This window comes from Piliocolobus tephrosceles, chromosome X (assembly GCF_002776525.5).
Source record: "Piliocolobus tephrosceles isolate RC106 chromosome X, ASM277652v3, whole genome shotgun sequence".
In the NCBI taxonomy this organism is placed as follows: Eukaryota; Metazoa; Chordata; class Mammalia; order Primates; family Cercopithecidae; genus Piliocolobus; species Piliocolobus tephrosceles.
Window position 1 is genome coordinate 79,880,834 of NC_045455.1, and position 288,358 is coordinate 80,169,191.

Consider the following 288,358-nt stretch of genomic DNA (forward strand, 5'->3'; position numbering starts at 1 on the left):
ACACGTGGTGCAGGCGGGCTTTTGGAAACTAACTGTGCTCTGGATACAGAAGTCACAAAGCTGAGGCTGCAGAGGCATTGAGGGGACAATCAGCCTTTGTTGTCTCTCGCGCACTGTGTTCAGCGCTCCCTCTAGCGGCTACAAGCGCTCACTGCCCACACTCTCTTCTAGTATCTCCGGAGGCCTCGGTTTCGCGGGCGAGAAAGAGATTGCGCAGGCGCGGAGCAGCCGACGTGGCCGCAGGGGACTGTGCCTGGGGGGGTCTGCGCGAAGCCGCTGACTCGCGAGGTTCTCTGTCGCCTGCCGCCCTCGCTCCTTTTCTCCCCTTCTAAAGTGTTACGGTGACTCTTAAGTTCGAAGGGGACGGACGTCCTCCCACGTACCATTTAGAAGGTCAGAGTGGGCAGAACCTAGTCTGAGCAGGCCGGCGACGAATCCGCTGACAAGACGCGCGCGTGGGCACTCACGTGACCTAGGCTGCGGCGGCGGCGACGTGCTGCGGGCCCGGTGGCTGGAGCGAGGCCGACGGGCGGGGCGGCGCGGTCTCGTGACGCGCAGCGTTGGAGAGCGCGCGTCTTGGAACGTCTTAGTTGCCACGGCGAGCGCGCGCGCGAGGCCTTGGGAACCTGGGGACCGGTCCCCGGCGAGCGCAGCGGCGACCCGTGTGAGGGAGCGGGATCTGGCCGGTGCCGCGGCGGCCGCGCGGGGAGATCTCGTGGCGACGCCAGGGCGCCCGAGGTCTGGAAGGCGCAGGTGGGGCGCGGGGGAGTTCACCCCTGCGCGGTCCCCTGGGTGGGCGGGGTGGGCGCCCCAGGCCCGGCGGACTCGGCTGGGAGGCTGAGCGGGCGACGGTCACGGGACAAGGGCGGAGGGGTTCGGGGCCTCTTCCGAATCTCAGAGATGGAACTTTCGAGGAAGGGAGCGATTTCAAGAGAGAATAGTTTGAGAAGTTGTTCTCAGTCCCTTCCCCGGAATGTGGTATTTAGGGAACCTTCGGTGTCTAACCCATGGACTGTTAGACTGGAGGGAATCCTTCCCGCTCGCTTCCCTTCGCGGGGTCCTTTCGGAGCATCGCTATTGATCATTCTGGCGGCCCCAACCTCGTTATTTACTTTGGCTTCGCAGATCTCTGTGGTCTTTTGCCCTCCTGCAGCGCCCACGGCCCGGTCAAGGTTCGGCAGCCTTTCTCTGCAAGAAGGCCCACGAACAACTGCAGTTGTATTGGGATGGATTGCGCGTGATTTTACTCTTTACAATACATTCCTTCATGCTTCCTAGAGATTGAGCTGCGCGGAGGATCCCTCCGGCTTAATTCTGGGCATGAGAAAAGTTGCTCTTGGAATTCGCAGTTTCGTGACGCGGCATTATTGCGTGACTGTAGGGCTGACCCAGTTTTCCACTTTCTAATTGTAAAGAAGTGCACTAGTAGTCCACCGAGGATCCTCGAGGTTGGCCTTATTGTATTATAATTTAACGAATTTGCGTTCCAGGTTGTTACTGCCTATGAAATGATGGCCTCATCTTTAAGAATGTAGCAGTTTTTCTTTGACATTTCCGAAAGTGGGGAAAAAAGTAATAGAAGACCGCACCCATATGGAAATATTTTCTGATTCTCAGTTCTTTATAATCGTAGACTTCATTTCGTGGCTTGATTGGACCTGTTTGAAACAGGAAGCCTTTCTGTAATGTGGTTTCGGGTCGGCTTCACCTGTGGCACTCTCTGAAAAGTCGTTGTCTGTGGTTTCCCTAACAAGCTAGAATGAGCGGGATGCTACGGAGGGAGGTGCATACAGGTATTAGACAAAGCCCCCTCCGCTTTTCTGGTAAAGGACCAAGTAGGCATTCGATCAACTTCTGCTAGCTCTGGGGAGATACATGCGGTATTATTAAAGACTGCTTGTAATGTTGACTGTTGAGCGTGAAGTGAGAGTGTGTTACTACTTTCAATGTTTTGGAATCGAACTAAATAGGTATTTTAATTCAGAATTTTACCTTTGCTCTTGGGTACTTTTTAAGACATCTACACACATACATACAGTTGTGTTGAAATAAATGTGTTTTATTAGAACGTTAACAAATTAGAATTTAGGTGAATTACTGGTATCTAGGAACAGATTTTGGTTTGTTATTGAAGACTGTTACACTAGTATAGGTACTGTTTAATACATCAGATTGTCGTTTCAAAGACTTTCTCTTCTTAACTTTGAAAATTGAAGAATGTGAAATCATGTGATAATGGTTTTTATCTTTTCAGGACACTTGATTGACACGTAATTGTGCTTAGGAATAGAATAGGCTTTTTTAAAAGTCACCATCCTACAATCCTTATTTCTGTAAAATGTGTTTTCTGAGACTGCTGAGGATATAGCAAATCCCAGTCCCAAAATAAAAATGTGATATTTTAATTTAAACCTTTTTCTTTCTGTGTTGAGATTCCCCAGATATTAGACTGAAATTGACCATTAGACTTATATAACCTCTGGATATCCAGGCTCTTCTTTCTGTGTAACCTTTTTTTCTCTTTGAAATGGAGATGCAGCAAGGAAGGTTATTAAGCAACCCTGCGGAATTAGCCCTCCCACTCCACCCTACGCACAGACACACTCCTCTTTCTCAGTAGCCATCTTGTTCTCTCCACTGACACATTGTTTAGGAAATCTTTCATCATACTGTATGTTAAATAAGCTTAGAAATAAAGGTATACCCAAGGTAAATACTGCTTCTAGCTAAATGCCTTCATTATGCCTCGCTTCTGCTTTCAAATGCTACCTACTGAAGATTTAAACCACATGACTTTCTACCGTGGAACACTCTGGGTTTTCTTCACCGTTTCCTCACTCTGCTGACTTGTAAACATAGTAGGATTTTTAGATTTGGAATCAAACACATTTCATCTAGTTTTCATTTTCGTTTTTCTTTTCTTTTCTTTTCTTTTTTTTTTTTAAGAGACAAGGTCTTGCTCTGTCACCCAGGCTGGCTGGAGTGCAGCGGTGCAGTCATAACTCACTGCAGCCTTAACTTCTGGGCCCAAGCTATTCTCCGGCCTCAGCCTGTGCAGTAGCTGGGATTACAGGCGAGGGCTCATTTAATTTTCTTGACAGATAGTCTTCTGATCCATGAACTGATTTGAATCTATCATTTACTAACCTTGTTCTTGGGCAAGCTGCTCCATATTTGTAAAACATTTTAAAAATCAGATATCAACCTCCAAGAGTGAGGATTGGATAACCTTAGAAAAGTGCCAGACACATTTAGAGAGCTTAACAAAAGATAGCAAATTTTGGTGCTTCTAAAGGCCAGAGACAGACCATGTCCATTATATCTTTGCCATTTATAATAGTAGTGAGTGATTTTTAAAGCAGTACTTTTAATTTGCTTGTGAACCCCGAAATAATTTTTGTAAAACTGTCCCTCTTGCACACTTTCGGTTAACTTAGAGTGTTTTACATCATGCGTTAGTTGAAAAGGATGCAATTTCCCACCTGATATTGATATTAACATTTTAATGTAATGTTGGTACATCAATCTTTTTAACTGTATTCAGTGGAGTATCGCATCTTTGTAGTTTTATATCCATCACCATCAATTTTTAAAATACATTATATTTTACACACTTCCTTTTTGAAAAAATTTTACTTTTTTATCACCCCCACCCCACAGAATATTATCTTAAGATAATGTATTTTTATGCTTGAGAGCTTTTTATTAATCTCTGTGATACATGTCTTTAATAACAATATTTATATAAGCTGAAACTAAGTTTAAAAATTTCCTATAACTAATTCTGTAAGTTGAACTTTTTCTTTTGGGTTGAGTTATTATAAATAGTCGATCAGAATAGCATAAACACCTGATGGATTTTAATGAAGAATAATTATTAAAAGTAGAAGTGTACTGGAAATCTGTTTCTTAATGGAATGGATAGTGGGAGTTGTGCCTAAGTTAAAGGAGGGTCTTTGAACCCTTTGACTTACTGTTTGTTGGTAGGGAGGCTTTTCCATCCTGGGGCGGTGTACCATAGTAAGAATAGGAGTGGCTGAGAAGTATGCCTTTATTTCGTAAAGTGGAAGATTGTGAACGGATCTCGGGGAATAAAAACTAGTATGATAACTGAACAGTGGGCATATTCTCAGGCAGATCAGTTTAGTGAGGAGTACTCATGGGAGTAAAGGATCTGGAAGCCTTTTTCTTAAAATTACACATGTTGTTGGTGTATGTCCCATGGAAGACTTTATTTGTCCCCAGTTTGAAGAGCATTTAGAGTGGTAATTCTCAGCGGGGGACGATTTTGCTGCCCAAGATACGTTTGGCAATGTCTGGAGACATTTTGGCTTGTCACAACTGGGATGGGGGAGGGGTGCTGCCCTGGGCATCCAGTGGACAGAGATCAGGATGCTGCTAACAAAGAATTATCCAACCCAAAATGTCAGCCATGCCAAGATTGAGAAACCCTGATTTAGAGGATTTGTTTAGGAATCAGACTATTTAATTCTGTAAACTAGCACAGGGTCAGTAAACTTTGTCAAGTGCCAGATAGTAAATATTTTAGGCTTTTGGGGCTATATATGATCTCTGTTGCACATTCTTCTTTGTTTTCATAACCTTTAAAAAATGTAAAAGTAATTCTTAATTCCAGGGTCTTTCAGAAAACAGGTGATCTAAGGCAATTAATGCTTTCAAACTTCAATTTTCTTCTCTGCAAAGAAGTACTAATAGTAATATTGCTTCAAGAATTGTTTGTAAGAATTGAGATAAACACCTAGCATACTGTCCAGCATATATTAAGTACTCTGAATGATGCATGGGGATAGTGGTGTCCTATTGTATGAAGCACAAAAGTGGGTGCCAAGTCACAGTGTTGTTCAAGACCCTGTTCAAGTCACTTGGTCAAACTTAATGATGCTGGTGAAGTTCCCAATCAACTCACAGAAGCTTATTTAACCTCTGCTGTCTTTCTTCTGTTTTACTCTGGGCCTCCTTGTATCCTGAGGAAGATAAAGTACAAAATGCCTGTGGTTTCTTTGGAAAGGTGTGGCAATCTTAGGACACAACAGGATAGAATTCCAGGAGAAGAGATTGTTAATTTTGATAGGGGTTGTGGGGTAGAGCAAATAGCTGGGTCTGTGTATGGTCAATTGTATATGGTATTTTCTAAATTCATTACTGAATATATTCTGTTGACTACCATGAAGTTGTTGCATGATAAGGCCGACTAGTGGCTTGTCAGGTTAGAAAGTATAGTTATATTATTAATCGGAAGCTAGACCAATTTTAATGAATGCTTTCTGTGATGCTTTATAGTGTAGATTGCTGCTAAAATAGTTCATATCACTGAAATTCTTCTATCATAAGTTTTCATGAGATCACAGGAAAATAATTACTACATCTAATAACAGTAGCCACTAGGTACCTGTGGATATTGAGCACTTGCAATGGCGTTAGTTGGACTCGAAATATCTTTTCAGTGTAAAACACATAGTGAGTTTTGAAGACTCCATACCAAAAAAAGAAAGCTAAAATATTTAACTGAAAGTTTTTATATTAACTACATATTGAAATAATGTTTTTGATATATTTGGATAAATAAGATACTATCATTAAAATTAATTTTACCTGTTTACCTTTTTAATGTGGTTATTAGAAAATTAAAAATTACATATGTGGCTTGCATTACAGTTCTGTTCGACATAGTTACTCTAAAGCTTCCATTTACTTTTTTAAATGTAATAGTAATTAAATTTTCTGTCATACATATAGATTTAAGAAAAATCTTACCCCTTCCTCCCAAAGTCAGCTTGTATCATTTTTCTCACCTAATTCTTTTGGTCTTTTTGTACTCTAAACAGTGCAAATATATTGGTACTTTTTCAGTTTTAGGCATTGTCCATTAACTTCTCAGTGGGAAAGATGAAGTTTTACGTCTTTCATCCTCTGTCACATGCACATAAACTTTTTATCCATCCATCTTCCCATCTTTTCAGTATGATTGTACCATAATTTTGTTTATATTGAGATTCATTGTATGTATCATGACAGCAATGGAAACTGAAACATTTAGTGCATTATGATTACTTTTTATTTCTTGCTCAACATCGTTTTCCCTAGAGTTAATCCTTAGTTTTTAATGAGTACTAATGAAACTCTGAATACTCTCACCGTTGTGTAGATCTTTTTTCAGAGCTTACAATCATATTACGTATTCTATCAGTTTTACTTTCTTAAACATTCTTTTCTGTTGTCTCCTACTCCACCCTGGAGTGTTTGCCTGATTGTTATCTTGGAAACTCATCATCAGTCTTGGGATTCCTTTCATAAAACATGGTACCCAGCAAACAGAGGATGTAATAACTGAGCAGTCACTTGGCTGGGTTTAGCAGTTATTTTTACTCAGAATTATGAATTAAATATATAATTTCCTTCTTCTGTTGTTGCCTTCAAGAAGTTCATTAGCACTCTTATTTCTCTCTTTTTTTTTTTTTGTATAAGCATTTTAAAGATGATCCTTTTGAGCCTAGTGTTCTAAAATGTCATGGTATGTTTCTTGGTGTGAAATATTTATTTATTTATTTACTTACTTATTTATTTATTTATTTTGAGACAGAGTCTCGCTCTGTTGCCCAGGCTGGAGTGCAGGGGCATGATCTTGGCTCACTGCAAGCTCCACCTCCTGGGTTCAAGCAATTCTCCTGTCTTAGCCTCCCGAGTTGCTGGGACTGCAGGCCCCCGCTACCACGTCTGGCTAATTTTTTGTATTTTTAGTAGAGACAGGATTTCACCTTGTTAGCCAGGATGGTCTCAATCTCCTGACCTTGTGATCCGCCTACCTCGGTGTCCCTTTTTTTCCTTAATTTGCCCATTGGTCTTTTTATTTACTTTTATTTGTTAGAGACAGGGTCTTGCTCTTTCAACCCAGGCTGGAGTGCAGTAGTGTGATCATAGCTCACTGCAGCCTTGAGTTCCTGCGCTCAAGTGATCCTCCTACCTCGATTCCTGAGTAGCTGGGACTACAGGCACACACCAGCACATCTGGCTAATTTTTTTAATGTTTTCTTTGTAGAGATGGTCTCACTATCTTGCCTAGGCTGATCTCAAACTCCTGGACTCAAGCGATCCGCCTGTCTCAGCCTCCTAAAGTGCTGGGATTATAGGTGTCAGCCACTGCGCCCAACCTTTTCATCGTTTTAAATCAGGAAATTCATGTTTTCCAGTTCTAGGAAATTCTATGAATTATTTAATTCTTTCATCCCTTATTTTTTTCTCTAGTCTCTATTTCTAGGAGTTTTTTTTGTTTTTTTGTTTTTGTTTTTTGATGGAGTCACACTCTGTCAAACAGGCTGGAGTGCAGTGGTGCGGTCTCAGCTCACTGCAACCTCCGCCTCCTGGGTTCAAGCAATTCTCCTATCTCAGCTTCCTGAGTAGCTGGGACTATAGGTGCATGCCATGATGCCCGGCTAATGCTTTTGTATTTGTAGACGGGGTTTCACCATATTGTTCAGTCTGGTCTCGAGCTACTGACCTCAGGTGATCCGCTCGCCTCGGCCTCCCATATTTCTAGAAGTTTTATTATTCAAATGATATGCTTTATAGACTGGGTCCTAATTTTCTTGTTTATTCTTGCCTATTTTTCATCTCTGTCTTTTTGCTCTGCTTTCTGGGCATTTTCTATAATTGTATGATCTCATCCTTCTTGAGTTTTTCCTTTCTGCTTTTTAAATATTTAATTTCCCAGAGTTCATTTTGTCTCTTGAATATCGTTTTTTCAGTGTGCATGCATCCCACTTTTTATTTTATGGATGTGATATTTTCTTTTTCTTTATGTTGATATAAATGATAGGGTTTTTTTTTGGTAAGTTTTACTTTTCTTGCATATTGTCCATTTCAACCAAATCACATTGCTCTTATTTTAATCTTTTATACTGGATATTTGCCTCATGTTTTGTGATCCTGGGCTGTGTGTGTATCTGTGTGTGAGTGTGTGCATGTGAGTGAATGAAGCACTAGAAAGCTGATCTGAGATTCTGTGGGTAGAACCTATCAACTATGGCTTCTGAACGGTGAATTGCTTGGACAGTTTTCCTTAGGAAACACTCACTATCACTATTCTTTGTGTCTTTCCTCTTGGTGGTGATCAGATTCCTCAAGAAGGTAACTTCCAATCTCCTTTCTTGAGGGGTACCTGGCAGCCGGAACTCCTAATTACCAAGTTCTGGGGAGGAAGGCTGTGGGTCTCAATAATCAATGTGTAACATTTCATTTAATCCCCCTGCTTCTGGTTTTTACCCTTAATCTTGCCTGATAGTTTCTTATCCACACTTTATTTTACAGTCTTCTAGATCAAAGCACTCGGTCTTTCAGGGCTGTAGAGAAACAGTGTCCTGAGTGCTTGGTGTAGGAAGGATCTGCGGGTGCTAATTTGTAAACAGGCTTTCAACCAGTCCTCTTTTTTCAGCTGTACCTCTACTTCCTTTCCACTGGAAGATTGAATTCCATCAATTCTTACGCTTTCAGAGGTTTTTGATGTGATGTAAGTGCAGCTCCATCTCTGATTTTCCCACTGACAATTTAAGGCATCTGTTTTCTCAAGTGTGTTTTGGGAATTTTCACTTGTCCGCCTCCTTTTTTGGCACCAAGTACTGTTGACTCTTCATCCTCCCTATTTGTCCTTGTGAGTTACGGCTTTATTATTTATCTGTTTTGTTAAGGAATCACATAAAATACATCTAGTGCCCTGATCTTAAATTTATAGTTTAATAATTTTTATGTATATCCCCCCACCCCTTATCCAAGGGAGATAAGTTGAAAGACCCCTAGTGGATGCCTGAAACCATGGATAGTGTGGAACCCCATTGCTTTCAAGTGGAACATGTTTCTGTTCATATCTAAGCCTTTTCCATCTTAACTAATACACTTATCACATGCTTTGACCATAAGTTTTGCAGTTTGAGGGACAACAGCAAAACTAGCATAATTTCTTTTTATTCCTTCACAATTTCAGGAATAGCAAATATGTTCTTAATGGTAGATCTTAGCAACCTCAGCATATGATTTTTTTCCTTGTTAAGTTGAAAACTAACCTTTTCACTTGAAGGAAGCACTTCACAGCTTCTCTTCAGTGTATCCAAATTGCCAGCATCACTACTGTTGCACTTTGGGGCCATTATTAAGTAAAAAGAATTACTTGAATCCAGCCACCACAATATTGGAACAGTTGATCTGATAACCAAGATGGCTGCTGTATTAGTCCATTTTCACACTGCTGTAAAGAACTGCCCAAGACTGGGTACTTTATAAAGAAAAGAAGTTTAATTGACTCACAGTTCTGCGTGGCTGGGGAGGCCTCAGGAAACTTACAATCATGGCAGAAGGCGAAGGGGAAGCAAAGACTTTCTTCACATGATGGCAGGAAAGAGAGAGCTAGCAGAAGCTGGAAAAACTGCCTTATAAAACCATCAGATAGTATACGAACTCACTATCATGAGAACAGCATGGGACAAACTGCCCCCATGATCCAGTCATCTCCCACTGGGTCCCTCTCTTGACACCTGAGGATTATAGGGATAACAATTCAAGATGAGGTCTGGGTTGGGACATCGCCAAACCATATCATCTACTAAGTGATCATGGGAGGGGAGCATGGACAGCATGGATGCCCTGGATAAAGAGATGATTCATGCCTCAGGGAGCACAGAGAGAGACAACAAGAGATTTAATCATGATACTGAGAATGAGCAATTTAAAATTTATTAATTATTTATCTCTGTTATTTTCCACTTAATATTTTAAGATAATGATTGACTGCAGGTAACTGAAACCACAGAAAGTGAAACTGTGAATAAGGGGGGACCACTGTACACCCTTGTAGTCATCACTCAGATCAACAGAGAACATTTCCAAAGGCCATGAAATTCCCTCCTGTACCTGCGAAGTCATTAGCCTCTACCTGTAAGCACTATTTTGATTTATATCATCATAGACAAGTTTTTCCCGTTCTTTAATTCATTCATATAGAATCATAGTATGTGGTCTCAATATGAAGTCTTTTGTATTTGGCTTTTGCTCAAAGAATTGGTGAGATTCATTGATGTTGCAGGCAATCAGGTTTAAAAATTTTTTCTGTATATTATTGCATTGTATGAATGAGTAAGCATTTGGGTTGTTTTAGGGATTTGCCTTTTGTGAATGTAGTTGCTGTGAATATTGCCATACATGTCTTTGGCATGCACATGCATCCATTTCTCTTGGTTATATACCTGCAAGTGGAATTGTTGGGTCATTGAGTGGGTGAATGTTTAGCTTTAGTAGAAACTGCCAGTTTTCCAAAATGGTGTATCATTTTTCAGCTTTCACCAGCAAGGTAGAAGAGTTGCACTTGTCTTCACTTAGCACTAATCAGTCTTAAATTTTAGCCATCTGGTAAGTGTCTAGTTGGTGTCACTCGATTTTAGTTTCACTTTTCTGAGGGAATAGTATGTTGAACACCTTTTCAGATGCTTTTTAAAGATTTTCTTCTGTGAAGTACCTATTCATGTATTTTTCTCACTAAGAAAAAATGGTTATTCCTTTTTCATAATCTTTCTAGAGTCATCTTAGTAGGATTTGGGGAAGCAACAGGGCTGTGTGGGGTAACCTGCCACCTTTAAGTGGAAATCAGGTAACAGAGTTTCATTCAAATTTTTTTTCTCATTTCTGTTTTTCCCAGTGTATGATTCAATTCATTTTTTATTGGCTGGATATAATCTGAATTTATATTATAATGAATTCTAGAATGAGATTCTTGTTTCAACTATCATACAAAAATGTATTCATTTTTCAAAGAAAAATGAAAGCATAATTTGAAATATGTGTAGACTACATCATTTTGTTAATGTTTATGTGTCCAGTATGATATGATATATCATACATATCATATGTATGATAGGAAACTATTATAAGAAACTGGAACAAGAAAATTATGTAATAGATGTATTCTGATTTATTCTCTTATGTTTTTAAATTAAGGTATTTTGGACTGAGAGTTTTCATTTATTTATCCATTCATCAAATACATATTAAGTACTTTCTTTATGACAGACCTGATAGCAGGCTTAAAGGATAGTATAATAGTGAACAAAACAGAGATAAGCGAAGCACTTGTCCTCTTAAAATATATTCAGGTAGGAGATATAGATGATAAGTAAACAATAGCTAAGCAAGATAATTAAATATGTTTCCAATTTTGCAGAAATGGAGCAAGAGCCACAAAATGGAGAACCTGCTGAAATTAAGATCATCAGAGAAGCATATAAGAAGGCCTTTTTGTTTGTTAACAAAGGTCTGAATACAGATGAATTAGGTCAGAAGGAAGAAGCAAAGAACTACTATAAGCAAGGAATAGGACACCTGCTCAGAGGGATCAGCATTTCATCAACAGAGTCTGAACACACAGGCCCTGGGTGGGAATCTGCTAGACAAATGCAACAGAAAATGAAAGAAACACTACAGAATGTACGCACCAGGCTGGAAATTCTAGAGAAGGGTCTTGCCACTTCTCTACAGAATGATCTTCAGGAGGTGCCCAAGTTATATCCAGAATTTCCACCTAAAGACGTGTGTGAAAAATTACCAGAGCCTCAGTCTTTTAGTTCAGCTCCTCAGCATGCTGAAGTAGATGGAAACACCTCAACTCCAAGTGCAGGGGCAGTTGCTGCACCTGCTTCTCTCTCTTTACCATCACAAAGTTGTCCAGCAGAAGCTCCTCCTGCTTATACTCCTCAGGCTGCTGAAGGTCACTACACTGTATCCTATGGAACAGATTCTGGAGAGTTTTCGTCAGTTGGAGAAGAGTTTTATAGGAATCATTCTCAGCCGCCGCCTCTTGAGACTTTAGGGCTAGATGCAGATGAATTGATTTTGATACCAAATGGAGTACAGATTTTTTTTGTAAATCCTGCAGGGGAGGTTAGTGCACCTTCGTATCCTGGGTACCTTCGAATTGTGAGGTTTTTGGATAATTCTCTTGATTCGGTTCTAAACCGTCCTCCTGGGTTTCTTCAGGTAAGCCAAAGGAAAATGAAAGCATAATTTGAAAAAACATGTAGACTACATCATTTTTGTTAATGTTTATGTGTGCACTCTAAGTGCAAAAAGATAACAATAAATTCTTTGTTTTTAAAATGTTCCATGAAATTGTGAGCCTTAAACATGTTTGTGTTTTATAGTCTTTTTTAAAGATATATTAATAGTTTTATTTTGATATTAAGTTTGTGATGATAAAACTTGAGAAGAGTGGTCATCCTTAAACTTTTAATTCTTTATCTGAAGAAGAAACCTAGTAAGTTTAATTTGAAAAGGGATTTATGTAATTCCTGTGGATGTATAGCTGTAAATACTCACAAATGTTGTGAAGACTCAGCTGAGGGTCTAAACTGGGCAAGACCCAGCACATGGTCCAGAACAGTTGTTCTCAGCCAGGGCTAATTTTGCCTCCCCAGAGAAAATTTGACAATGTCTGGAGGCATTTTTGGTTGTCATACTGGAGGTTGATTGCTACTAGCATAGTGGATAGAGGCCAGGGATGCTGCCACACATTTACACAGGACAGCCCTCATGAACAAAAAAATTATCCTGCCCAAAATCACAACTATGCCAAGGTTGAGAGACCCTGGTTTAGAAGTAGAGTCTGTGGTGATAATTTAAGATGTAATTCCAACAGTCCAAGCAGAGACATTTACCAGAATGCACTTGGTCCAAGAGTAAAGAGTGCTACATAAAGATTGATGTCAGGGCATTGCTGTGGATTTAGTGAGGTATTCTGAAGATAGTGGTCCAGTGACAATCACATTTTAAAAGATTGGATGTAGGTATAGGAAGATGAGTTCTTGAAATGAGGACTTAGTATATGTTGAGTATAACAAAGGAGTTTGCATTGAAGAAAGATCACTTTTTAAACAAAGCAGGTGTTTTGTCCACAGTCCAAATAATGTGGTTTAGTAATAGCACAGGCTATCTCTAATCATTTTCTCTTTTGGTATACTCTTCTGTTGATTCTTACGTAGTTTTTATATGGAGTCAACTTGAAAGTTGTTTAAAGACAATTCGAGGCTTACTGGGGATGTGTGAGGGAGATACTTTGAGGGCATTATTGAAAGGAAATATTTGGGCCGGGCGCGGTGGCTCAAGCCTGTAATCCCAGCACTTTGGGAGGCCGAGACGGGTGGATGACGAGGTCAGGAGATCGAGACCATACTGGCTAACACGGTGAAACCCCGTCTCTACTAAAAAAAATACAAAAAGCTAGTCAGGCGAGGTGGCGGGCACCTGTAGTCCCGGTTACTCGGGAGGCTGAGGCAGGAGAATGGCGTAAACCCGGGAGGCAGAGCTTGAAGTGAGCCGAGATCCGGCCATTGCACTCCAGCCTGGGCGACAGAGCAAGACTCCGTCTCAAAAAAAAAAAGAAAGGAAATATTTGATACTGGGCAGGAAGAATATTGTGACTCCTGTAGATTATTTTAGGAAAGGAGCCTTAAGGTTAAAAAGAGTAGGCTTATTGGTTGGGGTTTGTAGTGGGGGATGATAAAAGCTATAACAATTTCTACTAATAGTGTTGCACTGTAACGATGGAAATAAAAAATCTTTGGGTCCTTAGCAACTGGAGATGGGGTAGTGAATGGCAGAAATACTGTACCATGGTTACATTCACTCATCCATTGAAATGACTTGTACTTTAATACAAATTTGTCCTTGGTGCTTTTAATTTTGTTTTTAATCTCTCTCATATGTGCATTTTTTTGTCCTAAATGAAAAGTAAAATTGCTCCCAAAATTTAATTTGAGTCTCTTTAACAGGTTCTCATTTGCTTGTATTCAGGTATTTTTAGCAGAGTGTCCTTAAAAGAGTTAACATATGTGTTTTCTGAATGTTTTTGTCAAAAAAAAAAATACAATAATAAACCAACTAAATACTAGAAGTTAGATATTTCCTATACTAAAAATCACTGTTAAAATCACTATTGGTCTAAATAGGAAATTAAGATTTTTTGGTTTTAGGTAGACAGAATTCTAGAACTTCAAAAAAATATTTTTCTTTTGGTTTTAGTTTTAATACCACATACTTTTTAAACCTGTTATATCTATAGTTACAGAAACTGGACATGAATTTGCCCTCTGAAAATGAAACTGGGAAAAATCAGCCTGTGGTGGATGAACTCACTCATCTGTAATATCCTGTCCTAAGAAAAGTCTATAAAGTGTTGGTATTTTAAAGACAATTTGGTGATATTCCAGTTCAATTAAGGTGACCAGGATATAGTTAATCTGGAAGAAACCATGGAATAGTAAAAAACAAACAAACAAACAAACAAACAAACAAAAAAAACCTTTCCTAAGTTTTATTTTAGAATAACATTTACAATTTTTTTTGTCAACTCCATACCACTACTATTACTTGCTTTATATTTTTACTAAATTGTCCCACTTGTCAGTTATATCTTAATAATAACTGATATTAAGGGAAATGTGTATTTTTTCTCATACATATTAAAATATATAACTACTCAAATGTTAAAAGTTTGTGGGTAAGACTGTTTTGATGTTGAGCACAGTTATATTTTGGTTTCTCAAATAATGTTTTGCATTAGAAATAAATTAGGCAGCCAGAATGTGAGCTTAAGTCTGTGTGTGTACTGGCAAGCTGACCTTCCCAGATGACACTGCAGGAGAGCTTTTGTTATTTTGCTTTTTATTTCATAATGGATAGACAATCCATAAACATTAACTTAATCTATTCTGTTATGTCAGGTTCTCTTGGGTTTAGTACAAAAAATTATTCCACGTTGTGAGTGCTGAGTTTCTTATTTATTTATTTATTTTTTCTTTGAGTCAGAGTTTTGCTCTGTTGCCCAGGCTGGGGTGCAATGGTATAATCTTGGCTCACTGCACCTTCCACCTCCCGGGTTCAGGTGATTCTCCTGCCTCAGCCTCCTAAGGAGCTGGAGCTAGGATTACAGGCGTGCATTACCACACCCAGCTAACTTTTGTATTTTTAGTAGAGACGAGTTTCACCATATTGGCCAGGCTGGTCTTGAACTCCTGACCTCAAATGATCCCCCCCGCTCCCCATTGGCCTCCCAGCGTGTTGGGATTATAGGTGTGAGCCACTGTGCCCGGCCTGTGAGTGCTGGGTTTCTGATTAAAATAATTGTTCAGCTTCTCTGGTCCAGACTACATGTGTTAAAATCCAAGCTCCACTTTTCAGTTGTTGGTTCTGAGCAACTTAATTTACCTCTGTGTGCCTCAATTTTCTTGTACATAAAATGACAATAATAGTAACTGATTTCATAGGATTGTTAGGAGCATTAAATCAGTAAACACTATTATTTCAGTAAATATTTCAAGTAAATAATACCTGAAAATAGTTTATGTACCACAAAAGGAATATCTAATTTCAATAACGAAGAAAACCTTAATTTACTTTGATTATTATTTATTTAAAGTTAGAGTCATTATTGGTTAACACTGGGCTGGTTAAGGCCATCAGCTTTAAGATTGCTTGATTAGTGGAGCAATGGCATATTTAGCACAGTCCTTATTGCAGGAAGATCAGACTAGCAAATGATTAATTTTCTTGGGGATTTGTTGATGTTGATGGTTCTATAAAGCCTTTTAAAATATGTTTCCAACTTTGAAGTGTTTATTTTCTAGTATGACAATTTTATTAAAACGTAAGTGAAAATCTAGTTTCATTCATTTATATGTATATATATTTTTTCTTCTAATGAATCCTTTCAGGTTTGTGACTGGTTGTATCCTCTAGTTCCTGATAGATCTCCGGTTCTGAAGTGTACTGCAGGAGCCTACATGTTTCCTGATACAATGCTGCAAGCAGCAGGATGCTTTGTGGGGGTCGTCCTGTCCTCTGAGTTACCAGAGGATGATAGAGAGCTCTTTGAGGATCTATTAAGGCAAATGTCTGACCTTCGGCTCCAGGTAACTTGTGTGATCATCTTTAGGGTGAAAAAAATCTACTTTAACATAAGCTCTTCAGCTTTTAGAGAAATTGTAATAACCTCTACTGTGATCAAGGTTAGGAGACTAACAGTTTATCATTTGTTTGTGTGTTCACAGCTACATGCTTGGAATTTGCTGTAATAGTGGTTAAGATTGTCAGCTCTAGAGTTGAATTGCCTGTATATGAATTCAAGCTCTTCCACTTAATAACCGTTTAGCTCAGCTGGTACTGATCTTCTCTATACTTTAATTTACTTATAAAATGGGGATAATAACAGTGTCCACCTCATTGGGCTGTGGTGAAAATTAAAAATTAATACATTAAACACTTACATCAGAACAAGTAGTAATGCTCTGTGAATGTTAGCTATTTTTTCACCACTGTTTTACTGCTCAGCTGGTAAAGTATACTAACGGGTCTAAATGGTGACATGAAGATAATTTTACCTTTAGTAGATAGGTTATGTTGGACATTTTAAGGGGTATGGTTGGCATTCTGAGGAAGAAACAGGCTTTGGTTGAGATAATTTTCTTTGTTCTTGTGGTAAGTGAAGGCCAAATAAAAAAATAAAAAGAAAATATGATTTAAAATATGATCATCCTGGAACTTTCCTTATTTGGCATGTTTCCTCTGCCCACATGCGTACCTGTGGAAACAGAGTATTTCTGTTTAACGGGGAACTTGAATAGAGGATTATGGAGAGACTTTCTTTATATATTGTTGTAGCAAGAGGGAAAAAGTATTTTTGATTATGAATATTGACAGTCATCTGGGGTGGACTGAGGTGGGCATTATGATGGTATAATCTTTTATTCTCTCCTTCAGTCAGCAGATATTTGGAATTCATTATTTAACCAGTTACTGTGTTAAGTGGTGGGATGGGCAATTATGAGAACAGGAGACTGCAAAGGGGTGTGTGTGTGTGTGTGTGTCAAAATATAAAATCAGCCCCTGTTGACCTGAGAATGACCTACCTGGTGGTCAGCAAACCAATACTTTAGCATAGCAGCAATTATTTAACAAAATACGTGATCAGCATACAGAAGTGTGTAGCCTCATTGTACTTGTGAAGAGGAATTCACAAAGGCAGGAGTATGGTCAAATGAAGGAGTTCATCTTCACTTCACTGTTTACTGACTGAGTGAAATGATGCTCTTAAGTATTCACAGACCTAATGTGGAACTATTTCTCCCTTCACCCCTACATTAACTGGACCTGTATTACTGGACTTTAGGAAAAAAACTAAGCAGACTTTTAGATTGTATGTTTATTTTATCTCTTCAATTTTATTTTTCGGTTGTATGTTATTTTTAGCTTGCTTTACTGTCCCAGAACTTCAACTGTAAACATAAGCTAGTTACTAGCTATAATTTTGACTGGTTTTTACTCTTAAGCATTCATTCAGCAAAGTGTATACTGTGCAGACAATTAATACACCTTCCAATAATGCGTAATGAAGTGGACATGAGTTTTGTTAATTGCCTTTAAATTCATTTTGTCTTGTATATTGTATATGTTACCTAAAATTTATTCATTAATTAAATTTAAATGTAGCTGCATCTGATTCAAAGATAACTTATACCAACAACTGCTATAAGTTGTCTTTTATACTTTGTCTTTTGAAACTTACTTAAGCATATGCTATGAACCAAAGATCTCAGAGGTTTGGGGTTTGGTGATAAGACAAAAGAGAAGCATAGAGAAAAAAGCAAAAGCAGTTGTTACTTATAGACTGCCAAACTGACATTCAAACAAGTATGTCACTTGGGCATGGTGTAATATAGGTGGCAGAAAGTCATCTAAGAAAAATTCTGATTAGGGCTAGGCTTAAACCCTTATTCTGTAGGCCAACTGGAACAGAGCAGAAGAAGAAAATGAATTCCAAATCCCTGGAAGAACTAGACCCTCCTCTGACCAACTAAAAGAAGCCTCGGGCACTGATGTGAAACAGTTGGACCAAGGCAATAAGGATGTACGTCATAAAGGAAAACGTGGAAAAAGGGTAAATAAAAGAATAATAAGTGTGTGTGTTGTTTTCTAATGGTACCTTTCTCCAGTTTCATATATTTATATGATCGTAGTCCCATATACTAAAGCAAAGCAACTTGTGCATAGTCAACAAAGTGATCACCGGCAAAAACAATTAGAATCAGTTGTAATATTTCCCTTTTAAAGTGTGTGTTACTTAAACTATTTTTTTAAAAGATACTCTGTGTTTGGGGGATAGATTTTTTTTCCCAACTGTTTGAGAGATTTTATTTTTTTTGAGACAGGATCCTGCTTTGTCACCCAGGCTGGAGTGCAGTGGTGCAAACATGGCTCACTGCAGCCTTGACCTCCCGGACTCATGTGATCCTCCTGCCTCAGCCTCCACAATTAGCCAGCATTACAGACATGAGCCACCACACCTGACCAAAATATGTTTATATTTGAATTAATGATGCACATACTTTCTTATTTGTTTTGTGTTATTCTCTGCCTTCCTATATTCACCAAGAGCTTGGGGGCTACATATGCTACTGTCTCTTTTTTTCTTACACTCTGCCATTTTTATTCAGTTTCCTGTTATGGATGGGCAACAGGACAGAGATTTGATTTTTAAAAATATATTGAGTGGTTTCTTCTTTCATTTCATAGGCTCTGAGTATGTAATATATTTTAACTGGTAAATTTGGATTAGAGTTCAGGAAATACTTATTGAGTGCTAGAATGTTAGGCATACATAGTGGAAAAGGTTTAAATTTCTTGCCTCAATGAATTTACTGTCTAATGGAAAGGACAGATTAGCAAAGAGATCATTTCTATCCAGTGTGGCTATTAGATAGAAGATGCAGCCTAGCCTAACAGATAAGTGTGGGTGGATGAGTGGTATGGGAAGCAGTGAGGAGCCCCGTCCTACAGGACATTATGACCAAGATGAGTCTTGAAGGATAAAGAAGAGTTGGTCATATGAATAGCAAATTTAAGGGGATTCTCGGCAGAAGTGGTAATATAAGCAAGTATATGAATAAAACAGCATTGTCTTGAGTATCATATTACAGGCAGTTTAGTATTGTTCATTGCTGTATTCCACATGGTAAATGCTCAATAATTATCTTTGGAATTGATGAATATCACGTGAATATTCTACATTTATTTGCAAAGTGTCACTGTGGTTTATGTTGAACATCTTAGACCAGCTATATGAGGATATTGGGAGTCCAAAATGGTTCCAAGAAATATATTTTACTTAAAAACGTTGTTTTAATCACAAGAAATGAAAGTTAAAGGGTACAAAAGAGTATATGGTGAAAAATAAGTCTGGGCCCTATTCCTGTCCACCAGCCACCTAGCTCCTCTGTCCAGACACATAATCTTCCCTCCTCTCCCCCATCCCCCACAGATAGAATCTCACTCTGTCACCTAGGCTGAAGTGCAGTGGTGTGATCTCAGCTCACTGCAACCTCCGCCTCCAAGGTTCAAGCAATTCTTGTGTCTCAACCTCCCGAGTCGCTGGGATTACAGGTGCCTGCAGCCACGCCCGGTTAATTTTTGTATTTTTAGTAGAGACGGGGTTTCAATTTTACCATGTTGGCTAGGCTAGTCTTGAACTCCTGACCTCAGGTGATCCACCCACGTCAGCCTCGCAGTGTGCTGGGATTGCAGGTGTGAGCCAGCATGCCTGGCCTCAGACACATAATTATTAATTTCTATTGTCCTTCTAAATATATTTTATGCATAAATACACACACACGGACATATTTAATATTTAACATAAAAGATGGCATATAAAACATAATGTTTTGCTCCTTGCTTTTTTACTTAACAGTGTATTTGGAAATTCTTCCACATCATTTAGAAATTCATGTTTTAAAATTTAATTTCTTGTTCTAAAAAAATCAAATGATATTAAAAAGTATATGCAGTGAAAAGCTTTAGATTTTTACTTATGGGTGACTTTTATCCCATGTAGAAGTTGTTTTGTTTAATGTTGTTTTTATATTTTATGTGACATTCTTTGTATTACTGGCCACTTTGATTTTCAGGTTATTTTATTATATTAATATTATGAGGTCTGAGTTAGCCTGCGTCTTATTTCTTAGAACGAGTTCATTTAGCTTTGAGAGTTTGGGTGTTGGCCCAGGCTCTCATAACAGCTGTTCAGTTAGCAAAGTACAGATAGTTCTGTGTTCTCCATTTCCTCTTAAATGGAATAGCAGATTATTCTGTGTTTATATATTCCTTCTTGTTTCAAATCAGACATTTGTTTGCTCTGTCAAAACCAGTTTATGAATTCATCTTTGCTTACTGATTGAGTCATTTAACAAAAATCTTTTAATCTTACTGAGTACCATGTGCACACTAATATCTAGGGGTGGTATCTGTTTGAAGGAAATCAGTCTAGTCCAGAAAAAAAAAGTTAGTCAATATAAATGATTTGATAAATGCCATATTGAACTTGTATTGGTATTTAAATCTTACCAGTCAAGATTTATATGGACCAGAACGGTTTTCAACTTCATGGCAGTTCTGGTATTGTGCTTTATAAGACCATACTGGCAACTAGGTTGGCTGAAGATATTTTTCATTAATTATATCTAGTATTTGTTGGCTTCATATTTGTTATATAATGCTTACAGTTTTCCCCCTCTTAGTTCTAACTCTTCACATTTTGAAACATTTTTACTGTTTAGGCTAAAGATACTTCAAGTGAAGAAGTTAACCTGAGTCACATTGTACCATGTGAGCCAGTTCCAGAAGAAAAATCAAAAGAATTACCTGAATGGAGTGAGAAAGTGGCTCACAACATTTTGTCAGGTATTACAGTAATGTTAATTTTTTTCCCTGTATGACATTAAGCCTTTGGAACCAAATAAAGATAGTGTTTATTAGGGAATACTGAGAAACATAATATTTTGTATTTTGGTTTTAAATGATCAATTTAGAAATAAATGTAGAAGGCACTTGTCTTTTAAAACATCAGATATTGTCATATAAGTATAAATTCTTCCTGGCCTATTATTCTGTTTTATTATTGGGAAAATGGATAGTGAAAAGCTTCAAGAATCTTCAAACTCTTAATAGTTCTGAATCTAAAATTAGTTACCTTTCTTTCCCCTTTGGAAGCTCCCTCTTAACCTCTCCCAACCCCTATCCCTCAGCTGTGGTCTGAATGTGTCCCTTCAAAATTCATATATTGAAATCCCAACCCCTGAGGTGATGGTTTTAGGAAGTGGGGCCTTTGGGAAGTGATTAGGTCATGAGAGAGGAGCCCTCATCAATGGGATTAGTCCCTTATGAAAGAGATCCCAAAAAGCTGCCTTGTCCCTTTCACTATGTGAGGAAGCAGTAAGAAGGTGTAATTCTATGAACCAGGAAGTGGGCCCCTCCCCAGGGACCAAATCTACCAGCACCTTAGTCTTGTACTTCCCAGCCTCCAGAATTGTGAGAAATAAATTTTTGTTGTTAATAAGCTACTAGTTGATGATATTTTGTTATGGCATCACAAATGGACTCAGATACCCACCCAAAAAATGAGAACATGTTCATTCATCTTTGGAAGCAAAGCAGCACTAACTACACAGCCATGCGGACATGAGAACATCTGAGGGTTATAGCCAAGCTCTTTGAGAAGTGGTCTCTGCTGTTTAATTATGGTTATAAAGGGCTTCAGATCAATTATTCTGAAACCAGAATGATCATTAGTGGCATGTCTTTCTACTTTAATTGGTTAACATTTCACGTAGCTTTTTAGCTGTAGTAACTCTCTGATTTATACCTTTTATTTTGTTTTTTAAAAAATATTGCCAATCACCATTCAGTATGTCAAATTCATAACCCCATTAAATGGGTCTTGACTCTTTTAAACGACTGTCAATTCAGATTTCCGTGTCCACTAAAATCCATTTTAGAAGATGTCTAAAGCAGAGGAAATCTTCAACATAAAAAACCAACAAGCTAAAATAATTAGCTAGCTAGGAACTAAAATACTTTTCCTAGTGCCAAAGAACTGTGCTTGAGACAAGAAGAAAAGATAAAGCCAAATTTTAAAATGTAATTGCAGTCGTTAAAATTGACCCTTGAAAGAGATTCACAAAGAAATTGCAATGAAAAACCTTTTCACTTTTACTGCCCTACCCCCCAACTTTGTAGCCTGCTAAGCATTATTATTAGGAGGCCATTATTCAGAAAACTTGCCTATTACCCCTACACACTAAATTCAAAGTAATTTTACCAAGTTTTTGGAATTTATGCTAGTATAAGTTTGTTCCATTTACTATTGCTATGTAACAAACTGCCCCAAACCCAAAGGCACAAAACAATAAACATTTGTTTCTGTGGAATTCAGTGGGCCAAGTATTTGGAAAGGTCACAGCAGGAGTGGCTTATATCTCTTTTATAGTATCTGAGGACTTCATCTGGGAAGACTGAAAGGCTAGCTAGTGACTTGACAATAAGCTGAAGACTGGAATCATTACTGATACCTCTGGCATCTAGGCTGGGAGAGGTCAAAGTCTAGGACTGCCAAATAGAGTGCCTACACATGGCCTTTTGTGGCTGGACTTCCACCCAGCATGGTGGCCTTAGGCTAGTGTGACTTCTACATAGTGACTTGGGGCTTCAAATGTGAATCATCCAGCAAACAGACAGAAGGTGCCTTACCATTTCTGACATACTCTTGGAAATTTCCAGCATCATTTGGTTAAAAGCAAGCAACAAGCCAGCCCAGATGCAAGGAATGTGACATAGACCCCATTTCCCTCTGGGAAGAATGTCAAGATCTTGTGGAAGGATTAACATTCAGAATAGGAGACACTGTTTGTGGTCATCTTCAGAAATTACCAGCTGCCACTAAATCTCAGGCCTCCTAGGTACTATAGATACCACACCATGGTGCTACCAGAAGCAGTACAGCCAGTTAATCCTGGGAATAGATCTCTTTGGAGATTTCAAAAGAACTTTCAGCAGTGCATAATTTTAAAACAAGCAAAAACTGTGTTTTGGTAACATGCAGAGGCCTTCTTTATTACTTAAGAGCTCAGTTTCTTCATGCCAGTACCTCTTTTCCTTTTTATTCTGTACCTTCGGGGCTGGGATTCTAGTAATGTCCATCATAGTTGGTGACTGTAAACCATTTAACTGCCTATCAGAGTTTGTGTCTCTTTATGAGCTTTTTAATATGTAGAATGAATAGTTCATCAAATGCTTACGGTACAACTAAAACAAAGGGGGCAGAAAATTAATAAAGATTTACTCCTGGAAAAATTATCTGATCTATCAAGAGACTATCGTTGCCTGACTCATTCAGTCTATGTACAAAATGAGTAACCAGGGATATAAGTTGAGCTTATTTATCTTAGCCCATAATTGGTGCTTGTCTGCTGTCAAAGAATAAGTAAAGATCACTAAAAGCTAGTCGGAGGTTTTCCTTATATAAAAGGTGAAAAAAGTAAAACAACCGTGCTTAAAGTTTACCTGTATAGGCTTGAGAAACCTAGACTTAACACTTTAAGAAGGCAGCGGCTGTGCAGTATCAATGGAGCCTAGTAAGCTATTTGGGAGGAGGTAGAGGGTTGCTGATAATAGGCTGATGGAGCTCACCTTTGGAGCAACCTACCTTCAATCATTCTGGAACACTTTAGTGGTTGTGAGGTAGCAAAAGATCATCAAGGGTATTTGAATGTCCCCTCTAACTCTCTGATCTTTCCCAATTTAATTTACAGATGGACTCTGGAATGCTAGGCAAACAGTTCTCATGGAATGAGAGGGAATGATCACTTTCTGCCTTCCTATTCCAGCATATCATCCTAGGGCTGAGAGTGAGCAGAACGGAGGCAACTGTGATGCCTCCCTAAAGTTTCTCCAAGATTATGCTTTTTGCTACTATTTTGTGCTTCTAGGCCCTGGCAAAAACTTTTCCATTTTGGTTAATTCAGTCTGTTAAAGAATAGACAAACAAGTCCTCCTAGCCTTCTGGGACTCCATTGACCTAGTACAGTCTTCCAGCTGTCAGATCCACAAAGACCTTTATTCCAGCATAAATTATATAGAATGAACAAAACATCAAAGAGCAATCATATATTCAATTTATACTTTGATTGGTATAGGATGGTTAAGTGCTAAGACAAATCATTTCTGGGTTTTTAGAGGACTACATCAAACATAAGATACATGTCATGTGATTGAGAATTCAGTAGTAGCCATATGCTAGCCAATTTTCTGCCAGTTTTCCCCTCTCATGGCCAGAGATAAAGAATATCAAAAGCTGAAAATAAAAAGATCAGTGAATCAGTATTTCTTTTTTAAGAAATTTTTTAAGCTCATATTTCTTATGATAAAATTATTAAAACTTACCAGAAAAGTTGGGTTCTATATAATCTTAGGGTTCAGCTAGCTTTTTACCGGGAGAGAAAGCTGTGATTTGGGACTTCTGTGTTTTTGTGTTTTGTTTTGTTTTGTTTTGAGACAGTCTCATTCTGTTACCCAAGCTGGAGTGCAGTGATGCTCTCTTGGCTCACTGCAAACTCCACCTCCAGGGTTCAAGTGATTCTCCTGCCTCAGCTTCCTGAGTAGCTGGGACTACAGGTACACACCACCATGCCCAGCTCATTTTTATATTTTTAGTAGAGACAAGGTTTCGCCATATTGGCCAGGCTGGTCTCAAACTCCTGACCTCAGGTGATCCACCCAATTTGGCCTTCCAAAGTGCTGAGATTATAGGCGTGAGCCACTGCACCTGGCCATGGACTTCTGTTTTTAATAACAACTGTAAATGGTAGCTTTCTTTAGTTCAGTAAAAGTGGACAGTGTCCCACAAGCTGTAGTAGTTAGGTTTGAGTTAGATAATTTTAACATCTGCCAATGTCTCATTTATTCAGCAGACATTCATGGTCTGTCATGTGGCTGCATTAATTCAGTGCATAGGATGCAAACGTGAACAGAATCAATCTATATCTGGCATTGTACATGTCATTTAAAATATCTACATAGCTACCAACGAAATACTGCATTTCCTTATCTTCTGTTGCAGTGTTCACAGTTTTAACATATTTATGTATACTGTATGCTTCCATGGTGATATGTTATTGATTATTTGCATCTAGTATTTCTCGTTATTAGTGCTGTGACTTTTTATCTCATTTCCATTTATTTTTCTTAGTCATCATTTAACTTCATCCCTATTATTTCTTACAGTTTCATTATAGGATTGTAGTATCCTTTGTTTCATTGTCATTTATTTTACGATTTCTCAGTCTTCATGTTCAGCTGGTTTCTTAAAACTTTTCAACCTATAAGTTAATCTAAAAAGATAATTTTTTTCAATGGACATCTTCAAACCTTTTATTGTTTATGGAAGCCTGTTTGCTTGGGTTTGAATCCTGCACTTTCCCAGAAATGGATTGTCAGGTAAGACAGTGGGGGTAGGATTGGAGCTGGAGGTGGAGATGTTGACTAAAACAGGAAGAGAAACATAAAATTTCTAATTATTTATCACATGTCACTTTTCATTGTTAACATTTTAAAATAAACTGTTATGGTTTTCACATGATTGCTGGATGCTTATTCATGGGCTGGAGTAATCATGTAAAACCATACCACAGACGTTGAGAGAATATAATTAAGTACTTCCTATGTTCAACTTTGAAAGCACATTGTTAAGTCTTCGCCAAAAAAGAAATATTTTAAACTGAAAGTCTCTGCAGAGTAGGGTAATACTTCTTCCATCTTAGGGGACACTGTTCTTGTGTAGTTTTTCTTTACCCATCCCTCTCCCACTCCTTCTTTCCCCACATTTCCACTGGCTGAGGACCTTTTGTCCTCACTAGAGAAGGCCCTTCCATCCCTCTGTTCCTCTGGTGAGCAGTTCTGTCATTCAAGCTGCGAGAACATAAGCAAAGCAAAGGGCTAGGACCCACTGTCATGAGAAATGGCTAAATTATCTAGGCCTCTCTCTTCTTTTAGATTTTCTCTTCTCACGCATTTGGGTGTTCTCGTGTTTTTGTTGTTCAGGTATATGTAGGAAGCTAAACAGTACTGAGATCCAAGAGTTTGGGTTTAGGATTCAGGAAGGAACAGGACCCCCTGACTAATGCTTTCAGCCTAAAGAAAGTAAGAGTTCTGCCTTGGTGTTTGAGAGGCAGTTTCTTTGGTTTACATTTTGTGATGTTTCTGTCTTTCTCCCTCAGGATTTCATGGGGGAACGTGGTACCTGGTCTAAGGCAAAAAGAACAAGAATATCTGGGTTCTTTAGCCAAATTCTATGTTAATGGCACCAAAACTAAGAATTAATAGCTAGCAGTAATATAGTGTGATAAGTAACATATAGCGATACCTGCAAGTTGCAGTGGCAGCACAGAGTAACACAGAACTCTGTCACCGAGTGACATATGACCTAAGTATTCAGGAAGAAAACTGTAGGTATAAAGTTAGCTTGAAAGTTTATGACATGGCACATTTAGCTTCTGAATATCAAACTCCTTGTATTTTTTTCTGGTTGATGTTATTTATTAAAGTGTTTAAAAGTATAATTAGCCCTAATATTGTGCAATTTTAAATTTTCTTTTAAAAAGGTGCTTCCTGGGTGAGTTGGGGTTTAATCAAAGGTGCTGAGTTTACTGGCAAAGCAATCCAGAAAGGTGCTTCTAAACTCCGAGAGCGGATTCAACCAGAAGAAAAACCTGTGGAAGTTAGTCCAGCTGTCACCAAGGGACTTTATATAGCGAAGCAAGCTACAGGAGGAGCAGCAAAAGTCAGTCAGTTCCTGGGTAAAGTAATTCTAGATAACCTTACTTCTTTAAAGTTATATTTAAAATAGTATCTTAATCCAGGGTTAATCTGCATGTTCATTTAGATGGTTTAATCTCAAGAATAACGAATTAGGACAAAGCAGTTTCTCTTCGTTATTCATAGTGAGACCTGCAGACCAGCAACATCACATCGGCCTATCTGGAATCCTTAGAAATGCAGAATTTTAGGCACAGACACACCTACTGATTCAGAATCTGCATTTTCACAAGATCCCTAGGTGATTCTTATTTGCACGTTAAAATTTGAGAAACTGGTTAAAGGGTTGTTTTGATGTGTTGACGAGGAGAATGTGTGTATCTTTGAAAAAGAGTTCTGAATGTCAAGTCGTGTATTATTTAACAAGGGGAGTAAGTTCTAAGAAATCTATCATTAGGTGATTTCATCATTGTGTGAACATCATAGCGTGTACTCACACAAACCTAAACATTATTGCCACTCCACACCTAGGCTATATGATATAGTCTATTGTTCCTAAGCTACAAACCTATGCACCATGTGACTGTACTGAATACTATAGGAAATTGTAACACAATGGTATTTGTGTGTTTAAACACATCTAAACATAGAAAAGGTACAGTAGGAGTGCAGTATATAAAAGATAAAAAATGGCATAAAACCTGTAGAGAGCACTTACCAGAAATGTCACTTGCAGGACTGGAAATTGCTCTGAGTGACGCAGTGAGTGAGTGGTGAGTGAATGTGAAGGCCTAGGACATTGCTATACACTATTGCAGACTTTATAACACTGTATACTTGGGCCACACTAAATTTATTTTAAAAACAAAGTAATTGCACTATGATGTTATGGTGGCTGTGATGTTACTAGGCAGTGGGACTTAATCAGCTCCATTATAATCTTATGGGACCCTGAAATGTCTGAAATGACCAAAACATCATTATGCAGCACGACTGAATGTGAATTCTTCAATCCTTCCAAGGGATATGGCACGTTCTTTCAAGGAGAGCCCTTTACTGCTTAGCAGTTGAGGGTCAAGAGGAAGGGATCTGTCGTTTGAGAAAAGCTGACTTAGTGATTCTGGCGCCAGCCTGCCCAAGCAATATACTTGTAACTCCTTGCTTCTAGAGAATCACAGCACTGAAATTTGGTGTTTTGAGATGGGCAGATAGAACCTTAATGGATTACCATTAAATTTAGCAAAATGATCTTTTTTGGTATTTAGTATTTTTTGAATCAGATTTTGGATTGTTTACTTTTATAGAATTAAACATTTTACTGTTATTTCACTGAGATAACTGAGATTTTTATCAATAGAAAAATATGAATACACTAAGCTGGAATAATCTAAAAGTACCAACCAATCTTGCATTGCAACAGTCAGATAGAAAAGGTGACTGGTTTTCTCAAGCAGAAGTGCAAGAACATGTATATCTGAGAGGCAAGGTTATAAACATCAGTAGGCTCTGCAAGCACAGCTTTAAAGCAAACAGAAGCCTTAATTTAAAAAATAGCCAGTCTGTGCTGCATACCTGTAGTCCCAGCTACTCAGGAGGCAGAGGCAGGAGGATCACTTGAGCCCAGGAGTACAGGTCAAGGCCAGCCTGGGTAACATAGTGAGACCTCCTCTCTAAGCTTCATATCCTTAAGTAGAAGTTGTAACATTATATAGTAAAACAATTTTAGAGGCTCATTTAAGAATGTTGCAAGATGAGTGGTAAAAAATCAAGGGAATAATATATATTTCCTAAGTTTTCTTTTTTTTAATGGTCATATTAGTTGATGGAGTTTGCACTGTAGCAAATTGCGTTGGAAAAGAACTAGCTCCACATGTCAAGAAGCATGGAAGCAAACTAGTTCCAGAATCTCTTAAAAAAGACAAAGATGGGAAATCTCCTCTGGATGGTGCCATGGTTGTAGCAGCAAGTAGTGTTCAAGGTAACAAAGGGGCCCAGAATTTTAACTAGGAAGGTCTATTTGCTTTGGACTAGATTTACATACTTTTAAATATTATTTTTACAGGATTTTCAACTGTGTGGCAAGGATTGGAATGTGCAGCTAAATGCATTGTTAACAATGTTTCAGCAGAAACTGTACAAACTGTCAGATATAAGTAAGTTGAATTTTATTTTAATGACCAAATCTCTGTTTTGTTGTTGTTGTTGTTGTTTTTCTGAGAGGGGGTTTCTCTTGTTGCCCAAGCTGGAGGCGCGATCTCAGCTTACTGCAACTTCCACCTCCCAGGTTCAGGCAATTCTGTCTCAGCCTCCCAAGTAGCTGGGATTACAGGCACACACCACCACACCCGGCTAATTTTTTTTTTTTTTTTAGTAGAAATGGGATTTCCCCACATTAGCCAGGCTAGTCTTCAACTCCTGACCTCAGGTGATCTGCCTGCCTCAGCCTCCCAAAGTGCTGGGATTACAGGCATGAGCCACCACACCTGGCCAACTAAATCTCTTGTAGCATTTGCAAAAATCCATGATGGTAAAGATATTTTTAGTAAGTATCTGATAAATAATTTTTTTCACTTACTGCTTTTCTTAAATAGGGAGAATAGTATTTCTAGTATAATAACAGAATTTTTGTCACTTTGCTTTATATTACTAATCGTTACAAACATTTGTTCATCGTTACTGTGAAGAATAAGTTTGATTTTTTTAAAAACCCAGAATTCCTGTATACCTTATTAACTGACTACATGTTTTTGATGGGTGATGTCTGCCTGAATAAACTTGAATTATAATTAAACTCTTATACCTCTTGTTAATATTAGCCCACTCAGTATATAGACTGTTAAAAATTATGTCACATCTTACTTGACTCTGATTACCACTGTACATTTGTATTGGAATGGGTAGATGGTGTGTCTTCAATTTCATATATTAAGAAATGGACAAACAGAAATGAATGATTTGCACAAGCTCACCTGATTGGTGTTATGATTGCTTTCTCATTTGGCCTTACAGTCTGTCTCTGGAGAGTGGCTATAAATTCTAGTCCTGCTGTGTCGTGGCTCAAGAGGAAAAGCTCATGGATGTTTGCAGTGTGCCTTTCACAGGATACTTCTTTATCCTGGCACATCCATGACCACGTATCCCTCTCTCAGGGAACTTCTTTATGGCATATGCCCTTATGACTCTTTTTCTGACCTGTGTCCAGTTTATTCCTCTAAGATAGCCACTCTCTAGGAGACCCTGACTAGGAGGAGAGCAAGGTTTGGGTGTTTGGTCATGTGACACACAGAGAAGGCAGCACAACCAAACACACGAAATGACAGAAGCTTTTTATTACTCACAGACCCTTGAGAGAAGAGGGGTACCCACGAGAGCCAGGAGGAAGTCTGAAGACAGCAGAGTGCTCAACCAGTGGGTGGGGCGGGGGATGGGTGAACAGAGAGCAGCAGCAGCAAGGGAGAGGCGATTTGTGTGACTGCCTTCATGCAAGTCCATGGGTGTTCTTCCTTTGGCTTTCCAGTGGGGCCTGTGGATTGACTAGTTTAAAGAAAACAAGTGTGAACAGGGGAACATTTACACGGCTCTAGTTTTACATGACTCTAATGTTGACCATTGGATTTTCTCGTGGTCAGGAGCTGTGGGGTATGTTGGGTTTTGAGTCAATGAGATGAGAAACAAGTATACTATATTGCAGACAACCACATGGGGAGGGGAAGTTTTAACTAGGCCAAAGGTGATGGGGTACAACTAGGTTTCAAGCAACTTATGTCAGGCCTAAAAATAAATGCCGAAGCCGCAACTATATAACAAATTTATGACAAGTGGTATTGAAGGTGAGAGTTAAAGCAGGGTCTTCTGCTTTTAGCTCCTTATTCTTTCTACCTGACTCTACTTTCTTTATATAATACTAGAAGAATCAAGGTCTAAAAACTAAATCTAGTATGAAGGACCTGAGTTGCTTTCTTAGCCTTGAATTAGTTTGGATCTTACTGTTTAGAAAGAAAAAAGAAGAGCAATATTAACAGTATTCACAACTCTTGGTTATTTATGTTAATTATCCACTTATTGACAGCATTTAGTTGAGTTCATACTTTTGTATCAGGCACTGTGTTCATTGCTTTTCCTATGTATTGATTAATTTTCAACACTTACCTCCATTTTGCAGATGAGGAAACCAAAATGTAAAGTTAAATACCATGTTAAAGATTTCTCTCCTAGTGAGTAGTAGAGCTGGGACATAAACCAAGTGTTTCTGTCATCAGAACCTGTGCTCTACAGTGCTAATTTAATTTCCATCCTTAATTGGTTTGATCTGCTCTGTCTGGGGCATGTATACATTTGTTTGTTTTAAGTTAGGAAATAGGAATTGCTTTATGTTTACTTTTTTTTATAATTTCAACTATTATTATAGATTAAAGGGTACACATGCAGGCTTGTTACATAGGTTTGTTGTATGATGCTGAGGTTTGGGGTACAAATGATCCCTTCACCCAGGTAGTAAGCATAGTACCCAATAGATGGTCTTTTAGCTCACACTCCTCTCCCTCCCCCGCCTAGTAGTCCCCAGTGTCTGTTGTTGTCATCTTTATGTCCATGAGTACCCAGTGTTTATTTCCCATTTATAAGTGAGAACGTGTGGTTTTCTGTTCCTGCATTAATTCATTTAGAATAATGGCCTCCAGCTGCATGCATGTTGCTGCAAAGGATATGATTTCATTCTTTTTTAGGGCTGTGTAGTATTCCAGGGTGTATATGTACCATGTTTTCTTTATGCAGTCCACCGTTGATGGGCACCTAGGTTGATTCCATGTCTTTGCTGTTGTGAATAGTGCTGCAGTGAACATGTAAGTGCATGTGTCTTTTTGATAGAACAATTTATTTTCTTTTGGGTATCAAATGGTAATTCCATTTTAAGTGTTTTGAGAAATCTCCCAAAAGTGGCTGAACTACTTTACATTCTGGGGGATACATATCTTTGAATCAAATCAAAGCAATATGGCATATCATTTTGGAGTGTCAGTGTTTTTTTTTTTTTTTTTTTTTTGGAGACGGAGTCTTGCTGTGTCACCCAGGCTGGAGTGCAGTGGCGTGATCTTGGCTCACTGCAAGCTCCACCTCCCGGGTTCCTGCCATTCTCCTGCCTCAGCCTCCCGAGTAGCTGGGACTACAGGTGCCCGCCACCACGCCCGGCTAATTTTTTGTATTTTTAGTAGAGACAGAGTTTCACTGTGTTAGCCAGGATGGTCTCTATCTCCTGATTTTGTGACCGCTCACCTCAGCCTCCCAAAGTGCTGGGATTACAGGCGTGAGCCACCGTGCCTGGCCAGAGTGTCAGTTTTACCAAAAGAGTTGAGAGATAAAACATATAATAGATCTCAAATTCTTCTGATAGAAATATAAAACTCAAGTCTTCCAACTCACTTCTTGTCACCTGTGGCACTGAACTCTAATATTCAGTCATTGTTTTATGACCCTGAGGTTACTTTGGATCAGTCATAATTAGAAACATAGTTATTTATTTGTAGCAAGAACAGGTGAAATTCAGAAATGCCTTTTAGGCCAACAGTGAATTATTTTTAGATTATCATATTAGAAAATAGGAAGTGCTTTGTTGGGTTTGTTTCATGGCCTACTCTAATGACAAAAAAAATTCTTACCTAACTACAATTAACTTAATAAAAGTTTGAGATTCACATAACTAGGAAATACTGGATTTTAATGTAGATTTTGCACTTCTGGTCCTTAATGAGAACTTAATATATTGAATAGCATATTTTTCACAGTGATTCTCAGCTCTTTTATTTCTATTATTGTATTATTGCTATTCTTTTTATCCTTTTTTCCAAAGATTCATGGAATTTAAATAAAAAGCAGATAAGTGAGAATTTAGTTAAGTAGCTTTGTATTTCTAACTATGAGGATGATTCAGTCTTAGCAGTAATTTAGTTTCTGCTATAGAAATTTAGAAAGAGGGGAGAGGCAGTAGGGAATAAAGATTTTATCTAAGTAATACTGTTTCTCACCTTTGGAGCTAATCTGGCCCAAAGTAGAAAACGTCTTTTAAGAGAAGAAACTCAAAGTATTGAACCAGTAATAACTTAGTGATAGAACTGAAGAAATTGAAACTCTTGTTGTACCTTTATTTAATTTTGTTCTTATTTGTTTACATACACTTAGGTTTGTTTACACTGTCCTGTATTTACATTTACTATCAAAAAGTATTTCATAGAATGACCATTTGTGGAGTACTCGAATCAAATGGATGGTAGTATAATAAGGAAAATTTGTGTTCTTAATTGCCTATGATAAGCGATTGCTCTCCAAAGTAGTTATTTTAAATGTCCCTTAATTTTATGCTTGAGAGAAAACCAAATGTATTATATAAACTTCCTTATCTGATTTCCGGTGGATAAGCCAGTACAGAGGATTAAATAACTATACTCTTAAAATTTTTAGGTAAATGCATAGAAACTATTCATTAAGATTCAGTTTGTCAGTTAAATTAATACTTTTGTCTTATATTTGGGGATGTGAAGACATACAGGAATAATGAAAAACAGTAACTTTAAACCTGCTACACTTAATTGCGGTATAGTACCTATTCAATAATTCATCTCTCTTCTACATATGAAGCTTAAGTTTCACCTTTAAGCTTCTTTTATTCCACTTTGAAGTGTTTAAAGAATAATAATATAGCTTTGATAGATCTATTTTTATTTTCCTCTAGCAATATTTTCTTTGAATGTATATTTGTGGAACATAAGCTTGATAATAGACTTTTTTTCCTGTGGAAAATTTACTGTTTTATGGGTTTTGGTACTATGCTATAATTAAGTGTAGCTGGTTTATTGGTTTGTTTAGTGAAATTTAATTAAAATTCCCCCTAAATTTGCACTGGATGAAGAGGTAACTTCAATGACAGGTGTCATATTACCCAAAACCAGTTCTGTATAACTGAACACACTGGAGAAATTTCAGAAAAATCTGGTTCAGTTGTAGTTTTGAATCTCATTGACTTATTTAGGGCCTACTTTGTATTCATTTTTTATTATTTTTCAATTGGTAGTGTTAGTATATAAAATCCAACTTAATGAGGTCTAATTAAAGTAAATTTGTTTAAAAATAAGAGATCAAAAATAAATTGAACTTTCTGCCAGACATATGCTTTTATAGGAGTTTATAGCAGTATAGTTTGAATCTGAAGAAAAGGACTAAACAGTTATTTATGAAGAGAAGAATAGATTCCTGTTAGGAAAACTAGTTCTAAGGCATATTGGAAAGCAGGAGTGATAGTTGAGGGTATATTAAAAAATAAATACAACTGATGAAAAGCCATTTTATAGGATACTTAAAAATAATATGTTTAGTATTTTAGAATTTTAAAACCGCTTTCACACATATACATCATTTTTTTCAAATAAAGAAGAGAAAGTTGACAATATGCAAAGAGGTAGAAACTTGACCAACGTCATGTGGCTAGTTACTGGCATAGTTGACATTAGAATCTAGTTTTCTGAATGTTCTGTAAGCCCTCAGGGAAACTGGCCCCACCAAGAGTTATGGTCCCTGTTTGTCAGTGCAGAAACTGCTGATACCTTTTTCTTTTTGTGTAGACACAGCCATTACCACCTGACAGTAGTATTTGTGACTGGGGCTTGGTTAACAATGAGAAGGCACCATCAGCAATGGTGCATCTTCTGCACCATCAGCAAATCCTGTGGAATGCTGAGGGGTTGCATAACAGGGACTAGCCGAAGCAGTTGTAGGAAGCTTTTCTGTCTGTTGACTGGTGAGAAGGGCCCCGATTAAGAGTAGTACAGACTTGGAAGGTTTGACAGACTAGGCTCTGCTGTGTGCTAGCTCTAATATAATTACTAACATTAGGCAAAGGACAGACTAGAATCATCATTCAGAGGCACTGTAAGGTTATTTCACACTGGGGTTAAAAAAGCCAAGTACAAACAAGCCGGTGGGATCACAAACCACTATTCTAGGCCAGGCTATTTAGTAATAGAGGACTTGTTAATTCAAAAGACAGATCTAGTGTTATATAAGATGTCCAGCTATAGGTCATAAAGCACCTAGGAAACTTCACTGTGTCCTGGAGAAAATGTAAACTTTTGCCTTTTTGTTGTTGTTTGTTTAAACAATCCTCTATTTGGGGAAAGCTGTGGACAAGAAAAGCTTTAAAAGCCTGTTACCAAAATGGGGTAAAGAGTAAAACAGTTAAACACTAGGGAAATGTGTTTTGGTATGCTTGTATAGGACCTCAAATTGTATTTTATCATAGAAATAGCATTAAATGCAGATATTATTATTGTCAATAATAACAGCTTTTGTATATGCTTTGTAATTTCCCAGGCACTTGCTATGCATTTGATGCTCAAGAAACTCTGAGGCAGATAGGGCAGGAATTACTGATTTCATTCATTTAGTGAATATTCAGTGAGTATCAGGCACTATTCTCAATGTTTAGGATATGTTAAAGGACAAAGCTAAGAATCTCCTCTCCAATAGGGTTTATGTTTTAGTGAGACAAGCAAGACATGAACAGTGATAATGAGTAAGTTCTATAGTAGGTAGAAAGTGGTAAGTTACGGGAGAAGAAAAAGTAGTTTAAAGGGGAATCAGTTGTCAAGAGGTGGAGGTGGACATGTGGGAAAAGGCAATTTAAACAGATTAGATAATGAGAAGATTATAGTTGAGCCAACTTGTAGAAGGTGGGGCAGAGAACTGTGGGAAGTCCAAGCAGAGAGCAGCCAGTAAAAAGGTCCTAAGGCCTTTGAGTGCTTGGTGGGCTCAAGGAACAGCAAGGAGGACAGTGAGTGTGCAGTAGGGTGGGATGCAGGGGAGAATGCCATAGAACCTCTGTTTAAAGACAAACTCAAATTCCCATAATTAAAAGACGTAGCCAAAGTCTGGTTAGGGTGGAACTTGAAACCACTTATATGACTCTAGATTAGTTGCTTCTGTGAATATTTTCCCTCATATTTCCAGAAAGGAAGGATTAAAAAAAAAATGACTGATTAATGACCTATAGTATAATTTACACTTTATTTTTACTTGAGGGTCTTTATTACATCATTCTCAGCTAGTCTGAGTTTATTTTCACACACTGTTTTTACTAAAGGAGAAAATACAGCTTTGTCACAGTGTGATTTCATTCTCTACTGTGTTTTAAGTTGTTAATTAAATTGAAACCTAAGCTTTAATTTTGCTTTCAGGGGTAACACACAGTAATCATTTGACTTATTTAATACTAATTCAGAAGACTTTATTTTATATTTATCATGTCATTGTATGTCCTCTAATCTTTCTTTTAAAGATACGGGTATAATGCAGGAGAAGCTACCCACAATGCGGTGGATTCTGCGGTCAATGTTGGCGTAACTGCCTACAATATTAACAACATTGGTATCAAAGCAATGGTGAAGAAAACTGCAACACAAACAGGACACTCTCTCCTTGAGGACTATCAGATAGCTGATAATTCTCAGAGGGAAAATCAAGAAGGAGCAGCAAATGTCAACGTGAGAGGGGAGAAGGATGAGCAGACGAAGGAAGTAAAGGAGGCAAAGAAGAAAGATAAATGATGGAGTGCTGGGAATCACCTATACCAAAGCCTTATGAAATGGATGAAATTTTGTTATTTAAGCAAATGTGGAATTCCTCACAGATTAACCAGTATTTTTTAAATGTATTCATTCCTACAAATTAACTTTCATAAATTTTATGGCATGTCTTCTATTTAAAAGGAAAAGAATAAGTATTCTTGCTTCTGGCCTTAGAAATGTGAAGTAATATTCTCAAGTTTATTTTTTCCAAGTGTAGCTGAAATATTTTCGCAGGTAAAATAAAGCTAATAATACATGTGCTGTTTAGACCTTATTAAACCTAATGTTGAACTATTTTTATATCTGCTATATTTCAGAAAGCAAAATAGGAAACTATATATTTGCTTAAAAATTGGCATTTAGTAACCTTAATTCTTTTTATAGAAGGAATGACTTAAAGTATTGTCTACTCTTTTTGCACTAAGTGTGGATTTTTTTAGATTCTTCTCAAAATTTTCAGTGTGTAAGCTAAGCAAAACCTAATCCTAAACTAAGAATTCTCAAAAAGGCTTGTTCAAAACGGAAAGACTGATGAAAAGTAAAATGGACTACTTTTGTAACTTACCTGTTTGTTAGGAAATGGAATGGTCTTTTTGATTTAAAATGAATAAAAATAGATTATTACGTCTTTTGTATTGAGACCGATTGTTCTCTTATGAGCCTAAGACATTTGGGAACATGATTGTTTTGTATTAAAATTCAAAGTGATTATTATCAGCTTAATTGGATTAAAAAAGTACTTCAAGAAATTATTTTATCATATCTGCTTCTGTTTTTCCAAAAGGTTAAAACTTGTAAAATATATATATAAACAGAATTGAGTTTACTAATGGTAGACATTTTTATTCTGGGATTCGGTCATAAAAGACAAGTTATTAAAAAGGAAAGGTTCTGTTCATCATCAAGGTGAAGAATATGAAAACCTTAGGCGGAATCCCTGGTGGATGGGCATTATGGTTTCCACTTTGGCAGGAGGCAGACTATTCACAGACCTGTTTACTTACATGGGCTAAAAAACTATGTAACCAAATACCTAATGGTATTTTATTTTTGTTTACTGAATTTAAGAGATTGGTGTTAGTTTTCATAGCCGTAGTCCATTCTAATAATTTCTGATCTTCTAGTGGCTACTTAGACGTTATTTGAAGCTGTCTGAAGAATGCACTTTATGAATTAAAAAACTCTGAATTGCCTGACCTCATTGTCACATGGGCTTATATTTTGGGAACACATGGAACAGATGTAGGCTTTTCCTAAGACCAAGGATAATGTACTAGTTGATAAAAACGAAATAAAAGTGAATTGGTAAATAGCTTACAGTCTATGCTTTAAGTTTAAGAAATAGAATGGCACTTCATATATTCTCATTTGTGGGAGCTAAAAATTACACTAATCGAACTTATGGAGATAGAGAGTAGAATGATGGTTACCAGAGGCTGGGAGGCATTGAAGGGATAGGGAGGGAAGTGAGGTTGGTTAATGGGTATGAAAATACAGTTAGTTAGAACGAATTAGTTCTAGTGTTTGATAGCCTAACAGGGTGACTACAGTCAGCAATAACTGTTTATACATTTAAAAATAAAAGAGTGTAATGGGGATGTTTGTAACACAAATGAATGCTTGAAGCAGTAGATACACCCTGATGTAATTATTATGAATCATATACCTCTATCAAAATATCTCATGTATCCCATACATATATACACCTACCACGTACCCAAAAAAATTAAAAATTAAAAAAAATTTAAAAAGAAATGGAATGGCAAATAATGGAATGTAAACTTTAAAAAGTTAGCTTTGACCAGAGGTCAGCAAATATCCTCCATGGGCTAAATCCAGATGGCCACCTGTTTTCAAGCCTAACTTATTCACACTCTCTGGCCCTTTGCAGAAAAAGTGTGCTGTCTTAGACTCTAGAAAATGGACTTTTCCCACCATTCATTGAATCATTAGGAGATAGGCATCTTCTAAAGTTTTTTTATATTTTGTAATAATTGATACATAGATAAAATTGTATATTACATGTAAGGTATGATGAATAACAGAATTAATACTTAAAAACTCATCACACCTAACTAAAGACACGGAAGGCTGCCAATTACGTATATGTGTGTTCTTCCTATTTTCTTACCTCTTTCCCCACGTCATTTTTTATTGTTCCTTGCCCTTTTTTAATCACACATGTATATTCTCCAAACATACTGTTTCATTTTTTGAAGCTTTCTACATATAGTGTCTGAATGTGAAGTCTTACTCAACTTGCTTTTTTGAGTTTATGTTTAAAATTAATTCTTGTGCTTATATGCATGGATGGTTTAGTTGCTCTGTAGTATTCTGTTTGAGTATACCACATCAAGTGTTCATTTTCCTATCAGTTGACATTTGTTTTTAGTTTTTGTTGGTAGAAACGGTACACTCAAAAAATACTTGACTGTCCCCTGGTACACATATGCAAGAGACTGTATACATAAGAGTGGAGTTGTTGGCTTGTCAATTTTGCAAAATAATGCCAGGTATTTTCCAAAATGATGATATTCTCTTGAGTAGTACTTCCCTTTGCAATGTTTTTTATTGTTAATGTAGTATATATTAAAAAGTATCTCATAATTTTAACTTGTGTTTTCCTGACCTCCTTTCCTGACCTTAGATCAGGAATTTTTCATGTTCATTTGCCATTCATTTCCCTCTACTGTAAAATTTGCCGGTTGTCACTGTTGACAATTTTGCTTTTCCCGTTTAGGTGTGTACTGAGAATTGTGTGTATGTGTGCAACATGTAAGGTATCTAATTCCTCCCCTCCTCCCCCGCCCCGTGGATAATCAGTTATTTAACCCCCGTCTATTGAATAGTTCTTTTCTTCAGTGATTTCCCACAGGTCTTTCTCTATATATCAAGTATGAATGTTTCTGGGCTCAGAGACGTTTGTTCCATCTGTCATTTCTTTTTTTTCCTGGGCCAGTCCCACACTGTCATCATTATAAATTAGTAAGTCCTACTGATTGTTAGGGCAAGAGGCTCAATTCCCTAGACCACATTCTTTAAGGGTATTTTGGCTGATAGTTCCATCAGGAGTTTAAAATCTTCCCACAAAGAAATATCAGCCCCAGATGGACTTACAGTGAGTTCTAACATACCTTAAGAAAACAATGTTACATTGGGTACAGAGGCGCACACCTGTAATCCCAACGGCGGCTGAGGCTGGGTGGATCTCTCGAGTCCAGGAGTTCGAGACGAGCCTGGGCAACATAACGAGACCAGAGATATTGTTGGACATTGTGAATTTTACCTTATTGGGTACTGGATGTTTTGTGTTCCTATAAATATTCTTGAACTTTGTCTTGGGAGGGGATTAAGTTACTTAGAACCAGTTGGATACTTTCGGATCTTTCTTTTAAACTTGTTAGGGCTAGTGTTTTTTCCCACTCCTAAAGCAAAATCCTCTGTGTACCTGATGCCCTGTGAATTCAGAGGTTTTCCATTCTGGTGAGTGATAGGTATTATTCCTACCTCCGTAAACTGTAAGGATTTCCCCACTAATCCTTTGTGATGGTTCTTTCCCCAGCCTGAGTACTTGCCCCACCATGTGTGCATTCATCAGGACTCTGCTGCAGACTGTACCCTGCCGCAGGCCAGGTCTCAACACAGGCCTCCATGACAACTGTTGCAGTACTGAGGGAGTGGCTAAGTTAAAATGCTAAAGATAAAAAAGCCAAGGCCCTTATACAAAGGCTGGAATGTAACAAAAGCCCACCAAGAATTTTGCCCAGGCCTTTACTGGGCCTTAAAGCATGACAAAAAAACGAAGGAATTCTTAGCTGGACCCATTTAGGATTAAACAAGTTTATTGAGGGTCTGAAGGAATCACTAAACCTCCCTGATTTAGCGGGAGACAAGGGTAATCACCCTAGCACCTGGACCCATTTAGATTAAGTGAATTTACTGAGGCTGCAGAGGAAGGTCTTCAGGACTCAAGACCTTAGTTGTAGATTATAAGAAGTTAACCACTTATGTCTTTAGATGAATGCACGCTTACACATAGACATATAACTTAGAAGGTATTATAAGCTCTGGAAAATTTGTAATTTTGAGTTGGTCTGGTGATAATTTACAGGCCTTCTCCCTGTAACTGGTTCCAGAAATAAGAACTCTTCCTCCCCGATTCATCTACATCTTGTTACTGGGTCACAAGAAATAGCAGCCCGACCCTCAGTTTGGGAACACGGTGCGCAGCTCTTCCCTCCAATATCTGCCCTGCGAAGTCTAGCTGCCTTGTTCTCCCTAGACTCAGAGAAACTCCGTTTCCTCAACTTAGGGCAACCACCAGCCTCTGCCTGTTTTATCCCTTTCTGCTTTGTACCCTGGCAGGCCCAGGCCAATTGGGGAGCTTGCCTCATTTGTGTCTCATCAAGAGATCATTGTCCCTTATTGCCTGATGTTCAATGTCTTGAAAACCATTGTTTCTTTTTTTGTTCCTCTTAGTTTTCAGTTGTTTCAGGCAGGAAGTAAATTCAGTTGCTTTATTTCTGCCAGAAACACAAATCTGTGGTTTCTGTAGTTGTTGACAAACCTGTTTTCTGCTTGCCTTTGCTCTTAATTTCCCACAGTGAGATTCTGCTAACAGATCTTTTTAAGAAATCCTCGGCCGGGTGCAGTGGCTCACGCCTGTAATCCCAGCACCTTGGGAGGCAGAAGCGGGTGGATCATGAGGTCAGGAGTTCAAGACCAGCCTGCGCAATATGGTGAAACCCGTCTCTACTAAAAAATACACAAAAAAATTTAGCTGGGCATGGTGGTGCGTGCCTGTAGTCCCAGCTACTTTGGGAGGCTGAGGCACGAGAATCGCTTTAACACGGGAGGTGGAAGTTGCAGTAAGCTGAGATTGTGCCATTGCACTCCAGCCTGGGAGACAGAGTGAGACTCCATCTCAAAAAAGAAATCCTCTGTACATTTGGATTTGTCAACAGATAATCTAGTCCTTTTCACTTCATTCTATTCTGTTTACTTGGTTGTGAATTGCCCTTTCAGACTTACAGCTAGACAAAATTTTGATAAGCATACCTCCTATATTAGGGTAATTCACAAAATCAGAACTAATAGGGAGTGTGTGTATAAAAGATTTATTATAAGGAATTTGCCCATACAATTATGAAGGCCGAGAAGTCTCAGGATCTGCAGTTGACAAGCTGGAGAGGCAGGCAAACTGATGTGTAGTTCCAGTCTGAGTCCAAGGCTGGAAAAGTGTTGCCAAGGCTGGGAAAGTGTTCCAACTCAAGCTGTTTGGCTGTAGGAGCTCCCTGTTACTCCTGGGAGGTCAGCCTTTTTGTTCTATTCCGTCTTCAGTCGACTGGCTGAGGCCCACCCACATTGGAGAAGACAATGTACTATACTCAGTCTCCCAATTGAAATGTTAATCTCATCCAGAAACTCAATTGGAAAACTATTTATGTATTCACAACACGTCTGACACCAAATTGTGTTTTCCACACCAATCAATTATCCCATTCTCACTAAAACGTTGGTCTCCACAACCCCTTTATTTTCTGAAGACATTCCTAAGTCTTTGGTAAATAACTTTTCAACCAATTGCCAATCAGGAAATCTTTGAATCTAGCTATGACCTGGAAGCCGCCCCCCTGTCTCCTATCCCTTCCAATTACCCTGCCTTTCCGGATGGAACCAGTGTATATCTTAACATGTATTTGATTGATGTCCCATGTCTCCCTAAAATGTATAAAACTAAGCTGTACCCTGACCACCTTGGGCACGTGTTCTTAGGATCTCCTGAGAGCTGTCACTAGCCATTGGTCACTCATTTGGCTTAGAATAAATATCTTCAAATATTTTACAGAGTTTGTCTCTTTTTGTCAAGGAAACACAGATGTATCAAGGGTAGGAGGTAAACTTTGTGATTAAAAATATAATGAGGCCAGGCGCAGTGGCTCACGCCTGTAATCCCAGCACTTTGGGAGGCCGAGGCGGGCAGATCACAAGGTCAGGAGATCGAGACCATCCTGGCTAACTCGGTGAAACCCCGTCTCTACTAAAAACGCAAAAAAATTAGCCGGGCGTAGTGGCAGGCGCCTGTAGTCCCAGCTACTCAGGAGGCTGAGGCAGGAGAATGGCGTGAACTTGGGAGGTGGCGCTTGCAGTAAGCCAAGATCGTGTCACTGAACTCCAGCCTGGGAGACAGAGCGAGACTCCGTCTCAAAAAAAAAAAAGAAATATATGTCAGGCCTCTGAGCCCAAGCCAAGCCATCGCATCCCCTGTGACCTGCACATATACGCCTGTGACTTGCATGTCCGCATCCCCTGTGACTTGCACGTATAAGCCCAGATGGCCTGAAGTAACTGAAGAATCACAAAAGAAGGGAAAATGCCCTGCCCCGACTTAACTGATGACATTCCACCACAAAAGAAGTGAAAATGGCAGGTCATTGCCTTAAGCGATGACATTATCTTGTGAAACTCCTTTTCCTGGCTCATCTTGGCTCAAAAAGCTCCCCCACTGAGCACCTTGTGACTCCCACTCCTGCCCGCCAGAGAACAACCCCCCTTTGTAATTTTCGTTGACCTATCCCAAATCCTATAAAGCGGCCCCACCCTTATCTCCCTTGGCAGACTCCTTTTTCGGACTCAGACTGCCTGCATCCAGGTGAAATAAACAGCCATGTTGCTCACACAAAGCATGTTTGGTGGTCTCTTCACATGGAGGCGCATGACAATATATATACATATATATAAAATGAAATTTCAAGTTGCAGTGAGCAGCTCTGAGGTATGTTCATGAACAGCACACAGATGCAAAACAATAATCTGGAGGGTTAGCAGTCTTCCCGAGTTCAGGAGGTACCTTTTTGAGGCCAGTTCCTCTCGCTCCAACACTGCCAAATCAGCGACTCTGGTGCTTGTTCAACTGAAGCAAAGAAGGGCGCAGCTACTCTTGGATCAAGCATTTTCCTAACAAGGGCTAAGAGTGAAGCCAACTTTGCCACCCAGGTCTATGTTTAGGAAAGCAACCAGCAAGAGGGAAGAAAAAGGTGAGGGATATTCTCGGCCTCCTGACACTCCTCTGTGTAGTCGGGGCAATGTAACCCCAGCGTCTTGAGCAAGGAGTGTCCCTCGAGGTGTTCTCCAGGGTCGCTCCACCGGACAGTGCAGGTTTCTCTTCCAGCCTCCCCGGCTGCCCTCGCCCCGCCCCCTGCCGCCTGCGGGCATCGCTTTATGACGTCACCACGTGCCTCTGCAGGCCCGTGCGGGAGGTGGGACCGGGAGGCGGTTCGGGTGCCACGCCTCGTGCCATACCCTCCTTGCTCGCTTCTGGGTGGCCTTTAATGTATTGTGTTCTAAGGTGTGCTGAGGGGAAAGACGCCGGAGGTCTCTAGCCTGACACTATGGAGGAAGAGAGAAGCTACAATTTCGACGGTGTGAGCACCAACCGCCTGAAACAGCAGTTGCTGGAAGAAATCCGCAAGAAGTGAGTCGGGGGGCGGCGCGGTGTGGAGTCTGGTCCACGCCCCCCGAGCCTTCGCCTGCGGCGTCTCAGGGCGGAAGCCGCTGAGGATGCTGGGAGACCGGCCCTGTGATTAACCCCTGGGCACTTCGGTCTACCTGCCCAAGTGTTCCATGCCAAAGATTCATGTGCCTCTTTGACTAAGCCTTTGGTATTGTGAGTAGGCAGCTTTCGAGGTAGGATGTTCTGCCCTTAGGATCCAATCATATGGCGTGTATTTTGCCTAAAATAATGCCAAAAGTTGTGGTTTTGTTGTCTCTATAAATCCAGATTTTTTGTTTAAAATTCCAAAGATTTTATTTAGTTATGCGGGTTTGTTTTTTTTCTTTCATCCCTTTAGGGGGAACTTCATAAAATGGCATTTAGTAAAACTGTTACTCCTTTATGCTTTTTAAAAACAGTATTCGTACTTCGTGTTAAATTTTTGAAACATTTATTTTTTGGACATACTCCCAACTCCATCCACAAGTACCGTGAGAATTGGACTCTCCTTTGTGCCTAGATAGCGTTCTGGGTTTTCCTCTGTTGTAGCTCCAGTCACAGTTTTTTAATTGCTTGTGTATTTCTTGTCTTGCTACCAAACTACACGCATTCTGAGGACAGATTCTGTGTATTCTGAGGAAGTAGAGAAGAATAAGAGCAAGTACTTGAGAGTCCTGAATGAATGCAAACCCCATCTGTCACTCAGTAATTATGCAATCTTAGACAAGTTAATTAACCTCTTTACTCTTCAGTTTTCTCCACTCTAAGACGGGTATACAAATAGTCATCATCATACTCCTGCAGTTGTTCCCAGGTTGGAATGAAATGCACTATAAAGCACTTAGCATTGGCTTATTATACGCATCCAGTGGAACTTTGCTGCCGCTATTGCTATTTTTCTGTTCATTATTCACTGAATTCTTCCGTGTTTAATACAATGCCTTGAACATAATAGCATTCAAAACTATTTATTGAATAAATAAATGGTCCTGTCATATGATAATGTTCTATTTACTGATGTCCTAAATAGCTAACCTTTTAAATTAGTGTTTCTTTTTTTCCCTTTGTTTCAGTTTGTCAGCTATTATGTATTGCCCTAGGTATGCCTTTGTGTAATAATGTACAGTGCCTAATTTGCTTGGTTCTGAAAAACCAGATAGCTACCTTCTTTGGGATGATATTTAAGTTAAAGGATTTCCGAGGGCGGGGCGTGCTGGCTCATGCCTGTAATCCCAGCACTTTGAGAGGCCAAGGCTGGGCGAATCACAAGATCAGGAGTTCGAGACCAGTCTGGTCAGTATGGTGAAACCCCACCACCAAGCCTGGCTAATACAAAAAAAAAAATTAGCCAGGCTTGGTGGTGCATGCCTGTAATCCCAGCTACTCAGGAGGCTGAGGCAGGAGAATTGCTTGAACCCGGGAGGCGGAGGTTGCAGTGAGCTGAGATTGCACCACTGCACTCCAGCCTGGGCGACAGAGCGAGACTTTGTCTCATAAATAAATAATTAAATAAAGGATTTCCAGTGGTTGCCTGGGGGTCTTTGAGCTTTAGTGCATATTTGAGTCCTAGAACTGACTAATTGGAAGCCTTCCTTTACCTGAGTCTTGTTTCTTAACCAGTCCTTCAGTAAATGATGTGTCATAGTAAATTGTTCCTGAAGTAGTAGTGGGTTACTACGTATTATTTTTCTGATGTTATTTTTAATTGAATTATAATCAACAAAAACATTTTAAATGACAGGGATGCAGTGCAACTCTCAATATTTGAACTAAGACACAAGATTACAGAACTGGAAGCCAAACTCAATACTGACAATGAAGGTATATAAGTAAATACTTACATTTGTGACTCCTGTATAATTATTGTTCATTTTACCAGGATATCTATAGTGCATTAAATTCCATATATTTAATAGTACCAAGGTTTCAGTATTGCTTTTTGGCCACATTTATAATAGTTTATGATAGAGGCTTTAAAACTGATACTTCAGAATATCAAACCTATTACTATTTAATTATTTTTCTACCTTTAGTTCATTAATAGCAAAACCTTTGTTACATGACATCAATATATTGTTTCTTTATTAAATAAATATCACCAGTTTTCTATTCACCTCAAGTTACACTCTTTGTATCCTAACTTCTAGATTTGGGATATGTTTAAAATCTGTATCTAGGTTTTGGCTGTTGTTTTTGGAAGCCTGTTGTTTGGTGTGGAGGATGTTGTGTACATACACACTCATATATCCTTAAAATTTGTAATGTATGCAAGATATGATCCTGCCATATGTCAACACTTTAAATGGAAGACCTTTGTTTTCCCTGTTCTAAAGAAGTTCATTTACTATTGGGAGAAAGTATCAAACCAGAATATGGATATGAAAAGTCATATGAGTTCTATGTAAGGATACATGAAAATTTAGGGAAGAGAAACCTAACAGAATTTGGGTGAGGTAATAAAGACAGGCTTTCTAGAACAGGCAGTGCTTGAACTGAATGCTAAAGAACAGGAGGAGTTTATTAGGGTTATCAGGGTGGGCATTTATACTCTTCCTCGATTGGGGAGCCATGAACAAAAAGGATTAGTGGCCATATGGGAAATAAAATGCCACTTTCTATAAGTACCCAATGCTTTGTTAAAGCTTGGTTGCAGAATACTGCTTTGTCCCAAGGCTGAAGTAGCTTCCTCTATCTCCATATCTATATCTTAGATATAATTGAGTCTCTGGGGGCGGGCTCTAAGTGTACTTATCAAATACTTTCATTGGCAGGGTAGCTGGACCTTCTTCATATACCCAGTTACAGGAAAATACAGAAGGCATGCTTACAGGTGCACATGCAGTAACTATGCCCACTAGTAAAATGTGGCTCAACAAGTTGTACCAGTTCTCAAAAGAAGGAGCTAGTACGTGGGTATAAAGAGAAAAGGTCAGAATGATAGGGGAGAAAGTTCTTTCCTCTATGGGCCAAAAGTAAGGCCTAAGGTGAAGGACAGAAACATTTACTCCTTTAAAGCCAGGGACTGTGTCAGGTGAGGTAGTTACTGTTATTCCCATTTGTGGAAGAATGAAATTCAGGAATTCAAATAACTTCTAAGGTCATATAGCCAGGGAGTGGCTGAGCCATGACTTGATCCTAGATCATCTATTTACCATGCCTTCAGTAAATGATAATACAACTGCCATTACCACAGCACACTCAAAACAGTTCTGCTTGTCTGTTGCTACATAGCAAACCACCCTATAATTTAGGAGCTTAAAGCAGCAAACTTTCTCTTATAATTCTGGGGATTAACTGGGTTGGTTCACCTGATGGTTCTTGACTGGAGTCTCTTGTTCGGTTGCAGTCAGGTGTACTGAAGATTCAAGTGAACTGGTCATTCCGTGATGACTCATTCACTTGGCTAACATCTGACACTGGCTTTTGACTGGAAGCCCAGCTAGGGCTGCCTGTCAGAAATGCTTCTTGTACTGTTTTCTTCCACAGCATGGTGGTTAGGTTAGGATGTATCCCAAGAGCAAGCATTCCAAAAGACATAAGTAGAGACCGCCAGGCCAATCAAGGGCTACTCCCAGAACTGGCACAGGTGTATATCCACTGGATTCTATTGGTCATAATAGTCACAGATTCAAGGGACTGGAGAGGTAGACTGCTTTAAGGTCACATTACAGAGCAGCACATGGGATGGGATACGTTATTGCAGTCATCTTTGGAAAATACAGTCTGCCACAGGAGCATTAAACATAAAGCCATTTGGGGAATATGCTAAGTAATTGATAAAAGTGGAACATAGGTCATAATGAGAATGCGGTAAAAGATGAGATTAAAGTTTACGAAGGAGATGAATCAAGAAGGTTGGATGATGCTAATGAATTTACATTTATCCTGAAGGCAGTGGGGCGATATTAAAGGTGTTTTACAATGAATTTATTATTGGAAAAAGGTGCACATGCGACAAATATGGGTACATTCACTGTTCAGATAATTTTTTCACCCTTTCTGCTTTCTTCTCAAACCTCTACCACCTCTCTACTCATCACACTCTAAGGTAATGAGCTTACCCTCCTCTTTCAAAGAAAAAAGAGAAGCTATCAGAAGAGGACTTCTGCATGTTTCTACCAACAGAGCCACCCATCTACCTACACCCTTGCACATCCTCTTCTCTCTTGTTTGATGAATTGTCTGTCCTTATTCTTATCTCAGGTTATCTCCTCTCTTTGTGCAGTAGATCCTACCTACTCTTACCTAGTTAAGGATATCACTCTAGTGATGACTCTCTCTTCCCTACACTGTTTTCCCTGCTCTACTGGATCATTCCCAACAGCAGACTAACATGTTGAATTTATTTTATCTAAACAACAAATACCAAATGATAGGCTTCTTTTGGTCCCACTTTTCCCCTTCAGCTAGCATCCCCTGTCCCTGCCCCATTTATAGCAAAAGCCTTCGAAAGAGTAGTTTTTATTTCTACTTTCTCATCTGCTTATTGTTTGATCTTGCTTGTCACTGGATTAATTTTTAGGTAAACGGTAAACACAGCCAACTCTAAAGAGCTTTATATTCTCAGTCACCTCTGGAAGCCTTTTAGGGTTCATAGGAAACTATATGTAGAAAATTTGGTTTTATGTTTTAATTTGAATTTTACAACAAAGTTTAGTAATAAGAAAATGGTAAAGAAATGTTCAGGTGACTTTTTTTTTTTTTTTAAGTGAGAAGAATTAGTATTTGTGTAGAGCTTTAAGTACGTTTTTTAAAAAAATTGAAACCTCACAACTACCCTTTGAAAATAGTATCATTACCTCCATTTTATAAATTGAAAAATGGAGGCCGGGCGCGGCAGCTCACACCTGTAATCCCAGAACTTTGGGAGGCCGAGGCAGGCGGATCACCTGAGGTCAGGAGTTCGAGACCAGCCTGGCCAACTTGGTGAAACCGTGTCTCTACTAAAAATAACAAAGAAAAATTAGCCGAGTGTGGTGGTGGGTGTCTGTAATCCCAGCTACTCTGGAGGCTGAGGCAGGAGAATCGCTTGATTGCAGTTGGAGGTTGCAGTGAGCGAAGATTGCGCCATAGCACTCCAGCCTAGATGACAAGAACGAGACTCCATCAAAAAAAAAAAAAAAAAAAGGAGACTTATTGACAACACACAAGTTTACATCTTCATCCTGGATTTCTCCGTTGAGTCTTTTATAGGCTGGTTTCTATGCCTAAATACCTTTGGCTAGTGGGTAATATATTAATAGATCCAATGTATTTTTTTAAAGTCACCACAGTAAATGCTAAAATTTTTAAAATAAAATTCCATTTGTTTTTCTTATTTCAAAACAAGGAAAAGAATACTTCTATTTATCTCAAACTAGCGTAATACTTAACAATGAAATAGTAGAGGCATTTCCATAACTTGGGGGAAAAAATACCAAAGCTACCTGCTGCCATTATTAAAATGCAATATAGTTTTGAAAATTCCAATTAAGCAATACAATATGATATAGAAATAAGAGTTATAGCTATTAGAGAGGAAGTGATACAATTATTATAAAGATTAGCATATTAATAAAGAACGAGAAAATGGTTGGATACAATAATGAAATAAATGTTTATTTTAAAAAACAAATGCCAGCAATAACCAGTTAGAAAAATAGGGTTTTTAAATGATCCCACCCACAACTCCAACCCAAACCATAAAAGATCTGCCAATATTCCTGACAAGAAATATGAGGACCTATATGAAGAGATAACAGAAGACTGTAACTATAAGGGAATAACAGTTCAGTCCAAATTCTTACTTATTTAACATAAGAGATATCATACAGGAAACTCCAGAATAAAATGAATTTGGGAAAGCTTTACAGCATTAACACTTGTTTGCTGAGCTTCTGAGAGTCTTTGTTAGTAAGTGAAACAGGTAACAGTGTATCTTATTGCTACAAAGAGTCTGTCGTGTCAGTCTTAGGTGATCTCTATTTTAATGTTAATGCTGGTCATTTGTGCCTAAACTCCAAAGTGGGGGAAGGTATAGTGTGGCGTGTCCAACCCTCCACTTCTCATAATGGCCTGAACTAGTTTTTCAGGTTTCTTTGAGATTCCCTTTGGCCAAGAGGTAGATACGTTCCCTCTGTTGAGGGGGCTTAGGATTTTTTTTTTTTAGTTTATATTCCCCCTTTTTTGTTCAAGGTATGCAGAGGCAGTATCCATAGCTAAGCTTTTATTAGCTTAAGTTCTGGGGTGGTGTGACTCCTTGCCCCTGGTCCATCATGTTTCTCACTGGGACCCCTATTGCCAAGGAACTTAGAGTCAAAGACTTACATCCAATTAAACGTTTTAGGCTAGATAGGGGTGGAGGTGACCAGGTATTCAGTAATCTTTAAAACCCCTTTTAGGCAACATAAGAGCCAAAAACCAAAAGTCAAAAAATAAGGTTTTAAAGTTGAGTTATCTATAAATGTTCTGCATTGAGATACTGTAATCTTGACTTGTAGCAATTAGCTATACAAAACACAAGAATTTTGTTCAGCTGTTTAGGCATCTGTGTGTCTGTCCTTGATTTGGAGGGTCTTAATTAATTTTATCCCTCAAAATCTGGCCCTTACAATGACACACTTCTGCGATAGCCCCTGGGCCTGGAGGGATTGAATAGTTTCAAATTCTGGAGGTAAAAAAAAATGTAAAGTATTAACAGTGTTTCACACAAAAAGGTCATAAGCCCTGCCTAGTTCTGACAATTACAGGAAAGGAAACTTATAGGTAGCTAAACATTTGAATTATTTAGTATCAAGGCACAGAATAAATTATATTATTTTAGATAGAGGCAAAATTATTAAGTGAATCTTAATTTTTCTGTGGTACTGGTGTGTCCCTGTGTCTCATGAAGGTAGTTTACTATGATTGTCATCTTTTCGCAGATCTAAAGATGGGGCTTTGGTTAACTTAGATTTGCTGTCAGATACTGGCAGGAGTCAGTGCCTCCTTTAGATGAGATCTGTGTACCCAGAAATCAAAGCCCTGTAACTTCATAGCACAAGGATTAGTTAATAGCACCTGATAAGGACCTTTTTAAGGGTCTGGAGGTGGTGATGCTAGAGGCCATGACTTGTCTGGAAGCTGTAAAAAGATTCTATAACCTTGCAGCAATTAACTTTTATAGCTTTGATAAACACCAGCAATAAGCCAGAGACTTAATTTTGGTTTCAATTTTGAAGATGTTTCTCAAAAATGTTAAAGGGCTCAAAACATTTGATTAAAACAGATCCACAGGTCATTGTAAACCAATAGTTACTAATTTAACCAAAATGATCATTGAAAGACTTAAAGGCAATACAGAAGGTTACATGCATGTAACAACTTTTAGCCTTTTAGGTCTCAGCTTTTCTAAGCAATTAAAAATCTAATAAAGACAACATATGAATTATTTTGATAAAAAGTAAAATGTTGTTTCTTATGCCAGTTACTAGAAAGGCAAAGAAAAACCTGCAGTGTGACTACTTCTCCTTATAGGAAGCCTATTTAGACAACCTGGAAGTTAAACCTGATGAAAAATGTACTTGAATTTAATCAGACACAGGAAGAATGTGTTCAGGGTTATGAGTATAGCAGAGGAGTACATAGTTCTTAGTAACTGCATGAGAAGTTTCTTGATTACATTGAAAAATTTAAACCTATCAAGAAAGCCAAGAGTACAGAATCAAATTATACTGGAGGAAAATATTGCTTTTCTAGACCTTTAAGATAAAACATTTTAGCATCAGGCCACAACAATGGAACCAGAGGAAAAAAGTTACAGAAGCTAATTTAAAAGCTGAAGGAGAGAGCGCTCATCTTAGGCCTTCTCAGGGGGAGGAAAAACTGAAAGCAGTGAGACAGCAATAGTTGAACTTCTGAGATAACGATTCTGAGAAGTTTTTAAAAGAAACAGGCTCTAAAATTTTAAAAATCTCTTGTAATTTTATTAAGAGAAAAGTAATACCTTAAGAAAACCTTGTTTTAGGATAGGGGATCAATCTTAGAAAGACTATTAAAAATAATTAAAAATAATGGCTTTTAATTATAGCCAACTTAATACATAAAATAACTTTTGTGATTTTCCTTTTACGAACTGTATCATAACTGACATAGACCATTTATTACATGCTTGGACTTTCTGATTTGTCCTAAAATTTTCTGTTTTCTGAATAACCAGCCATTTTATTTTAGGACAAGAATTTACTATATAAAATCTTTCTCATGTAAAATTATTTGCTTGTTTTATAACCTTTTTATTATAAACACATTTTTGTATCCACAACTTTATATCTCTCTCCCCTACTCACTGATTCTTTTTTATCTTCTTTTAGAAATAACTTTTAAATAACCTTTGAATTACTTAAATTACTCTTTTTTAAAAAATGAAAACACAACTTACGGAATTATATATTAGAATTCTTATTCTTAGTAACCTTAAATTTTAGTGAAAACTTAGGAAGCAAGAAATCCTGAACTGTTTATCAGATGTTAGCATTTTCTGGATGAAACCATTCTACAATTTCAGAAATATGTTTTCCCATATCATAATCTTTTCTTAATTGGAAGGTCCCAGAAATCCAATTATTATCAATTGGATTGGAGCATATATTATTTAATTCAAAACAATTTTAAGATTTAAGATTACATAAAAAGTCCACTTACAAGCATTTATCTCATTTACATGTATTCACTTTTTCCATTTTTTAATAGTTTATCTAGATTACTTCTGAAAATTGAGATACTACACAAAACTAATCATTATTTAAAGTTATTACTGGGCCGAGTGCAGTGGCTCACGCCTGTAATCCCAGCACTTTGGGAGGCCCAGGTGGGCGGATCAGATTGAGACCATCCTGGTGGCTAACACGGTGAAACCCCATCTCTACTAAAAAAGATACAAAAAAAATTAGCCGGGCGTGGTGGTGGGCACCTGTAGTCCCAGCTACTCAGAAGGCTGAGGCAGGAGAATGGTGTGAACCCGGGAGGCGGAGCTTGCAGTGAGCCAAGATTGCGCCACTGCACTCCAGCCTGGGCAACAGAGCAAGACTCTGTCTCAATAATAATAATAATTTCCCTATTAACCATTTTTAAAATCTGAACAGTAAACGGTGAACACCTAATTAAGAATCTTAAAATTAAATGCATTTGCTGATGACTCAGAAGATTTAGCTGTTTCATTGAACTAACAATCTTAAGTTAATCTTATTTGTCAAAAAAAATTACACAAAGATTATTCTGTTTTTGGCTAAGTGTAAAGTCTTAGAACCTTTATGTCAACCCTTGACAGCTTAATATACACACTGATACAAATATAAAACCACTTAGGTAAAAACGTATGTGGACAATTCTGAAGACATTTCTATTTTTATCAATAATTTTAAAACCAGTTTTATTAAAGATTCACATGCACTTGAAAAGCATTTGGACTTAATTTTTGAGTACTCGTTTACTTATAAGCCAATTTGATAGCATGCTAGACACAACACAGAACATAATACATGAACATTACATAAATATATCTAAACATGAATACATATATGCACAAAGAAATAACCAATAGCTTTTACCTTGGAATGCTAGCCATGAGACAGCATTACAAACTCACAGACATACAAAAGTTAGCTGGCTCCAAGTTCTTTTTCTGACAAAATTGAAACCTGTTCATATGGCCAAACTTCATTTGCCCTAATAGGTAATCCAAGGAAATCTGTGAACCAAAATTTTGGGTAAAACAGTCTCTATGGCAATTTTTTTTAAACCCCTTTTACCCTTGTTTTTTTGTTTTCAGTTTCAAACAACTTTCCAATGTTTACATTCTAGTTAGACCATAAATGAGTCTTAGCACCAGCAGCTTAGTAACAGCAGATTTAAAGCAGGCAGAAAAAAGAGGAAGATAGCTTTAGAAGACTCTACTTAACTCTATAGCTTCAGGTTAACTATTTGAGCTCTAAATTTTTCTTGCTGTAATTTGCCCGTCGGTTTAAAATGTGCACAAAAATGGACCATATGTAATCAGCTGGAGTCCCAAAGAGGATGACAAAATCGGGCCAGGATGTTGAAAGTTGTTTTTCCTCTTCAGTACTGGTTTCCTGGTTTGAATAGGAAAAGATAAAAAGAAAGGAGTGGAGAGGAGAAAGGAGGTCAGGTTTTGTGGGCAGGAAGAGGAAAGAAAAAAGAAGGAAGGGAGGCTTATGAGCCTTCCAGCCACTGCACAGTACCCCTACCTCGCTTGTTTATCTCCTCTTAGGGAGAGCCTCAGCACCCCAGACCTGCAGGGTGTGGGATGGATCCCTCCCATTTCCTCAAGTCACCAGTCAACTGTTTCAAGCCAGAGGGAGCTAAGGGTGATTTTGGCTGAGAAGAGTAGGGCTGTAGACGGCTTCTGAGATAATCAGGATGATGAAGTTGGAAAAAAGGGGAAAGAGAGAGAGAGATCAGGGTGCACAAAGATCTCACACACGGACAAACAGGTGGTGTGCCTCCAAACAAATCCCTGGTTAAGGGGCTGTGTAGACTCCCACATCCCTCATTTCAGTTTCAAATGGCTCCCCCCAGGCAACTGAGTCAGAACTGAACAAAGGCCCAAGGTTGCGGCAAATACAAACAAAACCAATGCATACAATGCTCATATAGTGTCACTGGCAGCCAAGTCTAAATAAAGCAGAGCCTCAGCGACACCCCAAAAGAGGCAGAGGGTGGTTGGGTACACTCTGACTAATGTACCTAGTTCCAAAGTTTGTCAACTTCTCCAGAGGTCACTTTGCACCAGTGAAGCATTGAAGGTAGCAGACACCATAGCAGGAAGAAAAGAGAGGATCCCTAAGACAATATTCTTGGTAACTGCCGGGAAATTCCCTAATATCCTAGCCATGGGTCAGCTAGCCATCAGCAACTAGTGTTCACAGGTGGCCCTATGCCCCATCTGACAGAAACCAGACTGGCGGGCTCAGGCCCTGGAGCATACAGCACTCACCATACGGGACACTAAAATTGTAACCAGCAATTGTAAGTGCTGATTGCATAGTTCACTTAACAAGAGCGAGGTCTGATAAGAGAGAAAGTGACTTCATTGACCAAAACTAATAATGGGTAAGTGGCCAGATTCCCATCCAAAATAACCATGTCCAATTTCTAGGGAAAAGGCAGGGGACTTACAAAGGGAAACTTAATATGGGAGGCATGCAGGAGTTGTGCTGGTTACAAGGTCTATGTGTCTTGTTTTGGTGTCTTTGTTGGGTCTTTTGTGTTGTCCCATGTTGATGTTGGGGTTAATAAAGTCACTTTCCACCAGACCTTGCTCTTATTAATTGGACTCTGTAAGTGGCGAGCAGCCAGATTGCATTTGGTTACAATTGTATACTAATAGGTCGGTCTGTCTATCTATCTTATTTTATTTTTGTTTTTCTGAGAAAAATTTTTATTTTTTTGAGATGCAGACTCGCTATGTCACCCAAGCTAGAGTGCAGTGAGTGGCGCGATCTCAGCTTACTGCAACCTCCGCCTCCCAGGTTCAAGCAATTCTCCTGCCTCAGCCTCCTGAGTAGCTGGGATTATAGGCGCCTGCCACCACGCCTGGCTAATTTTTGTATTCTTTAGTAGAGACGGGGTTTCACCACATTGACCAACCAGGCTGGTGTTGAACTCCTGACCTCAAGTGATCTGCTGACCTCAGCCTCCCAAAATGGTGGGATTACAGGTGTGAGCCACCATGCCTGGCTGACTTGTCTATATTTGATGATTGACTTAAAGTCAATAATATTTTTAAATGGTGTCAGAATTTATAAACTGTACTCAGATGTGCCAAAAATAAATTGCGTTTTAAATTTTTTGGTAACCATTCTCATCTTGGTCTGAAGCATCCATTCCCATGGTAGGAAAGGGGATAGCATGACAAAGGGAGACTTTAGGTAGCAAATTATAAAGATGATTCCATGCAGCTGGGCTCTACTGTGTCTTTTGGGTAACTGTTTAGTCTTTCAGGGCTTCTCCTTTCTTCTTGTTCCTTTCCAAAGCTTTTGGGTTAATGACTTTCAGTTTCAGTATGGGAGGGTGTTCCAGCCCCTTTGGTAAGCCGCATTTGCATAAAGATGAGGGTGTAAGGGAGACCTGTATCTGGGCTGAGGAGGTTGGTAGTAGTATGTGCTAATACTCTTTCTCCTTAACTCCTCCACCAACTGTTATGTAGCAGCAGTTATTTCAGACATGTGAAGAGCATTTAAAGTTGAAAAAGAAGCCATCTTTTTGCCCTCTACAAAGCCTGACTTTAAAGACTAGAAAAAGTTAGCTTTGGGCTTTGAATCTGAACAAAGACCTTTTAATTTTAGGCTGTATTCTTCTTTTTCCCTAGACATAAGAAAAATGCTTTGACTTTAATAGCTAAAGTGGTTTAGTGAAAGAAAAATGCTTAAGGTTAAGAGAAAATGCCTGAGAAGATAGCTAAATGTACATTGTTCCTTCAGCTTAGCAGTTAAGAGGATTTGATTTCAAAGGCAGATAAAACTGGATTTAAAACCCGGTTTTTCCCTTATTTATTAGTTCTGTCATCTTAAGAATATTATTTGACGTCTTTGAACCTTGGTTTCCTCATCTTTGTAAAATAGGTAACTACATTTCTAAAATGAGGATTAAATTAGTTAATGTATGTAAAGCATTGTGTACTTTACACACAGCAGACACATAAGTGATAGTTATTAAGCAGACTTCAGAATTGCTTTCAAAGGAAAAAAATGAACATGACATTGGATAGGTTAGTAATGTTGAGGATATTTTATATACATATAAGTATATATAAAATATATAAATATATCAAGTTTCCTTGGAACTTGAAATATTCATATATATTTATGGATATATATATGAAATATATGAATATTATATATATGGGTATTTCAAGTTCCAAGGAAAGAAACATGTCCTGATATTCCCTCTAATTGAATTCATTGTAAGGATGCACAAGAAGTAAAAGAAAAAAGGGGGTGGGAAGTAGGAAAGAAGAGGAATTGTAGTAGTTGTAATAAGGTTTGGCTGTGTGGTAGCCTGAGTGTGGGTCTAATTCTTGCAATCTAGAAAATCTTACTAACAGAAATACAGACTTAATAATTATTTCCTTCTAGTTGATCTGTATTGCCAATAAAGTAAAATATAGTAATAGAGTAAGATCAAGCTCTTCATGTTATTTTAATGAATAAATGAGAGGTGTTGGGGTTTTCTTGATTGTTTCCCCGTTTTTACTCAGGTAGTGAATGGAAAACCCGTTATGAGACACAACTTGAATTAAATGATCAACTAGAAAAGCAAATTGTTTATCTCAAGGAGAAGATGGAAAAAATCCGTGGAAACTCTTCAGGTAAAAAACCAATCATATGTACGTTTTATCATTTGAGTTAAAACTGATATAACATTAAGTGCTCATATTTGATTTATTGTAGATAGACTATCTTCTATTCGTGTCTATGAACGAATGCCAGTGGTGAGTAGAAATATGATTAAACACAAAGAATAATTGAAGGAAATTATGTCTATTTTTTTCAGACGTATTTCAAACAGAAGTTTGAAGACTAGGGCAAGGTCCAAATTAACTGGTTTTTTCAGGGGACCTGTTTGAAGTAACAACTAATAATTTTCAAGTAGCTATAGGTGGAGCACTAAGTTGCCAGCTATATTCACAGGCATCCTGAAGAGGAGAGCATGTATAGATATTGCTTTTTGAATCACTGCCAACCTTTAGAGAGAAAGATACAGACAAATACTGTGTTTTTGCTAATAATGGATCAAGGAGAGATAAGTGTTTTTGCACACTTGTTATTTTCAACCCAGACATGCCTTTATTTCCATATCTTGGAAAGTCAGGAATTTTTCTTTTTTAATTCGAGAAATTGTATGGTTTCCCGTGTGCTGTCATAGAGTTATATCGCCCTCTTGTGGCATTTAGAAATTGTTGCTAGAGCTGTGTTAAGCTTAGCGCCTTTTCTTAATTGCAGGTAGAATTTTATTAGTACCTACTGGACATCAAATATTCTGGCTACCTGCTTCTTGATAACTGAGGCCCAGTCCTAGCTCACGAGAGTGGGTATCACCACCTTCGTGGAGAGTAGCAACAAGTGGGTATCACCACCTTCGTGGAGAATAGCAACAAGTACCAATGACTTGGTAAAGTACCTTAGGGCATATCTAAGGAGCATTTAATTGGTTTTCTGACTACTACCTGAGACTCTGGAACATATTCATGTTGGCAAAACTACATTTATTTTCCTTGATGTATTTGTGTTACTTTTGAAGAAAATGTGGTTCTCTAAGAGGTTTAATAATTTAGATCCAGAGACAGAGAATTATATTTCTCCACAGTAAAGGACTGAAGAAATATTAACACAACGAAGAGTGAGACCACAGACTAAGCAGAAAGGAAAGAGAATGAATGTTCAGTATAAATAGAACTGGTCCTCTCTATTCTCTGGAGAAGTGCTTTCATGAGTGTTTGGTACTCATGAATCCAAGAGGGGTATGTCTGAGCAGCAGACATTAGAAATCTAGCCAAGGAGTCAGCGATAGAAGTGTCCAAATGCTAAGCAAAAAGCATTGGGATCCAACAATCCTATATCCAGTCAAGAGACCCTCTTAGCTAAGGACAAAAGATATACTAAGTCTTATTCTTTGATATAAAGAATAATATTTGTGAAATTTAGGCATATAATTGTGTAATGCAGACCTATTTTTGGCTTCCTGTTAAATCGACAATTAGGCAAAAGGACTTAAATTAGTTGTTTTTGTGGGATAGGGTATGAATTCAAACACCATCTGTAAATTTCCCGATTCTTTATCCTTGTTGTGGATTGTTTAGTGTTTAGGAGTAATCTGTACAGACATACTTATGAAATTGATGTGTTAGTTTGAATACTAATTTTGAGTAACTTCAAACTGCAGATTTGCTTACAGGTAGCAAAAGGATGGGCACTCGTTTTATATGACTAGTATATGTGTAATTATTTCAAATGTTATTTGACAAAAATATATAAAATATTATCTTCAAACTGTATCATTAAAGTGGACTTTATTTTAATATAACTATCTCTTTTTTATTGTGGTAAATATACATAATGTAAAATTTACCATTCAGCATTTTTTTTTGAGGGAGGGTCTCACTTTGTCACCCAGGCTGGAGTGTAGTGGTTCAATCTCAGCTCACTACAGCCTTTGTCTGCTGAGCTCAAGCAATCCTCTTACCTCAGCCTCCTGAATAGCTGAGACTACGGGTTCATGCCTCCATGCCTAGCTAATTATTGTATTTTTAGAAGAGATGAGGTTTCACCATGTGTCCCAGGCTGGTCTCAAGCTCCTGAGCTCAAACAATCCGCCTGCCTCACCTCCCAAAATTACAGGTGTGAGTCACCACACTCGCCTGTTTCAGCCATTTTGAAATGTAAAGTTCAGTGTGATTTTAATATTTTGGAAAAAATTATTCACATACATGAGAGTGAAGCTTTAGTCTTTGTTGTGATATTAGGTTGATGCCTCCAACCTTTTTTTTCTTGAGGTTCACTTTTCTCCTCTGAAGGTAAGATAGATTATATTATCTTGTAAGTGTCTTTCAGTGGGGTAATTTGTTAAAATTTTATTTTAGCATGATGTATCAATTAAAGGTTGCATTTGGCAGAATAAAGAGAAAGGTTTAAACAAGTAAAGTTTTTTTTTTTTTCTCTTTTCTTTTTTTTCCTCATGTAACAGAAAGTATGAGGTTTGCAGTCCAGGGGGACTGCAGTGGCTGTATAATGCCTTCAGGAATCCAGGCTTCCCTTAAGTTTCTACTCTGCCATCTGTTGTGAGTGGCTTTTGTCCTCGTGTTTACAGATGGCTGCTTCACCTTCTCAGCTGCTTCATGTTATCATTCAAAAAAAGAAGTAGGTGAAGGAGAAATGGCTAAGGTGAAAGCCAGTCAGATCTACTCCCCTTCAAAGAGCTTTCTAAGATGCTGCTCCCCTTGACATTTCATTGGGAGTTAGAACTGTATCATATGGCCACCTTCGTGTGTGTGACAGGCTGGGAAATGTAGTGTTTTACTGAATATACAGGAAGAAGAGAAGAGTGGATTGTGAGCGTACAGTTGGCTGTATCTGCCACACACAAAGTCATTTAAAGTGAAGGCATTTCATTTTATGTATTCAATTCATTCATACTTATTCATTCAATATGTATTCAGTCGATATTATTTGGAAAATAAAAGGCAAAGAAAAAGAATATTATAAAATCAAACATATCCACTGTTGACAGTTCTGTTTTTAGTAATTTTTGTATGCATACATATTGATTTAAAAGAACAACCAAATGAATAAGTCAGCCAACAAACAAAGTGAAAAAGGATTACAACTAGTTTTTATTGTTTAAAATATAATTATAACCTTACTGCATGGACAATTTTGAATCCTATGCTAATCAGGATAATTAAGTCAATTATTTCTTATGTTATATTCTCTTCATGTGCATTTTTCAAGGCTATATTATGTTCCATTGTGTTGGAATGCGAATGTTCAATTACTTTTCCCTATAACTTGGTGTTCTAGGTTGTTTCTGGTTTTAATTTTGAGTTAAACAAAACCCACAGAATATATTATGGTGAACAACTCCATATTCTAGTATTTATAAATCTTCAGATCTGTGTCTCTTTTTGATTTTAAATTTTTTAATGAAAACAGTTTAGGCCGGGCGCGGTGGCTCAAGCCTGTAATCCCAGCACTTTGGGAGGCCGAGACGGGTGGATCACGAGGTCAGGAGATCGAGACCATCCTGGCTAACACGGTGAAACCCCGTCTCTACTAAAAAATACAAAAAACTAGCCGGGCGAGGTGGCGGGCGCCTGCAGTCCCAGCTACTCGGGAGGCTGAGGCAGGAGAATGGTGTAAGCTCAGGAGGCAGAGCTTGCAGTGAGCTGAGATCCGGCCACTGCACTCCAGCCTGGGCGACAGAGCCAGACGCCGTCTCAAAAAAAAAAAAAGAAAACAGTTTATAGAGTTGAGATCTCTTTTGTTCTCCTCTCTGTCTTGTTTTTGCTTCCTTTTCATAGGCAAGAGCTACCATGAATTTGGTATATATTATTTCTGTTTATTTTTTAATATCTCTCTACATGTTGTATGTATAAAAATGCATTAAAAAGTATCATACTGTGCATATCATTCTTTTACTCTTTAATTCCATTCATGTTAATAAAGATCTAGTAAATTTTATCAGTTGTATAGTATTTCATTATATGTGTATATCCTTAATATATTTATTAGCTTATTTATATATATCAATAATTTTTCAAAATCTCACTATGACAAGCATTGCTGCAGTGAATATCCTTATATGTGTCTTTCAGTGCGAAGTGTTCCTCTAGGCTTAGCAAACTTTTCTGTAGATGGATCAATAGTAAATATATTCAGCATTGCAGCCGTATGATCTCTGATCTCTGTTGTAGCTATTCAGCCTTGCTGCTGTAGTATAAAGGGAGCCATAGACAATACCTATTTGGTGGGCTGTATTCTAAAAAATCTTGGTTTACAAAAACAGACAGAAGCTGAATTTGATATTTAGGCTATAGTTTGCCCACCCCTGCTTTAAGGCAGTGATCCATAAACTTTGATAGGTTACAGAATCACCTAGGGCACTTCATAAAAATACAAAGGCCAAGTCCTGTCCTTCAACCTACTTGCCACCTCTATATTTTTATTAACTCTTCAGGTAATTCTAATAAAAAAGTTTGAGAGCCATTGCTTCAAGTATACATATAAAAGTGGAATTTTAAAATAATAAGATAGGTACATTTTCAAATTATTATAAAGTATTTCTGGGTCAGTCTATCTAAAGACACCCCAGATCTACAGTTAGTTCAGTACGTCTGGAATAAATAAGAGGGATGATGAGTGATGAAGCTGGAAATATATGCAGGGGCTAAATAATAAAGGGTTTGGTATTCATGTTAGGGAGTGTGGATTTTCTTATATGTGATAAGAAACTACAGAAATATTTTATATAGAGATTGAAATATCCTCCCACCCCCACCCCAACCACCATGAAGAAAGGATTCCTCAGGGTGGGTTAGAATTGAATAAAAGAAACCAGTTAGGATGCTTTTGTTGTAGTCTAGGTAAAGGAAGGTGGTTTTTTTAGCTTGGGCAGTATTATATGGGGATGGAACATAGGAGACAGATTAAAGATCTATTTAGGAATGAGGATTTCATGAATACTTAGATATTGGGTGAGACTGCAAGAGAATTTAATGACAGTTGAGGGTTTTGGCTTGAATAACTTCATGGATTACAGTGAACAGGATAATAGAAATTGCAACTAGTTAGAATGTTAGGAAATGGTAAGTTTAGTTTTGTTTGTGTGTATTACACCGGTGATAGTGGTTTGGAAGCAACTGAAAATAGTTTTAGATTATGGAAAATTGCTTCTCTGAAGATAGAGATCACCAAGTTATAAGTGTCACATGAAGTCATGGAACTACAAGGGATTGCTCGGGAAAATATATGCAGTCTGAAAAATATGATTGAGGTTGAAACCTTGGGGAATGCTAACACTTAAAGTGTTAGGAGGCACTTTAGGGAATATTATTGAGAAGGCAAAATACTGAGAAAGGATGAGGGGGACAACTGGAAGAATGGTATCATAGAAGTCAAGAAGGGGATGGCTTTATGAATGTTCAGCAAAAGAATGTTCTAGAAACTTCTGCTGTAGGAGAGGATAAAATGCGTTGTCCAGAGTTCAGGCAAATTATTCAAAAGTGAAGAAAGAAGTGCCAATTAGAGGCTAGGATGTTAGGAGAAAATGTGATGTGGTGTGTAGTGGAAGAGTGGGGGTGAGAAAATGTACTGAGTATAATCTATTTTACCTAGAAGCATAGGTTTTAGAATCAGAATGGCTCAAATCATCATGGCTCAAATTCAGACTATGGGACACTGAGGAAGCTGTTTCATCTCTCTGAGACTTAATTTCCTCATCTGTAAAACTGAGTTAATTAAACTGTCATGCAGGGTTACTGTGAAGATTATTAGAGATAGATAAAACAAATAGCATAGTGCCTAACATAGTAAGCTCTGTGTTAGTTCCTGTCCTATTTTCCCTTGATAAAGGAAAAGTACTATTTTATTAAAACAAATCTGTTGTGAAATTAACCCCAATCACCTTGGAAGGGATAAGCATAAGGCCCGAAGATGTGCAATCTGTTTTCACTTATTAAGCTATGCTGTTATATAAGTTGTGAATCTTCTGAATCTTCTGGTACCTTCTCAAAACTATAATAGAATTCACTAGATATTTAACACTCTTTTTTTGAGATGGAGTCTCACTCTGTTGCCCAGGCTGGAGTGCAATGGTGTGATCTTGGGTCCCTGCAACCTCCACCTCACGGGTTCAAGCCATTCTCCTGCCTCATCCTCCCAAGTAGCTGGGATTACAGGTGCCCACCACCATGCCCAGCCAATTTTTGTGTTTTTAGTAGAGATAGGGTTTTGCCATGTTGGCCAGGCTGAACTCCTGACCTCAGGTGATCCGCCTGCCTCACCTCCCATTACAGGCGTGAGCCACCTCATCTGGCTGGTATTTAACACTCTTAATAAAAAGTACAGAACCTTACTTCCCTTGAGCTAGTTGGGTGTTCATTTTCCAGTCTCTTCCATGTGCATTCACCAAAAAGGGACTTAGTGCCTACCTGAAATTCCTTCCAAGAGTTCCCAGGTATGTTCATCAAAGACTTGTAGCCATCTTAATGTATATTAAAGGTGTATTCTTTTTTAATTTTAATGTTTAAGTTCTGGGGTACAAATGTACAAATGCAGGGTGTGCAGATTTGTTACATAGGTAAACATGTGCCATGGTGGTTTGCTGCACCTGTCAACCCATCAGCTAGGTATTAAGTCCAGCATGCATTAACTATTTTTCCTAATGCTCTCCACTCCCTCCACCCCACTCCCTAACAGGCCCCAGTGTGTGGTGTTCCCCTTTCTGTTTCCATGTGTTCTCAACGTTCAGGCCCCACTTATAAGTGAGAACATGTGGTGTTCGGTTTTCTGTTCCTGCATTAGTTTACTGAGGAAAATGGCTTTCAGCTCCATCCATGTCCCTGCAAAGGATATGATCTCTTTTGTTTTTATGGTTGCATATTATTCCGTGGTGTATATGTACCACATTTTCTTTATCCAGTCTATCATTGATGGGCATTTGGGTTGATTCCATGTCTTTGCTATTGTGAATAGTGCTGCTTAATGTATACTTTTATATATGTTATATATGTATACTAATGTATATTAAAATTATACATTCTGAGGATTTCCCCAGAAATTTGGTAGGTCTGGAGTAAGGTCTGGACATTTGTATTTTTTTGGCAGACATCTCAATAGACTCTATTACAGAGCACCACTTGAGATCAACAGATGTAGGGGATCTATATCCCTCAGAGAAAGATGTGCAATACAGACTTGCTTGTGATAAGTTAGTGTAATGTCTCTTATCAACAAGCCCCACCAAAACCCTGCAGTCAATTGTATTGCAAAGTGGAAGTCCTGTTCCTTGACTCATTTAGAGTCATAAAAGTGATGACCCCTATTTTTCTCTTTCTCTAGTTTTCCTATCAATACCCACCCCCTTGTCCTCCATGACACCCAGGCAGCTTGGATTCTTCAGGGAAATCTCTTACCAGTGCATATGTTTTGTCAGTCAGATGGATCCTGTTCCTAAAGCTAGCAAGACTAGCTGGTGGTGAAAAGAATAGGGGAGAAGGTGCAGAAACGAGAAACATTATTTAGGAAAATACTTAATCTCATTCAAACATTCTCTGGAAGACTCTTGATCAATTTGTAGAAAACCAATTCACAGGAAGCCAATTTGCCAAAATCCAAATCCTTGAATATGTTCTAATGAATATAAGTTTATTTAGTAACATTTTAAGAAATGTTTGTTGAAAACACAAAACTTACGGAAATTATTTAGCATTTAGTATTATTATCAAAAATTACTTAGAAAAAGAATATATTTCAGGTTATACATTCACATATATGAATGATTTTCCTTAAAATGAGTTTTTAGTAAGTTTGGAATTATAGGTCGGTTGGTCTCCCTGCAAATTAATCCTTTGGTGACTTGACTTTTTGAAATATTAATCTTTGGCTACTTGTCTATCTTCTCTTCTGACATATGTTTCAGTTTGCCATATGACAAACAGGAGAAGAACATATTACAAAAGCAGGAGAAACCTGGAGGAAGAAATGGTTTTAAGTCTTAGTTCTTTTAAACCATCGGGCCATTGTTTTTATCCCACACCAGTCTCTCCTCTCTATTATTCTCTGTTGTCTATGTCATGTCCCACTCTCTGACTTCCAGGCTGTCTTATTACTCATTGACCTACTTATCTTTTCTTCATCCTGATGCCCCACACCATTTGCCTGACTGTAATACTAATTTCTTTCCTTTATCATGATTCAGATTCTTCTTTTAGCTGTGCTGCCTGATGGACATCCAGCCCTGTTTGGGTCTTCCTGGCACTCATTACCTCGCTGTACACCCAGTTAGTCATGCTCCCGCTGGGCTCACTCTGGTAGTTTATGCCTTCTGAAAATTCTTAGAAATTTTGTTTTTAATGCCTGATAACCAGTCATTAAAATTAATGACCCTAGAGCACTATTGACATGCATGAAGTATATATTTTTAAAGTATTGAGGTTATTAAGATGATATAACCTCCGAGACTGCCTCCTGAGGTGTTCTGTGTCAACCCTCACTGGATTTGTGTTCTCCCCAAGATCAGAATGGTCAATTAGGGGATAGGTACATAGCTTCAAATCACGAAGAGAAAAGTTAGTTTAAACAGATCTTATATGTAAATCTAGTAACAGTGCTGTCCACAAGGGGGCATTTGATATTTAAGTATGTAGAAGGCGGTTTTCTTTCATTGTTGCAGTTGCCTATACTGAAAAGTACTGTGTGTCTAGGAGCTGTGCTTAACTAAATTGTATTCTTCTGTTTTTTCTTTTGTAAGCTTCAGTGGAGTGATTTTTTTTTTTACTTTAGTTTTTTGTGTTCTTTAGCAATTATTGATTTAAAAAATAATAAACAGCCAATGGAATTTTCTTTCTGCTTTGGATAGAGGTGAGGGACTTTTTTGAAAACCTAAGTATACTTTATTTCAGGTGTGTAAACAGTACCTTGAAATTTCTTTCTTACCCTGTTGTTTCAATCTACTCTAGGAAAATGACCTTTAAAAAGCAAATTAAAACAAGAACGTAGGTTAAATATGTTATTGCTTGGAATGCTAAGAAGTTATTAATGTTAGAAACAAAACAAAACAGCTCTTGTATGATAGTAGAAGAATTGGCTTTATGTATGTGATTTTCGTTGTTGTTAATATCTAACGGAGTTTTCAGTTTAACTGTGACATTGCTTTGTCTTTCCAGGCTGCAATTTTCTAGTATATTACCACTGATTTATATAATCAGATAAAAGCAGCTCCTTGGGAAGATCAAGAACATTAAGTTATGAGTAGTCCAGTGAATTGGAACTGATGGAATGAGAGAGTCTGTTCCTCTGTTTTAAAGATCTCTAGTTCATTTTGGAGTCAGTAAAAGAGGGAACCTTAAAGTTATTGTAGTATAGTTTTATATTTTACAGGGATCTCTGGTATGTATATTATAAATGGATAATTACAAATATCTTCCTGTTTGTGGTCCAGGTTATTTCATGATTGCTGTAGTTTTTGCAAAATCTATAATGTGTTTTTGTCTTCTCCCCAGGATAATTTATTTTTATGCTGGCCTTATTCCCATGAGATTGTCCCAATGACACATCATAACTTCCTGAGTTATAGTATAATTTCAAAGCATAGTATGTCTAAAACACAACTCATAAGAAGCAGGTACAGAGAAGGAGAGTGAAGTGGGTTCCAGGAATTCTGGACCACACCAGCTGTAACTGGGTGGGGGCAGTGCTGAGGCTAACTGCAGAAGAGAAAATACTTCGTGTCTCTGTGTTGAGCCTGGAGAGAATGAACACCCACAGAGCTGGGAGACAAAGTCATGTGTTAGAGGCTGGAAGAAGAAACCAAGGTGTTAAAGCTTAAAGCTAAAGACAATGGTGAAGAAAGAAAGAAGGACAAGGCACGAAGACCACACGTTTTCCACATGGTGCCTATAAGGCTTTAGAAATTAGGACATTATAAAAAAATTTTAAATAAAAACATTGATGGAATTTCTAACTTAAACACCAGCGTGGGTTGTTAACGATCTCAAATGTGATCTATTTTAGAATTCACAGGTTTTGAGTATAAAATTATTATTTTTAAATCTAGCAGAATAGTAGAAATATTATTGAAACAGTAGTAGTATTGTGCTTTAAAAAATGCAAATGTGCCTAATTAGAATGTTCCCCATTTTAGTCAAAACATTTTTTGCTTATGAAACTAGTAAGTAAGGCAGTATGTGTGTGGGGCCTCAGTTAGGAAATTTTTTTTATGACTATTACATCATTGGGTGTGTTCACTCTTATATGCTCCTGTCTCACAAACCCATATTCTTCCCATGTATAAAATTCCTAAAGTCCTCCCACCTGACAAAATCCAATAACACATGTAAAATTGGAAAACTGGGTATAATTAGTTTAAGTAAAATCATAATTTTTATTTTGGTAAAGTTGAGTTTGAAGTGTGAAGAAAATGTTAAGAATAGGCACCCAGGGGCCTACTTTTACATTTGGATCTGATATTTATTAGATAAGAAATGATAGCTGATCATTGAAATGAATGGATAAGAAGAAATCTCAGCAGGTGAGTGATTTAAACACATTTTGGAAGGCTCATAGCTGAAAGAATACAAATTGACTTGATAGAAGTTGAGGAAGCAACAACAGAGTGCCTACAGAGAAGAATATTGGTGAAAATAATGCATTCACTCTTCTGACCTGCTTCGTGCTTTAGAACTTGGCAGATATGGAAGAAGATGGGGGTGAGAAAGGAGCTGAAAACTGGGAGACAGTTGAAGATGAACACATGGAGCAGTTGGTCACTGGGACCCCTCTGCCATTCCATGCAGCCAGGATACTCTCCTTCAGTTAGGAGTCTATTTTCTGGAGAAATTAAACTGCAATAGCTCTTGTACTCTGGAGTTTCAGACACAGAGACGTGTGAGTGAGACAGAGGTCTAAGAATGGTGGGATCAAATGAAAATATGCAGTTTGAATAATGGAACTCTCAGCTCTCTTCTGCCCTTCTCCATGAAACCAGCAGGTAGGATTAAATGTTAAGGGTTAGGAGATTGGAGTATTCTTCAGCAAAAAACCTGAAATGCCCTTTGGAAAAGTTAGCGTGTTGAATGGGAAGAAATAGGAAGAAAAAACAAGAGAAAAAATAATTTCAAAAAAATAGAAAAGTTAGTATGGTGACCCAACAATGAACCTCACAGACTTCCCAGGACAGGAAGGTTAATTGAGGACCATAGGTGCTGGGCTTCAAAAAAATTTTACATGTGTTACTACTTTTGTATGAGGTTTATACTTCCTAAGGGCTGTTCTCCGCCTATGATTAAGTGCAGTGGAGCTACTAAGGCAGACCCATTCCCGCGAAGCGTGGGACTCCATTGTCAGCTGACTTCGACTTAAAGTTCCCTGATGGCTTTTTTCAAAAAGTTTTTATTTCAATACATTTTGGGGTACGTGTGTGTGTGTGTGTGTTTTCTTTTTGTCACATGGATGAATTATACAGTGGTGAATTCTAAGATTTTAATGCACTCATCACCCGAGTAGTGTACATTGTCCCTAATGTGTAGTTTTTATTGTTATTTTATTTTATTTTTAGTTTTTTTCTTTTTTGAGATGGAGTCTCACTCTGTCACCCGGGTAGGAGTGCAGTGGTGCAATCTCGGCTCACTGCAACCTCTGCCTCCTGGATTCAAGCAATTCTCCTGCCTCAACCTCCTGAGTAGCTGGGACTACAGGCATGTGCCACCACTCCCGGCTAATTTGTTTGCATTTTTAGTAGAGACGGGGTTTCACCATGTTGATCAGGCTAGTCTCGAACTCCTGACCTGTGATCCGCCCGCCTCAGCCTCCCAAAGTGCTGGGATTATAGGCATGAGCCACCACACCCAGCCACTAATGTGTAGTTTTTTTATCCCTTCCTTCCCTGCCAGCCACCCGCTTCTGGGTCTCTAAAGTTCATTATATTACTCTGTATGCTTTTGTGTACTCACAGTAAAGCTCCCACTTACAAGTTAGAACATACAGTTTTTAGTTTTCTACTCCTGTGTTACTTCACTTAGAATATTACCCTTCTATTCCATCCAAGTTACTGCAGAAGACATTATTTCATTCCTTTTAATGCCTGAGTAGTATTCCATGGTGTATATATAACCACATTTGCTTTATCTACTTGTTAGCTGATGGGCACTTAGGTTGGTTCCACATCTTTGCAATTGTGAACTGTGCTGCTAAAAACATATGTGTGCAAGTGTCTTTTTTGTATAATGATTTCTTTTTCTTTGGGTAGGTACCCAGTAGTGTGATTGCTGGATCAAATGGTAGATCTACTTTTAGCTCTTTAAGGAATCTCCATACTGTTTTCTATAGAGGTTGTACTAATTTACATTCCCGTCAGCAGTGTATAAGCGTTGCGTTTTCCCTACATCCATGCCAACGTCTATTGTTTTTTGACTTTTTAATAGCCATTCTTGCAGGAGTAAGGTAGCATCTTTGTGGTTTTAATTTACATTTCCGTAAGGATTAGTGATGTTGAGCGTTTTTCCGTATGTTTGTTGGCCATTTGTATATCTTCATTTGAGAAATATCTATTCATGTCCTTGCCCACTTTTTGATGGGATTTTTTTTTTCTTGCTGATTTGTTTGAGTTCCTTGTAGATTCTAGATTCTACTCCTTTATCAGATGTGTGGTTTGCAAATATTTTCTCCCATTCTGTGAGTTGTGTGTTTGCTCTGATTATTATGTCTTTTACTGTGCAGAAGCTTTTTAGTTTAATTAGGTCTCATTTATTTTTGTTTTTGTTGCATTTGCTTTTTGCATCTTAGTCATGAATTCTTTGCCTAGGCCAATGTCTATGAGAATTTTTCCAACCTTGTCTTCTAGAATTTTTATACTTCCAGATCTTATATTTAAGTCTTTGATCCATCTTGAGTTGATTTTTATATAAGTTAAGAGATAGGGATCCAGTTTCATTCTTCTACATGTGGATTGCTAGTTTTCCCAGCGCCATTTATTAAAAGGGGGGTCCATTCCCCAGGTTATGTGTTTGTATGCTTTGTTGAAGATCAGCTGGCTGTAAGTATTTGGCTTTATTTCTGGGTTCTCTATTCTGTTCCATTAATCTATGTGCCTGTTTTTTATACCAGTACCATCCTGTTTTGGTAACTATACCGTTGTAATACAATTTGAAGTCTGGTAACATGATGTCTCTAGAGTTGTTCTTTTTGATTAGGATTGCTTTGGCTATTTGGGATCTTTCTTGGTTCCATATGAATTTTAGGATTTTTTTTTTTTCTACTCCTTTGAAAACTGATGTTGGTATTTTGATGGGAATTGCACTGAATCTATACATTGCTTTGGGCATTATGGTCCTTTTCACAACAATGATTCTTCCAGTTCATGAGCATGGGATGCGTTTCCTTTTGTGTGTGTGTCATCGGTGATTTCTTTCAGTAGTGGTTTGTAGTTCTCCTTGTAGAGGTCTTTCACATGCTTTGTTAAGTATATTCCTAGTTTTTTTGTCTGTTTTGTTTTGTTTTGTTTTTGCAGCTACTGTAAAAGAGATTGAGTTCTCGATTTGATTCTCAACTTGGTCATTTCGTTGTTCAGCAGTGCTACTGATTTGTGTACATTGATTTTGCAACCTGAAACTTTACTCAATTTGTTTATCAAATCTAGGAGTCTTTTGGGAGGAGTCTTTAGGATTTTCCAGGTATACGATCATGTCATCTGAAAACAGCAATAGTTTGGATTCCTCTTTTCCAATTTGGATGCTCTTTATTTCTTTCTCTTGCCCGAATGCTCTGGCTAGGACTTCCAGAACTATATTCAATAGGAGTGGTGCAAGTAGACATCCTTGTCTTGTTCCTGTTCTCAGGGGGAATGCTTTCAACTTTTCCCAATTCAGTATGATGTTGGCTGTGGGTATGTCATGTATGGCTTTTATTATTTTGAAGTAAGTCCCTTCTATGTCTAGTTTGTTGAGAGTTTTTATCACAAAGTGATGCTGGATTTTGTCCAGTGCTTTTTCTGCGTCTATTGAGATGATCATATGGTTTTTGTTTTAAATTCTGTTTATGTGATATATCACATTTATTAACTTGCATATGTTAAATCATCCCTGCATCCCTGGAATGAAGCCCACTTGATCAAAATACATTATCTTTTTGATGTGCTGTTGGATTCAGTTAGCTAGTATTTTGTTGAGGATTTCTGCCTCTATGTTCATCAGGGAAATTGATCTGTAGTTTTCTTTTGTTGTTGAATCCTTTCCAGGTATTAGTATCAGGGTGATACTGGCTTCATAGAATGATTTAGGGAGGATTCTCTCTTTCTCAGTCTTTTGGAATAGTTTCAGTAGGATTGATACCAGTTCTTCTTTGAATGCCTGATAGAATTTAGCTGTGAATCCAACTGGTCCTGGGTGGTGTTGTTGTTGTTGTTGGCAACTTTTAAATTACTGATTCAATCTTGTTGCTTGTTACTGATCTGTTCAGGGTTTCTGTTTCTTCCTGATTTAACCTAGGAGGGTTGCATGTTTCCAAGAACTTATCCATTTCCTCTAGGGTTTCTAGTTTGTGCACGTAAAGGTAATTATAGCAGTCTCAAATGATTTTTGTTTTGTTTTTTAGTTGGAGTCTTGCTCTGTCACCCTGGCTGGAGTGCAGTGGCACAATCTCAGCTTACTACAACCTCCACCTGCTGGTTCAAGTGATTCTCCTGCCTCAGCCTCCCAAGTAGCTGGGATTATAGGCGTCCATAACCAAACCTGGCTAATTTTTGTATTTTTAGTAGAGACGGGGTTTCACCAGGTTGGCCAGGATGGTCTCGAACTCCTGACCTCAAATGATCTGCCCACCTCAGCCTCCCAAAGTGCTGGGATTACAGGCATGAGCCACCATACCTGGCTTGAATGATGTTTTGTTATTTCTATGGTGTTGGTTGTAATGTTTCCAGTATCATTTCTAATTGAGCTTATTTGGATCTTCTCTCTTCTTTTCTTGGTTAATCTAACTAATGTTCTATTTTGTTTATTTTTTCAAAGAGGCAGATTTTGGTATCATTGATCTTTTGGGGCTTTTTTGTTTGAATTTCATTTAGTTCTACTCCGATCTTTTTATTTTTTTTTCTTCTTGTAGCTTTGGGTTTAGCTTGTTGTTGTTTCTCTAGCTCCTTGAGGTATGATATTAGGTTGTCAATTTGTGCTCTTTCACCTTTTTTGATAGAGGCATTTAGTGCTATAAACTTAGCACTGCTTTTGCTGTATACTAGAGGTTTTTATAGCTTGTATCATTATTATCATTCAATTCAAAGAATTTCTAAATTTCCATCTTTATTTCATTGTTAACCCAGATATCATTCAGGAGCAGATTATTTAATTTGCATGTATTTGTATAGTTCTGAGGGTTCTTTTTGGAGTTGATTTCTACTTTTATTGCTCTGTTGTCTGAGAATATACTTTATATGATTTCAATTTTTAAAAATTTATTGAGATTTATTCTGTGGCTTATCATATGGTCTGTCTTGGAGAATGTTCCATGTGCTGATGAGAAGAATATTCTGTAAATATCTGTTAAGTCCATTTGTTCTGGAGTGTCATTTAAGTTCACTGTTTGTTGACTTTCTGTCTCAAAAATCTGTCTAGTGCTGTCAGTGGCGTCTTCCACCATTATTGTATTGCTGTGTCATTTCTTAGATCTAGTAGTAATTTTTAAAATGTAAACATTTTAAAATGTTTTATAAATCTGGGAGCTCCAGTGTTAGGTGCATATAAATTTAGAATTGAAGTATCTTCTTGTTTAATTGATCATTTTGTCATTATATGCTGACCATCTTTGCTTTTTTTAATGTGTTACTGCTTTGAAGTCTGTTTTGTCTGATATAAGAATAGCTACTACTGCTCACTTTTGGTTTCTATCTGCATGGAATATCTTTTTGCACCTTTTTACCTTGAGTTTATATGAATCCTTCCATGTTAGGTGAGTCTCTTGAAGACAGCAGATATTTGGTTTGTGATTTTTTTTAATTCATTCTGTATTTTTTAAGCAGAGCATTTAGACCATTTACATTCAGTGTTAATGTTGAGATACAAGGCACTGTTGTCTTCATCATATTAATTGTTACCTAGATAGTTTTCTTTTCCATTGTGTTATTGTTTTATAGGCCCTGTGAGTTTTAAGGTTTCAAGAGGTCCTGTTTTGGTACATATTGGGCTTTTGTTTCAAGGTCTAGAACTCCTTTTAGCATTTCTTATCGTTCTGGTTTGGTAGTGACAAATCCCTCCAGCATTTGTTTGTCTGAAAATGACTTTATTTCTCCTTCATTTATGAAACTTAGTTTTGCTGGATACAAAATTATTAGCTGAGAGTTATTCTGTTTAAGGAGGTTGAAGATAGGACTGTAATCTTTTCTAGCTTGTAAAAATATGAAATCTTCATGAATTTGTGTGTCACTCTTGCACAGGGACTATGCTAATCTTCTCTGTATCATTCTAATTTTAGTATATGTGCTGCAGATGTGAGCACTCTTGGTTGGCTTTGCCAAACTTTTCGTAGACTACATTGCAGCCTGGGACATTTCTGCTTTCAACCAACCTTCTCTCCCTGTCCTTTACTAGGACTGAGACTTGCATTACTGTCAGACTGCTCTCCTGGCCTCTTCCTGCTCCCTATTTCCTTTTACATGGGTGTGTCTCATAACATGATCCTTTCACATGTAATCCCATCATAGTGTCTGCTTCTCAGAAGACCAGGTCTAAAACTAGGAGTAAGAATAGTGATATGAGAAAATAGGAGGTAATTTGTAACTGGCTCACTCACTGTGTAGCAGGAAGAGGATCTGTTCTGATTGGTAGATGTGACAACAGTAGATCCTGGCCCAACATAGCAGTTCATTTCATAAAGATTGCACTGATGATGATCTTGGAAAATGTCCTGTTGGAGTGGAGTACTGTGGAAGAAGCCATGATGCGGGCATTTGCTACTAAGTTTTACTGACAGCCTACATAAGGATAATGAGAGGCTGAGGACTGTTAACAAGTATGTGAAACCAGAAAGTCTTGGTGGTAGCCTCATAAGAGGCCCTCTATACCAGTAGTGGAAGGGTGGACAGGGTAAAACAATAGGCTAAAGACCTAATTGTGAGAGTTGCAGAGCTCCAGAGGCATCTGAATGCTCAGCCCAGGTAGGTCTGTTATGTGAAGGGCAGGGCCCTGATAGGGATGACCAGGGATCCTGAAAACTCTGATAGGACATCTGGATAGGTGCCCCTGAGGATCTGGATTCTACAAGTCTACCTGGACCCTCCGGGTGTGCAGAGGTGGCCCACCCTTCTCTAATAAGGGCTAGAAGAGTATCCACTGTGCTGGAAGATGCTGTGGAGGCCTCTTCCCAACAAGACAACTGGTTTCCCCCTCAGGAGCTGCACCCACCTCCTCCCCTGGCTGCCAAGCCAATTAAGAATGGTGCTGTTCAGCATCTCTAGTTAAAGAAAGAAAAGCAAAAACATAGGAGCAGGAGGCTGAGGACAGCCCAGCAGAGAGCATAATTCTTTTACTCATTTCCCAGATCTGAACCAATTTCCAGAACCAGAAACTACTGACCAAAGAAGTGGCTGGATTCCTAAGAAGGGCCCTGCAATACTAGTCAAAGTTTATGTTATGACAGTATCCATAGTCCTCCCAAAAGGGATCTCTGGCCATTTACACAGGTGACTGTACACTGAGGAAAAGGAAATAACTAGCTCTCAAGGACGATTGAGCACAGAGTCCGAGTTGACATTGGTTCCCAGAGTGGAAATCTATGACCAAATTCCAAATCACAGTGGGCTCCATGTGCCCACAGACTCCTCTACCCCTGCAGTGATAATTATCTCCATCACCAAGTACATAATTGAAATAGATATACTTGACAGTTGAAAGTTACTCCCTTGTAGGTCCCTAATCTCTGAAGTAAAAGCTATCATGGTAGGGAAAAGACCAAATAAAAACTTCTGAAACTACTCCCTTCACCAGACCAAAATTGTAAATCAAAAACATGTCTTATCCCAGGGAAGACAGTAGAGAGTAGTACCATAGTTAAAGACTTAAAAGATGCAAATATACTGGTGCCTATCATAGCTGTCTTTAATTTGCCAGCCTAATGGCTGCAGAAACTGGATGTCTCTTGGGGAAAAACTGTAGGCACTACAGACTTAAATTAGTAGCCTCAATTGCAGCTACTTTGCCTGATGTGATATTACTGCCAGAGCAGATTAATAAGGTTTCACGTACAGGGTATGCAGCCATTGATTTGGAGAATTCATTCTTTTCATTTCAGTTAGAAAAGGGGATCAAAGTATGTGACTCCTTGTTTCAGCTAGAACATGTATACAGCTTGAAAGTTGTCAATCTTGTCATTACAACTTTCAAACTGAAAATCAGGCCGGGCGCGGTGGCTCAAGCCTATAATCCCAGCACTTTGGGAGGCCGAGACGGGTGGATCATGAGGTCAGGAGATCGAGACCATCCTGGCTAACATGGTGAAACCCCGTCTCTATTAAAAATCCAAAAAAAAAAAAAAAAACTAGCCAGGCGAGGTGGCGGGCACCTGTAGTCCCAGCTACTCTGGAGGCTGAGGCAGGAGAATGGCATAAATCCGCAAGGCGGAGCTTGCAGTGAGCTGAGATCTGGCCACTGCACTCCAGCCCGGGTGACAGAGCAAGACTCCATCTCAAAAAAAAAAAAAAAAAAAAAGAAAATCAATGACTTTTCTTGGACCGATTAGAAAATTGTGTTTGCAGGGCAAACTCCTACCCTGAAATCTGGATAAACAGACAAAAGTGGACAGTCACAATTGAGATCTGTTCACCTAAAATGAGAACTGTTAGAATTGTAAACTGGTAGGTGCACCTGAATGGTTAACTTTGATTAATTACTGGAGGGAAAATAGACAAATCCATTGTGAAAGTTGGAGACTTCAACATCCCACTGTCAGTGATTGATAAGCAGGCAGTTGACCTGAACAGTGCTACCAACCAACTTGATCTAATTGACATTTATTGAGTATTCTATCCAACACCACCAGAACACAGATTCTTCTCAAGCTCACATGTAACATTCATTAAGATAGACCACATTCTGAATCCCCTATTAGATTCTCAGCTTCATGAGGACAGTGTCTAGGTTTGTAATTCTTAGTGTGCTATTCCTAGCACAATGCCTGACACATAACAGGTGCTTCATAGGCAGTTTTTGAATAAATGAATGAATTGTAAAATTAGGCCACAAGACAGGGAATCTAGTCAGGTTGGGAACAGCAGTAAGATATAGTCTAAGTCACAAAGGAAGTACAGGTATATTAAAAATGTTTAGGCCTCAAGAGTTAGTATTGCAAATTTACACCTGAAAGTAACAGCAAACATCCTCTGTCATAGAGACTGCCACTTGACTAATATTCCTAAGTCCCTGTTTTCATGATGTCTCTTCTTTAGTAACTTGGAACAGCTCCCAGTTCTTAGACTCCTGAGCCTAACATGTTAAGCCTTCTTTATCCAGGTCCTTCTCTAGGTATCTTACTTTGTCTTTTGTTTATTGCTCAAATATTTTGCTTCAGCTCTATCACTACCATTAAATAATCGTTTCTGATTCAAGCCTGTGACCAATAGATAGCTCCTTCCATTTCACTTTTTCCATCGAAATCCTTCTCATTTTAAGGACTCTGTAGCCCATGTTGATCAACTTCTTTTAAAAACTTCTGAAGTATTTATTGTCTATGTTTCACATTTTGGCTTTTAATCACATACTGCCTGTAATTTTAACTGCTATTTGAATGTACTTTTTTTGGGTATGAATTTCTAAAGTTTTGAATCCCATCTAATTCAGGTCATCTTTAATGCAAAAATAATTTGTGTTACAGAAAGTTATTTGTAAGCTAACTTCTTTTAGAACTTGGAATACATTTTCCATTAAAACTATACTAAAAAGGGTTGGATTCATTTTACATCTATAAATATATTTTACAAATTATGTAACTGATCTACGTTACTATGGTAGCCTAAACTTGGAATTCTTGGAGCAAGCGTCCATGTAGCAGAATTTTGAACTACCTCCCTCACCCCCTGATTATCCCTTCAAAAGCTCTTCATATTGAGCAGATTATTTCATAGGGCTTTAATTTTCTATAAAATGACTCAGTTTAGCTTCTTGCATATGTTTGCCTTTTATTGATTTTCTTCCGGAGCAAATTTGTATTTGGGGGAAGGGAACTGGAAACCATTCATGATACTAGTGTATAATTAATTTTTGAAGAATAATAATTCCTACCTGAGAAATATCACCCAATTACGTTTTAACAGGGATGTTAGTCAAATATATATAGTGAGGATGTGTCATTTTTCAGGGATTTGTTTTATCACTAGAATTATTTTGAGAGACTGGAACTTGCCCTGTTTCACTGAATTATTCTCTTAATATAATTTTTAAAATTCTAGTAATTGTTAAGAAGTATCTAAGAGAGAATAAAGTGTTTAGAGAAGTAGCTGTGTTTCAGGAAGGTATGAGCTCTGAAATATCTTGCAGTTTTGCTTTGTGGAGATTTAAGTCAACTGCTTCCATTTTTCTTTGAAGGATTCTTTTAATAGATTTAGTGACCTAGATCATGACCAATATAATTGAGAGAATTTGACTTGAAGATTTTTTTCCCTTTAATTTGCAAGAATGTGAGAACTCATTGGAGTTACTGAAAATGATCAGTTATCAGTTGGGGATTAAATTTTAAACCAAATGAGTGTATTATTGCTCTGACCTCTAAGCCTTTTTTTCTCTACTTTCCTACCAATGTTTTAGGGAACTTGATTGTAAATTCAACAAATACTATAGCCTCACAATTCCTTGAACTGCTTAATTGTATTAATCCCTCCCTCTCCCACTCCTTTTCAGAAACCCTTATACCATGGCCAAACCCTGGGCTTTAGCATCTCCTTTGTAGAGGGCATTTTGGTTTGGTTTGATCAGCATTCCCTCTGGCTTCTTCTAGGACAGAACTCCCCTCCTTCTGCAAATTGTATTTTCTCCTTCTTTCAATCGTATGTTTATACCAACAGAGTTTTCCCTGCTTTATATGTCCCCAGAGCTCATTAGTCTAGAGGTGGAGACCTTACATAGACTGGCCAACCATAGTATCTCTTAGAAAAGAGATACTCACCCCCACCACTGATCCAGGGCTGGGCACAGAGACAGTTCAAGAAACCAAGCCCACTAGCTCTGGACCTATAGTTAGATGGCCCTTTTATGCAGAGAGCAGAGCCTAGAACATACTTCCTAGGTAAAAATCATTCTTTAAAGATCTCTGTTGGGCTACCCAGTATATACCAATCTTCACCCCTCCAGCCACCTTTATCCTTTCAGTTGGGGCAGGGAATCTTCAGGTTTTCATGATTGAAGGCTTGAGCCACAGTTAAAAGCATATTTGAAGCATGACTTGAATTCCTAGGTATAGTTCAAAGCTAGTAGTACTTTTATTTATTTAGGTATTACAACTAATCTTTGTGGCACATGTTAGAAGTCCAAGACTGGCAGGACAGGGCCAGTAGGAGACTAGATCTAGCAGTAAATCAATATGTTATGTACTTTCACACCCAGAAGGAGATGGAGGTGTTCATCATTCATCAGGTACTGGCACAGTCATGCTGGTACAGTTCAAATAGTACTATGTGACAGTGGGTCAGGCTGGCCTTAGAAAATTATTTCCACTCATCTCCTTTTTGTCTAAGGATGAGATCACATACCCCCGCCAAGGACTGTGTATTTGGTAATCTGAACACTATGTGCTGAAGTGTTGGCAGAGGAGGTTTAATTGTTAACATAAGTCATTTCTGGGTGGTAGATTCGAGTTGGGTGGGGCCAAGCATTTCTGGGCAGCACTAGAGGGGTAGACAGTTATTCCTCTACATGAACTTCCTGACAAAGTTTCTGCATGTGAAAGTCTCTCAGCAGGGGCATCTCTTAATGGTTTTCCCAGAATATAAGAGAAAACTAAAAAGTGTGGGATGATTAAACAACCCAGACCCAAGCCAATTTAGAGTAAATTGGCACCTGGGTCTATTGGGCTACAATCAACTAATGAATTTACCTAAACTCACAAATGCTCTGCAGTGAGTTCCAACAGCAAGTTCCCAATGGCATATTTCTGATGTTCAGTTCTGTGATCACAGGGCAGGCTCTGGAGGCAAGTCAAATCATAAAGAATCCAGCTTTCCTACAGAACAGGCACAAGTTATCTTCTAGTGGCAGTGTGGGTTTTCTTTGCTACAAATTTAGCTCTATGCCTAGCATTCTGCCTTCAACTCATATGCTTTGAGTCACTAATTATGCTAGGCTGCCAGTCTTAGATATCAGCCAGTTGACTGTCCAGCCAGTCCCACCTGAAAAGGATGGTAAGATTGTTTTTTGGCCTAACAGAACCCTTTTGAGTGAAACAAACAAACAAACTTCCTTCTCAGAACTGACAGATTGCCAAAGTATGTTGCTGGCTGAGGCACTGTGGTAGGAAAGGTAAAACTGTATCAGGAACACTTGTCAGGATGAATTGTTGCTGTTTTGCGGTTGGAAGGCATCTTGTATAATCAACTCATGCCACCAAGCAGCTGACTGATCTTGAAGGATGGCACAGTAACAGTGGCTTATGTTGTCGTCTCTTGTTGGTAGGCTAGACATTAGCAGCAGCAGTACTAGATTAGTCTTGCTGGGAAGGAGCCCATTATGTTGAGCCAATGCAAAGCTGCCATCTCAGCCACTGTGGTTACTGTTCATGAGCTCATTGTCTACCCACTGGGGTGGCCAAAAACAGAAAAACCAGATGCTATCTCCTGGTTAGGTCTTTGTTCCATATGGTTTAATGCCTCTTATGTAGTGGGTGCTCTCTGGTGAAAATTACTGTGCAATACAGAGATTTCACCCTTTGTTCCCACTTTTATAGGACCATCCACATACCTCTTTCCCAGATTTCCTCATCCCCAATCATCAAGTCAGTACAGGCCCTCAGTGAATGTTGGCCAGGTAGAAGGATTATAAGATTCTTGAAAGCTTTTCTGCATTTCTATATGTGACATCCAGGAAACCGTGCACTTCTAAGTCCTCTCTGAAAAGCTAAAACAGATGGGGGTAGGAGGTTCTTATGAAAAGTAGCATTCAGAAAAGAAAGTTCTAGAGTTTGTGAGGGATGCACTGACACAAAAAAAGAAAAATAATATGATCAGGAAAAGGAGATTATTTATCAAGCCAAAGAAGTGAAAGAAGTAGAATGGTAGAATAGGCACTAAAGGTTGGTAATCAGGAAAATTGTGAGGATATTACAGAGTAGACCAGTTCTAGAAACTAAGACTTTAACCTAGATACCCCTCATCACAAATAGCTGGAGTTTTTTACATAAGGGTTTGCTTACATTTATTTCACTAATACCAGGAAACTAGTATAACTCAGATTGGAAGATAAAAATTATACATTTTAATTGTACATTTATCTAACAATTTATAATTATGTATATGTATGGTATTATTGATGTGGATCAAGATAATTCACTACATTCCATCTTTCTACAAAAAAGGTGCCATAAACTTTTTCCTGTATTTGGATGCCTATTTGATCCTGTTTTTATAGATTTCTAAGTTAGTTTTTCACCAGGAAATAAAAATTGACTTAGAGTATACAGTTAACAATAGGACATCCTCTTTAAGTGTCTTTGCCTGTACCTCTTTTGTTACAATGGTAACAATAAAATGAACATGCATATAATAATTGTTTACCTTCTGTGGCCTTTGGAGTCATGTTACCTGGGTTCCATTCCAGCTCTACCATTATTAGCTGCGTGTCTTTGAGCCAGTTATGTAATCTCCATAAGCTGCAATCTTCTCAACAGTCAAATAGAAATATATTAGCCATTTCAACTGTAATAAGGATTAAATGAAATAATCTATGAAAAGCACTTAGGCCCAGGACTCCCAGAGGCATGGAGGTGCACTGGGCTGGGCAGGCCAAGCGAGGAGGCATCTCCATTGGAGCAGGCCATGCCCGAAGGCCACAAACTGCCCACCTGCCTCAGGCAGGCCTGTCAGCCACCCCTCCCCTCCCTGCGCCCAGTCCCTGGCAGGGCCAGAGAGGCCACCACCTGGTGGGAGTCTGGAGAAGATGAGGCAGGAGAATAGGGTCTGGAGACAGGGAGTCTAAGGCCAACCTGCCTCTGACTTCTTGGAATTCAACCTAAAGGAAAACTTCAACCTCTCATTGGTCATGAGCCAAGTCTTTACTTCAGCCCCTGATTCGTATTTTTGGGCCAAGTCTTCACTTCAGGGTTGGTGGTGGGCTGTCTTCATTTGCATAGGGTGTAACCAACAGGAAACCTCTAAAGGGTGTTATCAAGTTCTTTTAGTTAATAACCCCAGGGAACATTAGACTCAGACCTCTTGAGCCACTTGCTTGAGCCCGCTTCACTCTTGGAGTGTCCTTTCACTTCAGTAAATCTATGTCGCTGCCATCCATTGCTTTATTTGAGCATTTTGTTCAAGTCTTTGTTCAATACACCAAGAACCTGGACAACTCGCAGTCAAGACTTCCCATCCGGGCCGGGCGCGGTGGCTCAAGCCTGTAATCCTGGCACTTTGGGAGGCCGAGACGGGTGGATCACGAGGTCAGGAGTTCGAGACCATCCTGGCTAACCCCATCTCTACTAAAAATACAAAAAACTAGCCGGGCGAGGTGGCGGGCGCCTGTAGTCCCAGCTACTCAGGAGGCTGAGGCAGGAGAATGGCGTAAACCCGGGAGGCGGAGCTTGCAGTGAGCTGAGATCCGGCCACTGCACTCCAGCCTGGGAGACAGAGCCAGACTCCGTCTCAAAAAAAAAAAAAAAAAAAAAAAAAAAAAGACTTCCCATCCGGTAACAAAGGGAAGCCAAGAAGCACTTCCTGAGGGAGAGCTCATAATGCTCCTGAGTGAAGCCACGACAAGATGGTGGCTCTGAGGGGGAGATAGGGACCAAGTGACTCAGCTCATCACCAGGGGGCAGGATGCTGCCTTCTAATTCGACCATCCTGCCCTTGCCCCTCACTATCATGGCGGCTCTCACCACTGTAGTCCTGCTACCTACATAGACTGTGGTATCCGAGGGAGGGAGATCCTGGGAATCCCTGGAGCCTGCCTTCTTGGAAAGAGCAGGGCTCGAGCACAGGAACACATTTTAGATGTGCCTGCAGGGAGCAGGATTCCTCGATAGGCACTCATCCTTACCCGGCAGCTTCAGGCTCTTGGTTTTGATTGTTTTCATACGTGTGACAGATGACATGGCCAGTCACACTGTAATGTCTGGAGAAACTGTTAACGGAAAGGGATCCCGATCCAGATTCCAAGAGAGGGTTCTTGGATCTTGCACAGGAAAGAATTAGAGGGAAATCCATAGTGTAAAGTGAAAGCAAGTTTATTAAGAAAATAAAGGAATAAAAGAATGGCCACTCCATCAGCAGAGCAGCCCCCAGGGGTGCTGATGGGCTCTTTTTTTTTTTTGCTTATTTCTTGATTATATGCTAAAGGAGTGGATTATTCATGAGTTTTCCAGGAAAGGGGTGGGTAATTCCTGGAAATGAGGGTTCCTTCCCTTTTAAGACTATACAGGTAATTTCCTGATGTTGCCATGGCATTTGTAAATTGTCATGGTGCTAATAGAAGTGTCTTTTAGTATGCTAATACATTATAATTAGCATATAATGAACAGTGAGGATAATCAGAGGTTACTTTTGTTGCCATCTCAGGTTCTGGTGGATTTTGCCCCATTTCTTTACTGCATCCTTTTATTGACAAAGTCTTTGTGACCTGTACCTTGTGTCAGTCTATTTCATTCTGTGACTAAGAATGTCTAACCTCCTGGGAATGCAGCCCAGTAGGTCTCAGCCTTATTTTACCCAGCCTGTATTCAAGATGGAGTTGCTCTTGTTCAGATACCTCTGACAAAAACCTCTATAGGGGAGGAGGACTCAGCAGATAGGCTGTGGCCCAGACAGCAGCTGCCAAGCTGATGGAGCCTGCACCCACCCAATTTGGCCAAAGAAGCCCCCATACTCTCCATGAAAAACATTTCCAGAAGCTGCTGTGTCAATAACAGTCTCAAAACAAAAGCAAAACCACCAACACTGAAGATCATTCTAGAGTCTGATTTGAAAAATAGGGTCAAATTCTGCAGGGACTTTCAAGTGGCAAAAAAATCACCCTAGTAACCAGATCTACAGTCTCATCCATCACACCAGGGAAAATGCTCCATTCGCCGTTCCTCAGCTTCTGGTTCTGGTTTCTGAGTTCTCTCTATATTGGAGGGGTTTTAAAGCTAGAGGGACCTTTGCCCACTTACTCATTCACAGATCTGAATATGGAGGTCAAGAGGGGAAGTGACATGTCCTAAGTCAGAGTAGATAAGAAAATAAGACAATGACTGAGCCCTTAGTGTATACTGGGTACTGGCTAGCTACTGGGGATATGGAGATGAAGAAAACAGTCCCTTTTACAAGGAGCTCCATCTAGTAAGGTAGAAAGATTGTTTTTCTTTTTTTCATTTTTTTTTTTTTAGATGGAGTCTTGCTCTGTCACCAGGGTGAAGTATAGTGGTGCCATCTTGACTCACTGCAACCCCCACCTCCTGGGTTCAAGCGATTCACCTGCCTCAGCCTCTCAAGTAGCTGGGACTACAGGCATGCGCCACCATGCCCAGCTAATTTTTGTATTTTTAGTAGAGACGAGGTTTCACCATGTTGGCCAGGATGGTCTCGATCTCTTGACCTCGTGATCTGCCTGCCTTGGCCTCCCAAAGTGCTGGGATGACAGGCATGAGCCACCATGCCCAGCTGATAGACAGACTCTTTGTAGGCAGGACCAGGCTTCCCTGAAGCAGAAGGAAACTTGAAATTAGGGAAATGAGCCTCACCAGGGGTGGCCACCACACTGCCCTGAGATGATTATGTGTGGACACAGGGCTACGACATAGCCCTGCTTTGACCTTGTAGCTGTGCTGTAGGGCTAGATGGGGCCTGGAGTGGCCTGAGCTAGGGGCTGCCATGAGCTCTTTCCACTCCCCCAAGGCATTGCGTAAGTAATGTCACTTTCTATTTGTACAGCAAAATCAAGAATATAGTTTTCTATAATACCAGGTGCCTCCCATACCCCCAGCTCAGTGAATGGTCTACCTGGTCGATAGGCCCTTGTTTGTGTTAGAGACAGAACACTAGTGGTAAGCTGTGGCCCACAGGCCACTGGCAAATGGAGGCAGAGCTGCAGAGCCCTTAGGAACCACAGAGCACCTTTTTCTGCTACACAATGCCTACCCAGCTTCTGCTGGCCCACCTGTGGGCAGTAGTAATTAGTGATGTGCAGCCTGGGACTAGTGCCAGGGAACCTATGGACACTCTGGGTGATCAGACATGTGTTGCTGTGGTGGCCTTTATGATCAGGAGATGACATGCAGTGAGAAGAAGGGAAGAGACGGTCAGAAGGACCTCAGACCAGGTTGAGGTCCACAGAAAGGCCAGGGCCAAGATGTGGTCAGCACCCCAGGCCGGTGGGGGCCTCGTATCACCCATGCTGGAGGTCAGTCCTTGACTGCTCCAAAACTTCTGCTTGAGGGGTTCTAAATGAAATGAGCAGGCCTTCCCTTCAGGACATGACTGAGTGATATGGTTTGGCTCTGTGTTCCCACCCAAATCTCATCTTGAATTGTAATAATTCCACATGTCAAGGGTGAGACCAGGTGGAGGTCATTGATTATGGGGGCTGTTTCCCTCATGCTGTTCTCATGACAGTGAGTTCTTACAAGATCTGATGGCTTTATAAGTGTCTAGCATTTCACCTGCTTGCTCTCATTCTCTCTTCTGCCGTCTTGTGAAGAGGTGCCTTCCACCATGATTGTAAGTTTCCTGAGGCCTCCCCAGCCATGCAGAACCATGAGTCAATTAAACCTCTTTTCTTTATAAATTACCGAGTGTCAGGTATTTCTTCATAGCAGCATGAGAACAAACTAAAACAGTGAGAAAAGCTTCTGAGAAAAGCTCGAAAAAACAGGCCTCCTGAACTTCCCCAAGTGACTGATGCAAATCACATCCCTCACACTTCACAGCATGCTGGAGATCTTTAAGGACAAACTGCAGATGATCTGAATGACAGCACTGACCATCAGCAACCTGCACAACTGCCCAGCCAAGAAATTGCAAGATGGAAGCAACGCTTGCAGGCAAAGAAGGAGAAGAAGGAAAGGCCGGAGCAGACCAAGGCAGGAATGAAACAGCCCATGAGTACTGGAGTGAGACAACTGACCTCCCTGGCCCACACCGTGCTGAGCGCCCTGTATCTGCTCAAGGGTGGTAAGAGACTACGTGGAGGACGGGAACTTGGCAGTGAATGGGGATCAGCGAAGGACATAGTGGGTCCCCCAGTGTCCCGGCCACAAGTTCCTCTGAAGACTGTGGATGACAATGGTAGCTTAGGTGCATGCTTCTTATTTCCTGAGGGGAAGTTGGAGACGCAGAATGCAATTTTGGGAGGAAATCCAAAGAAGGAAAAAAATCACAGGACAAGTCCAAAGTCTGATCAGCAAGCAGGCCTTTCCTTTTTTTTCATGGAGTCTTGCTCTGCCACCCAGCTTGGAATGCAGTGGCATGATCTTGGCTCACTTCAACCTCTGCCTCCTGGGTTCAAGCGATTCTCCTTCCACAGCCTCCCAAGTAGCTGGGATTACAGACATGTGCCACCATGCCAGCTAATTTTTGTATTTTTATTAGAGACAAGGTTTCGCCATGTTGGCCAGGTTGGTCTCGAACTTCTGAGCTCAAATGATCTACCCGCTGCGGCCTCCCAAAGTGCTGGGATTACAGGTGTGAGCCACCACGCCAGGGAGCAGGCCTTTCTGCAGGGTGCAAGGGCACAGCCTAAGGGGGAGTTCCTGAAGCCGTAGCTGACCCTCCCCACTCTATCTGAACTGCACGGAGAATACATGATGGGGCCTCAGCAGCAGTCCATGGAGGAGGACACCTACTGCCTGGACCCCAACCAGAGACTTCAAAAGGCACCTGAAAACTTGAACTGCTTATATCAGACTGCCCAAGAATTGAAGAAAGACACTTCCAGTTTTCATAGCAAGACCCTCTTCCATGAGAAAACACCTCAGGAAAGCTGGATGACCGCCATGTCCACTGAGAGAGCACTCTGGGCACTCTGGAAAAAAAAATGACCACAACAGACAGAAGCCAGCTGACTGTGAGGCCAAGTTCCTGCCCCCACAGGGGCCAGGAAGTGCCAAAGGAACCTGGAAGTGCCAGGGCTCCCAGGAGGGAGGCAGATCACAATGTGAGGGCTTGGGTCTAAAGCACCAGCTGGTTTGGTTCTGTTTTCCCTGTAGCCGGGTCCTGAATGCCCACAGCCTCAGCAGAACATCAGCCAGTGCTGCTCCTTTGAAAGCGCTTTTGATTGGTCTCTTGTTAGTTGAGCTACTATTCATTAGTTGATGCTGAAATTGCCCTTATTGAAGTTTGATAGATAGTGTTAGGTTTGTACGATATCGTTTTTCAAATAAAGATAGTTTAATATGAAAAAAAGAAAAGCACTTAGTACAACACATGACATATTGTTAGGGTTCAATAAATATTGTGATTATTGCCATTACTTAAAAAGTACACATCAGCCCAGTGCAGTGGCTCATGCCTGTAATCCCAGCACTTTGGGAGGCTGAGGCAGGTGGATCACCTGAGGTCAGGAGTTCGAGACCAGCCTGGCCAACATGGTGAAACCATGTCTCTACTGAAAATGCAAAAAGTTAGCCTGGCATGGTGGCAGGTGCCTATAATCCCAGCTACTTGGGAGCCTGAGGCAAGAGAATCACTTGAACCTGGGAGGCAGAAGTTGCAGTGAGCCAAGATCACGCCATTGCACTCCAACCTGGGTGACAGAGTGAGACTCTGTCTGGAAAAAAAAAAAAGTACACATCATAGAATTTTGAAATCACAGAATGTTAAGTATACAAGGCATTTGCTAGTGAATAAATTGATGGTCATTTCTTATTTTGTTTAGAACATGAATACATATAAAATTTTACTATTTACATTTTCAGGAATCCTTAAACACATTACTTAAACAGCTAGAAAAAGAAAAGAGGACTCTTGAAAGTCAAGTGAAATACTATGCACTTAAACTGGAACAAGAATCAAAGGTTCGTTTTTACTCTATATACTTAGCAATTCCTTTGAAACTGCCATTATTTCTAATGTTATCTACAAACCTACTCTATAATTATCACAAAATGCTTACAAAACTATTTCCTACACTATAGAGACATACACCTTAACTTAGTCTTGCTAGTATTGCTAATCTTCTCATATGCTGGACCCTTTACTTTTGTATCTTCACATAGGCTTACCAGAAGATCAACAATGAATGCCGTACATACCTAGCTGAAATGTCTCAGGTAACTCTTCTTTATTTCCAAATTCTAAGTGTTTCTTCTTACTGTAAATTATGTTTTTCACTTTTCTAGGTTTTGTTTTTGGTTTGGGAGAGAAGCAGATGTTGGAATTAAGTTTCTAAATATGGAGGGTAGACAGGAAAATACACAACTTGTATAAAAGATAAAAAGGGCTAGGTGTGGTGGCTCAAGCCTCTAATCCCAGCACTTTGGGAAGCCGAGGCTGTCGGATCACGAGGTCAGGTGTTTAAGACCAGCCTGACTAACATAGTGAAACCCTGTCTCTACAAGAAATGCCAAAAATTAGCTGGGCCTGGTGGTGAGCACCTGTAGTCCCAGCTACTTGGAGGTGAGGCAGGAGAATAGCTTGAACCTGGGAGGCGGAGGTTGCAGTGAGCCGAGATCACACCACTGCACTCCAACCTGGATGACGGAGCAAGACTCAATCTCAAAAAAAAAAAAAAAAAAGTAAAAAGGACATAACAGTTTTCCAAATTAAGAGATTATTTTTCATATTTGCTTCCTTAATTATCCTTTTAGTTTCATCCCTAATCACTAGAATTCAAACAGGTAGCTGCTATCTCTGTGCTATCATGAAATTCAAGGCACTTCACTTTATAATAATGCATGGTAAGGTCTGAGAGATCAGAATTGCTGTTGGTAGAAGTGCGTACTTATAAATACAGGACAGGGAGGTGATCAGTAAGTTATGAAAGATGTTGCATCTATTTTCAAGCTATTCATTTGCTTTTCAGTTTTATTTATGATATTGTTGGTATTGTAGAGTTTTTGTTTTGACCTTGTCAGAGCTATCTTTTATTTATGATTTCTAATGTTATAGTTAAAAAGACCATCTCAATGTTTCATAGCATTCACCATATCTTTTAGTATTTGTATAGCATAATATCTGACATTTAAATATGTAATCAGTATGAATCTTATTTTGGTAATGTTTTAAGATTAGGATGTAAACTCAGTTTTCAGTGTGTATTATCCAAATGGAATTGTCCAAAGAGCAGTTGGATATATGACTCTCAGGAAACAAATAAAGATTTGAAAATTGTTAACATATAAAAAGTGAAGTAGGCCAGGCATGGTGGCTCACGCCTGTAATCGCAGCACTTTGGGAGGCCGAGGTGGGTGGATCACAAGGTCAGGAGATCAAGACCATCCTGGCTAACACGGTGAAACCCCATCTCTACCAAAAATACAAAAAATTAGCCAGGCGTGGTGGTGGGTGCCTGTAGTCCCAGCTACTCGGGAGGCTGAGGCAGGAGAATGGTGTGAACCCGCAAGGCGGAGCTTATAGTGAGCCAAGATCGCACCACTGCACTCCAGCCTGGGCGACAGAGCGAGACTGTCTCAAAAAAAAAAAAAGTGAAGTCATTGAATGAATGAAATGCATTGGGGAGAATATACAGTGGGAAAAGAAAAACTGGTCTAGGATATAGCTGTGAAGAAGTTCAACAGTGACGATCAAGGGAAAAAGAGCCGAAAAGAGGGTTGGAATCCTGAAGACACAGCTAGGCCTGACAAGGAGGTAGAGGATTTTGAGGATGGGAGTAGCATGAAGAATAATCTGCTAGTCACTGATCCAGAATATCTAGAGGGATTAATGAAAGGATTGAGAGGAAGGGCATTAGGTTTGGGGATTAGAGCCAATAGGGGGATATTTAGAAAATTTTGAGAAAGGTCTATCATGGGTAAAGGGAAGTGTGTGTTGCAGTGTTGACTAAGGTAAACAAGAAGAAACTGAGACAAGATAGGATCAGTTCTTGCAGTCTCTTGTCTGTAAAATGGATGATTAGCTCAAACTTCATGGCCCTTGATACTGGGCTGGATGCATTGATTCCTCCTAGAACACAGGCACCCTTATGCCTTTCCTCAGACTATGTGCTTGGAATGTGCTCCTTCTCATACATGCCAATTCCACTCCCATCAAGGTCTAGCACAAACACTACCTCTTTATGGGGCCATGACGTGATGCAAAGACCAGACTGTAGTGGGATTGCGAATCTGAATCTGAATCCCAGCTCTGCACTTGCTACTATGTGACCTTTCTGGGCCTTAATTTCCTTCCTCACCTGTGAAAAAGAAATATCAGTATCTTGCAGGGGTTTTGTGAGTATGTAGAGAAATAATATATGTGCAGTGCTGGGTGAAGTTTCCAGCACATAGTAGGTTTTAAATTCCAGTAAATGGTGAATATCACTTTCCTGTGTTTCTTTTCTGATTTTCCGAGCCCCTCTGTGACAGGGGCACCAGAATTTCTGCTTGCCTTAGCCTTCCTCCTGGTCCCTTATTGCTGATATACCTGTTTGCTTCACTCAGCTGTAGGTTCCTCCCTGAGGTCAGGCAGGGTGACTCATGCTTTCTATTCCCTTTCACAAAGAGTGGCAAAAAGGAAATATGCAAAATTATTTACTGAACTGAACATAAAATAGAAATTTATGTTCATAATATTAAGCCCAAGTTATTAAGAAAAAGGTGATATATAAAACATTGTTGAAGGATTCTTTTAAGGTTAAAAGTAAAGTCTTTTGTCCCCAAGGCATTCATTTACTTTTGTTTATCTGGAAAATTCACTTATGTGAAATAATCCTACTCTGACTCCACTGGATCACTGAACATACGATAAAAGCCTATTTTAACAGCTTCCCAGGAAGATGTTAATCCTGTCCCCAGTATAAATGTTAATAAGGATTTTCACTGTAGAGTGAATTGTTAATCTCTATAGTGAAGGACAGTTCTAACCATGTGGATACTATGGTGATTGGAAAGGTTAATGGATGATTTGCAGTTCTTCCCATGCTGAATACATAAATAATTGATTCCTTGGTAGATAACTAGAGCTATTTGCTGAGTGTGCTGTTTATCCTTCTGCTGCTGTCCTCTCTGTGACTTTGTCTCCCTCTTGGTTCACTGTTTTGAATGAAACTGAGTTTCCCCCTCTTGGGAGTCTTCTGATATGCACAATGTAAGTACACTACGGACATTGCTTTTTAATACGTAGGTACGTTGCATTACTTAAAGTCAGGCAGAAAGACTGATTAGAGCTTTTTGCAACACATAATAAACTTAAGCTTTAGCTTCTATCCTCGTAAACGTAGAATTTTAGCAATGGCTGTGAGAGGTTGAGGAATATAATGCTTTTAGCTCACAGATAAGGAATCTGAGGCTTTTCTGTTTCGTTATCGGAAAGTTCTAATTGTTGAAATTGTTAAAATATCATATGATGCCTCTTATTCTCCTTTCCTGAAACTTCCTTAAAATCCACTGGTTTTAGTTACATTCTCTGAAGAGTAAGACTAAGTCTACACTCTTCCTGCAAGACAGGTTTTCAAAGATTTGTGAATGCCTCTCAGTCTTCCCTTAGTTTTTTGTTTTGTTTTGTTTTCTAAGCTAAAATATTAAGTTACATTAGCCATTCCCATAACATAGGTTCCAGACTGCCCAGGTATTTCAGCTGCCTTTTTGGACAATTCTGTTATTGTTCATTTAAAAATGTGGCTCCCTAGGTTTAAATGTAGTACTTAGGTTTAAATTTAGTACTTTAGATATAATGTCAACAGCATAGTTACCAAAGTCTTAACTAACTCTGCCGCACCCATTTTTCTTCTCTGCTGCCTATCATTCTGAAATACAGATACAATAGTGTTGTTTCCTGTTAAAAACCTTCAGTTTGCATTACCCAGAGGATCACAGCAAAGCTCTGTGGTGTGGTCTCTATAGGGTCCTCTCCAACTTGGCTGTACCTGTCTCTGCAACCTTATCCCTGCTAATATCCTAGACTGCCGTTAGACCAAATGCTATGTGCAGTTTCTGGATATATCTACTGCTTTATACCTGAGGTCCTTACTGTTCCTTCTACCTAGAATATCCTTTCCTTAGTTCTTAATTGGCTACTCTTCCATGTGGAGCCCCCCAAACCCTCAATTAACTACATCTCCTGTATGCTTACAAAGCACCTGTGCACATCTCTATCCAGGCACTTAATTATAATCACCTATTTATTTTGCTGTTTCCCCAATAGAACTAGGACCCATTTGTCTTTGTACCTGAGTGCTTAATGTAGTGGCAGCATATAGTAGATGCTCCATAAAATTAGCTGAAGGAATGAATGAATTCTATTTTCTGTTCCAATATACCCAAACCTGTCACTCATATCAAATGATCTAATACCTTAGCTCACACACACAAAGCTTCTCTTACATATGCTGCAAAAAAACCAGGTTATGGGAGAGTTAATTGAGAAACGACTATCTCTCTTATTTCTGAAATCAATTATGAACTAAGAGGATAAACACTTAGTTTTGTATTTCAGGGTTCTGGTTTACATCAAGTTTCTAAAAGGCAACAGATGGATCAGCTGCCTAGGATGCAAGAGAATCTAGTGAAAACGTAAGTCTAGCTACATATTTTCTTTCTAATTAATTACATTTGCACATAAATGCCACTGACAAAACAGGTGTCCACTATATTTTGGAAGCAGAACTTCTAGGTTTTATAGCAACAATATAAAATTGCAGATGATAAGAAAACTTAAAGAAGTTGTGATCTGTTCCACTATTTATACACATTTTTTTTAGATCCCAGATACATTTTTGGTCCTCAAGCACGATAATATATTAGTTTTTAAACTAAAATAATATGTATCTAAGAGAGCTTAAAACTACACCATTAACAATGACATAAACACAGTCATACCTTGGAAATAGTATGGATTTGGTTCTGGACCACTGTAATGAAGCTAGTATCACAATGAAGTGAGTTACACAAATTTTGGGGTTTCTCAGTATATATAAAAGTTATTTTTATACCGTTATACCATTACTGTCGTCTATTAAGTGTGCATTAGCATTATGTCTAAAAACAACGTAAATACCTTAATTTTAAAAGATTTTATGCTGAAAAATGCTATTGATCATCTGAGCCTTCCGTGAGTTATAATCTTTTTGCTGGTGGAGGGTCTTGCCTTGATGTTGATGGCTCCTGATGAATCAGAGTGGTGGTCGCTGAAAGCTGAAGTGCCTGTGGCAAATTCTGAAAATAGGGCAACAACGAAGTTTGATGCACCGATTGACTCTTTTATGAAAGATGTCTCTGTCATATGTGTTGTGGTTTGATAGCATTTTACCTACAGTAGAACTTCTTTCGAAATTGGCATAATCCTTTCAAAGTCTGCTGCTGCTTTATCGACCAAATCCATCGAATATTCTAAATCCTTTGCTGTCATTTCAAAAATGACATCACAGCATCTTTACCAGGAGCAGATTTCATCTCAAGAGACCACTTTCTGTGCTCATTTGTAAGAAGCAACTCCTCATCCATTCAAATTTTATTGTCAGATTGCAGCAAGTCAGTCACTTCTTCAGGCTCTACTTCTAATTCTAGTTCTCTTGCTATTTCCAGAACATCTACAGTTACTTCCTCCATTGAAGTCTTGCACCCTTCATAGTCATCTGTGAGGGTTGGAATCAACTTCTTCCAAACTTCTTTTAATGTTGACATTTTTCTATCTCCTCCCATAAATCACAAATGTTCTTAGTGGCATCTAGAATGATGAATCCTTTCCAGAAGATTTTCTCCCAGACCCATCAGAAGAATCACTATCTATGGCAGATATAACCTTATGAAATGTATTTCTTAAATAATAAGACTTGAAAGTTAAAATTACTCCTTGATCCATGGGCAGCAGAATAGATGTTATGTTAACAGACATTTAAACAGCATTTATCCTCTTGTGTATCTCCCACAGAGTTCTTGGATGTAACCAGGTACATTATCAAAGAGTTGCAATATTTTGAAAGGAGTCTTATTTTCTGAGCAGTAGGTCTCAACACTGGGCTTAAAATATTCAATAAACCATGCTGTAAACTCTAAACTCTTATGCTGTCATCTGGGCTTTGTTGTTTCATTTACAGAGTATAGGAATATTAGGTTTAGCATAATTCCTAGGATTTTCAGAATGGTAAATGAGCATTAGCTTCAACATAAAGTCACCGGCTGCATTAGACAAGTCAACCTGTTTTTTTGATGCTTTGAAGCCAGGCATTGTCTTCTCTTCTCTAGCTAGGAATGTCTAGGTGACATGGTTTTCACAGTTTCCTCTGCATTTTTTTTTAAAGTCACATGGACTGTGGGGCTGAGATAGGGGGATTTCCAGAATCTTCAGAGGCTTGATAATAATGGAGAAGGCCAGAATTTCCCATTTTCCTCAGCTGGCATCCTTTTCCAACAGAAGATAGTTTTGTGTACATTGAAAATCTGTTGGTTAGTGTAATCGCCTTCATCAATGATCTTAGCTAGTTCTGGGTAACTTGCTGCAGCACGTAAGACATACTTAATTCCTCCAGCAAAAAATTGCAGCAACAGGTATGACATCAACACTTGCTACTTCACTTGGCACTTTTATGTTATGGAGGGGGCTTCTTTCCTTAAGCCTCATGAACCATCCTCTACTGGCTTCTAGCTTTTCTTCTGCAGCTGTCTCACTTCTCTCAGCCTTCATAGAGTTGAAGGGATTTAGGGCCTTACTCTTGATTAGGTTTTGGCTTAAGAGAATATTGTGGCTTCTTTGGTCTTCTATCCAGACCACTCACATTTTCTCCATGTCAGCAAGAAGGCTGTTTTGCTTCCTTATCATTTGTGTGTTCACTAACGTGGTGCTTTTAATTTCTTTTAAGAATCTTTCCTTTGCATTTACACTTTGGCTTAACTGTTTGGCACAAGAGGCCTAGCTTTCAGCCCATCTCAGCTTTCAACATACCTTCCTCACTAAATGACTAAGCTTATCATTTCTAGCCAAATTAAAGTGAGAGATGTGCAACTCTTCCTTTTACTTCAGCAACATAGTAGGGTTATTAATTGGCCTAATTTCAATATTGTTGTGTCTTAGTGAATAGAGAAGCCTAAAGAGAGGGAGAGAGACCCAGGAATGGCTGGTTGGTAGAGCAGTCAGAACATACATACCTTTATTAAACAGTTTGCTGTTTTATATGGGCATGGTTCATGGCTCCCCAAAACAATTACAGTAGTAACATCAAAGATCACTGATCACCATAGCAGATATAGTAATAATTTAAAAGTTTGAAATATTGTGAGAATTACCAAAATATGACACAGATATGAAATGAACATATGCTATTGGAAAAATGGTGCTGATCGACTTGCTGAACAGAGGGTTGCCACAGCTCTTCAATTTGTAAGAAAATGCAGTATCTTTGAAGCACAATAAAGTGAAGCATAATAAGACGAGGCATGCCTAAACAATTACAGCATCAGCCCTACCCTTTTTAGTCAGGAAATATGTTCACTGGAGTGGACACTAAAATAAACGTAGATGACAGTGCAGTTTAAACTGTTTTCCTATGTAAATAAAACCAATTTAAGATAGATAAAGAACAGAGGGCCTGGTGCAGTGGCTCATGCCTGTCGTACAACATTTTGGGAGGCTGAGGTGGGAGGATTGCTTGAGGCCTCAAGTTCAAGAACAACTTGGGAAACATCGCAAGACTCTGTCTCTACAAAAAATTAGAAAAATTGACTGGGTGTGATGGTATGCACTGTAGTCCCAGCTGCTTGGGAGGCTAAGATGGGAGGATCGCCTGAGCCCAGGAGTTCAAGGCTGCAGTGAGCCACGATTGCACCACTGCAATAAGCCTGGTTGATAGAGCAAGACACTGTCTCTTAAGAAAAAAAAAAAAAAAAACAGGAAAATGTTTTGTGAGTTTAGAAGGTTATATCTACATGCAATTTTCCCTGGTCCTAAATACAGAAGAATTACTCAGGTAATCCTTGTCTGAGTAACTTTATCCTATGTAGGGGAAAACATTAATATGTAACTTAACACTATAAAAAATTAAGCCAAGATGTGAATCAGCTATAAGTCAGAATCCTTTTTAAATATAGGTCAAGGTAAGAGCCACTCAAGTATAGCAAATTTCCTTGGTGGAGATTAATGAGGTAGCAACATTTTGTCCAATAACCACTGTGTCCGAGTCCCCAAGACCACTCCCATCCATATTCAATGGTTCACTAGAAGAATTCATATACTGTCAGAGTACCCAAGACCACTCCCATATTCAATGATGTGCTAGAAGAATTCATAAGGATTGGCATGTATTTGTACTTATGGCTAATATATATTTCCTTCCCTCCCTCCTTCCTTCCTTCCTTCCTTCCTTCCTTCCTTCCTTCCTTCCTTCCTTCCTTCCATCCATCCATCCTTCCTTCCATCCTTAGCTAAGGAAAACAAAGCAAAATCAACAAAGGGATAAGGCTCATGGGATGAATTCTCAGGAAATTAGGCTCAAGCTTCCGAAAGTTTTCTCCAAGTTAGGGCCACATAAGACATTCTTAATTCCTCCAGCAAAAAATTATAACAACAAGTATGACAGTACTTGAAGTTTTATCTACCAGAGAAGCTGATTAGATACTTAGCACCTAATGTTTCTACTGGGAGCAGATCACATAGGCTTCCTCTGCCTGGCATGCACCAAAATTCCAGACTCCCAGAAGGAAAACAGGTGTTCAGTATAAACCACATTGTTTGTACAAACAGCATAGGCACAGTGAATCATTCTTCTCATTTGGGAAAAGGTTTATATCAGCGTAGGGAACTGTTTACCAGTAAGTTTCCAGATACCAGCCAAGGGCCAACCTCGCCAGCAAGCTTTTCCAAAGACAGTAGTCTCAAGCCTGCTATGTTGACTTTTCTGCACAACCACCCTAAATATTTTTATTAATAGCTTGAAGTTCAGATTTATTTTCCAATTCATATGTGTTCTAAAAATATATTACCTCTGTTATTCAAATTTGCTTAAATAGTGAAGAGGGAGATATTTCAAAAATGAAAGTTAAACTTCTTTAGTCTAATCATATATTAGCACATACACACATATATGTCACTAGAATATAGGTCTACGAGGGCAGTTTGTTTTTCCATTGAATATTGCTGGGAGTTGGCTCCCTCAGGAAGTAGACTCTTAAACAGAAATCAGCATGTAGGAAGTTTAGTTTGTTTGTTTGTTTGTTTGTTTGTTTATTGAGATGGAGTTTAGCTCTTGTTGCCCAGGTTGGAGTGCAATGGCACGATCTTGGCTCACTGCAACCTCCACCTCCCAGGTTCCAATGATTCTCTTTCCTCAGCCTCCCGAGTAGCTGGGATTACAGACACATGCCACCATGCCCAGCTAATTTTGTATTTTTAGTACAGGTGGGGTTTCTCCATGTTGGTCAGGCTGGTCTTGAACTCGTGACCTCAGGTGATCCGCTCACCTTTGCCTCCCAAGGTGCTGGGATTATACGTGTGAGCGACCACGCCCGGCCTTATGTATTTATTTGTGTGTTTATTGTGAGATGGAGTCTTTGTAACCCAGGTTGGAGTGCAGTGGTGCAATCTCTGCTCACTGCAACCTCTGCCTCCTGGATTCCAATTATTATTCTGCCTCAGCCTCCCAAATAGCTGAGATTACAGGTGTGTGCCACCATTCCTGGCTAATTTTTCTATTTTTAGTAGAGACAGAGTTTCACCATGTTCCTCAGGCTGGTCTCGAACTCCTGACCTCAAAAGATACTCCCGCCTCAGCCTCCCAAAGTGCTGAGATTATAGGCATGAGCCACTTCACCTGGCCAGGAAGTTTATTAGTGAGCGTTCTTAGGATCAACACCTGTGGGGGAAGGCTAGGAACCAGGTTTGGGCAGAGGGAGTAGGGCTGTTGCACAGCCGCAGTCCCATGTACCAAACTGATTTATCCATGACTCAAGTGTGGGCCTTTTCTTCCTCTGGCAGGATGACCCAGACTCTTATCCCTGGGGAATTTGAGCTTCTGTTTATCATGTCCTTTCCAGGTCATGGCTAAGATACTTGTCCACTTACTGTCAAAATTGGGCAAGTTACTACCAAAGGACAACCAAGTAGATTACCTGGGTGCCACACTCATTCCTCCCCACCCCCTTATGTAGCAGCAGTGGTGAATCAGGCTGATGATCAGCTTGTCTGTGAGGCCCTCCACACCACAGGTCTGAACTGAGCTTAAGACACTGGTATATTGAGGTGGATGACATGGTCTGGGATACCTGCCCATTCAGCTGGTTTGTGCCCTCCAGCATTGCTTGTGCTTGATCCCAGATCAATCACTTCTACCTCTGATGAAACTTAATGTTGAATACAGTACCTGGCATAAATTCATGTTTAATACTTTTTGAATGAATTTATGACTAAATGAATGGTCAAATGGAAAAAAAACCTTCACTCTCTGAAATTATAAACAATGCAAATCATTCATCTCATAGAAACATAGAAATATCTCTATAATCATCCAAATTAGTGGATGATTAGATAATTGGTACTACCTCAAAATATTGTTTTTCTTACTGGCTTAACTCTGGATCCAACAAAAGAAGTATCCTCCTTTTGGTGATGACTCAAACTTGGGTCTTTAAAGGAAGTTATGGTATTACGCACCTCACAGAATGGGATATCCAGATGGCCAAAGGACATGTGAAGAGAGACTCAGTATCATTACTCATCAGCAGAATGCAAATTAAAATTACAAGATATAACCACAAATTTTGAAGATGGATGATTTCAAGTGTTGTCAAGGATGTGGAGAAATAGGGGATTCTCATACACTGCTAGTGGGATTTATACAACCACTTTGGAATACTCTATTAGTTTGTTTTCACACTGCCATAAAGAACTACCTGAGACTGGGTAATTTATGAAGAAAAGAAGTTTAATTGAATCACAGTCCCACAGGCTGTGTAGGAAACATGGTTGGGGAGGCCTCAGGAAACTTACAACCATGGTGGAAGGGCGAAGGGGAAGCAAATGCCTTCTTCACATGGCAAAGAAGAAGAGAGAGTGAATGGGGAAGTGCTACACTTTTCAAAAAACCAGATTTCGTGAGAACCCACTATCACAAGAACACTAAGGGGGAGATCCACCCCCAGGATTCAATTATCTCCCCCCAGGTGACTCCCCCAGCACCAGGGATTACAATTCAACATGAGATTTGGGTTGGGGACACAGGGTCAAACCATATCAAGTACATTTTAGCATTACTTTCTATATTTAACTGATCATATACCTTCTCTATAACCCAACAATTCCAGTAATATATCAAATAGAATGGTGCATACATTTACACCAGAAGAACAAGACTGTTCATAGCAGCTTTATTTTTGACAGTTCAAAACTGAATATAGCCTAAATGTCCATCAGTAATGGGATGGATAAAAATTATATATATATATATGAATAATAACAGCAATACAAACAAACTATAACTCATACAACATTATGGATAATTCTCAGTATTGAGTGAAATAGGTCAGAAATAAAAGAATATGTACAATGTGATCCTATTCATTTAAAGTTCAAAGACAGACAAAACTGTGATGTCAGAAGACAGGCTAGTAATTATTAATACCAACGGGAAGGAAGAAGTGAATAATAATTGTGAGTGACATGATGCCATCTTCCAGTATGATGATAATATTCTAGTGATTGACCTAAGTGGTGGTTACATCAGTATTTGCTTTATTATAATTTATAAGTTGGTACATTTATGATTTATGAACTTTTAATGAAGTCTCCATGGCTTTTAATGTTTGCTTTGGTTGATATTCTCATACGTACTAATATTAAAATATTGACTTAATCCCATTTTTTCTAATGTTCAGAACAAATCAGAACATTTGAAAATACCCATGTAAATGTGAAATTCTCCTTTAAAAATCTAGCAGAAAGGGATAGTGCCTGATTTAATATTAGCTATTATAGTCCTACTATGTAGACATACTACTATGTATTATGGCCACAAATGAACAAGATATCTATACTGCTGTTGAAGGATGTACTCTAGAGATCTTTACATATACTAATTTGACAAAAGGCTCTTTAAGATTAAATAGGAGAAACAGTCTTTTTAGGATAAGTTTTGTAAGTTGTGAAAAAAGTCTAGACAAGTCAATAGGTAACTTTATTGACTGTGGCCCATGGTGTGTATTAACTATGAAAAATCATATTCCCAAAAGCAAGGAGCTCAAAACTGATACCACAGGAATAGTTCCTAAAAATAGAAAACTAAAGTTTATTTTTTTCTTTAGTGTGAAACGTCATTTTTTTCTGCTTATGAACAGTTTTAAAGTGACTAAAAGCCCTAAAGGAAGAAAATAACCAAGGAGCCGTTGGTGCCCTGGAGCAAAAGAACCTGAGGGAAATTGATTCTAGGACTTGGTAAGAGGCAGATTGTTAGGGGCACATCCTTCTGATTTTGATTTTGTTAAAAAGCAGCTACAGTAGAGATAACACAACCAAAAGATCCAATATTAAAAGAATAAGTCAATAACTATGTTGATATTAGGAAGTTGCAAAAATTACATTCTAGGAAAGTACATAGCTGACATAGAAAAACGCTTACCTATAATAGTAAACAAAAATTATAGTACAAAATAGGTTAGTGAAATTGTGGATGACTTATATTTATGCCTCTTAGGTTTTATATAAGAATATGTATATTTTATAATCATTTTAAATAATTTTTTAATTAAAAAAGTCAAGAGACAGTCCAGATAGACTATGAAAATTCTTGAGTCAAAATAGCAGTATAAATACTGTGTGACTAATACACTACAGTGTTTAAAAAAATAGTGAGAAGCAAGGTGGTACAGTAGTCCTCTCTTACCCAAGGGAGATACATTCCAAAGACCACCAGTGGATACCAAAACCATGGATAGTACTGCACTCTATGTATACTATTTTTTTAACATACATAGATATCTATGATAAAATTAAATTTACAAATTAGGCATAGGAAGAGATTAGCAGTAACTAATAATACAACTTAATTATAACAGCATACTGTAATAAAAGTTATATGAATGTGGTCTCTCTCTATCTCTCTCTCTCTCAAAATAGCTTATTGTACCATAATCACCTGTATTTAGACTGTGGCTGACCACAGGTAACTGAAACTGTGGAAAGTAAAACCATGGATAAAGGGGGGACAAGTGTAAATGAAAATCGGCACTGACTTTGGAGCAGATAGACCAATCAGTTTTTGCCTCCATTTCTTATTATTTAATGTGGTTTTATATAAGTAACCACTCTCAGATTCCATTTTCTCACCCATAAGATGAAGAGATGAAACCCAAAACGAATGATTGGTATGAAAATTAGAGATTATTTTTGTAAATCCCTAGTTCAATAAACATTAACTATTATCATTACTGTAGTACTTTACTGAATATAAATAATCAGCAGAGTAACAATGTATTGATTTGTGAGGACAGAAAAATACATATGACAATAATTTGGAACTGCAAGTGACTGTTATGCTATTAATAATATAAACTTGCAGGAGGCTTAGCCACTATTATTTATTTAAAAACCATAATACTCAGGAGCATAGAATGGTTTCCAAACTTTCTTGACCAAGACTAACACCATATTGTGATCCTATACCCACATATATATTTATATACTTTACAATTTATGAAAGTATTTTCTCTTACTATGTGTGATGCATCTTGATATTTCTTTTTCTGTTTTTTTTTTTTTTTTCTTTTTTTAAAGAGACAGGTCTTGCGCTGTTGCCCCGGCTAGAGTGCAGTGGTATAGTGATTGCTCACTGTAACCCTAAACTCCTAGGCTCAAGAGATCCCCCTGCCTCAGCCTCCTGATAGCTAGGACTATAGTCATGAGCCACCACATCCAACTATTTTTTGATTTTTTTGTAGAGAATATAGACAGGGTCTTGCCATGTTTTTCAGGCTGGTCTTAATCTCCTGGGCTCAAGCAGTTTCCCACCTTGGCCTCCTAAAGTGCTGGGATTACAGGCATGAATCTCTGCACCTGGCCCCTTTTCTGTTCTTTTTATTAATATATATTCTTTTTCCTCTTCTGTTGTTTCCTTTTCTGTTATTTTTATATTGCTATTGTAATTCAGTAAATCAATCCACTAATCAGTTGCATTCTGCAGTTTTGAAAACACTGCTCTAAAAGACATCTAGGAGATTAAATATCTTTTACCAGTAAAGTACCTGAGCTTCATCATTAGTGTCATTAGTCAGTTATTATTAAGACATTAGTGTCATCGTGTTAGTTAGATCTTTTAGAAATGGGCCGTATTTTGGAAGCTACTCAAAACATCCTTAATGTAATAGAAAGTCATTTCATGCTATAAGTAATATCTATAATAAGCTATATTAATTAAATATAATAATTGAATGATTGTGATTAATTCCATATTTCACCAGAAGAAATCATTTTTTAAACATGATTAATAAACTAAAGAAAATTTTAATGGGAAATAAATTATTCCCAAAGCACATTTTAAAAAGTTATTTTATTGAGATATTATTCATATACCAAAAAAATTATCCTTTTAGCCTACAACTCTGTATCCTTAGCACTTCGAAAGGCCAAGGTAGGACAATCACTTGAGCCCAGGAGTTGAGCTGCGGTGAGCTATATTCATGCCACTTCATTGCAGCTTGGGCAACAGAGCCAGACTTCATTTAAAAAATTTTTTTAAATAAAAATAATACAGTGTACAACTCAATGCTTTTTAGTATGTTCATGGGGTCATGCAAGCATCACTGCTAACTGATTCCAGAACATTTTCATCACCTCAGAAAGAAAGCCTATATGAATGAGCAGTTAGTTCCCAAACCTCCTTCCACTAAACTCCTGGCAATTACTAATCTGCTTTCTGTCTTTATGGTTTTCTCTGGTTTTGTTATTTCATATACAGTCAGTCATGTGTCCCTTAATGATGGGGACATGTTGTGAGAAGTGTGTCATAAGGCAATTTGGTCATTGTGCAAACATCATAGAGTGTGCTTACAGAAACCTAGATGGTAGAGCCTACTACACACCTAGCTATATGGTATAGCCTATTGCTCCTAAGTTACAAACCTGTATAGCATATTACTGTACTGAACACTCTGATAATTGTAACACAATGATAAGTATTTGTGTATCTAAACATAGAAAAGGTATAGTACAAATACAGTATTATCTTACAGGAATACTGTCATATATGCAGTCCATTGCTGACTGAAATGTTATGTGGCACATTTCCAACTGTAAATGGGAGCATACACAATATGTGAACTTGTGTGTTTAACTTATGCCACTTAGTATAACACTTTCAAGGTTCATCCATGTTGTAACATATGCGAGTTCTTTATTCCTTTTTGTGGTGGAGTAATATTCCAGTTTTTGGATATACCACATTTTATTTACCAAATCATCAGCTGATAGATATTTACATGTTTACACCTCTTCACTATTTTGAATAATGCTACTATGAACATCCCTGTACAAGTTTTGTGTGTAAATGTTTTTAATTCTCTTTGGTGCGTGCCTAAGAGTGGAATTGCTGCGTTAATTCTGTTTATCTTTTCAAGGAACTGCCAAGCTGTTTTCTGTAGTGGCTGTACCATTTTATCAGGGTTCCCGTTTCTCCACATCCTTATCAACACATTGTACTTTATTTAAAATAAATTTAACCATCCTAGTGGATGTGAAGTGGTATCTTACTGTGGTTTTGATTTGCACTTTCCTAATGACTAATGATGTTGAACATCTTTTCTTGTACTTGTTGGCCATTTCTATACAGATAACCTTCCATATGCATGAATTCTGCATCCATGAATTCAACCAACTGTAGATCAAAAAAATTGGGGAAAAACAATAATAATAATAATACAATAATAATAAATAATTTTTAAGAACCCAATACAGTATAACATCTATTTATGTAGCATTTACTTTTATATTATGTATAAGTAATCTAGAAATGAGTTAAAGTATACTGGATTATGTGTGTACATTATATGGAAATATGACACCATTTTATGTAAGGGACTTGAGCATCTGTGAATCTTGGTATCCATGGGGGTCCTGGAACCAATTACCCGTGGTATAGAGGGACAACTGTATCTTCTTTGGAGAAATGTCTATTCAAGTCCTTTGCCTATTATTAAATTGGCTTGTTTGTCTCTGTTATGTTGCATTGAGAGCATTTTATATTCTGGGTCTGAGAGCTTATCAGATAAAAGATTTACAAATTTTTTCCCCATTCTATGGATGGTCTTTTTACTTTCTTGATGATATCTTTAGAAACCCAAAAGTTCTCTATTTTGATAAAGACCATCATCTGCTTTTTCTTGGTTACTTGTGTTTTAGGTGTCATATATAAGAAGTCATTGCCTAACCTATGTTTTCTTCTAAGAGTTTTATAGTTTTAGCTCCCTTTTCACCCATTTTGAGTTCATTTTTGTATATGATATGAGGTAGTCATCCAATTTCACTCTTTTGCCTGTATTTATTCAGTTGTCCTAGCACCGTAGGTTGAAGACACTATACTTTGACAATTAAATGGTCCTGGCAGTCTTGTAAAAAACAATTGACCATAACATATGGGTTTACTGTTAGACTCCCAGTTGTATTTCATGGATCTATAACCCTATCCTTATGCCAATACCATGCTGTCTGGATGACTAACTTTTTAGTGAGTTTAAAATCAAGAAGTGTGAGCACTCAAATTTTATTGTTCTTTTTCAGGATTGTTTTGGTTATTCAGAGTCCCTTTAATTTCCATGTGGATTTAGGATCCACTTGTCAGTTTCTTCACAAAATATAGCTGGTGTTTTGATGAAGAGTGTGTTGAATCTGTAGATCACTTTGGGTAGTATTGCCATCTTAACAATATTAAGTCTTCTAATCCAAGAACATGAATTTCTTTCTATTTATTTAGATCTTCTAAATAATTTCTTTCATAGATAGTTTCTTTCATAGATAGTTTATAGATTTTACTGTACAAATCTTGCAATTCTTTGGCTAAATTTATTCCTAATGCTGTATTCTTTTTGATGCAGTTTGAAATAGAATTATGTTTTAAATTTCATTTTAGGACTATATATTGCATTGTCTAGAAATACAGTTGATTTTTGCATATTGATCTTAAATCCAGAAACCCTGGATCTCATAAATGCATACGTGTGTCTGTGTCTGTATGTGTATGTGTATGTGTATGTGTATGCCCTAGTATTTTCTATACATAAGAACGTGTCACCTAAATAGAGATCATTTTACTCCTTTTTTTCCTTCTTCTTTTTTTCTTTTTTTACTCCTTTTTTTTTCCTTCAATTTGGATGTCTTTTATCTATTTTTCTTGCCTAATTCTATACAATGTTGAATAGAAGTGGTAATAGTGAACGTCCTTAACTTGTTCCTTATCTTAGAGAGGAAGCTTTTGGTTTTGACGTTAAATATAATGTTGGCTGTAAATTTTGTTCATAGATTTTCTTTATTAGGTTTAGTGCTTAGAGATAAATTTATAGCTATAAATATATTTTAAAGGAATCATTTCAAATAAAAAATCAAATCTTCTACCTTAAGAAACTTGAAAAAGAGGAGTAAACCAAACCCCAAACAAGCAGAAACAAGAAAATAAGAGTAATATTTTCCTCATAAAATAAGTAGGAAGGTGTTCTCTCCTATTTCATTTTTATGAAGTGTGCATGAAGGATTGGTTTTACATATGTATGATCTAATGTTTGGTAGAATTTACCAGTGAAGCCATCTGGTCTTGGTCTCAGTGGTTGCCCTGGGAATTACAATTAGGATATTAATTTATAACAATCTACTTTAGGTTCAAATGAACTTAATTTCAGTAGTGTGCCAAAAGATCTTTCCTATGTAGCTCCATTCCCTCCACCTTACTTTGTACTGTTATTGTCATACAAATTACAACTTTATACATTTTGTTTCTATCAACAGATTTACAATTATTGCCCATGCAGTTATTTTCTTAATCAGTTAGGAGATTTAAAAAGAATTACAAACAAAAACCATATTTATCCTATTTTTATGTTTACCTATGTAGTTACTTTTACTAGTTTCCTTTATTTTTTCATGTGAATTTATACTACTATCAAATGTCCTTTTATTTCAACACAAAAATCTCTACTATTTTTTATAGGGCAGGTTCACCAATGATTAATTCCTTCTGTTTTTCCTTATCTGGAAATGTCTTAATTTTTCTTTTATTTTAGAAGGATAGTTTTGTTGCATATAGGATTCTTAGTTGAAAGTCTTTTTCCTTTAGCACTTTGAATATTTCATCTCACTGCCTTCAGGCCTTCATAGTTCCTGATGAGAAATCAGTTGTTACTCCTATTGAAGATCCCTTATGCAGACTGAGTTGCTTCATTCTAGCTGCTTTCAAGATTCCCTCTTTGTGTTGGGATTTGATAGTTTGATTGTGATGTGTCTGGATATTCATCTTGGAATTTGTTAGGTTTCTTAAATTTGTAGATCAATATTTTTAATGAAATTTGGGAAATTTTTAGCTATTATTTTTCAAATAATCTATCTGTCCTTTTCTCTTTACCCTCTCCTTGTGGGACACTCATTATACATATGTTGGTATAGTTGATGGTGTTTTACAGGTCTCTGAGACTGTTCAGTTTTCTTTAGTGGGTGCCATAGGCTCTTGCCCCTAAAGTTTACTAAAAATCACAGACATGAATCAGATTTATTAATAGGAGAAAAGGCACACAAATTTATTTAATATGTATACATGGGAATCTTCAGAATGAAGACCCAACTTCCCAATGAGTTATAGAAACTTATATACCATTTTGAGGTTACAGAAAGAGTGGGGGCTTAGATTCTGATTTTAAAAAAAGGTTATAGGAGCAGGGAGAAGAGGTTTAGCAAACAAAGGTGGACTTTTTATGTAGATGAAGCCACCATCAAAGAGAATAGATGGTAAATGTTTCTTCTCAGACTTTTAAATGTGTCAGACTTTCAATCTCTCCTAGATCTGGGGAAAAGCATAGAAAGGGGAAGTGGCACAGCTGCATTAGTGGGGATTCTCCACATTAATGCAAATGTTCCCCACTTAAGACAGCTTTGTAAGGCCATTTCTGCCTGCTGGCCAAGAGGCTGACATTTCAAAATATGTCAAAGAACTATATTTTGGGGGAAAATATTTTAATTTCCTTCACTTTATTCTTTGTTATCTGTTGCTCAAACCAGACGATCTTAGTTGACAAATCTTTAACTTCACTGACTCTTGTGCCTGCTCCAATCTGCTGTTGAGCTCTTTTAGTGAATTCTTCAGTTCAGTTATTTTCTTTTTCAACTCCAGAATGCCTATTTGGTTCTTTTTAAATAATTTCTTTCTCTTATTAGTATTCTTGATTTGGTGAGACATCATTCTTATAATTTCCTCTATAGATATGATTTCCTTTAGTTCTTTAAACATATTTAAACAGTAGATTTAAAGTCTTTCTCTATTAAGTCTAACATCTGGACTTCCTCAGGGAAAGTGTTTATTAGTCGCTTTTTTTCTTGTATAAGAGCCATTTTTTGGTCTCGTCTCATATATTGTAATTTTTTTTTTGAAAACTGGATGTTTTAAAAAATATAATGTGGCCACTCTGTATATTAGTTTCTTTCCCCTCCCCAGGGTTTGTTGTTGTCAGTGTTTTTGCGGCTGCTTGTTTAGTGACTTTTCTGAAATAATTATGTAAAATCTGTATTCTTTGTTGGGGTGGACACTGAAGTCTCTGCTGAGTTAGCTTAGGGGTCAGATAATGATTGAACAGATTTCTTTAAATGCCTAGAATCAATAAATCTCCTAGCCTTTGCCGATGGGCTCTGTGTGTGTGTGTTGGAGCATGCCTTCAACAGCTGGCCAGGCAAATTACAACTCTACCTTATTCTTTACTTCCTGCTTGTGCAGAGCCTCAAGGTCAGCCAGATGCAAGAGTTTAGGGACTTTTCAGGCCTTTCCTGAGTATGCACACAGTCCTATGCATCCCCACAGTTACACATGTGTATGCTCTTCTAGATTCCAAGAAATATAATGGAGCTTATTAACGCTCATTTCGCAGCTTTTCCTTTTTTTAAGAGACAGAGTCTCACTCTGTTGCCTAGGCATGATCTCAGCTCACTGCAATCTCTGCCTCGGCTCAAGTGATTCTCATGTCTCATCCTCCCAAGTGGCTGAGATTACAGGCATGCAGCACCACGCCTGGCTAATTTTTTTCTTTCTTTTTTTTTTGTATTCTTAGTACAGGTGGGGTTTCATCATACTGGCCAGGCTGGTCTCATACTCCTGGCCTTAAGTGATCCACTTGCCTCCCTTAGCCTCCCAAAGTGCTGGGATTACAGGTGAGAGCCACTGAGCCTGGCCTCTCAGCTTTTCCTTTTAAGCTTCCTGGTAAGCCTATTTTTTCCTCAATTGTTATCTACTAACTCCTGGCAGCTCTGAAATTAAACAATGGTTTCTTATTGTTCCATGCCCCTAGGGAAAAGGCTATTTACACTGGACCTTCTCCAAGTTAGGTCAAATAAAGATAGCTTTGTAAGAGGTCTTTCAAGTAATCACCAGACTATTTAAATAATGAAATTCCTCTCGGATTGAAATAGGTGTTAAAGGAGCTCCAGCCCTATTCTTCCCCTTATGGTGTTTGCCAGGCTACTGGGTTTTCACTGCAATTGTGCACTGTTGGTTTTCAAGGCTACCATGGAGCTGGGGATGACAGCCAGGGGAACAGTGGATAGGCATAGGGCAAGTTAAAATGCTACAAAGCTCGGTGTTGGAAGTTTCAGCCATTTGTTTCTGTTGTTATTTTATAAATTCTCCAGGATTGTTGCAACATTTTCGTTAATTTCCAGAGTTTTGATAAAGTTGCTTCTAACCATATTTGCCAATTTGTCATCACCTTTATGCAGAAGAGAATTTTATCCTTCATTTTAATGAGGAGAAAATGACAGGTTCTTACTCATCATTTTACTGCCATCACCCCCTAACTAAGAAAGTTTTTAGGAAATTGAAGTGGCCTTTTACTCTCTCAAGTCAGTGTGTAAGGTAGGTTGGCTTTTTAATGCCACATAAGTCATTAATGGAAAAAGGATCTCATGGAAATCTAAGAAAAGGAATTCATGGATCTGTCTTATCCCTCATTAGATAGAACTTTCCACATTAGGGCACCTGACGTGCTGCTTCCCAGCCTTTGAATTATCTACCCTTAAGCTGTATGCCTCTCTAGCTGTGGAGATGATATGCTATAACAGAAGGCTGCCTAAGATTTGCACTGTAAGCAGAAACTATTCACAGGAAGGTTTCCATGTGAGGGTCTATTGGGGTGGGGGGTGGGGAACAAGGTACAATATACCTTTCTCCCTGTGTGGCCTGTAATGTTTTTGTTGTACATAATGGTGACTGAAAAATTATGATTAACACTTATTTATTTCAGTGGAAGATATAATCCAGCTAAGCAGAAGACAGTGAGTGCCAAGAAAGGACCAGTAAAAAAGATTACAAGATCAAACCATCTTCCAGAACTCCATCTATGATTCCAGAACTGGGTGGATTTCTATTTCTTCCTTTTTCCATTTATAATATTCAACTTATGAAGTTAATGGTCAGCTCATTTCTTCAGGGAATAAAATAAATAAGAACTGCCAAATTTTTCTTTAGCTCCTTTTCCAGATGTGTGTTCCTTTGTTTGCAAAAAAGTAATCTTCTCCAGTGACCCTAAACTATGAAGTGCTTGAGAGTTTTAAAATATCCTAGGGAATCTGAAGGCTGGCATCGTTACACTTGCTTTTAATGATACACCCATGATCTGCTCTGATAGAAACATTGCTATTCTATTTGGTTTCTAGTTGACTGTCAGCAAAAAGTGTGTATTCATAAAACCCTTTTGCCATTTTGGGCTGGATCTTGCTCAGTTTTTTAAATTGCAGGTTTAAACAAAGTCAAAAATCAAGTCCATTTTAAGTTTTGACTTGAACTATTATGGTATTGTAGAACAACCTTAGATCATAAATAAACTTGTTTGTAGTCTCCACTCTGCCATGAACTTAGGAGATCTTGGGCAAGTCCCTTCCCCTCATGTTTATTTCCCACACCTGTAAAATGACTGAGGCAAAACTATACGCTTTCTGAGGTTTTTTACAATTCTAGAAAACCAGTATTTATTCAATCATAAGGTCCTACCACTTACTTAGCACTAGTGATTTAAGTCATTTTGTGACATGTGGTAATTCATAGTGATGGACTAATTCTTTAGACCAAACTGCAATTGTTCACAATACTCAAGTCCAGACGTGGAGATAGAATGAGAATAAGAGTTCTTTTGAGGCATTTATAAAATGTATTGAATCCTCTCATTCGTGGTTAGACTGTTTTTGTCTTTTAGATAGTTTTTGTAACTGTCACCTAGGTCTGGAACATGTAACTTATTCGTCCACTTTAATAAGTAAAATCATTGGACTTCAAATTTATAGAAATCATCTAGAGATAAGTATAGTTTCCTGCTAATGGTGTTCTCATCCTATATCTGGCACTAAACTTAAATTCAATTCTGTATCACTAGTAATGATTACCAAATGCATTTCTGTAACTACTTCTATAAAAGTTTATTTTCTTTCTTTAAGGAAGAATATATAAATTTCATATAGCCAAAAATATTTTAAGTTACTTTAAAATGTAATGTGGAAAAATATAACTTTCTATAAATTATTCTACATTGGAATTATTCATAAATATTTTCCCCTATTCTTTAGTTAACTATTGATATTAGGTGCCTTGACCCATATCATTAGACAAATATTAGATTTTTATGTCTTACACCATCTTTCTCAGCATTAGTAGAAAATTAATAATTAAAATAATAATTATAGGACGGGTGTGGTGGCTCACACCTGTAATCCTAGGACTTTGGGAGGCCAAGGCAGGCAGATCACTTGAGTCCAGGAGTTTGAGAACAGCCTGGCCAAGATGGCAAAACTTGTCTCTACTAAAAATAGAAAAAATACAATTAGCCTGGAGTGGTTGTGCATGCCTGTAATCCCAGCTACTCGGGAGGCTGAGGCACGAGAATCACTTGAACTCGGGAGGCAGAGGTTGCAGTGAAGTGAGATCATGCCACTGCACTCCAGCTTGGGAGACAGAACAAGACTCTGTTTCAAAAAAAAAAAAAAAATCATTATTATAATAATTATAATTATCAATGAAAAATAAACAAATTTTTTCTTTCATACAGAGCTAAGCTATTGTGGGGACTATTGAGGAACATTTTAAAGTTATCTCAATCACTGGGATAAAATATTAGTTGAACATCTTATCACAGGGACTCTATTACATTTAAGTGTTGGTTCTGCAGGAGCTACTTTGGGATACTTTTCAGATGCCATAAAATGTCTGTATTAAACAGAATGATGGAATGTTGAGAGAGTATAAAGAACTGAAATGAGGGACTCCAAGATCTGTATTCTAATACCAGTTTTGCCACTTACAAGCTTCTGACTTTGGTAAATAACTTTTCATATCTTCAGTTTTATCCTTTGTAATTACTGCCTTGAGATTGCTGTGCAGATAAAGGGTACTTACCACATATTTATTTCTTTACTTCTTTATCGCCTCTTTCCCACTAGAAGGGATGTGAGTTAGCTTTTACTACTATAGAGGTATCAAAAAATACCTACAAGATAAAAGATGAAAATAAGAATTAAAATTTAGCAAGAATTTCCAACCAAGAAAAGTTTTAGTTTTAAGCTTTCTACCAGTCAGTGCAAAGAAGCAATGACTGCTTTCCTCTGTAGAAGGAATACACAAGTAGAGAAAAAGTTTTATCTAATTCTAAGCTCTGAAAATAATTTTGTCATAAAGAAAATGCAATTACTGGCCTGGCATGGTGGCTCACACCTCCTGTCACTTTGGGAGGGTGAGGCAGGTGAATTGCTTGAGCCCAGGAGTTCCAGACCAGCCTGAGCAACATGGCAAAACCCCATCTCTACAAAAAAATACAAAAATTAACCAGTTGTGGTGACACATGCCTGTAGCCTAGTACTCAAAAGACTGAGGTGAGAGGATCACTTGAGCCAGCCCAGGAGGTTGAGGCTGCAATGAGCCACTGTACTCCAGCCTAGGCAACAGAGTAAGACCCTGTCTCAAAGAAAAAGAAAAAAAATCTAATTATTTGCTGCAATAACTACACCAAAAATGACAGTTTAGGGTCTTTGATACTCAAATATGTATTGACTTCAGTAGTTGTTTTCTTTCATTGGAAAGTTCAGAAATCATAAAGCAAAACCATCAGTAAAACAACATAAAAAATTTTAAGATATCTAAATGTATTACAAAATTTCAAGACATACCATTTTTAAAAACAAACATTGCCATAATAAAAAAGACAGATCATGAGTATTGACATGAGTGTGAAGAACCTGGAACCCTCATATGTTGCTGGTGGGGATGCAAAGTGATACAGCCACTTTGGAAAACTGTCAGTTTCTCAAAAGGTTAAACATGGAGTTACTATATGACACAGCAAGTCTCTTTGGTATATGCCCAAGAAAAATGGAAACCTATGTCCACGTAAAAACATGTACAGGAAGGTTTGTGGCACCATTATTCAAATAGCCAAGAAGTGGAAGCAACCCAAATGTTCATCAGCTGATGACTGGGTCAATAAAATGCAGTGTATTCCAGCAATGGCTATTATTTGGCAGTAGAAAGGAATGAAATGCTGATATCTGCTACAACATGGGTAAACCTTGGAAACATTATCCTAAGTGAAATAATGGAATAACAAAAGACCATATATTGCATAATTCCATTTATATGAAATGTCAAAAAATAGGCAAATCCATAGAGACAGAAAATAGATCAGTAGTTGCTGAGGGTTGGCAGAAGGTTCGGTGATGGAGAATGACTGCTGATGGGTACAGGATTCCTTTTTGGGGTGATGAAAATGTTCTAAAATTGATTGCAGTGACAGTTGCACAACTCTGTGAAAGTAATGAAAACTATTGTATACTTTAAGTGGGTTAATGGTATGTTTTGTGATTTAATACCTCAGTAAGGTTGTTGTAAAAATGTTAAATATATGTTATTTTAATATTAATTAGTAGATAAATGTTAATGAAATATTATTTGATCTTTCTCAAAAATATGATCCTAAAAATACAAAAATGCATCATCACTAGTGCTATTACTGGGTATAGAGCTTACTTTTTATTTATTTGTGTGTGTGTGTGTGTGTGTGTGTAAAAATACAATAAACTGGTTGGAACATCTGCTTTGTTAGCATATTTGTACCTTCTCTGCCCTTATTCATGTTCTATTCACATCTCTTCAAACAGTCCCCTCTTAAAAGAAGAATTGGACCCTTTAGAGGTCATCTGCTTGGAGACATTGGGTTTCAGTGCTGCCGGTGTGGCTGGACCAGAGAATAGGACATGCCTTGGATAAAAACCTCTCTGGCGGCCGGGCGTGGTGGCTCATGTCTGCAATCCCAGCACTTTGAGAGGCTGAGGCAGGCGGATCACGAGGTCAGGAGATCGAGACCATCCTGGCTAACATGGTGAAACCCCGTCTCTACTAAAAATACAAAAGAAATTAGCCAGGCGTAGTGGTGGGTGCCTGTAGTCCCAGCTACTTGGGAGGCTGAGGCTGGAGAATGGCGTGAACCCGGAAGGCAGAGCTTGCAGTGAGCTGAGATCCGGCCACTGCACTCCAGCCTGGGCAACAGAGTGAGACTCCGTCTCAGAAAAAAAAAAAAAAAAAGCTCTCTGGCCCGCCTGCTTACATGGGTCCTCAACCTTGGCTGTGTGTCAGACTCACCTGAAGAGCTTACAGTAAAATACTCAGACATGTGCACCACCCCAGGATTGTGATCTCACATGTATTTTTTTAAGCCTCCCCCTAGGAAATTGTGCAGAAAAGATTGGGACCCACTCTGCTGGTTCAGTGTGGCTCCATCTCTCAAACTGAATGAAACTTCTTCCAATTCTCCTCAAGCTGACTTCACCTTGGTCTTTTTATTTTTACTTTTTTACAGTGAGAGATAAGGATTTTATTTTTTCTTTGTTGTTATTTATTTCAATTTTTATTTTAGACTCGGGGGTAGCTGTGCAGTTTGCTACCCTGGTATATTGTGTAACGGTGAGATTTGGGGCACAAATAATCCTATCACCCAGGAACTGAGCACAGTAGCTAACAGTTGTTTGTCAACGTTTGCTCTCCTTTCCTCCTCCACCCTCTAGTGTTCCCCAGTGTCTATTATTGCTATCTTTATGTCCATGAGTACCCAGTGTTTGGCTATCACTTGTAAGCAAGAACATGCAGTATTTGGTTTCCTCTTCCTGTATTAATTTGCATAGGAAAATGGCCTCCAGCTGCATCCATATTGTTACAAAGGACATGATTTCATTTCTTTTATGACTGTATAGTATTCCATGGTGTATATCAGGAGACCCTAGTCTCTGGCTGTGGACTGTTACCTGTCCATGGCCTGTTAGGAACTGGGCTGCCCAACAGGAGGTGAGCTGCAGGTGAGCAAGCATTACCACCCAAACTCCACCTCCTGTCAGATCAGCAGCAGCATTAAATTGTCATAGGAGCACAAACCCTATTGTGAACTGTGCATGTGAAGGATCTAGGTTGCATACTTCTTATAAGGATCTAATGCTCAATGAGAATTTAACTAACGACTAATCTGAGGTAGAACATTTTCATCCCAAAACCATCTCCTTCCAACAATGCAGTCTGTGGAAAAATTGTTTTCCATGAAACCAGTTCTTGGAGTCAAAAAGGTTGGGAACCACTGGTGTATATGTAGCACATTTTCCTTATTCAATCCACTGTTGATGGGTACACCTAGGCTGATTCTATGTCTTTACTATTGTGAATAGTGCTGCAATGAGCATGCAAGTGCATCTGTCTTTTTAGTAGAAAGATTTGTTTTCTTTTGGATATATATACCCAGTAATAAGATTGCTGGGTCAAATGGTGTTTTAAGTTCTTTAAGAAACAATGCTTTCCACAGTGGCTGAACTAATTCACATTTCCACCAACAGTGTCTAAGTGTTCCCTTTTCTCCATAGCCTCACCAGCATCTGTTGCTTTTTGAATTTTCAATAATAGCCATTCAGACTGGTGTTAGATGGTGTCTTATGGTGGTTTTGATTTGCATCTCTCTGATGATTAGTGATATGGAGCATTTTTTTCATGTTTGTTGGCCACTTGTATGTCTTCTTTTGAGAAGTGTCTGTTATGTCTTTTGCCCATTTTTTTTAATGGGGTTATTTTTGCTTGCTGAGTTGTTTCAGTTTCTTATAGGTTCTGGATATTAGACATTTGTCAGATGCATAGTTCATGGGTATTTTCTCCCATTCTGTAGGTTTTCTGTTTACTCTGTTGCTAGTTTCTTTTGCTGTGCATAAGCTCTTTAATTAGGTCCTATTTGACAGTTTTTGTTTTGGTTGCATTTGCTTTTGAGACTTAGTCATAAATTCTTTCACAAGGCCGATATCCAAAATGGTGTTTCCAGGGGGCAGGCCTAGTAGCTCATGCCTGCAATCCCAACACTTTGGAAGGCCAAGGCAGGAGGATTGTGTGAACCCAGGAGTTTGAGACCAGCCTGGGCAACATAGTGAGACTGCCATCTCTACAAAAAGTAAAAAGTTAGCCAGGCATGGTGGTGCACGCCTGTGGTCTCAGCTGCTTGGGAGGCTGAGGTGGGAAGATCACTTGAGCCTGGCAAGTCAAGGCTGCAGTGAGCTGTGATCATGCCACTACACTCCAGGCTAGGCGACAGAATGAAACCCTGTCTCAAAAAAAAAAAAAAAAAAGGGTTTCCTAGGTTTTCTTCTAGGATTCTTATAGTTTGAGGACTTACATTTAAATCTTTAATTCATTTGGAGGTAATTTTTGCATATGGTGAAAGGTTGGGGTCCAGTTTCATCCTTCTGTATATGGCTAGCCAGCTATCCCAGCACCATTTGTTGAATAGAGAGTCCTGTCTTTATTGCCTAATTTTGTTGACTTTGTTGAAGATCAGATGGCTGTAGGTATGCGGCTTTTTCTTCTGGGTTCTATTCTGTTCCATTGGTCAATGTGTCTGTTTTTGTGCCAGTACCATGCTGTTTTGATTACTGTAGCTTTACATATAGTTTGAAGTCTGGTAAAGTGTTGCCTGTGGCTTTTTCCTTTTTGATTAAGATTACTTTGGCTATTCGGGCTCGTTTCTGCTTCCACATGAATTTTAAAATAGTTTTTCTATTTCTGTGAAAAATGTTAGTATTTTGACAGGAATAGTATTGAATCTGTAGATTGCTTTGGGAAGTATGGCTATTTTAACAATATTGATTCTTCCAATCCATGAACATGGAATGTTTTTCCATTTGTTTATGTCATCTGATTTCTTTTGGTGATGGTTTATAGTTCTCCTTGTAGAGATCTTTCACTTCCTTGGTTACATGTATTCCTAGGGGTTTTTGTATATGTCTTTGTGTATGTGGCTATTGTAGATTGGATTGCATTCTTGATTTGGCTCTTAGCTTGAATGTTATTGGTGTATAGAAATGCTACTGATTTTTTGTACATTGATCTTGTATCCTGAAACTTTACTGAAGTTGTTTGTCAATTCCAGGAGCCTTTGGGCAGAGTCTGTAGGGCTTTCTATGTATAGGGCCGTATTATCCTTGAAGAGAGATAGGTTGACTTCTTTTCCTATGTAGATGGTTTTTTTTTTTCCTTTCTCTTGTCTGATTGCTCTGGCTATCTCTTCCAGTACTATGTTGAATAGAAAAGAGCTATTTTTGGGAGAATTTTCCAACCAAGATGTCAAAACAATAATGATGAGAGCATTATATGCTAATTCCCAATATTTTCCTTTGACTTGTTTAACTTTAAATAATCCAATTTTTTTACTTAATGACCTCGTAGAGATATTTATAAAACACCTTTTGATTTTTGACTGGGGATGGATTTTTTAAAAATGCATAAAGAGCTATGTAGTATTGATTTCTAATAAATTATTGCTACCTTTTCATTATCTTAATTAGTTTTATCATGTATAGGATTCCAAAGCATAGTTACCTATATCAGTTTTAGTACTATTACATTCATATTTTACTGGATAAGAAATTACTTATTTGGGACTAAGAATTATTCTTGCAACAGAAGCTTATCAGTAACACTATTTGATTCCTTTTTGCTGTGTGCCCAAGTGAGGACCTGTCTAGACTTCTATACTATATGTATTGTATTAATTTTGTTCATAAATTAAGTAATTGAGTTATAGATAACTAATTTAATATGTAAAAAATTTAGATTGTTGATTTTAAATATCAGAATAACCAAATTGTAACAACAGTGCTAGGATTTTGGTATTTAAAAAGGCAGAGTGTACCAGAATATTAAAAACTGGCATTAAAATCACTAAACATAATTGAGATATGAAAAAGTACCTTTAAAATAATAAAGCACTACATAAATATGAGATCATATCATATATTTGACAGTAGGACATTATTTTTACAGGTTAACATTCAATTAATCTGACTATGAATTAGAAAAATCTTGAATTTATAGAGTTCATTTAACTTTATTAAAGCAATTTGCCAACTCAGCTACAGAAATACAGAAAATATTACTATCTGTAGAACTACCCAATCGTAAGTTTATCATTGTTGAAATTGTTTAAGCAGAGATTAGGTGACCATTCCTCAGAGATACTATAGGAAGGATTCCTGCAGTGGTGGAGGTGTGTATTTGGTTGCTGTCAATGTGCCTTCTGATACTAAGATTCTGTGATTCCCTGTTCATATATCACACAACAAAACGTGAGACAAAAATAACTCCCTAAAATATATGTTGATTATACCATATAGGTTGTATACATATAGACTATAAATATAAGCTTTCAAAAATGTTTTGCCATTAGCTAATAACGAACAAAATCAGTTTTATTAAGGTGGTTTTGTGTTTATATTGCATGGTGTTCAATGAGCTTCTTATATTTGTAGTTTTCATCAAATGTGGAAAATTTGGGGCCATTTTTGTATTATTTTTCTGCCCTTTCCTGTCCTCCTGGGCCTTTAATTACAGCCTGTTGTAAACCACTTGCTATTGTTCTTTTTGGTTCTTTTTTTATATCTTCTGTCGCTGTATTTATGTTTTCCGTTAAATAATTGGATAGGCATATAATGACTGTTTTAGCATACTTATTTGCTGATTACAGTATCTTTTTCATTTCTCAGTCTCTTTCTGGTGACTGATTTTTTTCTCCTGGTTTTAGGTCTCATTTTCTGCTTCTTGTAATATCTACTAATTTATATTAGATGCTAGGCATTGATGATTTCACAGTTGGTTGTTGATTTATTCTTGTAGGCAGTTAAATGACTTGCAGTTCAGTTTCTTCTTTTCAAGCCTTTGTTAGGGTAAATATAGAGTGATCTTTGCCCTAGAGAGAGTTTAGCACCATTTCTAAGGCATAGCTATTGTGGAATCACTAGTAAATTCTGTGAGTGATCAGCTGGGACACTCAACTCTTGCTGGTTGGAACTCAGATGCCTCACAGGCTTGTGTGGCACTCTGCTTGACCTCGTAGAGTTTTACTCTAGGCTTACGTGTCTTAATATCCAGCCGACTCTCAAGGGGCCCCTAAGCAGATTTCTGGAGTTCTGTTTTTACATATCTGTTTGCTCTCTGGTGCTGTGCTCTGCAACTTCAGCCACTTCAGCCTCCCTGAACTCCAGCCTCTGTCTTCTCAACTACATGAAACCACCATGCTTTGTTTGGGATCCCCTACCCTACTCTGGGTCTGTACCTGCAGGTAGAAATCTAGAACGATGGATAGGCCTCATGTCATTCCTCTCAGGGGTCATAGTCTTAAGGTGCATGTCAATATCTGCAGTTGTTTCATACATTTTTGTCTACTTTTCTGTTTCTTCACAGTAAGAAGCTAAATCTTTCCCGTTTCTCTCAATGCCAGAAGCAAAGGACAAAGCATTAAAATAAAAGCAAATATTTTAAAATCTAATATAAAAATCCATTTTGCTATGCATCTGTAACATTTTTTATGTTATCACCTAAATATGTTTTTCTCACCTTAATCACTGAAATTTGCACTGGATAAAGTGAATGGATGGGGCTTTGTCTTACCTTGGCGAGGAGGTAAGTATATTCTGGGACGAAAGAGCAAAAGTATTTATTTGGTGATCAAATTGATGGTCTGTGGCAAAGACTGTAGTTATACACCCACCAAACTGTTTTCTTTTTCTGTGGGACACAGAACTAGGCTACATTTTGTATGTGTTAAACACTTTGTTTGCCAGCGTGTGATGGTGCACACATACTTCTTTTCTTAGTGATACATCATGAAACACTTTAGTAGTGTGTGGTATGTATGCTACTGTGTTTAGAGATGGGATGTGAAACACACTGTGTGCACCTAGGTGCGACTGACTTCAGAGTAATATAACCTAGACGTAAGTGATATATGTCATTTCTGTGACTAGCCCATTACAACCTCCCAGGTGATCCTTCTTGTTTGTGTTTTAAAAAAAAGAAATTGTGTTATGGGTGGACACGGAGGGTCTAAAAGCAAATTCCAAGGGCTCGGGGATAGCAGATCCACAAGGTAGAAGAAAACTGGGTCCCCGAATCACTTCATATAGCACATCCATTCCTCTCACTTTGCTAATCCTCATTTCATTTTTATGTGAGGGAAAAGGAAATCCTTTTGTATTTTTCTGTGTGTGTTAAGACACTGCGATTTAGGTTTTACTGGTTGAAGCAGTCAGCCTATGCTCACTTGTATCAGACAATATTTTTAGTAAGACTTACAGGTATTTAGGTTTTCTTCAGTAGATAATATCTTTCTTTGCAACTACATGAGAGATAAATTCAGCTATTCATTGATGGTGATGGCCCCTGGCCTGCTGCATCACTGAATCATGTTCTTGAATCTCAATTGATATTTTAAAATTGATTCTAACTTGGTATATTTTCAAGTCTGCTGAACATAACTAAAACAATGATTTCTTTTAACTAAACAATCTTTTTGCATTTCCATCCATGTCTTTCTAGGATGCTGTTCTTTTAAGCCTTAGTACAAATGCTGTAAAATCTGATAGGCAAATACTAGCTGGGCCCAAACAACTGTGGAATGTAGCAGTCAGCGGGTGAGCATGGAAGGATGCCCATAATAACTTTTGCTCAGATGAGGAAGAATACACAGCATCACTCATCCACGGCATTTATAAAATCCCATTGGGAAGATATGGTGAAAGCCCTCTTCACTGGGAATGGGGATGGTTCCTTTCTTAGGCTCTGACTCTGCTCTTGGGAGGAATGTTCTTGTCCATTTTTTCTCAGTAGCCTCTGGCTCCAGTCTGTGGGAGTTTCTTCCTTTTTCATCTTCTTGCCCACATTCAAAGTGGATGATGAGGTTATGCCCTCTATTGGGGATGCACAGCTTTCAGAGCTCATACTCTGTTTGAACAAAATTGGGTGTCTAAAGGTGATTTTACAGTTCAAAGGCTTTTTAGTCTTAGTTTATATAAATTCCATCAAAATAGTAGTCAGTTCTATAATATATAATTTCAGAGCATGATTTGTTTCTTTGACCCGTATGTCAATATGTATAAAATAATTTCAGAGCATGATTTGTTTCTTTGACCCATACCTCTCTCTGCCTAATGGCAGCTACCATGCAGATATTTAACTAATTGATTAAGGTGATGTGAAGTTAACACCTATCCATAATCTGATCCTTGCCACAAGGCTGAGTATTAGTGGCCTTTTGTGGCTCAAGACTTTTCTCAGCCTTATCTCTTTCTTTTTGGGATCTAGAAATAGTTGGCCTGTCCAACTCTTTAATGCTCTTAGATGCCCCGAATTTCTAGATTCTTTCCTAGACTCTCTCTATTCCCTTTTATTTCTCCTTACAAACTGGTTAACTATATTGCAAGCTCATCGGTTTCTTCTCTCTTACCAAAGGCAGTCAGTAACATTTAGTACACACATATTAGTCCATTCTCTTGCTGCTAATAAAGACATACCTGAGACTGGGTAATTTATCAAGGAAAGAGGTTTAATTGACTCACAGTTCCAGCATGGCTGGAGAGGCCTCTGAAAACTTAAAATCATGGCAGAAGGGGAAGCAAACATGTCCTGCTTCACATGGCAGCAAGAAAGAAAAGTGCCGAGCAAAAGTGGGAAAAGCGCTTTATAAAACCATCAGATCTTATGAGAACCCACTCACTATCATGAGAAAAGCAGCATGGGGGTAACCTCCCCCATGATTCAATTACCTCCCACCAGGTCCCTCCCAGACATGTGGGGATTATGGGAACTACAATTCAAGGTGAGATTTGGGTGGGGACATAGCCAAACCATATCAACACATTATTATTAGTTGTTTTCCCGACATCCTTCCTGTGACCTACAGTCTTAGTAAGCACTTGGTCTGCTATGGCATAACAGGGATCCCAGGCTTCCAACCTCCCATATTTGTTTCTGTGCCTCTCACTGCAGACCTGCTAAGTTAATACCACACGTATTAGTATTTTGTTAATGCAGCACCTAAATTCAAGTTATTAATCTCTCTATTATGACTATAAAAAATAACTCTGAGACTTTAGAGGCTTAACACAAAGGTTTCTTTCTCTCACACATCACAATTCATTCTGGTTTCAGCAGTGAAAAGAAGTAAAAATAAATAGCAAAATAGTAATTCTATCTGGGGATAGAGGGGAAAATGTGAATGAGAGACACACATAAGGTATTTTAAAATTATTGATAGTGTCTGTTAGGCTGAGTGGTAGCTACATACACATCCATATTATTATACTTTAAATAATACATATGTAATATACTCAAGTATGTATGAAATTTTCAAAATAAAAAAATTAAAATTACTTCAGATAACTTTTTTATTTTTAGACAAAGTCTTGCTCTGTTTCCCAGGATTGAGTGCAGTTGCGTGATCATAGCTCACTGCAGCCTCAAATTCCTGAGCTCCGCCTCTCAGGTGTGTGCCATCACACCTAATTTTTTTTTTTTTTATTTTTGGTGGAAATGACATTTTGCCATGTTGCCCAGGCTAGTCTTGAACTCCTGGCCTCAAGCATTCCTCCTGGCTTGGACTCCCAAAGTGTTTGGATTACAAGTGTGAGCCACCTACACCAGGCCTCTCAGCTGACTTTTAAACCATATTAGTATACATCGACATATTCACAAATAAAGTGCGAATGACATTTTTTCTACTCCCCCTTATCCTTCACCTTTACAAACAAGAAACTTCTCCTTTAAGGTGGCCTGACATTTTTGTGCTAAAGAAATTCCTCACGACTTCATACAGCCACAGTTGGCTGTCACTGTGGCTAAAGGAAAATGAGTTCACTTGTAACTTTGTGATCTCCTCAGCCCATAGAGCTATAACCAATGACTACGCTGGGGGGATGCACTCAAAATGAATCAACGTGGAATCGCACAGGCCCACTGTGGACTTTGTGTGACACAGCTCCTCCTCCATAGTTATAGTGTTACTTTGGTTTAGCTCTACATTTCCTAGCAAAGACTTGTGATTAAAATGAGGCAGATTTAGTAGAAACTAAATCCTGTTTTAAAAAGTGAATTAATATACTGAATGATGAGAAAACTGTCAAGTCTTATTGCAATCTAATGCAGGGCATCATTAGAAGTTGGTACTATTCTTTGACCTTTGTTACTGCCTAAGGGCAATGGTTCTTAACTCATTGGGAAAAACACGTATCTATTATCACCTTCTGTATGTATACTAAATACTAGGATATGAAATCTAATAAACAGTCTCTGCCTTACCATGCTGCTAAAATCAAGTCATAATTGTTGAGCAGAGGTGTGAGATGGTGTTAGTCTATTTGAAATGCTATAACAAAATACATACTGGGTGACTTATAAACAGCAGAAATTTATTCTCACAGTTCTGGAGGCTCTGAAGTCCAAGATCAAGGCAGCAGCCGGTTCAATATCTGGGGAGGGCCCACTTCCGGGTTCATAGACGGCATCGTCTCACTGTGTCCTCACGTGGTAGAAGGGGTGAGGGATCTCTCGTGGGCTTCTTTTACAAGTGCACTAATCCAGTTTATGAGGGCTCCTCCCCCATGACCCAATTACCTTCCAAAGATCCTACCTCTTAATACTATTACCTGGGCGTTAGATTTTGAATATGAATTTTGGGGGGACATCAATATTAAATCTTTAGCAGATGGAATTAGTACTACTTTGAAAATTTTCCACTGTCTTCTCAGACTAACCACAAAACAAAAGTGTGAGTCAGCCTGTTGTGTGGGAGAAACCCAAGCAAGCACAAGTGTAACATTCAGGAGTAAGTAGGTGTGCTAAACCTCAGACAACGCAGCTGTCAGAACTGTACTTTCAGGTTAGGAGGACTGAGGGAGAGGCAGAAAGAAGGCATGCACGCAGCAGGGGTGGAAGCCTCTGATGCAGGGATAATGGGACAGGAAATGTTTTTCAGGCAGAGCTCAGAATCAAAGAATAAGTGAATTAGCAGCTGGCAAGGATCAGAAGATATATTCAGGGCAGTTCGCAAACCAATGAACTGTGCTCACAGTGTTGTGATGGCAAGTGCTATCCTTTAAGGCAGCTTGGGGCTCCTCTAGGCTTCAGGTGACTTATCCTATCAATAGTACAATTCCAAAGAAATAAGTTACTTTATCTGCTTGTGCAAATCTTACACTGGGGACTCTTGGGGGGACCTCAGGACACTATTAAGGAATAGAAACTAATCTAGTCACTTGATTTGAAGCTAAGTCTAGAAAGCCAGAATGGGACAAGGTAATGTGGCCCTAATGCCACACTGAGGAATGGGACTTAATTGTAATAAGCAGAGAAACCCTTGTACGTTTTTAAATAGGGAAAGGACAGGATTAAAACTGACCTTTTCTTTTCCCCAGGCAACCACCAACGCAATTTACACCAGTTCCGGCTTTGAAATACTGAGTTTGCTATTTTAGTGTGTGTAATATTTTTTCCTTTCCTCCAAACCTCATCTTTTCCTTTCCACTACACAAGATTCAAGAATGTGAAAGGTGCCAGAGAAATTAAATGGCTTACACTCTATGTTATAATTTGGAGGGTTTATATTAATAGTAGGGTTTCTCAACCTCAGCATGAATGCCATTTTGGGCCAGATAACTCTCTGTTGTAGAGCGCTGTCCTGGGCATTGTAGGATGTTTAGCAGCATCCCTGAACTCTACTGGCAAGAAGCTAGTGCACCACCAGTGATAACAATGAAAAGTGTCTTCAGACATTGCCAAATGTCCCTTGGAGGGCAAAGTCTTCTCTGGGAAGAGACATTGTTTTAGAGTAGATTTCTGTTGATTTACAAAGAAAGATTATGTTTGTTTGTTTTGTGAGACAGGGTCTCCCTCTGTTCCCCAGCCTGGAGAGCAGTGCTGCAATCACAGCTCATTGCAGCCTCAAACTCCCAAGCTCAAGTAATCCTCACACCACAGCCTCTGGAGTAGCTGGGACCATAGGTGTGTGCCACCACACCAGGATAATTTTTTTTAGTTTTTGTAGAGCCTGGGGTGTCCTTATGTCTCTCAGAAACTAGTGACCTCAAGTGATCTCACCTCAGCCTCCCAAAGTGCTGGAATTATGGACATGAGCCACCACTACATCTGGCCTTTTTTTTCTTTTCTTTTTTTTTTTTAAAGAGATTGGAAACAAAAATATCTAAGTTAATTCTTAGGAAGCTTGGACTCATATTCTAAATACAGGAGAAGTTTATTATCTTTTTTTTTCTTCAACACAGTAGTGATGACTTCTTTTCACATAATCTTAGGGGCATTTTTTACTTAAAAGCAATGAGTCCGTTTCCCTTTCAACATTGTCTTTGTCAATTAGAATTAGACTTACTAGTCTAGACCTGTGGAGCAATGGAAATCTGGTGCTTGTGCATTGAGGACGAAATGCTCAAAGCTGCCTCAATTCACACCCTACGCCAATGCCCGGGCAGGACTTCACCTTTGTCTTATATTGGTGAGCAAACCACTTCCCGCACAGACATTGGTCTGGATACTGTCAGTTCCTAATTGGAAAAGCAATAGAAGTGAAATTTAACTTAATTTCACTTAATACACTCTATTAAGACGTGTACACTTCCAAAAGTAATGCAGAATGATCCCATCAGAAGTTTATCTGCTCCTTTTCTTCCCATCAGAATTGTAGAGTACCACAGCAGTATTTTTGCATGCCCCCGGGATCTAAATCAGGCCCCCAGGACACAGCTCCAGCTGCTCAGGAACCAGGAGACTTTGCCCAGGGACTGCCTGCAGTGATGGTTCCCGTAGAGCTCCCGTGTTATATGCTCTAGTGAGATCCAGAGTCTGCACTCATCCACAATAGCCACCGCACTTACAGCAATGGAAAAATCATGGTACAGTAGTCAAGACTTATCCGCGGAAGGATCCTTCGCGTGTCCTGACGCCCAATAGGTCTCAGTAAAATGTTCAGTGAAGGATGAGTAGAGGGGTTTACATAGCAGCAGCCACGAGAAAATTTTATCGCCTCATTGTTTCCATTGACAAAATAGGGACAGTATTTGTTAAATCACAGCACAAGAATGAAGTGTTTCTAATATTTTTAATTTTTTTTTTCTTTTGAGACGGAATTTCTCTCTGTCGCCCAGGCTGGAGTGCAATGGGCCATCTTAGCTCACTGCAACCTCCGTCTTCCGGGTTCAAGCGATTCTTGTGCCCCAGCCTGCCGGATAGCTGGGATTACAGGCGCCCATCACCACACCCGGCTAATTTTTGTATTTTTAGTAGAGACGGGTTTTCACCATGTTGGCCAGGCTGGTCTCGAACTCCTGATCCCAAGTGATCCGCCCGCCTTGGCCTCCCAAAGTGCTAGGATTATTGGCGTGAGCCACTGCACCCAGCCTAACATTTTAAATTTCTTAGTGGCTTGGAAAGAAAGCACCGTAAAAGTATTCGCCTTCCCTGTCCTCTGTTTATGTTTGTTTAGAAAAGAGCAAAACAAACCCAGGTGTTTGCTAATTCCTAACATTTAAACTGGAAAGACTGCCAATAAGAAACGACTTCTTAAAATTTTTAGACCATCTTGAGGTGACGCCTTGCCTCCCCCCTCCCCAGGCGGCGCAGTGGGAGTGACTACGCGGGGCTTAGTGTCGTGAGAGCTGCCCTGGGAAGGGGACTTGGAGTGCGCAGTCTGCTAATGACGCGGTCGCCTAAGGGCCCCCAGGACAGCTTGAGTGGTCCCCACGGGCAGGCCCCCGACCCGGGTTCCGCGGGGAACCCTCAGAACGGCCTGCCTCTCCCCCCGGCGCCAGACCAGGCGACAGGGCCACTTTAAGCGCGCCCGGGGCGTGCTCGCCCTCAGCTGCGGCCAGGAGCCATTAGTGCAGGGGGCGGGCCCGGGACGCAGCGGCTGTGGAGCTCCTCCTGCTGGAAGGCTGCCCCAGGACCCAGCACGTGCGCAGCGGCCATGGCTTCCTCAATTATCTGCCAGGAGCACGGCCAGATCTCGGGCCAGGTAAGAGGCTGAGGAAGGGGAGGCAGCTGCGTTTATAACCTCGCGGGCGGGTCCTGGGCCGGTGGCCCCCGCGGCCCTCAAAGCTCGGCCCGGGGAGCTCTCATTCTCGGGGAACCGCGAGGAGCGGGTAGCAGGAAGGGCCCCTTCCAGGGCGCGAGTCCACTATTCCCGGACGCCCCGAGCTGGGGAAGCGCGGACCCTGCTTCTGAGGGTGCCCCCGGGTGCCACCGGGCCCTTTGGGCCTGAGGTGGGGGGACGGGGCTGATTTATCTCAGGAGAGGAGGCCAAGGAAGAAAGAGAACTGAATCGTGTTATAAAGAAAACCCAGTAACAGATGAAATGTTCACAGTGAAACTTAATGGAATCCAAAAAATTCCAGATTGCATCACATCAGTTACTCAATAAATGTGAATTCTCCAACTGGGAAAAAAAAAAAAAAACCATCTTAGCCCTTGACGTTTGCCCAACTTAATTTTCGAGCAGAAGGCCACATGTAGAGTTAGCTACCTAGAAACACAATTTTGTAGGCACTCGGGGGCTGGTGACTGGACAAAAATGAACAATTTTTATTTTTAATATCAGAAAGTTGAGGCGCGCTGTTTCCCTGCAGTCCCGTCTCTGCACAGCTGGGCATGCTTATTTCCAGTTTGCTTACTGGCGTGGCATTCCAAAGTGTCCTTCGTGGAGCTTCCACCCAAATAGGCGGCTTTGTGTGGAACCAAAGCCGTGGTGGGAAGGGGACCTGCTCTGCACGCATTTGCCATCTGCATGGAAATAAAAAAGCCCACTAGCCTCTCTTGAAAAAGCACCTTAATTTTTCAGCCCCTGTAGCAAAGCACAAAATCACTTTAGTAACTGTTTTCGATAAAAGTGAAAGGTGATGATTACCCCACTAGGAGGAAAGCATAGACGAAACCTCCCCACGCTAGAAAGCAAGGCCAGCTGGGGAGAGGCGCTTTCATCTTCTTATTTTCCGCATCTTGATAAATAGGAGAGAGCAACCTTTGGTGCTGAGTGTAGTCTTGTTACCTCTTAGAATACTCTGCAAACTTAATTTCCTCTCCTAAGAGCAAGCTTTCTGAAATGGAATTAGGATCCCTCTGAAGTGGACCCGTTTAACAGGTTTTCTTAATTTTTCAAGATGGAAGAACCTATTTAAACTCGAAGGAAAAATAGTATTTTATGGTGCAGGATTAGGCAAAGCTGCACAAAACGAATTCTGAATGAGATATCTGATTATCTAGTAGAACATAAATAATTGTGGTTTCCTCCCCTTAAGAGAGTGTGAAACCCCAACTGACCCCTTTGTGTGCCTTTGTGAGAAGAGCCGCTTGCTCAGTTTCTCCAGATAGAGCTGTTTAAATCCCTTGACTCCTGGGGAAACTGAAGGCCCACAATTGCCCCATGAGAGCCTCAGCCCTGCAGCTGCTGCTGATTGTGGGCTGCTCTGCTCCTGGTGATAAGAGTGACATAAATAACAACTCACTAAAATGTAGGAGTGATTTGCTTTAAGCACTTCAGCACCTGCTGTTACTAATTAAGGGTTTAGCCTGCCACAGATTGCAAATGGAAATCCAGTGTTTTAAAAATTGTAGAGACTAGAGTGCCCTGCATGTTACTGTGATCACAGAAATGAAGCAGGGGATGAAGTGTCTTGGTGACAATGATGTCGTGTTATTAAAACCGCCCACACTTAAAGGGTATGTACCAAGGTTAATAGGGCTTACCCTGAGTGGTGGAATTACAGACACTTTTCTTTTTTGATTTTTTTTAGTGTTTCCCAATGAATACATGTCACTTTTGTTTACAAAGGTGTAGTAAGCAATTCAAACAGAAAAAGATATTTCATCAAACGAAGCCTAGCATTGGTTCAAATTATTGCTTGCAGGTGAAAATCTTAGATGTACTAAAAGGCAGTTTTCCAAGCAGAATATACTAGAAACATTCCTTTTTCTTTTTATCAATAGATCTTTTTCATCACCTGTGTTCATATTACATTGTCAACAAGATATTTTTAACTAAATATTCAGATTTATGTTGATTATAAACTATTCCCTTAATTTGAGTTAACTGGAATTGGGATAGTGGACTTGAGCAGCGTTCTGATTTGTCCATTAACATTCCAAGTGTGCTATGGCCCTGATTTTGTAAGGCAGGGAAAGAAGCATTTGGCAAGAGAGCACATCAGTTCTTTCCAGAGCTGCTTTATGTCATACCCTCTCTGTGCCATGGTGCAAGACACTATGCAAAAACTTCAGGCTCCTGCACAGAACGGTGGGTTAGTGGTGCTTGTTTCTCCTCATCCCTTTCCAGATCGTCTTCCTACCTACCCTGAGATTTCTTCCTGCTTCCCACTACGCATGTTCTGCCCTTCATAACTCTTTCTTGACTTTTTTTTCCCAAAAGGCTGAGAGATTCTGGGGACATTGGGAACTGAGCCTCTGAGGGGTGTCATGCAGTCAGAATGCCGTGTGCTAGCTAGGGAAAGGCTCAAGCTAAGCAGTTGATTTCTGTTATTCTAAAGTTTATGCTCTGCGGGAGGCCCTGTTTCCTGAGCACTGTGATTCCAACAGTGCAGAGCCCAGCATGGACACATTTTCCCCTCTCCTCTGGCCCCTCCCCTGCTAGGTTGATTTGACGTTTTCTGTGTTCTTTGTGCTCAGGTTCAGTATTACTTGCAAAAACATGGCAATAACTACCACCTGCAGGGCACTATACAAACACTTCTCATAACAAACTTGCAACGCAAGTATTTTGATCCTTCAGACGAGGATCACTTAAGTGTCTTATTCAAAGCCACTGGTAAATAGTTGAACTAAGTGACAAGACTCTGGTCTGTCTGCCTCAAATGGCTTTGCTCCCTTCCCACTGCATCAAGCTGTTGAAAAAGGATTAGTAACACCCTTAGTAGAACTGCTCATACTCCATTCTTCCTATATTCCAAGGATTGAACGCCATGCTTTCTTAGCAGAGAAAAGGGCTATTAGAATGTAAGCTCCATGAGGACAAGGACCTTGCCTTGTCTTGTTTGTTCACCTTGTGTTCCTGGGACCCAGCCCTGTGTCTGCCCTATAGTAAGGGCTCAATAAATATCTATGGAGAGAATAAACATCAAGCATATTTAAGCAGATACATAAAGTGGCAGAATATTTTAAAAGAAAAAATAAACCTTACTGATATAAAGTTTTACAAACTATATCCCAGGACACCCTAGTTTATATGTGTTATTTTAGTGTAATTATTAATGGCACCTCCTTTCATTCTCAAAAGTGTCTCAGTTTGGAAGATCAATTATATGATCATACACCCTAATTGTACTAGATAGGTGATTTTTGGGCATTCATATTTGCTTCCATTAATCAGGTTAATTAAAAAACAAAACTATAATTGCTTCTGTTGTGATCACTTGTTAATGACTGTTTCGTTGTTTGGTTTTGGGTTCACAAAGAATATATTTGTATAGAAGAAATCGTGCTATGGTGGAGATTTGCAAACAATCTGCACTCACAGGCATCACAAAGGCTTAGAGTCCCATGCTGCTCCTAAAGTGTGGCTGGAAATGAGAAGTATTTATCAAATGAAAAGGAAACACACTAATAGGGTCCCAACACTCTCTACTGTAGAAATTCCATATTTCAAAACTCATTTAAAAGTGTTGTGCTGTGTTCTTGGAATATAGAGCATTGAGGGAAGTAGAAGGAAATAAAGTTGGTGAAGTAGGTTGGTAGCAGGCTATGAAACACCATGCTAAGGAGTTTAAATTTGTATCCTGTTTAGCGTAGGGTAGTGCAGGTGAAGATGATTGAGCACACAGGTCAACCTCCCCATCTACCCCAAACTCCAGAGCAGATGTTTTCAAAATGTGATGATTCCTTTAAGTAAATAGCATGGAAAAAGAAGACAGGTATTCCAAATTAAAAGATCAAGGTGCTGTAACAACCAAATGCAATGCATAGTTCTTAATGGGATCTTGGTTTGAACAAAACAACTTCTCTCTGAAAGTTAAAAAAAAAAAAAATCCACAGAAAAATGTGACATTTAGAAAGCAGATGGGATCCAATTCCACCTAAAACAAAAGTAGAAAATCCACAGCTTAAAAGACACAAAGAGAAGAAATGCAGTGATAAAACAATTTTAGTGATAGCTCAGGCTCAATATTGACAGAAACAAAGATGAAAGTAGCCCAAAGCGTGCTCACCTGTTTTGAATTAGCTGGGTACAGAACACCGGGCCAGGTTGGCCCCCTGGATTTACCCTGTGGACTCTCCCAGCTGACTACTAAAGCAGTAGCAATGGTGCCTTTAACTGAAAGATAAAACTCAGAAACTGTTCTCTAAAGAAAATGAACTATACATGGGATGAGGACTCCTGGTATCAGTAATTTCCAGACCTCTGTAACTGAAAGAGGAAAGGAAAGGCAGTTCTTCCTAGGGGGAAAATAAACTAACATACTTGATCTTCAGAGTAAAGCCCACCTTGATTTTGACAATTAGCTGGTGCCAAGATCTCTGCTCTTCGGCTGTTGCTTTCACTCATCCTGTGCACTCACACCAAACCCATAGTCAGTTGTCCCATTAAAGGAGGCCCCCACTGAGGAACCACCACCCCAACTGCAGGAGAAACTGCCTGTTCACATCCACTTAGTTCTTGATTCATCTTTTTGTTTGGAAACCAAGGATTGCCAGACATTAACAAAACTAGACAAATGCACAGATCGAACAATTAAAGAGACAGATTTTTAATGTGCTATAGACTGAATGTTTGTGCCCTCCACCAAATTCATATGTTGAAATCCTAACTGCTTAGGTGATGGCATTAGCAGATGGGGTCTTTGGGAGGTGATTAGGTCGTGAGGGAGGAGCCCTCGTGAATGGGATTAGTGCCTTAGAAAAGAGGCCCAAGAAAGATCCCTTGCTCCTCCACCACATGAGAACACAAATAAATTGCCATCTATGAACCAGAAATTGTGCCATCACCAGACATTTAATCTGCCAGTGCTGTGATCTTGGACTTCCCCAACCTCCAAGCTGAGAAATACATTTCTGTTGTTTACAAGCCACCCAGTTTATAGTCTTTTGTTATAGCAGCTTGAATGAACTAGGATGTAAAGGAATAGGAAAAAAAAAAACTTCTAAAATTTGAATTTGTATCTGTGGAGAGAATATCACATCCTAAAAATAGCAGGTAATGAAAAATTACCAAAAAATCTTAGAAATTAGTAATTTATATTAAATGGATTGAAATTATAATACTTAGAATAATACTTAGAAGGACTGAAGACTAAACCAGTGATCTGGAAAATGAGGAAATCTCTGAGAGAGAAGTCGAGGCATGTAGGATCAACTTAAGACATCCAGCATCTCATAGAAGATTTACGAGGAGAGACAAAGACAACAGAAAGAAGGAAGTAATCAAATAAATAACAGAAGAAAATTTTCAGAGCTAAAGATCCACTGGGTGCCAAGTAGGATGAATAAGCTCTATACTCAAACACAGCCTAGAAACTATCAGAACCCAGAGGAAAAAGAAAAGAAAAGCATCTAAAGAAGAACAAAGCAGCTTATTCTTTTCATTAGCAACTTTGGATTCCAGAAGGAAAATTCAGAGACAAAATAATTTTGACCTTGTAAGTATTTGCTGGGCAAAACTTGCACTGAATTGTGAGAGCACAGTGAAGATGTTTTCAGACATGCTAGGACTCTGATGCCATCAGATAGTCTTTAAAAGAATTTTCTGAGCCTGTACTGCAATTCAATAAAATGAATCCAAGAAAGAAGCAAATATGAGATACAAGAAACTGTAAGAATAAGAGAAATGAAAAATTAAGTGTAAATGTTAATAAATGTAAATACTTAATAATGATTGGAACTAAAATTCCAGATAGTCACAGCATGAGAAGTCTATGGGGTGGAGGGAGATGTGTTAAGTATGCCGCCGTGTTTGGAGAGAGGCTGTAGATTTAGATTAACTCTACATCTTAATTGAAAATTGCTACGTATACTTACTAAAAATTAAGTATTTTTGAAATTTTAGTGGCCAAAGTGGAGTAATTTGAGTAACAAAGTAAATGATAGTATTGAATTGTAACCCAAAGAATAAAATAAATATCCAGAAGTCCTTACTGATTTAAATAAACAATTGACTAAATAAATAAATGAGGGAGAAAGAACATATTCTCCTTACATAAGATTTCCAAATCATAAATGTAGATGGAAGGAAATAGAAAATCACCAGTTGAATGTCACAGTAATAATTGCTACAGGCAAGATCCACAAATGAAGGGCTGGAACAGAGGGTATAACTTTAAGGAGAAATGGGATATTTGCAAAGCCTCAAACCATCTCCACTAACATATTTATCAATTACTGTGATGGTTTTTAATGTACATCCACAATTGTTTGATATTCCTCCCTCCAAGAGGTGGTACTTTAGTCCCTTTCCATTGAGTGTGTCTGGACTTAGTGACTCCCTTCTGAAAACAAGAATGTGGAAAGGATAAACAAGGGACTTAACAGTGGAGAAACCTTGCAGACACCATCTTAACCAAGCGACCAAGGTGAACCTCCCTGGCAATCTCTCACTGATTTATGACACCATAAGAAGGATGTGCTCGTGTCCATGGTATTCTACCCAAAATCTATAGTCCCAGTCTAATTATGAGAAGATGTCAGGCAAATCCAAGTAGTGGAACATTCTCCAAAATGCCTGACCAGCACTCCTCAAAAGCCAGTAAAAACTGAGAAACCATTGCATATTAGAAGAAACTAGGAGACACGAGGACTAAGTACAACCTGTTATCCAGATGGGATCCTGGGACAGAAAAAGGCTATTAGTGGAAAAATTGGTGAAGTTCAAATAAAGTCTGTAGTGTAGCTAATAGTACTATGCTAATATTAATTTCTTAGGGTTATCTTTCTCATGGTTAAAAAAAAAAAAAACCTCACAATTTCTTAGTTTGGATAAACATACTATGATTGTAAGATGTTAATATTTGGGGAAGCTGAGTCAGGTGTTTATGAGAACTCAGCATACCCTCTCTGCAACTCTTCTGTAAATCTAAAATTAATTCCAAATAAAAAGACAATTAAGCACTTAAGCACAAAAATTAGGGATTTCAGTCCCAAAGCATTACAGGAGCAACAGGATGGAAAAATGAAAATTTGATCAGCCTAAGAGTAGGTATGGGAAAAAAATTTAAAAATTACAGTAAATAGGAAGCCTGAAATAACAAATGAAAGGGAATAAGGTCATTTCACATTAAATTGTAAATGTTCACAAGTAATTAATATTAGCTAATTCATTACAGTACATTAATGAAGTTAATGTACACTAGTTAATGTCAGTAATGTAATTACTTAAATTCATACATGAAAAACTGAAAGGTCAGATTGTATAAACCATGTAAATTCAATTAAAAGCGATTTACAAAAGTCACAGAAAATAAAGATAATAAAGAAAAGTTCAAAATAAGGGGATATGAAGAACAAAGCTGTATATCAGAAAAATAAAATTTGAGGTGAAAAGCATTAAAGGGCAAAGAGGTATATTTTACATAGTAGTATTCTCTATATAGAATCGTCTATGTATATATACACTATTTAACAACATACAGTATAAACATAGATCACATATATATTGTTAAATATTATAGATATATATTTATATAATATCACTATCATGAACCTTTATGTACTTAACCCATAATTATAAATATAACCTATGGTTAGAGAAATTGATGAATTGACAAAACCATAATTAAGGAGATTTTGATATTCTTCTTTCATAAACTGAAAGATCAAGTAGACCTAATATAAGCAAAGAAAGAATTAACAGTTTTGCTCTAAAAGATATGTAGAACTTTTTGCACAAGAGAAAATAGACATTGTTTTCAAGTACCCATGGACGATGAACAAAAACTTTATTAGGCTATGAAGAAAATGTCAACAAATTTTAAAAAGTAGACATCATGCAGGACACATTCATTGTTGACAGTGCACAGAAATAAGAAATGAGCAACTAACAAATAGCCAAAAAAATAAAAAACCAAACACACTATACCCTTGAAAATCATAAACACATTTATATAGGTGTATTTAATCAAAGTCTTTAGATTAAAATGGAACTATCAACTGAAATTATAAACTAATTAGCAATGAATGAACATGAACTCACTGTATATAAAAATTTGTGGGGTACAACAAAATGCCACTAGGAGGAAAATGTAAACCCTCTACTTTGCTGCCTGGTAGAACTTTCCACAATGATGAAAATGTGTAATTATACCATCTGAGAATCCACACTTACCACATGAGGATGTTGAGCACGTGAAATATGGCTAGTGCAACTGAACTGAATTTCAAACTTTCATTAATTTTAATTAATATAAGTTTAAATAGCCACATGTGGCTACTGTATTGGACCACACAGTTCCATATTCTCGATAAAGCATTACCAGAAAAAGAAAAAATTAAACATTATTAATTTTATATATATATAAAATTAAAACATTAAACATAAATCCATATGAAATGGATTTGTAAAATGTATATGACCAAAATTCATTTAAGAAAAGGTGGGAAACTTGAATTTACCATTAATCAATAAGGAACTATAAAATAAAATGTAAGATCCAGCTCTATAAATGTCTTCAGAACCAGATTTTCTAGACATGTTTTACCTAAACTTAAGATGGAGATAATTTCTGTGTTTTATAAACTATTCAAGACCATAAAACAGTATTTTATTCTTCAAGGCTGGCATAACCCTGATACCTAAACAAGATAAAGCAATACAATAAAACAAAATTATATCAAGATTCACTTATGAGCACAGATGCAAAAATCTAAAGGTGAAGGAATTGAATTCATTACACATTATGAATAGGTTTATCCCAGCAATACCGTGATGGCTTGACATTAGGAAATCTATTAATGTAATTCACTGCCTCTGCCTAACAGATCAAAGAATAAAACATAATATGATCATGTTATATTGAAAAAGCCTTTAATAAATATCAACACCCTTTTGTGATGTAAAATTCTTAGCTTCCAAATAGAAACTTTTTTAACTGATAAAGGATATTGATCAGAAATCTTCAGTAAGTATCATATTTAGTAGTAAAAACATTTGAAATATTCCCACTAAAGTCAGGAACAAGACAGGAACACCTACTATCACTCCTGTTACTCACCCTTGTTTTGGATGTTCTAGCTAATGCTTTAAAGTCAAATAAAAGGCATACGTTCTGGAAACAGACAAAAGTGTCATTTTTTGAAGGCAGTAGATTGCCTACCTAGGAAATTGAGAAGAATCAATGGAAATATATTGGAACTGAACAGAGAGTACTATAAAGTGCATTACTTAAAGCAAGTTCCTTATACAGAAATCAATAGCACTTTTATATGTCAACTGTAATCAATCAAAAATGTAGTGAGTAAGAAAAGAGATCCCCTTCACGGTGACCTCCAAATGTTGAAATATCTGGGAATATGTAAGACATATCTGGGAATACATACTAGGACACATGCAAAATCAATATGAAAGTCCATAAAACTGAAGAACATAATGGAAGACCCAAATTTTCTAAGATATATACTTCCTAAATATGGTAATTTAATATCGCATATTTTCTAATTAACTGTTAAAATAGAGGCAACCATAATTAAAACTTTAACAAGGTTCGTTGACAAACTGATGCCAATTTCTGTTGGGGGAGAAATTGTTGGAAAATATATAATAACCGAATTGAAAAATAACAAGGAGGGAAACATGCTCTATCAAATATCAAAACACACTATAAAGAGCTAGTAATTAAGCAGTGTGGTATTAACCAGGAATAGGCAAATAGATCAGTGGATCAGAATGAAGTCCAGAAACACACACACACACACACACACACACACGCACACACACCCCTACCTGGCATTGTGAAAATTTCACTCATGAAAACACTGAGAGAAGGTTAGTCTGCTCAGTAATCCTGTTGGGTCAATTCGTTCTGCATTTAAAAAAGAAAACTGAAAGCAGGTACCTACCTCATATTAATGACCAAATAAACTCCAGCTGGGATAAAAAGCTAAATGCAAAAATAAACCCTTAACAGTGTTAGTTAGAATACTCTACCAAAGCATTTTTTAACATAAACAAAGATGGCTTTGAAAACAAGATAAAATTCACTAAAGCCATAAAGGAAACCGTAGATTTGTTACTAAATATTAAATACTTATTAGTGACAAAAGACCTTATAATCAGAATTAAAGGGCTGGGCATGGTAGCTCATGCCTGTAATCCCAGCACTTTGGGAGGCCAGGGTGGGTGGATCACCTGAGGTCAGGAGTTCGAGACCAGCCTGGCCAATATGGTGAAACCCCATCTCTACTAAAAATACACAGCCAGGCGTGGTGGTGGGCACCTGTAATCCCAGCAACTCAGGAGGCTGAGGCAGGAGAATTGCTTGAACCCGGGAGGCAGAGGTTACAGTGAACCGAGATTGCGCCACTGCACTCCAGCCTGGGCGACAGAGTAAGATTCCTTCTCAAAGAAAAAAGAAAGAAAAGAATTAAAGGCAGAGTGACAGACTGGGAAAAAAAAGTAGTTGACTAATATCCAGACTTTATAAACTCCCACAAAGCAATAAGAAAAATACAAACCACAAATAGGTGAACAAAGGGAGTAAATGGGCATGCTTAATAAATATGTGATAATAAAATGCAAATTGCCACTAAAATGAAAAGATACTCTATGCATTCAAAAAATGCCAATAAAAAGGATAAGATTTTCTGCCCCCAATATTGACAAAATTTTTTTAAAGGTTGAGAATAATCAGTCTTATTAAGGGTTTGGAGAAATGAGTACTCATATGTACTGCTTATGGGGATATAAAATTTTGTATCCTTTGGAGTACGCAAAACAAGTGAAAACTTACTTTCTGATTTTCTAGCTTTGATTCTAGGATATATGCTTATTTGCACAAAGATGTATTTATAAATGTATTCGTCATGGCACCATAATAACATCAAAACCCAACACTGGGAGAATGTCTCAATCAATTGTCATCATCGAAAATAAGGAAGACTGGAGCACGATGACAGATGAGCACATTCACCCCTGATCCCAACAAATAATAGAAAACATTTTTATGAGAATAAATCTATAACCACCTGGAAAATGAGAATGCTCCTAGTAAATCAGAATTTTTGAGGAATTGTTGAACTATATTGTTAAAGGTAAAAAGCAACTCACTTCAAAAAATAGTAACAGCCCGTTTATGAAAAGCTACCTATGTGTGTATTGTACTTATATGTTTGACACAAAAATCGTCTGGAAGGATAGACACCAAACTCTTGACAGCAATTGCTTCCGGAGAAGGGATTGAATTAGGATATGAGAGATGGTAAAGGAAGATTGACTTTTTTATAAAAAGGAGGAAGAAAATTAGGTGAGCAGGTAGAAGTGCCAGAGCTTTGCTTACTTTACTCTTGCCTAGTTTCTTGCACCTCACCTGTTCTTTCCTGCAGCCCTCAGGAAACCAGGCTGAAAAGAGAAGGAAGCCCCACTGTGGCCACTTACACCAGCACCCTGCCCTGTGGAGTTGCTTCTTTGCCAAGCTGCCTTTCTCTTTGTACAAGTATTTCCAGCCCCTTCACTCTTTTAGCTTCAACTCTAATCACCTCCCAAATCTGTTTTCTCATACAGATGTCTATGGCCTGGCATTTCCAATTGTCTTCTATTTCCATTAAATTAAGCATCCCCATTCTTTGGCATTTTCGGTGGGTTGCGTTCATTAGCTGTAGAGAATAAAACATAGAGAAATAAAAGGTGAGGAAGGGAATGCTCTTTTTCCTAATTGAATATACTTGAAAATATCTCCAAATGCAAATAGTCTTTTTGGTTCCTAATACTGAGGTTTGAATAGCACATACATTCAATCGAAAGGACTATTTCAGTGTTTCTTATGATTTCGGAATTTAAATCTTTCTCTGTTCCCTGAAATGTGTGTTTCACCAAAATAAATCACGTGGGAGAGTTACGACTTTGATCCTTTCAGCAATAAATAGATTTTCCAGCAGGAAAGACTTTTGGGAAACTGAGTCATAAGAACTCTATCATTTAATAGGATGAGAGAGAAATTTGCAGAAAAACTGAAGTAAAATAGCGTTGGTAGGCAAAATGTTTAAAAACAGCATGACCTTCAGATCTATTCACTACTCTAGGTACTGAAGATGTGAAATTAATAATAGTTCCTGTCCTTGAGCTGCTTACAGTTGACCATCTAGCCAGTCAGACTAGATATGGAGTCAATCGTTGTGTTATTTGTGAGCTTTTTTAATCTTAACCTCTCATACATGACATTTTCACTATGCCTAGGTCATAATTATGGGACACCTCTGCTTCCTTCTCTTTCAGGCAAAAATAGACGTCTTATTAGTTGGAGATGTCACTGTGGGCTACCTGGCTGATACTGTACAGAAACTGTTTGCAAACATAGCAGAAGTCACCATCACCATCAGTGACATGAAGGAGGCAGTAGCGCTTTTGGATGATTGCACATTCAACATGGTTTTCTTGAAGCTGCCTTCTTCACTAAGTGCTGAGGAGCTGGAAGCCATCGAGTTAATTAGGTAAACTTCAAAAGTCTTGATGCTGTATCTTTAGAATCATTTTTTTTAAAATCTCATTTTTTAAAAAATCCTAAAAAGATATACTTCTATTTTACTTTTTAAATTGAGGGGCCAGGGCGTGGCTCATGCCTGTAATCCTGGCAGTTTGAGAGGCCGATGTGGGATGATTGCTTTAACCCAGGCGTTCAAGACCTGCCTGGGCAACATAGTGAGACCTCTGTCTCTACAAAAAATTTTAAAAATTAGCCGGGCCTGATGGTGTGCACCTATAGTTCCAGTTACTCGGAGGACTGAGGTGGGAGGATTGCTCAGGAGTTTGAGGCTGCAATGAGCTATGATCATGTCATGGCACTCTAACCTGGACAGCAGAGTGAGATGCTATTTCTAAAAAAAAAATGAGAGATATTTTCGTAGAGAGATTCTATGTACATTTTGTTTTTATTCCCAGTTTGTGGTATTTTATTATAAGAATTATTTTAACTTGAAAATAGGTATGGATTAGAATGTAAGAATCAATTTGTCATAGAAATTTATTTAGTACGCAATACTTACGTTATTCCCACACATACTCCTTTTTAATAACTGTATCATTAAAATGGTGCATCTTTTCAGGGTTCATTAATTGTAGTGGCAGACACTAAAGGAAGTGAGCACTCTTAGCTCTGAGTCCTGTTAGCTGGGGACTGAGGTGTCTCCTGGAGCCACAGAGCCTTCTGGATTCACTGGGTCCAGAAACCACCACCTCCAGTGTTCTTGTTTCGTCTTGCAGTTCCATATAAGTTCTGCTTCTTTTCTTTTTTTCTTTTTTTTTTTTTTTTTGAGATGGAGTCTCACTCTGTTGCCCAGGCTGGAGTACAGTGGTGCCATCTCGGCTCACTGCAGCCTCCACTTCCTGGGTTCAAGCAATTCTCCTGCCTCAGCCTCCTGAGTAACTGAGATGACAGGCACGTGCCACCACGCCTGGCTAATTTTTGTATTTTTAGTAGAGAGGGGGTTTTACCGTGTTGGTTAGGCTGGTCTCAAACTCCTGACCTCATGATCTGCCTGCCTCAGCCTCCCAAAGTGCTGGGATTACAGGGGTGAGCCACCGCGCCTGGTCAAGTTCTGCTTCTTTTTAACCCACTTTCACTCTAGAAAATTGGAGTCCAGTGGTGGGAGAGTTAGATTCTTCCCTGCCACTTAAGATGTATTTAGATAGGGTTAGATCAGAACAAATTTGTTCCCCTTCCAGGAAATACTTAATAGATAAAGTGGAATTGTCAGTTACATTGGAACATATGAGAGCTTGTCAGAATTACAAGACAGGCCTCTTGTTTTTGGCTAAAAAATTCAGAGACAATATTTTGATCTTTGAATAAAGGGGCAAGAAATCATGTTAAGGGAAAAGAAAGGTTGAAATGAGAAGCCCAAGCCATCCAGTTACTTATTTGAGAGACAGACAGACAGATACTACTCTTGGGGTTTCTTAGAACAACTGGTCTGCATTTCTTTTGGCTTTCTATGAGGTATGTGAACTCTAGTCACACCAGGCAAACTATCTACATCAAAGTGAATTCCACTTCTAAAACCTGTGGTATACTATCCTCCTTCTGAGAATATGCTTATTTTATTACAAACCTTAAAAAAATAGAGTTTCCCTTGGCTGGGGACTCATCATAATATCTCATTTATATCATATTTAAAATTTTTTACGCAGCTACATGAGGCAGGTGGAGCAGGATTTTTATTGTCCCTACTTGACAGGTGAGAAAACTGAGCCTGAATGACTTGCCTAAGACCACATGGCTCATTTTTACAAAACTCAGACTAGTTTTACAAAACTAGATTAGAACTCTACTCTTCCCTTCATTTTCTTTCTAGAAGTCTGTCATTAATTGACTTCTGTATTGAAACCACCTCTTTTTCATCTCTGAGGTTCAGTATGTGCCCAGCTGGTTGTACAAACATAGATACGGTTTTGAAAGAGCCCCGGACAATTGAATATGGCTGGTCTCACTCTTCTTTCCAAGACTAGGACCCTAGCTATGCCTCTCAGAATGGAGCAAAGCTTTGCGTTTGGTTCCTATCAGAGCTGCCTTTTGAACAAGAGAAGAATGAAGTTCTGTTTAAGAACCAGCTTTATGTTTAGTTGCAGATATTAAAACCTAAAAGGTTAGAGGAGAGAATTTCTTGTCTGATACTCACCTCAGCAGCTTTTATTGCCCTGAGTAACATAGCTTAAGAGTTCGTAGCAGAGAAAAGAAAGTAGATGAAGGTATTAAGTGTATAGCTATGCAAATGGTAGTTCTGTTATTTTGCCTTAAAAGAAATCATTGGTTTGAAAGAAAACAAATAATTTGTGGAAAACACCTGGATTTGTATTCCTTGTTTGTCTCCTGTTGCACTGTTCCCAACACCCAGTGAAGGTGTTGACTACCAGCAGGTGTTATCTACCTTGCTGTAGCTCCAGGGAATGACTGTATGGATGAGTGGGAGAAGTGCCGTCCTAGGCAGGCAGTGCCTCCTCGCTTTTTTGCTCCTCTCTGTAAAGGGACAGAGTTGTTTGTTTGTTTTGTGTGTGTAAGCTTTGCTTTCGTGGTGCTGTCCTCAGAGGCTATGAATGTCTCTGAAGTTCCCTTTCCTGCCTTCAGAATCGTTATGAGTTTATGATTTGTTGAATTGTTTAAATCCCTGTAGAGGATGTTTCCAGTTTCCAACCTATAGTTTTTCTTGTGGTAATGAGCCCTGTGCATGTACTGCCCCATTTGTAAGGAGGTTAAACCTTCATCTATCCTAGAGCACTACATCTTTTGAGTTTGGGCTAATATTTAATGACTAAACCAGAATGAAAAGCCTGGCTCTACTTTTCTTCTGCTGTGTTTTAAATTTTTCTCTTTAGATCTTTGTTGTCCTCTTGTAATATCTCAAAAGCTATGTAGGTCTAGGAAAATGTACATCTACTTACCTTACTCTTGTTTCTCTGGGTGCTTTATGTCTCCTGTCAATGAATGAGGAATTGATGATAGAATGAAAGTGACTGTATATGTGTTCAGTATTAGAGCACAGGATCACAAATCTATATATCTGTAAGACATATGGATTTTTATTGAAAATAAGGATGAAGTTTAGCCTGTTAGCTATAATATTATATTTATTTTAGAATAAAATGAAAGCAGCTTCCTTAAAAGATTCTTAAATTTAATCTTACAAAACTATGTTTTAAGCTTGGTGCTAATCATTCATTGACTTTAATCATTCATAAAGTACCAGTACTTTACAGACTCAAGACTTATGGCACATCTCACTTGTAGGTTAACTTTCCTGGTAGTACTGCCTAATTTGTTTTCATCTCAAGAATGTATTGAAAGAGTGTGTTTTTATTGAGCAGATGAACTCAAACACTACCCAGTGGTAACATACTTTAAGATCATCTTAGGATTCATATGCTTAGCTCCAGAATTCCAGGGATATTTCACTCTTGGCTTAGATAAGTTCTCAAAATTGAGCCATACTCAAAGGGCAGATACTTGATAATTCAGACACATCCTGATACTTATCTTCCAAAGACAACTACAAAAAGTTTAAATATGTTTTAAACTCGTCAGTATATGGGGAGTCGTAGTTTTCTTCTCCATGAAATGGTTCTGCAATTAAAATTCCGTGATTCTCATGAGCTCAGAGCAGTTTAGCAACAGAAAAGGAATGCAGGATGTGGCTCCATCTGCTCCGTCAACAAATCAAGTTTGAATCTGATTTCATTTCTTCCCCGTGTAGCTTTAATTGTCTGACCAGCTAACTGATCACTAAGAAAACCCAATCTTGTGAGCCACAGAGATCTAACAAGTTGTCCTTTTATGTCTCCAAGACATCTTTGACTTGACCATGTAACTCATTAAATCTTACTAGGTAGTTTGCATGACCTGCTCCTCTGAATATTCAACAATAAATACAGTAACAGCAAAACACCTAAGTAGCTTTACTAAAACCTTTTTCTTACAAATTGGTGGAGGAAGTGAGTAGGAACTGAGGACAACTCTAGGTCTTTGTAACTTCTAGCACCATGTCACATGGTGAACGTTGCAGCAGGAACTCTGTGGGAGAGCCGAGTGGGAACAGGGCACGCCACTCTTCACTGTTAGCCAAAATAAACTATCAGAGCTTAATTAAGTAATTAACAGAGAACAATATTTGTTACAAGTCCCATGTAGGTCATACCAGGTTAGTTTGGCTGCATGTAGCCCACGGACAGAATAATGGTAACTGTACTCAAGAAAACCACGACCCAAAGATGATACTGGCTTTTGTCCCTGGAAATCCTTATGGCTCTAAGAGAAGTAAAAGTAGAAATTTCCGCAGGTTTCATAGTTATAACACCTCTTTGGCCCTCTTAGATGATAGATTTCAGAGGCCAGGGCTTTCCTGAGACCCTGTGATCAGCAGAGTGAACAACTCAGCTCAAAACCCTTGTATATGATCTTTGTTTTTCAGCTACCAGAGACAGATCCAGGGATGGGGGCAAGACAGCGGGTGGTTACTATTGCAGGTTGAGCTGATGCTGACGCCAGTTCTAGAGGGCACTGCAGGCAGGCATAGGAATGGAACCGAGAATATCAGTATCCAATCTCAAAAGTGAGGTGTAGCCTCAGGAAACATCATGACACTTAAACAGCATAATTGTGAAACATGAGGGAAAATGAATTGTCCCCAAATAAATTGCAAAACAAAAGAGACATTAATTGAGAAGGTCTCAGAGCCTACAATTTGAAGAGGAAGTAGTATCAGTTGGTGTGGATAAAAGGGATCTTTATTTTGGTTTGTTTTTGCATTGCTTAGTTTTGTTTCAAGGAATATTCATTCATAAAAAAGATTTCTGGTTGATCCTAGAAACTAGAAACTCTTTTAGCTTATTGATTTGTAGGGAATGTGAATGAGCAGCTGAGCTTAAGACCAGAGTATTGGATTCTGGGAACTCTTACTGGTTGCAGGAGTCCCTGTACAGCTAGGGGAGTGTGTGTTTGGTAATTGATTCCGTGCTAATAACAAAAGTCCAAGAATCCCACCTTTGTCTGATGTAAAGCTTGAAATCTGAAAGTCATCAGGGCATCCATATAGCCATATCTTACATATTTTTGTGTCAGTAAAATCAATTTTCAAATTTTTGAAATACCGGGTTTTCAAAAATGGACATAGGAAGATTTCTAAAAGCAAACAACCTGTTTTTTAAAAATCATTTAACTGTATTTAACTTAGGATAATTTACTTTTTTGAATCCACTATGCAGTATTTTTTATTTCAACATTTAAACTACCCGATAATTGTGTTTCAGTGGTCCCATCTGCTCAGTCCATTATTCACTTTCACCTCTCTTTCCTCATTCTGTTGTTCATACTTCCATTATAATCCACACTTTCTCATCACTTAAAAATATATATACGAGGCTAGACGCAGTGGCTCTTGCCTGTAATCTCAGTACTTGGGAGGCTGAAGCTGGAAGATTTCTTGAGGCCAGGAGTTTGAGACCAGCCTGTGCAACATAGTGAGAACCCATCTCTACTAAAAATACAAAAAAAAAAAAAAACCCAGCCAAGTGTAATGGCACACACCTGTAATCCCAGCTACCTGGGAGGCTGAGGTACAGGATCGCTTGAGCTTGGGAGGGTGAGGCTGCAGTGAGCCTTGACCATGCCACTGCACTCCCACCTGAGTGACAAAGCAAGACCCTGTCTCAAAAAATGAAATAAAATAAATCTATCTATTTATCTCTTTCTATCTTTCTCTCTTTCTGTCTTTCTAAAATGCATATATTTATTTTTATATATATATGAAATGCTGACATGCTGGCAGGCATCATTCTGATCCCCATATTCCCTCTGTGTCACCACGCCACCTACACCAGTGTAGGAAGTGCCTTTCTTACCTCCACATTTGGTTGGCCAGGCAAACTCTATCCTCCCTCCTGCATATGCCTATTTTGATGATAATATTTCTGCCTGAGTTTCTCATTTCCTCATAGAAATCGTATATTCTTTCCTTTCTTCTCTCTCAGCCTAACCTCCCCAGAATTCATAGCACAGAATCAAGTCCGAATAGACCTCAATGGGGTGTCACATTTTCTTAATAATCCTGCTAGTCTGAAGTAATTGATTTAGTAAATACTCTGAAATATTTACCGTTACCAAAGGTTCACAGGTATGCCTGCTTTCCTTACCATCAGCTCTTGCCTGGATCACTGTCCTAGGGTCTCTCCAGTCCACCTGTGTCACCCCATCAGTGCATCCCGTCATAGGCAGAGTGGTCTTTCTAAAATGCAAGTATAATTGTGTTGGTTGCTGCTGAGCTTCTTAGCTTTCCGTTGCCCATTTTTCTTCAATACCAAACCTTTCCTGTGGCCTAACAGGCCTTCTGCGAGCAGAGCTCAGCCCTCCCTCACTCTTTGGTCTCCACGTATGCTTTTCTTTCTCAGATGCCCTGTGCCAGAGCTCTCCTGGACATCTTGTACCTTCTCAAACTCGCCTTGTTCTCGACCATCCCAGGGCTCCTGCATATGCTGTGCCTTTTGCCCAGAATGTTCTGTGCTGCACATCTGCTTTCTGCCCTCCCCTCTCCCCAGCCTTTTCTGTGTCTAGCCAGCACTGAGGGTTGTCGGCCTGGAAGCCTCTCCCAAGGCTGCTGAGGCAGGTTGTGCCCAGGCGTGGACTCCTGTTGGCCCCTTTGGTTTTTCCTTCCTGGCATTGGACACATTTTCAGCCATAAAATTATCTCTAGTGATTTGTTTAATGTCTTTCCGCCCCAAGACCACCAGCTGTGTGAGAGCAGGAGCCTTGTCTGTCTGTTTACCATGATATCCCCCAGAGCCTAGCACAGAGCTGGTACATAAGAGGTTCTCAATATACATGACTCAGATATAGAAATGGTATTAATATATAATGCAATTTGAAATATAGAATGTATACTTACTTCCAAATGCATATGGAAGATAAGCTAACAATGTTATAGAGTGGGGGTGCTCCCAGTTCTCATTTTAGTGAATAAATAACAACCATATATAACCACATGCTAATAAATGATGTTTTTAAGTATTTGAGAATAGTTTGCTTTTCTTAGGTAGTTTTAAACTGTTCTCTTTGAAGTCTCTTTCACAGTCACATTCTCCCCGAAAATCATTTCATTTTGGCTAATGCCAAGGCTCGGTATCCATCCAGTTACTGAATTCCAGACTTCCTGTACTGAGTTTAGTGAACTATAATGCCGCTTTAAGAAAAAAGTTTTATTTGAAAAATTTCAAGAAATAAAAGGGGAGAGAGTATAATAATACACTCATAATGTAGCCTCAGCAGTTACCCTCATCTGGCTCATCATGCTTCTCCCTACCTTCCCACCCCTGCCCACCAGTGGATTATTTTAAGGCAAATCTAAAATACCATTTTATTTCATCCATAAATACTTTAGTTGGTACCTCTCTAAGGTGAGGACTCAGAGAATAACCACGAAACTCATATTATACCTGAAAATTAATAATCACTTCTTAGTATTGTCAAATATCCCATCAGCATTCAAATTTCCCTGCTTATCTTATGATTTTTTTAAAAACTGTGAGTTTATACAAATCAGGATTCAACTTTCCCTTTCCTCTTTTTTTGTCTTGTTCTTTAATTTTATGTATATTTAAAAGGAGTCATTTGTTATTTTATTCCCATGATGTTCTTTAAAATGTTTCTTTTTTTCCACAAACTTCTTGTAAACTGCTGATTTGATCAAAAGTTTGGATAAGGTTTAGGCTTTTTTTTGTTTTTGTTTTTAAGAAAAAGTGATTCATCTCTTTCCTCACTGATTTGAGATGCTACTTTTACTAAATTTCCATATTAATATTATTTTAAATTCTAAAGAAATGAAGAAAATCACTGTAGTTAGTTCCTCATAAGCTAAACTCCTGAATCCCAATTTTTTGAATAATGATTTTGCTTCATTTTAACATTTTCTTTCCTCTCTCAGATTTGGCAAAAAGAAAAATACAAATTCACTGTTTGTTTTTATAATCCCTGAAAATTTTAAAGGTATGTACCTGCTAAATACAGTATTTGTTTTTTCTCTAAATAGAAACTATAAGGTCAGTATTTAATGTAAAGATTCTTAGGTTGTATTTCAGGGCATGGAACTGATATTGCTTTAACTGAACCACTGACAATGGAAAAAATGAGTAATGTGGTAAAATACTGGAAAACATGTCTCTCAAACACAGGTGAGTAAAAAATTTCCAAAGGTTTGAAAATTTGAATTAAAATCTTTGAAAACTATGCTTACGTATTCTGACAAAAACAATCATAAATAAAGGGTGAAATAGATATTCTTTACCTGGAAAGAAAAAAACTACATCTTCTGAGGTTTAGAACTTGTTGCCCAAGGGCAAATACAGTGCTGCGGTAGGCACAGGGTTTTGGGCGGGGGGTGGGGTTGGTAGCAGCATTGTGTCTCTATTTTTTTTTCTTTTTTGGTAGGCTAGCTACCATAATTTCTTACTCATTAAAATGGAATTAACTGTGCTGTGTCATTGTGTGATTATCTAAAAGCCAGGGGCACTAACCTACAAATGTATTGTACTTTCTACTTTGCAAAACACTTGCATATAAATTACTTTACTTCTTAAAGTTAATAGGGTGGTTGCCCTTTCTGTTTTAGATTTTAGATGCAGAGGATTAATGTCAATACTTCAATTAGACCTCACATTTCTAAACTCTTTGCCTATTATATTATGCATATCACCAGTATCTAAACACTTAAACTAATTAAATTAGCTTTCATTTGGCTTGTGAAAGGACAGAGTCCAATTACAGAAATTAAATTCTACTGGAATCATTTTTGGTCAGTGACTATTTTTGGTCTTTCTAGGCCTGGGATACTAAATATGAAATCTTTTAAAATTAAGATGATGTTAAATTGGGACTGTTGTTGGTCAGGGGGGTACAAGGTTTTGTTTATGTAAGATGAACAAATTCTGGGGGTCTGATATACCACTGTGTGACTATAGATAACAATACTGTATTGTCTACTTGAAATTTGCTAAGAGGATAGATCTTACATGTGCTCATCACCAGAAAAGGTAACGATGTGATGTGACGGATATGTCAATTAACTTGTGTGTGGTGATTATTTCACAATATATACGTATATTATCAACTCGAGTTGTACACCTTAAGTATGTACAGTTTTGAATTGTCAATTATACTTTAATAAAGCTGGGAATTTTTTTTAAATAAAATTAAGATAATTTTTTTCTTAAAACGATCCTGAAAGACACTTTCTGGATTATCCTGATAATGATTATACGAGATTCAGTGTAACAGTCCTTTTTTAATGTTCTTTTTTAATATTCAGATGAGTGCATCTGTTTGTGACATTCCAGTGGCTCCCAGCCCTTGTGGTTCTTCCTGGAAATGGCTAACTTTGGTGACCAAGGGCTTTTGCAACCTCTTCTTATTTGGTTCTCGGTGAAATAGAGCAGCTGCTCATCACCTGCCCACACCCTTCTGTTGGTCATGACTATGTCAGCTTCCAGTTGTCTCATCTTTGCTCCGAGGATGAGCAGCTGCAAAAAAGGAAAAAGTTTTTTGTCAGATGCTATATTTTGACAGTGCAGCTGCTTATTGAAGACTCATGCATGTTTTTTGTCTCCTGACATTTACCTATAAATAGGAACTTGATAAGTAAACTCAGTTGAATGTGTTTTAAGCACACCTGTCACTAAGTGACTAGAATCTGGCTTAAAGGTATCCCAGGGTAAATAATATAGAGTATTTTAGTTTTTGCTTTCTAACCTAGGTGGTTTGATATTTCACAAAAATCTATAAATTGCTTTCAGTTTTACAAAAACTGCTTTGTGAAATCTATTGAGTAAAAGACGACAACTGCATTAAGAATTGGGGCTTGTGTGTTTGATTAGCATCATCTCCTTAAGTGACTTTAGAAATAAATAGTCCCCCTCTCAAAACTTTCAGTTAAGATTGAAAATGCTGCCGGGCCTGAAGAACCTGGATTGCCCCTGCAGAGGTCTTACAGTGAACACCTGGGATATTTTCCTCCTGATCTATTTGCCTGGTTAGTTTTTTGTTCTTTTTCATAATAGCAATATTTTTAGAGAACTTACTAATTGTGGCTATTTTGTGGAAGAGGGGTGCAGCATTTGCTGTACTTAAGAATCCTGAGCTGGCACCATGGGTACACATTATAGAAGTATTCAACTTAATATAAGGAAATACTTCATAAATAATTACATTTGACAACAGGTGAGCAGGTCAAATTGTAAGGCAGTGAGTTCCCGGTCATTGGGGAATGTGATCAGTATTAGAGTCTGTGTTATCACTAAGCAAAGGTAAATAGCAGCAGTGGTATTTAAACTTTATAAAAACAGTGAAATTCCTCAAACAAAAATTTTACATGGAACCTCAATATTTAAACAGACAGGAGCAGCCTCACCTGTTATATACCTACTATTCAGCTTCTTCCTGTTGTCTTTCTTGAACTCGTGAACCTATCCCCCAAGTTATTGAAAATCACCCTTTAAAAAGGATTTGGTGTCTTTTACATACCTCATGTAGCTTTTGGAATCTTCTTGTTTGGTGTACAAGGCAAGTTTTAGTGTGTGTCTCTGTGTCTCCTTGTGTTTCTCTGTCTCTCTCTCTCATAGATGTTAGAACTGGCACTCAAACCTGGATTGGGTAGGCAGTTGAACTGGGGATAAGACCCTTCCAATGCTAGTATGCTTATAAAATTAAATTTTTGTGAATTTCTTCCCTTCACTTTAAGCTGATTTCCAAGGAGGTTTTAAGTGGAGCCTAGGGATACAAAGAATGGACATAACTGCTGAGGGCATGTGTACTGATGATGGTGACAATTTTAAGTTAGTTACTTCCAGAATTTGTAGAATGTGGCCATCTACTGTTTTGAACAAGAAAGGGACTTGGCAGTCAGTAAGTGTGGTTAAACCAAAGCTGACTTTGGTAACACAGAGAAATCAACAATTATCTTGGTGTTATTTAACATTTTAATCTCAAAGAGGCTTGCTATATTAACCCCTATCTAGGATATGGGGTTGGGAAAGGTTTTGGAAGGTCTTAATTTTCTTATATTATTTGCAACTGCTTTTCTTTTTTAAAAAGTTTTTATGACTACATGGTATGCATGTGCTTTTTGATCTCTACTCATCTTGAATCCTTCTGTCTTCCCTCAGTATCCTACCACTGTAAATATAATTTTGAAATGAAGTTAAATCTCTTAGGATAGAGGAAATAGGATTAGTTTGCAAGTTTCTTAGATCAATATATTTTTAAATCAATCAGAATGCCTGAAGAAGTTCTGCAAAAATAGTAGAGCCAGAAAATGTTCATTAAATGACAAATTTTAAAATGGAGGGAACCTGCGCTTTGCTGGTGGGCTTGGACTAGGGTGTATCTTGTCGTTCTAATGCTTTATGCTTTTTTCCTGTAATGTACCTTTCCTTCTGAAGGGTGGATAAAGTCATATAATATGGTGTAGTCTTAATTGATGAGGTCAGAGTGTTTTAATCCTGCTTGTATCTATTGTTACCAGTTTATTTTAGAATTTTGATCAGTCATTGCTTTTAGGATGATTTTGATCATATATTCTTTTGAAATTTTGAAATAAACATTCTGCACCAAGTGTCTAAGATAAGGCATTTTGACACTTACTGCCCCTTTGTATGAAGCAAGAGATGTAGAGAAGCATCCTTTGTTTAGTGTATTGGTATATATTGTTTAATTTTGCCCAACTATTTTCCCTTTAATGTATGGTATGATTTTCTCTTGTTTCTAGCCCTGAATCTTTAAGGAATGGCAATGGGCTTGAATTAAATGCTTCGTTGTCAGAGTTCGAGAAAAACAAAAAGATTTCTCTTCTTCATTCAAGCAAGGAAAAACTAAGAAGGTGAATTTTAATATAGCACTTTTTAAGCATTATTCTTTTGTAGGGAGAAATTAATGAATTTTATAATTTTTTTGTAATATTGTTAAAAGTATAAGTGAAACTAGTAAATTTAGCAAACAAATGGATGCCATTCACTCATTCAGCCTTGTAGTCATTCAGTAAACATTTCTGAGTCTGCAGTGCATGCCAAAGAAGCATTGGAGAACTGAGATAAAAAATAAGTCCCTGCCTTCAAAGGTGTTCTGAGTCTAGTGCTCAGACAGACTTTTAAATAGGCTATTAAGTAGAAAATGATGCTTTTTAATACATGTCATGATGAGAACACAAAGTAAAGACATGAGGAAAGTTTTCTAAGACAGAATAAGGGGACAGCAAAATTTTTCTTGAGATGGCAATAGCTAAATTGAGCTTTTGACACATTGCAATTAATTTGGTTTGGAAGTCAGGGAAGGGTATTTTACATGGAGGGAATACTAGCTACAGAGGTTGGCAGCCTTAGACAGTACAGTGAACTTATGGAACTGCATGTATGTCCACATGGTTGGCCATCAGGTCACAAGGGGGAGGAGGCAAAAGATGAGAGGTAGTAGGTAGGGGCTGGGTATTTCATGCTATGAAATTCAAATTGTAACCTGGTCTGTTGGGCAGTTGCGAAAGGATTTTAGTGAAGGAGTGATATGAGGAAATTTACACCTTAGAATGAACACTGTAATAGATGTCACACAGTGAATTACATCTGGAGGCCAGAAGGAATCTGTAATAAGAAATGATGATTTCCTGAGCTATGGTGTTAGCAATGAGATCGAGAGGAATAAGCCAATTCTAGATGTATTAACTAGGAAGAATCAGCATGAGCATGGCTAAGGATAAGTGAGGTGTAACTCCCAAGTGGATGGTGACACCATCCGCTGACGAGGAAGGACAGTAGAATGGTAGTGTGAGGTAAATGTATTTTTATTTTTAATCTTGTTGAGCTTGAATACCTCTAGGTTTAAATGGAGTGCAGAGTTGGCCCTTTGATTCTAGAGAAAGGTCTAGGCTTAGAAATACAGGCTCAGAGGAATGAGGACACAGCATTTCTTTGAAGCAGTGGACATAGGAATGGATATAGGATGATTGTGGGAAGCACGTAGGGAAGGGAGAAAAGAACCTTAAAAAGATTCTCAGTATTTAAGGTACAGGCAGCAGAGAAGGAATCCATGGGGAACACAAAGAGTTACTAAAGAGATAAGAAGAATACCAAGAGGGAGTAGTATTGAGCAGACCAGGGGAGAGGAATTTCCTAAAGGAACAGGTGCTCAGGAGTATCATGTGATGCAGAGAGATCAAGTAAGGTTAAGAGCTGTTAATTGACTATTTGTATTGAGCCAGACCTAGATGTCATTGATCCTGGCAAAAATCATTTCGTTGGTATGGTTACAGAAGAAGCACCATTGCAGAAAGAAAGATGGGAACACAGATGAAATTAAGGTGTGAAGTATTTGCAAAGGGACTCGGTAAAATATGAGATTTTGATAAGAGACCAGTCTTTAGTATGCTTATGTTACAAAAGAAACAACTGAGAGAGAGAAAGAAGTCTTGAAGATCCTCATGTTCTAGTTATCTGTGGTTGCATAAAAATTAAAACAAGATTTATTGGCTTGAAACAACTACCATTTTATTGTAACTATGTTTTTATGGGTTAACAGTTCCAGCAGGGCTCAGCCAAGCAATTCTTCTGCCTACATGACATTAACTGAGGTACTCGTAGGTTTCAGCTGGTGGATGTAGTCAGGAGGGTCCAAGACATTGCATATCTGGACCTTTTGCCGACATGGTTGGAAGGCTGAGCTCACTAGGGGCTGTCAACTGAAGCCTTCCCCGTAGAGTAGTTTTAGGGTCATTGGACTTCTTTCATGGTGGCTCAGGACTCCTAGGGAGAGTGTTTCAAGAGACAGGAAGGGGACTCTGCCAGTCTCTTCAGGCCTGTGTCCAGGAATAGGCCCAGTGCCACTTCTACCATATGCTAGTGGTCAGAGTCATCATAGGGTCCACCCAGATCCAAGGGGAGGGACATAGACCTCACCTGTCAGTGGGAGAAATGTCAAATAATTTTAATCCCCCGCAGCTGATGAGGGGGTGTTGGTGATGAAGTGAGCATCCCTGAGGAGGCAGAAGGCAAGGGAATCCAGAACCAGGTGGAAGAATATCTCTTCCATGGAAAATGGAGAGGAGGAGTTTAGGCTCAATGTGAAGTCACATGAGTTTTTCGATGGGGCCAGATCGGGGAGGAAGTTGAGCAAGTTCTTTGCTGAATGGTCCCCCTCCATCTGCTGAAGATTAGTGGGAAGATGATGGGGTTTGGGCGTGATGGGATGGGATGGCAGATAGGCTACTCTAGCTCTAAAGGGCTTCGTTCCCATGACTGCTGCCTTGGCCAGGTCAAGACTTAGGGTCTGCTGGCCAGTGCTGTCCCATAGATCTCACTCATCTGAAGCAAAATGAGAAAAATACAGTGCACTGAGTATTTTTAAAGCTACATATTATACAATTGATATCCTAAGATTATATTCTCCTTACTTTATTAGGTGTTAAAATAATGTTGATATTAGCAAATGATTATAATGAAATGATATGAGGAAACATTTATTCCTTGTTTTTTCACTATTTTTCATGTCCAGATCTAATGTTGGGTCCCCCAAAGTTATGTCATAGTTTTCTTTTAAAAATTTTAATGGTTGATGAAAATTAAAATCTGAAACTACTCATCTAGTAGACTGAAATGATGCTTTGGGGTTGTTCACATCTGTGGCATTATTAGAAGGACTAGAAATCTTTGTTTCTCAAGAAGAGCTGTGACAAGGACCTCCCCTTTCTCTTTAGAGATTTGCCTGGGAGCTACCATGAGGTAAACATCATCCCTGATTAGTTTTTGCCTTTCCCTCTTAACCTTTCTGACTATGCCTGTGAATCTGAAATGGTTGCTTCTAGTCTGTTTCCTTTCTTCCTCCTCCTCTTCCCCTCACCTGCTTTACATATGGTTTTGGGTTTTTGTTTGTTTTTAAGCAGTAGGGCAACATGATGTTTGCTAATATTAAGGAAATGATGGTTCTGGCCAATATTTTTGCACTTGGGAAGTTTTTTTCTCTGACACTTGCATTCTTCTTAGTAGAACATATTAATCAAAATTAGCAAATTCTTACACTCTTGGTGAAATCCCATTCATTATATGTTTATAAATACATAAACATGTTTTTTTCTTGTAAAGTGTGTATTCTCCAAATGATGTCATCACATTTTTGTGTACCCATGAGTCTGACATGATGATGGTTTAATAATTTTGGGGGTGTTCATTCACTTGAAAAGAAGGGAAACGTTGAGCTTTGCCATAGTGTCCCACAAATGAAGACTTTTCCAGGACTAGACAAGTCTTAAAAATTCAAGAAAGGCAGTTCTTCGAGGGTTTCAAGTTGTATCTGGCCCAGATATTTTTCCCTGTGAGTCCTCGTTTGCTTGAGACACATTTGTACAGAGGAGAGCCCCAAGTAGACATCCGTGCCTTGTTTCCGATCTTGACGGAAAATGTTGTCTTTTACCATCACATGTAATATAAGCTGTAGGCTTTTGTGCATGCTTTTTTATCAGCTTAAAAAAAAGTTCCCTTCTAGTCCTAGTTTAGGATTTTATCATGACTGGATGTAAAATGTTGTCGGTCTTTTTTTCTCTATCTAGTAAGGTGATTACTTCTCCTCTTGTTTGTTACTGTGGTGAATATGACCAATTTTTTTAAATGCAAACTTCACTTTGTCTTAAGGTATAGATAATTTTTATTTATTGCTGGATTAGATTTGCTAACATTTTGTTAACAATTTTTGCATCTGTGTTTATGAAGAATATTGGTTTGAAGTTTTCTTACAATGTCTTTTTCTCAGACTGGTCTTATAAAATGAAATGGAAAGTCTTCTGTTTTCTGAAAGAATTTGTGTAGAAATGATATGTTTGATAGGATTCAGCAGTGAAGTCACTAGGTTTGGAATTTTCTTCATGGAAAAGTTTTAATTACATGTTCAATTTCTGTAATTATTATAGGACTAAATTCCCTATTTTTTCCTTTTGGTTGTTTTTTTTCTGTGTCAGTTGGGTTAATTTATGTCTTTCAAGAAATTTGTCCATTTAATCTTAAGTGTCACATTTATTTAACAACATGATCTTATTATCATTTTAACATCTACAGGTCTGTGATGATGGCTGTTTTCATTCCTGGTATTGATAAATTGTGTTTTTTGTCTTGTTTCTTGATCAATCTAGCAAAAAAAGGTTTGTCAGTTTTATCAGTTTTACTGATTTTTTTTCAGTGAAGCAGATTTTGATTCATTGATTTTCTGTATTAGCTCACTTTTTTATTTCATTGATTTCTGCTCTTTGTCTTTCTATACTTTGTTTTTTGTTTTTTGTTTTTTGAGACAGAGTCTTGCTCTGTCACCCAGGCTGGAGCGGAGTGGTATAATCTTGGCTTGCTGCAACTTCTGCCTCCTGGGTTCAAGCAATTCTCCTGTCTCAGCCTCCTGATTAGCTGGAATTACAGGGGTCCACCACCACGCCTGGCTAATTTTTGTATTTTTAGAAGAGATGGGGTTTCATCATGTTGGCCAGGCTGGTCTCAAACTCCTGACCTCTTGATTTGCCCACCTCGGCCTCCAAAAGTGCTGGGATTACAGGCGTGAGCCATCGTGCCCAGCCTCTATACTTTGCTTTTAAAAACAAAAAAAGGCTTTGAAAATGTGGCACATATACACCATGCAATACTATGTAGCCATGACAAAGAATGAGTTCATGTCCTTTGCAGGGACATAGATGAAACTGGAAACCAGCATTCTCAGCAAACTAACACAGGAACAGAAAACCAAATACCGCATGGTCTCACTCATAAGTGGGAGTTGAACAATGAGAACACATGGACACAGGGAGGGGAACATCACACACCAGGGCCTGGCAAGCGGGGGAGGGGAAAGGGGAGGGAGAGCATTAGGACAAATATCTAATGCATGCGGGGCTTAAAATGGGTACAGCAAACCACCATGGCACATGTATACATATGTAACAAACCTGCAGGTTCTGCACATGTATCCCAGAACTTAAAGTATTAAAAAAAAAAAGTAGGCCAGGCGCAGTGGCTCAGGCCTGTAATCCCAACACTTTGGGAAGCCGAGGCAGGCAGATCACGAGGTCAGGAGGTCGAGACCATCCTGGCTAATATGGTAAAACTCTGTCTCTACTAAAATACAAAAAATTAGCCAGGCGTGGTGGTGGACGCCTGTAGTCCCAGCTACTCGGGAGGCTGAGGCAGGAGAATGGCGTGAACCGGGGAGGCGGAGCTTGCAGTGAGCCAAGATAGCACCACTGCACTCCAGCCTGGGCGAGAGCGAGACTCCGTCTCAAAAAGAAAAAAAAAGTATTTGTAGGTAGAAACTTCTATCACTGATTTTAACCTTTTCTTTTCTAATATAAGCACTTAAAACTAAAACTTTTCCTTTATGAAAGTTTTTCCTCTAAGCATTGCTTCAGCTGCATCTCATCAACTTTGATATATTTCCACTATCATTCAGTTCAAAATATTTTCTCATATCCCTTGTGATTTTTTTCTTTTCACTAGTAAGTCTTTTCACTGTTTAGAAGTGTATAACTTAACTTGAATGTTTGGAGACTTTCTAGGTATTGATTTATAATTTAATCATGTTGTCATCTGAAAACATACTTTGTAAGGTTTCTGTCCTTTGATATTTTCTGAAACTTGTTTTATGGCCCAAAGTGTGTTCTCCCTTGATGAATGTTCCATATGCATTTGAAAAGACTGTATTCTTCTGTTTGGGGGGTGTAGTATTCTATAAATATTAATGAGGTAGAATTAGTCGATAGGGTTAAATTTTTGAGGGTTAAATTTTTCAGTGACAACTCTTTTTCCCTTTCTTTTTGAGAGTTTTTGCTTCATGTAGTTGGAGATTCTGTTGTTAGATGCCTGTCTTCTTGCTGAATTGACCCACTTATCCTGAGGAAATAATAATGCTAATTTTTCTATGCTAGTACTCCCTGTCTTAAAAAATCTACTTTGATACTAATATAGCTTTCTTATGATTAGTATTTGCATGGTTTTTTTTTTAACCTGTATATGTCTTTATATTTAAAGAGTTTCCCTTATAAATAGCATGTAGTTGAATTTTGTTGTTATTTTTTACTCATTCTGACAATCTATTATTTGTTTTCATATAATATACTTACTGTTAAGTGCGGTTTTAGGTCCACAATTTTTCTATTTGTGTTCATTAGTCTAATGTATTTTCTTTTTCCTTCTTTTCTCTTTACCTGCCTTCCTTGATTTATCAAGTATACTTTAACATTTCTTTTTATCTCTTTTATTGACTTTTTAGCTAAAAGTGTTTTTTATTGGTTGATCTAGGGATTATGACATGCATCTTTAACTTATCATAATCTACCTTGAATTGATATTATGCCCTTAAAATACAACAGCATATTTCTATTTACCTTCTTTCATTTTTTTTTGTTATTGTTGTCATACATTTTACTTTTACATATGTTATTGTGTTAGTCCATTCTCATGTTGCTATAAAGAAATACCAGAGACTGAGTAATTTATAAAGAAAAGACGTTTAATTGGCTCATGATTCTGTAGGCTGTACAGGAAGCATAGCAGCTTCTGTTTCTGGTGAGGCCTCAGGAAGTTTACAATCATGGCAGGAGGCAAAGTGGAGCAGTGTGTCACACAGCAAGAGGAGGAACAAGAGAACGAGAAAGGAGAGGCCCCAGACTCTTTTAAACCACCAGATCTTGCATGAACGGAGTGAGAACTCATCACCAAGGGGATGGCACTAAGCTAAACGCTAGAGCACCCCCATGATTTAACACCTCCCACCAGGTTCCACCTCCAACATTGGGCATCACATTTTATAAGATTTGGAGGGGACAGAACATCCAAGCCACATCAGTTATCAACCTGGCATTGTTACTAGTTTTTCTTAAACAGTAAGCTGTTGTCCAGTTATCTAATACTGTACAACAAATTACTCTAAAACTTGGTAGTGGAAATCAACAAACTGTGTATCATATCTCATGATTTTGTGAGTCACCACCAGTTTGGGCAGAGCTTGACTCTGTTATTCTTCTCTGTGTGGTATTAACCATGGCACTTCATGATGTTCAGCCAACAATTGGCCTGTCTGGAGATTCCAGCACAGCATCATCCACACATATGGTCTTCTGGAGGATGTGGCTGCCGGTTGTGCTCCAATGGGCTGTTCTTCCCTGTGGTCTCATCACTTCTCCACATGGTATCTCTAGCAAGCTAGAAGGACCTCTTACATGAAGGCTTAGGATTCCATGAGACCAGTATGAAAGCTACATCTTCTGAAATACTGGTCCCAGAACTCTCGTAGAGTCACTCTCCAGGTATCTTTTGGTTAAAGTAGGCACAGGCCAGTGAAGATTCAAGAGGAGAGGAAATGGACCCTGACTCTTCACTGGAGAAATAAGTAATTTTCAGTGACTTTAATCTTAACTCTTAACTTTTTAACCCAAATATCAGATTCTTGTTTGCAGTAGAACAGGCTCTTCACTGTATACAAGGTTTTGTCTGAGTTGCAAAAATTCTCTCCCCATGAATTTCCCTGTATTACCATCTTTTGCTCCTGCATTTCTGCACTCAATCTTGGCTGCCACCATCAAAGGGACATAAACTACAAGGACACTTTTTTCTTACCTCTGTAGCAGAAATCTTAGCAGTATACAGCTGCTCTGGGCCTGTCAAATAAATATACTATTGGTTTTTAAAACATTAATAAGTTAGAAAACTACCCTTTAATGTATGCCACCATATTTATCCTGTCTTAGACTCTTCACTTGTTTGTGCAAATCATATTTCCATCAGATATTATTTCCCTTTATCTTCATATAAGATAAAGACATTTTCAGATAAAAGGCAACTTAGATATTTTGACACCAGTGGACCTGCAGGGTAAGAAAGCTGAAGGAAATTCTTCAGGCTGAAGGGAAATAATACCAAATGGAAACTAGAATCACTGGAAGGACTACATAGCACCGAAAATGATAAATGTCTGAGCAAAAACAAACGTTTTTCATTTTAAACTATTTAGAATACTTAAAACTATTATAAGCAAAAATTATAGCAATGTATTATGGGGTTTATAATCTATGTAGCTATAGTACATTTGACTATTACATGAAGAATGAGTGGGATAAATGCATTTGCATAACTTCTGCAGTTATACATTTTATGTGATGTCATAAAGTATTAATTCTAGACGATGAAAACTTCAGATATATATTGTAATCCCTAGAGCAACCCTAAAGAGATGGGCAAAATGCATTGCTGTGAAGCCAAAAGGTAAATTAAAATTGGAATTTTAAAAATATTTTAAAAAGAAGGAAGGAAAGGAGGAACAGAAGAATAAAAAAGCAAAAGAGACTACAGAGGGAAAAAAGGTATGGTAGACCTTTATCCAGCTATATCCAACTTATAGGCAGAAGTTTTCAGAATAGATTAAAACAAACAAAACCCAATACCTAGCTATCCACTGTCTGTAACAGAGAAGCTTTAAATATAAAAAATAAAATTAATAGAGATATATCCATTGTGGAAACAGGAAGTCTAAGAAAATCAAATAGGCTGTTTTAATACTAAATAAAGTAGACTTGAAAACAAACAGTATTACCTGAGGTAAAGAGGGGCAATTTATAATGATAGAAGTGTCAGCTTCTCAGAATGATATAAAATCACAAATAGCATGTGATAAGAACTTCAAAATATTTGGATCAGAAATTTACAGAATTAAATGGGCAAATAGATAATTTAAAAATGATTGCTGGGGATTTAACACTCCTCTCTCAGCAATTTATAAAACTGGACACCAAAAAATCAGTAAGCTCTAGAAGATATGAACACTGCTCACCACCTCGATCTCATGAATATTTATAGAGCAACACTCCCAACAGCTGCAGCAGAAGACTCCTTCTCAGTGGCACATGGTACAGTCACTTAAATAGACTGTATACCGGGGGTGATGTAAGAAGCCTCAATACATTCAAAAGAGTTGAATTAAAAAGATGTGTTCCCTTACCACAAGGAAATTAAATTAGAAATCAGTAAGAATAAGATTTAAAGGGGAATCTTGAATGGAAATTAACAAAAAAACAAAAACAAAAAAACTTGTAAGTAATCCATGGGTAAAACAAAAAAAATCACAAGAAAAATTAGAAAATATTTCAAAGTGAATCTATTGAGAACAGCATATATCAGCAAACCACCAAGGCACACTTTTAGCTATGTAACAAACCTGCATGTACTGCACATGTATCATGGAACTTCCAATTTAAAAAAAGAGAATGCAATATATCAAAGTTTTTAAATAAACTACAACAAAGTTTAGTGAAAACACTGTGACTTTAAATGCTTATATTAGATAAGGCAAAAGGCCTAAAAATCAGTAATATAAGGTTCCATCTTAGGAAGCAAGCCAAAGTAAAACAAAGTAAACCCAAATAAGTGGGATGGTGAAGGGGGAGGAGGCTGGGAGAGAGACAAACACAATATATCACAATCATGAATGAAAGAGGGGTGATCACGATAGCTACTCTAAATATTTAAATACAAAAGAGTATACTTTGAACAATTTTAGGCCAGTAAATTCAACAACTTAGATATACTGGATAAATTCTTGAAAATCACAGTTTATCAAAACTGATACCAGATGAAGCAGAAAGCCAGAATAGCTCTATATTTAACAAAATTGAACTTGTTATCAAAACCTTACCAAAGAGAAAACACTCCAGTGGTTTTACCAATGAATTTCAGCAAGCATTTAAAGAAGTAATACCAATCTTAAACATGTTCTTACAGAAATGGGAGGAGGGAATAATTCCTAACCCCTTTCATGGGAACAACATAACCCTAAGCCTGACAAAGACATTATTTATAGAGAAAATTACAGAACAGTATCCCTCATGAACTCAAAAACAAAAACACTTAACGTAATTTTAGCAAATTGAATCGAGAAATATATAAAGATATAATATGACCACATCAGGTTTATCCTAGAAAAGCAAGACTGGTGTGACATTCAGAAGTCAACCAATGGGGCTGGGTATGGTGGCTCATACCTGTAATTCCAGCATTTTGGGAGGCCAAGGCAGGTGGATCACTTGAGGCCAGGCGTTCAAGACCAGCCAGGCCAACATGGCAAAACCTCGTCTCTACTAAAAAATAAAAAAATTACCAGGTTTGGTGGCACACACTGTAATCTCAGCTACTCTTGAGGCTGAGGCATGAGAATCACTTGAACCCAGTAGGCAGAGGTTACGGTGAGCTGAGATGGTGCCAGTGCACTCCAGCCTGGGCGACAGAGTGAGACACTGTCTCACAAACACAATATAAAAAATCAACCAATGAAATTTACCACATTAACAGAATAAAGGAGAAAAACCATGTGATTAACAAATTCTGAAAAAATATTTGACAACGTTCAGTATACCATTATCATTTAAAAAAATCTTTCAGCAAATAGATGTGGAAGACAACTTCCTCAATTTGTTAAAAGGCATCTATAAAAAACTTATAACTAACATTCTACTTAGTGATAACATGTTGACTGTTCCTTAAAAAGATCAGGAACAAACTTAGGGTGCCTGTTCTTACCATTTCTGTTTCTCATCAAATAAATAATCCTAGCCATTGCAATTAGGCAAGATAAAGAACTAGACATACACATTAGAAAGGAAGAAGGAAAACTGGCTTACTATATGTAGATGGCATGATTGGGTATAAAGTCAAAGTCCTAAATCATTTACAAAAGAGTTACTAAAACCAAAGAATGACTATGACAGGGTTGCAGAAGATAAGGTACAAAAACCAATGGTATTTTATATGTTAACAGCAAATAATTATAAAGTGAAAATATAAATATGACACTTAAAGTAGAATAAAATAGCTTTAGGATACTTAGGAAAAAATATGCAAAAAAAAAAAAAAAAACTCAAATGATCTGTACATTGATCATTCAAAATGTTACTATCAAAAGTTAAAAACTAAGTCATGCATTATACCATAATGATGAAAGACTCACCATTGTTAAGATGTCAGTTCTCACCAAATTGAAACATTATTTGAATCCAAATCATAATCCCAGAAAGTTTTTTTTCCATAAAAGTTGACAAGAGATTTTACAATGTATGAAAAGGACTTAGAATATCCAAAGCAATTTTGCAAAATTACAGTAAAGTAGAATAACTTAAACTATCTTGACTTCAAGACTTACCATAAAGCTACAATCACCAGTAGGTAACTGGCGTAAAAGTTAACAGATAGATCAATGGAACACAATAGCCCAGCACTGGATCCATATATTTATAGTCATTTGATTTTCAACAAAAGCACCAAAGCAAATATTTTGGGACAGAAAAGCCTTTTTAATAAATGATGCTGGAACAACTAGATATCTGTCTGGAAAGAGACTCAACCTTGACCCCTTACCTCACACTATATAATAAATTTAATTCAAGATGGAACATAGTCAGAGCTGTACTATAAAGCTAAAATTATAGAACTTCTAGGATGACACTATATGACACTATTCAGTAGAATCTTCTGCTGTGTTAAAAATTATATCTTCATCATCTAATACAGTAGCCACTAGCAACATGTGGTTATTGAGTATTCGAAATGTGACTATTGCAACTTAGGAAATGAATTTTTAATATATGTAATATTAATTTATATTTATTATATTTAAATAGTCTCACGTCTATTGACTACTGTATTGGACATTACAGTTCTACAATAGGAGAATGTCTTCATGAGCTGAGAGTACAGATGTTCTTTAGACAGGACATAGAAAGCAATAACCATGACAGAGAGAGAGTAAATAAATTGGATTTATCAAAATTTAAAACTTTTGCTATCAAAAAGTTTTAAGAAAATAAATATGAAAACTGCAGACTGGGAGAAAATATTTGCCAAACAGATATCTGATAAATCCTGGTATCCGAGATATTCCAAAGAACTAACAAAACTAAAAAATAAAAAGACCTGCAATTCAATTAAAATGTAGGTAAAATGTCTGCACAGACACTTCACAAAGGAAGCTATACCAGTGCCCAAAAGGCACAGGAAAAAGTGCTCAACATCATTAGCTGTCAGGGAAATGCAGATTAAAGCGTAATGGATAGGCCAAAATGCTAAAATGAAAACTGACAATATTAAATACCATTAAAGATTTGGAACAAGAAGTCTGATACACTGATGGTGGAAGTGTAAAATGGTACTACTTTGGTGTGGTAGAAGTTCTGCCAGTTTTTATAAACTTATAAAATGGCCCATCATTTCTATTCCTACATATTACCCAAGAGAAATAAAACCATGCAGTCACAAAAAGACATCTAGAATGTTCTAGCAGCCTTATTTGTAATAACCCAAAACTAGTCACAGCTCAAGTATTCATCAATAAGAGAATGAATAAGTAAGCTGTGGTATATTTACATACTATGGAATACTGTTGCTCAGTGAAGAGGAACAAACTGCTGATACGGTTAGCCCCATTGATAAATTCCAGAAACATTAAAACTGAGTGAAAGAAGCTTTACAAAGAATACATGCTGTAAGATTTTATTTGTATGCTATTTGAAGACAGGCAAAAGGGATGTGGTATGGAAAAAAATATCAGAATTGTAGTTGCTTTATGGGGTTAGGGGATGGTATTGACTGGGAAGAAACCTAAGGGACTTCCTGGGGTTGTGATAATGGATTTTCATGTGTGATTAGGATTTTCATTACATATGTATTTCAAATACATACAATTGTTATGTATTTGTCCAAACTCATAGAATGGGACTCATTGTGCATTTTTGTTTTATGTGGCATTTACCTGAAAATAAAGTAATTTGAGCTCTAGCTACTGATACATTTAGGAGTGTAATATGCTTATGTCTACAACTTACCTTGCTTTAATATATGTAAATATGTTGATGTATGAACAGTGGGATGACACATACATAATAAAGCAGATACTGGTTGACTATCTCTAATCTGAAAAGCTGAAATCTGAAATGCTCCAAAATCAAACTTTTGCAGCACTGACATGAGATAGTGACACCTTTTCTTTCTGATGGTTCAGTGTGTACAAACTTTGTTTCAGGTACAAATATTGTATAAAGTTACCTTCCGGCTATATATATATTATAAAACATAAATCAGTTTTGTCTTAAACCTTGGGTCCCATCCCCAAGCTATCTTATTACATATATGCAAGTATTCCAAAATCCAAAAAAAGTCTGAAATCTTAAACACTTACCCAGGCATTATATGGAGAGATACTTACCCTGTACAGTAAATGTTAACTGTAGACTCTTCAGTGGTGAGTGTATAGGTGTTCACTGTATAATTCTTTCAAATTTTCTCTATGTTTGAACATTTTTCTAATGTTGGAAAAATTTTAATAGCATTTTAATAGTTTCAATTATGAATGTGACATACACCTGGCAAAAATATTTGGAAAATATAGAAAATAAAGGGAATAAAAAGGATCCATCATCCAGCCATCCAGAAATAACTGTACTGGATGTTTTTACCTTCCGTCTTTTTTCCTAGGCTTCATTTTCACTTTGTTTAGTGGCTAGGATTATATTTTATATGCTGTTTTGTGTCCTACTTTTCCCCAATAAGCTTTATAACATATCACTTCCACTGCCAGGTGACATTCTGCTGAACTAATGTACTGTAGCTTACTTAAGGCATCTTCTTATATTCAGTATTGTTTTCCATATTTTTCTAATATATTGCTCTGAAGGGTTTCTGTGTATACACACTGTGCTCTGTGTTTTAGATTCACTCCTTAGGATGGATCCTTGAAAGTGGAAGTATCATGTCAAAGGGTGTGAAAAGTTTCAAAGCCCTTCAGACACATTGTCAAATTGTTGACTCTTCTAGCCTCCCCTTCCCAGGATAGTTCCTAAGACGCCTGCGCAGACACCCCAGAGTTCCTCAGAGCTCAGTGAGAACACCATTTGAGTTACTCATTGGCCATATGTCAAACTAGGTTTTTAAATCTAATTTCTCTGCCATTCTGGTGTTTACAGAGGTTTAGTAACTTGCCTAAGGTTCCAATTAGTAATAGCAGAGCCACCATTCAACCCTGTAGATGTCAAGGTAGTATTCAGCACAAAACAGGGGCTTAAAAATGTTTTATTAAATGAACACATGGATAAATGAAGCCACCAAGGGCTTAAGTCAGTTAGATCTACATTTCCTATCCCCCTTCAGAGCTGCAAAAGACAGGTTAGTTTCTTTCTGATACCTGCATCTTGGTGTACTCCATCTGTCTGTACCTACCTCATGTAAAGGAAGCAGCCTTCTGGTTTTCCTTTTGCTCAGGCCATGAAGTCATGTGACACAAGATGCTAGCTGATCTGCTGCTGGAAATGTGGTCTAGGTCCCAGTGACATGAAGGTCCTGACTGCTCTTTGCCTTCTAGGCTTCTAGTGTGAATCGCAAAAGGATTTTTATATCATGTACAATTCTCTGCTGGGAGGGCAGAGTGGTCCGCACGTGTCCGTAGGCAGCAGGGGGTGGGAAGGGTACTTGCCTCAGTGATTGGGCATCCAGCGCTCTGCAGCAGGCCTGAGATGAGAGAGCTGGGGCTGCTGTCAGCACATACAGTGCACTTGGACAGTGGTTCTTTGTGCAGTGGTATGTGTGGGTACCCCAGGAAGCTGGGATTTCAGGGGCTGTGAGGGCTGCTGGTTTGTAGGGACACCGCCTTTCTCTGAAATGGAGACTGCGTAGGGAGGGGTGGTTCTTGTACAAACATACCCAGGAGGAAGGGTTGTTTGTCTTTGGGTACAAGGAATAAAATGAGACTAATTATTCTTTATGTATTGCAATTCTGTGTCCAGAGAAAGAATCAAATACTGCTGCGAGCAGCTGCGTACTCTCTTGCCATATGTAAAGGGGAGAAAGAATGACGCGGCTTCAGTTCTTGAGGCAACAGTTGATTATGTGAAATACATCCGGGAGAAAATCTCTCCAGCCATTATGGCCCAGGTATTTGACTCCCAGAGCTTTGAATTTTATCCTTATAGACAATGCTTTAATACTACAATTTTACTTCTTTGAATTTTTTATCATTGGAAAGTAAGTGTCTTTGTTTGTATGTAGAAATGTCAGTATCTACCTAAATATATTTCTGTATTTTTTAGATTACAGAAGCACTTCAGAGCAACAGGAGGTTTTGTAAGAAACAACAAACAAACATCCAGCTGTCTGTCCCAGGCACTGTCATGGCACAGCGGTATGATAAGGGCTCTTGCAAATCTGAAGTCTGCTAGCTATTTTCCTCCCGTGTTGATGCTAAACACGTAGACAAAAACTGATCGCATCCACAGTGAAAGCGCAGGGGCTTATTAAGGGTCAGTGAACTTCTCTAATTGCCGATGTGTATCATTTCGTTGCAGTGATAAACACAGGTAATATTCTCAGGTCCATGGTTTTTTCATCTTGTGACTCACCCTTGCTTCTCCTTTTGTTATTTCTGAGGTTCTTAAAATTGGGGCTTTCTCCCTGGTGAGTGTAGGGATGGTGACAGTCCAGCAGGGACGCGATGGCTTCTGGTGTTCCTCTGTCCGGAAGAGGTCTCGGGCCCTGGAGCTGACCAGCCCTGGTTCAACTAGTGGTGCTTAAAGCACGTCACTAGTGCCAAATGTGACTTCCCAAATGGTTAGCTCCTCTGTAGGTTGATGAGAATATGTAAACAGAGAGACAGTGTGGAGAAAAACTCATCATTCCTGCACGTCCTCAGGAATCATTGTGGGTCTTGTGTCTTTGTTCATATGTAAATAATCTATAGTTGAGGCTTTATCAGTGTTTTTAGAACTTGAATGATAAAAGGGCAGTTGAACTCAGCAATGTTCACATTGTTTTCCTTGAAAAATATGCAAAGAATTTTTTCTGTCCTTTCAAGGGAAAATAGTGTGACGAGCACTTACTCCCCTGAGAGAGGGCTCCGGTTCCTGACTAATACGTGCTGGAATGGGTGCTCCGCCCCTGATGCAGAGGGCTCCTTGGATGAAGCTGTGAGAGGTGAGCTTCACCTGACATCTGTGCCACTTACAGGGGGACCTGCACTGCCCTGCAAACCCCCAGGCTCCTGTGCATTCACCACCAGGGAATCCAGGAGAGCTGACGAGTCCTGCTGTTGTCAGCCTCAGGTACACAAGGTGGCTACAGGTATTTAAATAGTGTTATGTCAGAAACTGGGCTCAAAATTGACTGTAATTACCAGAAAGCTCGTTTTGTTGATAGATGATAAGCACACTGGTGACTTTGTTTATAATATAAATAGAATCTCAGGGGAGGTGAAGTGTTCATATTATTTCAGGACTGACTGTATCCTGAGCATTTAACATATTTATTTGCTTCCTTCATGCCTTTGCTTGCATGTCACCTCCCAAAGAGGTCTTCTCAGCCACCCGGATAAAACTGCACATTCCTCCCTACCATAAACATGACGCAAGGCACTCCTCATCCACTTTCTCTGCTGTATTTGTCTTGATAGCACTCACTGCCTCCTGCTATTCTTTACTCACGTGTTTTGTTTGTTGCCTATCTTCTTCCATTAGAATATCAACTCCATGAAGGCAGGGAATTTTTTGGCCAGTTTGATACATTGCTGTATTTCTAGTGCCTAGAACAATGACCAACACACAGGAGAGGCTCAAGAAATCTCATTATGTGAATATTCATTGTGGAACAAATGCTTTCCCACTGGGAGTCATGTTTGTTATATGTGCTATATAAGCCTAGACATGCCCATGTACTTGAAACAACAAGATGGAAAAAAATAGAGGAAAAGAACACAGCTAGCAGTTTGTGACTTTTAGTATTCCTGAAGGTGAAGTTACTCTCCATCTAGAAACCAGGAAGGTAGGGACCTCTTGACCTAAATGTTAGATGCTAGATGAGAGGACTGCCTGTCTCCTCAGCCTCTCAGTCCTAGATGACACTTCTGACTTCCTCCAACAGGCTCTGCTCTCACCAAGTACCTCCCTTGTACCAGGAATGTCCTTCCTCCCTCACCTGCCCTGGGCAGCACCAAGTCCATCCCTAGTTCTCAGCTTAAATGTCCCTGCCTCAAAGATCGGGACACAGAGATGAATGAAAGGCAGTTCTTGTTCTTATGAAGCTCACAACTTAGTGGTAGAAAGGGTCACAAAAGAAAATATGGCCCACACAGTCTTGTAAGTGCTGTAGTAGAGGCACCGTGCATAGATGGGGATGTGGCGGAAGCCATGGGAACAAATGAAGGGTACTCAGGGTGGTGTCTAAAGTCAAAAGAGAAGGGGCTCCCAAATAGAACCCAGCCCTGATTCTTCATATCACCAAAGAAGCTTCAGGGTTATTTTAGTCAATTTAGACTTTTCTCCTGACTTAGAGAAGAGAAGAGAGGATAAGAGGGAAAAAAAAAACATTGCCATAAGCCATGGTTAATCTACTTAAAGTAGCGGTGGCTGAATGTGATATGGAATGATTAAATCAGCCTAGATTAAATCAGATAGAGGTCAGGCCACAGGCATATGCCTGTCAATGTTATTTTTTTGTACATACAATACTCTTTATGTCCTGCAGACACTCTGAAACATTTTGTGGCAGCGAGTTCAGGCCTTTCTATGCTCCAGCATTTCGAGGCACTACCTCCCCTAAGGAGACTGATCTTGGGAAGCCAGAGATATGCTAGGACCATAGACCTGTGGCATGTTCAAACCCTGGGAGGCCTTGAAGGTTAAGGAGTCAAAACTCCCATTTTTATTTGATGTAAATATATTTTTGCATTTGAAAACCAGTGCCGATCCTTTACTAACCTGGCTAAGATCATCACTGTGTTCATTTTCTGATGTATTTCCTTCAAGTCTTCTTCCAGGTATATTTTTCTATGGTAGTAATCATTGGACATCCATTTTGTTTCCTGAATGTTTTTACTTAACTTTGTGTCATACATACGTATATTTGTTGTTATGCATCACTCATCACTATTTTAATGGTTTTAATCATTTATCAAGTGATTTACAGAGTCATTTTCTTAGCCATTTTCCAATCGCTACATTTAGCATTTGCAGTTTGGGGGGAGAGTGATGTTTTATGTCATGTGATAGGAAATATTTTCCCATATATGAGGTTTTCTGTATTTTGGACTTTTCCTTGGACTGGATTCCTGGAAGAGTATAATGGGTTCCTGAAAGAGTGTGATGGGTGAGTTAGAGAACAGAGAACGTGAATGTATGGATAGCTCTTAATGCATGTTGCCAAGTTGTTTTGGAAAGAGGATCGGAGGAGTTCAATCAGTTCAGTCTTCCAAAGTTCACTTTCACTACCCACCTCAGGAAATTGAAGGCTAGAGAAGTTAAACGACCACCCGAGGTCTCCAGGTTTCTGTGCTGGGCCCGATCTGTAGCACAGACATGTTTTAATCTTGTCAGCTTGCCTTTTTCTGTTCTTTTTCATAAATCTCTGTATATATTTGCTTATTTTTTCACAAACATTTCAGATACATTTGTATTTAAAGTAGACGTACCATTATATTACCTTCCTTTCAATATTATTAATGTCCAGTAGAAAATAAATATTCATGGTATTATTTGAGGTTACATTGTTAATATTATATATTGAATTTTTTCTTCTAGTTACCATGTAGAATACAGCTGTATAATGATATTAACCATTCTGCTGAATGGAGTTGTTCTTTCCAACCTTCTTCCTTGCTTCAGAGAGAGTCAATTTTGATTGACATGCACATTCACATACATCAAAAGGCACAGGGATCTTCCGCTTCTCTAAAATCTGTCTTTTAATGACACATGAACACTAATTTATAGTGTGTGTATTGCACTAAATGTCACAATTAGAAAGTTCACTTTGTTTTTCCATCAGCATTCGGGTGTAGCGGTAGCACAGATTTGTAATGCGAGGAAATGAAATAGCGGGCAGTTTATGTCAAATAACAGTCGTTCCGAATTACAGAATTGTGGATACTGACCCATATTTGTTTTCTTTCTCATTAAAGTTCCGTCAAGCTCCACCTCAGAGAATGCTATTGGTGATCCATATAAAACTCACATTCCCAGTGCAGCGCTCTCTCTGAATTCCTTGCCTACTGTCAGATACTATTCTAAAGTCACCCCTTCCTATGATGCAACTGCCATAACAAATCAGAACATTTCAATTCATTTACCTTCAGCCGTGTCCCCGGTCTCAAAGCTTCTCCCTCAGCACTGCACTTCTGGGTTGGGCCAGACGTGCACTACACACCCCAACTGTCTGGTAAGTTTTCAGGGGTCCGTGGAACAGATTGGACCCTTTCACTCCAGCCAGCAGAAACCCCTGACCTGCATTTTGTTGTTGCAACTCTGGTTGGAAGACTGGGACCTAAGGGCTTGATTCTGAGTCTCTCTAACCTGATGGGTGAAAAGGAGATGCAGTCGACCCGTGCTCTCGCTCCCCATGCTGCAGGGCTGGTGTCTCAATATCCAGAACCACTGAAGCTGGATGGGACTGTGCTTGTTTGACAGTGACAGGTGGAATCTGATCTCCCCTAGCACTGATTCCCCTCTGTCCCCCTGCTTCTACTCAGACCTTCCACAGTGGCATATCCCACTTTACCACCCTCATCCTCAGCTGGTCCCATCACTAACTGCTGCTTATCTCTCAGGTGGGCAGCGTCACTCACACTCATCAAGAAGCTTTCTTTCAGTCGCCAGCCAGGCTGGTTTCAGATCCCAGGTGTCTTCATACAGCAGATATTTACTGAGCACCCACTATATTCTGACACTGAGCTTGTCATTGTGCTAAGAATGTAGCATACAAAGGTAGACACGATCCCTGCCCTCATGCAGCTTTAGTGTTAAGGGGATGCAGACAAAGAAGCAGAAATTACAATATGGTTGAAGCGGGTAGGAGGAGTGCCCCACTGATGTATCAGCTAGATGTGGGCGAGGTTAGCGACCGCTTGCCCCTGGACAAATGCCATCTATGCCAATCTCTAGCTGCTAAGAATTAGCCAGGTAGAGGGGTGAGGAATCGGAAGTGAGGAGACAAGAGCAGTCCTGGCAGACGGACCAGCATATGAAACAGTCATACCTGCATTGTGTGGAAGAACTGTCTAGTGCTAGAGGAAGACTCAAACTAGATTGGCCTACTTAAAATGGACTTCTGTTAATTTTAATGTAGTTGCTAATACTTTTGCATATTAACAGTAGCCAACATGTTTTGAGCACTCAATAATAGTGCCAACTACTCGATGTACTTAATGCGCATGATCTTATGAGAATCCCTGAAGTGATCCTTTGAAGGTAGATACTGTTATAATCTCCATATGACATCTATAAAATGGGAATAATAGTGACCTTCCAAAAGATACTTGTAAGAAAAATATTCTAAAGAGAATTGCGAAGAAATGTTAAAATATGCAGTGTCTACAGATATCATAATGTTGCTAATGATCATTAGTATTCCAATAGGAAGGCTAGGGTAAATGAAAGAAAAGATTACAATATTATTATTTTTTAATCGTTGACCTGTACTTACTCTATGTGGGTTTTGTTGAATTGTTGTGAGAAAATAATTCCTTTTAATAAGAGGACGTGTTTTAAAACCTGTAAGCTTATTCACCTGAGGATTTCACATAGTTTTGCAAATCATTTCGGATTGTTTTATGATATAGAAAATACAGTCATGATATTATGAGTAAGAATGGGCGAGGATTCAATTAATGTGGATTTTCCCCCTTCTTTGCAGCAACAGTTTTGGGCATATTAAAAGCACATGTTTGAAATTCACACTCTCAACCACCTACTGGGCGCAGTTTGACAATCTAGGAAAAGTGGAACAAAGAATGATTTTGAAAGCTCCACCCAAAGACCTAATATCAAAAGAGTTGGCATGGTTTGGCTTCTGACAAATGCACTCAAAGCTTCTGCAGATAGAAAGACCAGCATCGAAAAAGCTGGCCGCACACTGTCACTCATCTTCATACACACTTGGATCCCTGCCAGCCAGAGAGCTACGAGAACACATGGCCTCAGTGACCTACACTCTTTCTTCTCAAAAAATATTCCACAATTTGTGAAAAAAGCATGCTATAAGGAAGATCCATGTAGACACGATAAAATGATAAGATTGGGAAGGTGTGTTGATACCTCATGTCACTGAGTACAGATATTGCAACTTGATTCTTATTTTTAATATCCCTGTGAATTACTGTCACTCATTTCTAGGTGGTATCTTTTCCTTATTTGACATTTTAGAGAGTTTCCTTCTTCATTCACCATCCAAACTAAGATACGCAGAGAGATGCTGAAAGGGGTTTACCTCCCTACTTGACTACTAATGAATAAATTGATGTGTGCTTTTGCATTTCACAATCCGTTGAGTGAAACGATGGCTAATAGGTAAATATTTCTTTCTGGACCTTTAGTTACAGACTAGCAGGTCTTTTGTTTTTCATCTCTTCCTCCCTATGGGTATTAGAAAGGACATTCGAAACTAAGGGGGAAAAAAAGGTTTGTTTTATATTTCACTGAATTGTTCTTATACGTACATTTTATTATTAAATAAAATACTCAGTTTTCACCCTGAACATTGTAATCCATTTTTGTTTTGTTTAATAAATATCTGTTCTCTCTTTTAGTAGTACTATGTAGGGAATTTAATTTCCTAGAGTTTTGAGACACTTAAAAATTACTGTAGGCATAGCCTAATTCTCATGTCAAACTGTACAGCTTTTGTTTGAGGATACCAAAATGATGGAATCTGTAGATGTTTGACATACTTTATAAAGGAACAAGCAGTTTCCAACTAAGATTTTGTTCTTATTATTAAAAACAGGTGCTTGATTCTTCATTCTCTTTCCTTTAGAAATAATTGCTTTGACATTAGAAGAGAACCTGTTGAGGTATTTTGGACACTGGGACTGCTGCCTATGTTCCCAGCTGGTCTTAATCATTGCTGGTACTTTTGCTTTGCACCAGGATTTCTTTATATCTCCATGTGGGCTATGAGAGAAGCCTGTGACTGGGAATTCTTCAACAGAGGACCTAAAAAGTGTGACGCCTAGAGCCATCTCTCTACTTGCTGCTCTCTCAGTCCCCTTTTCCTTTCAGCATAAAGAGGAGGCTACCAGATCGATCGTTAGCGCTCTCTGCTTTTCGAGGCTGGGTCCCATGATCCTGGACTTCATGCAAGTGTCCAAATTCATTTCTATTACGAGAATTTCATTTTTAATAAATTATTCTCTTCCAAGTGAGCTCAACTCTTAGCCAAGGAAGAAAGGTTAGTTGGGTTTCACCTTGTAGAAAAAGAGCAGGATTTTCCTTGTAAAATCAAGTTGGCTGGTTATGAGACAGACAGTTGCAGTGTTATTTTCACAATGAAGAAGATGCAAAGAGCTTGCCTAGAAAAGGTGATAGCTTGTAGGTTTCATGCTGGTAGCAGCAGAATGAGTGAAAGATAGTAGATGATCTGATATAGGGGCTGTGAAAAAGGGCAAAGAATTAAGGATGCCACCCAGGCTTCTGACTTCAGTAGCTAGCGAGACAGTATTGATGTTCATTGAGATAATGCAAGGAGAAGAACGTTTGGAGTCATGGCACTAGAACATGACAATTTTATATGGGGACATGTTGCATTTGAGGTATTTAAATGATATCCGAGTTGGAGTAGCCAAAATACATTCAGATATTGCAGCACAGGCAATAGATCTAGATGAGAGACATGGTTTGGGGTGTCAGCACTGGAGGGGAATGCCAAAGTGGGGGGATTAAACATTAAATGGTGGCAGTGGCCTGAATGACCCAGGAGGAACTTGTGACGCTGCAGTTCTATCATACTATATGATTCATTTTAGGAGGTCACTCGACCAGGCTCCTGATGACACAAGGTATTGCAAATCACCGGAGATTCAAGGTACATGGGTAAAACCCTCAAAGGCAGAGGGCACAAGTTGTCGGTGGCAGCTGTTTGTTTATTGACTGTTTTTTGAATGTTAAGAAATTAAATTGCTCTGAACTTCTAGCTTCTGAAAAATTCGAAACATAGACAATACTGGCTCTATTTCTAGTCTGGAAAAGTAGTAATGAACTGCTGAGGCAGAGCAGTGCCTCCCCCTTTCCATGGGGCATCAGCTTCCCTTTGGTCCCTCCCCACCCAGCCTGCCTCATTCATTGAAGTGGTGTGCCCTGTCCTAGTAGGTGTTCCAGTCTGGTTCCAAAAGCGGTAGTGTTTCTCTGTACAAGGAAATCATTTCAGGAAGGGAGGATGGAGAGGTTTGTTAAAATGCAGATTCCCAGGCCATATCCCCACAGGGCCAGATTTGATAAGCCTTACTCCCTGGTGCTTGGGAATCTGCATTTAAACACTACAAAATGTATTTGCTAGTATTTGATTATTCCTCTTAAACACATCCAGTTCGCATAAAGAGATACAGATACCCATAGGGGACAGAATAGATACAAACTAAAACCATATGTCATTGACTTCCAAACCTGGCAGGGCCTCAGAAGCACTCATAGGTTGATTAAAACTGTACATTCTCGGACTTTCTCCCAGAGATTCTGATTCCATAGCTCTGGAATGAGGCCCAATACTCTGCATAGGATGATTAGGATGATTCTGATGCACAGCCAGGTGTGAGAGCCCCTGTTAACTTACAGCACCCTGATCAAGTGCATGTTAAGGGCTGGAGTGGAGCACAAGGGGCACCGCCCTCCTAAGTAGGCAGTGATGGGGAGACTCATTCATTACTCCCACAGTGATTAAGAAAGGGTTTGCTGAGATGGATTCCCGAAACTGCTTTGGTAAGTTAGAAGGAGGAATAGGTAGTACAGCCGGGAAACTCAAAGGCGGGAGTGAACCCCGTACATTTTGAGTAGGTATTCCCAAGGCGTGAAAACCGGAAAAGTGATGTGGGGTTTCACTCATTTGGTTTATCTAGATGGCAGTGGAAACTGCATGAAGAGGTGGTTCTGAATTTTTATCAAAGCTTTCATATTTTGTGAAGTTACTGTAAAGGTATTGTTAAAAACAGAATGTCAATTTTGAAAACAAAACAAAACAAAACAAAAACAACATTGGAAAGGATCTGTCATTTCTCTGAATGGCATTGATGTAACAAAGTCTTAAGACCTGAACCTGAACTTCCTGGTATTTTTCTACCAACCTATCGCACATGCCACTGGTTTCCCCTTTTCTTCTGTGCCTCTCCCTGTTACATGGAAGTAGGAAGCAGGAAGCCCACAGATCACCTTGATTAATCCGGTATCAGGAGCTGTTTTCATCACCATGGAAACGTGACACTCCCGTGAAAAATGGAGAAACCTCTGATCTTCGTATTGTAAAAGGTTTTTTTTTTCTTTTTTTTTTTTTAACACCCTAGAATAATGTTCTTTTTGAGAACAAGATACACATACAAACACACGATTATATTACACATCTTGTATGCGGTTGAATTTTACTCATCATGCTTGTAAAAATATTAATTTATGCTCAAAGCAAAGGTTTCTAGACATAAGATTATAAAATGAGAGGGCTTAAGTGCCACTGGAAGAAACTTCAGGGAAATAGACTTCTAAAATGCGCAGATTGTTCTAAGAAGAACGTGTATCCCAAGAAGTCTTTGCAAATAGATATTCCTTTATGCTTATTTCTTACCCAGGTAGTATCAAGGCTGTGTAAGGGTGTTGGGAGTGGTGCATTTCATAAAACACTGAATTTTTCCTCCTTTCAGTCTGCATCAAGCTATTTCTTTTTGTCCTTCAAAATAATAGCCAAATGTTTAAAACTTCTCTGCTTAGGACTCCATGTTATTTTAAACCCTCAATAACTGATCTCAATATTGCCTGCATCCTGTAGATTACTTTCCACATAGTCCTGAAATAAGACTCAATTTTGAACTGGAAACTTTTGAAAAGTAGAAAATCTTTCCTATACTTATGTGTATATTAGGATAGGCACACAAAAACAAGAAAAAACTCACTGAATACTTTCCCTACTGCTTTAGGCTAAAAATGGTTCTCTCATGTTGTGGTATTCTAACGCTGCTGACTCTTGTTTATAGAACATTAAGGAAGGGGTGAAAAACTTGCAGCACTCACATCCCTGGGGTAGTTACTTGTGTCTTTAATATTTTTAGATTTTATTTACTGTAATCAGAAAGAAGGCCAGTGGGGTTGAAACACCGATTTTTATAATTGAATGGAGAATTACAATTGAACTATGTCAAATTTAACTGGTAAAATAAAGATGTTAAATATCTTTCTAAAGGAGACATAATAGGCTTTTTCTTTTTTTCAGTACAATAGGAAGTTCTACTTTTTTATAGGGTTAGAGAGTCAGGAACTGGATGAAAATGCCCCTAAGCCTTTGAGAGAGTTAAAAGAAAGGGAGAAAGACAAAATACGAGTTGAGCTCCCTTTTTTTTTTCCTTTAGAAGTAGAAAATAGTATTTGGAAAAATTTGAATATGAAGACATTGTCTTGGGTTCTTAATCTTATGCAACTGAGAAACTAGTGCAGGATTTACTCTGAGCTCAAAGTCGTATTTCCTTGCTTTCTTGAGTCATGTGAGAAGCATCGTATATGGGGAAGGGAATTCGTTTCTTGACCATCACTGCCCTCACCCTGTGAAGCAAGAGCTGTGAGTTTCAATATAAATATTATTGCTGGCCACAAGACTTCCCAGATCCTTTTCAAAAACCCTAGCCGCAGCATTTGACTGGCAGAGGATGTGTTTATACTTCGTCTCACTTATCAATTCTCCCTAAAATGGAAAACCTGCAACAAAGGATGCACTAAAATACCGCTCCCCGGGGCAGGCTTGTGTCAGCACAAGAGGCAGTTACAGGGAGATCATGTTAAGGGATTTGCACTTAACCTTGGCTCCGGTCCAGCCAAGGCTGGGAAAAGTACTCTCAGTTCTCTACCCCAGCAGCAAATGATGTAATTCTCACTACAAGGAGGCACGTCCGCCGACCTGGCTTGGCAGAGGTGAGTGTGGAGGTGCTTGTATAAATGGTTTGCTTGTTGAGGTTCAAAATGGCTTATGAAAAGAAGGCGCTTAAAAAACCATCATTTTATCACAGGTTAACTGCATTAGAGAAATTGGGTTAACATGTTAAATCTCAGCTGCTAGAACCAGCTTTGTGTCATTTGGGTATTTCCTTCAAATGCTAATGAAAGCTCAAGAATACTAATCAGATCCCATTGGCAAAGCCAAGCCAGTCATGGCAGGTTTCCAGCTGAAAATTATTTTTCACTGTCTACACTTGGATATTCTGCTCCCACTTGAACAAAGGCAAGACAAAGTCATTGGTGATTATACTCCTCCTATGCCCAGTCCAGGCCTCCCGCAGCATGTCCCTACAACTGCTCTTCACAATTCTCAGGCCCTTGCCTCTGTAATGAATAGAGCTCTGCTTCTACACCCTCAGTGCCTGATGCAAGACCAGACACTACTTGCTCACTGCTTAGGCCGGGGCACTGATTACCTTACCCAGAAGAGACAGCTGAGTGTCGTGGAGAAAGCACGGGACTAGAAGTCAGAATGTTGTGAATAGAGCCTAGTTCACTATCCATTAGCTGCATATATTTGGGTAAATTATTTGCCTTTTTGCACTTGTTTCCTCTTCTGTAAAATGGGAGTAATGAAATTTATTTACTTATTCAGGGTCTGAGGATTCAAGATCATGTTTATAAAACTTCCTGGCATGTGGTAGACCCTTACCCAATGGTAGTTGCTCTTCTTATCTTGCCACCTTCCCTTCCTGCAGCCTGTCTACTCCTTAATACACAATCTGCACAGAGGAAGAAAAATCATGGTTCTTAATGTCACTTCATACCACTCTTCCTGGCTCTGTAGCATCCTAAACAAGGAGAGGTTTTGGTTCTGAGGGGCTGCTGGGATTTTCTCCAGGCAGATTTGACTGTCTGGCTGCTGCTGTTGTATAAGCAGAGATTTAACTGGGGTTTCACCAAGCACGTTTGACAGAGAAGATAAGGGCTAGGGAGTTGAGTAAGTATGCAAGGGAGTCATGATCAGGAAGACCCAGGGGATCTTGGCTTTACAAGTGAGGAGGGTGATGGGCCCTGGAAAGTGGATCAGTGGATGGAGGGCTCCACCTGTGTGGTTAAAAAATTGTTGATGTCAAAGAAGGTAGAGGGATGAGATGTAAGGGTAAGGTGTGGGGAGTGGGCAGGGGGTAAAAGTAGATGTAGCAGTTAGTGAGTGGCATACTCAGAATGGTGGGTATGGAGAGAATATGACTGTGGGAGTGTTCTTTCTCCTTTATGGGAAAGAAAAATGTGATCATACAAGGCTACAGAGAGAACAGGTAAACCAATAACTCCAGCAAGACCTCATCTGTCCAGCACTGTTAGCTGTTGAGAATCCCATTCATACAACCATTCCAGACAACAAATAACCTAAAGCACATACTTCATTTTAATGACTTGGAGAGAATTCTTACTAATGACCAGTTTGCTGAATGCATCAGTCATATACTAGGGGATATTGTACTTGCACAGAGAGAAAGGGCACGAGACAGGGAGAGGATATGTGAGCACTTTAAGGAAGAATATAATATGCATCAGTATTTTCAAAGATAACCATTTCCAGGGAGTTACAAGGTCTTCATGAAGTAGTAAATTTCTATTTTAATAACAGGGGACTGTAATTATTAGCTGATCACTTGCCTATTTCCAGTCAATAGCACAGGTAAGACCTTAATGTAATTTTCTACAAAGAAAATAAATATAGGTACAGATGTTTATAATAATAATTGAAAAACCAGTGGAGTCATTTCTCACCAACTAGATATGACAAAGATTATAAAGTTTTACACAGTGTTGGTGAGGGATTGAGGGAAAACTATCGTATATGTGGGTAGGAATTAAATTTGCATCAATTATTTGGCAACATCCATCACAATTGTAAATGTACATACCTTGTATATTAAAATTCAGAGACAAAGAGACTTAGATGAATGTAGCCCCAGAAGCAGAGTTCAGAACTACGGAGTAAGTGTGAAGTGCTCGATGTGCTGAGAAAGAAAAAAGAAAGGCCTTCAGACTGATGGGGTGTGACAGGATCCAGATGAGCCCTCTTCTTGAGCTGAATTGGAAGTACTTTTTAAACTGGGTAGGATCAAGTTAGCATTTCAAGAATGTTTGGGGAAAGCAGATTATTCCAGAAACAGCAATGGGGAAGCAATTTGAAATTGGAAAAAAAAAAAAAAAAGTAAAGCTGCATTCCTACATCACCCCCCCCACCCAAAATGCTGTAAAATCATTAAAAAAACTGTATATTTTTATAAAAGTGGCATGATAACTTTTTTTAAACAATGACAATGGGCCAGGCACGGTGGCTCGCTCCTGTAATCCCAGCACTTTGGGAGGCCAAGGCGGGTGGATCACAAGGTCAGGATCGAGACTATCCTGGCTAACACGGTGAAACCCCGTCTCTACTAAAAAAATACAAAAAGTTAGCCAGGCGTGGTAGTGGGTGCCTGTAGTCCCAGCTACTTGGGAGGCTGAGGCAGGAGAATGGCATGAACCCGGGAGGCAGAGCTTGCAGTGAGTTGAGATCACGCCACTGCATTCCAGCCGGTGTGACAGAGCAAGACTCCGTCTCAAAAAAAAAAATAAATAAATAATCAAAAGAATGACAATGAAACCCAGACTCATATGATTAAAGACTCCTCCCTCTATATTTTACATTAATATGACTGGCAAATGGCTTGTTTCCCTAATATGCAAAGGGCTTTTCAAATGAGTAAGGAACACACAAGCAACCAGGGAGAAAAATGGGCAAAGGTCATCAGCAGCATTTCATGAAGAGGAAACACAAGGAAAATAAATAGGTGAAAAGTTATTCACAATAGTAATTGATAATGAACTATTTTTCACAGACTAGATATGACAAAGATTATGAACTTTAACAGGGGTTGAGGGAAAACTCATGTGGATAGGAATTTAAATTTGCATCAATTATTTGGCAACATCAAGATTGTAAATGTACATACCCTCAATTCCACAATTTCTTATCTACCTGAATTTATTATGAATCTTTCTGAATCCATCATGAGTTCAGGACCTCCTCCTCCTCTAGAGGTGACCTGAGAGCCACAAGGAGAGCCATTGATTTTTCTTCCCCTATCGCAACATAACCAGGCCCATCACTATAAGCCAAATCCAGTACCTGAAGAGGCTATCGTTAGAAATGACTGCACACCTTCTCCTAAAAGGCCATGGGAACTAGCTTTATCACTCTTTCCATGCCTAAGTCGCTCGTCACCAGAAGTCAAAGCTTCTCATGTGTCTCCCACCACCCTATTGTTGGACAGCTCCTGCTGGAACCCAATTTCCCAGCCACCCTGAACACATACACACCTCTGAAATTGAACCATCATCCAAACCATTTGTACTCTTCTCCTTTCTAGGCCAGCCTCTCTACTTCCAGCTTTAGTCTCAGGCCCTTTTAGCTACTCACAGACTTTCCTCGAGCAATTGTCCCTTGTTTCTCTTGAACACCGGATCGTCCTTTTATCCAAGGTCAATTCCATCACACAATAAACATGCTCTAATATCTCCCACCTAAACAAACAAAACCAAAAAATCCTCTTTTGACTCCACCTCACTTCCTTCCAGTCACTGCTCAGTTTCTCTATTCTCCTTTGGATCAAAACTTTTTGAAAGGATAGTGTTGTGCCTACTTTCTTCACTTCCTCACCTCCCATTCTCTCTTTTGTGCGAGTTTTTACTGAAGTGTGATTAGCCTACTGGAAGGTGCACAAATCACAGGTATGCAGCTCAATGGATTATCACAAAGTGAACACACCCTGTGCCAATACCCTGGTCAAGAAATAGAACACTGTCCACACCCCAGAAACCTAGTTCTTTCTTCCGACTACCACTGCTCCCTCTTCCCCGAAGACCATTACTATTACTCCTTTTTTGTTTTTTGTTTTTTTTGTTGTTGTTGTTTTGTTTTTGAGAGGGAGTCTCGCTCTGTCGCCCAGGCTGGAGTGCAGTGGCGTGATCTCGGCTCACTGCAAGCTCCGCCTCCCAGGTTTACGCCATTCTCCTGCCTCAGCCTCCCTAGTAGCTGGGACTACAGGCGCCCGTCACCTCGCCTGGCTAGTTTTTTTGTATTTTTTCAGTAGAGACGGGGTTTCACCGTGTTAGCCAGGATGGTCTCGATCTCCTGACCTCGTGATCCGCCCATCTCGGCCTCCCAAAGTGCTGGGATTACAGGCTTGAGCCACTGCGCCCGGCCTTTACTATTACTCCTTTTAAAATAACACATTATTTTGCCTATTTTGAAAAATTGCTTTGGAATATTTCTTCCTTTCTCTCTGTCTTTCTTCCTTTTTTTTTTTTTTTTTTTTTTTTTTGACAGAGTTTTGCTCCCGTTACCCAGGCTGGAGTGCAGTGGTGCGATCTCAGCTCACTGCAACCTGCGCCTCCCTGGTTCCAGTGATTCTCCTGCCTCAGCCTCCCCAGTAGCTGGGATGACTGCATGTATTTCTCTGTGCATATTTTCTTTTGCCCAATCTGATGTCTGTGAGGTTTGTTCAAGTTATTACACGTAGCAGGGACCAGATCGCACAATATAAGGACTTTTTCATTTTTATGGAGTGAAGCCCTTGGGAGGTTTTTAACAGAGGAGTGACATGATGTGATCTTTTCACTGAAAGTTCACTTAGCTGCTACCTCAAGAATAGAATATGGGTTGGGAGTTGAGGATGAAGAAGAAAGCAGGGAGACTGGTTAGGAAGCCGTTACAACAATCCAATCACAGTATTAAATTCTCCGGCTTTAAAAAGAAAAGACATTTTAGGTCAGTCCCTCAGTGGAGCTAAATCAAAGCAATAATAAACCAAGTTCACTGTTGGTCCTGCAATAACTAGGCCAGCTATCACAATTTAGGCCCAGAAAATAATTAACACCTCCTCAACAAAAATAGCCTTTGCAAACAACTGTAATTTTCAAAATTAAAATAGAATAATATATGGCTGAGAATAAATAGAAGCTTCAATATTTGGAAACCTTGGTCTTCAAAGTAATACTTCATCAAACACGGAAAGCATTTTCAAGGCCAGAAAACCGAAATAATTTCAGGCCTTGGGAGAATGACAGAGTGGCAAGGACTCATCGAAAGCAGACTGATAGGCAGGGTGAAAAGTATGGGTTACCTGGATATAAATAATTGGAGATACAGGGATGCCTTACCCTGCCGTAAGGTTTTCCTTTACTATTTACATTCTTTCTTGTTATTCTTAACACTTGCAGCATCACAAAGGTGTGTTTTCTTGGTGACAAGTGTTTTTACATGGCTCAGTTGAAACCTGAGATTACGTGTGGTTGATTTTTCATCCATGACTGCACATTTGTCTTGATCTCGAGAATTCCCAGGTTTTTGAAACGAAAGTTTAAACATTTTTGCTCAGATCCACATATTTGATTCCATGTTGGTTTTCACAGCACTCTGGGCAAAAGATGGGGCTGAAAGCTTGTGTATGTTAAATCTAGGAGCATGGCACATAATGCCGGACCACGGCTCTATTCAATTCTATAATTTATCTAGGGGAGTGGCCACATCCCACATCCCCTTCCCCCAGTGGAAAAGTCTGGCTGCCTCATACAATATCAACATCAAAAGATTAGCATTGTATTGAATATCGTCTCACTTATTTACCAGTTAAGATCTATTGTCAATACATTTATCTGGGAATCTTGTTTTAGCTTACTTTATTTTTCGCTTCTATCACCTTTGAAGGAATGTTCTCCTTTGGAGCAAAATTTTTCAAAATAGTGCACACTTGTCTCCAATTCCCCTCTTGAATTCTTTGTTAAACCCACTCCAGCAGCCTTTTGTCTTCAATATAGCCTTGTCAGGGCAACCAAAAACCTGCGTATTGCTGTGCCTACACCAACCGTGCAGAATGTTGATTTTTCCTACCAACCTTCTGAAGATAATTTATTTGCCTGTATGTTCTGACTGCCCCTCCTCCAAAAACAAGTGATTCAAAAGAAAGTTTGAAGCCAGGCTGGATGTGAAGCCAGTAGTGCAAGTGCTTTAAGAGCTTTAGAGTCAGACAAACCTCTGTTGAAGTGCAAGCTGCATCACCTACTAGTGGGTGGCCATGAGCAGTCTCCCTGACCCCTCTGTGCCTCAGTTTCCTAATCTGTGAAAATGAGGAGTTAACAGAAGCTGACTAGCAAGGCTGTGGGAAAATGAAACGAGAGAATGGGGCTGGCACATGGTAACCATTTATTATGCCTTAGTTGCTATTATTATTGTCGTTGATACTGTTCTCATCTGAGCCCAGTGGGGGCAAATAAGTTTTATGCCAGTAGATTCCTCCCCACAAATCCTCCTGGGTAAGCAGCTGCCTCTGCTACTTTCTCAGGCTGCTTTGTTCGACTTCCTGCCTGCTTGAGGCATAAATCAATAACTTTGATGATAGCCACTGCTCTTGTGTGTGAGATGACGCAGGAGGAAGGAAGGTTACAAGAGGGGGTGATCACTGGAAAAAACTAATGTAAATCTATAAACTCAGCACCCCACAGGTAGAGGAAATGCTCCCAATACACTGTCCTCTGTCTATACATCTGGATAAAATGTAAACAATAAGCTTTATTTTAATAAGATCATAAAATTGCAAGCTTTGCAAACACAGGAGCAACGTCCTCCATTTCCTCTGAATCCCTCCGCACTGCTGTCCTTAGGTAGCTAAGCCAGCAGCCTTCAATCTTTTTATTTTTTCTTTCTTTTTTTTTTTTTGCTGATTCATAAAAATGGATGCCACTTACATGAGCGATCACTCTTGTGGGGATGCCCAAGATTCTATGAAATTCCCAACACACAAGCAGCAATTCCTCCCTGTTCTCTCTCTTGAACACAAAGGAGAATGACAAAAATAAAGGGGTACATTTTAGCTAGCTCCAATTCACTTTGAAAAAAATATATAATTTGTGAGCTTATCTTTATTGTTAGTCACATGTTTCTTTTAATACGTCACACTGTTCACCTTCGTCATTTCAACAGGCTTCCGTTTCAACAAGCTATCATCAAACAGTGGTGCCAGGGAGCTACTAGGAAGTGGGATGAGGAGACTCTGGGGTGTCTATCGGTGCTTCCCAACAAGTGTTACGGGCCCTCTGTTTTCAGGTGGACCCTCCTGCAGGAGCAGAAGATTTCTTGCTAAAGGGGGTGTAAAGGTCTTTTAGTTTTTCCTTAGTGGATCAGAATCTGCATAGAAAACAGAAATGAAATGCTCAGGTGAGAGCAGTGATTCTCAATGGCTGGTGTCCAAGGACACAAAAGGATAACCCCAATGTTTTTATGATACCAACTTCTGAAGATCATGTTTGCCCAATTTTTCCTGAATAATGGACACTATGAAGAAGACACAAAATGATTATAAAGGGGAGATTTTGGAGTGGGATCTGTTTCAAGTCAAAGGAGAAAGTGACCAAGCAGCTTGGGGGCCAATTAACAATACTGAGTGAAAGCCGCTGGGTTAAGGAGAAGGCTATGGGGTCACCACACAAGACAAAAGCTGAATTTTTGATTACCTTTCCCACCATTCCTCTCCCTTTCTTTTAGTAAATGGCAAACCCATTTGTCACCAAGCCAGAAATCTTCGAGTCATTGGCTTCTCTCTCTCTCTCTCCTTTTCTCTTTCTCTCATACTCTCCATTGGATTGATCAGCAAATCTTGACTTTTTGAGTTCAAAATGTCCTCATTGCCTAACCACTTCACTCCAGTGAAGGACGGTACTCATCCTGGTCCAGGCCACCAATTTCTCTCACCTGGGGAATGGCCTCCTAACTAGTCACTGCTTTCACCTTCCCCTGCTCAATCTGTTTCACATAGTAGACAGAACGGACTTTTTCATGTTCAAATCAGATTATGCCATTTCTTTGCAAGCCTCCAATGACCTCTCACGGAAAAAGCAGTCTTTACTATGAGTCTATGAGACCTTTTAGGACGTCAGTCCTTGCAACCTCTCCAACGACATCATCTCCAACAGCTCTTCCCCTGTGTCACTCAGCTCATTGACAACGGTCACCTGGGTTTTACTTGAACAACCCTACCTCAGGGCTTTGCACTTGCAATTCTCTCTGCATGAAGTGTTTTATTCCAGAAATTTGCTTGGCTAACTTATTTATTCAGTTCATCACAGGCCTCATTATGAAAGAAGCCTTATTCTTTTTTTATGGGCAACTTGATCATCGGCACCTGTTTCAGCAGTCAATGACTGTGAGCAAACTGGCAACGTCAAACTCCGTAAAATTTTGATTTTTTTTTTAATGACCTAAAATAGAGAGCTTATTATCTCAGAAATTTGTTAAGGTCAAATTTTCTGTGTATTATTCTCAGCACATGGTTGCTTTTCTCTTACAGACTCTTTCACTTGTTTTAAAGAATGAATGATTTGGGGACTTTGGGTATTTAAATCTATTTTTAAACATGGTATATGTTCTGGTAATTATTTTTCTCACATTGGCACTGATTGTACTTTATTAGTTAGTTCCAAAGACCCTTAATTACAGAAAGCTGCCTGGGGAAGTGCGAGATGAAGTCAATCGTATTGATGAGAAAAGAAAAAAACAAACTAATAGACCTAATGACTTGGAGTCTAAGACAATCATGAAAGACTTTCCCCTCCACTTCCTCAAAACATAGGTAGGTGCAATGTTAAGTAGAGTCAGAGAAGTCACTAACTCATTTTGCCAATTTAAAGCCCCAACGCAATTTATTTATGAGGCTCGGGGTATTTTAAATTCACCTAAGTCAATCACGCGGTGAAAATCATGCTCGGGTGTGAATTCCGGCATGAAAATATGCATCCCCTGACTGTATTCACACAGACCTTTTGCATCTCAAGCGGGGTGAGCAGCTGTTGCAAGTCGCTAGAGCCTGGTCTGAGTAAGGAGGAGCGCGGTAGCGGCCCTGGTCGGGTCGGAGAGAGGGCACTAGGGCTGTTTCTATTTGGGGTTCTGGGGGAAGGCGCCGCCGCCGGGTCATTGCAGCGCCTCCCCAGCGCGCAGGGCTGCGGATCCCACGGCAGCCTCCAGGCCAGGTTCCGGGATGCTTGGGGATGGCGCGGCTGCACCTGTCACCCACCGCTCCCTCCTGCTCCGGGGAGACCCCGCGCCGACCTCTGTCCTTGTGCCTGACAGCTGGGCCCCGAGTCTCCCCTGCCTCTGCTGTCACTCGGAGGTGGCTGGTGATCAGTAATCGTCTCCATCCTCCACGCGGGAGGCGTGACCAGGCTTTTACACGCATCCTGTGAGCCGGCGCCTGGAAATTCCTTTCAGGGACTGCTTTTGCATCTAGAAACCAGAAGTGATTCAAGTGATATGTTCAACTCCTGCCCCTGGGCTGGGGAGAGCGTCACAGCTCAGTAAAGCAGTGCTCCCAGGGAAGAGCTGTTTCTGCCCCCATGGCATAGTTCTTTTCCCTTTCCTGATGAAGGAGACAATGACAGAAGTGTGACTGTCATGACTGACGATAGCCACACTGGAGAGACATTCGCACTAGGGTTTTGTTTTGTTTGTTTTTGTAGACAGAGTCTCACTTTGTCACCCAGGCTGGAGCTCAGTGGCACAATCACGGCTCACTGCAGCCTCAATCTCTCCTGAGGCTCAAGTGATTCTCCCACCTCAGCCTCCCAAGTAGCTGGGACTACAGGCTCATGCCACTATGCCTGACCTTTTTTTTTTTTTTTTTTTAAGTAGAGAGGAGAGTCTCACTATATTGTCCACGCTAGTCTCAAACTCCTGACTTCAAGTGATCCTCCCGCCTCGGCCTCCCAAAATACTTGGATTACAGGCGTGAGCCACTGTGCCCAGCTCCCATTAGTTACCACTAACACACTTCCTCAATTGTAAAATAAAGCATTGAACAAGTTGTTTACATTTAAATCACTTTCTGAGTGTCCATCAGCCTCCAAAAATTGAGGCAGTTACTCAGACTAATATCAGTAGCAATTCTATCACTATTTGCACGTGGCAATATCTTCTTCAATGTAAGGGAAAAATAATTGTGATCAATTTGCCAGGTATCAATTTGGGTAACATTTCTACCATCTTGATTTGACATATTGCATTGCAGTTCCCCAAGTCACTCCAGCTGGGGCACAGGAGGCAGCTAACAGTCACTGTGGGCATGCTTTTATTCTGTTACCTTGAGCCCACCAGGCTCATGTGCTTAGTCCTTCTTGTCACTGGCTCTGCCCCTGCCCTTGGTACTTGTCCAGGCCAGGCCCCAGGGGAAGAATGCTTATAGACTGGGTCCGATATTTTACCTTCCCCATTGCTCTTGGGAGTGGTCTCCATCTTCGTCCCTTTTTTGTTCATTTTGCTAATTTCAGGAACCCCAGATCCTGGTCCTGGTCCTCCTCCACTAGAGAGAAGGAAGTCAGAGCTTGCTCCAAAGAAATTCTTGCAAAGTGGCCCCACAACTGCTTGTCTGAGTCAAGCCTCAGTGGAAAAAAATACCTGTATCCATCATCTCTTTCTCTATTCCTCTACGGACAACTTATCTCATAGTTCATCATATTCTATAATATCTGCTTACAATAACTAAAGCATCTAGCAGCTTGACCTGCTGGAAAGGATATGGATTTGGGACTTTTTGTCTCAGCTCTACTACATACAAACTTTGTGACTTTGGAAATAGACACTTTCTTGGTGTGAGTCTCAGTAAACTCACCTGTAAGATGGGAGTTGTAAGAATTTTATAGTGCCAGGCACGGAGATTCACACTGTAATCCTAACACTTTGGGAGACAGAGGCAGGAGAATCACTTAAGCCTAGGAGTTTCAGACCAGCCCTGTCAATGACCCTGTTTTGACCCTGTTTTTCTGAAAAACTTTAAAAAAAATTAGCCAGGCATGGTGCTATGCTCCTGTCAGCTCTTCAGGAGGCTGAGATGTGAGGATCCCTTGAGCCCAGGAGGTGGAGGCTGAAGTGGCACTGGATTGGTGCCACTGCAATCCAGCCTGGGCAACAAAGCCAGATCCTGTCTCAAAACTAAATAAATAAATAAACAAACAAACAAATAAATAAGAGGTTTGTAGGAATCAAGTCAAATAATGTATGACAAAAGATCCTGTGAACCTCACAGCATTATGTAATGGTTTGTGTGTGTGCGTGTGTTTGTTTTACTGCAGCAGATTTTGGAGGTTGGGAGAATGAGTTTTTGGAGTCAGATGTCTGTTTAAAGCTAGGTTTCACTAATTACTGACTCTGTGACCACAGACAAGTGACTTTAATTTCTTTATACCCCAGCATCATCATCTGTAAATTGGAAATAATAGCTGTATTTTAGGATTGTTGAAACATTAAGTGAGATAATGTATGCTAAGCATTTAGTGTAATTCTTAATATATCATAATAGTTGTTGCTGCTGTCAGGCCCTAAGGATGCTGTTGGCCTGAAAAAAAAAATGTACCCTTGAGACTTTTACTCCACCTCCTTTTGTTATCCACATCTAAATTTTTATCTCTAGAAATAAGTGTATATAAAATTGTCTTTCTTAATTCCAGTGTTTAGAAAATATTTCTTTTTCCATAATTTGAAAATCTAGTGCACCAGCTTCTTATCTCAGCAGATGAAATTATTTCACTTGACCATCGATTCTTGACTTCAACCAAGATTTTTCCAGAAAAATCATGAAAGAATCAGTCTTCAGAGACTGATGTTCTTCTGGGTATAACAGACCTGATGTGTGTATTCTGACAAAACAGTTGAGCAAATGAAACAAACTTAACAGCTTTTTGCCTAATTTGATAATATACCAAAAGGCCTCACCATTAGGTATGCATGTCAGGTGTATTAGTCCATTTTCACACTACTGATAAAGTCGTATCCAAGACTGGGTAAATTATAAAGAAAAAGAAGTTTAATGGACTCATAGTTCCAACTGACTGGGGAGGCCTCACAATCATGGCAGAAGGTGAAAAGCAAATCTTACATGGCAGCAGGCAATAGAGAGAACTTGTGCAGGGAAACTCCCCTTTATAAAACCATCAGATCTCATGAGACTTATTCACTACCACGAGAATAGCACGGGAAAGACCCGCCCCCATGATTCGATTATCTCCCACTGGATACCTCTCACAACACATGGGAATTATGGGAGCTACAATTCAAGATGAGATTTGGGTGAGGACACAGCCAAACCATGTAATCAGAATTGTTCAGGGGACTCCTTGGGGGGTCGTAGCCCTGTTATTAGGATGGGGTTCCAGGAGATGCTGCCGTGGAGCATCCCTTTTATGTTCACAAATGGTCCTTCTGAGGAACATGAGATTCCTGAACATGAAACATTTGTTCTGCAGTATATAATTTATAGTTACTTTTGCTCATGCACCTGTGATCAGCTGCTAGCCTGGCTGGCTGGTCTAGCATTGCCTCAACAGGGACAGCTTATCTCTGCTCCATGTGGTCTCTCTTTCTTCAGCAGGCTTGTTCTCATGGCAGTTGCCGGAAGCAAGAGAGCCAGTGAAAGAGTGAAAGTACTCTTGAGACATAATGACTCTTCTGCTGCAATCTATTGGTAAAAGCAATAGAATAAAAGATGAGAAGAAATGGACTCCACCTCTTGATGAAAGCGTGTGCAAAATAACATTATAAAGAGTATGCAAATGGGAGAAGTGAAGGATCATGGCCATTTTTGCAACCCTCCACATATGGTACAGTTGCCATGTTGCTGTCTAAGTAAAGCTGGAGGGCATTTACGTTCCCACATTAAGACTGTGAGTTTCTGTTTCTTTGCATTCTTGCCAACATTTGGCAGAATACACTCATTTTTAAAATTAATCTGATAATATAAGGTAAGTGGTGTCACATGGTTATAGTTTTTATTTCATTTTCAGTTTCTACCTACTGAGGTTAAATACCTACTGAGGTTAAATATATTCTTATATATTTATTAGCTATTTGTATTTCTTCTGAGAATTACCAATTTCTATCTTGCTAATTTTTCTATTGGAATGTTTTCTGTTGGAATGTTCTCTATTGGAACTGTTATGAATATTTATATATTTTAATTCTTTAAGTGTCATTTCACTGCAGATTTTTTTCCATTCTTTGTCCTTTTTTTTTTCAATAGGTTTTTGAGGAACGTACGGTGTTTGGTTACATGAATAAATTCTTTAATGATGGTTTCTGAGATTTTCATGCACCCATCACCCAAGCAGTGTACACTGCACCCAGTGCATAGTCTTTTATCCCTCACCCCCGTCACCCTTTCCCCCAAGTCCCCAAAGTCCATTGTATCATTCTTATGCCTTTGTGTCCTCATAGCCTAGCTCCTACTTACAAGTGAGAACATACAATGTTTGGTTTTTCCATTTCTGAGTGACTTCATTTGGAATGATGGTCTTCAATTCCACCCACGTTGCTCCAAATGCCATTATTTCATTCCTTTTTATAGCTGTGTAGTATTCCATGGTGCATGTATATCACATTTTCTTTATCCACTCATTGATTGATAGACATTTGGGCTGGTTCCACATTTTTACAATTGCATACCGTGCTGCTAGAAACAGGCATGTGCAAGTATCTTTTTCATATAATGACTTCTTTTCCTCTGGGTAGATACCCATGAGTGAGACTGCTGGATCAAATGGTAGATCTACTTTTAGTTCTTTAAGGAATCTCCAAACTGTTTTCTATAGTGGTTGTACTAGTTTACATTCTCACCAACAGTGTAAAAAAGTGTTCCCTTTTCACCACATCCACACCAGCATTTGTTATTTTTTAAATTTTTATGGCTGTTCTTGCAGGAGTGAGGTGGTATCGCATTGCGGTTTTGATTTGCGTTTCCCTGATAATTAGTAATGTTGAGCATTTTTCCATATGTTAGCCATTTGTATATCTTCACTTGAGAATTGTCTATTCATGTCCTTAGCCCACTTTTTGATGGGATTGTTTGTTTTTTTCTTGCTGATTTGTTTGAGTTTCTTGTAGATTCTGGATATTAGTCCTTTGTCCAATATAGATTGCAAATATTTTTCTTCCACTCTGGGGGGTATCTATTTACTCTGCTGATTATTTCTTTTACTGTGCAGAAGCTTTTTAGTTTAATTAAGTCCCATTTATTTATCTTTTTTTGTTTGTTTGTTTCATTTGCTTTTGGGTTCTTGGTCATGAAGTCTTTGCCTAAGCCAATGTCTAGAAGGGTTTTTCCGATGTTATCTTCTAGAATTTTTATGGTTTCAGGTCTTAGATTTAGGTCTTTAATCCATCTTGATTGATTTTTGTATAGGGTGAGAGATGAGGATCCAGTTTCATTCTTCTACATGTGGCTTGCCAATTATCCAAGCACCATTTGTTGAATAGGGTGTGCTTTCCCCACTTTATGTTTTTGTTTGCTTTGTTGAAGATCAGTTGACTATAAGTATTTGGCTTTATTTCTGGTTTCTCTGTTCCATTGATCTATAGGCCTATTTTAATACCAGTACCATGCTGTTTTGGTGACTATGGCCTTATAGTATAGTTTGAAGTCAGTAAATTTGATGCCTCCAGATACCTCCTTTTTGCTTAGTTTTGCTTTGGCTTCATTTGTCCTTTTAACTTTGCCTATGATGTCCTTTGCTGTAGGCAAAAATGAATTTTTATCTAAAAAAAGTGAACCTTTTCCACTATGAGTTATATTTTTTGTAACTTAAGCTATTCTTAACTTCAAAATCTTCCATATGTTATCCCCATTTTTGGTAAAAATAGTTGTAAAGTTTGCATTTTATATTTGGTTGTTTAATATATCTGGAATTTTATTTTTATGTATGACATGAAGGAAGGAATCTAATTTTATTTTTTCTATGCAGTGAACAATTATTCTCACCCACTTTTTGAAGACTGTGTCTTTCCCCACTGGTTTTTGGTGCCATCTTTATCATATATCAAGGCCTTACATATGAGCAAGACTGTTTCTGGACACTCTAAAATTTCCATTGACTTATTTATTTGTTGTAGCATGAAAAAATTTGCCGTTTTATTTATGATGACTTTGAATATGGACAAGTTTCTAATGAGAAAATATGCTTTTAAAATTATTTTTCAGGATTGTTTAGCTGTATCTATACTTTTCTGTATGAATTCTATATGGACCAAAATTTTTAAAAAATACACTTTACCTTTAACTTTTCTCCTCTAATATGCAAACTAGCACACATCCAGCAAACAGCTATTTTTACAGGGCACAGAAATCTTACTCCTCCAAAATTCATGGTCATTCCTAGGCAAGGGAACATGTTCCCAGTGTAAAAGGCCTGAGATTATATTCTGTTTGAATGCTTCTCATTCTGGTAGAATTATTTCTCTGTTTCTCAATGTTTTTACTTGCTGAGTAATACTGTTAATGTAGAATCTTAAAAACGGTAGAAATGTTTTATTAAAAGATAAGAAGGTACCATGAGGCCTATTTTTAGTTAGAAATCTGGTACTTTTTGAGTTCTGAAAACTTCAAATACAATGCCTCATCTCAAATGTCTTAGAAGGTAGCCTCTTCACTTATTCATTCAGCAGATATTTACTACGATCCTATTACATGGCTGTGACTATCTTATGTGCCAAGGATAGAGTGGCTTACTTAGCAGTTCTTTGGAAGAGAAGAGACAATGATTATTTTTATTTTATAGGTGAAGGAACTAAGGCACAAACTCTTCATTTAATTTGATTAAAGACAAGTTGCATTTGCCGAGAGCTTACAGAGGTCCCAGACTATAGGGTTATGTATTAGGTGCTCTGGGATGATAATATCAAAGATGAGGAAGAGAGGTGTCCTCTTCAAGGCTGGTCTCATCCAACATGACAGATTACAGTCAACATGTAGCTATTAAACTTGAATTCATATAAGACCACTTGCCTCCTTTCTAAGGAGATTTAAATTGATTCCTCAAGAAAGTAGGTTGTAAGTTGGCTTTTGAAGAATGGAAGTATTGTTGTCTGATTTCTAGTGAGATTATCATGTAGGCAGAATGAAGGCCAGAGGAGACACTGGAGCAAAAAGAGACCTGGGGAGAAAGACAACATTGCAGAGACAGGGGTGAGGCTGGTTGGAATAGAGCAAGTGTTTGGAGCATACGGAGATGGAATGAGTAGTGAATAGCGCTCAGGTCTCTTGCACTTCTGGCTAGTAGAGGTCAGTGGATTAGGAGAACTGACATAAATTACAATCACAAGCAGGCTACCTATGCTTTGTCATTTGGTACTGATTCCTTTCTAGTAGTTTCTGTGTAATCTCCTTTACAAATTTTTTTTTATAATTCACCACTGAAACTGAATCATTCTTCCATCTATGCCCCTGTACTCTGTGCATTTTAAAATCACAGCATCTGTAACTGTCAGCATACTTGATAATGTGTCTGTCTGCCTAAGAGCAGAGCCCATGCCTTCGGCCTTTGTGACCTCAACAACTAGCACAATGCCTGTTAGTTGAAGGAAATTTCGTTGATGGAAAAACAAACCATCGCGGCCTATTATTTACTGGCTAGAGTTCCTTGGGTTTGCTTTTTTAAGAAGTCTGTACATCTAATGCATCCTATGAGGTAGTAACCTGACGCACTGATATGACTTGGGTCACAGAATCATGTGATTATGTGAGAGTATGGTTACTGATTCAGAATGTGACATAACCCTGAAAGGGTTCTAGAGAGAAGCTGTAAAGAGCTGACTCAGCCAACAGTGCAGAGTGAAAGGTCAGCAAATCAGACATCCTGAAGTAAATTCAAGCCTTGTTGAGATTTACAGGAAAAATATTTTCCTAGTAATTGGAGGTTTTCTTCCTAGATCAATGTACTTATATTGTTCAACAAACTTGGGACTCAACTAAAAGTTGTTAAAAAAGGTTTTAGAATGCCAAATAAGTCTAGTGTTTTCTATATTTCAGTTCTCATTTCTTTTTAAATTAAAATTTCTTCTGCATTTCCCAGTCACCCTTTATGATATTTGTCTTGGACTTTTAAAGAATGTTCATTTGGGTATATTGATGAAGCACAGCTGGGGAAATCATTAACTGTATCTTCCTTGAGAAAAGCACAAACTATTCAAGTGGATCTTATCAACTTGATAAACACTTTCTGAGAATTTGCCATGAATCTAGCAATATTCTGAGTAAGAGGAAGTACATCAAAGTTAAAAACAAAGAAACAAACAACAAACACAATATCAGAATATTAATAACCTTCAAAGAGCACACTGTACTTCTGATAAACTCTGAGACAAAAACTCAAAAAGCAGCAAATAAGACAAAATAAAACATGGGGCACCATATGTAACAGAATATTTGTGCTGGAGGAAGCAGTCAATGAAGGACCTTGGGAGAAGGTAGGACAGGATCATGGGTTTTGGAGTCAAATAACTCTTGTTATGAATCCTAGGTCTGCTATCACTAAGTAGACATGAAACCTAAAGCTAGTGACTTAAACTATAAACCTTGGTTTCCTCATTTGTAAACCTGGATACTTACTACCTGTTTCATGAGTTATCACAAATAAAGAATAAGCATACAAATTTACATTTGCAAAGCACAAGTGTCTGGTAGGACATAAGACTACTCAGTAAGTAAAAGTCACTCATAATTAATAAAATCAGAGGAACTATGTTCAACTATGCTCACCAGAAACACAGTTAGTAATAGCAATAAAGTATGTGAATAGTAATTCACATACTTTAGTAATAAAGAATGATGAATCCCCATGTTCCAGGAATTTTGTTAAGTACTTTCTGATGTAATGTTTACAACAATTGTATGAGAAGTATTATCACTTCTATTTTACAAAAGAAAAACTAAGATTCATGAAAGTTGCTTAAATTTTCTAAAATGTCACAACTAGTATAACCTGGGCTTTAAACAGGTCCTGTGTGTGGTTGACACTAGGCAGACTTAATCCCCTACTCATTCAGGATTAGAATTTGTTACCTGCAGTTTGAATACTGTTGCTGATCTGTATATACTTAGCCAAGCTTTGGACTTCAATTCACTTCTCAGTTTAAATACTGTTTCCCAGAACCAAAAGCCTGTTTCAAAGAGTCAACTTCGTAATGAACTCCAATCTGTTCTTGGTCTTGCGTTGAAGACTGAGGTATGACATGGAGCCTGATGCCATTGCTGATCTCAGTTCACTGGTTAAAGCTGTAGGAATAAAATCAGGCCACAGTACATTAAGGCCTCCGCTGGGCGACTCTCCATGATCAGTGCTCCTACCAGCCTGCCACAGAAAACACATGTCCAACCAGTCACATGTGGGAAGTTAAGGGTGAGTGTGAGGTACCTGGCCAGGCCAGGAGTGAGTAATAAACATAGAAACAAAAGAAACGAGACACATCATCACCTCACCTGCTACCAACATTAAAGAATCTACACTTCACTCTAATACAAAGAAGGACTAGAAACCCTGTCCAGAAAGTACCTAGGGATAGAAAGCAGTCAAATCAACTCCATTCAAAGCTACTGTAAGAAAAAAACCAGAAAACATATCAAAACATTACAGTTAGTACATATTCTTCATCCAAAACCAACAATGAAGCAGAAGAAAATTATAATACAGCACTCCAAACTGAAGTAAATATTCTCTAATAAAAGCATCTTAAGATATTAAAAATACCTACAGTCAAAAATTGTAAAATTACAAATGGACAAAACAAAGAAACTGGGAAAAATGAGAATAAAAGGTGAATTAAATAAAAAGTAAATAAGTTCAGAAAGAAATTCAAGAACAAATTATAAGGGGCTGAGTGAGCAGAGTTAAATGGAAATCTGATAATGAACATCAAGGTAAGAAAATCAACAAAGAAAATAAAAATGAGACAAAGAAAGAAATCAAAAATCAGAGAAGAAGTGGTAAAAGTGAACAACAGGCAATGAAGGTTCAATACACATGTAATGGAGTTCCTGAAGAAGGAAAAACAAAATAAAGGTACAGAACTAATATTTAAGACTATAATATAGGAAATATTTCTGCAAACAAAAGAAAACTTGTCTTTGTCTTCTTACTTAAAGGGCTATCCAGGTCCTGATTCTGGTCAGCCTGTAATCCCAGCTGCTTGGAGGCTGAGGCAGGAGGATGAACTTGAGGCTACAGTCCTGGAATTTGGAAGCATCAACTATGATACATATCCTAGTAAAATAAGGAAAAATCGTCAGAGTCTCCAGGCAAAAAGATCACACTGTCCATAAAAGTCAGAAAATTAGGCTAGCATCAGATTTCTCAAGAACAACATATAAAGGGAGGCAGTAATGAAGTAATATTTTCAAGAAACTCAAGGAAATAAAGGGTGATGCAAGGATTTACTAATGCAGCCAGGATATTCTCCAAATATCAAGACTATTTATGAAAAAACAGTTTTGAATGTACAACAACTCAACAAATACGGCAGCACTTTCTGAGGAATCTACTAATGATGAGCTTTTCCAACCAATAAACAACTGTGGAAACTTTAGCAAAAGATGATGAGAACTTAATGTATTTAAGTATAGAGGTAATATTAACAAAGATGGAAACATCGGTGGAAGAATAATATGTAAATGCATGATGTTCTAACAAAGAAGAAACAATGCAACTTAAAGCATGAGAGTAGGGGGAAAAAGAATGAAGACCACTGTTCCTTATATGTAGGTAATTTGTGGGTATAAACTGAATTGTCTATGTACTTTTGTTGAAAATCAATTGTCCACATGTATATGGGTCTATATCTGAATTCTTTGTCCTGTACCATTGATCTATTTGTCTTTCTTACACCAATACCATGGAAGCATAATTACTATAGCTTTATAAGTTCTGAAATTAGGTAGTGTTAATCCTCCACTTTATTCTCATTTGACTAGGTTGCTTTGAGTCCTCCAGATTCCTTACATTTCCATGTGGATTTTAGAATCACCTTGCCAATTTATTCAAAACACTGTTAGGATTTTGACTGGGAATGAATTGAATCCATAGATCAGTTTTGGGAAAAATTAACATCTTAACAATATTGGATCTAACGACCCGTAAACATAATATCACAATATACCAGTCTATTTACTTAGGTTTTTACTTTCAGTAATGTTTTGTAGCTTTCAGGGTACAGGTCTTGTACATCCTTTGTCAGATTTTCCCTGAAGTATTTCATATACTTTCATATACTTTGATGCTAGTATGAATTGTATTGTTTATTTCATTTTAGCTTCTGATTGTTTGTTGCTAGTATAAATACAATTGATTTTTGTATATTCATCTTGTATCCTGAAGCCTTTCTAAACTCATTTATTAGTAGTTTCTTGGTAGATTTCATCAATTTCTCTACATGTTGTCTGTGAATAGAAACCATTCACTTTTTCCTTCCCAATCTTGATAACTTTAATGTCCTTTTATTACCTTATGCCAGTTAGCTAAACCTCTAGAACAATGTTGAGTAGAAGTGGAGAGGACTAGCATCCTTGTCTTCTTCCCGATATTGGTGGAAAGCATTCAGTCTTGGACTATTAAGTATATTACCTGGAGGTTATTCACAGATGCCATTTTTCATATCAAGGACATTCTCATCTTTTCCTAGTATGCTTAAGATACATACTCAGTGCAGATGAATGAATATTAGAATTTTTCAACTGTTTTCTGAGTCTGTTGAAATGATCATATGACTTTAAATTTTATTTTATTTTTTGCTAACAGGGGGAATTAAGTTGTTTGAGTTATAAATGTTAAATCAACCTTGCATTCTTGAGATAAGTCTCACTTGACTCAATGAGCCATGAGATACAATTTTTTATTATTGTTGGACTTGATTTCCTAAAATTTTGTTTAGACATTTTGTATCTGTGTTTATGAATGATATTAATCTGTAGTTGTTTTTTTTTTTTTTAAATAAGTTTTTTGTCAGGTTTTGGTATCAGACTAATGCTGGCCTCTAGAATAAGTTGTAAAGTGTTCCCTCCTCTTCAATTTTCTGGAAGCATCTGAATGGAATCTGTATTATATCTTTCAAAATTATTTGGTATAATTCATCACTGAAGCCAACCAGACCCAAAGTTTTCTTTGTGGGAAGGTTTCTTTAGTACAAATTCTGTTCCTTTAATAGATAAAGGGGTATTTAAACTCTTTATTTCTTCTTGAGTGAGCTTTGGTAGTTTGCATAAAGTTGTTTGTTATATTCCCTTATTATCTTGTTAGTACCAGTACAGCCTGTAGTGATGTCACCTTTAACATTCCTGATGTTGGTAATTTGTGTCTTCTCTTTTTTCTCGTGAGTTTCCTGGGTTTGTCAGTTTTACCAGACTTCTCAAAGACCCAGCTTTTGGTTTCACTGATTTTCTCCATTGTTTTTATGTTTTCTTTTTGAGTTCAGCTCTGAGTTTTATTATTTTCTTTCTTCTGCTTACCTTGGGGTTCAATTTGGAAAATGAGTTAGAAGGACCAGAGGTATTTTTTGAGGTGACTGAGGAATGTATAATGAGAATTAATTATAAACTCTAGGTTTTGGTAACTTTTCTTTACAAATACAAAAACCACCGTAGGACAAATTATTTTGACATGTTTACTTATATTGGTTCTATTTCAACTGTGAATTACATTATGTTACTCTCAAGTACATTTCTTTTTAGTTTTCCCCACCTTTTGGCTTCCTATTTATCTTTCCTGAAATACATTTGCTCTCCAGGCACTTTCAATTATGCAATAATATCAGCTTGCTGGTATAGTAGAAGCAGCTCTGGCTTTTGAGACAGATTTGCTCCCAAATGCTTACTCTACCACATTATAATTTTGAGGCTTTGGAAAGTTATTTTAACTTTCGGTAAGCATATTTTTCTCTCTTTTTTTTCTTTTTCTTTTTAAAGAGTCAGAATCTTGCTCTCTTTGGCCCAGGCTGGAGTGCAGTGGTAGGATCATAGCTCACTGCAGCCTCAACTACTGGGCTCAAGTGATCCTCCCACTTCAGCCTCCTGAGTAGCTAGGACTACACGTGTGCCACACCATGACTGGCTAATTTTTATATATATTTTTTGTAAAGACAAGATCTTGCCATGTTACCCAGGCTGGTCTTGAATTCCTGAGCGCAAGTGATCCTCCTGCCTCAGCCCCTAAAAGTGTTGGGATTACTGGTGTGAGCCATGGCTCCTGGCCATAATTTTCTTAATAAGTAAATATGGAGCTAAAAGTCCTAGGTCAAAGTTGTTCTGAAGATTAAATAAGAGAATATATACAAAGTGGCTGCCGTATACTAAACCCTCAGTCAATATTAGTCTCTTTCTTTTTCAGTAATGATGTAGCCACTTCCTTGGCAGTCATTTATAAGAAGGCCTTGACTAGCTTCCTGTAGGGATAGCCTGGCAGCAACTGGCCTGGAGCTTCACACCAATTACCTCTCACTTTCTGTCCCAGAGCTTTTCTGAATCAGAATGTTTGTTGCCAGAAAGAATCTGCTCTACCCTCTGCCATGTGCAATTCTGTCTCAAAGAAAGTTAAAGTCTTGGACATCCTTGACAAATGGGGGATGGGAACTAATGGATACATGTTTCCGAAGGCGTTTCACAAAGATCCTCGGATGGTCTAGTGGGATAATGCACAGTTGTCTATAGTATTGACCACCTTGACAACTTATCATTGTGCTATATTTCTTTCTTTTTTTCTTTCTCTCTCATACTACCTCATTCCTGCTTGCTGGACTCACTCCAAATAAACCACTTGCACCCAAGACTTTGTTTCAGGATCAGCTGTGGGAAAAACTCAGGCTAAGGCAACATCTATTATGTACATTACCTGTGCTAAATACTGGGAAAACAAAGTTGAGGAAGATAAATGCCTATCCTAGAATACTTCACAGTCTAATGCAGGAAACAGGTATTTAAACATATCATTTCAATACTATATGTTTATACAATTTACATTTACTGCATACTTGACATTTAACTCAAAGCTTAATCCTAATTTACTAAATATATAACAGTTAAACAAATGGAAACTGTTTTGCATTTGTGCTTATCGCATGGTTTGTGAGAATCATCTAAACAAATATAAGTAACTGTATTTCCTACATTTTCACTGCAGTATAGTTTGCCATTACAAGAATATATCACACGTGATTTCCCTACTTTTTTGTTGATGTCCACTTGGATTGTTTATATTTTTATATTTTTTCTGTTATAGATAGGGCTTCCAGGAGCATTCTTTTACCTGTGTTTTGGAGTACATGTGCAACAATTTCCCTTCTACCTATTTAGGGGTAGGTATGCTGGTACATAGAATTTGCTCATTTTCAATTTTACTACATAATACCTGACAGTTTTATAACGTGGTTATATCGACACACACCTCTTAAAGCACCGTATAAGATGTCTGGTTTCTCCACAATCTCATCACACTTTATGTTGTAACATATTTTCATTTTTTTAATTAAAAAATTCCTCATGCTATCTAGTCCATGATATATTGTCACACATTTTCAATTTGCCAGTGTAGTATGTGTAAAATGGTATTTTGTGATTTTAATTTGAATTTCTGTGACTACTAAGGAGATTGAGCTTTTGTTCATGTTTATTGACCATGTTCATTCATTTGTGAAATGCCTATTCAGGTATTTTTGCCTATTTTCTACTGAGATGTTTTAATTTTCAGTATAGAGGCTATTTATAAATTATATATTAATCCTTTATCAATTATATGGGTTGCAAATTGTGTCAACTTACAGTTTATGGTTTATCTTTTTAACTGTCTTTATATCTTTCAATAAATATAAATTCTTAATGCAGTATGAGTTATTCATCTTTTCCTTTATTCTTTGCATTTTCTGTATCCTTTAAAGAAACACTCTCTTATCCTAATGTTGAAAAAATACGTGTTCTTCTACAAATTTGTTTACGATTTTTCTGTTCACATGAAAGTCTTTAATCCACTTGGAATTGCTTCTTGAGTATGATATGCTCTAGGGTCTCAATTTTATTTTATTTTTTCCCATTGGGATAACTGATTCACTTACTAAAAAAATCCTCTTGTCCCTTCTGGTCTGCAGTGCCCACTCAGTCACAAAACAACTTTTCATACGCATGGTGTTCTGTTCTTGGGCTGTCTGTTCTATTCCATTTTTCTATTTGTCCATTCTTGCACCAATACCACAGTGTCTTAAATAATATAACCTTGTCTAGTAAGGCAAGTCTCTCTGCCTCATTCTTTGTCTTCAATAGCATTTTGATTATTTATTCTTTGCTTTTTGCTTTCCAAAAAAATCCTAGAATAAGCTTGTCACACTTCACAAAAAATTAAAATAAAAGCAAAAATATGGTTGGCATCTTTACTGCAATCATACTAAATCAATAGATCAATCTGAGGAAAATTGAAATTTTTTTATTTGATTAAATCAATCCATGAACATGGTATATCTGACCATCTATTTTAAGTTTGCTTTAATATGTTTCAATATAATTTTATAATTTTTTCATGAAGATCTTACACATCTTTTCTAAGGCTTACATTCCTTGATACTTTGTATTTTAGTGCTATGATAAGTGATATCATTTAAATTACATTTTCTAGCTGTTTTACTGGCATATAGAAATGTGACTAATTTTTGTATATTCATTTTATATCAACCTTACTAATTTTTCTCATGAATTGTAAAAAGTTTTCATTAAATTTACTTGAATTTTCTATTCAGATGGTCATATTATCTAAGAATGACTTTCTAATCCTTGTACTTTTTATTTCTTTATCTTCCCTTACTATGTTTGAACAGCAGTGTAACAATAAGCATCCTTATCATCTCCCTTATTTAAAGAAAATACTTCAATATTTCTTCATTCAGCAGGATGACTGCAGTAGATCTGGGGGCTCCTATTTTGGGACTTCCCTTCTATTGCCAAGATTTTTAAAATCATGAATGCATGGTGAATTTTTATTTAATACTTTTCTATATCTGTTGAGATTATCACATGATTTTTCTCCCTTAAGCTATTTTAGTGATGAGTAACATCGGTTGATTTTCTTTTGTTAAGCCAATCGTGCATTCCTTGGATAAACTCTACTAGCTCAAGATGTGTTTTATTTTTTATATCTCTAGTTTGTCTTGACAATGTTTGCATCTATTTTTATAGATGAGATTGAGTTATAATGGTCTTTTTTTAAAAAAACCGTTCTTGTTAGATTTTGGTATCATGCTTTTGCTAGTCTCTTAAAATAAATTGAGGGGAATGTTCTCTTTACTTATTCTTAAGAATTATTTTTGCAGGATGGAAATTATTTGTTCCTTCAATATTTGGCAGAACTCACCTTTTTTGTGTGTGGGCCTGTTGTTTTCATTATGGGAAGATTTAAATTCTGATTCTATACTTCTTTTCAAGTCAGTTTTGGTAAGTTATGTTTTTGAAGACTATTTCTTCTAAGTTTTAAAATGTATTGTCATAAACTCTTATTATCTTTTAAGTAACTGAAACACGTGCAGTTAGATCTGCTTTTTTATTTTTTATTTTATTTATTTTTTATTTATTTATTTTTTTTTTTTGAGACGGAGTCTCACTCTGCCGCCCAGGCTGGAGTGCAGTGGCGGGATCTCAGCTCACTGCAAGCTCCGCCTCCCGGGTTCACGCCATTCTCCTGCCTCAGCCTCCCGAGTAGCTGGGACTACAGGCGCCCACCACCTCGCCCAGCTAGTTTTTTGTATTTTTTTGTAGAGACGGGGTTTCACCGTGTTAGCCAGGATGGTCTCGACCTCCTGACCTCGTGATCCGCCCGTCTCGGCCTCCCAAAGTGCTGGGATTACAGGCTTGAGCCACCGCGCCCGGCCTGCTTTTTTATTCTTAATATTATTCACTTTCACCTTCTTTATTTTATTCTTACTTTATCTTTCCAAAGTTTGATCTATTTTATTAGAGTTTTTAAGGAACCAGCTTTTGTCTCTGATGATTCTCTCCATTGTGTATTTGTTTTTTAGAACATTAAATCAATTCTGTATTAATTTTTTATTACTGTGTGACAAATGGCTGCAAACTGAGTATCTCAAAATTTTATTGTTTTATGTCTGAGTATGCTTAGCTGTATCCTCTGCTCAAGGTCTGACCAGGCTGAAATCAAGGTGCTAAGGTGGGGCTGGGGCTATGATAAGGCAGGAGCTCTTCTTCCAAGCTCACTGGTTTTGACAGAATTCATTTCTTTATAGTTATATGGCTGAATTCCTATTTGCTTGTTGGCTCCTCAACTTCTACAGCTAAACACAGTTCTTTGCCATGTGGCCCCAGCAAGCAGTTTACAACATGACTATTTGCATACCTCCAGGACAGAAGAAGAGCACCTGCTGAACCTTTGAATTTATCAGACCTCTGTCTCTGACCTCCAAACCCTCTTTTAAAGGGCTCAACTAATTAAGTTAGGCGCATCCACACTCAACAGAAATAGATTATGCTGGCTGTGTGCTCAAGGATGCAGAAATCTTGAGCGCTGTCATAGAACGTTTTCTGTCAGTAGTCCCTTATATTTGTCTTTTTATACATCTTATTATGGCTTTATTCTGTTGTTTTCTTTTTTTCTTTTTTCTTTTTGTTTGTTTTTTTTTTTTTTTTTTTTTTTTTTGAGGCAGGGTATGGCTCTGTCGCCCAGGCTGGAGTTCAGTGGCACAATCTCGGCTCACTGCAAGCTCTGCCTCCCCGGTTCACGCCATTCTCCTGCCTCAGCCTCCTGAGTAGTTGGGACTACAGGCACCTGCCACCACGTCCGGCTAATTTTTTTGTAATTTTTTTTTTTTTTTTTTTAGCACAGACGAGGTTTCACCGTGTTAGCCAGGATGGTCTCAATCTCCTGACCTCGTGATCCGCCCACCTCAGCCTCCCAAAGTGGTGGGATTACAGGCGCCAGCCACCACACCTGGCCTGTTGTTTTCTTTCTAACTTCTGAAGTTAGATGCTTAGTTCATTGATTTTCTAAAGTATTTTCTAAAGTCTATTATGATTTCTCCTTTGAACAATGTACAACTAAGAATATTTCAAATAGTTTAAATATATAGATTTAATTTTTTTCCATTTGATTACTCATTTCCTATTTAATTGCATTGTAGGGAAGAATATTGACTGTATGAATCAGTATTTGGAAATTTGCTGACTTTTTTTCTATTTTCTTTTTATAATTCTTTAATTCTTGCCTCATATTATTAAAGTCATATTATTTTGTGCTGGTAGGTAGAAATAGATTGTATGTTTTTGATCAATTAACTTTTTTATCATTATGTAAGACTTAGAAATTTTTACCTTAATATACTTACTTGAACTTTGTTAGTATTTACATGGTATATTTTTTCCATCTTTATATTTCAAATTTTATCATCTCATTATATTTTAAATGTGTCTCTTATCAACAACATAGAGCTAGGTCTAAAAATTCCAGTCTAGCAATTTGGCCTCTTAAATGGAGTTTTTAGCATAGTTATATTTTTGTAATTACTAAAATATTTGGGTTATTTTCAGCATCTTATTTTGTGCTTTATAATTGTTCCACTTGTTCTATGTTTCTTTCACTTTCCTTTCATATCTTATTTTACATTAATTTTAAAACTTATATTATTTTTCTCTATTATTTTGGAAATTATACACCCTATATTTATCAATTAAAATTTGCTTATTCTAGAAATACATTTTAAAGAATTTAAGTGAGAACTTATGGAAAGTAAACATTTTTAGTCATAGTTCCTCTGAAGAATATCTTGTTGTCACCCTTATTTGTGAGAATGATTTTCTTTAATACACAATTCTATGTTGATAATTATTTTCTTTTTGCATGTTGAAGATACCATTCTACTGTTCTCTGGCTTCCATTTTACTCCTCCTAGGTTCATTATTTGCAGTAATTATGTTCTATAAACTCACTGTTAACACTGAATTATTAAATACTGAGCCACTTCTCCTAGAGAAAATAAATGGTGAGGTTCCATGAGCATGTGGTCACAACATTTTCATCAGCTTATCAATACATAACCTTGTTTTGTATGTGTTTCTGTTTAAAAACACCTTATTTAATCTATATTGTTGATTAATTAACATTGAACTTGCAGCCCACAGCACTGTACTCACATCTGAATGCAGCTTCTGTAACACGTGTATTTTCCCCTAAAGACACCTCATAGTCTTCTTGTTCTTAGGAACACTAACAGTATTTCAGCACTATACTTGAGGAGAATTTTAAACTGCAAAATCACCAAAAAAAGCACAGAAATCAAAAAATATGCTACTAAATAGACTGTGAAAAAGGCACATGTTTATAGTGTAAGAGCTAACACTCTAATAGTATATAAGTCAATTTTATTTTTAAAATGTTTTGATAAAATTTTGGTTTTCTTAGACTTCATAAATCTGGGGCTTAATATTTGTCATCAGTTCTTTAAGAATGCTCAGCCATTTCTTCTTCAAGTTTTCTGTCACCCATTTTCTCTCTCTTTCTTTTTCTGGGACTCTAGACATATTTTTGAACTCTTTACTTTGTTATTTATGACTCCTAACTATTATTCAGTGTCTTTCATTTCTTTGTCTCTCTGTGTTGCATTATGGATTCATTCTTTAAATCTAATTTCCAGTTTACTAAATCTTTCTTCAGCTGTATCAAAGCTGCTGAAAAAGTCATTGTTTAGACTTTAATTTCAGTTGGTTTCTTTAATTTTTACTAGTTCTTTTTGATACTTTTTTTTCAAATATTATTGGTCTTTTTAAAAATCCCTTGCTTTTGGCTTGAAATCTTTATCCTCTCTTCTATTATGTTAAACATACTACATATATGCATATATTTTTATATCCCGTGTCTGATAATACCACTATCAGAAGTCATTTTAATTCTGATTTTATTTTTCACTTTTTTTCTAGCTCATATTCCTGATGCTTTCTTTATTAATCTATTTAGTGTTTCTTCCTCCTCTTCTTCCTCCTGCCCCTTCTACTTCTTCCTCTCCCCCTCATCTGCCTTTCTTTTCTTCACCATTACCCTATAATCTTTAGAAGTACATTAGTAACAATTTTTTGAGACTTGGCTTGAAGATGTATTTCTTCAGTGAGGACTCAGTTCACTTTTCCTAAATGCCTGAAAACCATTTTAAACTGAAGTGAGAATTTCAAGGCTTTTTAGGTCACCAGGACAGTATGAATTTAGGCTGCAAACCTACATGAGGCCCAGAGTGTATACCTAAATTCTTAGGGAATATTTTCCTCCTTAACCTAAAATAAAATTTTGAGATAGGCACCCTTTCTCTGAGAGTGTACAGGGTTTCCTTTTCAGCATTTCATGATAAGCATATTTTGGGTTTTGTCTCCAATCTTCCTGCATTAGGAGGCTATGAAAACTAAAGCTCAGTGCCCTCAGGGTAAAGCCAGTTTGAGTTCTTTTTCCCTTTGTGTGTGTATTTGTCACTTGAACCACACCCACGGATCTTTATCAAAACAGTATATTCTATCATTTGGCCTCACATTTTATTAAAACTAAGAAGGGTAGGAGAGTTTTTCAGAGTTTGGTGTCACATCCATGCATACTAGGTTAGTGTTGTGAAAGTTCTGAACACTGGGTGGGGTGCAGTGGGAGGGGAATATGTTTCACTCTTTGCGCAGTTTTTCAAACTATTTTCTTGAATTTTCTTTTCAAACTACAAAGCCAGAAAGTGTTCATGCAATAGGGCATTAACATAGAGATACACAAAGAAAAGGGCAACAATCTGTCTCCCCCACTATTGGCTCCTTAACAGCGAATATTTACACTTTTGGACGCATGTTTATCCTTAGCTCTGTAAGCTCATACAATTATATGCAAACAGATACACAATACAGATTCTCTTTCTTTCTCTTCATTACCAAATAATGAGATCATACTATAAATATCTCTGCCACTTGCCTTTTCATATAACAGCATATCATGTTCCTCCATGTCAATATATATAGCCTAATTCATATGTTATTAATAGAAGCGTGTTATTCTGCAGTATGTATATATGTGCTCCAATTTATTCAGCCATTTCTCTATTTATAAACAGTAGTTTTCCTGCCAGAATTTTACCATTGATGGTAGGGAAAGATCAGCAATGAACATTCTAGACACAAACGCTTATGTACTGGTGCTTTTATTTTTGCAGAATAGATCTTGCTGGATCAAAGACTCTGTTTGCGATTTGCTTTCCAAAAAAATTATAGCTGTTGTATAAGAGTGTCTTTTCTTCCATATTTTAGCCAACAATATATTTTATCAGTCTTTCTAATAGATGCCAGACTGATGAGGGGAAATGTGTCTCATGTTTGCCTTGTTTACTTCGACCTGAATTTTCAATAAGGTTGAGCATCCTTCCATATGATTAATAACCATTCACCTCAACTCTAATGTGGAAAACTGCATACACTTTATTCATTTTTCTATCAGGTTGCTTGATGTTTACCTATATATTTCTATGGCTCTTTGTAAGTTAGAAAGAGTAATCTTTGTCTGTCATATATATTTCAAATATTTTTTTCCAGCCTATCATTTGTTTTTTGACTTTGCATTTGGTGTATGGAAATTTTTATCAGTTTCATTGAGCTATTAATTTACATACAATAAAATTGACCTGTTTTAAGTGTACGATGTGGTAGATTTTGACAAATGGGTAACGGTATGTAACCATCACCACAATGATGATATAGAAGTTTCATTATCCCACATATTTTACCTGTGCTTCTTTGTAGCCAATCTTTTCCCAACTCTAGCCCTGTGATCACTGATCTGGTTTTCTTGCCCTTTCTGGAATTTCATATAAATGAAATTATGCAGCATGTAGTCATTTGTGCCTGTCTTTTTTCACTTAACATAATACCTTGAGATCCCATGTTGTGTGTATCAGCAGTTCCACTTTTTAAATAACTGAATAGTGTTCCATTGTATGCATATTCCACAGTTTGTTTATCCATTCACCAGTAAATGTTTATTTCAGTTGTTTTATCTAATATGAATAAAACTGGTAAAAAAAAGTTTTAAACACAAGTCTGCATAAACATATTTTTCTTTTTCTTGGGTATATATCTAGGTATGGGATTGATGGGTCATAGAGTAGGTACAAAAAAACTGGCAAATTATTTTTCAAAATAACTGTATCATTTTGTATTCCAAACATGGATGATGAAGAACTTCAGCTGCCTAGCCTCCTCCCCAACACTTGGTATCATCAGTCTTTTTATTTTTAGTTATTCTGTTGGGTGTGCAATGGTAGCTCATTGTGGTTTGGGTTTGCATTTCCCTAAAGACTAAAGATGTTGGGCATTCTTATGTATTCTTTGGTGATGCATCTATTCAAATCTTTTGCCTTTCTACCCCTCTTTTTTGTTCTGATCCCTGTTGAGCTGTAAGAGATCTTTATTCTGGATGCAAGATCTTTATCAGATATATATTTTGCAATTTTTTTTTTGCTTTGTGGCTTGCCTTTTCATTTTCTTAACAGTGTCTTTTGAAGAGCAAAAGTTTTTTAATTTCATAAAAACCATCTTAACTAATTCTTACTTATGTTTCATGTTTTTGGGTCTTCTCTAATCTTTCTATAGCCAAAGGTCACAAAGATGTTTTTCCCATATTTTATTCTAGAAATTTTATTGTGTCAGTTTTTGCATTTAGATTTATGGTACATTTGAGTTAATTGTTAAGTGAAAGAAGTTATAATACAATACATTACATCCATTAGCATCCTACATTTTTCTATTTAAAGCTACATTTTGGTATATATACATATACATGAAAAAATTTAGAATATATATGTACCAAACATATTTTGATTTTTTTCACTTAAAAGATTACCAACAGCAGAAATGTAGTATGTTTTCTCTTTGTTTAAAAGATACCTTTAAAAATCCACTTCTACAAATTAAATTAAAGTTTAAAAGACTTCTTGGGATACATTAAAAACTTGCCAATGACTCTTTGACTTTACTTACAAAGTTATTCAGTCTACAGGTGTATTTTATAAAAGGACAAGCATTATTGTATGAGCCCCTAATTTAAAAAATCCCAGGTGTTTCAGGTGAGGTCTGATTCATGCTTAGAAGATTTAACATAACTATTGTGACTTCTTAAATATTTGTATTCTATAGAATCAGTGAGTGTTCTCAGAAAATATAATTATATATAATATAATTAATAGAGTAGTATACAGTACTTTAATGTAAGTATACATTAATAAATATAAAAAGTAAATTATTTGTCTCTCAAAAATTTTTGGAACTAAGAGTGTGGCTCAATAAAGTTCTATTCGAAAGCATTTTAGGGCTTGGCATGGTGGCTCATGCCTGTAATCTCAACACTTTGAGAGGCCAAGGCAGGTGGATTGCTTGAGCCCAATAGTTCCAGACCAGCCTGAGCAATATAGTAAGACCTCATCTCTACCAAAAATAAAAAAAATTAGCCAGGTTTGGTGGCAAGTGTCTGTAGTCCCAGCTACTCAGGAGGCTGAGGTGGGAGGATCACTTGAGCAAGGGAGGCTGACGCTGCAGTGGGCCGTGATCATGCCACTGCACTCATGGCATGGGTGACAGAGTGAGACCCTGTTTCAAAAAAAAAAAAAAAAGACAAACAAACAAGATGTATTTTAGCAAAGGTGACTATTTTTGAGGTTACTTTTAGGATCCTTAAGTAAAATTTTCGTTATTTTGGGGGAATTACTCCATGCCTTGGGGCAGTGATAGAATATATAAGTAAGTATACGTTCTTAAGTTACTTTTATAAAATCTTTGCATCAAGAATAACCTGTAATTTTACATAATTTTATTTTTCACTTGGAGATGCCATATTTAATCCATGGACTTAAAGAACTTTGCAGATTTAAATACTTTGCTAAGTTCAGATTTACTTCTCTGCTTAAAATCCTTCAGTGATTTTCTTTTTCTTTAGGACAAGTCCATATTCCTTAATAAGGCCCTCAGGATGTGGGGTGCTGGCTCCTGCCCACCCTTGCAGCTGCCTCTCTGCACTCTCTCTGCCTGTGCCCCAGCCACTCTGCCCAGCTCTTCTTCCTTGAACAAGCTGCTTCCCACTCAAAGTCTTCACTCAGCTGTTTCTTCTGCTTGGAGTAACGCCCTTCTCCCTTGTTGCCTGGCAAACTTCAGGTGTCTGCTTAAATGTTATTTCCTTAGGGAAGAAATGCTCTCCTTGAAGTTATTTGTGTTCTTTTCCTTCATGGTACTTAAATAATTATTTGTGTAAGTATGGGTTTAATCCAATCTCCCTACAAGCTACCAATGCCTGGGCACAGGATATTTGTAACTCTATCTTATGATTGTATTACTTTTACCTAGCATGGTGCCTGACACATTGGAGACACTCAAAAATTACTTATTAGATGAATGGATGAATGAATGAAAATTTATTTGGTCTATGAATACTCATGACCTCAAAATGGCATTGAAGTCAAGGATATAATCCTTGATATAAAAATGTGAATTTTTCCTATCACTGGATCTCTAGATAATTATTTTCTGGAGAGAACATGTTGACCTCTAATTACTTGAGTACATTCAGAGAGTCATTGGCCATCCGCCATCAACCTGGAGAGAGACTGTGGGCAGTAAGGTGATGGAGCATGCTGTGACCATGTTCTGTTGAAAGTTTTTATCAACAACAGAGATGATGATGTTGGTGCAGTGTTACTCAGACTGATAGGATGCTGGAGGGATCATTCAAGTATAATATGCCCTTATTAGAATCCAAAAGGATCTCACTCAACAGATTTGAATGGGGGATCAAATAACAATATACAACGTTAATAAAGGAAAATTCCAAGTGGGCACTGGACTTAGGTCCCCTAAATCTAATTGAACAAATGCAGAATGAGGGGTCTTAAGAGCAAAACATGTGAAAACCTTGGAGATTTTTATTGACTGGATGAGTCAATAGCATGGCATGCCTGTCAGAGACATTGATTAGATGTTAGGCTCCTATAATGGAAGCACCGTGTCAACAGTCAATGAAGTCATGGAGCTTCCCTAGGCAGACCACCCCTGCTGTGCCATGCCCAGTTCTGGGAGGCAGATGTGGAGGGAGATACTGACAGTTGCACTGCTGTGAGCATTTCCAAAGAGGTCAAATGAGAAGCAGTTGAAGGGCTGAGGATTCCTAGTTAATGAGGAGTCAAATTTGGGAGAAAGTAATGAGACTGTCAAGCAAAAGCCAAGACCATTTGATTTGTTCTCCGCAGGTCTAAAGGGTAGACCCAGGGTGCACAGGAAAATTCCAGGGAAGTGGATCTTAGTTGAATTTGAGGAGCTGTCCAGCAGGGGAGTGGGCTGTGCAGGGTTCCCCTTCACTAAAGCAAATTACATTTAGGCAGGAAACGAAGAAAAGAGCTTTCGGAAGCTCTCTGCTAGTTTACAGAGGTTCTGTCAGAGTAGTAGGGGCCTTTCTGCCTCTGTGCAGGTCCAGAATCTCATGTAGTTTGGACCCCAGCATGTTTGGAGTTCCAAACCAAAGGTAAACAGCCAGTTAAAACAATTTATTTTAAAGATCTCATTTACTATGTCTAGAATTCCATGATCTATCCTAACACTCAAAGGGATAATCTTATTCCTCTTCACTTTTGCCACAGAGGCAACAGAATGGAGGCTGGAAGACAACTTGTTGTGGAGGGAATTCATGCACTGGGGAAAAATTGATAGGCTTCTGCCAAGGTCTCACATCACCGAGTTTCTGTGATTCTAGTAGAAGCCAGAAGTATGTTCTCTGTAATTAGAGGGAATTAGATAAACTATCAGGAAATGCCATAGTCTTCAGAAGAAAGGAAATACAAAGGAAAATCAGACTGATGATTATGTTCTGTGAAGCTGCTTCTCACAATTGTGGCAGCCACTACATATCCACAGTCCCCCAACCCAGGAGCACTATATGCCCATAGCCACAGAGGAGAGATTATGAATGAGCCAGAGCAAATCCTTCCTCCTAGAGGGAAAAACAGGAAGTGTATCTCTTCCTGCTTATATTCTCATTCTACAGTTCTACTTGAATCTACGTGATTAAGCATATTGTTTATGAACAAGGCAATGAAAAGAACCTGAAAAGAGATACATGGTGAATTAAAAAGTATTATTCCAAAGAATAATGGTTCTCTGTCTCTTTCCTGGTTTGCACTAAAACCTTACATTCAGGAAGACAAGCACACTTAGATAAGATTGTCCATCCACTATGTTGCCAGAGATTAAAGTGCAAATGTCCTCACGAGAAGTTTAGTCCAAAGACACGTTTGAGGGGATCCATCACTAAAAGAAGCAGTGTTCATGATAGCAAGGAGTTAACTCTCCGTTATGAAGTAATAAGCTCTTTGATTAAAAGACTGCATTTTCCAAAAAAGATTACACTTTGCACTAGAATTTGGTATTGCTTTATAAGCATATGGCCTTAGCAATTGAAAAACTGACTTGAATTTTAAAACATAGGGATTTTAAATCTTGAAGTTGGGGCTTGACATTTTTAAGCAACATGACTGTGGGCAAATGATGTAACCTCTCTATGTCTAAATTCTGTCATCTGTAAGATGAGGATAATAATGTCAGTGCCTACCTTGCATGGTTCTTGTGAGAATGAAATAAGAAAATGTATAAAAGCCCCCAGCATGGCAAAAAGCAAGCACTGAGTTAACGGAAGCCACTGACAGAGCTGGGGCCTAGTCATTTTCAACCTGTAGGATACACAGCTGTGTCTGCTTGGGGAGGCAGTTGGGGTACAGCTTAAATAGCATTTGCTTTTGGGAGCTAGAGTGAGATCTCCACTACTTTCAGATGATCCTGGGGAAAAGGATATATTAATTCCATTCACTTCTTTGATCAATACCTTAGTGATGTAAAGGAAGTAGCATTCGTTTTTGAAAATTACTTGAATTAGGAGTTTTCTAGTTAAATTTCATTTCAATAAGGAATTATTGTTGAATATAAATTAGATTTGCCAAAGGCTTAAGCTACCCTGGAATGAACTTTAGTACCAGCCTGCTGTCCTGGACTAAATGATATGACCATGATGTACGGCCAATGTAAACTATTTAATGTGCTCATCTACTTAATTATCAGTTACCCCCAGGTTTTCTTAAAGAGCTAATGATGCTCAACTATTTCTAGTGAGAGCACTTTGCTACCGAGAGACTCAAACACAAAGGTGTTTCTCTGAACACATTATATGCATGTGCTAGGAAGAGGTAAGACGCTGGTGAGTTACTTGAAGCTCTTAAGAAATGACCCTAGTAGAATATCCGTAGGGGTTAAGAGATGAAATTTATTTCCTGGCTTAGCATTTTGGAAGAAATCACTTGGCATTTGTCATTGGCAAGATAAAAAGCTCTGATTTCTGTTCTCCAGAAGATGTACTTGGCTTCTTCCTTTCTCTTAATTTACCCCCATGGCTCTCATTTTGCATCAGAATGTGAAAGAATAGGCTTACTACTTTGCATTTAGTTAATTTGTTGAGTTCACTGTACTTTCGTCTCTGGGCTATTAAATAGTTCAAAAATAAATATTGCATCACTTGTGGAATATGTAGCATGGATCTCATTTGAGCTGTGTTTTAAAACAAATGGTAATTATTTAGCATTTACATCATACTTGGAAAGTATTTCAGAATAGTACTTTTTAATAATAAGTAGTCAAATACATAACTGGGATCAATGGACAAGAGAAAAATAAAATTTTAATTTTCCATTGAAAGGTGTAGGCTCAGGAAGAGAGAAAAATACTTATGTGTATTTGTATACTTAGGTGTATTTGGGACAAACACAAGTTGTGGGCGACAGGATTGAAAGTCAGATTAACTGGATCAACATTCAGGCTGCATACTGAGCCAGTCTCTAAGATTTCACCTAAATCTGGGAGCTGCTCCCACTCCCTGGACTTTTGTGCAAAGACTGGAGGAAGCTGTGAACAGCCTGGGCTAGGAGAACATTCCCGCTGTGGGAGGAGAGGCTTGCATGAGCTCATGGGGCTTTCCACCGCAGACCCAGCCTTGGCAGCCACAAAGTGTCCAGTAGTGAAACTTGGCCCTTAAGTTCTCAAGGGCCTGTTGGAACATATTTGACTCTAAGCAGAGGTCACTATTCCAAGGGTGACTCATGTCTTGGGGTCAAGTGGAGATGATGGGTGTGGGATCCATGAGCGGATCCAGCTCTTCCCAACGTAGGGGGCACCAGAGTGCATAGCTTGGGAGGGTTGGTCATCCGAAGAGGCGCTGCGTGGATGCATCCCGGCCAAGAAGGATGAGAGGGTGATCCACTGGCTTCCATACCCTGGGAAAGGTGTCAGACCGTGAGGTCACATCGAAAGGTATGGGTGTGGGTACCTCCCTCCCTCCCTTGACGGTGGGGGCCTCATCTCTGGGCCATATCACCTCTCTGCCTTGCACACTTCCTGGCTCACACTCAGCCCTGTCCACGTTCTCTTCCACCATCTGATCTGCCCCCAACGACCACTTCTGGGGACTAGGGAGTTTTAGGGGTGTAGTCAGGCCAGATGCACCGAGGTCGCTGCGGTGGGAATAGGGCGCTGGGAGGGAGGAGGACCTGGGGCGCAGCCGTGGTGGGTGCGCCCTGCCAAGAAGGGCGGGGGCGACGGGGCGCGCACGCGGAGGAGGAGGAGGTGGAGGGAGAAGGGAGGGCGTGTGAGCGAGAGAGACAAGAAAAGGGAGCGCGCCTGCCGCCGCCCTCCTCTGGAGAGAGAGGCTGGAGTGAGGCTGTGCGAAGCGCTGCATTTCAATGAGGACCGGCCGAGGCACTTCCCTGCACTAGTGGCCGCAACCGAGACGCCGCGCTCCAGCAGCTGCTGCCGCCCAGCCCGGCCCCGCCGCCGCCCCCCAGCCCTGCAGCCCCTCAGCCCCAGCCGCGCCTAGCCCGGCGAGGACAGTACCAGGAGGCGGCCCCCAGCACGGCCACAAAGACCCCCGGCGGCCTCTCTCCGCGAACCGGTGCGTGGTTTGCCTTCCCTGGGGACGGGAGCTGAGGCGAGGGCGGCCGGGGGACTCCGCAACGCCCGCTCCGCCCGCAGCCGCGGGGCGCCGAGGGCAGGGCGGGCGCTCAGCTCGGCCCCGCCGCCCCGCCCGCAGTTCCTCGAAAGGCGGCCGCCCTGCCCTGGCCAGCCTGGCCCGACCCGGGGGGGTTGCGTGCGGGCGGCCCCGGGGCTGCTGGCACCTGCCTCTTTTGTTTGGTGCGGTGGGTCTTTAAACCTGGAGTCGGGCGAGCGGGCCCTCCCAGGTTTTTTGCGTTAGTGGAGATGGAGAGCCAGGGCGGAGGAGCTGGGAGAGGTGCTTGTCATTGTCGGAACTGGCTGCGGAGCGGGAACCAAGGAAGGAGTGGCCGGGCCCGGCCTCTTATTGTGTGTGTGCTTTTCCGTGTGCCCGGGCCAGAGATGTGTGCTTGTGGATGGGGTCGATTCGTGCGTGGTGGTGGCTGCAGCGTGGGTGTTGCAAGTACGTTTGCAGGGTCTCAAGTTCCTTCAGGGACAGCGAGGCTGCCTCATGTTCAAATTAGTACCTGCAGTGCTAAAAGCATGCAGAGAGGAAATGGCTTTTTTCCTCCTAGTGGGAGAGCACCCACAGCCCCGCAATGCCCCACAAAAGAGGCTGCTTTTGAGAACCAGGTTTGCGCGGAATTGCTGCTGGATTTGGCAAGGAGATGCTTGGTCGGTGAGAGAGCAGATGAAAGGTTTCATTCAGACCGGCTCCCTCTCTGCTGCACCTGTGAGTGTGTCCAGGCACGGTGCACACACGTTCAGAGACCACACTGCAGGGTGTTTCGTGAATACATTTTATGACTGTTCCTAAATATATTGCCTTTCAGTGGGAAAGGAAAGTAGGACAGCGTTTTAAGTATGAAATGTCACATGGATGCAGGTCAGAAGGGATTTTTAAGAGAGGTCATATAGAGGAAAATTATAAAAGATATGCACACACCCTGTGATGTCTACGTCCGTGGTGGTGCACAGGCCTGGAAGGTATGTGTGTGCCTTTTATTCCACGCCAGTCCACCTGAATCCTAATCCTATAGTTAAAATATGACTTGGGAGTTCCAGGTCCAGCATCTACTTAGATGTGGTAGCATATATGCCATTTTTTTTTTCTTGGTATGTATGTGTGTAAATTTCTGAAACAAGAACCATGTGCTCATCTAGAGAAGGATGAACACAGATTCCTCAAAATGGTGAGAAATCCCACTGAGAACACTCAGGGATGTTGGTTTCTTGAAATGGCAGGATTTATAGGAAAAGCTCTGATGAAAGCCAGTCGTCCTTCTTCCCTCCAGTGTCTGTGGTCGCTGTGGCTGAGGCGCTGTGGTTACCATCCTGGTGCCACTGCACATGTGCACTCAGGCCCTTGGCCACCTATGGTCTCTGAACATTGAGCTGTGTGTTCTCGCAGGCTTCCTGTGCAGAAAGTGTGATACCTGTGGAAGGCCAGCGGACCTTCAGAAGCTAATGCATGGTTCAAATGTATGACTAAGCCAAGGTGAGGGAAAGAACACCTATTTTGTTGCCACGGATAATTACCAGCACACTACGGTGTGGAGTGTGCTTCATTTAGAGGTAGCTGTAGCCTTGAAAATGATTTCAGTCTGAATACGGTTTCTTTTGTCGACACCGTTGCCCACTTTTGGACAGATTCAGGGAAGGGAAGTAAAAGGTGTAGCCCTGTCCTGGATGAACCTGTGATCCAGTTTGAGGAAATATGCAAATAAAATGAAACAAAGTAAACCATTTTTCTATTTTAAATTGTTCTTTTCTTCTCTTTTCATCTGGTGTGGGAATTCTTGGTCCTAAAAGCCCGTTCCCCCAGGGAATTCAAACTATTGCCAAATTATTTGGCCTTTGTCAATTGTCAGTCACTGAGAATTCGAAGTGCACTCTTTCTGGTAACAGAACTGTGCCATCCTTCCCTATGACCCTGCTTGTTTTCTTTTAGTTTATATCAATTTGGAAGGAAATCCCCAAACTCCTAGTGTTGGGAGAATGATCACTGCCTTTAAGAATAAAACACAAACTTCAAAAGCAAGTTTGGCCTTTATAATTTACAAAAGGTTGAAGAGCTTAGAGAGTTGGTGTGAGTACTGGGAGTGTCTTCCACTCCACCCCCAAGACACACCCCCTCTTAGAAGACAAGAGAGCTCACTTTAAAAACATATAAATTAAAAAGTAAGGGCAGTTACCATTATCATGGGCAAAAATTGGTTCTGTTTCACAACTAATGCCTACCGGATTGGATGTCAAGTGATCATTGTTTTACAGTTATCTAACTTCAAAATCAGTGAAACCAGTTCAGAGCTGCCTATATATGGTATAACTTTTTTTGAAAAATGCATATTCTGAGTACTATGAGTTAATAAGATGCATGAAATAGTTTTCATATTTGTAGGGAAAAAAGTACACTGAACTCATTAACACTCCAGGTTTAAATCACACTTAATTTCTCCCTCCCCAGACGTTCAGTGGGGTCAGCAATGGATCCATAAGCAGCTAGATAGAATCACGAACATCAGAGGCCTGCTGACCACTGCTTCCTCTGTGTGCAGATGAGGTCCGGTTCAGTTATGTGGCCTGTCCAAGGTCACTGAGCTAGTTAGGAGTGAGCACTTACAAAATCTTGCTTCTCATGCTGAAGAGCAGCCAGTTTCAAATGAGCAAGGGTTGGAAAACACCAACTTTGGAGTTACAGTAAATCTGGGTTCAAATCTCAACCCCTCAGTTATAATTTCGGGACCCTGGATTAATTCCATAGTTACCTGAGTACTGATAGTATTACCTACCTTGTTGGATTAATATGAGGTTTAGAAGAAAAATTTTAGCACATTATACAATCGATTGATGAGTGATAGTGTCACGTCCATCCTAGACCTTCAATAAGTATTGCTTTCTTCCACTTCATTTCTGGAGTACCAAATCTCTAGCCATGCTTTCGGGTGTGAAATTTTGCCACTCTGAATGGATCAGAGGTCAGTTTACTGAGGGTCAAAGAAAGATTGGGGAGACAGTGGTACTTTGGTGAGTTTTGGATGACCTTCAGAAAGGTGATATCCATCTATATGGTGGGACTTGGGAAGTGCTTGTAAGGTTCTTGCTCCAAATTTTCCATTTTCTTGATATTCTATTTCAACATGCCTGAAATTTTGTCATTAAAATTTCTTTCCTTTGAATGCGTTGGTCTTTCCACTTTCTACATTGTCTTGCTAAAACACAGATTCCACTGCAAGACTCCACAAACCTTTATCAACCAACCCCTTAGCAAGGATGAACTGGTCCCCCCAGGCAGCTTGCTGTGGGGACCAGGGGTTGCAGACGTACCTTCAAAATGTCATGAGATGGAGATCAGGAAGAAAGCAGGGGCCTCTCTTGCCAGAAAGAAAATATTCTATTTCTGTTAGCTCTTTATGTGTCAGGGCCAGGAAGAGAAAAACGGATTTTATTAATAAAAAAATTAGTATTTATCAAATGTCAGACACTATGCTAAGAATTTCATGTGCATAAACTTATTTAATAGTTGATACTGACTATGAGGTGGGTACTGTTCTCATTCCCATTTTGTGGTTGAGGAAATCAAGGCTTAAAGTTTCTGAGCAAGTAGATTTTTTAAGCTTACACAGCTAGCATGGGGTCAAGTGTAAATCGACATCTTTAAGCCTCAATTTCGTCAATCACAAAGATAGAGAGCCTTAATGAAAGGAAGAACTAAGAGATGTACTTCCAAGCAACATTTTTTTCCTTTCTTGTTATTCCTCTTCCTTCTCCTCCTCCTCTTCCTTTTTCTTCTTTTTTTAAACTCAACTTTTCTGAAGTACTAAATGTAAGTAAATGAAGGATAGTGAATTTGCTTTTAAAAATATTGAATGTGTGAATATGTTGGAAAATCTTCTCTAAGTTGGTCCAACCTACAGATTGATTTAATTTGCTCTCCATCTGGCCATGGGGTGCACAAACACTATGTAAAACTTTGACAATCTGACTGTTATGCTGCCTGCCCTCTCTTTCTGTCCCAGCCCACCATAGCTACTTATCTTTCACTGTATAATGATAGGAGATCTTATTTTCTTCCTGCTACCAGGATTAGCACTCTGCCCTGCAAGGAGCAGTGGGCTTTGGAGTCGGGGAAACCTGGAACAGAGTTGCTGGTACAAGCATTTCTCAAATGTATTCCTTGGAGCAATTTAGGAGAAATTTTTCTGTGCCTCAGTTTCTTCATTTGTAAGGAAGGAAAATACTTTGGAAAGTTGTTGTGTCTACCGGGAATAATATCTGTTTGAAGCCTGATGCACCACAGGCAACTTAGGAGCTGCTTCTAACAAATTTGTGGTGGATTAATAAGCTACTGGGGTCGGCCCCTTCTGTTGAGAGCGTGCAGAGGAGCCTGTGTTTATTTTGTAAGAATTCACATCCCTTTCTCTTTCTGTCCCACTTGATAACTCATATTAAATGTGTCATCAGTTACAGCAATATTTCCACCCAGCTGTTCTGAAGCAGACGCTTTAAAATCATGATCTCAAAATAACATCATCCCAAAACTTTGGGAGGCCAAAGGAGTTGGCGGGCGGGGGAGGATCACTTGTGGCCAGGGATTCAAGAGCATTCAGGACAATATAACAAGACCCTCATCACTACTACTAAAAACAAACAAACAAAGGAAATTAACCAGGTGTGGTGCAGGTGTGGTGCAGGCACCTGTAACCTGTAGTAGTCCCGGCTGCTCTGGGAAACTGATGCAGGAGGATCACTTTAGCCCAGGAGTGCAAGGCTTCAGTGAGTACTTCAGTGAGTACCACCTCACTGCAGCCTGGGTGACAGAGCGGGACCGTGTCCCTAATTTTTAAAAAAGTATGTGTGTGTATATATATTATATATATATGTTGTAACATATAATATATATATATATAGCCTACATCAATATGTGTGTCTGCTTTTGTTTCTGGGGCTCGTAGGTACTACTTGAAGTCCATCATGTCCTTCGGCAGAGACATGGAGCTGGAGCACTTCGACGAGCGGGATAAGGCGCAGAGATACAGCCGAGGGTCGCGGGTGAACGGCCTGCCGAGCCCGACTCACAGCGCCCACTGCAGCTTCTACCGCACCCGCACGCTGCAGACGCTCAGCTCGGAGAAGAAGGCCAAGAAAGTTCGTTTCTATCGAAACGGAGATCGATACTTCAAAGGGATTGTGTATGCCATCTCCCCAGACCGGTTCCGATCTTTCGAGGCCCTGCTGGCTGATTTGACCCGAACTCTGTCGGATAACGTGAATTTGCCCCAGGGAGTGAGAACAATCTACACCATTGATGGGCTCAAGAAGATTTCCAGCCTGGACCAACTGGTGGAAGGTGAGCGTTGTGCGATAACCCCCACGTGGCCCTGCAGGTTCCAGGCTCAGATTTCCAGTGTTGTAGCCAATTCACATTTGCCCTCTGACAGTTGGCATTCAGCCTTATGGCTGCGATCCTTATAGTTTCTCACATATGAATGTGCTATTGTGTAGTGTAAAAAGGAAAAAAAAAATTAATGGTATTGTAAGGTAGCTTATAATAATTGGCCAAGGGAAAAAGTGCCTAATTCTACAGCATTCTGTATTTTCTTTCTCATACCCATGCTGCGTTAATTTTAAAAGTCCATTTATCTCTTCAATCTCATAGTTTATATTCGTTTCTAAATGCAAATTAAACTTTTGCTATCACGATATCCGAAAGTACTTGAACTGAAAATGACAAATGGATCATGAAATTCTAGAGTTGAAAAGAACCTTAGATAGCTATCAAACCCATTAATTTTATCTTTGGAGTCTGAGGACCAGAAAATTCAAATGACATGTGAGTGCTTACGTGGTAAGATAGTGATGACCCTGGACCAAAACTTAGGTTTTCTGACAACTCGTTCCACTGCGATGCTTCCTTTTGAGTTTAAAGGATTATTGTCTTTCTCTGATATTTGAGGATAGGCAGGGACTAATCTGTTCAGTTTAATTTTTAAAGTCCAATCTAGGTTAATCGTAATTATCTGTTTTAGACATTTAATGTGGAAATAGGACTGTTTGCGTCCATAGATGCAGCCTGGTATCTTATGCAAGCAGAGAAAGTCACCGACTCTGGGCTATACTTGCCCCAGGACTGACCCAATTTCAACAGGGCATAAAGCCTGTCATTGTCTTAGAGATCATCGCCAATTAAAATGAGTTGGAGAAAAATGACTGGGATTAAATGTATACCAAGGTGCAAAAAAGGCTAGCAGATCCTCTTTGAAGAGTTGGTTTTTCTGAGATTGAGATCTCAAGACCCTGATGATGAATAAGTAGATGGTACAAAAGAACCTGGGAAAGGGAGGTCAGATGGAGTGTTGGAAGAGCTTGATTTCGCCTTGAGTTCACTTTTACTCCAGAACTATTTGCTCAGGCCGTGTAACTCAACTGGGTCCAGGAGGGATGCCATATAATCCCTCCGTCTCTTGTGCAGGTAACAGGAAGTACCCGTTTTGCAGCCCCATTGGAGATGGGGGCTGCTTTCCCCTGACCGCACACTGACAGAGCCCTCTTGTCCTGCTTTGTAACCAGTGTTTGTATGGGATTCAAGTCTGGGGGCTTCTCTCTTTTTGCTTCCTTTCATGCCTTGGCAAGAATGCCAGCCTAATCACAGTGTGACTGGCCTCGAGAGCGTGCAGAGGAGCCTGTGTTTATTTTGTGGGAATTCACATCCCTTTTCGGTGACTTGACATGCTGCCAACATGCCTGTGGACTTGGCCTTTTTCCTTCTATTCAGAGGGTGGAACTTCCAGTAAATTAAAGGAGAAGAATGAACATGAAATTTTACTGTTTTGGCTTTAATTTCTGTGCCCTGTCCTTTGCATGACCTTGGGAAATCCAAGGTTAAATGAAACATTTGGTGATATAGTCCAGGGGATCTGGATAAAAGTCATATGCAAAGTCAGGTGCATGACAGTCAACAAGCCATCCCTCTGAGGGCCGGTAGTACTGTAGGGAAAAATATGGCAAGATCTCAAAGCACATCCTAAGACAGCCGTGGTTTGACACCTCACTGTGTTCCAGAGTCACTTGTGTAGCATCTATGGGGATTGGGGTACTTCAATCAGTTTCCCACCCGAAATGATCTTTACTTAGAAGTGGCCAGAGATACTCCAGTGACTTCCATCCACCAAGGAGAGGGTCTGGAAGGTGGTAGATGACAGTACTCCCTTCACATCTAGGGACCATCAAAATTGTGGCATGCTTGTCACCATCTTCTTTGTCTTTTACTACAAAATAATGCTTGCTCTAAGAGACTGATGTCTTGACTGAAGGTAATAATGATAGCTCTCAGTCATTGAGCATGTGCAAGGCACTGGCCAAATCCTTGCATATATGAATACATTTAATTCTCACAATGATCCTAGGAGGTAGGAACTGTTATCCTTATACTAAGGTGAGAAAAGCAAGGTACAGTGTGGTTAAATGATCTGCTCAAACTCACAAAGAAAGAAATGATAGAGTTAGGTTTTGAACCCAGGAAGGCTAGTGCCAAAGCTTGAGCTCAGAACTACCTGTAAGATGTTGCATGCTATGAATTCAGCTCCTATAAAAAGCACTGTTGTGTTTGCTTTAATACAGTGGATTTTTTTGGTGATATAATGGAATGGTAGATATTTCAGTGTAAAGTTAACTACAAACCCTAGGTTGTTCCCGTGGCTGTCAGTGACATTGAGGTGTTATTGTATTAGCTTCTTCTTGAAAATAAATGCTTTTAATCTTGACATAATTCCAGGAAAGAAAGATGCTGCTCCTGGAAACACTTTAATATTTCCATTTGCCCCAAAATACTTTTTCCCCTCAATCAATATGAAGTAACTGCCAACTGAATATTCTGATGTTTAAAAATGACTTTTTTGAAAAAAACATTATCTGATTGAATGAATGGTAACTTTGGTATAGTGTGTGAGTTCACCATGTTGGCTGCATTTATTTTTTGAATTTTCATTTAAACAGATTTTTTTCTAATTCATAACACTGACAATTAGCATGCAGCTGCAGTTAGTGTTTAAATAGCTGGAAATTCATTTAGATTCGCCTCTTTGTCAATTACATTTTTTGCTTAGTCTGTTAAAATGCAAACCGTTGCTTCATTTTCATCATTAGGCTCATATCTCTCACTTTACATACTAATTTTATGTAAACGTCAATGCATGTTATTAGCTTTTCATTTCCCCTTCCAATATGATGATGTTTGAGTTTTAAATTAAATTCTTTTAGTGGGTGCAGTGACAAGTGTATTGGACTTATAATTATTTACTTGCTCTTTCTCACTTGCTCTCCGACTAAAATTTCTTAATTACAATGATATTTGTGAGTTTCTTTATAACAGTCTCGTGGTCACTGTCACTGTTTTGTTTTTATCTATGGATCATTATGGCTAAGGGTGGTTTAAGCATATTGGTAGATGTATGTATCTAGCTGTATGTATTTAGCTGAGCCAAAATTATATAATCAGTGTGAATGTGTGTGTCTCTGATTGTTTGTGTGTCACCTATGTACGTATGCATATACACACATATTCACATGCATACACCTAAGAGCATTCCAAAGGTGATACTCTTGTTTGCTTTCAAAATGGCCTTAATATGTTATTTTAAAAAATCATGATGCTTAATAAGGAAAGTTGAATTGAAGGCCTATTTCTGCAAGTGATTCATCTTGAGACTTGGCCTCATTTCCCCCAATTTTGCACCATCTGTATTCTACTGTAGGTATGTAAATGTTGTGAAGATAAAAGAAGGTGTGACATTTAAAGCCTTTGAACTCTTAGGAGAAAGATGTAATGTAAACCTGGAGCATTGATGGATTGACTGATTTGTTCTTCTTTTAACATCTTATGAAAGTGTACATGTGAGAGGGCCAGAACATTGTATTTAAACATTAAAATAAGAACTCAGTAGATATGTAATCTCAATACAAATAAGTGAATTTGTTCATCAGATCTGCAGTATTAGAGATGAGTGCCTCTTCTTCTTTGGTTCTAATGCATGCCTTGGCTTTTCACTAACAGTGTATGGACATTGCCTGACTCTGGAGCTGTAGTTTCCATAAGGCCTTTTTCCAAGTTTCTATCATAATTCCCCTCTCAGGATTAAACCCATGCTTCACCCCGTAGTTAGGGAATCTCTTTCCTACCATAGCCTCTGGATTACCCATCTTTTCCTATTCCCTAATAGAGCATCCTCTGCTGTGTTTCCCTATTTCACTGGCTTTCTCTATGCCTCTCCTTGCTATATTGAATTTTTTAAAAGTAATTTTTGAATAGCTATAAAACCTGCTCTTCCTAAAATTCCTCAGAGGGGACCATTTTACTAGTTTCTTTTTCTTTTCTTTTTTCTTTCTTTCTTTTTTTAAAAACAAACAAACAAAAAAACAGAGTTTTGCCATGTTGCCCAGGCTGGTCTCAAACTCCTGGGCTCAAGCCATCCACCCACCTCAGCCTCCCAAAATGCTGGGATTTCAGGCGTGAGACACTGCGCCCAGCCTGCTAGTTTCTTGAGTATCGTCTCAGAGATACCAGTGCATGTGAAGGACACATATACAGCAATGCCCCCTTATTCTGGAAGGAAATACATTCTAAGATCCCCCCCCCACCCAGTGGTTGCCTGAAACTGCAAATAGTACTGAACCCTGTATAAACTATGCTTTTTTCCTATGAATACATACCTCTGATGAAGGTATGTATATGATGCAAGGTATATGATAAAGTTTAATTTATAAATTAGGCATGGCAAGAGATTAACAAAAATAACAAATAATAAACTGGAACAGTTATAACAATATATTGCAGTACAAGTTATGTGAATGTGGTGTCTCTCTCAAAACATCCTTTTGTACTGTGCTTGCCCTTCTTGTGATAAAGATGGAAGAAGCAGGATGGGGTGAGAGTTCATCACACTACTCATAACTGCGTGTAGTTTACAACTCATGAATTGTTTGTTTCTGGGTTTTTTCATGTAATATTTTTGGACCTCGGTTGGCTGCAGCTAACTGAAACCATGGATAAGGTGGGGCAGTACTGTAATTTGCCCAGAAGGTAACTTTCTATGTCCACAGTTCTGCAGCTTGCTTTGTGTACTTAACAACATATCCTGAAGGCCTTTCCATATCGGCACATCCAAAACTACTGTGTTCTTTTATTGACTTCATAGTACTCCTTTATACAAAGGTACCATCATTTATTTAACTAGTCTTTTATCAATGTGCTTTTAGGTTGTGTCCAATTCTTTGTTATTACAGACAGTTTTGTGATGAGTATTCTTGGATAGATGTTTTCCACTCATGTAGGAGAATATCTTTAGGATAAATTCCTAGAAGTAATATTGTTGGGTGGAAAGGTACAAATGTTAACGTTTTAAGCACTATTTGCAAAATTCCCCTTCATAAAAGTGGTTTCAGTTTACACACCCACCAGTTATGTATGAGAGTGACTGTTTCTCTACCCTCAACAAGATGTTTTGAAATCAGATGTTTTCCCATTAACTAACCCATTAACAAAAGAAAACTATATGTCTTCTCATAGTTTTAATTTTCATCTTTTCATATGTTTAAAAGGCATTTGTATTTCATTTTCTGTGCATTGTCTCTCCATCATTTATGATCATTTTCTTGTCAGGTTAGGGTCTTTTTTCATTAACTTTTAGAATGTTTTTTCTTTTAAATATATTAACTGTTTGTAACAGTGATTGAGAGGGCAGTCATGTGTCATTTAATAATGTGGATATGTTCTGAGAAATGTGTAGTTAGGCAGTTTTGCCATTGTGGGAACATCAGAGAGTGTACTTACACAAACCTGGATGGTGTAGCCTACTCCACACCTAGGCTATATGGTATAGCCTATTGTTCCTAGACTACAAACCTGTACAGCTTGCTACTGTATTGAATACTATAGACAATTATAACACAATGGTATTTGTGTATCTAAACATATCTAGACATAGAAAAGGTACAATAAAAATATGGTGTTATAATCTTATGGGACCATTGTCATGTATGTAGTCTGTCATTGAACACAATGTTGTGGCATATGACTCTGTTTTTTCCAGATTTCTCTTTAGTGACTTCATTTATTGTGTTTTTTGCCATGTAGATGTACAAAACAATTATATAACCAAATGTAGTATTATTATTTATGTATAGCCTGATTTTCATGCCTCTTGGGTCCTTTGTATAATGAGATCATAAAGCCATTTTTCCTCATTTTCTTGTGGTATTTTTATGTTATCACTTAAAAAATATTTTAATGGAAGTCATATTGTTATAATATGTGAGATGGGGATTCAGTTCAACATTTTTTTCCAGGCTATTTGCATCATTTCTTTAACATTATATTTTCAGATTAATTTGGACTTACAGAAGTATCACTGAGATAGGAAGTTCCTGTTTACCCTTCACCCATCTTCCCATAATGGAACAGCACACACAATCATGGTACAATGAACAAAACTAAGAAGTTAACTTTGGTACAATACAGTAGCTGAACTACAGGCTTCATCTGGTTTTCATTCGTTTCCCCACTGATGTCCCTTTTTTATTCCAGAATGACACACTGCATTTAGTTGTGGTGTCTGCTTCATCTCCTTGAAGCTATGACGTTTCTTCAGTCTTTTCTTATCTTTAATGACCTTGCCAGTTTTGAAGAATACCAGTCAGTTATCTAGTAGAATGTCCCACAGTTTGGGTTTGTCTGATGATTAGATTGATGTTATGCACAGAAGTCCTGTTTTGTCCTCAGTACATCATTTCAGGGGGTACATGATGTTGATATGTCTTGTTGGTTACCTGTGATCATTTGGTGAAGGCAGTGTCTGTCAGGTATATTCACTCTAAAGTTATAATTTTCCCCCTTGTAACTAATATTTTGGGAAGAAACTTTGGTGCTCTATAAATATCTTGTTTCTCCTTAAGCTTTTGCCCATGAATTTTGGCATTTATTGGTGGATCTTTCCTATAGCAGTTATTACTATTTTGTTCTAATGGTGATTTTCTTTTCCCTCTTTACTTGCCAAATTTCTAAACATTACTGTCCTCCATTTTCCTGTCTTTGGATCATCTACGGTGATCTCATCAACTGACATTATTTTAACCACTCTTTTAAGGCCTATTATTCCCAAATCAGATCTTTCTTCTGCCCTCCAACTACCTTGATATATGTAAGTGATTCTCTTCCTTAGTTCTTTCAAGCTCAACATGTATAATTGTGGACTCATTCTTTTCCATTTTCCAGAATTCATTCTTTCTCTCATATTCCAGCTCTTATTAAATAGTGTTACCACCTGCTAGGGTCCTAATGTTTGGAACCCCCTCAAAATTCACATATTTAGGTATTAAAGGGTAGGGCTTTTGGTAGGTGATTAGTTCACGAGGCTGGAGCTTTTATGAATGGGATTCATTGCTTAATGAAAGAGGCCTCCAAAAATTGCCTTGCCCCTTCAACCCTGTGAAGATACAATGAAAAGGCACCATCTGTGAGGAAGTGGGGCCCTCACCAAACACTAAATCTGCCTGTGTCTTGATCTTGGACTTCCCAGCCTCCAGAACAGTGAGAAATAAATGTGTGTTGTTTATCGTCTTTCGTTATAGCAGCCAAAGGACTAGGACACCACATAACTTAACGTCAACCTTCACTTCTCTCTCTCTTAATCCCTCAAATCCAAGCTATCATCAAATTTTGTTGATTCTGCTTAAGACATTTCTCCAACTTGTTCTCTCTTCTCCATCACCTATTTCTGCTTGCTGGAAATCTCCAACTGATTGGCTTCTAGGAACTTCAAATTTAATATGTGCACAGTCAACTTAATTTCCTTCTTTACTGCCTAGTCCAAACCTGTTCCTCTTCTAATTATACCTATTGTGGTGTATGGGAAGTAGGCCCAAAGAGAATTTTCAGTGTCCTCACTTCAGTGTCTTTGTTGCCTCGTATTCCCTCAGAACCCATGTCCAGTCAATTGCCAATTCTGGCTGGTTGTATCTGCTAAATACTCCTCGTAGCATCCACTCCTCTGTCCCTAGTATAGATACGTAACATTCAGTTCACCTCCTCTCGTAGTCAGCTGTAATGACTTTCTAGGTGATATCTCCCCGTGTTCACTTCAGCCCCTCATTCACACTGCAGCCAGTGTAACCTGTCTATCATCCAGGGCTGATCACATGTAAAACTCTGACCTTGTTGCCTGATGTGGTTTTATCTAACTCATCTGTCTATGGAACCATTTTTATTTCATTTTTTTTTTTGAGAAAATGTATTAGTATATATCACAGCATATCCCTTTCTGTACTGTGCGACAGAGCATATTATTATTTTATTTTTCTCTGGAATGCTGTCCCCTCTCTTTTTTGTCAATGGTAATCTTACCCTTACTTCCAAGGCCAGTGTGAATTCTATTTCCCTTTCATTGATAGCCCAGTGGGAAGTGGGAAGTGACTTCTTTCTCCTCTGAGTTAGGATGGCCTACACTACTTACTTAGCAATTACCACGTACTGCCTTGTGGTGGAATCTTTTCATAGACACGTCTTGCTTTCTAACCTATTTGAAGACAGGCTCCTGACTTAGGTTTCTTTCTGTCCCCAGAGTGGCTAAGTTAGGTCTTGCACCTATGACTCAGGATTTAGGAGGTTGTTTTTAATTTTTAGGTTTCATTGTTAATGCTGTATGTACTTGTCACAGTTTTGTTATTTGTTGTTCTGTTATTAGACAAAATTTTTAGCAATGAGATTGTGGGTATAAACATTTTCGTGGCTCCAAGTAGTTTTCCATGTTGCTTTTTAAAAATGATTATTACCAATTTAATGTCTGTTATGGTGTTTCCTATTTATACTTTATTTTGTGTTTATCGTTTGTCATATATTTTAGCACCTTGTATTATTTTGTTGCTGCAACCTCAATACCACTTATTTTCATTATTCTTTTGTTGCAATTATAATAGGTACAAGAGTACATCTTAAAACCGCTTTAACCTGCTTTAACCTTGCATTTCTTGGCTTACTATTTGAGCACCTTCCATGTGTTTTCCATATATTCTTTGTTTGGTTTTTCTCCTTTGCCATCTATTTTTGTACCTTGTATTTTTGTAAATTATAATAAGCCATGTTTATTATAATAAGAAATAAGAAAAAGAGTGTCTACTTTTCAATTTCAGAAAGTTTAGATCTCTCATTTTTTTTCCTTAATGTTTTTCTGTTGCTTCGGATTTGAGAAGGTGACATGTCCACAGGCCTGACATACACATTCAAATTTCTTTTCTATCAGCTTACTTTTATGTTCCATTGTGTTACGGAAGACTTCTGGGACACAATGACCCATAAGCGCCTTTGGGAAATCTTTTTTCTTGCCTTTAATAGCTTGATGAAAATCATCCGAAGCCAGTGACTTCCAGGTAGATTATGAAATGTTGCTGCGCGTATCTGAGTTGCCTCATAAAATGTAATACCCAGAAGGCACTTTATGATATTCTATTCTATAAACAATATTTCATGGAATTTAATTCAGTTCGGTTGCGGAGGTTTCAATACATATTTGAGTTTTTTCTAGATTTTGCCATAACTCACAATAATGAAATTTAATTGCCAGGGTTTTTAATCAAAAAGTTTATCCTCTGGAAAAAATGAAATATATTACAGATATCCTTAAGATACTTTTGACTATGCCACATATTGATCTTAAAGGAAGCCTAGAGGAGGTGACAATCAGCTCTAGTAATGTGAAGGATGGAGATGAGGGCGTTTTCAGACTGAAGTTAAGTAGTATCAGAACTGGAATTTACAAGCCACCACTCTTAGCCAATGAAACAACTCCCACAATAAGAGGCAAATTTGTAGAATCCCCCAACATAGAGTCTCGTGGAGGAGCACTTTTATAGCTAACACACTGCAGGCCCAGTCACCCAGGGAACTGGTACCACATTATCAGTTTTCAGTAGTGCCTAAGGAAGTCATTTTAAGTGGAAATATTCTAATTTTGTAATGAAAGCTAATGGCAAAGTAGAATTAACTTCACAGATTTTTAAAATAATAAATCTTAATAGAGGAAATGTATTATTATGCTTTGAAGAATAATGGCAAGTATGATCATTTAAAAATACAGGCCAGGCGTGGTGGCTCATGCCTGTAATCCCAGCACTTTGGGAGGCTGAGGTGGGTGGATCACTTGAGACCAGGAATTTGAGGCCAGGAGTGTCAACGTGATGAAATCCTGTCTCTACTAAAAATATAAAACTTCACTGGGCGTGTTGGTGCCAGCTACTCAGGAGGCTGAGGCAGGAGAATTGCTTGGACTCAGGAGGCAGAGGTTGCAGTGAGCTGAGATCACACCACTGCACTCCAGCCTGGGTGACAGAGTGAGACTCTGTCTCACAAAAATAACAAACAAAACATAAAAATAAAAATACGTAGATGATTTTTTAAACAAGGATTCTTCAGTATCTTAAAAATAATCTAATATTCTTACTTAGATATTATTTTACCTTCCAACTTTCTGAAAATACTGAAATCTTTCAGGAAAGAAATTACCATATTCTGATATTTTAGTATCAGTTGGATCCAAACATAATTTCATGCTTTATTTCCTTACCTTTTAAAAAGACTTTCATTTTCTTTATCTCTCTCTACTTAAAAACAAAGATTAGTTTTTGGCCTTCATAAATGCTACAACAAAATTCAGGCAGACGCTGCTTCAGCAGTTCTTGCTATTTGTTGGGGTGTCTTAGATCCCAGAGTATTAAATTTCAAGTGAAGAATCAGTCTTATCATAGAATCTTTAGAGCTTGAACAAACTGAAAAAAAAAAAAATGGTTGTATGACAACCAACCAAAAAATCATGATGTTTTGTAATTTCCGGTACCATTTCTAAGAGTTTTGCAATCATGCCATCCTTGTTCAAGTTCACCTATAGGAAGTAATGCAAAGCTTCCAAACCTAATTTTGGGCTATTTTGTTGAAAAATACCTTGGTTTTTTTGTTTGTTTGTTTTAGATAAATTCACTTTTATTTCACTGTTGCAGTGAAAGTTATACCAAAAGACTTTGGAATGTGGGGTGGCTTAGTATATGTAAGAGGAAGTATACTACAGTAATTATAAGCTTACTTTATCATGTTATTTTGTTTGTTTGTTTGTTTTTTAAATAAAGAGAGATGGGATCTCGCTCTGTTGCCCAGGTTGGAGTGCAGTAGCACAATCATGGCTCATTGCAGCCTCATCCACCCAAGCTCAAGCGATACTCCCACCTCAGCCCCACAAGTAACTGGGACTACATGGGTGAGCCACCATGTTTGGCCCTGTCTTGTTATTTTTGAATGGCATTTAGCACACATACCTCATGTCAATACTTGAATGCTCTCTAAAAATGATTATTTAAACAAGATTATAACCTATCTCTTAAATCTCAGACTCACTAAGGAAGAGACTGAACACTGGATATCCAGAGCTATTTGACCAAATCAAAACTATGTTTTCTTCATTCAGAACAATCACATTTGTTGATTTATAATAATCGATGATAATTAGCCCATGAATTGAAAAGCTGTTTTTTACAAAATCAGAAAATACAACCAACTTTAATTTAACTATGTTAAGGCAGGAACCACATCTCTTGTGGCAGAGAGAAGTTCAGTGTTACGATTACAGTAAAAATAGTTAAAACATGGATTCAAATAGATTTAATGGAAATTTCTTTGCATGATAAAATGGAAATTCACTAGCATAAGGAAATCAATGGAAATTTATTAGCATAAGGAAATCCATCTGGGCCTTTCCTGAATTCCTGAATACTGTCGCAGACTCTGAATGACTGTGGTGTGTGATCTTGGATTCGGTGGCAGTTCCTTCTCCTTCCTTTAGCTGTTGCTTTCCTGTTAGCACAGTATCATCTGTTACTGGAGTCTCACATCCTTCTCTAAGATTCTCATTCCAGTCTTTAAATCTGATTATCCGGCAGAGGAGCCTCACATTTACAGCACAGATTAAACACATATTTCTTCTGATCATTGTTGCTTGAACCAAACCAGCAATGCCTTCTCAGTGTCACTGGAGAACTTTCTTATGCTTTTAAACATTTTCAGGGTGCTTTATCTAAGAAGATATTTTTTAAAAGTGTTTCTTTTCTCTTTTAACAAACTCATTCCGTGTTGCTATGTTCTTTAAAGCTGCTCTCTCTTCTAATACATTTTTAAAATTTTCGTTGACATGTACTCTCTATATCTTTGTTTTGCTTTTAGTTATTAGCTTAGTATATAAACTTAAAAATGATCAGACAATTGTATATCTTCAATTAGCACAGAATTCTGACAAAGGCTAGCTTTACCAGCTCAATTACATGCTGTGTGTCTCACTGGGGAATGTTGGGGGCATTCTCACATTGACATGGACCCAACGTGGTGTCTACTGGTAACTGTTCAATATAAGACCTGCTTACTGATTTCTAGTAATTTTGTTTTTGAATTTTTCTTTCAGGCTTACTGCACGATTAGGGTAATATAGCCTCAGGTCACTTTCACTTACATAGCAAGTTTGCATCTGAGATCACTTTGACCTCTATCTTCTAATTTGATCTTCATAAAAACCTAATGAGGTTTTATTTTATAGATAAATAAACCACCACCCAGAAATCTGAGGGACTTGTCCAAAGTCACATGCTTGGAGAGGCCAGGTTTTGAGCCTGAATTTCCAATTCTCTCTTCCCACTATCATGTTCAGGTCATCACTCCATGAAACCTCCAAAAACACTGCTGTTTCTGTAGTACCCAAATATGCCTTTCTCAGAATTTAAGTAAATATCAAAAATCCATATATGTTTTTGATATTTACTGAACTCTTGAGAAAGGCATAGCTGAGACAAGTCATGATATGCCAGGTGAATAGAAAGGGGGTTGGTTAAACTTGTGCTATTCATACAACTTCTAGTGAGGCATAATGTGTCTGTATACACATTATAGGATATTTTAAGAACATCTGCAAAACAAGTGTTCAATGACATGTATAACTGTTCTTTTTAACTTTTGAAGGTCTGCTTCAGTTATTTTTGTGTGACTACTTGTTCTTTGGCCTTGGATGTTTGCTGTTAATTTAAAAATAATATAAGGACTTAGATAAAAGTCAATGGACTGTGTTAGATTAGACCTAGGTCATTTTACCTGCAATTATGAAGGACTTTCAGCATTTTTACCTATTCCTAGTTACAAAACTTATTAACACAGAAAAAAAGCCGTTACAAAATCTTTAATTTCAAAAGGCTTTGACCTAACTTTATGAAATATGTATTTAGAATTCGTCATTTTACAATTCGTTGTCTCTCGGTTCATGTTTTTCTTTTTTGTGTGTGTGATCTACATCTACTTAATAGTCTGATTATTTTCATTGAAAAATTTCCTGCTAAGGTGTCATTTTTAATAAAAATTTATTTATATTTATTTTAGAGCCCATTTTTGAAGCTGTAGTTTGTATGTTGAACACTTCTAAAACCTTTTACTTACGGACAAGTATGAATTGACTTTACAGTGTGTGTGGATCACTGTGATTGGCACTATGTAGATGAGAGAAAGGAAGGGTGATTATTTGCTTGCTTTTGGAACTTTACTGGGCTTTACAAAATCTTTAGCATCACCTCTCATCAAATTCATAAATTATATGACTATTTTTAGATGCTGTATTCTGATTCACTCTTAGTGTTTAAATTATCTCTGGTAGCAAATGTAGGTACTTCCGATTTTGAAGTTTTCTGCAAATTTAAATATCTCTAATTGCCAAAGAATATTTTCTATTTTAAATTCACTTTCACACTTCTCTAAGGTCTTTTCAAGCGGATCAGCATTCCTATCACCAACCTCAAGATGAGGAAATGGAGGAATAATGTTTTGTTTTGTTTTTCCAGGATGTGGATCTGTTACCGACAGTGCCAGACTAGCAATCAGAAATCTTTCCTTATCCCTGATGGTTAATCATACTTCCATTGTTTGAAAAGTCAGGGCTAGCTCTTGCCCCTAAGCAGAAAAGGCAAAAGAGAGGATAAGTAGGAAAAAAGAAATGGGTATATTTTAGTTTAAATTTAAATATATTTCTCTCTTTCTTAGGAGAGAGTTATGTATGTGGCTCAATAGAGCCCTTCAAGAAACTGGAGTACACCAAGAACGTGAACCCCAACTGGTCAGTGAATGTCAAGACCACCTCGGCTTCTCGGGCAGTGTCTTCACTGGCCACTGCCAAAGGGAGCCCTTCAGAGGTGCGAGAGAATAAGGATTTCATTCGGCCCAAGCTGGTCACCATCATCAGAAGTGGTGTGAAGCCGCGGAAAGCTGTCAGGATTCTGCTGAACAAGAAAACGGCTCATTCCTTTGAGCAGGTCCTCACTGATATCACTGATGCCATCAAGCTGGACTCGGGAGTGGTGAAACGCCTGTACACATTGGATGGGAAACAGGTAAGAGACATATGTGATGTGACTTTGACTTTGAGGCAAGAACCAGGGAGTTGGAGGGTGTACGTGGTTAAAGCATACATTTTGCTCAAGTTGTTAAAAGACCTGGGTGACTTAATTAACAAATATGTACTTGCTGGCCCTAGAACAGTCAGAAGTTTGAGTTGAGCAGGATTATTCTTAGGAATAAAGTAAGAAAAAAAAAATGCATATCTTTGAAGATTAAATAATTACTCAGGGATTTCTACTTTTTCATTTATTATTTGCTTAACATAATGGTTCTTTTCTGTCATCTGTTTTCAGTTTTCTCATAGGTCTTATAGCCTTAAGGATGACTGAGGTATGGAAGTAAACTGTGACCAGTAGGAACAATTCTAACTTATTTCTTTGACCTAAATATTTTGTGATTTTAAGTCTTTGTAGTGTTCATTCACTGGTGAGATTTACTTACATTTTATAGATTTTAAAATATGCATCTAAGAAATGACATATTTCCATCTGGATAGCTTTAAAGTCATATTTCTAGAATAGTATTTATCTTGTATTTTTCAGTGTTAAAATAAAAGGGAGGTTTTTTAGCTACAGAATGAACATCAGTTGGCTTGGATGAGTGATCATTTTAATGTGAATTGGTCAGATGAATCTAAAGGAAGCATCACCTTTTGTTGTCTTGGGTGGATTATTTTTGTAAAGGTTTGGCAGAACCTTGATGGTGAGTTGAATTAAAAAAAACATTGAATATATGTACAGCATGATTTACTAGTCATTCAGAGTTTACCAGATTACATTTTTGAGCACACTATCTTTGATGGAAGTTTAGTTTTTAATGTGGTTCTATCAAAATGCTTTAAAAAAATTTTTTTTGAGGGATAATTTGAATGATTTATATGTATAGAAAATACTAAAATTAAAATGATTCATGAATTAAAAAACTGATCTTATTAAATAGAAGACTCCTCCAAGTTCTTAAAGGGTAGCACGTTCAAACTTTCTGAATTAGAAATAGATGCTAATCCTAGAAAGAGTATTAGTCATGAAAGAATACTTCTTTAGGGATTCATTCAGATGCTCTAAATTATACAATTCATTAGGAAAGAAGGAATATATGCCAGTTGTTCATTTGTATTTACCATCTTTTGCTTGTCTGATAACCCTTGCCCTAAGTATCATGAGGATAAGGATTCTAATGGATGAGATTCTCTACTGAATGAGATCTAGTCTTCTAGATTTAAGAGTCTGTAGCCTAAATGTCATCAATCTATCAATGACCAGAAAGTTCATGCTGGCTTGTGAGTTATAGTAGCAATAAGATGGCAAATTTCACCTTTACACATTTAAACCCTTCACTGGCTCCATTTCTAATGAGTTATTCAAACATCTTGTAGTTCTGAATTTTCACATATTGAATTTTCTCAAGATGGGAGTTCATCTATTTTCATAAATATATACCTATTCAAGTAAATATATTCATAAAGTGTCTCATTAGAGCAAAGAATACATGTGGATAAATGTTCCCTCTCCCTGCCTCACTTCAGAATTTTGGTAGATCCAAATTGCTACTCTGAATCTAAAAATCAGCTTTAATGACTTTAGCTAAAATTTGCCATCAGCTGATTATTTAATTTTGTTTATTTCAGGATCCCTAGAATCCCTAGAATAGGTATAATGTTCTCAATTGTTTTCTTCCTTACTGAATTTGTCTAGTATCAGTATTTGATAACGGCTAGTTTGCTGTGGTTTACATGTAAATAACCCAAAGTCATGGGAAGGAATCCCAGGTTTAATGTCAAAAGACCAGGATTCAAGTCTGGGCTCAGTCATAGATTCCTTATGTTTTTAGCAAAACACTTAACTGAGCCTCATTATCCTCATCAGTGAAACACAGATAAAATGATTACCTGTATTTTATAGAGTGCTTGTGTGTCAACTACGATGATACATGCGATAGCAATTTGGATATATAATGATGATAGCTTTACTGAGCATTGTTCTAAGTGCTTTGCATATATTAGCATGTTTAATCCTCATAACAACTTGTTTATTATCCCCATTTAACAGATTAGAACACTAAGGCTCAGAACTTGTTAAAAACATGCCCAAGACCACACAGCTATGATTTAAACTGGTCTTGCTCCAGAGCTTGTGCTGGTAACCACTGTACCACTTTAGATTATGTTAAAGCACCAAACTGACGCAAATGTATTGAGAAAGAATTGTTAAGGGAGTAATCTGTCCAAGGAATGTCATCTGAAATATTTCTGCTCTGTCCTTTTTTTCCTGCAGTCATTCTGCTGACTGTTGTGCTCAACTGTTGTTTGTCAAGCATTCAGTTTGCTGCTATGGCATTTCCCCTAGTGTTGGCATGTTCTCTTCATAGCAGGACCAGTGGAAAGCTGCAGAGGAATTGGATGATTAAGTGGAAAGAACATAAAGACTTATTCCTTGGGTTCCCAGTGGGAACAAAGATGCTTCCTCATGGACCCCAGGAGTCTTTGGAATCATTTTGGCTCAAAAGAGAAATCTGTCTCATAAGCAGTTTGTTAGAATAGAATTTTTGACAACACTGGCAGAGACTGAGGCTTGATAATCCTCTGAGAATAAACCACTTTCCTCCATGCTATCCTATGGAATAATGCGTGGCCATAGCGGGGTGGCACGTGCACTGCTACCATCTTGACCTGCCTGTGGTGACATCAGGGTCCCTATGCTGCCAACAAGATGTCACCCTAAGATTACTTGTCCCACCTTTTTAAAAAATAGTTTAACTGAACCCTCACATCAGCTCCATGAACAATATGGGAATTTCAATGCCCAGTAAAGAATTTCATGTTTTTGGATTGAGGAAGTAGAATTGTTTAAAAAAATGAATTGCTTGAGTGCTTTGAGTAAATGGGTAGAGAGGAAGATGGTTTTGTAGATTGCCTTAGGGCAGCCTGCAGGTGTATCCATGGCATGAAAACTGTTGACGCTGGGATTTTGGACAATGGAACCATGAAAGCCGGAGGCTGCTGTTTAATCTGTTACCCAGAGGAGACGGACACTGGAGGGAATAGAACACATGCCGTTCTCACTTGTTTCTACCACCACTCCTTGCTCCATTGCCTCTTGGGTTTGTGTTAGCCCTAAGCGAGGAGTTCATCGAACAGTACTTTTCTTGATGTTTTTAGACTGAGATAAGGAAATGAACGTTTTGGAAATGCTGCACAATCTAGAAAAGATTTTGCAGGAAGCTACAATTGGCCAAGATGACTGTTGTGGTTCATAAGCAGCCTATGTGTGAGCAAACCCTTTCTAATAATTTCAACTCCATTCTTTATTCTGGGGCACTGAAGCTTCAGTAAATTGTTGCCCCAACCTTCCTTGTCTTCCTTGCAGCTTTCAGGGTGACTGCTCACCAGGTCATCAGTCGTTTTGCTGGCATGGCTGGGAGTTCAAGGAAGCACTTACCATGCCTTAATTTCAGTGATGCATTTTTTTTTTGTTTTTTAAATCTGGGCCTTGGTTAGAGACCTCCAAAGAAGAAAAAGGGACATTTTCTAGCTGACAGTTAAAATCATGTCCCCGAACCCATGTCCAAGGGGAGGATTTGCGGGATCTGAGAGTCTGAGAGTCTCTTCCTCTTGCCCAAGCCCAAGCTCTGGATGTTGGAACTTTGCTGTGGGTTATTCACTTAACCTGCCAAGCAGTTCCTCCCAGAGGACATTTGGAGTATAATTGTTTTTTAATTGCTTAAAATAAGCCTAAAAGTTACCAGATTTGCTACGAAGATACCCTTGCATATCTCCTGACTCCTTTTATGGAAAAGCAAATCTGGCTTTCTTGAGCTGCTTAATCTGTGGTTCTTGAATCCTTCCTTAGAAACATAGAACAGCTAGTGCCTAAGTAGGTGATTTATACTATAAAGAACATAGATAGGGCACTTCCCAATGATCCCCTTCCCACTGAAATATAGCAGTGACAAACTAGATAGCTCTTTAAGTAGAAAACAAATGCACATCCCTATCTTATCTACTTTTCAACATCAAAGATCTGTACAACATTGCAGCACGCTTTAGTGAAGAGAAAAAAACCCAGGGATGTTATATTTTTATCTTATAGACATTTCACATAGGCCATGGACTTTATAAAATCTACCACTGCTAGCATGCTAGAGTGAGCAAACCATTTATTGTTTTCCCAGTATGGAAAACGTTAGGAATTACTCAGCTGAAGTAAGGGTAGTCATAAACTGATTTAGATGGTAAACCATGAGAAAGCATCATAACTGCCATTTTGAGGACATCCCAGTAGCTGTTGATAAATTAATCCATTGTTACCTCTTCTCTGTATCTTTTGATCATGAATCCTTATTGCCTGTTGTAAACGTAAAGCTCAAAAGATGCTTGTAAATGAGTCAGTAATTGCCGCCATTTATTTTAGGTGTTTAATATAGGAGTTCATTTGATTACAGGAAATGGTAATGATGATTAGTAGGAATCTATGAATCAGACATCACAAAATGGTCTTTATTTTCTTCCTTTTGGCTTTTAATATCTAATTCTAATCTGAAGTAAAAATAATTTGGTCCACTCTTGAGTTTACAGCGCTTAATGTATGTCTTCCTTTTACAAGTGAAAAAACTGGTACAAATTATTATTACATCTGACCTTGGCTATAGGAGTTGATAAGCATAGAAAATGTGGAAACTAGAGGTTTCCAGATAAAATGTAAAACATTTAGAAGCTGATAGGATTTATTTGGAATGGAAAAGGAGGTTTTCTGTAGCTGTTAACAGCAGTGGTATTTTTCCTTTTTTATTAGTAGAACTTTTCTGTGACAGTCCTAATTAACTTCTGCAAGCATATTAAAACCCTTCATTCTTGGTATAAAGATTGTGTACTATTGATTTGCTACACTTACCTATGTAGTAAAAGGGAATGTAATACTTTTTAGTTTTGTTTGCAATTGGAGTAAAAAAGCAGTTGATACAAGTAATTTAGCTTATACTTTAAAATGTCAAGTTAAACTTTTCTACAAAAGCTCAGAGCACATATTAAACCATCCTCATGATTTATTAGAGCTATGAATTGATGGAAATAGATGATTTCAAAGAAAAAGAAGTTTAAGAATCATAATGATACTTCACTTATAGAATTAAAGTGTTCAGAATAGAATGTGCTATTTTAGGTCACATATCTTTGGTCAATATCAGGACTCATGAGCTACACCTGTCCTTATGTAGATATTAGTGCCTTCAAATTGGGAAGATTTTAAATCCTTTTTTTTTTTTTCACTTTGAGCTCCTCTGAGGATGTGATCAATTATAGGTACCTGCAGTGATGTATATTTTAAGGCTTAGATTCCTTTTAGCAAAAGTCAGTTTTCTGTAAATTGCATTCTAGCTCGCTATAAAATGAATTCTAAGTTCGCTTAGTGTTTCACTGCTGTACTGAAGATAGATTTTCTAAAGCCCTTCCATAGTGTGCTGAGAGCATCTGGGGGACGTTTACAAGTCTACTGGCTTTGTGATTGCCTTCTGGTGGTGACTTCTCTTGCTTCAGTGACAGCTGGAGCCCTGACCTGGCCTGTGAGCCTTTTCTGTCTGGCAGGAGCATGTTGGGATGATGGAAAGAACTTGGACTTTAAAGTCAACTGGTCAGTCAGTTATTCCTGCAACAAACAAACAAAAAAATTCAGCTGAGCCTGGACTGAGATTTCAGTCTGGAAAATCTAGCTTGTGGTTTTTCATCCAAGCCTGGAAAGTTTAGTTAGCCTACCCAACTTACTGATTAGTTAAGTTTACAATTTCTGTATATTGAATTTACTTAGAATGAGGAAATTTGCTTATGTATGCTATAAATTAAGTATAGATATATGTGATAACATGACACAGAGGAAAATCATTAGTTCCATAGAATTATAGACTTGAATTCAAATCTGTCCTCTACTCTGGGCACGGTGAAATTTATCCTCCTATTGGAAATAGTTCACACCCTGATAATCCTCAGTTTCATCATCCATATATTGTGAATAATAATAATGATAATAATGCTTGCTTTATAAGTTGCCACAAGGACTAAATGAAACAATTCACGTGGCAAATTTAGCACTGTGATTGGTACCCAATTGTTGGTAGTTGTTATAATGGAAATGCTGACACCTAAGTTGCTTTTGGAAAAAAATCATATTTTAAATGTGCCAAAGGGACTCGCTGTTTTAAATTATCCTTTTATAATGACTAATCATATTTTCCTTTGTATATGTGGCTTTTCACATGGAAATGCTTCATGATAGAATAAAAAGAGCATGGAATTTGAAATGAGACACTTACTAATATAAAGTCAAATCCTGACTCGAATACTCATTAGTGGTGTGACCTCTGGCAAATCAGGTAAACTCTCTGAATCTCAATTTCCTCTTCTTTAAGATGGCATAGTAATGCATACCTCATAATATTGGGGTGATAATTAATTGGCAAAATATGTATATAAAGGCCTTGGCTTAACACGTGGTAGGTCCTCTAACAATATCGTCCTTCTCCCTTCTGTTCTCATATTCCAGGCTTTCCTAAAAATATAAGACCCTTGTAGTTGTATAATACCATGAATGTGGAATTGGTCATTTTGCACTGTTTCCATTGTAACTGAACTACTGTACCTGAACTACTAACAACTGTATTTTTATCATCCCAGTTATTTTCATTCAGTTGTGAATGTGATACAGATATTTTATTCACTTTCTTCTTCAATGGTACAGGTCATTCCTTAAAGGTATCTTTCTATTGGTAATCCATCCTCCAAGAAAGTAATATTACTATTAGTATCATTTGTTGAAAACCTTCTCTGTGCCTGGCACTGGACTCATTGCTGTATATATTTACATTGATGATTACATTGATAATTGAAGGTAATCTCATGAACCCCAGCTCGGCAAAGCAAGAACCTACTCATTTCTCAAGATTCAGCTCAAAGGTGGCCTTGTCTGTGAAATATTTCCTATCTTCCCCATGTAAAATTGACAACTCCCTCTCTTGGGACCTGTTCACTGTACATTGTACGTAGCCATGCAAATGTTCATTATGCTGGTCTATTGTAATTCCTCTCTCCTCCTTTCCATTTTATAGGATGAGGCTAGGAAAGGTGTCCTATCGGCCTTTGAGTCTCCAGAGCTTGACCTGGTAAATGATTGAATGACTAAGTAGCTGGATGAGTGACCAGTTTGCTGTGGTCTATCCACTTGGCATTAGCACATGGCTCCAGTATTCAGCAAGGTCCTTACAGGTCATGGCCATATAGGAGCTGCCTTGGTCACCCTGGGCTGTGGTCGTGGGTAGCCATAAATGATGATGGTGCCCTCTGCAGTGTGACCACACACTACATTACCATGCACACCGCACCATGGTGCTTGTTTCTAGCTAGGGCTTCTTCATGAAAGACTCTAGTGTAGAAAAGAAAAAGAATGCATCTGCCAATTTTAGATCATTTTCGCTATTGAAAGCACTTTCATTTTGTGGGGGAACAATAGATATTCTGTTAGAAACATCTCGCCGTCTGAGTCAGGAGAATTGCTCTAAACCTTCCTGACATTGCCTTAGCCATCCAGTGAATAAAGAGAAGAATTGATCAATATGTCCCATGGATTTAAAAATTGGTGATGGGCCAATAGGAGACGTGCATGAAAAGCATCTGGCCTAATTATCACAGAGACACAAACCTGCAGTATTCAAGGGTGTTTGTGGTGCTAGAGCATAATATGTTGCATCAGATTTTCCTGATTAGTTTTTAAATCGTTGAAACTAAATTAAATGAAAGAAGTCTGTTTCAGAAATTAAATGGAACTTTAAAAATCCAATTTTAAATAGGAACTATGTTGTAAACAACATGCCTTAGAAACAAAAGAACAGATGGGACATTTATTTTTTAATTGGTCTTGTCCTTTGTAAGATTAATATATAATCCTTGTAAAGAATTTTGAAGGAAATGGGAAAATATTAAGATAAATTGAAATTACCCACAGTCGTGTTGAGAAGATGGCCTTTGCTCATATTTTGGTCTCTTTTCCTTTGTTTTCTTTTTTTTTTTTTTGAGATGGGAGTCTTGTTCTGTCTCCCAGGTTGGAGTGCAGTGGTGCAATCTCAGCTCACTGCAACCTCTCCACCTCCCAGGCCCAAGTGATTCTCCTGTCTTAGCCTCCCAAGTAGCTGGGATTACAGGCGCATGCCACCACACCCAGTTAATTTTTGTATTTTTAGTACAGACGAGGTTTCACCATGTTGGCCAGGCTGGTCTCGAGCTCCTGACCTCAAGTGATCTGCTGGCTTCAGCCTCCCAAAGTGCTGGAATTACAGGTGTGAGCCACGGCACCTGGCCCTGTCTTTTTCTTTAAAACAAACGAACAACAAACAAAAACAAAAACAACAACAACAAAAACCTCAGATCCCACTCTGTGTGCAGTTTGGTTCCTTGCTGCTACCTTCAGGGGACAGTCTGCACATTCATGTGAGAAACGTATCAAACCACCCCCTCTCTAACTTTGTTATTTCATTGTCCAGGGTCAGAGCCCCTGAAGCCAGGTTTCCCAGTGTGCTTCCCTCTCTTGTGACTTGTCTGTAGAGCCTCTTTTGTCTGTCTTCTGACTTATGGCTGATAGTAATCATGTTCCAAAGTCCGATCGAGAAGGAAACAGCATGTAAAGTAGCAATTCTTGAGATGCTGTTCAGTGTCATCTGTTACTGGAGGTTAAAAGTATCTCAGACTCCATCTGCTCTGTCTAGAATCCTCTTAGAAAAAAAGTCACATTTTTCAAAACATGTCTGATTCCATAAGTCCAGTCTAGTTTTTGTAAATGCCAGGTAACAGGATTTTTAGGTCAATGGGAGCACAGTCACCATGATCTTTTATGAGTTCCTCCCTGAGGGAAAAACACAGGGTCGTTCTCTTTCTGTGGATAATCACTTCTGCTTGGCATTAGAACTGTCTGTACACCTGTGTGAGACCAAAATATCCCGGAGAAAGAAGATAGTGCTTTGTTGATTTCTGTATTCACGACTACCCTCATTAGATGCTTACAGTTTGTTAAGTGACATTTCTTAGTTTTAACTTGTAGCTCATCCTTTAACAAGTAGATTACAGGGCTAGGAGTGCCCCTACAAGAGATCTTTCCATTCCCTTTGTCTGTACTTGGAAGACCATAAACTAAACTTGCCTTGGCAGATAGTAACATACAATTGACTTTTTTATTAAAAACAAAACAAAACAAAACACACACGCAAACCTTCCAGGAAGAAAATAACTCAAGGTTAAGCACTAGCTTTAACAAAAAAATTAGACTAGACATTTACTTCTGATGCTTTTTCACAGTGAGAGTCTGGAATCTAGAAACTGCTTACACAACAGAAATAAGTTGTAAAGAGTTCTGCTGTGTGCACAGGTGTATGCTTCATCAGTGTTCTTAAAAACCTCACTGCCAGCCAGGTACAGTGGCTCATGCCTGTAATCCCAAGACTTTGGGAGGCTGAGAGGGGCGGATCACTTGAGATCAGGAGTTCGAGACCAGCCTGGCCAACACAGTGAAACTCCATCTCTACTAAAATACAGAAATTAGCTGGGTGTGGTGGTGGATGCCTGTAATACCAGCTACTCGGGAAGCCGAGGCAGGAGAATCACTTGAACCTCAAAGGCGGAGGTTGCAGTGAGGCGAAGATGGCGCTAGTGCACTCCAGCCCAGCCTGGGTGACAGAGTGAGACTCCGTCTCAAAAGAAAAAAAAAAAAAAAAATTAAATAAAGAAATAAATAACTAAAAACCTCAGTACCAAGAGTGGTCCCAAGACAGTAGCAGCAAGGCCACCAGGGACCAGGTAGAGATGCAGACCCTCAGACCCCACACAGAACTACTGAGTCAGAATGTGATTTCAACAAGATTCTCGGGCTGTGTATATTCACATTTAAGTTTCCGAAGTGCTGCTCAGGAGACTGAAGAGTATGAATGGAACATCAGAATGCAAAGCCCTAAAGATGGCGAACCCTGGCTGTTGCTGCATGGTAGATGCATTAAACATCAGTTTTAGCTGATTTTGCAGTTGTATTAGCATCCTAATGCCAATGTTGACATCAGATGGCAAGATATGATTGCCAGCAGCAACGTTCTGGAAAGCAGCCAGTGCATTCGTGTGAAATGTGTTCTCACTGCAATCTAGCCTCAGTGGGCTGCCTCATGTGAAGGGTGGATGGCTTCCTGTATGGAGAATAAATGTAGGTTAAAGAGGCAGGAAGGCTGAACAAACACTGTGGAAACAGGGATCCCGAGGAAGAGATTAATGCCACAGAGTGCACAGGCGTGCTGTTAGAAGTTGTCTGTATCTCCCCTCAATACGCTGCACAAACTGAATATGATCCCCGTGCTGCTTCTGGGTGTCTTCTGTGGGAATGAATGGAAGTCATTAACTGGGCCTGAGAACCGATTTTCAATCTTCGACTATTATCAGATGGAGTCCCTACGCGTGAGACAGTTCCCAACATGGACGATGCCCAGAAAGACGTGGGCTTTTTTTTTTTTTTGAGACAGAGTCTCACTCTGCCGCCCAGGCTGGAGTGTAGTGGCCGGATCTCAGCTCACTGCAAGCTCCGCCTCCCGGGTTTACGCCATTCTCCTGCCTCAGCCTCCCGAGTAGCTGGGACTACAGGCGCCCACCACGTCGCCCAGCTAGTTTTTTGTATTTTTTAGTAGAGACGGGGTTTCACCGTGTTAGCCAGGATGGTCTGGATCTCCTGACCTCGTGATCCGCCCGTCTGGGCCTCCCAAAGTGCTGGGATTACAGGCTTGAGCCACTGTGCCCGGCCAATGTAGGCTGTTTTCAAGGTGTGCAGGAATGGAGGGGTGATTCTTGAAAATAATTTCCAGCTGAAATGATTTCCTAGGCATGCCCAAGGATTTAGTGGCCAAGAGTCTTATGTACCGCAGACTTGACTGTGGAAAACAACAATGGATGGGATAAGCTGGTGTGAAGGAACCACCTAGTAATCAGAATTAGAGTGATTTTCTTATGACACAGCCTGGGAGGTTAAGAGACTGAGGCGGTGTCGCCTATTTAATTCAGCTGGCGGCTGGCAGGGACTGCACATCAATTAGGGCAGACGGGGCTTTGCAAACAGCCATACAATGTCCAGCGACCCCATCAACAGGGCCTTTTTCTAATGGGAAGGTCAATTCCATCTCTGAGGTTATAGCTCTAAATTAGGGAAAAAATAATAAGCCCTAGAAATAAGTGGGGTCCGTACACAAAGAACCAGTAAAAGGTTCGTTTCTGTCATTGGTTGATACAGTGGCCCTGGGAAGAGTAAAATTACTGACATATTTCTCAGGCCATTTCTGGGCTTGGTCTACTGTGAAAGGAGTAGTGCAGGCTTATTGTATTTTGTTTCTTGGTAACATCATCATTTTTGTTTGTTTGTTTGTTTGAGACAGGATCTTGCTCTGTCACTCAGGCGTCTCACTCTGTCACTGTTACTCAAGGTCACAGTGACGTGACTTTGGCTCACTGCAGCCTCCGCCTCCCGGGCCCAAGCAATTCTCTGACCACAGCCTCCCAAGCAGCTGGGACTACAGGCATGCACCACCATGCCTGGCTAATTTTTGTGTGTGCTTTTTTTTTGTGGAAACAGGGTTTTGCCATGTTGTCCAGGCTGGCCTCGAACGCCTGGACTCAAGCAATCCTCCCGCCTTGGCCTCCCAAAATGCTGGGATTACAGGTGTGAGCCACCATGCCTGGCCAATCGTTTTCTTGTATAGCAAAAATTGCTTTTCTCTTTATTTACATTTTGTGTCAAATTGGTAGACTTAGCCACTGTGTATTGAGAAAAAAATACATCCATTGATTAAATTCTTGCTGCATTTGGCAACAGTTTATAGGAAAAGGGAGAATTTCTGAAGATCATGCTGTGATGCCTCTGGGATATGTTCAGTTGGAGAAAATCTAATCTCATGCATTGTTGTATTGTGCAGAGTGCCAGTTATTTACAGTGACCATAAAAAACAAAGACCTGTTACAAAGCTTGTTAGGTGAACAGACTATTCACAGAGTTGTCTTTGGTTTTGCCAAATTGGATCAAGAGTTTCACCTGGGTTTTATTAAGATGATTGTGCTTTAGCTTTTTAACATAAATGTCTTTTAATGTTTAAAATATGCATGTCCTTGTAGACTTGTTGGATCAGGAAACATTGATTCAGCATGGATTCTGTGCCAGGCATTGGGAATATCTTAGTTTTCTTTCAGTGAGCAGTGGGAAGACCTGGGAGAACTCTTCACAATAGAATCCTAAGAGAAGAGTCCTTTTAGACTCACCGCAAGCTTTGTTACTAGAGAAACTTGCTTTTTCACATTTGTATGTTCATGAGAGTAGGAGATGATTAATACAGCTAATCTTATTTGAGGATGTCCTTGTACCGTTTGAAAATGTGACTGTTGAAACACTGTGAGTAACATTGCCTTCAAACTTTAAATAACTGAAAGATGTGTTTTACTTTATAGTTGAATTAATAACACTTCTAGCACATTAAGAATCCAAATAATGCTGGGCGTGGTGGCTCATGCGTGTAATCCCAGCACTTTGGGAGGCCGAGGCAGGCAGACTGCCTGAGGTCAGGATTCGAGACCAGCCTGGCCGATGTGGTGAAACCCCATCTCTACTAAAAATACAAAAATGAGCCAGGTGTGGTGGCACACACCTGTAATCCCAACTACTCAGGAGGCTGAGGCAGGAGAATCACTTGAACCCGGGAGGTGGAGGTTGCAGTGAGCCTAGATCACGCCATTGCACTCCAGCCTGGGCAACAAGAGTGAAACTCTGTCTCCAGAAAAAAAAAAAAAAAAAAATCTAAATAATATTAAAAGCCTACTTTTGTGTATCAGCAGGCTAGTAAACAGATTTCCACTAAAATTAGTCCCTGTACTCTAAGCTTCTGGCAGATTTTAGAAGCCCTTAAAATAAATACTAAATGTCCCAGCCCTCAGTTTTATGAGCCTGCACTTTCCCATTGAGGCGTATTGGGAATCAGGTGTGTAAAGTTCCTGTTCATTTTCTACCATCAGTTAAAGTGAGAGGGAAGTTACTTTCAAAGCATTACAAGGTTATCAAAATGCAAGAGAACTTGACTTTGGAGATGTTTGCACCCACATACCTACATTTTGGGGCACGAGAGAACTAGAGGAAGAACCAGAGGAAATGTGAATCTATTTTGAGGATTGGCAACATTAATGATGCTGTTTTCTAGGTCTTAAAATTACTTTTTTTTTTTCCAGGAGAAAAATGAAGCTTTATGCTATGTATTTGAATAATTGCAAATCTCTCTCTCTCAGTGCTTCTCTCACCTGGAAGGACCAGTGTGAATGACCCCACTGTAAATGGATTCTGTTCATGTGACTTTTCTTTTGTCCTATTTGCCTTATAATTTGGTCTGACATCAGCTGAAGAAAGTGTGTCAGATCAGTTCTGGGATACCGCCCCAGCTCTGTGCCAGAAAATGAGTGATAACACTTTGTGTAATGAATCAAAAGTTGGAAGACATTTTCTGTTACAACAGCTGGAAACATTTTCTCCAGTTTACATGAAGATTGCCGAGTAATTGGCATTCCAGGAAGGTAAAGGACTGAATCTGTCCCTGGGGGTGAGGCTTTGTAGAAAAGAATAAAATCATCTTGTATGTTGAACCCAGCCCAGGGGTAATAACATCAATAAATGTAGAATAGCAGCTAGTGTTTCTTGAATGTTTACCATATGCCAGGCACTAACTCAAATTTCTCTTTTTTACCCCATTAACAGTATTGTGGGAGTAGATACTATTGTTATTTCCATTTCACAGATGCAAAATCAGGGGCAAGGTAACTGGCCCAAGTGATTAGTACCTGGTCAAGGCAGACTGACATTCTTAACCACAGTATCATATCTGACATGATATAGTGTTTTCCAAATACTTTAAGTATATAAAATCCAGGTGCATCTTTTTTTTTTTTTTTTTTTTGGTGAGAATGCTCACAATTCATTACTAAGCTTTATTGGTGTGCCTGCTGAGTTTAAAAATATTTTTCTTCTGAAATTATCAAATTCCTATGATCTGTTGTCTTTAAACACAGTAAGATTAATATACTACCCTGTTAAAAGGGTTAGACTGGGTTGCCAAAAGACGGTAAATGTTGAGAAAGCTACTGAAATGTCTTCTTTCAATTTCTTCTAAGTGTTTCTTGCTATTTTGGTTCCTGTTTGGATTGTTAATGATTATGAAAATAATCCATTTAGAGTAATTTTAAAAACTTAAGAATCTTACTTTAGATTATTATAAAAATGTATATTCCCAATAGTGGAAAAAGAACATTTTTAATGTAATTAACACATCACAGAGATATACAGTACAACTATTTTATAGAGTGTGAATATCACAAAATTTAAAAACATGTCAACTTTAAAATAAAAAATGATTACAACTTTATAATGCTGTAATTTTCTTACCATAAAAAGCACCCATTTTAAGTATATTATTTAATGATTTTAATAAATCCAAAGAGTCATGCAACCATCACCACATTCCAGTGTTAGACACTTTGACCAAGAAAGTTCCTTCATCTGCATTTGCAGTCAATCTGGGCTCCCACCTCTAGCCCAACGGCCACTGATCTGCTTATTAGCTGCATCAACTTTTAAATGTTGACCTCATTTTTCTATCTGCTTTTATAGAAAAGTCTCTTTTCTACCTTCTAAGTCATTTGTGTAATTATGGATTCACTAAGTTCATTGCCTTTAACCTGTAACCGTAGCCTCCATCCTCTCCAGCTCGGTTTGACCAGCGCTGGGTTTTATTGAGGTTTTATAAGTAACTTATTACAGAGGTTATGTAGCCAGTTTCAGCACCGTGAGCCACTTATTATCTTTGCACTTTTTGCACATATGGTATTTCTGAGCTCGCTCCAGACTTAGGTATCCAGGAGAAGAAACCTTTCATGTTCATGGCAGGATGGAATAATTGTTGTCTTCTAAGCCCTAGGGGTGCTTCCTTGGGGCCTATTCTTCTCGCCTACCTTCTTGGGGCCCCATTTGGTGATATTTGCTTTGTTACAGTCCAAAATACCATTTATAAGCTGATTAGGTTTCACATGATATTAACATATTTCAAGCTGTGTGTATCTTTTTGCATTTCATAGTTACAATGTGGCTTCCATGTGCTTTGTCTGTTCCTTGGATAAGATCCAATTATTTCCTAATCTCTCTCACTCCCTCTTCATGGTGGGTTTCCCACTTGTCCTTTCATCACTTTGCTATTCAAGATCTTTGAGGACTTTTTAAAAATTGCCTATTTCTCTCTTCTCAAGGAAAGAGACTTAATTGTGCATTTTAATATCCTGCCGTACAGTAAAGCTGCACCTGGGGGATTATGTTCACTGAACCATCATTGAAAATGCCTTTGTACTTCAGTGTTAAGATGCTGCTGGCTTTTGGATTCCAGAACAGTTTGTGTATTCAGTGTATACTTATCTTCTTTTTCTTGTTCAAGGCCATCTCTAAACCAAAAACAAGGACTGGTCTCCCCTGTGAAGCGTCTTACAAGATGAGAAAGAAAAGTTGGTCTCTGGCTGGGATTCAAAGGCCTTGGGCTTATGTCTAGGCACAATTCTGAGATTAGTGAGGAACTGAGATTGCTTCCCAGATTTTTCTCCCTTTCTAACCTCCTTCTTGGTAATCTGTGTCTCCAAAGAACCAAAGGGGTTTTGGTGGTGGGTAGGTCCATTAAAGAAAATTACACACAGAAAACCCTTTCAAAACCAATGGAACTGGTTTATAGTTTTTAACCCTCCCTTTTAGGGGTTTTATTATATAGCTCTTATTATTAAATTGAAATTAAATAAAATAGCGATTTACTTTGTTTATTATATGGTTTATTGTAATTGCCTTTAGCTAAAGCTGACAACAGAAAATAATATAAATGAAATGGAAAAATTCTATTAATTCCAGTAATTTAAGACAAAACCCTCTATCTTTAACTTAGTTTTTCTGATTTTATCTACACCAATGGCTCTTAAATTGTGGGGACTGCATTCCCCTTTGAGAATCTTGTGACTGCTGTGGCTGTATCCTCAAGAAAGTTATGCTTCTCACATCAGGTAGCATTTAATTTTTCTATTTTATTTCCCAGCAGTGTTCAGTCTTTGACTCTCACATTCTGGGGGTGGGGGTGGCGGAATTTATATGTAGCCAGTTTCAGCACCATGAACCACTTATTATGTTTGCACTCTGCACATATGGCATTTCTGATATTTACTTATCTGGTGACATAAATCAAGTCTTGTTTTAGATCATCTTTAATTTTCTTGCATTAAGTAGTGCTTTTTTGGAAACATTTGGGAGTTTGAGTCCAGAAAGATATGAGAGGGCTGGGCACAGTGGCTCATACCTGGACTCTGAGCATTTTAGGAAGTCAAGGCGGGCAGATTGCCTGAGCTCAGGAGTTCGAGACCAGCCTGACCACCACAGTGAAACCCATCTCTACTAAAAATGCAAAAAGTTAGCAGGATATGGTGACACATGCCTATAGTCCCAGCTACTCAGGAGGCTTAGGTGGGAGAATCACTTGAACCTGGGAGGCAGAGGTTGCAGTGAGCCGAGATCACATCACTGTACTCTAGCCTGGGCGACAGAGTGAAACTCTGTCTGGGGGGAAAAAAAAAAGAGAGAGAGAGAGAGAGATATCAGAGGATACATTCTGCCACCTGTGTTCATTCATGACTGATTATCAAAAGGAATTTCTGGTTCTTGACAAAACATTTCCTGTTCATAGAGAAATTGTTCAGTTCAACTGGGCATGGATTTGCTTTCTGTCACTTGCTGGAAATTCTTTACCGGAATAAAAAGTCTAGTGCTTCTGCACAAGGGAAGACAGACACGTGGTCCTTCCTCACACCTGCTTCCTTTTTGCTCCTCATTTTTGCTTTCCATCTTAATTTTTCCCCATCACTTGAGCCTTTAGTAAGTGTGAGATAATTTCACTTTCTTCTCGTGATTTTTTCACTTACAGGAAATCATATTCCTGGCCCGAAATTGTTTCTTCTTTCACAGCAGATGCTCTCCAGGGCTCTTCATCATTTTGTCCTGAGCAATACATTTTCAAAATGTAAAGTGCTTCCCAGCTGATAGCTCTGGAGCCACTAGGGGGTTTAGGAATATGGTGCAGTAACGACATTTGTCTTAATACCCTTTAAAAACTATAAGTAAAGTATAATTATTGCTTAGAAACAACTTTTTCCTTAAAAAGGAATTGATTTTATAGCCACAGGATGGATAGCAACTATTCGTGACGGGCAGTTAGAGGGGATCAAGTAAGAGCCCGCATTTCTGAGTTGATTTAATAACGCAACAGAACACCAACAGCGGACAGCTCCTGGTTTTGACCATTACATTGCTTTAAATTGGTCTTATTCTCACTCTCTATTGTTAATTTGTATTCATAACCGTTGGTTAAATACAGGAGGTGAACAAGGAGAAGAATATAAATGACGATAATGCCAGTTTTTCTAAAGCACATTAAGGTGTTTCTAGCCTTTAAGAAAATAATAATAAATAATAAAAATAATAAAAAGAAAATACAATGATAATTGAATCCAATGTAGTTTTTATTTACTGAGATTAAAACTTTCTACTCTGACTATGACTAAACAAGATGATCTGTGGAGGGGTGCAAAATTTATATCAGGTCAAAAAAAGGCAGATTTTTAAAAATGCTATATCATATGCTTTAACTTGTCTACATTTTAATATAGATTTGATTCTAATGCCAAATAAGGTCTAGTCATTAAAAAAGTTTTTGACTGGGTGCCTGTAGTGCCAGCTACTAAGGAGGATGAGGCAGGAGGATCACTGGAGCCCAGGAGTTTGATACCAAACTGTACAATATAGTAAGACACCCATCTCAAAATAATAATAATTTTTTTGTGCTTGAATCATATATTTGCCATATAAATTAAAATTACCTGAAAATATGTAACACAGGTTGATTGGGAAGAACAAACTTTATCTTTATATCCCATAACTATTATCTAAGCTCTATTAATGTATTTCTAATTTAAAATATTTTATTTTAAATAACTATCATTAAAAAATGTCAAAATTATTCTAAAAATTCCTTAGGGTATTTGAGAGGCTAAATAGTTCTATGAAGGAATTCTTGAAAGAAATAAAAAAGGACTGGAAACGTAAGGACATGGATTGTAGTCAGGTGGTTAAATGATAATGTGCTGGCAATGACTTTGGGAATATCGAGGTCCTCAGGAATCTCTAGCATGGTACTTTGCTTTGACCAGGTGCTCTGTAAATGTTTCTTTATTAAAGGAATTTGTGTATATAATATATGGTAGTTTAATCACATGGTGCTGTTTTCATTTGAAATCATAGAAGTCATAGTCTACTATATGGAAACCTAAGTAGGTGATTTGTAGCCACTATGGGAGCTCTTGGCTGGGAGACTCATTGTAGCAAATATCCTTTCACAGATCCAAGACCTGGTAGTACTGAATGAAGTGATGGTTTTACCCACATGATGACTTCTGTCAATCAAAATGAAACATATACCCACTTTCTTATTCCTACCGACTTCTTAAATAATTTGCCAATCTGTTGCGAATATGGTACACCATCAATTTTCAAAGTTAGCTATGTGAGCAGTCCTTCCTCCAATTAGAGGACCAATTACATAATGAAGGTTTGATGTAGAAGTAAGGATTTCAAGAATGGTCTGATGCTTGGCATAGAAGTAAGGATTTCAAGCTGCAGTCTGTTAATAGTTTTGAAGCGTTGTTGTTGTTTTCGTCTCTTATTCGCGAAGGCCTAATTATCAATGATGTTAACAATACTTTCCTCTCCAAAACCACTTTTTTCTTTTTTTGACTTGTCTTATTTTCATGCTTTTAAAATTCAGTTTATACATATTTTGTGTGGCCTGGGCTCTTGCCCGATATGCAAAGGATATTTAGATGGCAGAATTTATAGAATTTAGTAACTGATTGGATATGGGAAAGAACAGGAAGATGTGAAGAAAAGGATAAGGAAAGAAAAGAAAACCCCTCTCAGATAAGGGACATGCCTTGGGCAGCAAGGTAGAGAGTAGTTACATTAAAAGTGAAATAATATAATATGCATAACAACTGCTAACAGCTATTCAGCTATTTGCCATTGTGCTAGGAACTGTTTTAAGTACTTCATATGCATTATAAAATTTAATCCTCACACCAACTCTAGGAGGTAAGTACTATTTTTTTCTCTTTTACAGATGAGGAAACTGAGATTTAGAAGGGTTATATAATACGTGTGATGTCACACAGCTATAAAAAAAACAAACCCTCAAGAGCCAGAACTCTTAGACATTAATTGCCTTCCAGTGAGAAAAGTAAAGCAGATTTGGAGTTGTGTATGGTCAACAGTATCACATGCTAAGTAATGAAATAACATAAGGACTGTCAGACAACAATATCACGTGCTGCTAAGTAATTAAATAAAATAATCCATTTAATAAAATACTATAAAGTATTGGCAAGTAGAAAAGATGATGAGAGGACATTCTAGGCAAAAGAAACAACATGGGACATTGCCCTGGGCTAGGAAAGCAAGACAATTTGTCCAGAATGATGACAGCTATATTGGATTTGGGGAGTGGTGGTGCTCAGGGCATAGGAACTAGGAGCACAGATATATAAGAAAAAGTAGGTAGAAAATGATGCCAGTGGTGGGGGAATTGGATAGCTATCGTTGGGAGTGGGGGAAAGGACCCAGATGAATAAGACACACAGCAGCCTTCTTACTGTCAGCTTCGACTGCTTTATCATATGACACATATCACGCTAGGAATGGTGGCTATTTTCTTTATCTACCTTGACTCATATATCACATATATTTATACCTCTGGGGTGTCATGACTGAAATAAATTTTCTGGACTAACTTTATAAATGTATAGAGAAGCAAACAGAAGAAAGAAGCAACTTCTTTGAAGTTTGGGTTATTTTCCATTTTGATGGCCAAATGTAGATTAAAAGTTGAAAGCCAGTCATTCATCACATAACAAGCCCTTATGTGCCAAGTATTGAGGATATGAAGATAGTTTAGTTATGGTCCCTGCCCTAAGACACTCAGAGTACAGCCCAGGAAATGAGCATTTAAAAAAATTTTTTTTATTTTACTTTAAGTTCTGGGATACATGTGCAGAACGTGCAGGTTTGTTGCATAGGTATACGTGTGCCATCCTGGTTTGCTGCACCTATCAACCCATCATCTAAAATGCGGCCAGCATTTTAACCAGTGGTTTATGATGCCATGGGCTATATACCCAAGGAGAGTGTACTGAGCCATGTGACAACAGTGCAGGAGAGGGACTGGCTGTTGCATGGGGTGGAATGGGGTGGGGTGGGGGCTGGGACACAAGACCAAGGTCATGATCATGAGATCCTCATTGCGCTCCCCTGCTGTTTCTCTGAGCTTTCACTGACCTCACGACAGCATTCGTCCCCATATCCATTGAGTCATTCAGTGGCTCCTCCGGTCTTCCCAGAAATGTTTTGGGAATCCGGTTACCCTTCTCCGCGCGTGTGTTCAGGCTCTCATGGTGGGCCTGGACCCTTGCAGAAATTCCCTAGTTGATATCTTTGCTTCCTGTCTCTTTCCTCTCCTATACATTCAGAGGGCTCTTTCCAAGAACAGAGCTTTTGTCCCAGCGTGGCGTGTAAAATCCTTGGAGATATTGGCCTCTTCTCCCTTTCCAGCCTCACTTCTTGCCATTTTCCCCTGTACACCCTAAGTCCCAGTTCTCCAAACAACTCTTTGCTTCTAATACTAAGTGTCTGTGCCATCCCATTCTCTCTGCCTGGATGCCCTCCAGCTGGTCTTTTCAGTGACTCCTCTAAGAAGAAGGGCTCCCCTGGGGTATTTTGAAAACATGCCTGTGAATAGAGGATGTGCGTCCTCGTTGGACTATAGGCCCCACATTTCCTGCTCTGAGAATTTTCATCCAGAAAGCACTGAACGTCCAGACCCAAAGAGAACTATTTGTCTTTAGGTCTTTATACTTTGCCAGAACAATAAATGTCAAATAACTTTCCTTACCACATCGATAAGCCTACAACTGTTATGTCACCCCACTCTTAAGCAAGACTTGCTTTATAATGTGTTGGAGGGCATATCATAGTTTATGAAGGCAAAGTGCATTAAGTTTTTTAAATAGTGCTAGGATATTAACCTAATGTTTATTCCCACAATGCATGTGGCACACTTGGGGACCATGGGAATTGAAAATGCACATCTGGATTACTAAAATGTGTTAATCCTTTCCAATTGATGTGAAATAATGATTAGTCATCAGGAGAGTAAAAAGCTTTGGTTCCCTCATGCTGCCGAATGGAGATCAAAGTGCTATCAACCCTTCCCACTCGCTGTTGTTGGAGTCACTCTTGTACCAAAGGAAACACAATTTGGTCTTGTTTTGTATTTGAAAATATTGGAGGAAAAAATCAAATTAGGCTAGATGTTATTGGTGTGAGTCAAGAGTCAGTGACTCAGAAACATAAAAGGAAGTTAGAGAAATTAAATGACGAGAACTGCCTGTTGTATATTTCTTGGTGCAAAGAAAAAAGATGCTTTTGTCAGCAAATGGAGGTGGAAAGAAGAAAGTGATGGGAAACTTTAAATATATGGGAACACTTTGCAATGGACAACCTGGAGTTCCTGTTGGAGGGTGGTCCTGCAGAGAAGTGTCTTGAGAGAGTGGAATAGTTGAGTGTTGCACAGGAAAGAAACATGGGCTGAATTTGGAACCAAGGTTCTGTTTCCAAAAATAGTTATATTAACTGCACAAAGCTCGTAGATCGAGGAAAACCTGTGCTTCTGTTCAGGCCTAGCAGGCCAGTAGGTCTCTAAGCCATCTGGCCTGCTTCTCCTGGGTTGCCCAACAGTTTATAACGTGACGTTTCCTCATCAAATAGAGGAGAGCTTACATATTTATTCGCAGAGATATGAGATTGTACAGAGGAAGAGTGATTTGAAATGGGGCAGAAATTAGGCCCATTGAAGATACTAGAAAAAAATTAAAACCGCTTCTGAAGCATTTCAATGAATCTGGCGAAAACCATTTTGATCTAATTTCAGACTTTTTGCCTCCAACTTGCATATAGAAATCACACCAATGATGATAACTAGATAGAGAGAGTTTTTTTTTTTTTAAAAAAGATGGAATAAAATTTTGTTTCTTTTATTGGTTATTGGTATTTCATCTGTTTTTTTAAAAAAAAGTATTCAGAGAAGGTTAGAATCCGGAGGATCATTGAAACAGAGATTAGAGGTGGGAAGGAGTGTAATGTCTGAAGAATTGGCTGCACTAGAAAGGTAGGCTGAGAATAGTGAGTGTTCTTGAGTTATTATGAGCTCAGACATAAATGGAAATGTGGTTGTCATGGGGACTATTTGCAGTAGCATAAAGTATTTTGGTTCGTCAGGAGAGATAGATCTTTTTCTAGCACTAATGTTAAGGTTCCACCCTCCCTGGAATCTCAAGGTACATCGGGAACCCCCGCACGTCCCACAGACCCGCTGGCTGGCACTGCCCCTCCACTGGTGTTCTGGGCAGGGCACATTTGCCATCTTACAACCTGCTTTCCTGGGATGTAGTTCTCTACCTTATGCCACTTCTTTCTCGATACAGAAAAGAGCCTGTCCTTTCATTCCCCACAGCATAGCTGGGGCCAAATCCTGACATTTAACTAAGCTTTCCTGAAGGTTTTTACATCAAGGAAGGGTAAGGGAACAGCCTTAAGACTGGGCCCTACATGAGGCTGCTCCTGGAGTACAGAAGCCGGCTTCTTCTCTGGCGCTGTCAGCGGGCAGCTCACCTGCTCACAGTGGGAGTGCCCTTCTCATCCCTCCCTGGACTCTGCCCTCAGTGCCTCCTCTTCAGCTACAGAGGGAGTTTTCCTCAAAGGATACAGTCTGCAGCGCCAGCCACACCTCATCGGAAACACACTTTAATTATTCTGTGGACAGCTCACTCTTCCTAGTCAGTAACCCGCTATTCCAGAATCCAGCAGTCACTTAACCTTTGCATAACCACTAGGATGTAAAGTATTTTCTCACCATACATGAGAGATCGGTTTCCAAAGGTGGATTTTAGTCCTCAATGATGAAGAAACAGGAAAACCACATGTAACTTGCCCATTTTCCCATATCACGGTTTTAAAAAATGTTGTTTAGACCCAGCCAGAGCATCCTATGCTCATGGGCACTCTGGTGCCACCCAAGACTTCCTTAACATTTTTGGCAAAAACAAAGCCACAGGATTTGGTACCTCTTGCCCTCCTCATCTCTCAGCACCTTCCTTGCCTTCTCCTTGTTTCCCAGGGGTCTTAGTCTTATCCTTGGCTTGGGAGAATAGTGTATGCACAGCAGGATCGGTGTTTCTAGTATTAAGGATCCAATTGACCTTTGCCCACCCCCAATCAAACCTGTCCCTTGTTAGAAGAGAGTGCAGAGGAGGGAGCAGCCTCTAGGAGTCTTCTTGGTAGGAAAAAGGTATGGATATCCTCAGAGCATCTCCTGCATGCCAGCAATCCACATGGCCTGTTTTCCAACACATCTTTGCACATCCAAACTGTCACTAGGCTGCAAATGTCTCACAGTCACAGGATGGGTCATTTCATGTTTCTGTGCCCCACAATGCTTGACTCTAAGAGATACTCAGAAATTAATTACCAAACTGACACCTAACACTATCTCCTAACTCTTTGTTAATTACAACATGAGCGAAGAGATCACAGGCTCCTTTGCAAGGGTTTATTTTTCCTTTTAGCAATACCTGTGCTTGAAGATAAATGCCCTGTTTTGTTGTGTACTTTGCAGTCCACCTGTGTAGACATGTAAACAGTCCCTATCATGTAGAGTGTTTAAAAAGCTGTCCAGGCACTTCTCAAAAGAAGACATTCATGCAGCCAACAAACATATGAAAAAAAAAAGCTCATCATCACTGGTCATTAGAGAAACGCAAATCAAAACCGCAATGAGATACCATCCCATGCCAGTTAGAATGGTGATCATTAAGAAGTCAGGAAACAACAGATGCTGGAGAGGATGTGGAGAAATAGCTTTTACACTGTTGGTGGGAGTAAATTACTTCAACCGTTGTGGAAGACAGTGTGGCGATTCCTCAAGGATCTAGAACCAGAAATACCATTTGACCCAGTACTCCCATTACTGGGTATATATCCAAAGGAATTTAAATCATTCTACTATAAAGACGCATGCACATGTATGTTTATTGCAGCACTATTCACAATAACAAAGACTTGGAACCAACCCAGTGCCCATCAATGATAGACTGGATAAAGAAAATATGGCACATATACACCATGGAATACTATGCAGCCATAAAAAAGAATGAGTTCATATCCTTTGCAGGGACATGGATGAAGCTGGAAACCATCATTCTCAGCATACTAACACAGGAACAGAAAGCCAAACACCACATGTTGTCACTCATAAGTGGGAGTTGAACAATGAGAATACATGGACACAGGGAGGGGAACATCACACACCAGGGCCTGTTGGAGGGTGGAGGGCAAGGGAAGGGAGAGCATTAGGACAAATACCTAATGCATGCGGGGCTTAAAACCTAGATGACGGGTTGATGGGTGCAGCAAACCACCATGGCACATGTATACCTATGTAACAAACTGACACGTTCTGCACATGTATCCCAGAACTTAAAGTATTAAAAAAAAAAAAAAAAAGCTGTCAAGGAAACATTTTATTTCCAGCTGTAGTGCCAGCCAGTAATATTGTCTGAGGCAGACTTCTCTTGGGACTGATTCTCTCTCCTGTGTGCTTTATGCCGACACCTGAGTTCAGCTGAGGTATTCTGGAGCCCAGGGGATCCCTGGTGGTTCCAAGCAGACTCCAGAGGGCTGGTGTAGGTTGTGTTTTAAGTCACAGAAACAGCTCCCGACATTGACTTGGTTTGTTGAAGGAGCTAATTAAATAATGCTAATAGCTGGCAAACAGTGATGTCAGATGGGTAAACAGTGACCCTGGCTGCTGAGTTGCGTGAGGGAAGGAAGAAAATAAAGGAGCAGGTCTAAATGTAGCCGAGGAAGGATAAGCCTTTTATATCTCATGCAGATTAGTAATAATTTTTATTAAAAGTGTGTCTAACCCTGTGGGCGAGTGCCACAAGATTTGGAGAGACTTTTCTTCAAAGATTTCTTCACAGAAGTAATCTATTTTATTACTGGGTAACTAGTTGAAAATAAGCAATATGCAATGAAATATTTGCCTGGGGTTCCTGACTGTTTATTCGAAGTTGCCAGAATGCCAAGAAAGAGGAATCCAAGGATAGATGAAGGGAGAGCTTCAGGAGTCAGGGGTCTCTTGGTCTGCCCATGTGTCTCTCTCTTTGCCCTTTTCAAATCCTCTCCAGCCTTCCCTCCCAGGGAGCTCGCTATGCTTCATGGCAGACTGGTGTTCTCTCAGTCTACCCCAACTATAATTTTGCTTGATAACATTCAGGGTATTGGTAGCTATTTCCTCAGTTACAAAGAATAGTGTGCGGTAATTTAGAAGCTTGATATCTGATAGAAAAAATTAGGGAAAATTACTGCAAACATGAGCAGTCGTGGGAACTTCATGGCTGAAGCTTTAAAGGTAGTTATTGATGGACATTTTTGTCTTTAGGGACAGTGGTACAGAGCTGGCTTCCAAACTGTATTCAGGTTAGTAATTTTTATCTCTATCAAAGCAATTTGCAGAATATGTACAGTATAGCTTTTTTCATAATTAAAAAAAAAAAACCCAACCTTTGGATTATATAAACTTAGACAAAAGTCTGGAAAAAAACCACAATAAACTGATAGGAGATGTTACCTCTGAGAAAGAAAGTGGGATTGGAATCTACAAAGGGTCCATTTGCTTTATATTATTTGAATTGTTTACAGTATAAATGTATTTTAAATATGAAGATTAAAGTGAAATGAATCCAAAGACAACTTCCAGAACATATAGGCATTTGTTTCAAACTTCTCTGGGGAGAAAAATGTTAGTATATTTTATTTACTTAATTTTGAGATGAGCGTAATTATTTTAATAAAATATTACTTTGAGTTTCCTTGGGCATATTTATAGTACCTAAATTTTCTAAAGTAGATACTTAAAAACATCAGTAATTAGTAACTTATCTTTGGCCACATAGTGGTAATGAGAAATTTGTTTTCCTTGAAAGACGATGTATATATTTATGGAGTAGTTTTGTTTTCAAAGTCTCATCTTGATTTATATAACCACATGATATTTTGGAAATGGTATAACAATTTTATTTCTGATGGGAAAGTACTTATATAAGTCTATCCTAGGAAGTTAAAAAGCTAAAATGGTTGCCATATAACCTGTAGTGAAGGCCATTTGCATTGGGCTGTTGTTCTTTCATCAGTTTTTACAAACTTGCTTGGTTTTGTCTTTTTTTTCTTAATGTGACATACGTATCCCTTGTTGGTAGTCTTTCTAATAGAGATTTAGTGGGAGCATAGATAATGGCAGAATGATTGTAGCTTTCACACGTGTAATTAACTTCTTGTAAAGTACAGTTCTTCAGGACAAATCTTGAAATAGAATGACTATTTCCAGATCTGGGCTTTTATCCCCCTCCTTTATAATTCAGTTCCTTTTAATTCTGTGCTGTCAGTTTAGTGATTCTTCAACAAGACTTCCCAAACTCCACATTTGTTTATGTCTTTTCTGGTTAGCTCTTTCTTTTCGTCAGATTATACATAAGTGTTTTTGAAATAGCTGCAAGGTTTGACCCCTATGTGCCCGGTGATTGTCCGTCAGTTATTTGAAAAATCAGACACTCAGCTGTTGTCCCTGTGGTCCAGTTTCTAAAACCAAGATTCATGAACTGTTTGGGGATAAGGGAAATGGAAGACAAACCGAGCTACTGTCTGTCTGTTGATTCTTGCACCTAGTGTTTTTCTGTACCCTTTTCATTCTGCCAGGGCGGGGAAAAATCATTCAAGGATGTTTACTGACATTTCTGTATATGTTTTTGAATGCCTCAGGAATTATTTGACTTTCTCTTTGTTATAGTCTAATCCTAAGTGTCTGGTTGCCCCAATGTATTTTTAATAGCCAAGAGACAAATACATTTAGTTTTCTTCCTTTTGATAAAAAGTTGTTTGAGAAAGGAAAGTATCATTTTGACCCATTTCTATTATTTTTCTTGCACATTTTAATTATGTTATAAAAATAGCAACAACAAAGTAACTTAGAGAAATCCAGGAGGAAATGAACCTGTTGACTTGGAGAATATATATTCATATATCACTGATCCTGTGTTTAATAGAATGTTTCTTAAAGAAAACATTCTTAGAATGGAAGACCATTCTAACTTAGAATGGAAGACCAATAGTAGGGGTAGCAAGACCCTAGTAAGTACCCTCACCACAGTGGACGGCACAAGGTGGGTCCCCCATAAATATTTGTTGAAATTTTTAAAACATGAATGGGAAAACTCAAGGAAAAAGATTGTTCCTGGAGGAATTCCATGAATTATTTATTTGTCATTTGGCGATAATACAGATCAACTGGAATGTGAATAATACAATTGCTTGCTTCTTAGAATCTATTCCACTTTCAATCTTTTCGAGTCACATTTGTAAGATTTACAGTACCTATGTTTCGATGACTGTATGGGCACCAATAAACAGTAGAGAACTTGTTTTCTTATAGCCATTTAAATTTTAATTATCATTGGGTAGTGAATGCCATCCCATTTGTTCCATAGGCTGATCTACCAAACTGGGAACTGGAGTTGAACTGAGGAGGGACCCAACAGAGTAATCGAGATGAAAGAGAAGTTTCAGAGATGTGAACACATAGTACAGCTAAAAACAAACTAGACATTTTTAGTGTATTTTAGAGAACTTCCTATGAGGTCACTAGGACTTAACGGCTGTGATCAGAGGCAGAGGCCAGAGGTTGCTACAGGCCACCATCTTGATCTGTCAAGATAACCTGGTCTTTTTCTACTTTAATATGGTGGTTTCTTAGAGCCCAGTAAAGAATAGATTGTTTACTCTTTGACCCTCCATTCCCTAAGGACTTTTTAAATAGCAGTTTGGAATCGGTGGGTACATTGCTTAACACTGAACAGGTATTTGGCAAATTCAAATGAGATTACAGAGATTCTTATGCACTGAAGATATTTAAAGAAGCAACTTTTGTGGACAGAGCCCATTCCCTGTAACCATAACTTTGACTCACCAGGAGCTGGGTTTCTGAGGCAACTGTTGCCTTTTTCTAACTGCAGCCATCTGTTTGTATATTCCCTTCTCTCCACCGGGAGCAAGGAAGACAAATGAGGAATGAAGATAAAATCCTAGATGGATAGCTGGGACTCATTCAGCTCAGGTTTTTGTCTAATCCAGTGGGTGGATTTGACTGTTTTTCATATGAAAGTATTTTAGCAACTTTTAGTGCTTTCTACAACTTCCATTTTCATGAGGTTTACAAACTGTGCTCTCTGAGGGTGGTCTAAGTGAGAACTGTATCTGTTCAGCTGATGTTGCAGGAGAGGATTTGGTGACACTATCAGGCCTTCATGATGCCATCAGTCTGGGGAAACTGACTCGTCCGTCCAACTCTTTGTTGAAAATTTAAATGCCAAATGACATATCAAGTACAGGTGGCCCTTGAACAATGTAGGATTAGAGGAATCAACCTCCTACACAGTTAAAAATCTATGTATAAAACTTAATTACTAATAGCCTACTGTTGACCAGAAGCCTTACTGATAACATAAGTAGTCAATTAACATAATACATATTTCATGTTATATACTGTATTCTTATAATAAAGTAAGCTAGGGAAAAGAAAATATTATTAAGAGAAAATATAATTACTGTTCATTAAGTGGAAGTGGATCACCTTAAAGTCTTTATCCTCACTGCCTTCACCTTGAGTAGGCAGAAGGAGGAGGCAGAGGAGTGTTGGTCTTGCTGTCTCACAGGTGGCAGAGTCAGAAGAGGTGGAGGAGGTGAAAGGGGAGGCAGGAGAGGCAAGCACACTTGTCACTTATACTGAAAAAAAATCTGAGTATAAATGGACTCGCACAGTTCAAATCTGTGTTGTTCAAGGGTCAGCCATAATTGCTAAAGTAGCGAGGCTGGAGATAAGATTATCTGGAGGGGGAAGATTGCTGGCCTATCCATCCTCATTAGATAGTGCTTATCCAATGCCTTGGTTTGCAGGATGCTGTAGTTCTCTTCAAAGCATTGTAGTCTTATAGCATTATTGTTCCTTACTCCCCTTGACTAGAGCAATTGAAATGTTAAAGGAAAACAAAACTTTCTCTAAAGAATGCCTGTGTAAATTGGTCCCTCTGTTTAATCTCCACAATTTTTCTACTTAAGTTGAATAAATGTTATTTTTTCCCAGAAGAAGTCAGAGAGCATGCAATCCTTTATAAATTGTGAGACCTTTGTGTGCATGTGTGCTGGGGCTGAGTGCAGGAGGTAGAGATGACAGTTTCCAGTGCTTTCTACGTGACACAGGTTAGAATTCCAGAACAGTGAAACTTTCCAAGAATGCCATTTCTTGGAAATATCTGCTTTTTTTTTTTTTTGAGGCGGAGGCTTGCTCTGTCACCTGGGCTGGATGGAGTGCAGTAGCCGGATCTCAGCTCACTGCAAGCTCTGCCTTCTGGGTTGACGCCATTCTCCTGCCTCAGCCTCCCGAGTAGCTGGGATACAGGCGCCCGCCACCTCGCCCGGCTAGATTTTTGTATTTTTAGTAGAGACGGGGTTTCACCGTGTTAGCCAGGATGGTCTCGATCTCCTGACCTCGTGATCTGCCCGTCTCGGCCTCCCAAAGTGCTGGGATTACAGGCTTGAGCCACCGCGCCCGGCCGGAAATAGCTGCTTTTTAAGGCCACCTTAGGCATGACTTTTAAAATGGAGCAATTAAAATTTGTATTTCAAAGCCATCTAATTGGCCCTCTATTCTTTTGAACTATGAGTGGTCTTTTTAAGTAGATTTCAGCATACTTAATTTTTTTGTGTATGTAACTTTGAATTTTTTTTTCTGATTCATTAGAGCTTTCTATAACTTGGCCAAAAAGTTATTTAATGTTGCACTAAGTGATAAGATTCTGTCTTCAAAATTCACATTGTTTTTGTCAGGCTTCACGATATTAGACTGTATTTAATGAGATGTTAGGAAAGGAATAATTTTGGGGGAAATACACTTGAGTCAAATTGAATTCTTAGCTTCGTTATGTTAATAATTATTTAATTCTAATTATTTTCTTTTAAAAGTTGCTTTCATTTTAACCATTTAATTAATGTTATGCTGAATTTTTATGTGCATTGAAATGCTTGTGATATGAATAATGCAAAACTTCTACCGAACACCGAGGTCTGTAATTATTGAAAGCGGAGTTTCTGAGTCTGCACTATTGACATTTTAGGACAGATAAGTCTGTACTGTTGGGGCCTGTCCTGTGCAAGGCAGAATGTTTAGCAGCATCTAGCGCCACCCACTAGATGACAGAATGCCCTACTCCCTTCCCCCAGTTGTGACAATTAAAATGTCTCTAGACATTGCCAAATGTCCTCTGGGAGGCAAAATTAACCCTGGTTGAGAACCACTGATATAAAGTCTAAATGCTTTCTTCCCAATAACAGAAAGGGATTCCTCGTCATAGAGAGTGAAAGCAGAAGCAGTGTGTGTTGCAAAAATAACTGTGGACATCTGAGTGGAAACATTGTATTGTAGATCATTGTCCTAAGTTAAGTAAAACTCAAAATCAAAGGCAGGCTAAATATTGAAATAATGCAAGAATCAATAAATTATTTGTATACAGAATATTTCTGGACCAAGATGGAAGTAGACTGAAGTACAATGTGCAGCACTACCTGGAGCAAGGTAGTAGTTCAGTGTCAACCCACTGAAGGAAACTGACAGATCAGATTCAAAATGCTGTTGACCTTGACGAATATTTCCCCTGAATATGTGTAATATCCTTGACCTATGTAAGATAACCCAACATGGACCAGAAACTTTATTGAGTCCCTAATTCCTATGTTTTGATGTTTCGATTTCACAGGTATTTCCAGCTTGCTTTTCTCTCTTGATCCTCCATGACATCGTGTTCTCTTGGTTTTCTTGTTGCCTCTTTGTCTCACCTTTTGACTTTCCTTTCTTAGGCCCTCCATCCAAACACTGGTTATTCCCACAAGCCAGGCCTTGCCCTCCTTTTTTACTTTCCTTCTTCATTAACTCTCAGTTACCTCAAATACCAGCTCAGTCCTATTCCCAATCTCCAAAAGCTGTAGAAACATTTTTTTTTCTCATAACTCCTTTGTTGGCAAAAGCTGACCCAATTAATATGAAGCTTTTGTAGTCATCATTGATCCCACCTAATGTAAATGTATGTGTGTATACCACTGCAGAACTGTTAATATGCTAATCAAAGGCCACTGCACAAATGTCATTGGTAAGGATAAGTAATGTGTGATGTATGTGCTGCACCATTTTTCTAAAATCTGAACAATGCAGAATTCTAACATGTTTGGCTCCCCAAGCATTGGGTAAGGTACAACTACTACTTTTAGCCTCACAAGCCAATAGCTCTTAATGATCACTTCATTGCTTACCTTTTGGATATCTTCGGCTATTGATGGAGCATTCTTTCAATGCTTGAAACATTTTTTAAAAAATTATGGCAATTCATTTTCCTTGCTCTAAGAAACAGAACATTCCTAATGGAGTTGTTGGTACTAAGTACTCTAGTCTTCAAAACTTGAGGTTATCTTTTTCTTTTTAAGATGGAGTCTCGCTTTTGTCCCCCAGGCTGGAGTGCAATGGTGTGAACTCGGCTCACTGCAACCTCCGTCTCCCGGGTTTAAATAATTCTCCTGCCCCAGCCTCCCAAGTAGCTGGGATTACAGGCACCCACCACCACGCCCGGCTAATTTTTTTGTATTTTTAATAGAGACAGGGTTGGCCAAGTTGGTCTCAAACTCCTGACATCAGGCGATCCGCCCACCTCAGCCTCCCAAAGTGCTGGAACTACAGGCGTGAGCTACCGCACCTAGCAGATGTTATCTTAATATTTCCTTTTCTCTACTTGCTTCTAGATCCTCATGCACAAGTTTCTTTTCATCTTTGTTATCACTTGCAGTAACTTTAGCCTTGAGGTGCTGGATCAGCCCCCATTTGCACATGGCCCGCATATCTGTTGTTTTCCTCTTTCTATGATCTACTGGGACTTTGCAGAGTAACTTTCTAGGCATTTCCACAACCGCCCTGGCATGGCCTCATCTCTAGCCATGTAGCAACAGGGGCTTTTCTGCACCATTGACACACACAGGTTCTTTAACGTAAACTGTTTTGATGCCATGTCCTGTTCATTGGTTGATTTTCTCTCCCTGACTGCAGAGCTCCTTTTCTGATTATCAGTCCATCATCCCCCTCGGTTTTCGTCTTCTCCTTACAACCTTTCCTCAGTGCAGTGAGTCACATTTTAGAGGGGGCGTTGCCTTCCAAAGGCCTAGTAAAAATGCAAAATTCACAAAAATCAGACCTATTTTTTGGTAGGAAATGATTCACATTACCTAAAATTGTAAGCGTAAAGTGACAACCTTTTAATGTTTTATGTCACTATTTCAAATTCACAGAAAATAAGACCATTTGGAAGTCTATCTACCAAGAGCTAATCTGACTTTGTCTTTTTGTCTGCACTTAGACTGCAACTGGTGGTGTTGCACCATCCACTTGCTCCAGTGCCCAGATACTTCATCTTCATTTAGAGATAGCTCATTCCTCTGACCACTCTGAAAATGTTTTAGTATCTACGATTTGTAAGCCATTTTAAATAATAATGCATTATAATATCATGGCTTTCTGGTAGCTAAAATGAAAGAATAGTGGGAGATTTCTGCTCAGTTGAAGAACTCTACCCCACTGGTACAGATAGCAGATCATCAAGAGCTTGGAGGGGCTTCAGTAGCACACCCCAGACTTTGACCCCATGAGCATTATCTAGAGCCACACTTTAACCAGTGTGTTGAAAGAAGACGTAAGTGGTATGCTTATTGTCTTAGATTGTTAGAACTGCTGTCCTAGAATAGTATAGACTGGGTGGCTTACACAGCAAACATATGTATCTCATAGTTCTCAAGGCTGGGAAGTTCAAGATCAAGGTGCTGGCAGATTCAGTTCTTACTCAGGACCCTCTTCTTGGTTTGCTTTGTCCTCACATGGCATAGAATGGAAGCTCTGGGGTCTCTTCCTTGTCTTATAGGGACACTAATCCCATGATGGGGGCTCCACTCTCATGACTTTATCTAAACCTAGTCACTCCAAAGGCTCCATCTCCAAATACCATCATATTGGGTATTAGATTTTAATGCATGAATTTTGGAAAGACACAGATATTCAGTTCATAGGACTATCTTACTAAGTTACTGGTGAGTGAGAAAATCTAATGATTAGATTAGATTATCTAGTTATGGGTCAGAGCTCACAAAGTCTTATTAATGTTTGTGATATTGCACATTCTCCATGTGTGTCCCCAACGTCAGTTATCTAAGCATTGGCCAGGGCAATAGCTTGATATTATGAATTCTTGAAATTTAAGGTAGGGTTTGATACAGAGTAAGCTAGCCATGTGCTATGACTTGTTAAAGCAACCACAGAACAGGGACATGTGTAGAAAGGTGTATGGACCTTGGGAGGTAGTAGTCTCACTGCATTCCCCCAAGTCATCAATCTGTTTGCTGTGTTGACTGCATCTGGCTCTCCTTTCTTGTTCTTACCATCACATCTTCTTTGTGCTTTATTATGTAAATTTTCTTTATATATATATATATATATATATTTTTTTTTTTTTTTCTTTCTGCTTGCAAGTCTTTAGTGCTAATAGACTTTTAGCTGCCTGGGAACAAGGACTATCTGTTCATCTTTCCTGTCTCCAGCTCTAGCAGAGTACTTGGCATTTAATCCTCTCTTAATAAAAATTGCCAAACTGCCTCTGTCACCCATTTCCTGGGGGATGCTGGCAAACCAGGTGACATCTAGAAGGGGGGCAAGTAGATTTCTGAGAACTTTTTGAATCCAAACGACATAAGGTAGCATAATGAGTAGTTGATGGAACTGTGATTGTTTAGGCTGGAAAATAATTATGTTTGCAAAATATGTTATGATTTCTGGCACACAGAGCATGGGATACAGAAAGGAGATAAAACAGTGGTTAAGAATTTATAGGAGTGCCACCTTGGACAAGTCTTGATGTATCCATTTGTCAAATTGGGACAGAACAGAGTGATTACCCCATTGGGCAGTTGAGAAGCATTAGTGCTTGGGGAGGTATTGATAGTAAGTGGTCAGTAAGTGGCACAACTTTCTCTATTCTTCTACCTATATTTTCTCCTTCTCCTCTCTTTCTCCTCCCCCTCCTCCTCTCCAGCTTTCCACTGGGGGCATTATCATATCTATTGTATAGACAAGGAAGATAAGGTCAGAAGGGTTACATGATACATTTGATGTTTCTTTAAAATATGTGAAAGAAGAAACCGTAATCTAAGTTTGGGCCCATTATTCTTTTTTGGACACAATGTCCATCTTCAAACATTTGGGAAAGCAGTACGTAGAAGACAGAGGTGACTCAGTCTGCATTGCTTCAGAGGGCGGAGCCAGGGCCCATGGGTAGATAATACCCGCAACAATACAAGGTGGCAGGTGCAATCAACTTCTCTTCTTCCCTGGCATCAGGAATGGCACTGTGCAGATCGTAAGGAGTCCACAAATCATTGAATTAATAGAATTTCACTACTGAAACAAGGACTAGGGTCTTATTATATTCTGTCAGCGAAACCAAGGTTTGAAAAGTTCTTCTGCTATTAAAATATGTAGAGAGAGAGTTCTCAGGAGTGATCAGAAGGACACACAATAGCAGAGATGGAAGGAGAACTCAAGCGCAATCAGAGCTTTTTCAGGAATTCAGTAAATGACTAGTTGCATTAATTCTCAAGCTATTTTTGAGAACTGAGTGGTCAGCAGTTTTCAGGAACTGGTTTTATTCTGTCAGGAAGACTGGGGAAATGAAGATGATATTTAAAAATAAGATCCATGGTAATTGTGGAAGTGCCCATAAATTCCCGGTGCCAGGATAGTCAAGGAGACAGGAGAAATAGAGCATCTTTTACATTATCAACATACTGAATGGGTAACCTTACCTCATTTGGTATGTCTTCACATACCTTTTTAAACATACTTTTCTCACGGTGAAACACTTTTTATGCAGTGATTTCTATTCATTCTTTTGGCTCTTAAGAAAAAGAATCTTGTGTATTTTTTTAAAGCATGATGAGAATAAGAAATGCAAGATATATTGAAGGAGAGAATCAAGAAGACAATATTAGCATTTTGGGGTTTTTTTTTTTTTGAGACGGAGCCTCCTTCTGTTGCTCAGGCTAGAGTACAATGGCGCAATCTCGGCTCACTGCATCCTCCACCTCCCAGGTTCAAGTGATTCTCCAGCCTCAGCCTCCTGAGTAGCTGGGACTAGGCATGCGCCACTGTGTTTGCCTAATTTTTTTTTTTTGTATTTTTAGCAGAGATGGGGTTTCACCATGTTGGGCAGGATGGTCTCGAACTCCTGACCTCAGGTGATCCGCCCGCCTCGGCCTCCCAAAGTGCTGGGATTACAGGTGTGAGCCACCACACCCAGCCAACACTAGCATTTTTTTAGTGCTGCACTATAGCTAAGCTGTCATACATATCATCTCATTTAACTCTTCTTCATTTCATGCACATTTTGCAGAAAAGAATTTGAGACTCACAGGTTAAATAATTTACTCTAGACTCTGCAGTAAAGAAGTAATGATCTATCTTAAGAGGCAGTCAACAGAGAGAAATTTTTCATAGAAATATTTCTTTACTTCTCTTTTTGAAATTGTCTGGGAGCCCTAAATTATAAGGCAGTTGGTGGCATCTGACATATGCTTGATTTCCCAAAATACTCAGATGTCGCATACAAGTAATATCTCTGCCTTATTTATTTCATCCTCATTCATATTTTCCCCTAACTCTGTGCTTCCATCTATTACCCCCTGCGTGATAAAAGTGTGTTATTCAGGAAGCCATAGTAATTATGTATCAGAACTAATGGAAAAGAGCCTGGCAAATATATCTACTTGTTTTATACATGAGCAGAGTCAATAGAATTATCCTTGTGATCTGGAAGGAATTCAAAACCATGCAGATGATTCTGAAAATATTCTTCATCTTCAAGAACCCAGCTAATTTTTTGAGACACAAATTTTTGATGCTATCCCTCATTTGAAGCCTAAAAATGTATTTGCCATCCTGCTGCAGAAAGATGTGGAGGTCAGGGAATAATGTGGTGGTCTACTTTAAAGATTAGCTTCTTTTTCCCCCTTAAACATTTAGAAATAAAATATTTGTACCCCTTCACTGGCAGAAATTCAGTAGCAATGATAAAAATAGAGTTACCTTCTGTGTATAGTGTTGCCTTTACTGTTGCTTTGTTTCATAGTTTTATAAATTGGGCTTTCTGGTTTCCTTGGAAACCCAGTTGTCGGCATTGGTTGCTAAGGAGCAGCCTTGGCTGCACAAAGCATAAGGAGCTGCGAGTCTGCTACCGAGTGACTTCATTCTTGGCAGTAACAGGCAGTGGGACTCTTAGGACCCGCTCATGGGGGGCCTCCATCTTGATTTTCAGCGTGAAGAATTTCTATGGCTCTTTCTGATCTTTATTCTCCTGGCAGTTACCAAAGCTATAGGTGCCTGTAGGGGCTGAGAATTGTGTAGCATTTAAGAGCATCTTTGTCCTCAACTCTATTTTTTCAGTCACTTGCTATCAATGATTTATTCAACAACAAAGAATCTTTTTCTGCAATTATAAGATCCCAAATAAACTGTATTGTCTTCTCTGTTTTTAAGATGGGGGTCTTCCTTCTTAAGTTTTGCAGTAAACAATAATGGAAGAAGCTAAGAGTTGTTCATCTTTGCAAATCAGTGTTGTAGCATGATGCTGATAACAGACTGTGTCTGATCTACATTTTCTAATATTCCAGTTTGAAGAACTAGAGATTATAGTACATGTAACTACCATAACTAAATGGTTATCCAATTAAAACAAAAAACAAAGAACTGTATCCCACATTTTCTGTATTGGCATACAACAGATATTGTAGTTCTTATAGAAATACATCCCTAACTTGGGTTATACCGATTTTTGAATATGACTGTATAAGCTTTTAGGCATAGTAATTCAGGTGCAGGTTTGTCTGTGGTTGTGGTCCACAGGTCTGTTTCATGGATGTATGCTGCACAAGGAGGTCAATGATGTGCTAATCTTTGGATCAGAGGTAGCAAGTTCCTCATTTTTTGAATAAGTGTTAAGGACACGTGCAAGCTCCAATTCCATAGTTCAGGTGTGAGCCAGACAGAGCCATCCTCCTTGGCTGTCAGGCTGGAGGGCTGATTTGTGTTACAGCAGGTGGTGATGGAATTAAACCCTAACAGAACACCATTCATCTTCCTTGTTTGTTTTGGGTGATAGCATTGTGCAAATTCATGATATTGTTTTATCTCTCGGATATCTTCAGATACCTACTTTTAGAGGTAGGTTTTTTTTTTTTTTTTGTAAACCCACATAAGTGAGACTCTTGTCTTACCCTCTCTGAACCTCATATTCATTATCTCTAGAATTGGGCAAATAATAATACCTTGTATGGTTGTTATAGGAGTGAGATAGCCTATGTGAAATGTTTACTTAGGTATCTATCCCATAAGAGACCCTTAAAAATTGTATCTGTTTCCTAGAAAAAGCAAATCCGTAAAGACAGATAGATTACTGGTTGTCTGGGGCTGGGCTTAGGAGGATAGCATGACTGCAAACAGGCATGAGGGCTCTTTCCAAGGTGATGAAAATGTTCTAAAACTGAATTGTGGTGGTGGTTGCCCATTGTATGTATTTACTAAAAATCATTGAATTATACGATTAAAATGAGTAAATTTTATGACATGTAAGTTATATCTCAATAGAGCTGTTTTAAAAAGTAGTAGCTGTAAGTGGTACAGTAGAGAATTAAACTTTGCTTCTCATAGGCTATTCTGGATGAACGAGTAATATCTTAGAGGATTTGAGGTGAGATATCCCAGAATCCATGTAATAATGAGTGTGAATGATAATGAGATCTTGTTGATGTTCTATATTATGATACAACAGAAAATGATTATTCTTTGTGATTATCTGATATTATGTAATTTCCAGTTCTATAGAAACCTCCAACTTTCATGACTATAGCAAAATAATTACTGTGGTTTTGTAATGGATTTGGATGACTCTTTTTAACAAGGTAGAGCTGCTGGTTGCAGGGTGTATGGCTGTGATTCTTCTATTGAGACTCGTTGTCATCTGGCTGGATTGTATCTGTTCAGTCCAACAGCTTTATTGAGCACCTAATATGTGTTAGTGATTTTCTAGAGGTTGGGGGTAGAAGAAGAGAGGCACTCAGTTTTAGATGTGATAAGTTTGAGATCTCTTGTTAGTTGTACAAGAGGAGGTACTGCATAGGCAGTTGGCTACAGGGCTGGCATTCAGGAGAGAAGTCTGGCCTGAAGATATAAATTAGGAAGACATTAGCACATAGATAATATTTAAAGTAATAAAACTGGGTGAACTCACAAAGGAAATATGTGTCATTAGAGAAGGGAAGAGTTTCAAGGACTGACCTTAGGTTGCTCCGAAACTAAGAGATGGGAAAAAGAAAGGGCACCCGCATAAAGGACTGAAAAGGAGTGACTGGTTAGATAGGAATCAAGTCAGCAGAATAGCATGCCCTGAAAGCATATCCGGGACAGAGGGACACCTCTGTGCATACACTGCTAATGGCTCAGATAAGATGAGTCCTGAAATGTGATGATTGAGTAGAATAACCTGGGGCTGTCTGATGATCTTGGCACAAGCAGCTTGGTGGAAATAGGTGAGGGAGTTAGTTTAGGAAAAAAATGAGAGGAGAAATTGATGCAAACGTAGCCAAGTCTTTCAGGAAGAAATGGAGAGGAAGCTGGTGAAGGAAGTAGGGTAGTAAGAATGGCTTCAATCTGATATTTGAATTATTAAACATTGAGAATTTGGTCTATATGGAGTAATATAGATTTTAATTTCTTTGGCATGCCTCTGTCGATCAATATATCTTTACCGATATTTTTCCAGCTTTGATTTGCAAGCTCTCAGCTTTTACAACAAAATTCAAGTTCTGCTGTGTGTGAATGAATCAATGTAAAATTTTTTCCTACAAGCAAAAAGCAATATAGCCTAGTGGTAAGCACCATGCACTTTATGTCAATCAAACTGGAGTGTGAGTCTCTCTTCTGCTCCTTGTTAGCTGTGTGAACTGGGAAAATTCTTAGTGTTTCTTAGCCTTGGTTGCCTCATTTGTAAAATTTGGATAGTAGCATTCTTGCCTTTTAGAATTATTATGAGACTTAAATGAAATAACACAAAGTGCCTAGTCCAGCATCTAACACCTATACTTCCTGGTAAAGTTTAGTTTTCATGATAGCCACTAATTTATACTTTGATGTGGAGTAACATAGCATAGTAGAAAGAAGGTGGGATTTGGAATTGGCCACACTTGAGTTTCTACCCCATTCCATCTCTCACTGTCTGTACATATTACTTAATATTGCTGAATTTGTTTCCTCATATCTGAAAAGAATATAATAATACTTAACAGAATGAGGATTCAATGAGATATGTATAAAATCACATAGAAAGTGCCACACAAATATTAATTTTATTTATTTAAAATGAAGTTGTATTTTATAGAGATTACATCTCTTCTATTACATGTATTTACTGAGAAAGGAGAAATCTTAATATACTTTTGCAGTTTTAAGTGTTCAATTTCATGGGAAATTTGGGCTCCAAATAGAATGCACTCCAGTGGCAGTGTAAGGAGATATGTTCATATTATTTCTGGTCAAAAATTCTCAACTGTTAAAATGCTACAAGCAGAAGAATAGAAATGTGCATTCTATTATGCAATTATATAAAAAAATTTCCGTGTAGACTGACTCATTTTGCTCTAAGTGACTTAGCTTGGAGGCCAAGCAAGTATCTTTCTGCCAGAACACCATGTCTCCTAGGTCTCTTTATAAAGATAGGGGCCGGGCGCGGTGGCTCACGCCTGTAATCCACTTTGGGAGGCCAAGGTGGGTGCATTGCCTGAGGTCAGGAGTTAGAGACCATCCTGGCCAACATACTGAAACCCCGTTTCTACTAAAAATACAAAAAGTTAGCTGGATGTGGTGGCAGTTGCCTGTAATCCCAGCTGCTTGGGAGGCTGAGGCAAGAGAATCGCTTGAACCCAGGAGGTGGAGGTTGCAGTGAGCTGAGATCGCGCCATCACACTCCAGCCTGGGCAACAAAGAGTGAGACTCCATCTCAAAAGAGAAAAAAATAAGTTAAAAGAATAAATAAAGATGTGAAAAAATGATACATAACAGCTGGTAAAAACCAAAAGTGAAGGAGAATGTAGTCAGTCAATCATTGAAGAAACTTTCCAAGTAAGAACAAACTAATGGTAAAAACTTGAAATTAGTGTGACCTTGTTTGATAAATATCTAACCTAACGTCAGAGACATCCTCTGACCAAAAACTGGGGTGACTTGGATCACTTTTGAGTCCTCTTGGTCACCCTTTACGGAGGGAGAATAGTGAAGTCCAGTACTGTTACTACAAGTTTACGTTTATAGAGTACTCAGCCCTTTTCAAAATACTTTCATGAGCTTTGTTGCTTGTAATTCTCAGAACCATCCAGTGAGATAAGTTTTGAAACTTGCATTATGTCCTTCTTAAAAAGAAACAAATTGTTTCTTTGGAAGATGTTGTTACTGCCTCGGGGTCAGGACTGGGACTGTGGCCACTTTAGGATGTTTTTGGATTTAAAAAAAAAAACATTTTTTTCAGCTTTTCAGGCATTATGCAACAAATGTGAATGGTCACATTCTGAGCTTCCTTGGAGACTTAAGGATTTTATTTTATTTTTCATAACACAAGCCTCTTGCATCAAAATTCATTTCTAACCTCACTCTTTTCACCAGACACAAAGTTGGCCCTCAAAGAGTCCTTTTTTGACTGGCTGATTGCAGTAACGGCCGGGCATCCTGCTGGAGCACATGTGATCATTCTAGTTCATTTCGACTGCTGATGGATGCTGTTGCTCTGTAGTTATTTTAAAGGTATAGCACTAAGTTCTGACGGTTAAAACGTTTAGATGATATGCATTGCGGTTCACTATGGTGTACACCTAACAAGTTGAGTACTGTCACTGGTCAGAGAGTAATGGGGGCACATCCAAACAGCAGATATTTAGAAGCAATTCCAAAGCAACACAAAAATAAGGCTAATGTTGTGACCCAACCTGAGTGAAGGCAAGGATCCAGGTGGGAAGAGGTGTGGCTCTGGGAAGGATGACCTGTCTTTTGGAGAGGAGTCTAATTTGATGGGTGGAGAGGATGGGACGGAAAAATACCATGAATATAGGGGAGATGAAGCAGGCCATTTCCTGTCACTGCCTTAGTGACTGAAAGTTGCCTTATGAGCAAGCATTGTTGCTTGCAAGCTGTCTAATATGTGGAGCCTCAGGGTGAAAAACAAAATCAATTTTAACAAATTAAGGAATGTTCTCATTGAAGAAAGAACCATGAATAGTGGTGTATTCTTGGTTTCTTCACTTCTTGTCTTTATTTCTGTTACATGTTGGCATAGTTACTTAGCTTAATTTAAACTTAATTTAATATCGCTTGGATTCAGGGAGAGGACTGTGTTTTAAAAGAATCCAGAGCCCTTGAAACCTTTTTCTCCAGTTTAATAGAGTTCAGAATAATATTTTCCAAGCATTATTTTCTGGACTCTACTTTTCCAAGAAGACTTTGTGCCTAGTTTCTTTCCTCATCAGTGACCAATTCCTACAAAACTTCAGTTTCTTCTTCTGACAAATAGAAATTAATGCTAAGTGTCTCATGGGATTATTAAGATTAAATTGTTATAATGTGATGTGAAAACTGCATTCACGGAAAAATGCGATAGACTATGCTAAAGTGACATTATATGATAAAATGTAAAGCTATAACTTTTATCTGACTGCTATATTTGGAAACAGTAACAAATTTTATTTTATTTTTCCTTGGTCTTGGCTTACCTTCACAGTAACCTGGAGTTTTCAACTCATCCAAACCAGTTCAGTATGTTTTGAAAGGCTATGTACTTTGTAGCACCCATCACTCACTCTCTTGGAAAGAGGATTTGAAATGCCCTGTGTTGAAGCTAGTGAGATGAATTATGGATTTTTCCCCCTCCATTTTCTTAAAGCAGTCCAGAAGTTTATTGTGGAGAACACATTTAATTTGAGTTGTGTGTCTTAGACCCTATTGTTTCTTAGGTCATGAGAAATATTTTTAAAACTGTCTTTGTTGATCAGATTAACTAGTTATTAAATATAGAATTTTTAGAAAACAATTATGAGAATTTGTTTAAAAAAAAAAAAAAGACTGTTCTCTATCAAGATTCAGCCAAAAGAAAACGTTTAAAAGTGGAATTTGTTAAATCTAAGGATTTAATTTTTGGCCGATAAAAGCTATATTATACAAGTTTTACATAGAAGTTCTCCAAAGCTGAGTTTAAGATTTATTTAGAGAGGCTTATATTCACTGAATACCAAGCAGTTCTTTTTATTGCTGCTTTGTGTAAAGAGTTTAGGATTGATTTAATATGGGCTCTTATTTATAACTTGAGACCAAGACAGTGTAGCTAGCCAAAACTATGTACAGTGTCAAGTGCATTTTAACTAGATACAGATACATTTATCTTTGTTGCCCAGCATGAAATCAGCCAGGTCATTTACTGCCAGAGTAATAGGAACAGAATGACTTTACAGGCTTAGCAAATTTGGCTCTACTTTTTGATAACCATAAATTTTCAGGAATCACAATATAAAATGCTGGAAAGATGTCTTGTGGATTTTTAAAATATTAATCATTGTGGTCACAGTCCGTGGTTATGTTCTTCTTAATACTTAATTTTTTTCTTTCTGTACTTGAAAAATGTGAACACTTTTATATATGCGTTTACATCATTCCTTTTTGCTCCCTAATATGTAGACCAGTAACTTTTTGTTTTCCATCTAACACAGATGTCCCCTATAAAACATCTGGCTGAAGACAAAGCAGATTTGTGTTCTGTGGGGGGCAGCAGACTCTTCTCATTTAGCATAGTGGTTTTGGGGGGTGTTGCAGGAAATGCTGCCTGCTGTGTCAGCTCCTAGGAGAGAAGGGAATACCTCCGAGAAGCAGATTGGAAACCTAGTGGAAAGAACCCTGCCATTTCAGTGGCACCATGATTGTCCTTGGGGAGGTAGAGCTGAGGTGTGGCACCAAGACCCACTCTCCCCAAGGCTGCTTAAGGCCTTAGTTTCTGAATTATGATGCAAAAGAAAGGAAAAGAGGCCTGTTGTTAGCACAGATTCTTTCCAGACCTCCCCTCTACGATGGTAGAGGATGCATGTGCCCGATTTAGTTGGGCCATGCTAAGTTCATTACAGCTCCTCTAAGTGAATGAAAACCATAGAGAGAAATATACCAGTGGTTACTTCAAACAATATCTTGTTTCTTATTGTAACAAAATCTGTTTGGGAAAATGCTGTTATTTAGGCTCATTTTACAGCCCAGGAAAGAAGTGTTGTGGCCAAGGACCAACGGGGCAGCTCTATCCTTGGATTCTAATATTCCGGGACCGTTCTGTTCCAGACCAACCTCATGGGAAGAGGTGGATAAGCCCTGGCTTGATTTCTAACCTCCCTCCTTCTGTGCTGCCTAAACATGGGAAGTGACTTGACCCTTTCCAACTCTCAGGTGCCTGATCTTGTGGGAACGTTATGTGCTCAACACACTTCATAGGGTTATTTGAGGTGCAAATGACACCATGTATATTGTAGCTCTTAGCATATTATAAAATGCTATTTAAATTAGACACGATGAAGTTGTTGTTATTCTGATATCTGGGACTTGTATTTTTATTGTGTGTTCTTAGGGGGTGGAAAATATAGCATTTGAAAATAAAAAACAGCCATAATTTTACACCAGGAGCTTTACAATTGCTGTTACCATTGCCATTGTGTATAAGTGATTCAGAATGTGCATAGATATTCTACTATATATTTAATTGTATATCCTCTATTCTTTTGTTGTAATATAATAGCGTAAGTATTTTTTCCATTTTACAATGTCATGTTAATGATTATTTAACTGTTGGCTTTTTAGATTTCTGGACAATTTTAAAACAATGTGCCTAATTAGCCAGATGAGTCTTTCCTTTGTCCAGTCGCCTTTAGTCTCTAGCTGACCTTACTTTAGGATGTGGTGTGACAGGTAGCACAGAGAATTTTGGATTCTCAGGGGTAGGTTCAATTCCTATAGTTCTAGAAATAAGAGGGTTTAAACCTCTACTATTTACTCTATCAAAGTAATTCTTTTGTCAGACGTATTTCTTACATTTGGGGCAGGATGCTGGAGATTGTGATGGGTATTGAAATATATCATATGAAAATATAGATAGGTTCTTAAAAGCTCAGAGGCCTTGAATCTCCACATCAGTCTTTGAAGAGTTGCCTTGCTGAATTATTCTTCCTTTCCAGTTTTCCTTTTAATCTTATAGGAAGAATGACCCAAATTCCGAATCACTAGAATACCAACTAACATTTACAGAGTCCTTATTCTGTGCCCACATGATTAACATCACGTCTCATTTACTCTTCACAACAACCCTGTGAGATGTGTGCTGTTTCTATGCTCGTTTTGTAGATGAATAAACAGAGGCACTCAGAGATTAAGTAATTTAAGATCACATAGTATATGGTAGAGGTGGGATTTCAATTCAGATAATTTCTCTGGGAAATCCTAGACATTAGATGGCACAGATAACTGAGAAGTCCATTCATTTTGTGTTCATGCTTCCTATAGACTGCATATTTTCTTCAACTATTCTCATGTATCTGCAGTCTGTTTAAAGTCAAGAATTCCAAAGAAAGCATTTTTTTACAGAAGAGTGCTTGGTGAACATTTCTAGCATTGTTTAGGAATATCGATCAATTATTAGTACCATTGCCTTTCATTATTTAATCATGTTTAAGAAAAGGTAATGAAGTCAAAGTAATGGCATGGTGACCTGTTTTTACTTGAGAAAAAAAATGCGGATGATAGGAGATAAGTACCCTATTATAGAATAAATACGAAGATTTTACACTGAACTTTAATGTTTCATTACCTTTCTTCTTCTTCTTCTTTTTTTTTGTACAATAGACTCTGTTATTCCTGGTAAAGATGAAGTTACCCATTTCTTGCTTTTCTTCTGACTTTCTTTCTTTTCTTTTCTTTTCTTTTTTTTTAATAGACGGAATCTCACTCTGTCGCCAGGCTGGAGTGCAGTGGCGCTATCTCGGCTCACTGCAACTTCCGACCCCCTGGTTTAAACGATTCTCCTGCGTCAGACTCCCAAGTAGCTGAGATTACAGGCACACACCACCACACCCAGCTAATTTTTGTATTTTTAGTAGAGATGGGGTTTCACCATGTTGGCCAGGATGGTCTCGATCTCCTGACATCGTGATCTGCCCACCTCGGCCTCCCAAAGTGCTGGGATTACAGGCATGAGCCACCGTGCCCACACCACCCCCTACTTTCTCATGGACTAAAGTTAAATGGACCTTTGTCTTTTCTGCAGGAAAATGGCATTTGTGTTGCACAAGAGCAAACTTATGATGCACAGTTCACCATACATATTTCCTTCTGGACATTTGCTACAGTATTTTCAGTGATGCCTAAAGCTTTGTGACTTTTCAGATTAGTTGATGCTTCCTTTTACCTTAAATGTTAAATTCAATGAATGCCTCTAATAAAAATCTTGTGCATAGCAAGAAAGTAACATCATGTGTGAACAGTATTCATCAAATACTGTGAGGCGCTTCCCAGTGTTCGCTTACTTTTAGTGTGAGATGTTTATCATACCTTTATTACTTCTCATTTTACCTATTATAGGTTAATTACAGTTGTCAGAGTGCTAAAACCTACCCTTCAAGTCGTGTTTTAAAAATGTAATGATCTGTTTTAATGGATTGTAGAGATTGCTTATGACAATCCCGACTCATCATTAATTTAGTCATGTAATAAATATTTATTGCCTGCATTCTCTGTGCCAAGCTGAGTACTAGGAACTGAGTATATACTAATTAATAAACCTGTTATTTGAAAGCATTTTGAGAAGATTGAATTCCTGACCAGCTACTCTGAAAAATACACCAAATATTATTGTCCAGTAAGAGAACAATTCTGTTAAGTTCTTTTCACATTTTCTTAGAAAGGTGAAAAGAAACAAATTCTCCTATTCTGACTGTTTCCTAATTCCCATCTAGCAAAAGGGTGAGTGGTCTGGCAGGTGTGGTCACTTCTGTAATATTGGGCATACCTGTCTGCTTCTTAACGTCTCTTTGCTGATGCCAGACTTACTCCAAAATAAGAGTCTCAAGGCCTTGAAGTTACTGAGAAGCAGAGTGTGCATATTTTTTTCTCTTTTCTTTTCTTTTTTTCTTTTGAGACGGAGTCTCGCTCTGTCGCCCAGGCTGGAGTGCAGTGGCCCGATCTCAGCTCACTGCAAGCTCCGCCTCCCGGGTTTACGCCATTCTCCTGCCTCAGCCTCCGGGTAGCTGGGACTACAGGCGCCGCCACCTCGCCCGGCTAATTTTTTGTATTTTTTTTAGTAGAGACAGGGTTTCACCGTGTTAGCCAGGATGGTCTCGATCTCCTGACCTCGTGATCCGCCCGTCTCGGCCTCCCAAAGTGCTGGGATTACAGGCTTGAGCCACCGCGCCCCGCTTGTTTCTCTTATATATTTTGAAAATGGTCAGAGTCTAACTGAAGCCATGATCTAGTGGCCTAGCTTCCTTGTAAGGCAGAGAAGACATTCAGAGGGAAGAAGGACCCATGTTCTCTCTGGCTCTTCAGTGTTTTTGTCTTCCTCTCTTGTAATATCCCTGGACCCCAGGCTAGGAGAGGAAGAACTGGACCTCCAGAGTGGTCATCTAGACTTTTCCATCGTATCTAAAAGGCAAACCCAAAGGCACTTTGTAGTATTCTGGTGACATTGGAGGAGCTTTCTGCTAAAAGTTAATAATTTTTATCATAGCTGAGATGATGAAAATCATGATCAATATCAGGATCAGTTCGTTTCCAAATGCACATGGTGCTGTATTGGCTCCAGGCAAGTTGAATTAAACAGACGCAGGTCCTGTTCTCATGAGGCCACTGGCAGCATGTTACATGTAAGCAACTGAAGGATATCAGATGCGGACATCCACAAACAAATACACAAACACCTTGCTTTATGGTCGTCTCAGGAAATATTAAGTTTGCCGATGACATTTGGGTCAGGATTATCGACCTTTTGATGTTAGTAGACATCACAGTGACCTGAACATATTGTCAAGTTAGATTATCAAATTGGAATGATGGCTTGTGTATTCAACGTTTATTTAAGGTAGATCCACTCTAGCCTGAAAGAAGTTTCCACAATGACGCCTATCCTTGGTCAGTTCTCTTCTCTCTTGCTTTTTAATCTGAACCATCACAGTTTGCATTTACCATTAATCACTCTCAAGTCATCATCCTCATAGCTATTATTTGGATATCTTTATGTGTCAGGCAGGCACTTTATGTAATTATCTCTAATTCTCACAAAAGCTCTGCTGCAAGGTGTCATTATTTTCACTTTAAGGATCCATCAACAGGTTTAACTTTTAAAGAGGTATATTCAGTGATAGCTGGGATTCAAACCAGAAACTGCCTGGGCCGAGTGCCCGGATACCTTTCCCTCTAGGGTAACAGGTGGGTTGTTCTCCACCTGTTTTGTGTTTGATTGTGAACTTTAGGTTCTCAACACTGACAATGAAACACAAACCAAGACAGTAAGTGCCTGCCTCCAGGATGCACATTCCAGCAGATAGCAGGCAACATCCATGTGGCCTTCAGGAGGCTTGGACAAAGGGGGATGATTTAGGAGTGTTTGATTCTTTATATGTAGATTATTGATGAGTGACGTTCAAAAACAGTCTGTAATCCCTGAGCATCTCAGAATTAAATACAGTATTTCTTGAACATCAAAGCCACTGTATAAATTAATGTAGGTGTTCCCAGTTTAAAATGGGAACACCCACATTTATTTATATAAAAACCCACAAGGGTGACATTTTAAAATGACAGGAAGCTCAACTGAAGTGTGAATCACAACCAGAAGTCGAACAGATTTGTACCTGACAAGCACTCCAAATTTAGACAGGTTCTCAGAGAGGTGCTTAATAGATGCAAAGCCTGAAAAATGGGACTTTGGGGTTTCCAACGAGTTGTGGTGACTTCAGTGGTATTTTGTGAAAAACAACACATTGATGGTGGATATTGAAATGTACCATGCTGTGATTTAATGCCAGAAAATCTCTGGCTGCCACTTAGTTTTGAGTAGATGCAAGGTAACACTATTAAATGTTTGGTTGTTTTGGAATATTGATTTGTTGGGCCCTCTGTCAAGTACTAAGTTGAGCCAAATTATATTCACACTTCGTCATTTCACTCCTATCTGTTGCAGTATTTAAACTAGAAACTATTTTTGCCATTTTTTCCGGATATATTACTTTTATTAAGTGTCATGTGGACTGGTATATACTGCTAGAATTGTTTGTGAGTCACTCTTTGGGTGGAAGGAGAGAAAGTAACTAAAACAAAAGAATCCAAATGGAAATTTGTGGAGAATTGAGCCTTTTAAAATGTTTTGCTTAGAGTTTTATTGCCCTCTCAGCCATCAGAAGTGAAACCACTGATGTGCTTTGAACAGCAGCTACCTATCTAATCTTCTAATTATAGAAAAGGCAGTCAATATTTGTCTTTAGATATTTTATTTTTACTTATCATAAAAATACATGTGTAATGGGGTATCTTTTTCTTCTGGAATGTGCTGGGGCTTATTTCAAGACGGAACTCGAAATTGGCCATGGATGGGAAGAAATGCCAGTTCTCAGTTTTAGAAAGCCAGAGTGGGGTTGCTCCAAATGCACTGTTTTTGTGCCCTGTTGATTTCAGTTTTAAGAATTCTATCCAGGCTTATGGTTTCACACCTCCTCCCTCAACTCCCCCATCATCGCCACCACCACATGCTTTCGCTGAGTCTTTTAAAAGATCTGTGTGACCCTGCCCCCCTTACCTGAGACCAGGATTGTGTTCTGATCAGTTCCATATGCTTCCATCCTCATATGGCTGTGCAATGTGGCTTTTGCACACATTGTTCCTAACCAAGTGTTGCATTCATCACAACTGACGTAATGATCACTTTTTCTTCCAGCCTGTGGATCATTCCTGCAGTCGGTGCATCCTGGAGTTGGTGGGGCACAGAGTAAACACTCTATGGGTCTTCCTGCCTGCATCCTTGGTTGTCTGAGTTATGGCCACAACTGCGCAGTTCTTTGATTGATATCTTATCTTTAGCAGTTTATGTTACTAAATTTTTTGAGAGAAAGTTTTGTTGCTGTCTGGTTTTTAACCAGACATGTTTTTTATTAACTCATTTAATTCATTATTAACTATTTGTTGGTTGTTTTGCTGCTATATGCACTGGCAGAGTGCACACTGAAGTATGATGCAGCAAGATTTTTAAAAATCTCTGCCACTCAACACACACACATGCTTGGACACACAGCAGCATGTAAATCAAAATTAATGATTATGTATTTATTAGTCAAGTATAAAACGGAATGTCTGTGTTTGATAAACAGCTGTAAGTCTATTTGCATACTCGCGGAAGACTCCATTAATCATTCTGATCATGAGGCTGATATAATTGGAAAAAGTGTGCTTTCTGGCCACTGTACCACTGACAATGGGAAGTTGGTATTTAAAAGACAGATAATCAGCTATGAAAGAGTGACAGTACAGAGTAAATAATAAATGATTGGCTGAATTGTTGCTTAAGAGGCATTTTATTATACTAAGAAAATGGAAGTTGGATCAAAAATGCATATTTGTGTATAGATAGCTCTTGTGAATCGAATATTGGTATTCTACTTAGATTATGAAAATTTGGCTGGGCGCAGTGGCTCACACCTGTAATCCCAGCACCTTGGGAGGCCGAGGTGGGCAGATCACCTGAGGTCAGGAGTTCGAGACCAGCCTGGCAAACATAGTGAAACCCCATTTCTACTAAAAATACAAAATTATCTGGGCTTGGTGGTGTTCACCTGTAATCCCAGCTACTTGGGAGGCTGAGGCAGGAGAATCTCTTGAACTCAGGAGGTGGAGGTTGCAATGAGCTGAGATTGCACCACTGCACTCCGGCCTGGGTGACAAGAGCAAAACTCCGTCTCAAAGAAAACAAAGAAAAGAAGACTTAAGTGAAGTCATCTTTGTTATGAAAAACGTGATATACTAATATGAATTCTCCTTCAGGCTTTAGGGTATTCTGAAAATCAGAAGGGAATAGCCGGGTTAGAACAGTATAAGCAAGAAGGGTTTTCTTTTATTCCAACTACTTTTAGCCTGTTTGTTTAAGCACTCCCTGTGGTATTTGGGGTTAAGGATTACACTGGAAAACCAGTCAGACCCCACTATCAGTTCTTGCTCCCCACTTTCTGTGATGCAAGCTCTCTACGGTCCAGAGTCAAATCCCTCAAGTCAAAGTAAGTGGTTTTCTTTTGTGCTTGTATTTCTTTCCCCTGATGCTGGCAGTCGGCCAGTGGGGTCTAATGGAGAAAATAGTCTCTGGAGGGACAAAGATCTTGATTTTATTTCCAGGCCCACTGTGATGATTTCATAGAATAGTGCCTCATAAACTGCTTTTGGCTTCTTGGGAGAGAGGTATTATTTAAATGCCAAGTTTCTAACATTAATATTTCTCCGTGCAGCAGTAACGTGTGTGTTTGTATTACTATGTGAAGGAGGTAATGGTTGAGAAAGTGGAGCAGTACTGTAGGGAATTGAAAAGAGAAAGCTTTTATCCTCATCTGACTTAAAGAAAATACTTTTATACACAATGGCACTTTCCTGAGGTGCAGACGCTAATTCTGTTTGTTTCTCATTGTAAATGAAGCTGTATGGTCAAAGCACTATGATGGATGGAGCACTGTGATGATGGGCTTTGCAAAGCATGATTTGCCATCTGATTTGGAGAGGTCATTCCAACAATTCTAAGCCCACAGAGTAGTATTTTTCCTATAAAGGTAGCGTTTTGCAGGTGGAGATTTTTTTAGGAAAGCATTAGAATCAATTTTATGTTACCTTAGCTACTCTCTTTGGCCACAAATGTCAACTGAGAAACCTAGTAGATATTCTGATCATTACTAACTTATTCCTGAGAAAAATAAGGGAGATTGGATTTCGTTCCTGATCTATTCAGGGAGTTCTAGCTCTGAATTAATCCCTACTGAACATATACTCCCCACTGAATTATATGTTTGCTTGGATGCCAAATTCAACATAAGCAAAATCAAATGCTCAATCGAATTCTCTCAGTGGCCTTCCATATCAATGAGGGTCTTCCTTCTTCTAAGCCTCAAATCCTTGAAATGACTTTTTCTTCTTCTTTCCCTTCAGATAATCCCTCAAATAGCAAATCCTGGGTCTAATTTTATAATATCTTTACATATGTCTTGGCTACCACAATCCCATTTTAGATGTTTCTTATAGCTGTGGGCCTCTAAGATCCTCACCTTGTTCTCAGCCTCTATCTAGAATTGCTTCATCCTTCCTCAGTAAGTGCCTTACTCCAGACTTACTTCTCATGTTAGCTTCACATTTCTTAACTTGCCTTCTAATTAGATCTCCCTCTCAGTCCTGAGTCTTGATACTGCCCTTGGCACTAATATCTGGTTCTCACTCCCTACTAAAATTCATTCTTGCTCCTCACACAGCCTAGCCCTTGGTTACTCTGGGAAAAGTTCCCTTTCTCAGTCCATCAGGCTCTCAGAATGCTGTCCTGGCTCAGACACTTGTGGCCACTGTTACAGGGAGGACAGCCCTGTCCAGTGAATGGCAATTGTACTCAATTTTCCTTCACAGAGATGGCTCTTTAATATGTGCCATCAAAATTCCACTCTCTTTTAAAAACCCAGTTCTAATCCCATATGCTTCATTATGTCTCTCAGTACCACCAGCCCACAAGTTTCCTCTCCTCTGAATGTTCTATAGAGCACTGATGAATTATTCTCTTGATATTTACTGTTATTGTTCAGAATATGTCCATATGCAAAGATGAAAAACAGTGACTATATACCACTTGTCTTACCCCCCAAAAATCTATAAGCATTTTGAGGGCAGAAATCATAGTGTGCATCCTCACATTCTGTGTGGTCTTTGTATCGGGAGCATAGGCAAGCATTCATGATTGGCTGACTTTCTAAATTCTTCTTAAAGCATAGTGGTCATAGGAAAAAAGATAAGCTCAGCCTGAATACAGGGCTTTGAAACCCCTCTCTCTACACCCCTATGTTTCATTCTGCAAACTAAAAGCCATGCTGGCTGCAGAGCATGGCTTTAGTCTATTCCATAAATTTAATATCCTGAATCTGAACCTCAACTGAACCCTGCACAGGCTGAAAGTACAAATAATTTTCCATGCATGTCTCACACAAAACAAGGCCTGAGCAAAGACCCAGATGTCTTTTAAACGGTATTATTAACAAGCAAAAAATTGCAGCTCATCTCTGTGCCCTAAGAGATTTACAATGGAATTTTTATTCTTTGCTTATCAAGCTGATTGAATAATTTGATTGATGTCTGCCTTAAATAGTGCTCATTCCCAAATGTGGTGTTACATACATTTAAGTAACAATTGCTAATATTTTCAAGATTAAGCCCTCTGGAGCATTTAAATCCTCACTTATACCTTCAGGTTTTTTAAAGACAGGAAAGTAGAGATTGGGGTGAAGTTACTCCTTGGAAAGAATAAATCATTTTGAAGGGAAGGAAAAGGGGCGGGATGACTGATGTTGCTATCCATGGTTCTGATTTGTTACTAAAAGACAGGATTCATTTGGAGAACATATCACTGATGTGGTTTACAGAGCCATCATCCTCATCATCGTCCTCCTCATCATCAAATGCTGAGATATAACTACTTTTAGACTATAATAAAATTTTAAATATTGACTAAATTTCGTGTGTGTGTGTGTGTGTGTGATGTGTATATACAAACTCACATGTGCATGCCTACCTTGGTGGTAGTTTTAAAACAGTATCTTCAAATCTTCAAAGTCTGTATAAGATAATGCCATTTGTGTAAAAAAGGAGAATATATATATATATATATTGAGACAGAGTCTCACTCTGTCACCCAGGCTCGAGTGCAGTGGCACGATCTTGGTTCACTGCAAGCTCTGCCTCCCGGGTTCACCCCATTCTCCTGCCTCAGCCTCCCAAGTAGCTGGAACTACAGGTGCCTGCCACCACAGAGACTGTATTATATACACACACATGCACACATATTTATTGTTATGCATACATTTAACATATACATATATTTTCATTATATGGTTACTTTTTAAAAGTTTATTTTTAAGAAACAACTATTTTTTAAAAGTTTATGCCTTTTTATATTTTTAATACTCTCTATTTTAAAAATCCTATAATAAACCAGAACTGCTTAAAAATAGAAATAAAAGACCTATTACTGACCTCAACATCTGCACTCTGGCAAGCTATAAAGAAGTTAGAATGAAGTTCTAAAAATCCTGCGGTCAACGTAAAGGGATAAAATGTGACATGGATTTATGACAGTGTGGAGTCTGAATTTGTTATATTTAATTTAAGTAGAAAAAATAAATTGAACAGCAGTACAGTGGTGTTCTCCAGGAACCCATCAAAAAGAAGCACTGGGGAAAATGTTGGGAGGTTTCCCCTTATTCTTCCAAAATCTTCAAAAGGAATGAAAAATGGAAAATTTAGTAAGAAAGAATAGACACTGAGTTCACTCCCTGTTTATTGAAAGAAAGGAAGCCAGCTGGTTAGGAATAACCAGCACGAGACAGTTCATTTTCTCTTGCTGGTTGGAGTTTTAATATGGCCCAGGGGCTGGGGTAGAACTAGAGTTTGCAGATTGATAAAAGTCATCACAGAGGGCAGAGGAGCAAAGTCCATGAATCTCAAATCCAAGGGAAACTTTCAAAGGCTAGTCTGCCAATGCGTCCAGGTTGGTATGTCAAAAATCAAGTCATCATTTCTCCACTTACCCATTCTCCCTCCCGTCCAGCCCCTCACCCTTGAGCCCTGGTTTGTGGGAATAGCTGTTTTTATGGCCATCCATGCTTAAAGGCTCTGAGTCCTCTGTAATCTCTCTCTTTATTT

General features: G+C 38.6%; 4 protein-coding genes and 1 non-coding gene across 18 annotated transcripts in view; 4 read left to right on the forward strand and 1 right to left on the reverse strand.

Annotated features, from left to right (window-relative positions):
- The first annotated feature begins 232 nt into the window (after positions 1 to 232).
- Positions 233 to 38,912, forward strand: SPART (spartin). 4 transcript variants are annotated; one of them, XM_023208825.2, is made up of 10 exons: positions 233 to 753; positions 10,580 to 10,651; positions 11,222 to 12,033; positions 15,765 to 15,962; positions 17,831 to 17,986; positions 20,658 to 20,781; positions 26,535 to 26,729; positions 28,508 to 28,666; positions 28,751 to 28,841; positions 36,011 to 38,912. In XM_023208825.2, the coding sequence occupies exons 3-10, from the start codon at positions 11,224 to 11,226 to the stop codon at positions 36,276 to 36,278; spliced, it is 2,001 nt and encodes a 666-aa protein (XP_023064593.1). In that variant the 5' UTR covers positions 233 to 753; positions 10,580 to 10,651; positions 11,222 to 11,223; the 3' UTR covers positions 36,279 to 38,912. The 4 variants fall into 4 exon arrangements, with proteins under 4 accessions (XP_023064593.1, XP_023064592.1, XP_023064595.1 ...); XM_023208826.1 differs by lacking the exon at positions 233 to 753 and adding an exon at positions 9,883 to 9,942; XM_023208824.2 differs by lacking the exon at positions 10,580 to 10,651.
- A 4,633-nt stretch (positions 38,913 to 43,545) lies between these two features.
- Positions 43,546 to 109,251, forward strand: CCDC169 (coiled-coil domain containing 169). 2 transcript variants are annotated; one of them, XM_023208677.2, is made up of 8 exons: positions 43,591 to 43,773; positions 45,533 to 45,612; positions 57,026 to 57,136; positions 57,219 to 57,259; positions 87,108 to 87,206; positions 87,408 to 87,461; positions 91,783 to 91,859; positions 108,747 to 109,186. In XM_023208677.2, the coding sequence occupies exons 1-8, from the start codon at positions 43,691 to 43,693 to the stop codon at positions 108,844 to 108,846; spliced, it is 645 nt and encodes a 214-aa protein (XP_023064445.1). In that variant the 5' UTR covers positions 43,591 to 43,690; the 3' UTR covers positions 108,847 to 109,186. The 2 variants fall into 2 exon arrangements, with proteins under 2 accessions (XP_023064446.1, XP_023064445.1); XM_023208678.2 differs by lacking the exon at positions 45,533 to 45,612 and having other exon boundaries at positions 43,546 to 43,773; positions 108,747 to 109,251.
- On the reverse strand, positions 73,417 to 73,523 carry LOC111540533. The gene has a single exon (XR_002731012.1). It is a non-coding gene; the product is annotated as a U6 spliceosomal RNA (small nuclear RNA).
- Positions 109,252 to 125,721: 16,470 nt separating the features above from the next.
- Positions 125,722 to 172,071, forward strand: SOHLH2 (spermatogenesis and oogenesis specific basic helix-loop-helix 2). Of its 2 annotated transcripts, XM_023208675.2 has the most exons (11): positions 125,781 to 125,852; positions 138,258 to 138,472; positions 146,444 to 146,505; positions 146,586 to 146,690; positions 148,444 to 148,543; positions 150,278 to 150,388; positions 165,341 to 165,488; positions 165,644 to 165,735; positions 166,405 to 166,523; positions 169,501 to 169,757; positions 171,231 to 172,071. In XM_023208675.2, exons 1-11 carry the CDS (start codon positions 125,805 to 125,807, stop codon positions 171,249 to 171,251), a joined length of 1,278 nt encoding a protein of 425 aa, XP_023064443.1. In that variant the 5' UTR covers positions 125,781 to 125,804; the 3' UTR covers positions 171,252 to 172,071. The 2 variants fall into 2 exon arrangements, with proteins under 2 accessions (XP_023064444.1, XP_023064443.1); XM_023208676.1 differs by lacking the exons at positions 165,341 to 165,488; positions 165,644 to 165,735; positions 166,405 to 166,523; positions 169,501 to 169,757; positions 171,231 to 172,071 and adding an exon at positions 157,056 to 158,252 and having other exon boundaries at positions 125,722 to 125,852.
- A 41,494-nt stretch (positions 172,072 to 213,565) lies between these two features.
- DCLK1 (doublecortin like kinase 1) overlaps positions 213,566 to 288,358 on the forward strand; it is a 356,733-nt gene continuing 281,940 nt past the window's right edge. For 6 of the 9 annotated variants that reach the window (XM_031934954.1, XM_023208822.1, XM_023208821.1 and 3 more), the window contains exons 1-2: positions 219,385 to 219,760; positions 233,516 to 233,862. In XM_031934954.1, coding sequence (XP_031790814.1) covers positions 219,385 to 219,760; positions 233,516 to 233,862 — 723 coding nt within the window. Of the gene's footprint in view, positions 213,736 to 214,103; positions 214,373 to 219,365; positions 219,761 to 233,515; positions 233,863 to 288,358 lie in introns of those variants that run through there. The other 3 variants (XM_023208817.2, XM_023208815.2, XM_023208816.2) reach the window with 2 other exon arrangements.

What these genes read in the sequence shown, in the direction of transcription:
- SOHLH2 (XM_023208675.2), top strand. Translation starts at nt 125,805, where the DNA reads ATGGCTTCCTCAATTATCTGCCAGGAGCACGGCCAGATCTCGGGCCAG. An exon ending in ACGGCCAGATCTCGGGCCAG is followed by an intron (nt 125,853 to 138,257) that starts GTAAGAGGCTGA and finishes CTTCTCTTTCAG; the next exon opens with GCAAAAATAGACGTCTTATT. An exon ending in AATCCCTGAAAATTTTAAAG is followed by an intron (nt 146,506 to 146,585) that starts GTATGTACCTGC and finishes AAAGATTCTTAG; the next exon opens with GTTGTATTTCAGGGCATGGA.
- CCDC169 (XM_023208677.2), top strand. Translation starts at nt 43,691, where the DNA reads ATGGAGGAAGAGAGAAGCTACAATTTCGACGGTGTGAGCACCAACCGC. An exon ending in TCTATGAACGAATGCCAGTG is followed by an intron (nt 57,260 to 87,107) that starts GTGAGTAGAAAT and finishes TTACATTTTCAG; the next exon opens with GAATCCTTAAACACATTACT. An exon ending in AACTGGAACAAGAATCAAAG is followed by an intron (nt 87,207 to 87,407) that starts GTTCGTTTTTAC and finishes ATCTTCACATAG; the next exon opens with GCTTACCAGAAGATCAACAA.
- SPART (XM_023208825.2), top strand. Translation starts at nt 11,224, where the DNA reads ATGGAGCAAGAGCCACAAAATGGAGAACCTGCTGAAATTAAGATCATC. An exon ending in GGCTCACAACATTTTGTCAG is followed by an intron (nt 20,782 to 26,534) that starts GTATTACAGTAA and finishes TCTTTTAAAAAG; the next exon opens with GTGCTTCCTGGGTGAGTTGG. An exon ending in AGCAGCAAGTAGTGTTCAAG is followed by an intron (nt 28,667 to 28,750) that starts GTAACAAAGGGG and finishes TTATTTTTACAG; the next exon opens with GATTTTCAACTGTGTGGCAA.